General features: G+C 42.4%; 4 protein-coding genes across 20 annotated transcripts in view; 1 reads left to right on the top strand and 3 right to left on the bottom strand.

Annotated features, from left to right (window-relative positions):
* Positions 1–27,413: 27,413 nt before the first annotated feature.
* Positions 27,414–29,137, bottom strand: rxfp3.2b (relaxin family peptide receptor 3.2b). Its single transcript, XM_070961268.1, has one exon. It carries the CDS (start codon positions 28,982–28,984, stop codon positions 27,782–27,784), a length of 1,203 nt encoding a protein of 400 aa, XP_070817369.1. The 5' UTR covers positions 28,985–29,137; the 3' UTR covers positions 27,414–27,781.
* A 7,880-nt stretch (positions 29,138–37,017) lies between these two features.
* Positions 37,018–43,426, bottom strand: creb3l3a (cAMP responsive element binding protein 3-like 3a). The gene is made up of 10 exons (XM_070961612.1): positions 43,315–43,426; positions 42,814–42,930; positions 42,387–42,633; positions 41,855–41,988; positions 40,596–40,706; positions 40,392–40,498; positions 39,702–39,770; positions 39,386–39,470; positions 38,667–38,760; positions 37,018–37,446 (listed from the first exon to the last, which is right to left on the bottom strand). The coding sequence occupies exons 1-10, from the start codon at positions 43,333–43,335 to the stop codon at positions 37,130–37,132; spliced, it is 1,302 nt and encodes a 433-aa protein (XP_070817713.1). The 5' UTR covers positions 43,336–43,426; the 3' UTR covers positions 37,018–37,129.
* A 17,735-nt stretch (positions 43,427–61,161) lies between these two features.
* Positions 61,162–246,788, top strand: celf5a (cugbp, Elav-like family member 5a). Of its 17 annotated transcripts, none has more exons than XM_070960270.1 (12): positions 61,162–61,670; positions 77,554–77,636; positions 164,544–164,592; positions 211,833–211,961; positions 216,248–216,327; positions 223,419–223,565; positions 230,837–230,981; positions 239,963–240,175; positions 240,492–240,587; positions 242,343–242,486; positions 245,359–245,522; positions 245,975–246,788. In XM_070960270.1, exons 1-11 carry the CDS (start codon positions 61,313–61,315, stop codon positions 245,484–245,486), a joined length of 1,572 nt encoding a protein of 523 aa, XP_070816371.1. In that variant the 5' UTR covers positions 61,162–61,312; the 3' UTR covers positions 245,487–245,522; positions 245,975–246,788. The 17 variants fall into 17 exon arrangements, with proteins under 17 accessions (XP_070816371.1, XP_070816366.1, XP_070816365.1 ...); XM_070960265.1 differs by having other exon boundaries at positions 61,178–61,670; positions 230,837–231,002; positions 240,492–240,581; XM_070960264.1 differs by having other exon boundaries at positions 61,178–61,670; positions 230,837–231,002; positions 239,960–240,175; positions 240,492–240,581.
* Positions 246,789–254,623: 7,835 nt separating this feature from the next.
* Positions 254,624–254,980, bottom strand: part of rgmd (RGM domain family, member D) — a 7,292-nt gene continuing 6,935 nt past the window's right edge. The window contains exon 3 of the mRNA XM_070960895.1: positions 254,624–254,980. This exon is cut by the window's right edge and continues 1,320 nt beyond it. The gene's annotated coding sequence lies outside the window, so the exon portion shown is untranslated.

Here is a 254,980-nt window from a genome sequence, read left to right as displayed (position 1 = left end):
TGTCATAAACTCAGGGTGAGGGGTTGGTGCAATCAATTAAAAAGCAATTAGGTCAAAAACAAAAAAAAAAAAAAAACCCACAAACATAAAAATGAGCAGTGTTAATTTTCTGAGCAAGAATTAAACTGTGAAAAATGTTCTAATTTAACGCCGTCGCACCTGATCTGCCTGTCCAGCCTTTTGCTGCAGGCACTCAGCTGCTGTCATATCTGAAAACACTCAGCCAGCATGACTGACTGGGAGAAATGGCAGGCTGCTCAGTCTGAGTAATTGACTATGGATTGAAATGACACCAAACTTTCAGTCGTGCTGTGATTTCTCTTTTCACAGCTCTCTCTGGGAATGTATGATGTGAAAATTCAAAGTTGTGGCGATTAATTTAAGAAGAGTCCACGTTCTGTCGGTCCTTTGTGTGATGGAAAGACACAGAAGTTTGACATTGTCTATACGCATACTTGCTTCAGTCTGATCCTGAAAAATGCATGCAGGCCTGAAAGTCTTCATCAAGTCAACATCTGTGCTTCATCCAGAGTCTCCCTCTCACTCTTTTGCTCTCTTGCCTTGATCCTTGCTCTGGTTTGCTCCTCATATGAGAGCCCAAACCTCACACACAACCATCAGTGTCATTAGTTTGCAGTCAAAAAACTAACTCCTGAGAGCAGTTGTAATACTTTTGAACTTCTGTCTTAGGAAGCAAAAGAAGACAAAATCACTGTCATACGCCAGTGCTCACATCACAACAGTGTTTAAAGGGTGTGTTCAAGAGCCCCAAAATACAGTCAAAACACACTCGTACTTGCTCAGTCATAAATGCTGCACAGAAACAGAACATAAGCACCCTGTCCCCCGGAGCCTCTCCAAGGTATCATTGTTATGGCAAACAGCAAGAATGCGCTATAAATAATAAAAGAAGCAAATAAACACTTTTGTCTCGTCAAATAACAGAGTATAAGCCGAGGTTATATAAGATTCTGTATGTCTCCTCCTGACAGAAGTGACTCTTTCACAAAACAGTACACATGTATAAATAATTCAAATGTTGATCATTGGTACAAAAGAATCAGCATTATTGCCCAAGTATGCTGACACTTGTACGAACACATAGCACCAAGAACGAATGCAGAGGAGGATGCAAACTTAAAGACACTAAACACAGCAAAGCAAACATAAACATTGGCCGTTTGTACCAAGAAGTTATGTTTCTTAGCATGCATGTCTATAGAGGATATGGGGCATCACATCATTGATACTGCCACCTGTTACCATTGAACCTGTTTACCTTTACTTTCCCAGTCTTTTGTTGCTCCTGTCCTGTGTTTGAAATGTGTTGCTGCATCGAATTCAGAATAAGTATATATAAGCAGTTTTTACATGCAATATGTATGCTAACATTGTATGCCAACAATCATCTACATGATTAAGCGTACAGGGAAACAATAATAACAATTTAGTGTGGAGGTCCTTTTTTATCAAAGAAGCCATTTTAACTCAAACAATGATGTTTCCCTAATCCTAACCAAGAGGTTTCTGTACTTGTTTTATGATGTTGTCATATCATAAAACAATGTGATGTCAGTGTGATGTCACATTGTGATGTCAGTGTGATGCCACAGTGTGATGTCAGTGTGGTGTCACAGTGTGATGTCACAGTGCGATGTCAGTGTGATGTCACAGTGCGATGTCAGTGTGATGCCACAGTGCAATGTCAGTGTGATGTCACAGTGTGATGTCAGTGTGGTGTCACAGTGCGATGTCAGTATGATGTCAGTGTGGTGTCACAGTTTGATGTCAGTATGATGTCACAGTGCGATGTCAGTATGTCAGTGTGGTGTCACAGTGTGATGTCAGTGTGATGCTATAGTGCTATGTCAGTATGATGTCAGTGTGGTGTCACAGTGTGATGTCACAGTGCGATGCAGTGGGATGTCAGTGTGGTGTCAGTGTGATGCCGTAGTGCGATGTCACTGTGATGTCAGTATGATGTCACAGTGTGGTGTCACAGTGTGATGTCAGTGTGACATCACACAAATATAAAAAGCCCTCTTTCATACTTTTTACTTTTTACATACTCCTTTGCATATATATAAAATAGATGAAAATGGTCCAAACACCATGAAAAACATTCTGAAATCCTGAACTGTGCATTTCAGAAAACAGAATAGAGGCAAAAGTCTGGAAAAACAGATGTTTTGCATGCTCTTACTCATCCAGACGTGGACATTGCTAAAATCAAATACCATACTGCGTAGGAACCCTGCATAAACAGAGGATTTTAGATTTAACGCTTCACTTGGCTGGTGAAAACATGAGTTGTGACATCACTTAAATGCACCACTTGTCACTTGTTTTATAGGTGATTGCTTTGGCATGAAAAAAGGATATGGAGCAGTACCAGATGCTGATTATACCTAAATAGCAAAAAAGGTCACTTATCAAGTCTTTTGCTGATCTGGCAAAGACACACCAGCGCATTACCACAGCACCGGGGAAAAAATGTCTCCATGACTGTTGGTAGGAGATGGGATGCAAACTGTTGCCTCTGCTGTTATGCTTTTCATACATGAATCCTTCCACACCATCCTCACCCTGTTGTTGACAGGAAAATGCCCACATGGGCTGTTTTATTTGAACAACAGTCCTGTTGTGCTTCTGGAAAGGACTGCGTTTAATTACAGAGTCTTGGCATTTTGGAAAGATAATGTGTGCGTGTGTGTGTGTGTGTGTGTGTGTGTGTGTGTGTGTGTGTGTGTGTGTGTGTACGTGGCACTGTAATAGCAGGAAACAGTTCAATCATTGTTAGCCCCTTGACAGCCCAGTCACTCGTGTGTCTCTGGCGCCAACTCATTCTGTATTAACTGAAATTATAGCTGAGGGTCGATGTGATGTTCCACCAGCCTTCAGTTTTACCAGCTTTCAGTACAAAACTTACTGAGGTGTGAAAAAATCAAAAGAATTGTAAAATTCAATGAGAAAAAACTGTTTTGTAATTGTGATCACTGACTCAGTTCAATGCAACCCTTTCTTCTTTTGGTTATTGCTCACTAACTGGCACCTGTATAGCTCCAAGTGTACATACAGTAAGCCCAGTTCAGACAGTGTTGGTCTCAAAGCTGCCTGTCTGTGGTGTGAATTTCCTCTAAAATAGTGGAAGGTATGCCAATCATTCTTTTCATATAGCACCTAAACAAGGCACAAAATCACTTTTTGTGAGGCATAAAAATATGAGTATTGGCTACATGATGTATTATAAAGGCTATTGATAAGGATGACCTTTAGATGGTTTCAAAAATACATTTGGTTAGTGCACAAGTGTTATATCCTCGCCCAGTATAGCTTGTTTTTGTTGTGTTAGCCCCTTTATTTCAAACAGAAGACCCTTACAATTGACCATTTTACCTTAGAAAAAAGGCTGCAGGGCATCAAGTGCAGACAGCTCCAACTTCAGACTAAAGGGCTGTTAGAAAGAGACAGTCAGTCACCAGAAAAAAAAAAAAAAGGCATTGTATGTTTCTGCAAACCAAGATGTGTTATATTTGTATGTTTAATATGCATCATATCAATGTTTCTGCAACAGCTATCAAAGTGTTCAGATTACAGGTACATGAGCTGAGCAGAGTAGTGTTCAAGCTGTGTTTCTTGCAACAAAACTGGGTATTCTAGGCCAAAAACATGATCTTTTCCTAATCCTAACCAAGCGGTTTTTGTGCCAAAACCTAACCAGATCTTAACCACAGCATTATCACAACAAAAACCTGACATCTAAAGAAAAGTGAAGTTTGAATGTAAGGACACACAACATTTCAACATATCCTTTGTTTGCAGAAATGTGCAATGCTAACATCTATTTTGGCGACTGTGTTCAAAGCAAATCAGTCACCAATAACTGATGATAAATATCTCTCTTCTTTATAATAAACCTGCATTTGAGGAGCTCTAATGGTGCTTCACTGGGACGAACTGACACAACATTACTGTTTAGGGTCAAAGCCACTGAGAGGAAAACAAGGTACTGATTTTATTAAGATTTTTTGTTTGTTTTAAAGGTTTGTTGTAGTTGGATGCGGAGTGTGTGCAGCTCTTAGTGGTTTTTGATCATTTTTTCATTTTAAAGAACTTTTTTAATTATTTTCCACAGCACTAAGTAGCCAGAGGGGCAGTTAGCATCTCCCTTCCTACATCCATGTGATAAACCTTTGCATTTAATTGCTGTTTTTTCATCAGCATGGGTGTTGGAGGGTTCTTATTCTCTACCCCTGTTACTGTACAGCCTTGCTCCCAGCGAGTCCATCTCTCCAGGTAATAACTTGCTTTTCCGTTTGTCTGAACACGAGCCAAGTGTGTGAATCCTCTTTTACAAATGTATTGAAATTCAGTCTGTTTCCTTGGTGAAATTCCCGCTATGGCTTTCTTGAACATGTGTTTAGGTTCTGTCCAGGCTTCAGTCACACCAGGAAGCTTTCATCTGACAGCAGCAATCTGTCATGCTACCGCACTGCTGCTCTCGAATCTCAAATGGAAAGGGGAGCTACAGTAACTACGATATCTCTCTATTTTCTGTCTCTCTCACACTCACTGACTAAAGCCAATCTCTGAGGCTGCTGCATCTAAATGATTTCTGACTGAACAGGTTAAGACACCCGGTGTGTTTATTTGGCTGAAGGGTCTTCTCAGCCTTTGAGGAGTCCTCATGGGATTCGCAATGCAGATGAGGTCACAATGGGTCTCTAAGATTACATTTGCAAGCAAGAAACCAAATTAAGTTCTCAATGTCAAGAGGGAACTTTCCACCTCAGCTTCTAAGCCTGTGTGGATAAGATGAAATAGTTTTGTCAACGCCATTTCTACATTAAGAAAATGTGCCATTCTTTCCGGCGTGACAAAATAAAAGCTATTTGATCCCTGAATGAGAAACGTTGCATCAAAAAAGACAATTATATTATCTGACATCCTCGAGGTCATGGCCCACAGACAAAGCCGGCTTATCAGGAAACATCTATAGACTGAACATTTAACCACAAACAGTATTCCGATCCAGTAGCAATACTACAGTGTAAAAATACTCTCTTAGAAGTAAAAGTCCATCAAGATATTCTTCAAAAAAATAAAAACAAAACTTTACTGCATGTAGCACCTTTCATAGAGGGGGTGTAACTCAAAGGGCTTCACAATAAAGTCAAGACACAAGAAAATAAATAAAAACCAAGCAAACAAATGAACAAGGCAGGAAATTGCAAGAACAGTGATGCTAAGAACAATAAGATACGCAAAAAATAAAACAAGCAAGAGCATAAGAAATATTAGATATATGAAAGATAAACGAAAAACAAAGAAAGTCAGTGTGGAATCTGACCGAGCGTGCATCTCTTAGGCTTGTGCATGATATTCCATAATTTTGCTGCATAATTAAAAAAAGGCTGAGCTGTCGATTTTCTTATTTGTGTGATAGTTTGTATTTAGAAAACTGCAGCAGAGGATCTAAGTTTAAGGTTGGTGAAGGTGGGGCTAATCTTAACTGCTTTATATACTGCTGGGTAGCTTAGTGATCAAGCAACATAATATATTTGGAAATTATATTTTGCGTTAATATCTGGATCAACTCTGGCTGTAAAATAAATGTTTTAGATTAAATAGTAATATAACATAGAAGAAAATCAAAGAAATTCTAACCAAATACATTGTATGTTGTATTTTTACACTGGTGACACTTTTCTCAGTGGCCTTCTCTCAAGGGCATCCGCAGCACTTGTTTGAAATGCACCCTTGCAGCTCTGCAGGGTGGTGTTTATTTCCATGATTGGGCCCCACCTCCTCCCTGCAGTCTTCCACTGGAGCTGCACATGAAGTTCGGAGTGGATTTTTACATCTTGCATTAAGGTCAATACCAATCATTTTCATTCTGCCCAGGACAACTGAAGTGCTATCTGCTGCTCCACCTGAGCTGGAATTCAGATTGTTTCATCCCTGCTCATCACCTTGAAAGAATACCTTTCATGCTTGTTTGTGCCTTCTCAATCTCTCCACTGTGCTCAGAAACAAAATGACTGGTTGTGTGAAAATTTACGCTCAGAATTAAATTATTATGTGCTCTGTAGCAGAGGCATGGCGATAAAATCAATCTTGTTTTAGATTGTATTTTTCCTCAGAATTAGATCGATTTTTAACGTAGTTGCACAGTCATAGACAGTTCGATATTTTGTTGGTGTTACGTTTGGCACTGGCAGGACTTTCAGGCAGTTAGAAGAACAAAAACTGAGCTTTAATAACCAAAGGTGGAAAAAAACAGGAAAACAAACACTTTCAAAATCCACACAAAAACTTTATTTTATTTAAATGACCAGTTTAGATGATTGTGCAGCCTTGGTGGAGTCGAGGTATGAGCAGCCTGTATGTTCTACTTTCAGAGTCAGTGCATCATACTTTTGAGCAAGCTCTGCGTAGATCTGGGCTGAATCAAAACAGCCATTTTCATTCATCACCCTAATGCACAGAAACCAAACTGTGAGATGATGTCTTGAAGTTATATGTGTTTTTTATAAGCATGCAGATGTTATTACGACAGATGTTTCAATGACAAATCAGCTGAATTCCTACGCTTGGCGGCTGAGCCTGTTAAAATCAAACACAAGAGACAGAGAGGATAGGGACAAGAGACAAGAGGCCCAGAAGGAGAGATGAAGAGAGGAAGGGATGAAAGAGAAAGAGGAGGCAGGGGGGAGAGGCGGGAAAATATAACAATTTGTACATAGCTGTTATGCCCTGCAGGTTCTACCAGTTGCAAGAAGTGCGGCGAGGGACAGGTAACAGGCCGCTGAGTGTGAAGGTAATGACAGCCGTTGGCGACGGTTGACAGCTTGTTCTTTGTCTCATCTCACTTTTTTTGTTTGTGGGCATTACCTGGCTGAATGCAAATGAGCTTAAAAAGGCAATGACGTTTTGAAAACAAGCCCAAAAATTCAAAATGACAGATGACCCAGTTCTGGCAGGACAGCCAGCAAAAAGGCTTTAGTGAATTTGTTCTCATTTTCTAACGTCTTTTTGTTTGAACAAACATTATACAGGTCCCGGTGGTGTGCCTCTGATAGCAGCCAGCTGAAAGGATTGCACTAAATTGCAGTGGCACTCATATCAAGAGTGCGATGTTCAGTTTAATGAGGCGGGTTGTCGTTAGATCTCGTGATCGGGAGGTCTGGTGAAGGAAGAGAATTCACGTGTCTTGAATTGATTGTATGTTTGTGTCATCACGATGCCAATAACAAGCAAAATCCAGATTGGAGCCAGCTTCATGGACAGAAGGCGGCTTATTGGAGGGCAAAGAACTGAAACCTGTGGACATGTTGACTATAAGCCTGCTTTTGTCAAAGGGGCTTCAAATCCATGCCAAGCTGTATCAACTGACTGCAAATCTGCCAGGCCCATCACATTTCACTGACATCATTTTTAAAATGTCTTCATGGTTGTATTTACTCTTTACACTGATATGAGATCCGCTGGTGTCATCACTGCTGCTTCCCATATTCTACCTGTTTTAGTTCTGATCTTTCCCTCTGCACCCTGGAGGGTCTTAAATTCCTAGATAATTGGCATTGGGGGATTATTTGCTGTGCTGCCTGCATGTTATTTATCACATTGGTGGGTAGTCCATGCTGTTGTGCTTTATTGCCTCTGCAGGGAACGTACCCGAGAGTGCAACTGCGCTGCCAAGTAAAATAGCCTTTCAATTTACAATAACTGGTGAAATAAAACGATTCCTGGCTGGGAGATTCTAAACAAAAAGCAAGCACAAGCTAATCTCAAGCTCTCGTCTCACTCTGTTATCAGACGGGCCCTCTCTAACTGCACCAATTCAATAAACGTTACCGTACACAAGGTTCCCTGAGGTCTCTCACGCAACAACCAAATGCAACCACTGTGTTGGCTTGCTGAGGACACAAAAACAAGCATGTTAATCATCTAGAATACAGTAACTGGATGTTTTATATCTTTATGTGCTACAGCCTTTTAAAATGTATGAGATGGAGCTATATGACACAGAAGTAAAGGCTTTGTAACAAACAAACCAGCCACAGACACACGTTATTTGGTTTTTCTGTAATTGTGTCCATTTATCATTATATGTTGGAAAAACATAACAGAGGAACTCTTTTCATTTTCCATATGGAAATTAAAATGCAACCAAGACTGGTTTTGCATGGACTGTACTCTGTGATAGCAAAGCTTCCTTTATTAAAGAAAAGCTGCATTTCTGCTTCAGCAGATTAAAGAAAAATCCTCGGCTGTATTGCGGTGTGCAAAGTAATCTATAATGTTCCTCTGGATGAAAGTTTCACTGCTACTTTAAAGGGAAAAGATGATTTATGTTATATTACCTGGCAACCAGTTTTAACTCTGTACAGAGCAGAATTTTGGGCTTAATACTAAGTGAGTTTATCAAAGTCTAACAGTAAATGTTTGTATCTGTGGACTGGAGCCAGAGAACTAATGGTTTCTGGTCTAATTTTTATTTAGACTTAAGTATAATACATTCAATACATGGACAGTGAGGCTATCAAAATAACTGATGATGATGAGAGAAGTGGCGTTTTTTGTGCATTCATGATTTTGACGTGTTATTGCCAGCTAGTCATTGTCACAGGTTTGTTTAAGCTGTTTGTGTCTGTATGTGCTTGGTCCTCAGTTGTCTTTACACATTTTGACTTCTTTGCTGTTCATCCATCCATTTTCTATACCGCCTATCCCTTTCGGGGTTGTGGGGGGGCTAGAGCCTATCCCAGCTGTCAACGTGCGAGAGGCGGGGTACACCCTGTACCGGTCACCAGTCGATCGCAGGGCAACACACAAACAAACAACCATTCACACTCACACCTAGGGGCAATTTAGAGTCACCAATTCACCTAATGAGCATGTTTTTGGTCTGTGGGAGAGAACCCACGCATGCACGGGAAGAACATGCAAACTTCGCACAGAAAGGCCCCGCCCGGGGATCGAACCGGCAACCTTTTTGCTGTGAGGCACTACAGCACTCCTGCTGCGCCACCGTGCTGCCCTTTGCTGTTCACAATTCTGTTATATTTGGTAACAGTCAGCGATATAATGTCTTTGGGAAATTGGAAAAAGGGAGAGAAAACGCTGCAGCATTGGTGGCGATCGATGCACTCTGATTAATCTTAATGTTAGCATTTTACAAATCCTTAGTAAATTGTATACCTCGCAGTATATTGTATACAAACCTGTGCATTGAAGTTTCTCTGAGTTCCCAGGAGCAACACTGTTATCATGTCTGAACATCAAGTTTAAGTGGAACTGCTCTCGTCTACTATGGGCTGTAAAATAGGAATTTCTTATCATTTATCATGCATGATAAGAAATATTGATTAATAAGAAATACAGAGGAAAAGCAGATAAAATCATCATGGAGCAGATAAGAATTTTATCACTTTGTGCCTCTTGTGAAAAAAAATTAATTTACAACAACATGGGACACTGGGCCAAGAGGCATTTTCTGTCCTTTCTTTTTAGCCACTATATTGAAAAATAAGGATGATGGAACAAAATGACTGATTGAATGATTAATATCAATCTAGCAATATAAATGTAGAGTACATCATCCATTTGCCAACGACGGCATAATTAATTTAACTAAATTTAATGAAAACTGTTGAAACCTGCCCAGGGACTATGGATGGAAATTAGCTCATTAGCACATGTTGATTTTTGTGCACTGTCCCTGATAAATAAATAAATAATATTTGCATTGTTCACTCTCAAGCATCCATAGACACATACAGGCTACAGCCACTTTTATTTTCACACCCTTGCCAGCTGATTGTTATTTTCTGTTTCTCAGAATGAGTCAGTGTTGTTATCGACTAGGGCAAGGGGCCCTAACTCCAACTGCTTTTCTGTATTGGTCACAATGCATCTCAGAATTGTCACTGCAGGGTACATGTTTGGACATTTCTCCCCTGACGAGCTTTATGGCAACCAATCCCCCCATGATTTAGAGCAGACCTCCTCAGTTAGTCGTCACACTTTCACATTATAGCATTACATGGCGGTCATCTGGGTTACTTGATTTGTGAAGTAGCTTGATTGAACGAGGTTGAGAGTTTTCAAGCAGTAAACCTAAAGAGCAAAGATTGACATTTAATTCTACAAACATAATTACTTCTGTGTGATTATTTCAGGACGGACATGATAGAGAGAGCGTTAATGAATGCTTGATTTCGCTTTTATTTGCACAGAAATGTTGGGAAAATCAAATTCGCTTTGCTTTGTGGAATTTATGCATCATATCTACAGTACAATAAGGAGGCTCGGCAAAGGATGATTTTAACCATGACAGTAGGCATGTGTGGTTACAATAGAGCACTTCAAATATTAGAATAAAGTAAGACTATATTACTAAATGTAAGTATGCCAATAAAAAGGCTTGTTCATGCGGTCACTCCTCACTGAACTCCTCTGACGTTCAGAGCAATAGTTATTTCTTTGTATATCAGGCAGAGGTCAAACTCGCCATTTTTTCTCATCGCTGTGTCAGGCAGAATGTGCCAGCAAGTCTTTAGATTGCAAAAGTGATTGCTTTTCCAGCCCTCTTGGGGTAAGTGGTACATTCATATAAGAAAAATGCGCTCTAAATGCACTGCTGCTTCAAACACAGTGGGGCTCGTTTGGATGTTTCGTGGTAGACTTATTTATTACTTTGAATAAATGATGGAGTTTAAACTATGGGGCAGCACGTTGGACTATTTCCGGTGAAGCTATACTCATTTTCACACAGTTTGAAAGTACTCACATCAAAAAATCTGGTTTTGGATGTCAGTCCCCAACGACTAAGCTGGTGTTCAACAATCACCGAAGCAGAAATCCACTATGCAAGTCACAGAGATAACAACGTCTCTATTGACAGTCGCCTCAATAGAACGTGGCAGGCTGAGGGGAAAGTGGGTACAAAAACAAAGTGACAACATTTTACTGCAAAATCACAAGAGCTATTTTGAGATGAAAGGCAATGAAAGATGTGATACACACTGCACAAGCTCATGATTTTTGACCGTGTAGGAGGATGTAAACATGTTTTTATGCAACACAAATATTGATGCTTTCCTGCACGACTCACAAACACATCTTCTAACCCCATTAACCATCACCATTATGTAAGAAATTGTATATAGCTGTGAACTGTAGTCTGCTGCTGAAAGCTTAGCAACAGAGAGCCATTCAGTCCAATTCCATTTGTCTTGGCTTCTATACTGAGAGGTGAGTCAGACAGTCTCTGAGAGATTTTCTCCTGTGTGGATGATTTCACTCCAGTAATTTTACTGGCTACTTTTGGATGGATGGTTTGTGTTACTGGCGCTGGTTGGTTCTGGTTATCAAACCATGTCATGTGCAGAAAACTCAACCCATCAGAAGCAAAGAAAAAGAAATGACCTGGCTGATCCTTTTGGCAAAATTCTGCCATGTAGTTATATGTGTCCTGAACATGAAAGCAGCTACATAATCACCTATATTTAAAAAAAGCCAGAAATAATCTAATAGATGAAGGTTATATCCCTGAGCTACAGGAGTACAAAAAAAAACAAAAAACATTGACTGCTTGTCAAAGATCTAAAATCTTCCTATAATAAAAATATCATGTGAAAATAGGTCAGCAGTTTCTATGCCAGGATATGAGGTTAAATCACATTAAAAGCTAAAGAAATGCCAGCATCCAAGTGTTGCAGTGAATTTTAAGCCTTTAAGGGGAGACGTAGCTCGGGGATGGCAGCATCCCCATCTCCCCTCTTAGCTCAGTAAACAAACTGCAGGAGGTCAAGGAGGTTATCCACAGTCCCTTATACCTGATTTTTCAATGTACAAAAACTGCAGGGAAAGCAACACATGTCAAGATCAGTGTTGAATCGACACATCTCAGACACTGTCCCTCATTAAAAATCTACGCTGTTCTTTGTTTGGAGAACGTATTTACAGTAGTTGTCTTGTCTTTGAAATGAGTGTTTGCTCCTTGAAGGAATCGTTGGACATGCAGGGGAATACTCGTCTTTGCTTTCTTGCTGAAAGTTAGATGAGAAGATCAATACAGCTCTCATGTCTCTAGAGTAAATACTGTATGTAGCCCTGATCCAGCAGGCAGTTAGCTTAGCTGGAATGGAAACAGTCTTCAAGCTGTGCTAAGCACAGCTGGCCTGACACAGTCCGCAGGTAACAAAATCTACTGACTAGCTAAAGCTCACCACTGAAGGTGGGTTATGTGCCTATTTCTTGGTCAGGACTAGTTGTCAGGCAATATACTCCAGTTATTGTGATATTAAGCTAAGCTAAGCTAACTGGCAAGCTCCAGCAACATATCTACCACACTGATATGATGGTGGTGTCACTCTTTTCGTCTAAGGCTTGGCAGGTATTCCTTTACAATGCATTTGATCACATCACTGTCACATGAGAGAGTTCTCATCTACTTCAAGACAGCCACCATAATAACCTATAAAGCCTGGAGTGTCTTGTCTAAAGACGTCCTGTGGCACTCACACCCATTCTGCTGATGAGCTTTGAGAAACTGGTCTTCCCGCACAAAAAGACAACGTCCCAGCCAGCCTGGAGCCTCACCAGTTTGTATTCAAACCCGCCAGATGGGCAGAGGATCCCCTCTGCCTTCTCCACTTCACGCACCTTGAAAATAACAACACCTACAGCAGAATGTTGTTTGTTGATTTTGGTTCAGTGTTCAACACAATTTCCCCCATGAGGCCGGTTGGCAAATTTAGCGCTATGAACTTAAGCATCACACTCTGCAACTGGATATTGGACTTGCTCACAAACAGACCAGAGACAGTACAGTTTGGCAGTCACACCTCCTCCTCTCAAGTGTTCAACACCGGAGCCCCTCAGGGCTGTGTGCTCAGCCTCCTCCTGTTCCCCCCATGACTGCAATCCCAGACATGGAGAGAACTCTGCTGATGCTGGCAAAAAAAAACCCAAAATAAAACAAGGAGCTGACAGTTAATTTCAGAAACAGAAGAGGCAAAGACGCACACCCCTATCTACGTCAGTGGAGCTGAGGTGGAGCAGACAAACAGGCTCCTGGGAATCAGCATCACAGAAAACCTGTCGTGGACATCAGACATCTCGATCGTATTTCTTAATGAAACTCAAGAAGGCAAAATTCCTGGGGCAAGTTCTTGTTAACTTTACAGGGGATCAATAGAAAGCATCCTGGCTAGAAACATTACAAATTGGTTTGGGATGTGCACCAGGCCCAGGACAGGAGGGCTCTGCAGCAGGTGATTAAAACTGCCCAGAACATCACTGGTACCCATCTAATGACCAGTGATAACAGTGAGGTAACAAGTTGAGGCAATGACAAACATTAATTAAAGTAAGACACTGATGCCTCGGCTACACGTACATTTCCTATCAGTAGTTGACTACTTGCAGGTAAAGGTCCGATCCTGCTCTGGCAAAGGCATGATCCACCTCTGCTGGATTTCAGGGAAGAAAACTGTGTTTGTGTGTGAGCAAAAGGTCAAAATACACAGAAGAACCATGTGGACAAGGCATGAATGTCACTGCACACGCATCCTTTGACATATCTGAACACCATTCAAAAATGTGGTATCTAGAATCCAAAGAATGTCTGTGTCAGCTAACATCTGAATGAAGGCTTGTGGAGAGATACGTGCACACGTGTAATGAAAAATGCAGAGTGATGGACTGAATTGACTAGAGGTTGCAAAGAGGCAAACTTTTGCCACACATCAGTGGATGTTCTGGAAAAACTTCATGTCTCTCGGATCAGCCATGAAATTTAAATTCACCCTTATATTCACGTCGGTCATGAGCAGTTTTGACGGACATGACCACAGGACAAGTGGAAATTTCACTCCAATCCAGAGTTAATGCTTTTTTTCTATGTGTTTATTTGTGTTTGGGAGATAGATGCAGCTTTGAATTGTAAATGAAAATTGAAGGTTTGAGGTGACTGACAGTTAAAAACAGTGAAAGAAAGAGAACCAGAAGAACTGTGTTTTGCAGCTTCAATCAGCAGATTGGGAGCTCTTGTATGAGTCTGTCGCTATTTAATCATCGACTCCACTGTGCTGCCCTCAGCAGGGTCTGAACTCTGGATCTAAAAGGGGCAAGATCTTAAATCACCAGATTGTTCAGATGTAAATTTTCACTCAAACCTGCACAACCGATTATAAGATATGTTTTGTATTAGTGGTGTCCCCTAGTGGCAGAATATCCTAAAACTGAACCTCGGACCAACTACATGTGTCTGTTGCGGTTGCAAACATTTTCTTCTTGGTCAACATATTTTCAGGCAAGGTTGTGTTGTATTTATGTGGGAGTGAGTACGGGTTCATGGGATACTCACTCCCAAACATTATTATAGCCAGAGGGTTCAATTTTCACCCAGCCAGGCAGGCCACACCATCTGTGACAGGCTAAATAGCTACCCAGAAGACACAGAACACTAGATATCAATGAATAGCTGCTAGAAGGCTACATGCAAAAAAAATTTTCAATTTTCTTATGCCGGCACTCTGGGAAATGACACCGCTAGACGCCCAGATTGACATGCTCCCTCTTTTCTGTGCAGATAGGAGAACTTATTAACAGTAAGATAAATTACAGAGTAGATGGTGTTGTGGGCCATCATATCTCTATCCCCTTCACTCCTTTCTTTAATGACTCAATTATTCACAACAGCCACTTTGCATTTAGAGAAAATGATCATTCGTGAAGTGTGAGAAACAAAGGCTTGTGAGAAAATTGTCACAAGGAGGTTTACTCACTGGAAATGAGCCCTGGACACCATGACAACCATTGATTAAGTGTCCCGCTAACAGGGTATCGGTCAAACATGGCAGCACTCCGACGCTGTCAGTTTAAGCAGACTTTAATCAACGCCCTCTGTCTGAGTCACAGCTAGAATTAGTCGCAGAAGCGGCAGCTTATACAAACATGCTCTATAACAGCAGGATCATCCATGACAAGCTGTGAAAGTGGTATGAAATGATATACACTTCCTGTCTCTGAAGCAGCTGTGGTCGCTTCTCCCTCCACCGTTCATTCTGGGCTTTTTTAACACTAATGCATTCCTGATGGACTATTCCTTATCCATGTCAGGGAACACTAAATACAGCATAGATTTAATGCAAAAATCTGCTATCTTAATGTGTTTTCTCCTAAGTTAAGGTGCAGACTCATACTAAACAACAGAACACAAACCCTATTTCACTCATCTAACCAAAAACCAATTCAAAAATCCCATAGACTTCAAGACGAAGGAACCTAAATGCAACAATGCTAACTCATTTCCCAGTTTTAGGGCTCATTCCTGCAGCATACTATTACTTATGTCTCTTATAAAAGGAGCCTTAGAGAGTGTGAAGCTTAGATGAGGCTGCTTATTATTCTGGTGTGCTCCTTTGATTCTTTGCTACAAATTAATATTTGTCATACAGAGAATTGTACAGTGGAAGAAAACTGTTCAGTGGATTTCATTAGACTGAGAAGACCTTGTTGTCACTTCGTACACACACGCAGAGCCACCAGCTGAACACACACACCACTTCAGATCAATGGACAGTCATTTTCAGTAAGTGACAGCTGCGGAGGAGTAACATCAGAATTCACTGAAATGACAGAACTTTTCCAGCTTTGAAGGGTTCTTTCTCACGGAGTTGTAATCCTTAGTTTATTCGTTATTAATTGTCTTGTGTTACAGAGGAGGAGAGAAGGTGAGACAGCAGCTTGCAGCTGAAATGCCACCGGCACTCTTTTAACAATAATGTAGTCTACAAACTATGCTGCAAAGACAAACAAAAGCCGTTCAACTAAGCTGAATATGATGAAAAGGAAGACAAATAAAGGAAGAAAAGGTAAACAATTCCAGAAATCTCTTTTTCATTTTGCTGAAGGGAAAATTCAGATCCTCTCTCACATAATATCATTCACCTGTCTTTCAGCTTCATATGTTACCGAGCAGCACCATGCATTTAAAATTTTGAAAGCGGACCAGCACAGTAGATGGGATAACTGAATCTCGCCATTATTAACCTTAGAAACATGAAAGAAAATTGCTCTCTGTTTGTTCAAAGCTTTATTGTGTCTCAATCTTAATGATTTTCCTGATCAGTCATGCGGCCCTGCTCTCTCACGGCCTCCCTCTTTCTCCTGTTGTGTGTCTTTCTTTCATGCAACTTAATATGCTGCTTTAATCTTATGAAATCTCATTTGCATGGAAAATTCATTTCCCATGTTTTCATAAAGCCCAGGTCAGACAGAGGGAGCAGGGTTTTTTTCCTATCATGCTGGTAAGTTATGTCGTTCTGTGTTATTGTTTTACAGAGCACAAACTCTCATCATAAGGAGAAAATTGTTCCTGAAGAACGGCGTTGACGTTATGAATGTTTACGCTCTTAAACGTAGCGTGCAGTTTAATTCACAGCATGTTGCCAACTAGAGGTTTAGCACGGATGAGTGGCGCCGCTGGATTGCCAGAGCTGATTTCCAGAGGTGAACAGAATGCAAAACAGTTGCTCGCCAAACTTTCATAGGCCTCTATTGTATTAACCAGCATGCAAAAACAGCTTACATAACATTCTCTCAACTGTTTTGATAAACGAGTCATTTTTAAGCTAAAATACCGAAAAATAACTGGTTCTCCAGTTTGCTTAACATTGCTGGCTTTCTTAGTCTTCTGTGATATGAAACTACATCTTAGCATTTTGTACTATATAAAACAACCCATTTGAATATGTTAATCTGGACATTTTGTACTTTTTGTGGCATTTCACCAAGTAATTAATTGAGAAAGGGGCTGCACGGTGGCGCAGCAGGTAGTGCGCGTGCCTCACAGCAAGAAGGTCACCGGTTCGATTCGCGCGTCAGGTCTTTCTGTGTGAAGTTTGCATGTTCTTCCCGTGCATGCGTGGGTTCTCTCTGGGCACTCCCACAGACCAAAAACATGCTCATTAGAGTGTGAATGGTTGTATGTCTGTATATGTTGCCCTGCGACCGGTCCAGGGTGTACCCCGCCTCCCGCCCATTGACAGCCGAGATAGGCTCCGGCCCCCCGCGACCCCGAAAGGGATAAGCGGCACAGAAAATGGATGGATTAATTGAGAAAATAATCAGCAGATTAATCAATAGCAGTGAAACACGCTGCAACTGACAGCAGTTCCTTAAAAGAACATGACTCCTGTCTTAATCTCAGCCCACATCAAAATCATTTTCCCTTTCGAGGCAACCGTGTTTCATCTCTCCAGCAGGTGAGCTCAGGGTCTCCCCAGCTAACGGGGAGCAGCGCATTGCACAGCATGGCGGGCTGATCTGGTTTCTCTCAGTGACTGAAGAGAAAACAGAACGCTTTCCAGACGGCATCTCAGCATTCTGTGAAGTCGCTCTTCAGAGATGACAAACAATCCCAACAACAAGGGCAGACTGAGCTGGCTCGTGTGTGCCCACTGCAAACCCCTAAGATGCCAGTATGAGCATGGGAGCATGACCATGGTTGTTAATTAGTCAGCTATACGTATCACTGTGAAATATTTGCCCTCCGCAGCATAAACTAGATAGATAGATAGATAGATAGATAGATAGATAGATAGATAGATAGATAGATAGATAGATAGATAGATAGATAGATAGATAGATAGATAGATAGATAGATAGATAGATAGATAGATAGATAGATAGATAGATAGATCTGCACTGCTGAGTCACATGAGGATAGGTGGAATTTAATGCAGAGCAAGAAAATGCCTGACCTACATTACGGTGCTCTCAGTCTCCGAGGACTAACTTGTGAATCATTTTTCTATTTGAGAAGCCCCGTGGAAAATCTCACGGAGGGTTCCATCCCCTTTTGAAAGGCTGAAAAACATGTACCAGGGCGAAGGTCGGGAAACTCAATATTGTCTGTGTCAGTATAAACTGAATTACTGCAGCAGCTCTCTTGTCTTTCAGTTTTAAAGATCAGGGCTGCGTCTCGCTGGCAAAGTGGAGGGTAAGTGGGAAAAAGTGCTTTGAAAATGTTCTTTTTGTAATTAATATTTATATTTCTGAGGTTTGTGGTTCTATTTTCCCTCTGGCGGTATTTCTAAATTTCATTACACCAAGGTCATTTAAAGGGCATGTTCATGGACTGGTTATTATCACATTCATATAAAAACCAAACCAGGTGTTGTCCTGAATCGAAATGAACAACATATCTAACATATCTAACACCACAATAAAAACCACAATAAAAACACTTTATCTACTCTCTGAGATAACATAATCACCATCTGTGCTATCTCCGGGGTGATAGGAGCAGTGATAAAGCTCAATATTCTGTCAACACTCTGTTCATCACGCTGTCAGGAGGAGCATGGGGAGAACATATTGTATATTCATTTACCTGCAATCTGAATGCACAAACCTCTGATTGAGTCAGTAAGTAGGTCAACATCTTTGAGACAATAAAAAACAGTCCTCAGAAGGACTGAGAATAACCTTCAAATATTCTGTGTTTCAGCTTTCCGTTAGCAGGTTATACAAGCAAACTCTACAACACCCTGCGAAGTGTTGTGTGTGTGTGTGTGTGTCTGTATGGATGTATTCATTCAGTATTGAATTCAGAGCTTCATTATTAACACTTTCAGAATGTACTGTACATCTCATGCAGTAGCTGTTCCATCACTGAATCAGGCTTTTGAAGGACATAGTTTGACAATAATATTTATTTATTTATTTTCTTAGCTGCACCTGATACAATTCTACAGGCAGCTGTACAAACTCTGTTCTGTTGGAAGCGGTCTGTGGGATGTTGAGGTGTGGTTCAGCAAACATGTGCTGCACTTTCACAGAACCAAGTACACTGAAACTTTTCACAGATTTTGGACTTTTGTTGAATGAGATTTAATTCTGTGTTGCTTGTCTTCGCCGATTCTTGGTAAAGGTTCTTCAAATAGATCAGAGCCCTGAGGAATACTTCAGAAGCAGGGTACTTTTTACAAAACATTTTTTTTCAGCTTTGCAGGATCAGCACAGAAAAAGCAGTCAGATCACTGCACATGTCTGAGAGGCAGCAGTGACCCACGGTGCATGATAGTGATGATAATGATGATGCTGCGAGATGATGATAATGATGATGATGATGATGGCGGTGGCGGTTATAATCATCATTAGCATCAGCCGCAAAACAGCAATGCCTTCCTTTGTCCTCATTTGGAGGACGTGTGATGATGTAATGATCATGCCACTATTAGGGTAAAACATAATCCTTTATTCTTAAAGGCCGTCTGCATGTACACTAGCAGGTCTCTGAAACAGCTCTGCTTAGGCACAACAGCACTGTGAACTAAATACTAGCATCAGCATGCTAACATGCTCACAATGAGAATGCTAAGTCTAGCATATATAATGTTTCTCTTGTTCAGAGCACTAGCACGCTAACATTTGCTAATCATTGCTGAAAATTTGACCTGTTGGTGGCGCTAGAGGGAAAATCAAGGGATTACCAAAGCTATTAAAATGCATCCTGAGGCTGACATGAATGTTTCAGTAGCAAATTTCACAGTGATCCATCCAATAGTTGTTGAGATATTTCAGTCTGAGCCAAGGTAATGGACTGGCCATCCAATACTGGTATCCTTAGAGCCAGGCTAAAGCTAGCATGGCTAAAAATATTGACATTTATCTTTCCTCAGCGTCATACCTTTCACCATCTGTTAATTATTTTGCACTGATGCAAACAAGATGGCAAACTGGCAAGGTGTCAAAAATTAGCATTCGCCTTTTATACCTGACAACCAGGACTCCATGCATATGAGGTTGATCTGTGCTGAATTCACCTGCCTTCTCAACTTAGCCTGGTGTGTGTGATAATAATGGCCCCAGATATGGATGACAGGACCTGTCCCATTCTGGATTGGTGTATCTAAAGCTTTCTTTGTCTTGACCCAGGCTTCATTACATGGCAAGGGAGAACAGATAAGGCTTGAAACACTGGCTGGTATTTGGGCTAATCTATGTTCCTCAAGACTGGGCGAGATCATCATCAGCAGGGAAAGGTCAGCAGAGACCGCAGTGTTCATCCCTGCAGCTGTTGCTGGTAACGCTTGGACATGAACGCAGGTCGTTGGACTTTTGCAAATAAACAGGTCAGCATCAATTAAAATGTTTCAACCCATCTTATCTCTATGACAATCTTAGTGGTCAGTCCACTACTTGTGTTCAGACTGAAATATCTCAACACCTATCAGATGGATTGTCATGAAATTTTGTGCAGACGTTCATAGTCCACAGAGGATGAATCCTAATGACTTTGGTGATCCCCCCACTTTTCTTCTAGCACCACCATGAGGTTCACATTTGTGGCTTGAAGTGAAATGTCTCAACAGCTCTTTGATGGATTACCATGAAATTTTGTGCAGCAATTCATGGCTCCCCCAGGATGAACTGTATTCATTTTGGTGATCCTTTAACTTTTCATTCAGCACTATATCAGATCAGCATTTAATTCCAGTACTTCGGTGTGTGACCAGTTTTACTTTGTCTTTAGTGGTCACTGGCAAATGTTAGCATGCTCTCACTAAACTAAGAAGACAATTATGGTAAAGATTACACATGCTTGGCGCCAGTGTGTCAGCATTGTCATGGTGAGCACGTTAGCATCTAGCTCAAAGTACTTCTGCATCTTACTGCAGCTTCACAGAGCCCCTAGCATGGCTGCAGACTGTTAGTCTTGTGTTAAGGTACATCACATCCATACACTCCAGCAACAGACGTTCTCCTTTCCACTTTCAACTGTAGACACATAAAGGGGATTGAGTGGGATTTGCATCTTTTTGCTGACACAAGACTTCCTGGAGTGTGCGTCTAACCTCCGTCTTACCTGGGAAATTTTCTGATCTATTTTCAGGGTGTTCACTGAACAACACCATCAGGCAACCGCCATTTCTAATCTGCAGGGATTTCAGGCTCACGGAGGAGCTGCTTGACAATGACTTGCTTCTTCTGGGCTACAATAAAAGAAATTATTCAGAAATTCATTTCTGTTCTTGAATCCTATCTTTCCGTGGTGCATGCAGTATGTGGACATCATGCAGGGTGCAAAGCTGCCAAGACACTTGAGTGACTCAAACAAGCAAGGAGCCGGACAAGTGAATTAATGAATGTATCATATAATCTACATATTTGTGCTACTGTGCTGATACAGCAGTGCATTTGTGCTCTCTGTCTCCTCTCGACTCTGCTAAAGTCATCCTCAGAGCAAGCTTTAGTCTCTAGTCTCTCTGTGTGGGCAGCAGTAAAACGAATAACCAAAGTTTGCCAAATGAAAATGGCATAAGTGTCCTGTCTCACTTCGATCACAGCCAGGCGGTGCGCACACACTGAGTGAAGACTCCCCCCGGGTAGAAAACCTGGCAGAACATTAATCATGAAAATGTAACAGGTGGAAAGGGAGCATCATGGAATGGAGTCATTAGCAAAGCAGGAGGCTAGGATGGGAACGAGAGAGGGGGAGAGAGTCGGCCTCTGACTCTGTGTTAGTGCTCAGCGCTCTTGAGGCTGTTAATAGTGGAGAGATAAGCACATTCTGTTGCTTTGGGAAGGTAAATGAAATTAAATTACAGACTTTTGAAGATATAAGTGTAACTCTGCAATTGCATATGACCAGGAAAAAAAGTGGCGCCACATAGTTGACTGAAAATCTTAAATGTGTGAAATAAAAAAAGTCTTGGAAAAGAAATGAGCTTCCGCAGAGAGTAAGATGCTGCTTTGAATGATTAATGAGTTATGACCCGAGAGAACTGGTGAGTCTGAGAAAAAGAGTGAAGTGTGTTATTATTTATCAGAAATAAGATTCAAATTTAAGAGAGCTGTCAGAGATAAATGGCCGTACACAGGGGATTAAAAAGCAAGAGGGCTATAACTTCTAATTAATAGATGTGGGAAGTTTATTGTAATAACTGAGAGACCCAAGGAAGATTTCAAGTAACAAAGAGAGAAAACTGTGTGTAATAAAGGTGTGTTTCTGCTCATGCTGACACTAATTTATAGTGGGTGTTATCTCATTTGTATTTTTCAACCAGCAGCCTCTTTGTGCTTTCCGTTATAATTGTTAACTAATTAGCATCCTGCATCTCCTTTGCCTTTCATGAGCTGCCCAGTTTGCTACCATGCATGTATAGATAATCGATTTAGCCGGGCCCTGGACGGGCTCTCTTTCACCTCAGGAGCCTTTGATGGAAACTATGTGGCATTAGCACTCTATGTGTCTCACCTGCTTCTGAATAATCCTGTGTGTGTGGTTGAAAAAGTCAAGTGCACCTCTGCCAAGTCTGAGCCAGTGTACCGCTAATGAGGGATAATTAAATATGCTAGAGATGCAAGTGTCGTTAGGCTACCATCAGGCCTAAGAGAAAGGTCAGCGCCAAGGGTGTCGTGCAACCTTCTACTACCACTTCCTGTCCCAGGGGGAACTTGGATGAGTATTGATCAAACAGCCTGACATGAACGGTAGTTAAGTGCATGTTGATAAGTCTATTAGCGTACTGTGAAAAGTCTATTGACTCCTGTTATTGCACTTCTGTGTGTGAGTGCTTCTAATGAAATGCTTCCTGCTTCGGCTCTCTGTATGACCCTTTCAGAGAGAGTATGAACTCAGATGTGAGTGCGTTCTGACAGAGACAGGTCTTTGACTTACAGCCAAAGCATAGCGTGATAGAAAGGATAAACCTGACGGTACTAAAAAAAAAAAAAGAAAAGAAAACAGATCAAAGTCTTTCTGCTGCCTTGGTTTCTCTGTGAGTCACCCAGTCCTCCATGTTTGCCCTGCAGGCATCTTTCCCCGTTTATTGTCAGAATCAAGTCTTTGGTCCATTTCCTCTCAGGTGCCTGCTTTAACATAACATTTACCTACTTTCAGTAGAAAGTTACCGTTTGCTTCCCTGACCTGGTGTATGTATATCAGCCTGAATCTATCCCCTTGTTCAGTCCATCCTTATGCAGCACATGCCGTCAAGGCTTACGAAGGAGAGATAAATCCAGGGAAGTTTTATTCTGAGGTCGAAGCGAGCAGCTGGGGGCAGAGGGTGCTGTGTGAAAATTATTTTTGTGTATCTGGTCAACCACACATGAAATACAGGGATGGCAAAATATAGGTCAGGTGTAATTTGAAGGAAAGCAACACTGTATTCTCTTTTCTGTCCTGGGCTGCGGCCTCGGGATAGGAGACCTATTAAGGATAACACATATGTGCTAAAGAGCTTTGCATGCTGAGTTTTCATGCGGCCAGTTGGCTGTTGGCCAGAGGGCCTGCCAGTTGTTATTGGGAGGTGGCTAACTTTGAACCGTTTTCTGTCGGTTGCTCTGCAGGGTTTACACGATGCATGTGTCGAAGCTACAAATCGTGCTGGTGTGGGTAATTACAAAAGTGACCCTGTGCGAGAGTGAAAACAATAGACGACGTGTACAGCATGAAGACCAGATCCTGGTTTGATACCAGTGTTTTGCAATGATGTGAGGCATTTAGATTTTGACTGTAGAGGCTCATGTGCACCTTCAGTTTCTTGTAGACAGATGTGCTCATGCCAGACCAGAGTGGATGTGCTCTTTATACACTGAGCTCTTTGCTTAAGCGGTACACAACAGTGCTAAAGGACAAGCTCTGTGCAAAAGTTATCTTTTAATGATCAAAATTCTCAGTAAGCACTGTTATTTTAGAATCCATGTTCTGCATAGGGCGGCACGGTGGCGCAGCAGGTAGTGCACGTGCCTCACGGCAAGAAGGTTGCCGGTTCGATCCCTGGGTCGGGCCTTTCTGTGTGAAGATTGCATGCTCTTGGGTTCTCTCTGGGCACTCCGGCTTCCTCCCACAGACCAAAAACATGCTCATTAGGTTGATTGGTGACTTGCCCCTAGGTGTGAGTGTGAGCGTGAATGGTTGTTTGTATGTATATGTTGTCCTGCGATCGACTGGCGAATGAATGATATAATGAATGCTCCTGAGGTTCCGAGTTAGAAATGTCTCATTCAAGTCTACAGCTATTCTGACTGACTGACTGACTAAAGGTTATTCTGTTATTTGCAGAAAATAATTGTCCCAGATTAACCCACAGGGGGACCTGGGGCAAAAAGGAGATCACACACTCTTGTGGCATTATGTAACATGTTTCCTCACACAGCAGACTACCCATGGCAGATTTATTACATTTTTTCTGGAGCCCCAGAAACCATCCAGTACTTCTTAGCTGGAATACTGTTTGAGTAAAGATTTGCTTTATGCCAGTTAGTTTACGCTGATTTGATTTCACGCACATTCATTAGTGAATATGCACCATCTATTAATTGAAATAATAAAAGTTTTGACACAGGGCACAATGCAACATGTAGATTAGATCACAGTAGGACCCTTAATGCTCTTATCATTTCATGCATTACTTTAGTGGGGCATATTACCACACAAATTAGCAATTAATTAAATTACCACAATTTAATGAACTAACTCTAGAGCTCTTGTGGGATCCTGGTTGTCTGTGGTCCAGGTGCAGTTGATTGCTTTTCCTAGTTAAGTAAGCAAGCCATAGCTTTTATAACAATCATATATAATATTTTATGACCATGCACAGAAGTCAGCCAATCACTAACTGAGGAGCTCTAACATCTGGACTGATATTAGGCATTAGCTTCATGTTGCTCAAAAGCATTTAAAAAAATATTTCTGACCAAATAAATCACTCCATCGTGTTTTATTATGTATTAATGTTAAGATTTCGAGCACGCTTCATTATATTTTCACTACATGTCAAAATCGAATTCTCATTTCACCCCGGCTCATCAGAGAGGATTAAGAGAAGCAATCCGCTCTATCAGACAACAGTTCTGTACAACACTTTTGTCAACAGCCTTGTTCATGGATTATTTGTGCTGCGAAGTGCTGATTTCAGTGCTGACTTTCTTCGTGATTGATGAGGTGAGAATGAAATCCTATTAATAACAGAACGGAGGAGTGAGTCTCTGTCTAACATGTGATGCCCTTTTGTCTGTATAGAAGGTTGTTTTGAAGCAACATTAGTGTTAAGATTTGCCTTTTGTCTTCTCCTGGTGTTTTTCTCTTTCCCTTTTTCCCTAGTGCTATTTGTCTGTTTGTGTGTCTTCCCTGTCTGTCTGAGACTCGGGGTGTCTTCCTTGTGCGCTGCTGGCCCTGTCTAATTACCTGCACACCCGAGGTGTATTAGAGCCATGACGCTGGCAGTACTCATGCTACGTTTACACTTAGGGAAAACGCATATGTTTTCATGCGGTTTGGCCTCTTGTTTACACGCAAACAGAGTTTTTTTCATGGAAAACGATCATTTTTAAAAACTCCGGCCAAAGTGGAGATTTCTGAAAACACCGGTTATGTGTTGGCGTGTAAACAGGGTTAAACGGCGTTTTAGGTTCTGAAACGTCACAACATGCAACTGAAAATACTTAACGTCATGTGAGCGACCTTGTTTACACTCGCGCCCATAGGTTTGGCATAGTTAGGATGCGCTCGATGGCGTATTTATGCGGGTTCATGTAAACAACAACTTTTTTTGAAAACGTTTTTGTGTGCACGATGTTATTTTTGAAAACGGAGGGTCGTAAATATCCGTTTTCCAAAATACCCTGCTAGGTGTAAACGTAGCCTCATGACGAGGCGTTCTGGACTTGTGGCTGCCAGTTTGTCCTGATACCAGCCAGTATAGTGTCTTTGTTATTTCCACTCAGTTTGAGAGCATTTTTAGTTTTTCTTGTAAATAAATTGAATTATTTGTTTCTGCCAATTGTCTCTGTATTGGTCTGCTACTTTGAGTCCTATAATATTTACCACTTAAGGCTAAGCCTGAACAATTAGTGCCACTTTATTTTTCGAAGTCTTGGCTGCTCAGCTGCACAATTCATCACCCCATGCCTGTGCTCTGAATTCAAACTTGGCATAATTATATCAAATGGTTCAAGTTGAGGGCTTTTGAATTGATCGTCACTTGATTTTATTCACAGTGCATCAATTAATATAATTTTCCATTGCAACATCAAAACAAACAAATGTCCTCTATAAAAGATTATGATGATGCTCACAGTCATTACAGAACACAGAGAGACAACATATTCACAGTAGATCACATTATCAAGCCAGTTAGGGGCTGCTTCTCCATATGTAACTGTGTAATTTAACAGGTAGGGACTCTGGTGTTGGCATCAATGGACCATCGATTGAGAAATACTTTATTTTGTATGAATGGCCGGGTCTGAATAGGCTGCAAAGACAGACGCGTGCAAATTTAATGTAAAGTTTTAACTATTCATTATGTTATTGAATGTGAGAAAGCTGCAGCCAGATTTTGTGTGTGTGTGTGTGTGTGTGTGTGTGTGTGTGTGTGTGTGTGTGTGTGTGTGTGTGTGTATGTGTGTGTGTGTTTTGTATGTGGGAGCAAGAGGGAGAAAAAATAAATAGCGTACATTTTTCTATGTGTGTGCATACAATATATGTGGTGGCTGAATATAAATCCCCCGTGAATCACCTCGACTCTTGATCCTCAGGCTTCCTCAAGGACTCTTACACTGACGCCTTTGTGTCATACTGTCTGACATTGAGAAAGGATAGGAAATTGAATTTAACAAGTCAATGTGCCTTAACTATAATGCTGTCCTTCACATATATATCAATTGCACAGATGATCTACTTGCACTTACTTGCACTTGCTATTTTCCTCGTCTTTTACATATATCATTACTCACTATTAGCCGATCTTTTTAGTTATTAGTTTAGCTTTCATTTTTTCCTGTTTGCTTTTACTGTATGAAACAACAAACACACTTACGCCACACTAGACAACCTCCTCATTACTCATGCACTATTCTTCTTTCTTTCCTGGGTTTTTTAAACATCTTGGCCATGATTTACTCTAGTTGTTGTTGTTGAGTAATTCCATCATCAGTTCACAGTCAGATAGCTTTATCAGTCAAGTACTATGAGTGCAAAGAATGTTTAAGCCCACTCATGATGGAGACGCTGTAGCAAATGTTAATTGAGGTTTACAATTAGATTTAACTGAGATCATCTCAGATGAGTGTCTGAGTGCTGCAGCTATTTGAATTTCATTTATGACTGGCATCTATACATAATCATGACATGTTAGGAGAGAGAGAGAGAGAGAGAGAGAGAGAGAGAGAGAGAGAGAGAGAGCAATTGTACAAGGACATGCACAAGACTGGGCTTAAGTTGCCCGAGCAACCGTCCATTTGCCCTCCTTAGCTGAGCTGCCCCACTGGAGGAGAGAAAATAATTGTTATTTTTTTGCTGCATAAATACGAGTAGCCCGTAATTGCTAAAGTTAGACAAATGAAATTGCCATAACATCCAAGCGTTTATTAGTTTTTTGTGCAGGCACGCCCCAGTGGGACACAAATGGGGCAGCCATGCTTGAAGCACATGTGCTTATTATGCTATCACATGAACCAATCTTAGCTAGCTAGCTGACTGACAAATAAGCAGCAGAGTTAAAGTTACTTCTTTCGGGTAAGAGCAACAGCCCGTCACAATGTGTGCACACGTCCCTGCAATTGTACAACAGTTTGTTGGCACGGCGAATCTTGGAGCATGCAAAAGCCAAAAAGATCTTTCATATTCTGTCTCGACAGCGCTGTCTTAACAGCTCCAGATCAATTGTACTGTCAGCAATTTTCATACTTTGTGAGTTAGTCATTTACTCAACTGAACTTCAACTCCTCTGTCACAGTAAACCAGTCACCCAACTCAGACATCCATTTGGACCAGCACCAGAGCAGGCGGCGCCTCAGCCACTTTGGCCTTGCGACGCAGCAGATGAGTCAGGCTCCTGAAGGATGGCGTGGCGTGGAGGAGGAGCTCCTTGAGACCTGCCCGAAACTCCTGGCGAATCAGGCAGTAGAGCACAGGATTGAGGCAGCTGTTGGTGTGTGCCAAACACACGGTCAGGGGAAAGGCGTAGGCCTGCGCATTGTAGAAGGCCTTGCTGAAGGGCACCAGGTCAAACTTTATGAGCACTCCCCACAGTGTCAGCGCCTGATTGGGAAGCCAGCACAGAAAGAAGGAGAGAACCACAATGACGATGGATTTGGTCACTTTGGAGCGACGACTTTGCCGGCCCTGCTCTACCTGTGGGCCCGCTGCACCTGTGATGCGTCGGCTGAGGATTAAGCGCAGGAGCAGCAGGTAGCAGACAGTGATTATGATTAGAGGGATGAGGAAGCCCAACAGGACTTTCTGCAGCTGGTACAGGCCCAAAAGAAGCTGCGGATCCCAGCTGCCTGAGTCTGGAAAGCGCACCAGGCAAAGCTCCTCATCTGACACCTGGGCACTGGTGGAATAGATAGCATGAGGCAAAGTGGCCAGCAGAGAGACAACCCAGATGCCCAGGCTCGTCCACTTGGCCCTCATGGCCGCCGCCCGCCTGCTGTGCATCTTCAGCGCAGAGGAGATTGAGTAATAACGTGCCATGCTCATCGCTGTGAGGAAGAATACACTGGCGTACATGTTCATGGTGGTGACAGAGCTGATTATCTTGCACATCACGCGGCCAAACGGCCAGCGGAAGTCCAGGGCTGTGTCCACTGCCCAGAAAGGTAAAGTCAAAACAAACTGGAGGTCTGTGATAGCTAGTCCCATCACAAAACAGTTGATGGATGACTGCTTCTGCCTGTAGCGTGAGTGCAGGAGATACAGAGCCAGTGTGTTTCCTACCAGCCCGAGTGCACAGACTACAGAGTACACACATGCTATCATCACACGCACCAGCAGACTGGAGCTGTCTCCTTGAAATTCCATGATGGATTCCTTGGTGAGGAGCTGCAGCCAGCAGTGCAGCGACAGGTTGCCGGTGGGACCTCCGCTACAGTTTCCAGCGTTGTCCTCCTGTAGCAGTTGTTGTTCACATGGCTCTGGAGCCAGTGTTTGAACTCCAGTCTCATTCAGCTGCATGGCTGGGCTCTCTTGCTCACATATCACTCTGCACAGCAAAGTTGGACAGCCATGTAGTGCAAAAGAGAGAGAAAAAAGTTTGAGATGATGGCATGTTGAGGATTCCTGTTGGATCTGTTTCACGCTATCTCCCACGGCGCTACAGCTGCAATCCTCTGCCACGATTATCCTCTTCTCCTCTCTGCAGGACTACTCGCAGCCTTGCGCGCCACGGCCGTTTATAGGTTCCACGTGAACGCGCAGGGCTCAGTCGCGCTCTTCTCCTCAGCAGCAACCAGATTATTGGACCAGAGTGAATCCAAGCTCTGATCGCCTCCGCCGCATCAAAGTCTCCCCGCACGTCCGTCAGAGGTGAAGCTTAATGTATTTTGACACGACACCTTCTAGATAATCATGTTTGTGTTGTGCCGCTTCTAAAGGGGACGCGGAGGAAACAGCGCGCGTAAAATATGCAGACGAGCGCCTGTGCCGTACATTTACGCACAGTCCGGTTTTTGATCTTGTCCTTCCACACATCTGATGGGGATGCGCAGGAGGAGGATCAGGGACATAAGCTATCTTATATTGTATATGTGCTTTTAACAAATCCCCTGTTTGCTGGTGCAACTTTTTACAGGAGAAAGAAAAGGGGTCAGGAGCGTTAATTTTAGATACACCACCAAAACAAATAAGGGAACACACAGAATATAACGATGTTGTTGCCAATAATAATGATGACGATAATACTAATAATAATACGAAGAAGAAGAAGAAGAAGAATGTAAATCATTTTTAAACATGACATATGATCCTAAACATTTGTCCAAATGTTTTCTGTGTTTAGTTTTTATCCTTTGTACTTTTAGCCTTACAATATTTTAGCTTTCATCCCACACGAAATCCAGTAGATGTTATTTGCATTCAGAGGGGTAAGGTTTGCAGAAATTCCCCCAAAATCAGTAGATGTACATATATTCAAAATAAAATCGTTACATTACAATATTTACAAATGGGGAAACATTTTTCTGAATTCTTAGTAGAAAATCCCTGCAATATCATGTGATTGAAAAGCGTTCTGTGGCTCAGAATCGATGTACTTTGCCTCATGCTTGCTTCCTGCACCCCCCCCCCCCCCCCCCCCCCCCCCCCCCCCCCATATAAACTGTTGTAATATGATTCCTCACCGCAGGATGTGCTGCTAAATCTCAGTTGTGAATCATTGCGCTGTCCCACGTGTTTTAGCTGCCGAACTAAAAATTGAGTTGTCTTTGGACCATAAACCACTCCGTCAACAAGTTTTCGCAATCACTTCCCTTGTCTGTCAGTAATCCCTCCGTGTAAATTTTTGAGCAAATTAAAAAGACATGACCGGATGAAAAAATTAATCTGCACTGTTTTAATCCCTTGCAACCCAGTTCTTGTCATTTTAACACCTCTTAAACCCCCAAATATGCAAGCACTGACAGCATGCCTGCTTTAATGTTCTGGCTGTTCAACCCTCTGATGTAGAATAAGTCTACACAGGCTGCTTACTGAGCAGGTGATATTTCACAGGTTGCACCCCAAACCAGTTTTCAATTACTCCGAGTTATTATGTGTGACATTTGCCTCAAGTAAAAGAACTGTAATTGTAATTGTAAGTGCCTCACACAGATGCTGTGATGGCAGAGTGGATGCAGCCAACAGTAATGGCGAAGGCTGATGGAATGTCGCCAATTTAGCACATCTGGTTCATTTTCGGCCCCTGCTTGTGTGTGATTAAGTTTATGTATTGTAATGCTATTTCTTATAAAGATAAGGGTCAAGAAGAGGAAGTGTGACTTAATGTAATTGGAGGAGAGGATTGTGATTAGAGTACCTGGGACTGTGTATGTCTCTTACCTCCAAGATCACAGATACAATTAAAGTGAAGTGCACCTATATTGCAGGAGAAAGCCATAGATTCCCTACTTCTGTAATGTTTGTTAGCAAGAAAGCTTGTTGACATATCTTCAGAGAAGCATCAGAGGTGGCGTCACAGAATTTGTTTGCTCCCAGTGGGCCTTTACCATAATGCTCTCTATAGGCTCAAAGAAGATAAAGCCTCATGCCTGCACTCAATCAAAATAATTGGAAAAAATGTGGGCTCCAGCTTTGGCAAAGACTTGGGTCTAGCAAGTCCCCATGGGAGGTACTGTCTGGTTTACTGATTCAACCAACTCTCAAAATTCATCCATGAAGGAAGCAAGGAGCTCCAGCTTCAGGGAGTGACCACAAGCAACCAGCTGTCATTGTCATCTTTGATGCACACGGGGTCATTGATGCAGCCAACGAACCAGCAAAGGCATTCTCTAGTCTGGGCAGTGTGGTGGAGCCTGTAAACCAGCTCAGGTGTGTTTTATTCAGGTGAAGCAGATGTAATATTAAGGATCTGTTGCTGTGGGAAAGAGAAGACAAAGACTGCAGGCCTTAGTTGTGCCACTCTTTCATTTGCTGGGAGGAAGTGAATGCGAGGTTAGGGAAGGACTATGTCGCCTGTTCCAAGGTTATTTGGGCTGTCATATCTGATGATGCAAACTTGAATTCAGTGAGTGACCGCACCGTTAAAAAGGGAGCATCTGTCTGACACCACTTTTTCATTTTATTACTGATGACACTCCAGTGACCCCCGTCTAACTGACACACGAGACAAGGATGCGTCATGCTGTTCATTCATCTTGCAGGACAGAATCATTCAAAAACGGGAGAATGATTGGATGAATGAATTCGTTTTGATGTCCATTAGCCTGGAGTGCTGCCTGTCTCGAATGAGTTGAAACAGCTCACTATCTTGTCCCAGTGGCACTGGAGATAATGCTAACTGAATACTGACATATTTTTAATGGCATGTATCTCACCTTCAGGACGATTAGTATTCCAGGGTGGAAAGGGAAAAACCGCAGATTGTTGTGTGTTAGGCTTATATTTGGTGTAAGCCTAACTCTGGGTATACAGGTCAGCTATCAGATATTCATACAACCAGACACAACATCAACCCAGAGTGTTTTAAGGAGCATTTAAATGCATGTTTTTCTGTCTGAGTCGCAAGTAAACTTTTTAAAGAAACACACAAGAATCAATTCACATCAAACCTGAGTACCAGACCTTTTGTCTGTAAGCCTCGTCTTTGAGTTCCCTGTTATGTTTCCACTGCTATCGCATCTCTCTGTAGCGATTGCCCTGATAGTTGTACTTTTAGCCTTTGCAAACACGGAGGTAAATAGTGTGTGACATAATTATTAATGGGGCCTTTTAAGGTCCAGTTTTAGTGCCAAGTCAAGCCAGCAGCTCTGTGGTGACACACTGCCCGGTTAACAAAACCTCCATCTGTTTGCACTGTGCGTGTTTGCGTGTAGGATGTGTGTTGACTTGCCATCCAAATACGCCTTTATCATGCTGCATCTGAGCTGGACTGAAGTGTAGTCTGTTTTGTTTATAATTATTCATTTCCCTCCTGGAAAGCTAAAATCCCCTATCTAGATAATCTTGAAATGGGCAATAATTATCTAAAAAACACATGGAAAATGGGGTCTGGGACGTTACGATAAGTTAATATGTACCTTACTTAATTGAAGAACTGGAATATAACAACTATGGCAAAAGTAAAACAAAAGAAATTTAATTAGAAAGTTCTGCATGGATTTGCATTTCATTAAACCCTCTAAAACCCCATGAAGTACACAACAGCTGGCAATAAGTTGAGGATAGACTTTAAAACTTTTGACATGTTGATAGAAATCAGCCTTCCAGGAACAAAACTTTACACAGGAGTCAGTCGAAATATAAACAGTATACACTGTAAAACCCCTCCTCCCAGGGGAAGAGCTAGAAATATTAATTTGTTGAACCACCTCTTTAAGTCTGAGAGTGTACCAATTCTACATTACATCTAAACTGCTTAATTAGGTGCCTGGATCCAACACTGATTCCTGTTCACAGCGAGGTGTTTGCTCTGCCAGCACTTTACAGTACTCGACCTTCCTGCAGGTCTGACACAGTGATTAGAGTCAGGAGTAATTGTAGTGACTTCCAGACAACTTCAGACCGTCTGTGCCTTCAGAATTTATTTAGCTTTCTCCATCAAAGCATTTTTTAAAGGCTACAGTCCATGACTTGGTGAAAATGTGCCGTCAAGGTAATTTAATCTTTTTCAACAGAATATGAGCAACAAAGCAAATGCATCGGTTATGAAATTCTCCAGAACTGCCGCAATCTCTGTTGAAACAGTTGTAACTTTATTGATTTGATAACTTGCATTTGGTAAATCCTTGGATGCATTAATTTGTCAGATTGTGGAGTTAAAACTGAAACGGTGTCAACCCAAAGCCAGTCTGTTTACGCAGCTTACAAGTGGTAATTTTAACAGACGGACAGAGAAATAGGTACTTAATGTTGTGAAGTTTGCAGCATCACTTCTGGCTTTTCTTCTTTGATCAGGCTCATATTTCTGTATGATCAGACTCATGCAGACATGTTTATGCCCTTTTCAAGCTATTTACCTTCTACCAAGTGCAAGGTTCACACTTAATATAAGGCTGCATACATTTGCTTGCACATAAATCACCACAAATCAAGTGCACAGATTAATAAATGAAATATCAAGAAACCCATCAACCATCCCAACACAACTAGTGGTTGCAGATCAGTCTGCTGTAGTTGTGCACACACTGTGAGATGCAGAGTAATTAAACTGCACACAACAGCTTCGCAGTGAGCAGAGATCACAGTTTGTTTGGTGTCAAAGTGGATCTTTGCAGGCAAAATCCTGGATTGTGTATGAAGAGAATAAAAGATTGTAAAGTCAAATGTTTTGGTTCATAAATGCAGCATAACATACAGAACTGTTTTTTTAATTGTCATTATTATTGATTGCTTTTCTTGAGCCAAAGGCAGATCTCCATAGATGCAATCTAATGTAAATTTCCACTGTATGTCTTGTGCTTGGAAACTGCACCTATGGACCCATTAATCCCACCACCAATTCATCAATTAAACTTCCTAGTTTACACAATTAATTAATGCCGAATCATTACATGCAAAGACATGAAGTCACGACCACAAATTAATCGCAAACAGCAAATGACTAATTTCCTTATTTGTTTGCTAATGTCTGATGTTTGCATGTTGCATTAAGGCACGCAAGAATTAATTCTGATTCACAAATTAAAGATACTGAGTAAAACACCCTTGTTATACTCAATTGTAAGCAGATTATGTTAACTCTATGTATAAATTATATGTATTAGAAGCACACTTTCTATCATGCAGCTATGTAGTTTCTGACTAACCAGGATGTGATCGCAAAGACCTTCATTAAAAGACAGTTAACCTATGACAGAGCAGTGTCACACCTTGTGTTGAGGCAGAGAGGTACTGTACTGTACATTGTAGAGTAAAGAGTGGCATTAAGAGACTGCAGAAAAGAGGGTGGCAGTTAATACCAGCTCTTCAGTAACATGACTACAAAGGTTAATCTAATTAATTAAGAAAATTAATTTGGCAGAAAGCGCATACCAACTGCATTTTATAGCAGTTTATTTTCCTGCAGGTATAATGACATTTCAAGCACTCCACATGCTGCTTGATGTTAGAGATTTTTAGGTTTCTTATTAAATTGACATGTTTTTCTAATTACCTAAATAACAACAACAGAAAAAGTCTAAAGAAATACAACATAAGACCTTTATTGCTGCCATACCTCTCCGACATGTGAGATATTGATTCAGCTCCGTGTGGTTCGGTGTTTCAATTCCCTCTTTATTCCTCTGAAATTGGAAAAACAATTGCGTTAATAAGGAAGTGTGGAGGTGCCCAGGAATCCACCAAACAAGTACTAGACCAAATTTATCTGGCTCAACGTCACACCTTGAAAGAAAAAGCTCATTCTGTAGATTAAAAAAGAAGATGAGGGCTCTTTTTGATAGACGACCTCAGAGGGAGGCGATCTATGCGTAGAGGCCTCCCGGCTCCGCAGGGATTTCGTCAATCAAAGCGATGGGTGGTGCTGAGTAAAGATGCTGCTGGTCCAGAGACTTTCACCCTGATTAGAGAAAAAAAACCCAAGACGGACTCCAATAAAAGAGGCCGGGGGCAGATGTAGGTCAGAGATAGACAACAAGTCAACCAGCTTACACACCACCCACAGCAGAGAGCATATTGTGTGTTTATGGGTGTGTGAAATACAGCAACTGATGATGTCACTGAGATTTAAGTCAATATTACATTAATGGTACTGTTTAATCTAAATTAGCAGTTTAAGCCGAATGCACGATCTTATCCTCACCAGACAGCTTTTTAGTATGCAAATCAAAAACCTGAAACAAGCCCACAGCAAAGCCAGCTATGAATGAACCGACGAATGTTTTGCAGTGATTCGAGGAATGAAACCCTCTGGCCACAAAGAGTAATCCTTTATTAATCACACACAAAAGGGAAACAAATACGAGAATTTAATGCCCGATAAAATGTAATGTGGGAAGCTGATTTTATCTTCTGTTAAACCACAAAAGTTAAACTGTTACTTGAGATTTCTTCAAGCAGAGGTTTGCGGGAAACAGACGACTGAACGTTCATACTGTCGCTTTCATTTGTACTGATGACTTTTATTGTCTCAGGATGAATTGTAATAACATTATCATCATCAGGAACTTTGAATATGTACAACACTTTAGTTTTTGGCCAAATATCAGCTGTACTTTATGTTTAGTGCTAAGTAGCCAATATTAGCATGCTAAACATCTACTGAGGCTTTTCTTGACTTGGCTTCATGTCCACTTGAACGCACCGCAGCACGTCCGGCCAGGCGTCAGCTGACTGCTGATTTTGTTATCCACTGATGGCGCCTGACAACCCACGATGGGCTTGGCGTGTCAGCTTCATAAACTTAGAGATGAGCTGATAAGGTATTATGGCGGTTGTAATATTCCCCTTGTTAAAATGCACTGAATATCAGATGTGATGGAGACTTTCCATCATTCAAGTAATTTCAAATGCAAAATGTGGCAAAAATTTAAGTTATGCTGTTGGAGCCTGATTCCACAAAGCTGTATAAAACAAAATATTACAAGTAGTCATTTGGCAGATGTTTTTATCCAAAGCGACGTACATATGAATTCACACAGCATCCCAATTTTTTGGAATCAGCGTTGTATTATTATTGTGATATTTTCATGAAGTTTTACAGTTTTAGGATAATTCGTTTAAATGGGAACACTAGTGGTGGTTTATTCTTTTTTCAGTTTCTACGGCAGATCGCTTCATCACAGAGTTGAATCTCGCTCCCTTGATGATAAGTTTAGCTGAATGAAATTGTGGCCAAGTGGCAGCGAGGATAAGCACACTTTCATCTCATCACTGTGAGGTCTGCACTGACAAGCCGGACACGGTGAGTGCTGCGCCTTCAACTAGTAAATATATCAACATGTCGATTGTTTGGTCAGAAGTCTGAGTCATGAGATAAGAGGTCATCGGCTGCACCTTTGGCCCAGTTTTCCATCTCTGTAAACTATGTCTCCACTGACATCAAGCCCACTGTCCTCAAACTTGGAGAGACGGCGTGGTCAGACATTGGATAGTATACTTTCAGGCATCATCAAGGGAAATATTGAGTTTGTTTTTAATTATTACAGCTGTAAATCATAAAATAGAGAAATTTACTCCACAGTTTTTTGAGCCAACTAAGACATCTTTTATTTGAGACGGCTTTACTCCTGAATGAATCTAAACAAATTCAATCATTTCTTCAAAGGAAGCATGCTTTCAGAATCCTTTAACATTTCACAAATTATCCATTTGGATCAAAATTGTACACATCATCTCAGCTCTATTTACCCGCTTTTTGACAGTCTCAAACACAATAATTTACACCGGCATTTTATCAAAGCCAGGAGGCAAAGGAAACAGTTTATCTTGACAGGCAATTTCAGTGGAAGATTCAAATCCATATTCTGATATATAAAACAGTATCACAAATAAGATAAAGGCACACAGATATTCTAGCTATACTAACAACATATTAAAGGCAAAACAGGAATGATTAAAAGCTAATTTTCCTGTCTGTGTAAACAGCAGCCCCAGATAATTCCCTGCTCTACCATCAGGAGGAGGACGGTTTAGGGAAGTCATGTGGGGATAATTTATTCATTTCTTTTACATGCCATCGGCATGTGGTCGCAGCCTGGCAGATCGGTGGGGATCCAAGGTCACAGTAGCTACGTGACCAGTAATTGGGTCTACATGGAAATGATCCAGCCTCTCTTCCTGACTGCTGTTTAGAGACACAGGCTCCAAATTGGACCGGTCTTGGTTCACCCCCAGCTTTCCCATCAGCGCGGTAACATCATCCACTTCTTGGTCTCCTGGGAAATGCCGATGCAGAGATTCCAATTCATCCTCAGCAGAGAAGGGAGGGTCAGTGACATGGAGCACACGGGAAGCCTGGAGGTTCTGCAGGGACCGTGACTGGACTGTGAGAACAACATGCAGAGAGAAGTTCAGCAAGTTCACGCCTGTGTGGGCATGCACATTATTTAAGATTTGAGATTTAAGATCCATATTTTATTAATCACCATGCAACATGCCATGCATCGGTGAACACAACAGCACACACAACATGCACATGTCACGCTTTTTGGTGAAATTATTCCTCCGCGTTTGACCCATCCTGGTAATGAGGAGGAGGAGCGGTGGGCTGCCAGCCGACAGCGGCGCCCGGGTCATTCGGTCAGGTGGTGATCTTCTTGCATGTTTTTAGTGGGGGGGGGGGGTTTGTGGAGGATACCCCAGGTGAACACGGGGAGAGCATGCAAACTCCACACAGAAAGGCCTCGAGACAAAGGGCAGTATGCACCGGAGGCATGGTGGAGGACACGCCCTCCAGAGCCCACAGCGCCCCAGGCGGGAATCGAACCCGGGAGGTGACAGTGTTACCACTGTCTTACCGTGCCACCACACCTTATTGTGTGTTTTGCAACACTTTCATTCCCCCTATTTAGCATTAATAAGCAGTGCATAAGCATTTAATGACTAATAATGATCCTCTTGGGGGCACCTGTAAGTGGAGGCTGGTGTATAAACAGATGACTGACAGTGTAGTAAAACACAGTTTAAGTAACATGAGAATAATTTTATATATTATGAGTTATAATTGGTGACAAATGCCATACATTGAAAAAATAAAAAAAAACCTTGCACAGTGTGCTGTAAGTACATACAATTCAAGCCTACAGGCATTACAGACTCTAAATCTCTAAAAACTCAGGGAAAGTGCAGCATCGATTGCGTTTTCGAGACTGCCAAACATCTTATGGTAACAAATTACTCCTTGGTGCTGTGCAAATTCTGATCTTGCTTCTTAATTAAAATATTGACCTTTTGGAGGTTTGTGCCAATAAATCAAAAAAAAAAAAAGATAATTAATAGTCATTCATCAGAGGCTGCTGACAGGGCAATAGCTTAATAACTGTAATGATAATACATGGCCTCGGTTCTCAGCTGTAGTCGTTAAAGTTTTAAGTCGACAGCAAATCCTGAGACAGGCGGAGCACGCTGTGAAGCTCTGCAGGTGAGAACCTTTCAAGCAGTGGGTGAGACTGCAGCTCTAACAAGCTCCTCAGCTGTGACAGAGAGGTGCTGGATTAGTTGGCAGGCGGGCGCACAAAGCTATTTAGTGCTGAAGGTTACTCACTTCTGACCGGACTGAAGTCTCCTTGGCTGACCTTGGTGTCAGAGAACGGCTTGAGGTTGGGGAACAGGATTAGGGAGAAGGACAGCAGCAGCACCTAAGGAACCAAGAAAAAGAGAGTTTAGATAGAGGCTGACTGGAACTGCTGGAAAATACATCGTTCATACTTCAAGTTCAAGTCAAATAAAGTTGTTACTAAATCTGCATGCTCTGCAGCGTTGAACTTTTGAATAGCTAGTGGGCTGGATGTTCCCCCTGTGAATACACTTTCAGGTTGCAACGTCTTGCTTCTTGTAAAGTGCTCTGTAACCGGGAACTGTGACTTAGTCATATTCATAGATGTTGTTTAAAGATGAGGCATGCATGTTGCCTCAGGTTTTGCACTTTATTCCACTGGAGTGATCAAAGGCAATGGATGGTTGCTGTTCAATGCATTTCTCTTCATGGGGATTGTGTTTTGTTTTTTTTTTGTGCTGTCTTTTCCATTGTGTTCATATCTCATTTGGCCTTTCTCGACGTCTAATCCAGCTGCAGTTATTGCTATTCGGCTTGCTGGGAAGGTGAATGTTTTTAGCGATGAGTCATATGGGGTGTCTGGGCAGTTTGTTTATCTTCCTGGCACACACACACACACACACACCACACACACACTCACACACACACACACACACACACACACACACACACACACACACACACACACACACACAGGACATCCGTACCAGTACACAAGTCCCAGTTTGGGCTGGCTTGTTTGATGTATTCATGACCAGAGCCTGCAGCCGGCGCAACTGTTCCATTAGCGACCTGTGGAGAGGATGGGGGGAAAGGGGAAGGCAAAGGTAAAAGAGAGCAAAATAAGAATGGAAATGACAGAAAAAAGTTGGACTAACAAGAGTTTCAGGGAACAAGACAACAAGGCAAGAATTTAAAGGCACTTTCTGAGTGGAGGAAATGTCATAACAAGCTTCGCCAGGAGATTATAGAGGAAGAAATGATTGGAAATGGAAAGAGAAGTCCTGTTTCAAAATCTCTCACATGTTGCATTTCTCCAGCTGGGACACCTTCCTCTGCAGCTCGTGGTTGTGCGCACTGCAGGCGGCCATCCTGGAGGAGGCAGCCAATGAGAAAATACAATTATCTCACTTATTTTGATGCTGCAAAAACCACATCGTGGGTCAAACTTTTTCATTAATGCTCGATTAACAAAGACATTTTTTAGGGCCAAATGAACAAGAATTTCAATACTACCATCCTCATTTAAGAAGTTATTTAAAGGTGCATCCACTTTGCATTACTGCCTCAAAGCACAGTACCAAATATCTTCGATTCATTTTCAACCTGTTCAGCAGCTGAATCTCAAAATTCACATGTCTGTCGGCTTTCCTGAAACGTCCCTGCTCACAAAAGTGGTGATGAAATGGATTACATATCCAAAGCGAGTTTCAGGTCTCTGCAAGCCGATGTTTTGGGAAATATATTCTGCATTTTTGTGTCTGTCAGTTAAGATTAGAGAGACGTTGGTAAATATGGGGAGCGAGGGGAACGCCATATGAGAAAGGCCAGAATCAAACCACAAGTGGCACAACTGAAATGAACTGACCAAAGGCTGCCTGGAGGGTACAGCAGGACAATAATCAAGCAAATCACAGTTTGCTTTGGAAAATGGTCCGAATATGTTTAGATACAAAAACACATAAAGCAATGATCATTTCTCTAGATTCTCACCTGCTCTCCAGCCCATCAATATACTCCTTCTTCTTCTTCCTGCTCTCCTGGGCAGACTGCTTATTGCGAATCTTTCTTCGTATTTTCTTCAGAATCCTTTCTTCGTACTGATTGACAGAAGAAGAAACATGTTCACCTTGAGCTTTGAACTCTGGGAGCTGCTGGTTGCTTGCATTGTTTAGGTACTGATCGCCGCCCATTTACCTTTGTGAGGGGTAGTTGGTTGGGCAGAGTCACCCCCTCCTTTGCTAAGAGCTTCTTCTCATCCTCATTGAGAATCAGCTCTTGCATGGACTGCTGGTATGGGTGTGGGGGCTGGTGGTGAGATATGAATGCTTATATTTAAAACATAGTCACTGCTGTTTGATTGAATTTTCTCCCTGCCCCGACACCTCGTCCCCCTCCTCCTCCTCTTCCTCCCCCTCTTTCTCCTTCTCTCTCCCTAGAGCCTAGCAAGAAGTAGTTAAATGAGTGCAGACTATCAGGCCACCTTCATCATTCTCATTTCATGGCTACCTCAAAGCAATTATGGTGTGAGAACCTAAGTTGCATTCTGCTGCTCTGTCCTTCATCTTATTAAGCTGGGATCAACACCCGGATCGAGCTGAAATCCACACCATACCCTTAAGTTTCAGAAACACAAACACATTATTCTGCTGGTGATCGTTTGTATTCACTTGTTGACCTCCACTTTATGGATTTCTTTTCCTTGGAAATTAAATAATTATGACAAACACCCTTTAATACGGTGCAGTAGTTAGGACTGTCGCCCTCGGGGGTCAAACCCTGCAGCTGATTTTCTGTCAGTGCTCTTTCCTTTTCTAAAATTGCCTGTGAATGATTGTATGTCTCCACATATGTGTCAGGCCTGTGATTGAATGGTGACTTGTCCTCCGCCTGTCGCTCTTGTGTCAGCTGGAATTGGCTCCAGAACCCTGTGACCCTTCAAAAGATAAGCTGGTATAGCAAATGGAAGGATGGATGTGTGGTGCAACACGAAACATCTCCACAAAATGCATTTTTACAGTCTTACATGACTGCAAATTCTTTCCAAAAATATAAAGGAACACAAATGATGGTGAAAAATATTACCATGAGTAAAATGCTAATGTTTCTGCTGTATTCCTCCTCTCTGTGTCAGCATGCAAACCTGAGCGCTGCTGGGAAGGTTTGCCGCACGCTCCGCAAACCTTCCTACGAGCAAAAGTTTGAAAATAAGAATTTCTTTTGGCATTCCAAAGGCCTCACTCCTCGGTGAATCCATTATTTCAGCGATTGTAGTCACCTACTTGTTTTCCCTGTGCACACTCTGACTCACACAAAGGTAAACAACAGGCCCTGTGCATGAGTCAAGCAGCCAAGATGCACAAACACACACTTTCCTTACTTTACTCTCCCCCCATCACTACTGCACCATCCCCACTGACTCTGTCAAACCCCCACCACAACCAGGGCACACTCACGGGTTCCAGTGTGCCAGACAGCAGCAGATCCTTGACAGTTAGTGGGAAGCCGGTGGACACCTGTGGTCTGTGTACATCAGGGGCATATTGTGTAATCCTTGTCCTGCCCACTGGCAACTGGGGCTCCCAGCCATCTGCACCCACACAGAATCAAGAATATTAAATGCTTTATAAATAATAAAGGATCAATAAGACATGCTACTGTCATTGTTTGGATTATGTGACAAACAACAGTTGAAAAAAATAGAAATGACATTTGGAGCCAGAACATCACACAAACGTGTGTACTTAGATTTTTCATGAACAATAACGTCAATGTCTCTGATAATCTGAATATTCTCACACACAGTCACAAATGATGAATGTTATCCTACTTCATCTTTATCATGTGCAGGATGTCATGACTAAAATGTCGTATTCACAATGTTTTTCAGTCATTGCTCACAAATCTAACATTGTAATCAGAATGAAATGATTATCTGAGACCTTGATCTTCCAATATGTCCCATTCTGAGTGCTTTTCTGTACTCACTGAGGTTAATGGAGACGTTCGCTTCCAGGGCTGCCTTAGTTTGTGGCCCTGTACCGAAATACTGAGCGTCCCCAGGTGGGCTCTCGGGGCGCTGAGGGCTGTCCATCTGATCTGACGGAGGATCCTCGCTGATCCCACTGTCACTGGGAGAAGGGGACCAGAGAGGCGAGCCTGACACCGAGTCACTTCCGGTCAGGAGGGCATTGAGGAAGTCGTCCTCCGCTTGTTCGGCCGGCTGCAGTAGCGGCTGGGTGGAAACGAGGAAAGTGCTGTGATTATTCTGTCGGTGTGAGATGACAACAGGGTGAGAGACAGGGCAGACAAAGACCTGCAAAGTATGTCAAGGAGTGACTATAAAGTAGTTATAAAGCAAACAAAGCTACTTGTAGCATCTGAGTGACATTAGCCATCCCACAGACTCACGCACATTCGGCTCCTGGATTGGCCAGGAGTGATGGTTGCCATGGCGTCCTGTTTCCTCATGGCGGAGAATGCCTTCGTTCTGATCAAACAGCCAGTCAAGCAGCTCAATGCCATCACAACCCTGAAATGAGATCATCACATTTAATATCACAGGCAGTATATGTTTCATGCTTTTAGAGGCAAAGACAACGAATATATAATGTGTCATATGGAGCCACAGCTGGGGACTGCTTTTTACCATTCACCACGATCTTCCCTGAACACACATGAACAATATGTTCCCCGCTCTGTGTCTGTCAGTCTCTGAGATAATTTTTCAGCAATAATTATGTACTTTCAGTCACTTTCTAAAACAAGGCTTTGTCTATAGGATTAGACACATATAAGATTTTAACGTAGGCTTTTAATTTGCTTTCAGGACTGAACTTTGCTCTGTGGGCTTGCCCCAATAACCTATTAATAGCATATAACAATCCAACAAGAAGTATAATATTTGGTGATTTACCTGATTTTGGTAGTGCTCCATAGTTTCAGAGTTTGGGTGGCACAAGAAAGACGCCCCCAAGTCGACAGAGATCCAGCCAAAATATCCTTTATTTCGCAGAGCAGTAGCTTTGTCTCTGTTCCTAAAGCGTCTCCACTGTATCTCTCAGCTCTTCTTCTCAGGTCCAAAGTTTAAACTCCAACACAACACACCCAGCCAACTAGCTCGCTTCGTCCCCATTGGCTATGAGGAGATACAATCTGATTGGCAGCAGGAGTACACAGCTAAGGAACATAAGAAGTTAGAGACAGACGACCTGAAGTCACCACTAAGATCTACGATGTAAAACATCAGATAGGTCAAAGTCTATTGTTTCTTTTCCTCTTATTTTTTTGATAGCATATTGACGTAATGGTAGCTCTGACCTTTGGCATACATTCATAACACAATGGACATACAATGGTTCCAGACAACAAAATTCAACAACTTTTCCATAAAAAATATTGTAGAACAAGCGCATTTCAGTCAGTCTGTAACAACACTGTTTATTGAACTTACACACGTATATAATCCATAAAAAACAACATACTATAACAACATACATAACACATACTTAAAGACAGTCACACTGGATCAGGAAGAAGATAAATAAGATTCTTAGTGGTCAATCAGTTCAGCTGAGGAGGGCAACAACCTGAATGGCAAGACTTAGGCTCTAACATCCCATGTAACCCACTTTGTGATGGCTTTAATATCACACATATTAACACATTGCATGTTATTGTGATGTTGCAGACCTTGAGGAAACTGGAATAAGTGGCAATAATGAAAAGCAGTCTGAAGCCTCTTAAAGCACCAATCAGTCTTTCAGGAGGCTTAAAAACACGAATGTACCGCAAAGGCAAAGTAGGATGAAAACATAATCAAGCAGACACAATTTGAACCTTCTCTTTATAATATGTGATTTGTCTGAAAGTCTAATTATTTTTGTCAGCATTTTTTTTAAAACCCTGAGTGTATCTCAACAAGTAAAATAAATGAACTAATCACAGAGGAACTGTGAAAGAGCAAAACTATTAAGAATTTTCATTTTCATTCATTTTGAGGTTTTTGTTTTTCATCTGGCATCGAAGGAAATCAAAAAACACATTTCCTAAAAGGTAAAACTATTCCTTTAAACTCCCTCCACCTGCATGACCACAATGGATTTCTTGTGAGAAATTAGGAAGTTAAGTTTTAGTGTAAAAATCTAAATCTTCATGATCTTGCCCGTAATACACAAAATATGTCAGATGTTCGGCCAAAATCTCTGTGAGATCACTAACACCTACAGAGGTAGAATGAGGTTGTTTTATTAGGGTTACTTGTGTCACGCCGGGTATTGCAGTTGGAGTTGGCTGTAAGTTTATTTGACTTGGCGCTGAGGATCTTCTGTTGGGAAGGCTTCCTGCTGCAGCAGTCAGACAAGAGCAGGGAACGCACGATAAATAGCCGGAGGGAGAACAGCAAACAACAGTCAGGTATTTAACTGAATGATCCAACATCAGCAGGGGGGATAAAACAGAGCAGAGCCAGACGAGGCGGAAGCTGCGGTGGCTGAGGAGGCCTTTATGACGCAGCAACAGCACAGCAGCAATAGTGATTATGAGCATGGAGGCTTTTAAAGGTGCACTATGTAACAACTGACCCCCCCAGCCTTGAATTCATACTCTGAACAAAGACTGCTGTTATGATTCCAGAGAATCAATGCAATTACAGGACCAGAGGTGCGGACAATCAGCAGGAGACAAGGAGCCGTTAAACAACAACGGTTTATTACAGACCAAAATACAAGAACACAACATCAGCCCAATAAAACAAAAGATCACTACACCGTGGCGAGCGGGTAGGAAGAAAAACCCTCAACTAAGAAATAAACAAAAACACTTAGGAAATTCAGACTAAGACTGTCACTACCAAAACCCTAGAGGTAACACTAAACACAAAATCAGCCCAAAAAACAAAAACTCACTACACTGTGGTGAGCGGGTAGGAAGACAAAACCAGCACAAAAACTCAGACTAACAAGGCTAGACAATACAGAGGACCTAAGAGACTAGGCTATGAAGAACAAGAAGACTTTGGCACAAGGACTAGAGCAAGAATGGCTGGAAAGTCTCAGCAAGGCTTTGACAATCTGGCAGCGTGCCCATGCTGCCACGCTGCTTAAGAGTGTCAGGAAATCAGTCTCAGGTGCGTCGGAGATTAGCAGCACCGCCAGGCCACACCTCCGCTGCAGGCGAGGAGAAAGAGAGAGAGCCATTAAGAAAAAACAATTACAAAACAACCAGAAAACACAAAATAAAAACACAGACCATAACAACTGCAGCATATCACTGGAGTAACCGCTAACTGCTGCTACATGTTGCTGTGTTTGCTTGTTAGCTTAATTAGCCATGCAGATAGCGGCTTTATTAGCTCACTCTTCCCAGGTGGGGAGCTTGGCCCACCAGAGCTAGCACAGAGACCCAGCAGGGAACAATGATATAGGGCAACCGAGGAATGGGCAACCAAACCTATGAACACATCAGACCAGGACCGAACATAAAACCGATGGAGACCAGTTTGATAACAGGGAATGTAGTACTGAGGTGATTTACAGCTGCTTCAACCAGAACTGGGAGAGGAATGAAACAGAGGTCCAGCATCTGTCAGTTCCCGCCTCCAGAGGCCTGAGCAGCTGTTACGGGTCAGCCCTGGGATGCCAGGAGCCAAACCCGGCGAGAACACCACCTTAGTGTTGTTTGACTGAGGGCAGACCGTACGATACAGTAACACACTCTTGAGGTACAAATTAGTGTTATGAAACAGGAAGGGCCTAGCCTAGCTGGTTAGCATGCTCACTTCAGTCGGTATCTCTGCAACCCAGCACATGGACGTCTTTGATATGATGTGAAGTCTTTTATTTCTTCACATTCTGTTGACAATTCTAGTTAATGTTTTAAACTAAAATTCTTACGCTCTTTAAACAGAGCGTCAGTGCACTGAGACTTCATGGGTAAGATAAGCTAGCGGTCAGCTGACACAGCGTCTTGCCAGGACTTGTCTGCTGGGTTTTCATGAAAAAAGCATTATGCAATCATTATTGCTTCATTATCTGATGGAAGAAGGTTCCAAAGGGCAAAAGCTCTGTAATTACTCTACAAACTGTTTTTGAAAACTTCAGCTCGGAAGAAAAAAGCTCTATGAGCAGAAATGGTTGATGCGAACGCAGAGTGAGTACAGTAAATTGTTAAGCCTCGTGGTCTTCATGCCGGTTATCAGCGGTGTCGTCAGACGGAGACAGATGTTTGATGTGCCACCAGTACGTCTGGTTCTTCCCACTTATCTGTAACAGTTTGTGTGTGTTTCCCACTGACTCCCACTGTCCTCACTCCAGGAAACTCACTCAGGCTGTGATAGATCTGTCATTACTCAAAGGGCGTTTCTACCTTTTTTACTTTGCTAACTAACTGAAAGTTTGGTTCTGAAACTTGTAATTTTAAAATGCAGCAGTAATTGTTGAACAACCACAGATATGATGCATCTGAGTTATGGACTGCTGTACTAAACATTGAAATAAGTGTTGTTCTTTATTATGCTAGCTGCGTGGCTAAAGGAGTGACTCCAGACTGACATTTCTCAACAACTATTGGATGAATTGCTATGCAGACCTTACAGACAGTAATGCCTCCCTCAGACTTAATTATTATAGCTTGACTTTTTCATTTAGAAACACCAGCAGGTCAGAATTTTTATTTGCTGTTTCTGACCATATATCTGCTAAACTAATGAAATTCCCCTCAGCCTCAGTTGTGCTTTGTTTTATTGCTAATCGCCAAATGTTGCATGCTAACACAATAACCTGAAATCGTTGAACATGGTAAACATCACCTGCAATCATCGCCACTGTGACACGCTGACATTAGCATAACACAGATATAACAAACACAAGACAAACAATACGCAGAATCTCTGAGTACAAGTAGCCTAAAATGTGTTTGAGCTAAAGTACTTATTCCTGGTTGAATCTGAGCTTGTTGGAACTTCATGCTCCAACCCAGCAGCTTTTGAGCACTGTACACGGCAAGGAAAACCAAACAAAACACAAACAAACAAAAAAACAATCCAATTCTTCCACCAGCATGAATCCAAAACAGAGATTTTACTCAGAGAAGAAGATCACATTTTGTGGTGCATGTAAGTCTCTCCTCTGTGAAGTTGCTGTTAGGCTGCGGTGTACAAACTCCATGTGCATGCTGTGCTACTGTGCATGAGCCATCACTTGTGCCTCAGTTCAAACTAAAAGGTCAGCAGCCTGACAGCATTGTGAAATATTAATTTGAAGGTGCCTGGAAGGATGCAGTTAGGTATTTGACTTACGGCTTCAACACCTACTTTTTTATTAATTTACTGTATGTCAGGTCATTTCAATTCCAGTTCCTGAGGGGCGATTTTTTTTTAAAGCCATGGGTGGTTGCCATTCTTGTGGAGTGATGAGAGCTCTGCATGGGAAACAAGATAGACACATGCATAATGAATTAACTGGATAGACTCTGTGGCTGTTGTTGTTGATGAGCAGATATGACATTTGACAGAGCTCTATTAATTCCCCATTTGAACGCAACCCTGCACTGTGCTGCACCAGAAATCAGAAATGAGGGTCAGATGACAACATATTCCTAATTGAAAGTTGGGGGAAAAGATATGAAAATGAGCCTCTGAAAACAACATTGCACTGAGATTTACAGATGCTGGAGACCAAATGCCAATCATTACAGTAAATGCCAGTCTGCCAAGAGCTGTAACACTGCAAGACCTCTCAGGTGGTGTGCATAATTTGGAATAAAAATCCCAGAAAACATGAATTTCCCCTGAAAGAACCTAATGAGAATCCTCATACTATTATAATACGGAATAATCTGACACTGACAGTATGGCACAAAAGCTTGGCTGACAGATGTGACATTTGGCAGATGTGTTTGTTCAAAACATGTTGTGCATACATGAATATTGTAATTGATCCGGTGACATCTTCTCAAGTAAAACCTGACACTTTTATTGTGTTGTTGTTATTGTGGTATTGTGGTTTCAGTCCTATAGGTTTTCGCTGGATCATGTTTAGCAATGTGTTCACTGCATCAGTGCATCAATCCTGCTACAACATTTTGCTTTTGCATATTACCAGATATGGAATGTAACTCAGTGCATTAACTCCAGTGGTAAGAATAAATCTGACGTACTTGTACTTGACTTCTTTTCAAACCACTTTCTAATTTTACTTTACTACATTTCAGACGAAAATGTACTACGTTTATCTGACAGCTTGAGTTGCTATTTCATAAATTAGGACTTCGTCATACAAAACATACAAAGAGCTGATAAAATGTCTTTTTATTATTATAAATTAAACTAACCAACAGTATATAGGCCCATAAGTACAGCTCAAACAATTAGTTGATTATTTGATTGACAGAAAATTAATTGCCAACTGCTTTGCCAATTGTTTAATCCAGAGCTGCAGCTTCACAAATGTGATTATTTGCTGTTTTTTCTTGTTCTTCCATGTGAATTCATTTTTAATCGTTTTGAGGTTTAGGCTAATGGCTGGACAAAACATGCTTTGTGACGGTTTCAAGGTGAATTTTTACAAAGCAAGTAACCAACTGATTAATTGGGAAAAGAATCAGCAGATTGAACATGATGAAAACACTCATTAGTTGCAGTCTTTCACAAAACAGTTCACAATGTGTTCCACCTCAACCAGCTTCAACAATGAAATCCTGCTTTTATATTAATGCATGAGCAATAATATTCTCATGATATAATATAGAACTGTATGACAGTCACAGGGGATATTTTTCTTTATTGAATACTTTTACTTTTGATACTTCAAGTACATTTTCCTGACTGTGCTTATTAACTCAAGTAACAATTTCAATGTAGAACCATCCATCCATCCATTTTCTATACCCGACTATCCCTTCCGGGGTTGCGGTGGGGGCTGGAGCCTATCCCAGCTGTCAACGGGCGGGAGGCGGGGAACACCCTGAACCGCTCGCCAGTCGATTGCAGGGCAACATACAAAGAGAGACGCTCACACTCACACCTAAGGACAATTTAGAGTCACCAATTAACCTAATGAGCATGTTTTTGGTCTGTGGGGGGAAAGCCGGAGTGCCAGGAGTGAACCCACGCATGCACGGGAAGAACATGAAAACTTCACACAGAAAGGCCCTGCCTGACCTGAGGATCGAACCGGCAACCTTCTTACTGTGAAGCATGCGCACTACCTGCTGCGACACCGTGCCACCCTCAATGTAGAACTTTATCGTAATTGTACCAGTTTATTAGCATTTTTTAGCAAGGACCTGAATACTCTCTCTGCATATTACAACACCTTACAAAACATTTGTTCATCTGGAGGCTTTTTTTTTTTTTTTTTTAATAAAAGAGAGAGAAGGAAAAATCTGTTGAATAATCCACCTCAGAGGCAGCTAATACTGCATCTACCAAGCATACAAAGTATATCTCAAGGTCTGGCTCTGAGAGACTAATAGCATATCAGACCAAAAATGTAACAATAGGCTAATTTGCATCAACTCTCTGGAGTTGCAGAAGGTCAACGTCAAGGCTGTATGAGCATCTCTGAGCTGTGATTGGTGTGATGTCATGTTGTTCGACGAGGAAGTCTAAAAAGCTTCTGTTGTGGGAGGCTTTATGCGCTGGGATGGAGAAGAGAAAAGGAGAAGAAAAGGGGATATATTTTGATAGAGCAAATAAAAGCAGCTGCATGTTTTAGTGAAACAATAGAGTTTTAAAGACCTAAGTTCAGCCCTACTTGCCAGTAGCACTGAATCCATTAGTCAATTATTTGATCAAGAGATAAGAGTGTTTTAAGCTTTTTTTGTGTTTGATATCGTCATATCAGCTGATTTCCTATAAGCTTCTTACCGGTGGTTGCACATAATGAGCAGTTACAGGATCACTCTAATTATAATATTTGACAATTTATAGACTAAAGAATCCTCAAATTATTAAGCCAAAGCATTGAGAGAGCAAATATAATGACCAATATTCCACAAAGATGTGCTCATTTTTGCTGGGATTCATGAATATATTCAGCCTTAGCCACAAAAGCGCTGTCACAATATCATAAGAAATGCAGGTACTGAATGCTAACAGGTCTTTGTTTACATGATGAGCTGTTCAAACTTTACAAGCAGCAGCAGATACCCACTGGACTATGAACAGAATATGAGGAAGAAACTGAAAGAAGGCCTTTGTGAGAAACAACATGAGCAACAAAGGTTAGTGAAACAGAATCTAAATCATGGAGTGGGTTGGGCTTTCAGCTCTCTAATGCATTTTATCTGAAAGGAGAATCTTCCACAAAAGACAGCCCACATCCTTTTGTCTGCCACTGAATTAACTTCACAGTAACACATGATTCACGTTAGTTATGCTAAGCATGCTTATTTCTGGCAGAAACTCCATGCAACTTGCAACCCGGTCTCAGAGAAATTACATTTATCTATTACAATTATGCTGCGCTGACAAACATAATCACTGGTTGCTCAGAGTCGACGTTTGTTTGAGTGAATGAAACATTTTATGTAACCTGCTGGAGTCACAAGGAGGTGGGGTGGATGGCAGGGGTGCAAAGTCCAGCACTGCGACACCAGAATCAAGGGTTTGCATCCAGACTGCGGTCAGGCTCACTTTGGTTAAGGTCAGGGAAGATCAAGACTGCGGCCAACTTTTTCTGCATTAAAACAGACCATGATCTTTCCCTAACATTAACCAAGTGCCGTCAGTGCCTAAACACAACCATAAAAAAACTTAAATAACGCATTATGAGACATTGCGAGAGGATAGTGTATTGCCAGATTCCCTATTTTGGCATAAAATAAGTGACATATGTTGTCAGTAAACATAAGTTCAGGTTCATTAATTCACATTATTCACACAGTAATTTAGCATACTTTTTAAAAGTGCAACTTACAATTTTTTTCACTTACAATTAAGCATACTTTTAATACTTACTTTGAAACACCATTTTAAGTATTGCAGGATTTATTATATTCATTTTTAATTAATTTAAGCTGAAAAGTATATGTCATGCTTTTCCATACTTAAATTATATTTCTAATACACTTAAAGTATACTACTTTCTGCCTTGGGATTAGTTCTATATAAATGTGATTCATAGCAGAGTGGACTCCTCTTTGATATGTGTTATGTAAACAAATTTGAGGTAACAGTATCAGCATACACAACCAAAATACAGTAGATCAACAAAGTTGGCCACGGTAAAGAACGTTAAAGTTGGGCCACATAAACTGCTGCTATCACGATTTCAGTTCACCATTTAGATCCATCAACCTCTGGCAAAAGAAATCACATTTACTTGAGCATAAACAGTGCAGTAATCAGATGGGAACATGTCATCTAAGAAGTAATGAGACATCCATTCTACACCTTCAAACTGCTTTATTTAGAGCATTTTGTTTTTGAAGTGGGTTATTTATTAAATTCCACCTCCTGCATAGCAAATAAGACGGTGTGAAACTCTTATTATTCAGTCAGGCCTCAACCAAATAGCTTTAATAGAGGAATTGACTTGGGTTTCATCATTATTTCAGAGTATCAAGAGGAGACGGTTACAAAGACAAAAGAAGACGCTTTAACTTTTAACAAAGATTTTGTACCTTAGGGCATGTTCTGCTTGTGTCTGCATTTCCTAAGGGTGCTCTGGTTTCCACAAAGATTCAAGTCAGGTGAATCTGACACAGAATTACCTGTGTGTGTGTGTGTGTGTGTGTGTGTGTGTGTGTGTGTGTGTGTGTGTGTGTGTGTGTGTGTGTGTGTGTGTGTGTGTGTGTGTGTGTGAATGTGGCTGTCTGTTTGTGTGGTCACTGTGCACCAGTGTAGGCTAATGCTAAAGCTAAAACCTGTTCATTAAATGACAGACAGGTGCAGTAGTCATTCAACCCCTGTGCGGTGAGTGCATAAAGATTAGCCATGCCTGCAGAGATTTGTGGTTACAACAGCCACTAACTATCACTTGAGGTTTTCTTTTTACAACTGCAACTCAGATTAGTTTGTGGAAGAGACGCTGAGCATCAGGTGTTAGTTATCTTAGTTAGTTATCTCTGTCATTTTCGCTTGTGGTTTGCAATTTAAGCTGCAAATGTTTGCCAGAAGGAACTACACTTAATGCCTCAAAACTCAAAGAACTTCTCCAAGCCTTGGTATCAAACTCTTCAGTGCTAACCTGCCTGTGAGTCTCCTCCAGCTCATTTATTGTGGTTCACTGGTCTGTTTGGTTAACTCAGTCACGCCTGGGCAATCGAATTGTGCATTGTCAAATGAGAAATGAAAAAGCTTGAGCTAAAGTGAACAAGGGACTGGTGAAGAAAAACAACCAAACAGTTAATGGTGAAATAATTCCAAACCCTTTTCGGGCATGCGGGGCACTGCATCGAGCTTTTTTCCATTTTAAGGACACCCCAGAGGCCACTGCATCCTGCCTTCTCTACCAGAAAGGCACACTAGAGGGCTGTGCATCATATTTTCTTGCACATTGCACCACCATAGAGGGCACTTTATCACATTTTATCTACCATAGGCGTATTCAAGGGGGCACTTTTGCAGCATTTATTCTACAATTGTCCCCCCTGCTCTCCCACTGAATCCACCAGCGTGAGTGAATATTGGACTTTTATTTATCAGGGATGAGAAGCATGACTCTAATGGGATGCTTATGATGCTGCTGTGTACCCTGAATGTTTAGGCAGTGGTTTGCGAGCAAATCAGCTATGAGAACACAAGGAGCTGGTATAAATGAGCTGGGCTTGCTGTGGTTTGAGTCTGCCTGGCCTGCAGTTGTCAAAATCACTAATGCAGCTTTAACTAGCCTTTTGGCATGACTACCATATGTCAGCAGGCATAAGTCACAGACATTATGACCCAGAGCAGGTGTAACAGATAACATAAATCATTTTTTTGTTTATGCGTGTCAGTAAGCAGCGTCAGTGAGCCAGCATGCACAATAACGAGGCCCTGACAATGTCACAATGGCTCTTACTAAATGGTTTCCAGCCATTATTGATGTTGCATGTGTGTTTGGCATGTCAAAAGCCTGTGCTTTTTTTTGTGTCTTTCCTTACTCAAAGACATGCCTCTTGTCAAAGGCCTTTTCATGGAGCTGAATCGGCTTTTGGCCACATCATATAATGGTCCCTCGTCTCATGTGCATTCATGCTCTGCTGCCGTCAAAGACGCTGATTTTCAGTGACGTTTTATGCTTTAACATAATGAGGCTGGCTGTATGGTGGCGCAGCAGGTAGTGCGCGTGCCTCACAGCAAGAAGGTCGCCGGTTTGATTCCCGGGTCAGGCCTTTCTGTGTGAAGTTTGCATGTTCTTCCTGTGCATGCGTGTGTTCTCTCCGGGTATTCCGGCTTCCTCCTATCCATCCATCCATCCACCCATCCATCCATTTTCTATGCTGCTTATCCCTTTCGGGGTCGCGGGGGGGCCGGAGCCTATCTCGGCTGTTAATAGGCGGGAGGCGGGGTACACCCTGGACCGGTCGCCAGCCGATCGCAGGGCACATACACACAACCATTCACACTCACACTCACACCTAGGGGCAATTTAGAGTCACCAATCAACCTAATGAGCATGTTTTTGGTCTGTGGGAGGAAGCCGGAGTACCTGGAGAGAACCCACGCATACACGGGAAGAACATGCAAACTTCACACAGAAAGGCCCGACCCGGCTTCCTCCCACAGACCGAAAACATGCTCATTAGGTTGAATGGTGACTCTAAATTGCCCCTAGGTGTGAGTGTGAGCGTGAATGGTTGTATGTCTGTATATGTTGCCCTGCAATCGGCTGGCGACCGGTCCAGGGTGTACCCCGCCTCCCGCCCGTTGACAGCCGAGATAGGCTCCGGCCCCCCCGTGACCCCGAAAGGGATAAGCGGCACAGAAAATGGATGGATGGATAATGAGGCTGCTTTACAGTACATTCAGCTTCGCCAGGTTGTTAGAACAACTCTAGCCCAAACAGTGTCTACAGGATTCTTCAGTTACAATCACGCTGTAGTCCATTGTTAAACAGCCACTGTCACATAGAAACTTAGAATATGTGCAAGGGTTTTTTGTATCACGTCTAGAGGTCTTTTGCATTAGTTATTTGTCCTCCTTCATCCCATTTGCAGGCAAGGGGAATGCACATCTGTTTGTCTGCACCTCCTTTAAGAAAAGCAGAATCATTTACCATTTTTTGTGACTTCAGATTTAACAGCACCTATGCTTCAAAACTTTGATTGAAGATCAGGCTTTCGAAAGCTTCAAACACTGCCTCATCTTGCAGGAAGGAGTCTCTGCCCCATGCAGAGAGGAGTTCTTGCTTTGAGCTGGCCCACAAACATGCTGCAGGGGACTCCCACCTGAACAGGAATGTCCTGGGAATCAACCATGGCCGAGCTTTAGGGGCACTGCACAAAAGGACATCTGGGTTTCTTTGCTCTTGTCTCACAATGAGTGACCTATAATGTTGTTTTTTGCATGTCCTTATTTTTATTGTTTTGATGCAACATGTGGACTGTAGCACCTTTTTAATGTTAAGATCTGACAGTAGTGGAGGACATTGTACGTCATAACTGAAGATGATGTTGCTGTGCCCGTGACACACCATCTTACATTATCAAGTATGCTGTATAGTCTAGTTCTGAGTCATTGGAGGAACAGTGATCTCCGAAGAGGGTGGCACGGTGGAGCAGCAGCTAGTGCGCGTGCCTCGCAGTAAGAAGGTCGCCGGATCGATCCCCGGGTTGGGCAGGGCCTTTCTCTGTGAAGTTTGCATGTTCTTCCCGTCTTCTCCAGCTTCCCTGAGCTATAACAAAAGTTAAAAATATGCTTCTTTGTGATAATGGCTCAAGCTAAATAAACCTGCATTGTGTCCTGATATAAACAAAGATTAGCTTAGTGGACCACCTCATGTTGTGGCAAAAAAAGTGAAATTACAGCAATCATCTGCGATTGCTGTCAGTGAATATCAGTTCCAATTCACACATTGATTTTTAGCTAGCTAAAAGAAAGCACCAGGGCAATTTTCTTAGTTTGAATGGAGACAGTTGAAAAAAACATCAAAATGAAGATAAACTTTGCTCATGTTAACTTTTTCAGGGGTCCATTTAATGATTGAATGACTGAGGACATCAAGGGACCTCAGAGTGTTCATGTGAAACTTTTATCTGAACAGTGCACCTCAAAGCAGAGCCACTTAAATATGTGTTTATTCAGGCAGGAATTAAAGTAGCCACAAAAACACTTTCCTGGATGACCCACAAATCGCACAGAAATAATGAAAGCTGAAAAACATGCTGTCAGATATTGACATATGTGTGGGAGGAGTGTTTGGGGCACCTTTCATCAATGTCTCCTTGAGGCCAAAGCACAGCAGCTGTTCAGTGGCCGTGAAACAGCCTCATGTCAATATGGCCAAGCTCAACTGAGCCAAACACACAACTCTTCACAATGCTTGTACAACATTACTCGGATGAAACAGGCGTTCTTACACATGTACTTGGGTATTGTAAAGTTTCCCCACGACAGACGATTTTAGTAACATGCAATAAAAGTTGTGCAAGGCCTCATCTGCACACGCTGTGCCAAAGCTGACAGATAACCAGCTCACAAGCCAGCCAAAATCCAGAGCTATCTGCTAAGCCCGGCTTGTTTGGCTGGTAGTTTCTGTAAGAGAATGATTTCTGTCAGTATAGATTATTAACAGCAAATGTGATATTTAAGACGCAGCTTTAGGGGAACTGGCAATCATTTATTACAGGATAATCATTATTTAGACATGGGTGCCCTGATGTGACTGGTAGCATTAGAGAGGAAATCACAATGGAGCACAGCTTCCATCTGCTGGGCAAAAAATGAAAGTACAAGCTGGAGTCACTGATATTGTATGCTGATGTGCGGAAGTGGTGGAAGCCCAGATAATCACAAGCTGTTCAAAAGATTATAAAGAAAACCTAATCTTTTAAACAGATGTAACGCCTGTGCTCTCTAAAGACACACAATTAGACTATGAGCAGAATTTGAATCTTATGACTACAGTAAGACTACAACAGTTCAACAATATGTATTTGTTTTTTAATGGGGGAGATTTTAGAAACTGGGCAGAGAGAAATGAAAATCTTGCTGTAGAAACTTTTGCTTGACAATTTTAAACATGTACTGCAAGGATTTACTTCCAACTCTGTGATATTTCCAGCAATGAACCTGATCGGAAAGACAAATATTCTCTCTACAAATGGACAAGATTGAGCCCGACCTGTCGTCTTTTGATATGATCGTGTTTTTCTGCAGATAATTGTATCAATACTAAAACAGCAGCAGTCCAGACAATCTTGAAATTGAGGTAGTTATAGAGGCAACTCGGATCACAGCAGTGGCTTAGATTAGCGAGAAAGACAAGATTGCTCTGCAGGCCAGACCATTTCTCAAACCCAGCGGGCGATGGGATTCTGTTAGAGGCCATTTTTGGATGATAAAATTAATCTTCAATATGTCAAAATTGGCTCATTATTTCCAGTCGTTCCTGCTCTTCTCTTATCCTGAAACTCATGTAATGTGCAGCAAGAGACCCAGTGTGGAAGAAAATTATCTGCTTCAGAGCCTTCAGTGGACCAAGAACAAGCTGCTCAGTGGGAGGAGACTACATCCTGGAGTTGGATCTGTGTAAATCTTGAGACAACAAAACATGATGTAGAAGTGTTCCTTAGCCCATGTAGTTATATCCTTCATACAATCACGTGTTCACAATGTGGTGAACTTCACTCCATCCTCACTTGTGAACAACTGAGCCTTTCCAGGATGCCCCTTTCTTACCCAATCATGATACTATCACCTGTTACCAATCAGCCTGATTACCTGTGGAATGATCCAAACAGGTGCTTTTGGAGCGTTGCACATCTTTCCCAGTCTTTAGCTGCTCCTGTCCAAACTTATTTGAAATGTGCTGCTGGCATCAAGTTAAGAACAAGCATTTATTTACAAAAATCGATGAAACTGATGTTTGTCTTTGCACTGTTTTTAATTGACTATACATCAAAAAGAATTAGCAAGTTATCACGTTCCGTCTTATTTATGTTTTAACCAGCATCCCAACTTGTTTGGAATCAGGGTTGTACATCCATGTTCATACTGGAATTAAAAATGTGTGTTTTGTCTGTCTGCTGATTATTTACTTTACTTTATTTATTTACTCTCCACAAAGAAAAAAATTTACAGGACGTGCATTGATTTCTGGGTGCAGCTCTTTGTCAACTCAAAGTGGGAATTTTCATGGATTCAAACTCACGAAGCTGAATCTTCGTTCATTTTTCTTGACCGTAACAGTCGTTGGAGAACTCCTCGGTGGAAAAGCTCTGATCGATATCAGAGAGCTCCACACTACTTTTAGATCGGGGACCTCGGGCCTGTAGAGAAAGGTGCGGCACACTAACTCCACAGTTCAGCCTGCTCTTATCACATCTCATCAGCCTGTTAACTCAGTGGTCCATAAAACTGTCTGCAGTGTGATATGCCATCATCACATCACACCCTAATTTTCTTGAACAACACCTTACAGTTGAACGAGCGTGCTTTGCAATGCATAACCAGAGTGCAATGGTGAATTAGGCACCAGGGGACACCTCCAGCTCTTACCGCTTATTAAACTGCAACTACACTTTCAGAACTTCAGCATGTCAGCCCGAGCAGAGAAGAAGCTTTCCCCTAACAGCGCATTTTACTTTGTCAAGTTCATCATTCACTCATTGACTTCAACCCCTAACTAGACGGCATATGGCAAGTTAAATCGTGTGTGCTCATATCCGCTGTGTGCTATTCGTGCTTACGTGCATTGCTGCGTTTGCACAACATGCAAGTGAGTTACCGGATGTGGATAATAATGTTCAATCTGGGTAATTGGGAAGTGTGCGTGTGTGTGTGTCTGCCTGTCTTGACTGCATGTCTACAAGTGCACACAGGATGCAAGCTGGCTCCCTTAGCTGCCTTTGTCTCCCTCTGGGCCTTCCAGACTTTCCAAGCTGAACAGACCTCCCTCTCAGGGTCCAGTCTGGTTAACAAGCAGCAGAATAAACGCCAGCCAGTTAAATTGTATGTAACTTTTTAGTTCGCACTAATAGTGTGACCTTTATTGATTTCTTGTCTCTGCCTTCAGCTTGGCGAAACACTAATGGCGTTGGTCAATAAAAAAACCATGAAGTGGAAGTTCTCAATACCCCTCCCCCTGTGTTGACCACATCCCTAAAAATAGCCCCTCAACCTCCCTCTGAGTCCTGTGAGCCGGTGCCATGACAGCTCGGTATTCTTATTCAATATGAGCTGCACTGCGTCCCTGTTTGTTTCCTCACTGCAGATATAAGATGGCTAACACGCTGAGCCATCCGCCAAACACATCTACTCTGAGTCCTGTCCCGTTCAGGTGGCCAGCCACATCCAGTGAGTACCCCGCCTCTATTAATCAATACATTTATAACACGATGAACGAAGCATAAAATAGCATTGCGACTAATCGAAAGCAAACAGCAGTTTCAGCAGCTGTATCTTGCACAGCACTCTGGGACCTATTGCTTCAAAGAATTACATTCACATTTCAAAAGAACAAGTTTACAATAAAAAATGCCCCGTGTCTGTGTAGCTACCACCCACTGTTTTATTGACTGGTAATGTCAATGTGTACCCCTGCCTGCTGATGTCTTTCCCTCAACACTTGCACTTATTGAGCTTTGCAAGAGAAATATTATGAGGAGAGTTCAATAGAGCTGAAATTATCCCCACTTCCCTCCCAGTGAAAACAAACATGTTGTCTGGATAGCCTGTGTCTTTCTCCAAACTTCTCAACCCTGATCATTGTTGACCAGTGTGTATCCACTGCATGCCACGACCCTTTGGGTGTGAGCCTCTTCTTGCTTTTCAGGTATACTGCTGAATTCACAGCGATGGAGGCAGCTGAAGGCGATTCTCCCACACAGCGATGCAGCCATTCGTGAGTCAAAGTTCTGGGAGGGGACCCCTGTGGTGCCGCTCCTCCACAGTAAGAGAAACAGCAGCAGCAGCCAGCAGCAGTATTGATTCACCTTGCAGCCTTGAGCCTGCTGTCACAGACAGTATATATCACTTTATTTAATCCACTGTTAAATAGGCTGTAATTAGAAATCTGTCCGACGGATGTGTTGGTTTGTGGCTAAGTTGCAAGTCAAACTACTCTGCCTGTTGTGCATTAGTTTTGTTAGTGTTGTCCTCCTTTCAGTAACAGTTAGATGAGATTTTTTTATTTTTTTTATTTTTTTTTTTGGTGATGGATTTGGATCTGAGTGCTATTGACAGTGTCTGCAAAGAGGAGGCAAATGATGCAAATAAACCCCCTCTTGGGGGATTAGCCAGCTTGCTATTTGAAAAGTACTTACAGTAAGTCTTCTAATTGTGGTTAATGTTTGCAGGTCCCTAGACTCAATCTAATGACAGATTGCAGATAGCAATATCATTTACTTATAAATAGTGCACTCATCACTTGCAGCAGTGTTTACTGTACAACATGCAGAGTGATCTAAGAGGCACATACAAGCTTCTGCTGTCTTTGTGCTTTTAATAGAGGTGCATATTTCACCACTGGGCATGCATTTTATAACTAAAACTTCAAGAGTTTTTAAAGATGATGCAGGAATCAGTAATCGGCAATCATATTGTTGTGCTAAAACTACAGAAATCATGCTCACCTGTCAGAGAAAATCTTGGGAAATGAGTAAATATAAACTGTTGAATTTGCAGGAGCAAAAAGCCTGTATGATTTTTTTTTTTTTTTTTTTTTTTGTATTATTAGACACTTTTATTGGACAGCTTTTATCATGAAGACTTCATGGGAACTGATGGACTAATGTTAGTATTTGCAGACCTGCTAAAGGTTTTGTTTTTAGCAGCAGAAGAAGTAACTCTGGACATTTACTTGGGTACTCGTCGAAGTATACTGGCTTTACTTTTTATTTGGGAGGGGCACTTACTTTATGAGACTTTGTACTTTTCTCCAGCACAGTTCAGAGGAAAATATTGCACTGAATTACTTCATTTATCTACAAAGTTTCTGCAGTTTTCAATTAAATTTTATCCAACCGCTGCAGTAACTTCGTAGATTTTACTTTACTATATGTCAGCATTTTACTTAACTTCAGTTAGACTCAGCACAATCCACACAACTGAAACACTGCTGTCATTGTATCACATAAATAATTTTCAAAGAGTGAGTATGACTAATACGTTCACATTACTGCCAATTCTTGTTTACTTTAATTCAAGTGAGATCTTAAATGAAGGGCTTTCACTTGGAATAAGCTTTTTAATGGACATTTTGGCGGCACAGTAGGAAACACACAGGTGTAAATAATGAAATTAATGATGGCTGTCATGGCTTACTGGGACACTTAAATAGAAAGGAGCAATCGTTAATGTTATTAGTAACACCTGTGCTTTTCCTGCTGCGACCAGGCAAAACGTCTGCTGTGAAAAGGCCTCTGTAGTATTTTCCATTGTGCTGCTGCTTCCACTGAAGTAAATTTGATTTGCAGCACTTCTTCTTCCACTGTTAACAAGGACAGTATTTTACAAACATGTTCATGTTCTAAAAAGCTGATCAGGCCCACATTTCAAACACTACCTGCCAGCCCATTGGCCGAGCCGCCGCTCTTACGTTGCAGTACCTAATAACGGACACTGAGTGTCGCTCTAGAGCGTCTAATATCGCTCCTGCGCGCTTATTCCGCCACCATCACCCCCCTCCACCCCTCTCCTCCGCCTTGTACTGTGTGTGCGTGTGTGTTGTGTGTCGGATAGAAAGTCAGCCTGGTTTCCAGCTGAGTGCTTGCTCTCTCACAGTGTGTGTGTGTGTTGTCATTATTATCCACTCTGCTCCCAGCTCAGAATGGCCAGATTCACTCAGACTGAAACAAGAAGGCAGCACCATCCACAGCAGCCCCAGCCCGCTCACTCCAGCCTGGTTTTCACCGGACCGGGGGCACCACCGACCCAACAACCACTACTACTTATCCCACATCAGCACCAGTACCCTCAGATCACATTTCCGAAACCCATGAACGGGTCAGAACCCATTTCAATTCATCCGGAGAGCGGCAACATGAAAGACCAAGATGCCATTAAGCTGTTTATCGGGCAGATACCGCGGAACTTGGAGGAAAAAGACCTGAAACCCCTGTTTGAACAGTTTGGGAAAATCCACGAACTGACAGTTCTCAAGGACCGATACACCGGCATGCACAAAGGTAACGTGTCGCCCCTCGAATGGCTGCGAGGCCCTTATATATCCCAATAATTTCTTACTATAACCTGCACCTTTTGAACTCATTTGTGTTGAAACAGTGACGCGGAAAGCACAGATATTTGTCACTTTTTTGTACATTTTATCAGCCGTAATCCAGACGTGATTTCAGTCTACTATTCGAAACAAATCGTAAAATCAGCATGTGCATCATTGCTTTCATATTTTCATCCAACAGTCGTGAGGTTTGTCATTTTGTCCCAGTTATGATTGATTTTTAAAGCGTTCTTATTATGTTTGCATTGCCTGATTTTTCAGAGCGTTTGTGTTTCCATCTTGATTATTCCACATTTTTCCACACACAGTCAACCAAAATGGGAGATTTGTGAATATTCGGAGCGCTTGCAGTGTCACGAATGATGGGTTGGCCATGTTCATTTTATTGCTGTTAAACAGTGTTTTCTTGCCGCGCTAAGTGGGGCAGAGGCGCTCGGGAAGGATGCATTTTTAAAGAGCCTTCCTCTGCCAGTCCCCGTCTTTTTGCGGAGGGGCGGCATCATTTATTCATCCATAGGCTTTCTTTAACATCTCCCCATTTGCGAACGGGGCTGGGCGCAAACCCGACACGGCGAAATCAGTTCAAACCCACAATGTCTCCAAAGGGCGCAAAGAGCCGTCGCAAGATGACGGACGTCGCCACGGAGAGTGGGCAGCGATGCTGCGCTGCTTCTGCCGAAATGGAAGGATGGGGGAGAGGCGGAGGGTGCAGATCCACTCAGCTCACGATACACAGTGACAACTTCCACCCTCCACGGTGAAGTTGGTTAGCGAGGATGTATAGTGTGCACCAGTGCCTGTGTGGGAAAACCATATCACGATACGTGGTCCCCCTCACGCAGTGTCTACGTCATCATCATCACCATCATCACCATCACTATCACAAACTTTAATTTCATTGATTAGCCTGCATTTCATTTATGTTTGGCCTCAGTTTGCATACAAACCATAGATTGAGACCTACAGAGCTGTACAGTGGTTGAAATAGTCACAGTGACATTCACATGCAAACATGGGGAGACTTCCATGATGATAATGGCTGTGACCACTATCATAATTATTAGTTTCACTGTAATGATAATTTGAACATATGGGTCAATAGGCTGTTGATACTGTTTGCAACACAATAATCATGATTCAAAGAGAGAAAATCCAACGCTGTCTCAGTGGAAGTTGTGACATGCTTTATTCTTTTGCACAATATTTATGCTGTAATATGTTGCTTTCATCTGTGTTTCTAAAACCTCTCTGTTTTAGATGTTACAGACCAACTCACAACCATTATTTCATGACAGTATTGTTTAAAAAAAAAAAAAAAAGAGAGAGAAAGAAAAGCCCTCCCTCCATCCCTCATCTTGCACTCCTGCAGAGCAGATGTTGATATGAGGAGGATGTTAGTGCAGGAGATAAGCCTTTTATTGCAGTGACATTTAGAAAAGACAAATGACAGTCTGTGACAATAATGTAAATGCCATTTGCAAACATTGCAAACAATGTCATGCTTTCTTATGACATACAGAGTAACCATCACAAGAAATTACATTTGTTACCATCACAAAGGTTGTCCACAGCTGTCACACAGCCTTTTATTATGAAAAATAGAAGATTTTCACCCTCTGTATTCAATCATATGGATTGACATCCTGCGATTGATTGCACAGTTTTGATGACATGAGGATTGCAACAAGCTAGAAACTTTAAATAAGATTATGATAGATCAAATGGAACATACATACAGATCAAACAGACGAAACTATGTGTATATAAATATATAGATTTTCATTTGCTGTGTGCATGTTCATGTTGAAATTAGCTGGGGATCTAAGATATCTGCTCCAGTCTGCAAAACCTCTGATCACATTTAGATGAAATGGGTTTATGAAGGTTTAATGCTCTCATTGGATTTTGCTATCATAGCTTCTATTAGCTACATATTTCATGAAGCCAAACGCTCCTGATTCTACAGTTGATACTGTCAGTGTGTGGAAGGGGAGACGTTTTTTTCGGTGTAGCACTCATTTGGCATTCAGTGGTATATGTTTGCATGTGCATGTCTGTGCATACATATACTCAAATGCCATTGCCCTGTGTTGCATAATGATTGCAGTATTTAGCTCCTGAGTGATTGTCTCTTGATCATGGTGTAAGGGAAAAGACAATTAAGGCTCTCACACCTATTTCCAAGCACAGAAAATAGAGCTTTGATAGATCTGTATTGAATTCAAATGAAATGAGTTCAGTTTATTGTTAGTCGTAGTTTAGCATAAATATAGTGCATTTTTTACTCAGCTACATTTGAAAAGTTTCTCGTCTGTTTTCTTTATACTATAATACTAACTATAATCCATTATTATGTCATTCATGCTCTGTTGGTAAACGTAAGAAAATAAATGAGATACTGATTCTGTTTCTGTGCTATTCAGTGAAAGTATCTCTCTCTGGTGTATAAAAGTGTATAAAGTTGAAAAAGAAATCTTGCAAACTTTTATATATATTATATGTCAATCAGGAGTTCCGTTACCATTTATTCAGTTTCAGAAATAAGTCAAAAATGGGAAACATTAGCTTGTTTAAAACTAGGTAGACGAAGTCATCTCTCTGATCTGAGTAAAATGATAAAAATGCAAATCTGAGAATAGTTCTCAAAGTTTATCTTCACCTTTATTCATTGCAAATTACAAATAACTACTGAATTTTAGATAAGCACTGTTCACTCAAATGAAATGGCTTAAAATGTAATGAATCCAGTCCGCACAATTAACAATACATAATCAAACACTAATATGTCAATGATCTCTGATGAGGTTATTTTATAGTTAATCGTGTTATGAAGCAGAAAAGGATTATGAGTATGGATCCTGATGGAAACACTGGAACAGCAGGCTCAAAGAGCCACATTCAGACTGACAAATACATTGATGGACAGAGGGATAAACGCACACAATACACACACACACACACACACACACACACACACACACACACACACACACACACACACACACACTCATCATTCTAAGTGCTGTGCTTTTGTAGTCGCTGCACTTATTCTGTCATTTTGATTTTCATTTCATCCACATTGTGCTTTGTGTGTTTACGATTTCCTCTTTTCTTATGCAACTATTTTTCCCCTTGGTAATCCATGAGGGAAAACATGGAATTAGTTTGTAAAGCGTGATAATAATGCATGGCCATAATAACTTGACTCAAGAGGATTAGCAAATGTGCATTGTCTGAAACAGCAGTCTCTTGGGTGATCAGCTGGTTGCCTCCCTAAACAGTGGCTGCCTTTGCCAATTAAAAATTCAGTCTAGTCTGCCTCTTCAAATGATTAATTCTGCCCACGCTGTCGATGGCCTGCCAATTATTGTCGCCCAATTGGTATTAATAGGTAGAGGATTTCCTGATGTTGAATTTATCATAGACTGTGAAAACTTCTCCCTTTGGCTCTAATTGACTCCCACTTATAGAGTATGCAGAACACACACTTGCATGTTTACATAGATGCATATATGCAGAACGAAGGCTTTAACTGGCAGTCTTGTTTTCTTCACGTGTTCAGGTGGCAGGTTTTCTGTTCCTTTTTTATATGTGTTTTTGCTTAGGAAAGTGGGTGCATACAGGAAAGGCTCTCAATGCTGAATCTGTTTCAGTGTAGATTTTTGTTGAATTGCTTTATTTGTCTGCACAGATTTTATCTTCCGAGTTTGGTTGAGGTTGGCTAATCTTCCCTTGTGCTGTTAAGTAATGTGCACTCAAACGAGAGAGAAAGAGAGGGAAGAAAATATTTCTTTTCTGCAGGTGTGATTCAGCACAGCAGACAGACAAAACAATCCCTGCGCTGCTTCAGTCTGCCGGCCAGCTCTGCCCGGGTATCAATATTAAACTATTGTCGGGTATCATCGTGTTAATGCATTTATAAATGGACCAGAGATATTGCCCTAGACCCCAGCCAAGCAGAAGCACATTAAATCACGGAATAATCTAATGAAATATTTATCTAAGTTTTTATTTTTTTTCTCCCTCTGAGCTGGTCTGATGGATAGCATTCCTCTGTGAGTTGCCCTCCTAACAGGAGTAGTTGGAATACAGCGTATGCATCAAATTAAAATTATATGGTATTAACATGAGACTGCAGTTTTCTTATATATAATTATACCTTAAAGGCAGTAGCATTGATTAAACTTTGGCTTGTTGAAGCCTCTCTCTAATCTTTGAGTGTGAGTACATGTCTCCATATTGTGTGCGCCTTATGGAAAGTGTCAAAGATCACGGCACTGCTGTAGGACAGCATCTCCCCTGGGGAAACAGATGGGATAAATTCACTTACAGACTATAAACAGAGCTGTGGAAGTGACATGGATGGTTCGAACACAACACGCTGTGATGATATTACTGATTTAGCAGACATCAGTGTAGCATAGGCCTTCTGCCAGTGCGAACATTGTACGGTTGCTAATGAAATTAAGCAACTTCATAAAGGTTTAAAGAAGGATTTGATTCTGTTTCATCTGAACGTGTGAACGTGGAGACACAGGAAAAACAATTCTCAGTCTGCTTGCAGTTTTCTGCAGTGATTCGATTGAACAAATCTAGAAATCCTCTGTCAGGGCTAGTGAGCGAAGGCCACCGAGCCAAGCTAATGCAGTAACAACACTTGCTTCGCAATCTTTAAACGTCTGTAAATATTGTAATAAGCAACAGGGCTTTCCTCATAAAAGATGCAGCAGCTCAACTGGTACTGACAGGCGCTATGGGCCTTGACTTCAGGATGAGGAGCGTTGCCTCCCTCTCTCTTCTCCTCCTTTCTGTTGCTTTTCCAAGGAGATTGCCAATCTCAGATGCCGACAAGGCCGTGCTCTGCTGGAGGTTAGTGTCCGCACACCAAGCTCACCTGGCTTTTATTCTGTCTCCGCTTCCCTCCCCTTAATCCCTGCCTGAGAGACCCTTTCAGATGGATTGATTTCCTGCTCCAATGCAACATTCATTATGGCTTGCAGTATATTATGCTTTCACCATGTTGGAAGTGCCATTATTCCATGAACTTTCTGGAATATGTTTGCTCTTAATGGGTGCCTGGAGCAGAGATAGGTATGGGAAATGTACTGTGAGGTCTAAGGGAAAACATGAACCAATTTCATCTCCAAGACACTCATTTATGAAGCTGTGCACTACATGTGTATTTGCTTAGATGGGCTTAATGGAGCTCTGCGGTGGTTTGTTTTAGATTGTGGACAGTGTCGTGTTTGGAGGCATGATTGTAATAGCATGGGTGCTACAGCACTTTAAAAGGTTTTTCATCACTTGGCTACCTGGAAGTATTTGCTATTCTGTGTTGGTGGTTGCTTATGCCTCTTAGAGTCTGTTGACATGATTGTCTTAAATGTCTTAAATTAAAGAAGGAAAGAAGTAAGCTCTGTATTATGAATTAACTCTAGAAATATTAATGCTCTAATTGTATTGAAATTGTTAAGAAACTTCACTCTGCCTTTTATGGATGTTCTAACAGTCTTTTCATACATTATAGAGAGGATTTTGAGTTGAATTATTTTTGGTGCATTTTGGGTCACATTTCTCTTCTAAAGGTAGAGTTGGCAGGAGCGTGCCGCCTTCTTGCTCATCCGCAAAGGTCACAGCTATTTCCTTAGTCTAAATAGAGGGATAGAAGCCTATCTATTTTGTATGGGTAGCTTAGCAGAGAGTGCCATTGCCTACAGAGCAGAATGTACTCTTATGAGGGGGGTTATAAAGGCACAGAGGGAAAAAAAAAGGAGAGAGCGAGGAGGTGGGGGTGGGTGGGGGTTCTGTTAGAATGGCATGAGCTCTTTAATGTTGTGTTTGAGCCTGGCTGGGCACAGATTCATTTTAGAAGGAAAATGAAATAACAAGGGAGAGGGGAGAGAGGAGATTTTAATGCAATGTTTTGTGATAATCCCTCTCCATTTTGGAATGGTTCATGAGAACTCATGCGATAAAGCCTTGTACAAGCCTGGAAAATAATAAGTTATTTGTCTTGCCTTATAGTACTGTGCCCTTGGAGGGCTCGCTAACCCCCATGTTTTGGCCAAAAAACAATCACAGATTAGTCAAGCTGTCACATCTCTCTGATTGCCAAATGGTTGAGCCCTTGATGCTGGTGTGAATGAACAATGCATAAATGTCGTACATGTATCTGCCTGAGAGTGCACAACACAAAGCCGCGTGGATACGATTTAGCACTGTCACTGGATCGAATTGGACGGGGAGGATGGCACATGTGTGCAGCGGGGCCCGCAAGGCAATTGACAGACAGACACGTGGGCACAGAACAATGGATGTATGGACAGATGGATAAGTGGAGGGGAAAAGATGAAGTGTTTGTCAGAGATGCAGAAACAAATAGTTGCTTTTATCCCAAGGCTGTGGGGGAGTAGAGTGATGGCTCAGCTTGGGACGTGGAGGATCCCCCTGACAATTTGAGAGCTGTTTGGACACTGGAGGGTGGGATTGATGGAGGGTGGAGGAGGAGGAGGAGCAGAGGCAAAGTTTGGCAGATATATAAAATATTCACCTGAAAGCTGTTAACATGAGAAAATCCCTCTGGTGACACTAGTAATACTTATTCCAATATTACTACTGCTGCTGCTAGTGCAAATACTGTGACTTCTGCTACTGGTCTCAGAGGCAATTTACTATTTTATGGCTGTTATTATTCCTAAATTGCCAATGTAAGCAACAATAAAAATGCTCATATTAGCTGTAACAACAGACTAAAGATGCTAAAAAAGGAAGTGTTCAGACAACATGAGTAATGCTCCACATTACCTCCCTAAATGACAATGACACGGTAAGCAACACTGTCAGCATCGGGACCTTTTTCCTGCAGATATTAAACAATCGCCAACTTGTGATGAAGACATTTTTTAGATTGGAAAATGTCTATGAGTGCTCAGGTCCGTGAGGGATGTGTGAAGATACATGCTGCTCAGCATGGTTATAAATAGAAATTCTGTGGTATTTCCGAAAATAGGTTAAGCTGCCATCGCTGCACTGCTGGCATGACATCACTGATTGCCTGCCAGCCTCCCCCAAAAGACTGTTCCCATACTGTGCTCAGAAAGGAGAGAGATAAAGGGGGGGACAGGGGGAGCATCTGTGGGCGACTGTAGGGCTATGTCCCCCTCATTTCCAGCATCACCTCCCCATCCCCCACCTCTCACACCCCATCCCTTCCATCACGCAGCCATCCCTCCCCTCACTCCTTCCATCTATCTTCCCCACTGAGGCAGCGACGCTGTAGCTAACGGTCTCTGTGCTTTATTGCCAGAGACACAAACTGGTCAAGGGCTTTGTACCGGAGATGTATCGCATCCACATTTTTTAGTGTGATACAAGCAAATAGTGCGCCAAATAGTGCAGAAGACATGAATGAACGATGGAATTTGTGTGTCTTTTCTGATGATCAAATGTTAATGTGGTTGAGTGAGCAGAGTGTGTGGACTTTATATGAGTTCCAACATGGCACCCATTCTGTCGTTCACTATTCAACGGTAGATCTGGCTTAATTAAAAAAGACTACTCAAATTAATTAATGGCTGATGGGTTCTCATATCTATTTCATCTACTCTTTGGGTTCACTTCAGAGCTCTTTCTCTTCCATTCTTCTGATCTATCTATCTATCTATCTATCTATCTATCTATCTATCTATCTATCTATCTATCTATCTATCTATCTATCTATCTATCTATCTATCTATCTATCTATCTATCTATCTATCTATCTAGTCTCTTTTTCTTGTTTGTTCATTATCTGAACAATCTGTCTGGAATCCACTGGGCTGAATGTGGTTACTAGGAAATATACGTCAATGCAATTAACACCCTGGTGCCTGCTTGTTAGTCAGACCATTAGTGTTAATTATTACTCTTCTCCAGCTCAGTGGTGACATGAGATAAATAAAGAAAAAAAGAAAGCTGGGACAAGGACACAAAGTCGTATATATTTATTTATTTTAATTTTTTTTAAGCACGCAGAGCTTAATTGAAAATATGTGTTTGGAATACAGCATGCTCCGCTCCATTTGGTACATACATTGAATGGAAAGAACAACTATAAGAAGCACTCATTACAAGTTTGTTTATGAAGACATTTCTAAATTAATGTAACAGCTCAAGGTGGGCTTGAGCAGTTTTTTTAGCAGTAAAATGAAGAAGAATGTGTGCGTGTGGTACTGCTGGGTAGTGTTTTTTTTCCTCCTCAAATGTCTTTCTTCCTCATTCCTCTTTCAATCACTCCATCAGAGCAACCTCTGGGCCTTTGAAGCGCTGTCTTTAAAGGTATCTAAAATCAAAGCGACTGAAAACCTGATCCGTCTCGTAGTCTGCAGTCACTTTGCAGCTGCCAGTCATCTGTGATTGTGGCTTCGCTGTGATCAATTAATCTGTCTGGAATGTTTAAATGCCTTTCACCTTTTGAAAGAGGACAAGCATTGTTACGGGTAATGCATCAAATATGCCTATCAGGTACATTAAAAGAAGGCCTGGCGTCAGTGTAAACACTGTACAGCAGAAAGCAATGGGCGTGAGCCAAGTCAAAGTGATTTTATTATTTTTTTTTTCCTGGTCTTGTTTGTTGTTCCAAGAAGTTGTTATAGTACATGAAAAGGAGGAGAAGCAGTTTTCTGACTTTGACTGGGGGGGCTCGGAGAAACTTTTATTGATTTCTGTGTAAATCCCCTGGCCGGAGCAGACGTGGCTGAGGGAGGCACGACGGGCTGGAGAGACGGGACTTGGCAGGTAAACTCATGTTGCCCTCCCAGAAGTAGCTCAGCAGGAGGCACTAAGTGTGAACCTACACATTATTTACAGCTCTGTGAAACTCCATTAACAGTGTCAATTAGCTTGCTCATCAGCATTGCAGGCCATTGGATGTACTTATAGATCGGGCCCTGGCTTTGATTGGAGAAGAGGAATGAAGTACACCGATAGTCTACAAAGTCAAGACTTACTGTACTTTAAATGCTACAGTACGGTGGGAGATGCCAAAGTGCTGTATCCTAAGTGTTATCAGAGCAACCTATTGAAAGAGTTACAGCCAAGTTGGGGATGGGTGGCCAGTTGCAATCTATCATGTCACTTCTTGAAACTGCACCTACTGCCAAACAGAATCATCTAAGGAACTTTATCAGGAACTAGTTGGAGCTGTATTACTGTTTCCAGCCTTTGATGCTGCTCCGCCTACAGTATATGGCCAAAATGTCCGCTTTGGAGAAGAAAAATTCTACAGTTGGATTATATATGAAGAAGCACTTGTGCCCTGAGAGAACTATTTAACCTCAGAGTCACACGATATATTGCGTGAGGGTGGGGGTGTCAAAAGCTATCTCTCCTCATTCTCATGATGGCTTCTTTGCCCCTGTATTGATCCTGAAACATATGCAGGGCCCTTCAGAAAGAATTTATTGCATTTGTCACACTCATTAGGCAATGCATGCCACAACATGAGGCGTGCATGTAAACGTTGTGTAAATACACACGTTCACCGGCACACAGGCAGCCCCTCAAGATATGCTGCCTATGGATCTGTTGGACTGTTGCTTGGGGACTAGTGTAGTCTATATGAGCAAGTAGCAACAAATCAATGACTGAGGTCTCCTACTCAGGGGTCAGAGAGGATACTAGGGAGGGTCTGGGGACTATTTCTTGCCCTCATGATGGACACCGATGCTCCTCTGCACTCTGCAATGTTCATCCCCCCCCAGCCATTGCTCAAGGTGAAGGGATGATGGGAGGAGTAGTGAAAGGAGAAATGGTGGAGGATTTGGAGCTGGATGTAGCAGAGATGAAGGGATGGAGTGATTGATGAAGGAGTGATGGAAGAGTGTAGTCAGCTTCAGGATCATGAGATGGTGACTGAGCCCAGTCGCTCGCTGCCTTTAAGGTGGCTGTCTGACTTAATTAAGGTTTACAGGTTACGCTAGGCTACTGCTTATATTACAGTGCTCATTACAAGCCCATTAGGCATGGGCAGAGAAAATATTGTTGTCAGAACAATGAGTGAGAGCTTTTTGGAAAGTCCCTGCCAACTCCATGCTCCAGCTCTTCTTTATTATACCTCTCTGTCTGTCCTCCCCCAATCTGCCCTCCTTTTCCCTGAACATTGGCATGATTGTTTGAGTGTGTGAACAGATCGAGGATCTTTTTTTCAAAGGTGAGGGAGTGATTATAAGAGTTAAAAGCTTCTCCGAGACCAGACTGATTACCCCCCTCACGGTCAGTCTGTGCCGCTGAGCCTACTGCTTCCCCGGCTGGCAATGATTCAGGTCATAATCACATTGTATCAGTGCTGATGATGTGTGTTTCAGACCCCTCTTTCGACCCCTCTGAAAGGCTATCAGTTCCCCCGGAGCCCCACATGGCTGTAAATGAAGTAAGCAACTAATCTACCCACAATGATAGCATTTTCAAGAGTGCAAATGATGTGTGAGGGTGCAGGCGAGACTGGTGCCAGGACTGGCTTGGTTTCTGCTACCTTCACACTTTCTGGCCAAGGAAATGCCACAGTGAGAGCAAGTTCACACTTTTTCATAACACTGGGGCAGTTTGACTCCTCTGGGGCAAAGAGATGGATAAAAGGGAGCAAAGTGGGTATAAAAGACAGAGTGAAAAGAGAGGTTGTGGTTTAAACCCAGCCTGGCATTCATGTCTGACTATTCTGCAGTCCACAATTTATGGCCAATGCCAGTGTAAAAGTAGGGTGTTTACTGGGCTCCTGCAGTTGATTGCACAGACTGTAGCTGTCAGTCACAGTAGTTGCAGGCACTATATTTTAAATGAATGTCTTTATCGTCCTGCTAGCTTATGTAGGTTAAATGTTGTTGACTTCTGAGGAATTTACTTTTGTGTGAAATGCCATCAAATAAGTTTTCTTTACTCATAGAAAAATCTGCACAAATACAGGAAGTAACCAACAAAAAATGAGGTTGATCCAGACACATCAAATGTCCTTGTTTCACTATTTCTCCAGCTTTTCAGGGCCACATTGATGTGGTCAGTAGATGGAAAGTGGAGTCATTACATAATTCATGAGAACTCATGCAACAAATATACTTAATAACATATTAAGTAAAAACAATGTATTAGCCATTGTTTTCATGAATGTGGTGCTTAATGGCAACATCACAGCAAACAAAAGTTTAGTGACAGCTATATATATTTACAGCAAAACTCTGGGGAAATCATAAGAGCTTTGTATAAACTCTAACAGTCTGCTAAATAATTTTCTAATTTGCAAAATACTACTTAGCCTTACTTAAGTATTCTTAATATTGCCTTCTAGTTGGTAAGAAATAAACAAAAATGGCATAAATCCAGTGTTATTTAGTTAGTAATTATCCAACAATATGCAGTATAACCGTAGCAGTAGCTATCTTTAGCATTCATGTCAATAAAGCTTATTTGAATTTGAATTAGACAGTCACGTGACAAGAGTCGGTAAAAATAGCGAGTTTGCGCCAGTTTGGCGCTAGACGTCGTTGTGGAGAGACAACTTGTCGCTACTAAAATATCGTAAAAATGTAGTTAAAACAATGAGTCTCCATTGCTGTTTTGTCAAATATGTAAAGATATACGCTACGCTATTGCTAGCTAACAGCGTTAGCTGTGTGCGACGGAGGACGTGTTCACGAAATTACGTTGTGTCAAAGCTTGCTGAAACTGGTGAGTCATGACAGTGAACCAGTAAGTTAATTGTAGGTCATTAGCGGGCAATGCTAAAAGTGACTTAAGCTAAATTATCGTATGACTAATACTGTAGTATTTAGCTAGTTACCAGTGCAGTTAGCTAACTGTTGCGGAGTTGATACAGTTGTGGTCTTTTGCTGCTAGCGTGTGACATTTGTTCGTGTTTAGCCGTTAGCTGTAACGTTAGGTAACTAGCTGGTCAACAAATGGACGTTTTGTCAGACATGTCTTCACACTAGTGTGGTGATTCTGATTCACAAAGAAAAGAATAGCAGTTGGAAACCGTTTTATTTCTTGCCTTCTTTAGTGGACAACATCTATGTATATGATAACATCATCTGTAATGTAGTTAATGATGTCAAAGGTTATTGATTGATATATGTATATTTTCCAGAATTGATTTTATGCTTATATTCTTCACAGTCCTGTAAGATAATTTATGACTGAGAGGAGAATAGGGTTTGGCTTGGGGTAAATTATGGAAGACAGCTTTGTGAGTTTGATTGATGTTGATGGTGAGCCAAAGTTACCCGGTCAAGGGAGAATTTCTTTTGTTTCCCCTTCCTTAGTGGTAGGACAGTACACCCCAACAGCTGTGTGGTTAGTTGCCACTTACCTGCTGCCATCCTTTTGTTTTATACAAATCCACAAACTGGATTATTTTGCAAAATTGAGCGAGGGAGCCCATCATTCCATATAACAGGGACAACATGCTTAAAGGTGTCACTTACCTGGGTGATGTGTCCAAAAAGTACAATGCCCTTTAGTTATTACCAATACAAATAGAAGTCTTATGCTATTCTGTGAAAGTAAGACATGTCCAATGTGTTTAATTCAGTGTTCCTACCCTGACTGAAGCACTGTATTTTATCAGCTTTTGGGTCTCTGTGTGTGTGTATGTGTGTGTTTGTCAGAAAGATGGTGAGCACAGTGGAACATATAATATGTGTTATAGACACACTATGTTCATAACTGTCTATCTGTATTTGTGGCTGCGCACCTGTATCTTTAAACCATATCATGTATTATATCCATGGTATATATATATATGGTCATTAGACAGCTCAGTAGACAAAAGCTGTGTCCCAATTTGATACTACATTGTAGTTTTAAGCAGGTTTTTTTTGTGATTGTGTTTGTTTATGGACATTATTGTCCCACAGTACATTGAATAAAGGAACTTGAAGAGAAATGTAAGAATTGTCAGTGGTGATGACTATTGGGAAAAGCCTGGTATCATTTCCTATTGGGACAAAACAGTATTTGTTGTATACTAAATACAAAAATGATAACTTTTATAAAGTACCCATACTAAGAGTACACATTCTTTATATGTAATATGGAATAGGGACACAGTTTGTTAACTGAATAAGTGTGTCTGAAACAAGTGCTTAGACGTGGTGAGAGTATCAGGATCAGATGTGTATTTGTGTTTGAGTATACATAGATGTTATCAACAGGAAGTGTAAGCTTGACAAAACAATTAGCAGAATATCCTGCAGTGCTGCACCAGATACACATGTTTTGGTGATGGAGAGCCTCGACCACAGCGGATGTAAATGGCTGCTGTCTCCACAGCTATACAGTATCTTCCAACATTCATTCCCTCTTCTTCACTCTCTATCTCGCCCACTCACTCTCGCTCTCTTCCATGTAAGACTCTTTAATTACATGCCAATTCAACACAGTGGAGATGGAGCGACTCAGCCCTATTTCCCAGTACACACACTGCACACACTTAAAAATATATCATTAAGAAATAGGAGACGAGAGGAGTAGAGTTGGCATTGACAAAGGAAAATAAGTCGGGAATGGAAGGAAGAGGGAGAGAAAGGAGGGATAGGGAGCAAAGAGGAGAGGAGGAATTTCTTCTCTTTGGAGCTGAAATCAATGTGTGAGATAAGACTGTTTTAGGTTTCTATCAGATGATGCAGAGGATCATCTCCTCACAATGGGAAGGCTTCCCCCATTGCTGTGTCAGCAGGCTCTGATTACAGTGGCTTTTTGTTGTGTTTCAAACAATTTCATCATGCTCCCCCCCTCACACTTTTGCACTTGGTATGCAATGCAGCACTGGCAATTTGTACGTGTTTGGATTCCAGTTATGGAGTTGTTAAAGCTTTTTCGCCTGTGGCTTGCAAATTCTTATTAAGCCATACATTAAAGAGCACAGAATCACATTTAAATGGACTTCATGTTTCTCTTTTGTTTGCCAGTGTTGTGGTTGTTATTAATTTATTCTCAATGCCCTATGTATTACACATTAACAAATAAATCGTGTTTGTGATTGTAATGCAAAATGCTTGTTTCTTATTCAGAGATAGGGCCAGCATTTGTCAAGTAAACCAACAACAAGCCCAGAGAGAACGACAGAAAGAGAGAAAAACAACTACCAAAATGAAGACATTCCTTCTATTACCCTGAACCATTTATGAAACAAACAAACAAACAACCAAACAAGCAACCAAACCAAAAACAGCAATGACATTGCTGCAGTCTTGGTATTTTTTTTTACAAGCTGACACTGAAGAGAGAAAGGGAATTAGACAGCAGTGTGAGTGATTCCGTGATATGCTTGGTGGCCATTGGAAATCATTAGGTTAGGGGTGCTGGGACAAGGAGGCTATGGATAGGGCTGCACCATGACACCAGCGCTATAGTCAGCCACCTCAAAGGTCACGGCCCTGGACAGACTCCATCACTATCTGTCTTTCTCATACTGAAAAGCATGGCAGGATGCAGACTGATTGTCCTAAACAAAAGGACAAGCTTCACAAAATAGAACAGAGAAGAGTTATCAAATGCTCACTTTACATAAACGTGGGGGTGTGCAAGTATGTACACACGTGCAAAACAGGTTACAGCTCAATCAATGAATCAATGACTGACATGGCATTTTGACCCCTGTTTTTTATGCAGTCCTGCAAAGGTTATGTGGAGACATAGCCAAAGTGCAAGGGAGACTGAAATGGCAAAAAAGAAACGCAGGCAAATGACAAAAATGGTGAATGTCTAAATGGTTAAAAGCGATCTCATATGCAACAAGAAAAACAGATTGGAATATTGTCCGTGTAAAGACACTTAATATACCACCACCCACTGAATACATTTGGCTGTTGAAATGAGATCCAAAATGCAGTGGCTGCTAATAAACCATCTTCAGAGTGGCAGAAATATGATGCATGGTAACCCATATGAACCTCATTAATAGAACACAAGCAAATCTATTTATTCAGACAGTCAGGGGGAAAATGATTGCCTCAATACTCCATCTGGTTTCTCTCCATCTCCCGTCCTCCTGCTTTCTCTCTTCTCTCCTCTTTTCTTTTCTTCTTTATGTATTCAGTGATTTTGACAGATGTTGTGTATGTGCATGCTTAACATTGGTGCTTGGTGGGTGTTTGTGAGGAGGTGTGTGTGTGCACGCATGGCAGCGCACTTGAAGTCTTGCATTTAGGCATTCACCCTGGAGAGTTTTAACACCACATCCTGTCCTCCCTTCTTCTCTGTCAGTATCTCCCTCCTTCCTTCATCCCTACCCTGATCTCATCCCTTCTTCTCCCCTTTTCTACCCCCCAATACTCTCCTGCAGTCCCGTTTCTTTTGTCTCCGTTGCTGTCACAACCATTCAGGGTGGGGGACGCTGGCCAGGCTGCTAGGAGCTTTTGACAGGACATGGCACTAGAGATAGGGAGGCTGGACGGGCCTGGCAATTCATCCAAAGGATTCTCTGCTCGTCTCCTACTTTTTTGTTGTGTTCTGTTTTTTCTCCTCTCCCCTTGCCACCATAGAAAACTGTTCACATGTAGCCTGGTGTGTTGCATGGTTGCCTGTTTTCATTAGCTTGTCAGTTTATTCCAAGAATTTTTCACTAACCCATGAGACCCTCTGCACACAGTTCTGCCGTTTTCATTTTGTTAATTGCTCAATATCTGGACATAAGAACTCATTAAACTGAAACAGACCATTATCTTTATTTCCTAATTGTCCAATTGTTTTCTTGTTGGGCGTCTTGTAAATTTTTTTAAATGTTTTGTACTTTTTAAAATTTTGATGTTAAGGTATGTTTAATTCTAATGAAGTTTATATGTTATATGCCTCTATTACAGGTTGTGCATTCCTCACCTACTGCGCCCGAGAGTCAGCCATCAAAGCCCAGAACGCCCTCCATGAACAGAAAACACTGCCAGGGGTAAGTGTCTGTCTCTGTCTGTCTTTCTCTCTCCCCTCCTCTTCCCAGTCTGTCTCTTCTCTCTCTATGGTGGTCAGCCGTGCCATCTGCACCCGGCTGCACACCAGCCAGCATTCTCCATGTCTAGTCCCAGAGATAAAAAACACTTTGGAAAGCAATTCAATCAATAGCTCTGCCTTTTGAAGGCTTGGTTTCAACTTTTCCATGTGTATGTTCTCCGGGGGATATTGCCAGCATTGATCAGATCCACTCCGGCTCGCACTTTTGAAGCAATAGCATAGAATGACAGTTTTTGGGGGGTGCAAAGCTCTGCATTTCTACAAAGGTGCTATCATCAGAAAAAATGCAAAAAACATAGATTAATGTTATTGAAATAATTATTTTGATGAAAAGAAAATCCTTATATTACATGTTAATTTATGCTCATCATGTTGTTTGAGATTATATTTCTGTCATTGTTTTTGTGTTTATGCATTTGTGTGAGATGTTCTCACACAAATGTGATTTCCTGTATCTATGAGATCCTTATGCCTGTGAAAAGAATATCAGGAAGAGACAGAAGGATGGTGGGGTGGGTAGAAATGGCTCCCCACAGAGGCAGCATGGCTTAACATGTTCAGATCAAGCCTGCACCAGAGAGAAACATCAGTAAAGATCCGCTCACCACCCTCCTCCCCTCACCCCCAGCACCCCCTCTGGTAGAAGACAAAGAGCCTGAGAAACCCAGCCAAAAGGCACATGTTCAGTTAAACATGCAAATACAACTACCACAAACTTTGGACATTTTTCCAGTGGCTTTTTTGAAAAACAAGTTGTTTCATTTGTCCTGCAAATTAGCCAAGCACAAGGCTGGAGGCCGTTATTCTCCCCCTTTTTCCTCTGCACTTGAATAATAAGATGGAAGACAGAGAAGGGAAAAAAGTGCTTTCACATAATGCCAGAGGTTGTGTTCATGAGAGGTTATAACTGTGTTCGTCAATGTGTTAAAAAGATGGATTCTCAGATCTTTTTTTTTAAACTGTTTTTATCAGTGGTCTGGGTTTCCAGTAAGATTCTCTCTCACGCTTAACAGTCATTCATAATGTCTCCCCTTTGCTGGCCTCAGGGTAGGGTTGACATACCATTAGGATTAAATAGTTCTTGTTGCTGAATGTATAAATGAGGGGCATGAGGGCACAGACATATACAGACATACGTCTGATGCTCTTGCCTGTTCCCTCCCTCCTTTTCATTGTGTGTTCTGAGAGAAGAGCAGACCTCCAAACCATCTGTGCTCTGAACGGCTTAACAATCATCCGAATGGAGTGCTGTAAACAACATTACTATAAACAGCATCACTTAATGTTAACAGAAAAAAATAACAGTTAATTACCGTACAGCCATGACACATGGAGTATGCAGAGAATTAGCAAACACAGCCTTGCATGTTGCATTTGTTACACACGAGTTCTGAAATCTTTTCCTCTTGAGCGTGCACATGCACACACACATTCAGTAACTTTGAAAGTTGCACCATATCACTCATGAGAAATAAAACCCTTTTCTTGTACCTTTCAGTCCTGCTTTAGCCCTCCTGCAGACTTCCCCTTTACCCCACCCAGTTCTGTCCACCCCACTTCCTCTTGTCTCCCCTCTCTCCCATTGCTCCTCTTCTGCTGCTCTTCCTGAGACAGAGCGTGTCATAGAAATCTAACAGGCAGACATTGATGGGTGTCAGGCCTCACAGACGAGGCTGCACTGCTGTTCCCTGCAACTTCACTCACACACAAACGGCCAGTGGTCCAAGGAAACACAATGTATGCTATAACCGCTACCACACATTGCACAAACAGGTACAACACTAGCTACACACAATTACAGTAGCATCCCAGTGTCCCTAAACAGCCTATAAACCCTGTTCACATGCGGGTGAAGCGCTTAGAGACTTAGTCACAAAAATGCTTGGTTTAAAGAGAGAGAATATAACAAAGGAAAATGCCATACAGGACGTTTTCTAATAACTACCATGCTGCATTGCATTGTGTGTGTATCTGTATATGTGTGTAAAAGTGTGTGCTTGTGCATTTGACTGCCTCCCATTGCTTCTCCTGTCCTTCCCTCTTGAGCCTCCCTGCTCCTAAATCTTTTGCGATATGACCCCTGTTGCTTCACTGCTTGATGCTAAGTAGATATGCCAGTTGTTTGTTTGCAAAATCCTGCTTGATATGCAGTTTGCCAGGGGCTATGGTGTAATTAATGTAAACTAGGAATTCTCCAGAGATGAGTTATGAGTTATTAACGTCTGTGGTTTGTCATTAACCCCTGCATTGCTGCTCTCTTGTAGGGGGCTTTGACCGGTGTGGTTGCTCATCCATATCTGTTAATTTAAATGTTTGAATCTGTATTCATTTCAAACCACCGAAATCCTGCTGGACTTTACTTGTTGCAAATGAGTAAAACCATGTATGAAAATTGTATCACCTAACAAGCTATTCTGAATCTCATGCCGGGCCCTTTGCTGAACACCGAGCACAAACAAGCCCACCTGCATATAAACATGCCAGCATACACATGGACACCAGCATGCACACACTTGAATTTCATGAGATTGAGTGTTAAAAATTTTGGGAAAGTCGTCAGCCCCAGGGCCTGGGTTCACACCCTGTGTCTGCCGTAATGTCCTTGGGTAAAGCACTGAATTTCTTGCCTTTCTTGTCGAAAAGGGCAAGAGAAAATAATTTAAATACAAGTTATAACCCTTAAGATTTTAGAGTTCAGTTTGAAATTACACTTGTATCGACCGCAAGGGCAGCAAACACGCCTAGAGTGGCTGCTCTTGTCAGAGATATAAAAGAAGACCAGCAACTCGTGTCTGTTTACTGCGCCCCCAAATAAACTGAGAACATAAGCTGAGAGGATTCATGTTTTAATCTTTATTCTGAAGAACAGTCAGCAGTGTCATCCCATGTGGTACTACTGAAATCATGATTGAATGTTGTTGCTTTAGTCTTCCACAGTATATTCATGGATGGTCTTCTTTGAACCACTCTGCGTGCGTATGTACTTAAAATCCTCTGCACGAAAGGTGGACCGCTCAAATGAAAACTATTATATCCTCCTGAGACCAGCCTATTCATTTGTGTCCTCTATAGTGGGCATTTGGTTTTGGTCTATATCTTTTGACTCATTTGAGCTACCCAACTAAGTCCTGGTGTGCTCAGTAGAAGACATCCTGGCCTTTCCAATGATATCTCATGTTTTTGGGTGGGATGAGGGGAACTTTGTTTTCATGCTGAGACAATGTGAGACTGCAGCAAAACGCAAATGCCAGGAAAAGAGAAAAGATAAGTCAAATATTGTGAAGTTATTGTTTTTTTTTTAACTATGGTAATCATATATTTTCTTGTGTATGAACATGTCAGACATCATAAAATTGGAGTCAGAGTTTACTTAAACTTTTGGTTAGGAAAAATAATAGCAATGTTACGAATGTTTAATAATGTCAATTTGTTCAGTAGTTCAACAAAAGATACAGGCCAAATGTTCAGTTTCATTTAAAAAATGAATTGACATTTTTGTTTGCTTGTCAGCCTATTATGATTTTGTTGTGTTATGGTAAATGGTTCTGTTAGTCCACTACAGTGAACATGCTGTAAAATCTAAACTAAAAATATTTTTTACAAAATTCTAAATTGTGAGTTATTGTTTTAGCTCCAAAGAGGCAGGAAATCACAAAAAAAAATTAAATTGAAAGATAGGCAGTTACAGAATGCCAATGCATTTGATGCATATTGTTGAAAAAATGTTTGCTCTAAATTGCATCAAAAATGTGGTTTGTTAAAGGTAAGGAGTATAACTTTAAGGATTGTAATTTGTGAAGTTATAGTTCTCAAGATACTTTAAGTATCAAATGATTGCTCTACATACTGTGTGTATGCATACACTCTTGCTAGCATGGAGGTGCCAGCCACACACACAAACACACAACCCAGTGTCCTCTTATTATCAGAAAGAAGTGCTTGTGTTCTTGGATGTTATTATCCATGTCCCCTTGTTACACATTAGCTGCTGAAGGGAACAGTATGGCCTAATGGAGGTGTACTGGACTGGAATATAGATTCCTGTGGTGAAGTGTGATGGGAACCTTGGGGACACGAGTGCCTGACATAAGTTTGGCCACTGAATAAGAGAAGCTCTGACAGTTTACCAGGTGTGTGTTGCTTGGCTCTATTAGCTGTGTGTGTTTGCCCATGTGTGGTAAGCTGGCTTTGCATTACAGCCAGCCCTATGTAGATACGGAGGGCTGGCTGCAATACATACATAGATAGCAGTGTATAAAGGTGGGAAGAAAAACATGTGCACATGGCAGCTTGCCGTGATCACACACCGCCCACGACAGTGAGGCTTGAATATATTATTTGTGTGCTGTTTTGTGCTTGTTTTCTGCTGATGGAGATGTACTACTTTTTATATTACATAACCATATGAGTGCTTTTGTCTATGTGAATGTGCTTGCGTATGTTAACTTTAAAACCCAAGAATCAGTCGTCTCCTCTCACCAAATAAAACCAAAGCATCGCCTCATGGCCTGGACCCTGATGACCCTTTATGATATAATTTGTTCTTAAAAAACATGAAACAGAAACAGACTGCCAGTTAAGGCCCAGTGGCAGTTTCTACAGCAGTTGGAGTGTCACAGCTCTCTATGCAAGTCTGCAGGAGATTTACTCCACCCAGCTTCAGCATCATGACAAAATCCTGCATCCTTCACACTGTCCCCCTCCCTCACCCCCCCCCTCCAAGTCTGTCCTCTCACTGCCGCTCCTCAAATCCAGCGGATCCAAGACATAATCTCAGTCACTGCAGCAGGTCCATTTGCTGTAGCACAGAAAAACATGCCACCCTCCCCTCGTTGTCATGCTAGCATTGTGTACAACAGTGATTGTCTTGGAGAGGCAACAGTGGAAATGTGTTTGCTGCATGCATTTACTCCTAGTATTAGTACAGCTCGACCTGGGGGGAGTGTAAGAGGCTGGCAGTGATTCAGGAGGCAGGTTTATGGAAATAGCACCCGCATTAAAAACCCAATGAGAGCAGGGAGAAGATTATGCTCCGGCACACACATGTGGGCTCTTGCAATGTCAACACTCTAAGTAGATCCCCTCCCTCTCAATTGCCTCTGTCTCCCTCTGTCTCCATTTCTGTCTCTCCTGCTCCTGCTCGCTCTTGCATCGTGCCCTTTGCTGCACACATACCTGCACTGTTAGTCTGCTGTGTGAGTGCGCGTGGGTCCTTGTGTATTTGTACACATGTGCGTACATGAATTCACGCGTATTTGTATGTGTTATTGTTTGTGTGTGCCAGTGCTCAGCTTAGCCATAATAGGATGTATGGGAAGCAAGGAGCAGAGCACGGCTGTTTTGAGGAGAGTGGCCGACCTTGTGCTGTGGAAATGAGGCTGCTGCCGTGTGATGGAGCCGTTCCTCGAAATGCTGCAAACCGCCTAGCCTTCCGTGTGGCTTTGCACATGCACATGCACACACACACACACACAGACACAGACACAAATGGAAAAAGGACGACCATACTTTTGCGTGCCTGCTATCCACCTGTTTATCAACTACAGCAAAGCTGTGCCCGCCTAGCTGCCGCAAAGGCTGAATAATTCAATGCTACACTCTGTGAAGGTTGCCGGAGTATGAGTGTAGTGTATTGTATGACTGTGCGTGTACTGTATGTGCCTGTGTTGAGTGGGCAGGGGTGGGGGCGGGAGTGGAGCGGAGTGGTCAGTGTGAAGCCAATCGGTGCTGGCAGGATTGGAGGCCTTGTAGTCAGGGAGAGGGGACTCGTTAGAATTTAGCCTTTGGGTAACTGTGTGTGTGTGTGTGTGTGTGTGTGTGTGTGTGTGTGTGTGTGTGTGTGTGTGTGTGTGTGTGTGTGTGTGTGTGTGTGTGTGTCCGTGTGTTCTCAGGAGGAAGATCATAGTGGAGGGAAAGTTGAAACAGGCATGGTCAAGGTCTTCTTCAAAATATCTTTCTCTGCTTTATGAATTATACAGAGATGTGTGTTGCGAATTTAACGTCCGAGTTTAAGATAAAATACCGTTGCATCTTTACTGCCCAGCCTAGACGATGTTTTTCCTTGTTTTATGTCTGTAATTTGTGAATTTGCTGAATTATTATTTGGGTTTTACTCTTGTAAGACCTCTGTGCTTCTGTAATTAACAGACACATCTGTAAGATGTCTGTCAAAACATTTGAACACCATTTTGAGAATTTTCAACAGAAACCAGCTGATCTCAGCACTACAATAAGCTGGATGGCTGCAGCAGATCTCAGAGGCTGCAGCAGATCTCAGAGGCTACAGGGTCTGCCTCTGATCTCAGCCTTTATAACCTTTGTTGATAAATTGAGATCGGTTGAGAGAATAATAATTAGACACTGGTACTCTAATGGTTTCATGCCTGTGACCTGGCCCGTCTGAACTTCTGATCACACTGATGAATAGAAGGAACCGGTGGTGTTATAAAAAGTCAGGGGTTAGTGCATGTGTGAGTAGACCTCTGTTTTGTTACTGTGACGCATACTTATTATAGGTTGCACTGTGGTACACTGGCACATGGCAATATTACGACAGTGCAAGTTGCAATATGTAAGCACAACAAAACTTTTTGTGTGTGTATTTGTGTGTAAATGCTGTAATTGCATATTGGTGTGATGTACGCACAGTAAAGAGCTGCTGTACCAGAGTGCTCCTAAGGGAACTGAATCCCCACACCCGTGGAACATGCACTTAATGCTCACAGTCACACACACACACACGCACACACACACACACACACACGCACACACACACGCACACACACACGCACACACACACACACACACACACACACACACACACACACACACACACACACACACACACACACACACACACACACACACACACACACACACACACACATATAGATCTACACACCCCTGAAGCAGAGGGGCTGGAAATAGACTAAAACACACAGGGTAACTGTTGGAGCCATCACAATGTTGCTTATTTTCCACCCTCTGTCTCTCTCTCACACACACACACACACACACACACACACACACACACACACACACACACACACACACACATACACACACACACACACACACACACACACACACACACACACACACACACACACACACACACACACACACACACACACCTCTTCTTTGTTCGGCTCGTTTTTCTGTGTGGTAGATTAGCCACATATTTAGAGAAGCCTTCTTCTCCCCAGGGAATTGGCTTCCAAGGGTATTTGGAAAAAAGAACAGGATCTGCACTCTGCACCTGCCTTTTGAGAATAAACAACACCCACGGAAACACTCAAAATGTGTTTCATCATAAAATTTCATTTCATTTGTTACAGTATATATACTAATATGCGAGTGTCCCACTATGAAGAGTACTGCTGTAAAACTGTAACTGTCAAATTTCTGTTGCATTTAAAGAATTATTTGTGTGAAAATGATGCAAAGCAGTAATTGAGGTATATTGGAAGAGAAATGGAACAAAAAGAAATACATTTTTTATTTTAATGTATTTCACATTAGTTTATTACAGCTAAACATTACAGTATAAAATAACCATTGTCATCATATGTGAAGCAAATCACCTATCCAAATTGCAAGAACTAGCTTTGAGTCACAGACGACTGTACTTTGACCCCATCTGTGACATGAGGGTCGATGACATTACGATGCTGCTCCCCCTCCCACTGCTCAGGTTACATCTCGCTGACCTGCTCTTGGGGGGGAGACGTCGCTTGAAATACCAAAATAATCCACTGCACACCCTCCACATTAAACCACTTCACAGTGACAAGTGTGCTATTTTTTTTTAGAACAGTACAGGTTAGCAAAAAAGCTGAATTATTAATGTTTTTGATATTTTTAGTCTGTTTAACCTATTTCTGGTTGTGGCTGGAGACTGCTCGCCCGCCTGTCTGTGAGATTCAATCATGTGACAAGGCTGTGATCTGGGTTATAGAGCTGGGTTTTTTGTGTAATGGGTAAAACTGTGTGTGTGTTGGGGGCGGGGAGGATGTAGGTTTGTTTTTGACTTTTAATGCTGCTGCCTGTATACCAGACTATTGTGTGCTGGTCTGGCTCATTTCAATGCTGTGCAGTTCAGATTGGCACTGTGAAGCATCACCTGTACCAGTGGGGCTGAACCAGATGAGTCTGGTTTAATTCCAGGCCGGCGGGCAGCCGGATGGCTGTGCAGACCCATGCAAGAGGCGAGGCCCAGATACTGACTGACAATCCATCTGTGGGTCCCTGTACAGGCTTGTACAGGTGTGTCACTGCCCAAAGACACAAAGAGAGAGTGGGAGTGAGTGGAGGGATGCACACGTGGATGATAAACTATGGCCCTGAATAGAGGTGTGTGTATGTATTTGTTTGAGAGTGTGTCCTTGTGTGCATTTTGAAACAGAGAGGAGAAAAGAAAAACTGAATATCCAAATAGACGAAACAACATTTGACCACATTTAAGTACATTTCCTCAAGTACTGTACTTAAGTACAATTTTGAATTACTTCTTTTTGAGTATTTGCCTTTTATGTTAGTTTGTTCTTCTACTTTACTGCCTCTTAGAGGGAAATATTGTACTTTTTACTCCACTACATTTATTTGGTAATTTCAGTTACTGGTCACTTTACAGATTCAGACCATTATATTATATTATATTATATTATATTATATTATATTATATTATATTATATTATATTATATTATATTATATTATATTATATTGCAAAATATTATCAAGAAATACAATCTGATATATTATTATAGATTAAACTACTATCATATTCTGAAACAGGCCATTCTGAATAATGAATGCATCCTCTTTTGGTACTTAAGTATATTTTAATGGTAATACTTTTGTAGTTTCAGTTGAGTAAAATTTTGAATGTAGGACTTTTACTTGTCCTAAGCAGAGTATTTCTACACTATGGTATTCGTATTTTTACTGAAGTAAAAGATCTGAGTACTTGTTCCACCGCTGGGCACGGGCAAATGTAGCTGAGAACATGTCACTTTACTCAGTAATGAAGGACACACTTAAAACACATCACCCAATGTGGCTAATCGGAGTTGACATCTCACTGGCTGGACCTTGTGCCCGTGGGAGAGAGAGAGAGGGGGATGAGTAAAGCGTGTGTGAGAGATTAGAGGGGGATGAAGTGACAGAATAGTTGAAATATTGAGAAAAGAGGAGGGGAGGGAGGGGGAGGCACAGGGTCATGTTGACAGCTTGAAGTCATACCTTTACAGTTAAAACAGCCATTCCCTCTTCCGTGCATGTGTGTATGCATGCCTGTGCACTTTCCATAGACACACAGCATGTGCATCTGTGCTCGATTAAAATGGCACACTTGTGTGGTGGAACCAGGGGAAACTCATTTGTAAGGCAGATCGAGCCGCGCTTTGGTGTAGTGTCCATAGAGAGGGTAAGGGGGCTGCACAGCACGACAGCAAGCATTTGTCAGCAAAAATCAGGACTAATGAAATACAGTACACATGGCTGGAGGGCAAGGAGAGGAGTGTGACTGACAGGAGGCATGAGTGGAAACAGCCCGTGGCAGCCCTCCTTCATGGCTACCAATGCATGAGCCAGCCTAACCGATTTGTTTTAAGCCCCGGCCCTCTTCTCATCCCAGATAAGGGTAGCAGCGTGAGGCATGGGGACAGTGTGTGTGAGGTTCCCTGGGGGTAATGACACGGAATACAAGTGTATGGGGAGTGCTAGTGATGGGCCTGCTCATGTGGAAGTGGGTATTTGCATTGCAGAGGAGGGCTGTCAGTAGAGCTCGCTCAGGGAGCCAGTGTCAGGGTGATCGCTCGCGGTGAAGGCTTCTGTCGTCTGCCCTGCAGAATACCAGGACACTGGATAGAGCTGAGCTAGCACCAGCAAGATCAGGCACGTCGACACATTCAACATTTCTTCCCTGTAGGATTCTGCATGTATTTTTGTAGTAGTTCTTGTTTTTCATTTTTTGATCAAACTTGGATTTTACCTGACACTTCATTTAAGTGCTTACAGTATGTTTTGTCCGTCATGGCAGCCTTAAAGCATTTCATATAAAAAAAATAACAATAAGCTGGATGGTTGCAGAATAGCTGAGAGTATGAATTATCTAGTTATGTGCCAACAGCTATAGTCTGTGGCCTCTAAACTATTTCAGTCCCAGCTGCAATAAGAGGCAGCTTTTAATAATTCAGAGTAAAACAGTATACTGGATGTCTTCCAGGCAGCAAGCTCACATTTAGGTGAAACACTAAATTCCCCTCTACCCCACACTCACACCATGGCCCCAAAACCGTAGCAGGGCTGTATCCGATCCGATACCCGTGAAGGGCTTGTAGGGACACACACGTCACTTGGTTGTGGTGATGTTTGCAGAGTTTGTTGGCACTGTGCCGAGCTTTGCATTAATGTGTGTATCTGTGCTTTTGTGAGTGACTATGCGTGTGACAAAGTGGGTGTGCAGTGCACAGAGGCTGCATGACCCTTGTGGGGTTGACAAGAGTCACATACGTGTGGCACGTTTTTGAGGATGCCATTTAGAGTCACGCTGAGCTGTGGCACACAGACATAAGTGTTGCACGTTTTGGAGGATGCAATTTAAAGTCACGCTGCTCTGCAGGGTTAGCCAGTGTGCATCCTTTAATATGCTTTCTGCAGTTTCTTAGACAGGAGGTGGCTCTGTGAAGTCATCTTGGAGGTAAAAAAGTGAAAATGAAAAAGAGGGAGAAAAAGACGAAGATATGTAGATTAGAGAGCGAGAGAGGAGAAGGTGTACAGATGGGCCAAAAGAAGACAGGGAGACTGTGAAACAGAATGGGAAGTAAGAGGAAAGATATTTGAATCACTGAGTTGTGAAGACTAAGAAATGAGATAGAGGGAGTGAGATAGAGTATAATGGAGAGAGGGAAATTGAGAGTGGGAGGTACTGATGGAGGGCCTCACTACCTGACCTGGACTGGTAGTTTTAACCTGTGGTATATGAAACAGGAGGAAAAGCTGCACAGCTGTGGTCCGTCTTTTGTTGAATCCCATGATGAAGTCCAAAGGTGCCGCAGAGGCAATCATTAGGTTGACAGCATGGAGCTCACTCGCTGAATATCCATTGCCTTTCAGATTTTCACATTAGAATATATGGACTGGTAGAGAGAGAGAGAGAGAGAGAGAGAGAGAGAGAGAGAGAGAGAGAGAGAGAGAGAGAGAGAGAGAGAGAGAGAGAGAGAGAGAGAGAGAGAGAGAGAGAGAGAGAGAGAGAGAGAGAGAGAGAGAGAGAGAGAGAGAAAAGTAGGCAGGAGAATCAAAATGAACAGAAGACTCAAGAACCAAAGCAATTATGAAGCTTCGATCCCTGCACATCCCCTGGATAATCCGTGTTTTTCATGTGGAATCTGAGTCCATTGTTTGCTCTGTTTTGTCAATATATTAATATACAGTATGATATTGACGGGGCCCCATAAAACCTCTCCCAGCAATTCTCTTGAGGAACACTGACCCAAAGCAGTGCAACTCATTCCTGTGCCTCTGCTATTTTTTCTTTTTGTATTAAATTTATTTACTCACCAAATAGCTGCGGTAACTTGCATAGCTGTCTTGTAATACTATATATCATAGTGTATCAGGTATATACTTTATGCCATTATATTGCTGGTATGTTTAATTATACCGCTTCTAGCATGCATTAACAGCATAAACTATATAAGATATGTGTTATGTAATGCATGCTACCTTTTTGCAGATATGTGTATGTGTCTGTGCACATTTTCCAATGATGCCCATTGGCAGTGAATCCATTTTATCTTTTCCGGATTATGGCCAGTTTGCAGGTATAATGATCAGTGGCCTTCTGCAAAAATGTAACAGCATCCAAGTTTTTGCACATACAGCACAGCGCTGACAAGAAGAATCTTCTAAATACCCTCACAGTCCTGTTCATCTAGCTTTAGATTTGATGGAATTAGTGTTTCCTAATACAGTTTATGTAAATTTAAGATTTAAATAAAATGTTTGCCAGCTGCCTGTCATATCAGCACTGCAACAAAAGCTTCGCCTATACTATATTTCCCCTGAATTATTTTAAGTGGTTTTGAGTGACAATTTTCTTTTCAAATCCATATACAGAGGGAGCTGTATAAATATGCCATATTTTATTGACGGGAGTGTGTAGCTCATCCATTGGCAAAAGCCGTTTATGAGATGACTGCATTAGTTAAGCAGTTTTTTTTTTGTTACAGTTCTGTCAGTGTATCTCAATCAGCTGCACTGGCTACTGACCAGAAGAGCCTGTGAGAAAATGTTGATTGATTTGGATTTAGACAAAAAAAAAAAAAAAGTACAATTTTAAACTTGTTTCCGTTTTTTCTGCCTTCGCAGTGCAGCACAGATGGGTCGTACCTTAGTCCACAGCAGATTGATATCCACCCACTGATAATTATGAATCATGAGAAACGGGAACGCTTTTTATGCCATTTCTTTTCTGTGCATGAAGAAAATACAGAACTGGTAAAAAGGAAATTATGTTTGAAAAATTAAAAATGCTATTTCATTTTCTGATTTAGGTTGTTTTAATAGGAGCGTGCAGGGCTTGCTCAGATTACCTAAGAATGCAATACAGCTGCTGTTGCTTTATGGCATTCAGTATATAAAGTTTCTTTCTAAATCTGGCTGTATATTTTAATGATTATACATAGAAGATAGCGCACGAATATGAGTGCATGGAATATGCTCACTGACAGATAAACATAAGGATGCACATGTGTCTGTGAGTGCTTCTGTGAGGTAGGATAAAGCTGTTTCTCATCATCATCATCACAGAGCATCAGTAATGGGGCTCAGGCAAATGATTACTATGGTGGCGCGGGACGCCATACTGCTTAAATGAGCGTACATGCACAGAAACACACATGCATAATACAACTGAAGCAATGATGTGCACAGGCACAATCCATTAGGTGCTGGGGCAGAGGACGAGACAGCACATTTATTTACAGAGTTTATTTTACCTGTTTTTCTTGATTCATTATTTATGAATCTATCAATCTGTATGACACGCGGCATATAGTTTGTCCGACTGCTTTCCTGCCCATTTTCCCATCTGCCAGCTTCTGTGTTTTTGTCTGCCTATCTGGTCTGATGAGCCCTCTTCTTTGTCCATCAGAATGTGTCTACTATATGCAAAGTCTCTCCCCGTTTTTCCTCACTTTCTCTTTTTTCTGCCTCTCATCGTACATCTTTGTCATCAGACTAGTTTCTTTTATTCTTTGATCTTTTATTCAGTCTCTAAAACATTTTAAATTATGATGATGACTTGCAAATTTATCTCAGATTAATTTGATGGGTTCTGCTTGTACCCACTCGCCTCATGGGTGTGCTTTTACTGCAGTGTTATTAATATATTCCTGAAAGACTACACTCCAGTACCCCTCTTTCAAGATTAGGAAAGGGCAGAGCATGTTGTCCAACCCACTTCTTCATCATCTCTTCCATCTCTCCTGTTCAAACTACTTCTTTCTCCCCAATTTCTACTTCCTAGTCTTCCTTCATCTTACCAGTTGACAGTCTTAAAAATATTTTGGAGCTGAAGCTTTTGACCACTAATGGCTCTGTAATGCAAAAGTTTGACAGCCAGTCTCTGTGCTGTTTGTATCAGAAACATGATACATACATATCTCTGTGGCTGTGGAGGGTGATAAGTGTTGGTAATGTCTTGTTAGTGTGCCAAAAAAAAGAGAAAATGAAGAAAACAGTGACTGTTTCAGAATTTTTCACAATGTAGAAAATGCATTCAGTGTGTTTGTTAGGCCTTACAACTACACAGTATACCGGTGAAAAATGCTGTACATAAACAAAACTGTTATTAAAGCTCTATAGGGAACTGTTAACTTACTTTACAGAGGATGAATAGGAAGTCATCAGTAGGGCAGTGAATGTCTGTCATGTCCTCTGACACATCTAAAAGCACTTAGGCTGTGTCTGCTGAATGACCGGGATCTGATAATGTCAGATTTATTATAGTGTCCGTTCATAGTGAGAGCCCTGTGGGTATAGGCTGGCCAGCTGTAGTTGCACTGCCTATTTCAGGTTGTGGAAAAGATGTGAAAACAAAATCCTTTTCTTTTTCTTTCTCTCTTTCTCTCACACTTTCTCTCTTGCAGTTTTTTACTCTGCCATCACCGTTATCTTTTGCAGCCCAGCCCCCCTTATTGAAGATGCGTGATAGTGGTCTGGCTATAGCTTACAGAAATGGGACATACAGTAATAAAAGCAGAAGAGATGGCAAGTTATCTAAGGATCAGTATGGAGCGCAGCTAAAAGAAAATAAGAAATTGCAAATATCAAGAAACGTAGGCCCACCTCAGCCCTACCCTATCAAAACACAGGAACACTGAGCTGTAAATCCAGGCTTATTTTTTATTTATTTATTTTTGCTGCTAACCAAATAGGCAGAAAGAGCTGTTCCCCCTTGCAGTAAATGAGAACAATGACATATTGCCAGGGTTCCGTGTGAATGGAGCTATGACGCCAAAGTGTGTGTTTGATAGCTTGATGTGGGTCGGTCGGTCAGATGCAGTGATATCTTGCCACGTCAGATATGGCTCTATGGTGTAGTGTGTGCTGAGAGATGAGCAAGAGGGGCTTTGAAATTAGTGAATAAGATAGCTGTGACACAGCTAGAGCCAAAAAGCACCTGCAAAAGCAAAGGGAGTTCTGCTGAACAACACACCTAGAAACATGTTTTTAAATTTTTTTTTCAGAGTGGCAGCACACAGAGCTTGTAAGACAAATCCTTTCTAATAGGAAGCCTCTAGGGCTGCAGAGGAGCGTGGTCGATACAGAGAGACACAGAGGGCTTTGAAGATGGCCTATCTCTCTGCCTCCATCCAAATGAAAAGGCAAGCAAGGGGCCCACTGGGACAGAGCTGGGCTAAGTTTCTATAAACATTATCTACATAACACCTAAGATGTCCCTGTGTTTGATGTGACAGCGTCCAGATTAACTCACATTAGGGAGAACAACAAAGCTCTGGGTGCTGCATCCTCTCTTATTGCCTGTAAGACAGGAAGAGATGGACTCAAAAACAAGGACATTCAAAAACACCAATTCAAACATCTAAATAGAAATACATTTATAGTTTTCATGCTTTGCACATGTTTTCAAAGGATTTTGTAGTCAGAGATGTGAAGTCCCAGAATATGTTTTTTTTTTGTTTTGTTTTTTACTTTTTATAAATCATTACTTCTTGCATAAAACAGGATCTTATATTGTGGATGCAGTCTTGGTAACAAAGGCCCTCACTGAATACACAATAATCATCACCAAAGGCATAAACTGTTCCTGAGATTTGAAACAGCACAAACATTTGAGTATCCCCCCTCTGGTGATTTCAAATTGTGCATTTTTCTGCAGTAGGCAGACATTATTCTCCAGTCACCATTTGCAGCTATCACACTGTTGTGAAACAAATTATGTGCTACCTCTGTGTTTGACATTCTAAGTGTCAGTGTTTGGTTTGACTAATGGATTTCCTCTGACAGAGAGGTGGATGGGATTTCTTAGTGTCACCATGTGAATTGCAAACACAATGAAGAAAATGGATGTCCTCATGCTTTTTAAGTGAGTGTTATTATGTCGCTAGCATCCTCAGTGATGGCTGGATGGAGATTAATAGGAGGTTTCGTGCGTGTCTGCACGTTGTGGTGATGTCCTGGTCCGACATGTCGGGGATGAAGATCATTCAGATGATCTTCAAAAAATGCTCTGACTGAGAATCAGCAATGGCATACAGATTACGTCTTGTTCTTGAATTGAAGTGATTACGTTCTTTGTTATATTGATAACAGACTTTATTTGAATGAAACATATGTTTTGCATGTGTTTTGGTTTGGGTTTTTTCTAGCATTACTTGGTGTGAGATGTACAGCGGTAAATCACAGAAGGGCAGAGGCTAAATAGCATCATTTATTGACATTCAGTGGAATTGTATCATAGCGATAAGATCATCTTTGGTTGTTCAAATTAATATGTTTATGTTTCAACCATATCACCCAGCTGTGGTTGTGACTAGCACCATGTGTCATTTGAGGGGTTCAGTATTAATTTGACATTGACTTAGCTGAAGTTACACTCGGTAAAGGTTGGACCTGACTGACACTCCAGAATTAAAGTAATAAATTCCTTCTAATGTGTACTTGTACTTTGCATCAGTGTGTGGCTGTGAACACAAATACTGTAGAAATTGAATAACTATTGTGACTGATTAGTTTGCTGAGCATTTTCTTGATCGATCAATTAATAGTTATGTCTGTAAAATGTGAGAAAATCATGAAAGTACCCATTATGATAAGGCAGAATTATGTGTCCTGTGTGTCTGAGCCTGGAGAGTTGAACCTTAAGGCGCTTTGGCCCTCTGATTGCAAGCCGTTAGGTCAGAGTGAATTGTTGATCACAGTGGTTGGGTTATTTAGGATTGCTATGGGTTACAGGATGAAGGCAGTTTTGCTCTCCTGTTGAGAAACTGTGGAAATGGCTTCTCCCCTTGAGCCAAAATGGGCTCTAATGCATTGCATCTTTCCTTTGATGTTGACTATAAATATGAATGGACTGGGGGCTGTGTTTATTATTGTATAGAAATCTTTTTTTGGACATGTTTGGGAATGTTTATGGAGAGAAACACTGATAGCAAGGGACTGCTGTGTACCAAGAGATTTAAGTACATTGCCTTCAATGTACCCAATATCTCTTTGTGCTCTATTTTAACATAACTATTAGAAAATTAATGAAATCATTCATGGCACATTCCTCATTGTTCCCCTTAAAATATTATGAGATAAATGTATCCCACTAAACTAGTCTACATGTTATAGCCAGGTGAATATTGTTCAGAGTAAGGAAAAATAATAAGAGATATGGCTGTCTTAATATTGCAGAGCTGTGTGGAAGTAAAGCATTGCATCTTGAGCTTTCACCAGCCCACACTCTCCCACGTCAAGCCCATATATTTAGCAGGGGGAAAAGCTTTTTTTCTTCTCCATGCGCTATGGTGCGAGAGGTGCACGGGGGTTCTGAAATGTTTGTCTTTGTTCTCCTGGCAGAGTTTTCTGTGTGTGGGCGTTCACAGTTTCTAGGAGCACCTCGGGAATGCATTTCAACAGATGGAGGTTTTAACTGGAGTGTTGGCTTCCAAAATCAGGGCTATATGCTTTTGTAGCCTGCTATTTTAATTTGTTTGTTTGCTTGTTTGTTTGTTTGCTTAGGTGTTGTTTTCCGGCAAGATAATCACATGTTGTTCAGGCGAAAGTGTAGTTGCAATTATGTTGTCATGTATCCATAGGTTTAAGCTGCTAATCAAACATCTGTGACATGTGACACAAATATTTTAGTCTGTGCTGCTTTTTTTTATGTCACAACCAATTAGGGATAGTATTTTTAATTGCTTAAACTATGACATAAACAGTGAATCCTGGTTACCACAATGTGATGCCACATTGAAAGATTACTGTAAGAAAAAAGTAGTGTTCGCTGTTGGCTGTGGCGCTGTCCATGGTGCTGAATAGGCTTGTGGCACAGGCACCACTTCCTCTAGATTTAAACTTATTGTGAATGTGTCCAGTTCTCTACTGCATGAACTTAATTATTTTATCTTCATGTGGCCTTTAGTGGTAGTAGTAGTGGTAGAGAGAGAGAATGCATAGTAGCAGTGGAGTGGACAATTTAACACGCGCGACCTGAATGAAATTTGCCGTAGACTGTTTGCTGTAAAATATGCACATTAAAGAAAATATTTTTTGCAAGACAAAACAATTCTTACCACCTTAGGGCAAAACAGCAGCGTGTTATGACACCCATCTAGTAGACTGCTTTCCGTCTTTTGTCTAAAACACATTTCTTATTCGATTTGACAGCCTCAGAAAAGAGTAATTGCTTTTCTGACCTGTAATTTTAGCTCAGCTCTTGTATAAACCAAAATGCATACCTTTGATTTATGTCTTTTGTCATGCTGCCGAACTCCTTTGAATTACCTGAACCCATGTAGGCCTGGCTGTAACGGTATTTTTCAGCTCTCCCTGACAAGTTGACAAGTTAAACATTTTTGGTGTACGCTGTTTTTTTTTTGTTTTTTTTGCTAGGCAAAGGCCTGTGTGAATTCTTGCCTTCTGTTTATTATCCATCTTCTGTCTTTTCTCTCACTAACTCTTTCTCACCCTTTCTCTCTCACTCTGTGTCTTCCTCTCCCCCTACTTCTTTTCTACATATTTCTATCTCTGTCTCTCAAAGCCATTTTTCTCCTTGCTCAGCGGTGGTGGCACTCCTTTCGGGACCATGGGTGCTAGAGCGCCGCAGGCTTCCCTGGAGCCAGACCGTAGCCTACAAACACTCTGTCTAAGACCAGACAGCACTCCTTTATGTTAGTCCTGCTTAAATAAAGAACAGTGATCCAATATCTGGATTCTGTTTCAATGGGCAACAGACAAAGCATCTGTTCTCCAATATAGGCTAAGGTAGCAGTCTTCAGGATACCAGCTTGTATAAATGTATTCTTTAACCAGTGGATGTAAAGTCAAATTCCTCTAACCGACATGCCCCTTCTAATGCAGTGTCTAATTTAATCTCCAATGTTCAGCACAAAGTGTGTCCTGTATAAGATGCGTAGCCCCGACAGTTTAGAAACCAAACAAATAGGTCACTGTTATAGTAATGTGCTATAAATAGTTGTGTGTGTGTGTGTGTGTGTGTGTGTGTGTGTGTGTGTGTGTGTGTGTGTGTGTGTGTGTGTGTGTGTGTGTGTGTGTGTGTGCATGCATGCAGGCTAGTGTGTTGCTCTGTGTGTGTGTGTGTGTGTGTGTGTGCGTGCATGCATGCATGCATGCATGTGTGCGCGTGTCAGGGATGTTCTGTCTAATTTTAGGCTCTCGGGAGAAGAGAGCAGTAGGGAGATCAGGAGAGTGAAGGAGGAGTGAGCCCCAGCTCCACAAGCTAATGCTTTAGTGTTTTTAATAACTTGCTTGGGAGGTATCTCCCACTGTAATATATCTCCTCAGCAGCAGATAGCCCTTCCATACATTACCAGGATGCGAGAGCATTATAAACAGCTGAATACAGCGTTGGCTTTCCAATAAACCGTTATTATTAAAACGTCTATGTCTAATAAATAAGAAAGGATTTAATCTGCCCCGCCTTCCTGTTTAGACCTTATTCCAAGTTGGAATGAAGGCATAGAGTCAGCAGGCGTAAAGTAATTCCTGACAAGAATGAATACAAATAGAAAGGGTAATTTATTAATGCACTTTTCCTAACCTATTCTCCATCAGACTTGTGTGCTCTCTGTGCATATTTTTAAGAGTGGCTCATTAAAATCTAGATCTGCATAAAGAGAGCAGATAGAAAAAAATAGATCAAAATGCATTCACTGGATTATGGATATGAAATAACCGTTTTGGTGTCCAATTAAGCTTATGTTTTATAATTAGCCAAAAGAGTTCCATGCCCTCTTTTCAAACCAGCCTTTTTCTCTTCTCTTTCGCCCCCTGAACCCTTTCTTTACTCAGTCCACCACATTGCATGAGAAATTAAATCACTGTGCGCCCACTCATTCACATGGAAAGCCCCTTATTCTAGTACATTTTGTTTTAATGCAGAGAGACAGCTCTGTCCTTTATAGTCATGCCCTGTTCCTGACAAATAGACCCCGAGCTGTGCATAGCCAGTTGCTACGTGCACAAGCTTTGTGGTCAAAAGAATGTCACTACCTTTAGTTAGTTCAGATTCTTTACATTTTTTTGTACTCTGGCACCACTAAAAATTGACTCTGAATGGATATGGATTCTGACTGAGAGGGGAATGCATAATGCTGACACTGGTGATATACAGTACTGTATGATGATGCAATGCACAGTAACACAAAATCTTAGGGTTCAATTGATTTTATTGCTTATCTTATTAATATTCTGCATTGTCAGCAACACATACTGCTTTACTTGAGCGTTTTGATACTTGCTAAGCATTACTCTAAGCTTTATCAGCTTATATAGTGTCAGTGCTCATTCATGGATCCGTGCAGCACAGTCACATTTCAGCAGTGGATCCTGCTCATGTAAAGTATTGCTGCGCTCTTGCTGTAGAAAGCCATCCCTCTCATGACCCAGCAGAGACAAACAGCACACGCAGTGGTCATTTTTTACTCTCCTTTGATATACCTGCTCAGTTTCCTTGAGAAGAAAGAGCAGATTGTTTGTTTTGCTGAGGCCTCTTTCATTTTGCACTGGAGAAAGAAACCATTAATATTGTCTTGCCATACATCTTATACACTGATAATGCAGGCATTGCTTGAAGATGAAAAGAAATAGTGCAGCACTGTCACCTTGGCAGATAACACATGAAGCTCTCACTGGGTGCCTGCTTTGAATAGCCTTGATGCTACAGGGGTAGCAGAGGCAAGGAAAAAGAGGGAAAATGATGATGGATAAATTGTGGTAAGAGGGAGGGTGGTGTAGTAAAAGAAGACTTATGTCTGATTACAGGACAGTGTATGAAGGAAAAATAAATTATGGAAAAGAAAAAGTATAGCAAAAAGAAAACAAAACTGCATGAGACAGAAAGCTGGGAAGTCTTTTTCTTACGTCCCATAAAAATGATACAGAGACTGTGTGCTTCTCTCCTACAGTGAGTTAGTAAAGAAGTCAGTGTGGAAAGATTGTTTTTTGCTGCAGTCAAGACATCTTAAATCTGGAATGCTGGTTAAAAGCAGCACACTGTCTATAAACACGGATATTAAAAGTAAATGCACATTTGTCCTTTTAGACCAAAACTAGAGTCACAATGAAATAAGAATTTCACAAGATGCATGAATGCCTTCTGTGAATGACCTGAATTTGAAATTTAAAAATTGTGATCCAAATATTTGCAGCTCTCCAGTATTGGATTACATCAGTTTGCATGAGCAACAGACTTCAAAAGGAGGTTCAGCTCATAAGGACAGAGCACCCCAATCCTTCCCATTCATATACAGATCTCTCTATTCCTCCTATTTAAACAAATATCATATTGGATTATAATATTCTTTGTTTATATATCTCTGCATCTATCTCAGTGGCAGAATTTTAGGCTGTGTTTTGCATCAGCGCTTCCTCTCTTTTCTCATTCATACTTTATTAATTTGTAATGTTCCAATGCAAAATTGATATCAGTAAATAATACATTGACAGAAAACAGTTCAGAAATGAATTCAGATTGCTCATTTCGTTTATAAACTTTGTAGTGTTTACCATGTGCCTCGGAAACTTAAAAATGCAAAAGACAAAACTAAAATGTTACCATGTATTATTCTTTAATATTATAATACAGTTTTGCCTGACCTTAATTTGCCCATCATCATCATCATCATCATCATCATCATCATCATCATCATCATCATCATCATCATCATCATCATCATCATATATTTTTACTTTGTTTCTGTGAATAAAAATCCTAATGAAGTCGAGTGAAGTTCTGTCTCATTTAGACAGTCTGTGATATTGAAGCATAAAAGCTTTTTATTATTCAAATTTTAATGATCTGATGCACAAAACATAAAAAAGAGTTGAAAAATCATGCTGCATTAAAGACTGTGTTGCCATATAAAAATTCTGTTTGATATGTTCCATACTGTGCGTATGCTAATAAAAGAGGCTTCCATTTCGAAATACATTGTACCTCCCCCAGTACCGTCTGGCTTAATACAGGCAAAAGGAATACAGTGACAGAAATGCCAATTGTGTGGATGGCCGTGTGAACTATTGCATTATGAAACTCACACTTGTCTGTGCGTGGGTATTGTATGCTAGACCTAGAGTATATCTCTGAGGTATGTCGACATATTCAGCTATAAAAAGCAAGACCAATGTGTAAACATTTCACAGCTTTAAAATCTGTCTCAAGTTATCGTCATCCTCCATTTTTGTTGTTGCTGTTCTCTCTCTCTGGTTTCATACTCCAGCTGTCTCTCTCTGGGCATGTGACCTAGCAGAAGACTTGTGGGAACTGTAGTGATGCTGTCAAGCTGAAAGCCTCCCCAGAGCCTCAGAGGAAACAACAGAAGCAAACATTAGAACAACCCCAAAATGTCGACACAAACCCATGTATTTGTCAGGCTGACCTGGATTTGCTCAAAACAGCACTCAGTCTTAGCATAGAAAACTGTCACCACACAACATACTGCTTTTTGTGAGATAGAAAAGCAGATGGGTTTGACACTGTTAAGTGTAGTTCCCTTCTTCAGATGCAACTGTGCCTGCACACATATCTGCTGGAAGACCCTTGTCAAGGCTAGACATTAAGAGCAAGAGTAACTTGCTACAACAAACAAGACTTTGCTGTTTAAAGTCAAGAGGAGGCGCTACTTGAATTTAAAGTGGGAATAGGAGTCAGTCTCAATCATACAGCACCATAGCGCATCCACGCACACAAAAGCATGCTCTCATGCACGCACACTGCTGTGTGGCAACATGCTCATATGCACTCAATCAACCTTCCATTCCTGTTAGGAACCTAAAGTGAGAATGGAAAACACAAAAAGCGCAGCAGGGGAAAAATTTCCCAAACCCCTCACCCCCCCCAGATCTCTGCCATTTCACTTTCCGCCCCCTTTCACCCTACACCCAAATCACTCCCAACCCTCATTCCCACTTTTGCCTTAGTGGCAAACCAAGGTTTATTTCCCTGGTGGAAATATTGGACTGTCAGTCAGATCAATTGCCAGTGTCCAGGGCACTTCATGGTTCCTCTAATTATAATCCTGTGCAGCTGGCGCGGGCCCACGTAGCTGTGGGGCAGCCATTGTAATAGAGGCATCACTGGGCTATAGATGGATAGAGCGAAGCGTCGGCCAAAGCCTTGCAGTCATCGCTCGCGTCGGTGGAGAGGCTTTACTCCAGCAGTCAGAGCAGGGGCCAGGGTGTCTTATCTGGCTCCGCCACGCGGCTCGCTGTATGCTGGGGGAGTGCATTACCAATTCTCTGCCCTCTCTCTCTCCTCTTTCTCCCCCTGTGCCGCTCCTCGCTCCTCACATCCTTATGAGAAGTCTAGGCACTTTGCCATGTTCGTGTGTAGAGACAGAGGTGCTGTCTTCCCAGCAGTACTGCACCCCGGATGGCACCAAATTATGGCTTCAGTTGCTTTGTAGGGTATTTAAAGTGTGTGTGTGAGTGAAACTTCGGATTTCAGGATTCAGTCTACTTTGTCAGTAGCTCAAACGCAATTTTATTTATCCTCATGAATATTCTGGAGTTACATCAGTGAGAAGTGGTGGCACTGAATAACCTTCAGTTGTGTGTGTGACAAATATTGCCACATATTTTCTCCCTCCAAACATTGCAGTGCTCTGTCACATCCTCACCAAAGGAAGTGTGAATACTATGTAGAAATGGCACTCCACCGCCCCCCTCTCCTCACTAGCATTGTGCGATTCCCATCTCAACATGCTGAAAGAGGTGTGAGAGAGGAAAGCATGTGAGAGAGGGAGGGGTGAAAAGACAGAAAGGAAGGGAAGGGGAAAGGAGAGAGTGTGACAAGGAAGAGAGCAAGAGTGTAGATGAACAAGAGAGAATGAAAATGAGTGCAGACAGCAAATGGGTGGGGGCGGATGGCGAGGGATCGAGGCTAAGAGATGTGGTAAAGAGAAAGAGACAATTGTAATACAAAAGGACATTAAAATGAGAAAGTGTGCAAAGGGAACACAGGTGGGGAAGAATGTGGAGCGTATAGCAACTGAGACAGGGAGGTATGAGACAAAGGACAACAAAGGGAAGAAATGAGGGATACCAGGAGCAAACCAGCATCTGAAATACAAAAGCTGACTGAGTTATATAAGCAGACGCTGCTGCTAGGGAACTGTAGGCTTCTACTGGAGAGGAGGAAGGCTCTCTGTCACCGGAAGGGGAAAGGGGACAGAGAGAGGTGAGAAAGACAAGACATAAAAACAGACAGAAGTACTGAGAGAGAGGCATAAAGAAATACAGAAAAAGAGAGACATTAGAGGGGTAGCGTCAAGGGTGGGAGGTGATTTGAAGAAACAGACTGGAAGGACCTGCATGGCTGGCAAAGTAGCCAAGGCTGGATAGGATGTAGAGATGAGTGAAAGGGGGGGTGTGCGTTTGAGGAAAGCAGAAAAGACAAAGAAAGACGAGTGCTAGTCTGAAAAAAGTAAAGAGAGCATTAGGATGTACAGTGCAATACAGAGTCCCAGAAAGCGAGTGGGTCGATGAGGGATTAAATAGCTTAGAAGGAAAACTGGGAATGTCTGTCTACACTGGTATGACTTTGTGTGTATGTGCACGTGTGTGTTTTTGTTAACGTTGTGTGAAAGCATGTTCCAAACCACTCAGGACACGCTAAGCACAACCCCACTGTTTTGTTAATAATTTAGATGTCTTGTATTACTCTGAAGCGTTAAACGTCCGCGTCTGTTCTCGTTGATGTGTGCACATCATACGCGTGCATCTGTTTTTGTTTGTGTGCGTGACACTGTATCTACTGTATATGCAAGTGTGTGTGTGTGTGTGTGTGTGTGTGTGTGTGTGTGTGCGTGCGTGCGTGCGTGCGTGTGCGTGCGTGTGTGTGTGTCCATGCGCTGGTGTGTTTTGGCCTCAAACATGAATTTGCACTGCTGCTGGTAAGGGGAGGAGGGAGGCGAGGGTATTTAAGCAGCATGGTCTGGCAAACCAAATAGACCATGAAAGGGAAAAATAACAAAATCTGACCCCCCCTCCCTCTCCCCTCCATTCCCCACTCCCCAATTCCCAGCGGATCACAGACTGCAGCTCTAGCCCACTCTTCACTCCATTGTGTTTCAAACCACTGGCTCCCTTTGCTTCCCTTTATCTTTTATTTCGTTTCATATATTTTTGGGAGGATTCTCGACTTGGCAATGTTTTCCTTCACTGCACTGCCTTTCTCTCTCTCCTCTTCTGCGTCCCTCCCTCCCCTTCCTCCCTCCCTTCTTTCCTCTCTCCTTCTCTGTCCTCCCACCCCCTCCATCTTGACTCTTGGTCTGTCAGAGGTGTGACAGGTGTGTCACGGCTCCCTCCGTCACTCTCTCAACTTGTTCACCTTTGTCTTGGAGATTACTCTGCTCACAGGTCTCTCCTTGCCAGCAAGGATTGACAAGATAGCCTGGCAACAAAAGCTCCGGCGGATGCGCTATGACCATGCACCCCTGTCGGCTTCCAGTCAGCTGCCCCTATCTCAACCTACCGCTGATTTGAGATTGGGCTGTGAGTGTATGTGTATGTGTGTGTGTGCAGGTGGGCAAGTTCATATTTATGTGTACATTGGTACATCCGCATGTACTTTTAAACCTCTCTGTATTGATTTATTAATTGGCTATTTATGTTAGAAAGTGGAAGAGCGGCAGGCAAGGGGTGAAAGTGACAAAAGCAAAGAGGACCAAAAAAAGCAGAAATAGAGCCATTGCAGAGTGAAGAAAATAAGGTGATGAAGCAAACTAGAAGAGAAAATAGAGAGAGCGAGAGAGAGAAGAGTGAGAAAAGAGAGGAGACGAAGTGCGAAAGAGAGGGAGGGATTGTGTGTCAGGAAAGATGCCTATAGAACTCTCAACCATTGTTTCTCCCAGTGTGAGCGGTGTATAATCACTCAGCCTTACCACAGTAATGACACCATCTGGGCCCGGGGAAGACGGCAGCTTCTCTCCAGCTGAAAAATGGATCGCATAGATCCAAGGCGATTAGAGCATCAGCTGTACACGACCTACCCCCAGAATGAAATCTAGCAGCTAATAACTACAGTAGGTATTGGCGGGGAGTCTCTTTCCTCCACCAGTAAGAAAACTTGTGGTGGTAATGTGTATAAGCCAGTGTCCTGAAGGCGTTAGATGTGCAAATTTTTTGGATTTTTTGCAATATGCGATTGGTTTTAGGTATGTAAACTGTGTAGTGTGGTGAAAGAGTGAGAGTCACATTCTGTGTTTTGTGTTTACATGTGGTAGCTGTCAGTGTCTGAGGAGCCATTACTGCATGCACAAATTTTCCTTTAAACCAGCAGACGAGGCCTCTTTAGTCTGAATGGACATTGTTCACCCTAATCTCTCCACCTTTTCGTTTACCGACAGCAATCCCACTTTAAACGTAGACACAGACACATTGTTACCAGAAAATGGCTTCTAGTCGGACAATCAAACACACTCAAATAAAGGTCTGTCATGTTACTTCAGGCTCCAAGGCTCACGCCTTCATTGTATCATGCCATTGCAGCATCCATTATAGTATTTGAAATGACACATCTCATTTATATTTTGTTTTTACATTATTTTTTGTGAAGACGGTGCCGGAAAAAGAGGAAAAAACATGACAATGATGGTTCTCAACGACCTGTTGCCATGGCAACACTTCTCTATTGATCTAGCCAGCCCTCATCTCCTTTTACATTCGCCTTCACTCTCACTTCGCTCTCACTTTCCCCCCCTCTATCAGTCTCTCTTCAGTTACTCTCTCCATCCTGGGCCGCACTTGCTTTCCATCTGTCTGTCGTGTTCTGTCATGGAGATTGATACCTTGTGGGGCTATGCTAACCTTCACCTGGTTCTAACATACATTCTGCTCTTCTGTTCCAATCTGTCAGATTAGATCCACCGCTACCTGCCTCATCCATAAACACATTTATTCAGAATTTAAATCCTAACCCCAGGCGATGATTCAGTAAATACTTTGAAGTGCAACTGCATAACGTGATTGCATTATTAAATGTTCTTATGCCCAAATATAGACAAACTGCAGGCTAGGAACAAAAATGTAGTTCATGCTCATTTCAGCTCATTTTAATTCATTCTGTAATCTATGCTGCATTTGCCCCCTGACACTGTGTTGATAACATGCCATGCACATTTTTTTCCCTTTTATTTGTAGAACAGCTCTTGCATCAACTTTCACACTATTTCGCTTGGAGAACTATGAAATTAATGAGTTGTTTAAGGTTTGCATCTACTGTTCACAACCTGTTTTGCACTGCAAAAGTCTTCCAAGTAAGTGCTGTGGCATTTATTTAAGTCACACTTCAAGGTAAGATAGGAATAACTTTACAGCATATAACATTTGCAATTAAAGATAACGTTGTTATTCTCAAATACGATTTCTCTTCTGTGCTATCTGTAGTCTGACATGATATACCTGCATATAATTATTTCATGTTAAATTAATTTGGAAAGTAATAATGTGATGCAGACAGAAATAAATTTATTTTGTAATTAAACCATGTACACACACCAACTTTTCATTTGCAATCAGCCGCGCTAAGATCACGGTGACAGGGGATTCAGCCAAGACTGCTGAACATGCTCACTTATATTACTGCACATCTGAGAGCACACAGTCTTTTCAAGGCCAGGGTAATTGTGCTTTGTATTTCTTTTGCACAAATTAACCTTAAAATTCAAACCCATCTCAGTGCCTCGAGGGCTTCTCCCTAACTTGAGAATTTATCAGTGTGTGTTTATTTAATTTCCTTATTCAAAAGGCTTTTAATTTAAGCAAACAATGATGAGCAGAATTGCTTCTTCTGTATGGTGAGTGTAGTAGCAAAGTGATGTCCATGTACCCACGCATGCACGTTTCGTGTACTACTTCGTGAGTCGTCATGAACATGCACAGTCATGCAATCCATGCAGCATTTACGTTGACACCCTATGCTGTTTCCTCATCTCCTTCTTACAGACAGGACCATGACTAATGCTAGGAAAATGGCAGGGAATATTTTGAGCATGGAGGAGGCAATTTTTATGGTCCAAGGAAGAATAAATTTTAAAATGGAAACGGCACAGGCAGCTTGCAGTCCTCCTACACAATAGCACAGTTGTTAAGCATGTGTGTATGTGTGTGCACATGTGTTGCGTGGGTGCGTGGCTATGTGCTGCTCTAGGCCCCAAGTAGGTGGCTGATACCTCATATTATGCCTGCTAATGGACAACGGGCATCATTGTGGTTTAATGTAGCTGATCTTCTACCTCAAATACAGAGTACTGTGTTATAATGTACGACTTAAAGGGAAATTTTGGTTTCATACTGCCTAGGTAGCAATAGTAACATTGTACAAACCAAGCAATTTGCTGAGAGAGCACATAATGTGACATAATGTGATGTCAGACTGAGCAAGAAAGAAACATACTGGCTTTAAACAGTAGATAGCCAAACTTAGTCAGAGGAGAAAGGAAAGGTGAACAGTAAAAACTGTCTGTTACAGATCAACTTTCCAGTTCAACTGTGACTGTACTTGAGTACTGTACTTGCTGTAATTATACTCACATGCAGTGTGCACATTCACAAATATACCTTAAATTCTTATATAAGCCTTTCTTAAGTTACTAAGTCACTCGGTTTGTGAGTCATTCTTGACATGTTGTTGTTAAGAAGCTCTTGTTCAGAGAATATTCCTGACATGATCCCGTCTATGGTCCCCTGCCTGCATCCCCTCTCCCATAACTGGTTGTCTGCCTCTCTCTTCCTGCCTGTCTTTCTTTCTTACCTGCATGACTCCATACTCCGCTAACAGCCTGTCTACCTGTTTTCTCTCTCCCCTGCCTGCCTGCACTCCTGCCTTACTCTGTGGCTGCCTTCACAGTATGACAGCCCACTAATGAAAGCAAGATAAGCATGCCAAGCAAACTGTTCATTTCAAATTAGAAAAAAAAATCCCTCACACATAAAAAAATACAAGTGCCCCCCCCTCCTTATCATTGCTGTATTCCACCCTCCTCTGCCTGTCCCTAGCTAGCCGGAGCAAATTTGATTGGGTCTGGATAGGGAGAGAATGGCAGCAGATAAGGCACCCGAAACTGTCGCCAAACGAGGCCTGATGCAGCCTAGGATAAGGGCCGAAACGCAATTATGCTGGCAGAATTCTTATATTAAACCCCAAACACCATTCTAACAGTGCTGCCACCTCCGTCGCCATTCCTCCACCCCTCATCCCTCTATCCTTCCATCCCTTCCTTTCTGTGAATGATGAGTGTCTAATCTCTGTGGGTACAGATCTCTCTCTCAGGTCTTAACATGGCTGTAATCACACCCCTCACCCCCTCTCTCCCCGACTCTCCCCCTGTCTTACCCAACCCTCCCCCACTCAGATGGACTGTGGCTGATAACAGCATCGCTGAAGAAACATTTTTTTTCCCCTCCGTGGAATAGGGCAGCACTCCTGTCAGCTTGGAGATAGTTACAGCTGTTTTCCTCTTTCTTCCTTAATGCGTTTCACACTTACTCTGCACATCTTTGAGGCTGTAATGGGGGAATACATGTCACAGTTAACAGTGGCACGCATGATTTTGAGTCTCCCATTTCCTAGCCCACCAACAGTAAAGAGTGTTGTGCCATATTCCATTTTCTTCTGTAGATCATACATACATATATATATATATATATATTTCCCTCCAGTCTTACTCATTAGGAAAGGCTCAAGGAATACTATGGAAATACTGGACAGTTGTTCCCTCTGCCACTTAGTCACGACCCTTTCAGGAGGGAGTTACTAAGGCTAGAACATTTTCTGCTAATGACAGAGAGACATTCCCCTTTCCCACTGCTCTCTGTCAAGGAAAATGGACTCTAATTATAATAATGGTGACTAGCCCTGACAGTCAATAGAAAAGCCTGCCATTATCCTAAACATGGCAGTATCAATGTCAGTGGACAACTTAGTTTTATTTTGTTTGTCTTGCATAATGTTGGGCAGTTTTTCAAAGATTCTTGGAGAGAAAACTCTATGAAGTAAAATCCCAATCCCAAACTGCGAATTAATAATACAGTAAAATGGAAACAGGCTAATGCTGTTACCAAAAATCACACAAAGCAGGACTGGCATTCATATTGGTACTGATGACATTGTTATGCAGGAAGAAGATGTCTTTTAATTGCAGGGATTGCATCACAGGGAATTGGGGTGATCATCGGGTGTTGAGGGGAGTGCATTGATGATATATAGGGGTTGTAGTTTGGAAGAGGCGGTGGGGGCGGGTGGGACGGCCAACATGCAGTATTCTGCTGTTTCCTGTCCTCCCGCTGTGAGGGCCACGGCTGCCACAGCACTATTAGGGGGTCCGGGTCACCGCCTGCCGAGCGCTCCATTGTCAGCTGCCTGCTTAACAGACAGAGAGAGGAAAGAGAGGTCCAACCTCTATTGTGGCACCGTTGCAAAACAGCAGAGGAGACAAAAAAAAACATTTGATGACTGTATAATTACACAGTGAATGCAGTCCCTCCCCCACCAGCATTTTTCTTTTTTTTTTTTCTATTCATTCCCTTTCTTCCCCCCTGTCTCTTTCTTTTTTTCCGGTAGAGTGTCTGCTAATTAAGCGCTTCCATTAGGCAGCCTGTAATTGGTTTGAAAAGTAATGACAAGCAAGTTTATTTACAAGGTAATTAGAATAAAGGCAGGCTTTGTGCTGATAATAATCATTTACAACTGCAGTAAAGGAGAGGAAAAAAAAATCCAGAATCACTATTATTTGACGGACAGGCATTTCAGCACACTATATTTAGTTATTAATGTTTTATCTGTCAACACAGTGCACTCTACACATGGGCAGCCCTTTTTTTTCATCTTGCTGCTGTTTTGTTCAATGTGCAAATACAGGCCTTTCTTTGATGAATGGATAAGATTGAGCTAAATCAAAGAAGACATGCTGGGCAGCTTTCCTCATCTCTTCCCTCCCTGCCTTCATGCCGTCATTACGCTAAATGCACAGAACTGGTCTGTCAGCTGAAAGCTGTGGACTCTGCTTGGTTGGTGTGATGGCTTGAAGGGAAAGATTTTGTGTTATTCCAATAATATACAGTTTTCCTCACAGCTGATTGGTAGGTGGATGCAACAGAGATGGCAAGCTTAGAGAGGGAGGGTTGACAGAGAGAGAGAGAGAGACAGAGAGAGAGAGAGAGAGAGAGGGAGCGAGAAGGGAGGGGGGTAATGCCCCTGCACTTGGACATCTCTGCCCTTCACTTTCCAGGCAACAGATGGAAACAGTGTATTAAGGCACCCAGGGGCAACCCTGGGCACCCTGGCATAGCTGAGGCATGGCCAGGTTCAGGGGGAGCAGGTGGGCATCTGTTTCGTGCCCTTAATCGCTTGCCGCACCCGCCATCCCTGTGGTGAGCTTGGCTTTTTGTGTGTGTGTATGTGCGTGTGTGGGGGGATGTATTTTTATCTGCGTACAGTATGGCTGTCTCGGTGTGTCACCTCTCTGCTGCCTTCAGTCAGGGGTAAGGGGGGTTCACTCTCTGGTTGCAGGCTGGTTTCAAATGCACAGGCTTAGGAGCTGCACTACAGGAGCTTAGTTATTGGTTACCACCTTTTGTTCACACCAGTATAACTAAGTGAAAAACACCCTAATTGGAGGAAGATGTAAGACTTGTAGCTTTCATCAGGTGTGGTCAACAAATTCAGGCATTCAGCAAGACTTCTTATACTCACCGTAACCGACATTTGTCAATGAACGGAAGCAGACACAGATTTATGTTAACATGTGCAATCTTTCTCGTGGGGATGGGTAAGTCCATGTTCTTTAGGATGTTCCACTTCATTATTATACACAGAACAATGTAGTTGATGATGGTTCAGGGCTAAAGGCCTCTGTGGGAATGGTTCAGACTGTGGATTAAATTACATTTAATGTAAACTGTAACTTTGCTGTTACAATAGATAAGACATGACATTGCATCAGGACAACAAAAATCTAAGTGAAACAGCCTTGGACGTGACGGTGGACTTAATGTGGTCTTATATCTCGTTGCTATTCCTTGAGAGGTAAATGACTGCAGACAGCTGCTGTTGTGTTAAAGCAGCAGTGAAGATTTTGTTTTTCATGTTGTCGGCTTGGACAACTTTCTACTTTGTACATAGTGCCTAGGTTTTAAATATTGAGTCGGGCTCTATAGCAAACATAAACAGCCTTCAGTGAATACGATTGGCAGTCATGTTTCAAAGCCAGGCTAATTCCATTAAGCTATTGATCCCTCTCTGCCTCAGCTTTGGCCGTGTACTGGCTATGAATACCTGTTTACTTTGCCCTGGCCCTGGGCTCTAGCTCAGTTTCATGCTGCCTGTCCATCTGCCCGTCTGTCCGCCATTCTTACAGCGGGAGAATAACTTTTGCAGACATCTCTCAACATGGTGCTAGTGCATAGTGGATAAACGAAGAGGAGCGGCTTGCCCACTGCACAACAAAGTAGAGATGCTGACTGAGCTGGTTACTGCAGAAGAAGTAGCTGCAATTCTGATACAACTAGAATATATGGTCTTTTTTCAGAATGGGAATGGTGGTTGTTTATTGGCTATAGGCTAGACTGCTAAATCAAGTATTCATGCTTATCACCTTAGTATGTACTAATACTGTCTTAACTTCATGTTTTGTTGAGTAAGTCCCTTGTTGTCCATCTATCTTTGTCTTTCACTGTAGTTTGTGACTCATTCCTCGTCATCGTTTTGTACACTATATTCATCTTCTGCCTTCTGGCTATATCTCAGTCCAAAATGATCTGTATGAAAAAAGTATATTACTAGCTCTCCCTGCCTGAGCAGCACACTTTATTGCTGTCAAACCAAGCTTGAGATTTGGTGGGAATCGGGAGCAAAAGGGGGATGAGGGAGGGAGACGAGAGGTGAGGGGATAGAGAGAGAGAGAGACAGAGACAGAGAGAGAGAGATGATGATGGCTCAGGCTCCACTGTAGAGTTAGCTGTTGTTCCACTTGAGTTTTACTTTACTGAGCAAATCATTTGGTTGACTGGTGTGGTGTGCTCCCCCCATCCTCCTTCTCATCTCCTGTCCCATTCTGCCCTCTGCTGCTCCTCCAGATTGGGGAGAAGGGTGTGTGTGGGTGGGGGCAGGAATGTGAGTGGCTGTTTACCCAATGTCCTGCTGGTCATGAGCAGGAGTATAAGCAGTGATAATTCACCACAACTCCCAGATCACTGAGCTGTGTTGGTACAGGCAAATTTGTGGCCCCTCTCCCACTCCAGGAGCATCATCCAAATGAAGTGTGTCTGTGAGTGTTGCTGTGTGTGTGCGTGCGTGTGGAAATTGTCCTACTTTACAGTCAATGAGAGGCTTATTAAATTTTAAAGTTAGTCCCAGTAAGTTTTCATCTGCTTTTTGCACACAGACCACACATGTATGTGTGAGCCCACACATGCACACACAAAAATATAAATGATGCACTATGACTCAACAGTAGAGTTTATTGTCCTTGCCACGAGGTATGCTCCATGAGCTACTTCACAGCACTGCCTGACGTATTATGGACTGAGGAATGAAGTGCTACTTAGGAAAGCAAGACCGCATCCCGATCTTATTTCTCCTCCTCACACATAAGCGTTCTTAACTACACACACACACACACACACACACACACACACACACACACACACACACACACACACACACACACACACACACACACACACACACACACACACACACACACACAGACAAGAGACACACACGTACAAACACAGGAACTCACACGCACAGTAGCTGAGCTCTGAGGAGTAACGAAGCAAACAATGAGTTTCCCCAGTGCATTGTGGCTCGGCTGCCCTGCTTTAAATGTGAGCCGAGTCATCAGCACTTAAACGCTTGATTGATGGCACAGAAGTGAGGATGATTGTGGGATATGCCAGCTCCAAATGACAAGCAATTACTCATTTTGTGTAATGAAAACCTTAACACCAATCATTGAAGCTTTACACCGTGCTAACGCTTTATGTAATATTATAGGTTCCCTTCATCCACCCCTACTCCCACCCCCGCTGCCATCCCTCGGGTGTCGCAGCAGACGTTTACTAAATAACATAATTTGTAATGGCTGAAGTGATGGCACAACAGGCCTGCTAAGTGAGTGAGCAGAGGCAAGTGTTTAATGGCTGAGGGTTGTTTTTTATTAAAGCAGATCTATGGCGGCGAGCTGAGAGTCCTGGCAGGTCTACTTACAGCAGGCCCGTAGACATCCGTGCTATTAGGTCTTCTGATTACCATTCTAAATGTTTGCGCCGCTTTAGCCTAGCACGATCATCCGTCCAGCAAGGTGTTGCTATGGCAACCAAGGCTTAATTATGGTTTTTATATGTGTGTGTCTGTTTGTATTCCTGCCTGCGTGTGTGCGTGGCCCTCAGCTTTAGCCAGTATTCTACCCGTGTGTGTCTGTGTGTGAATGCGCACATGCACACGAGCGGGCGTGTTCGTCAACAGCTCTGTGGCGTGAGATAGTGAAAGTGCTGTCCTCCTTTCTCTCCTCTCCCTTTGCTCTGCCAAGACTACAATTACCCCTGCACTCCTCTCCTCCACAAAATCACTGTAATTATCTGTAGCCTGCATGGGCATACTGGCTGGCAACAGGTGCCATGTGAATGCTAATCACCTCCCCCTGGCCACATGCTATTCTTCTGCCTGGCCCCTGACAAACCAACTGTCACTGGCAGAAGGAAAGACACTCCAAAGCTGCACACTCCTTTAGAGCCACATGCGTGTGGTCAATAATTAGGCTGCCCAGAGATGTTAAGTTGTGGCATGTCAAGTGTAGTTAAAATGTACAGCTTTTGTTGAGCATGGCCATGTACAGTGGGATGTGTGTGTGTGCTCTGTGGGCATATGTGTGAATTATGGCATGGCAACCTTTCCTCCTTATGGTAATGTGTGTACATGAGCTAAGTCTTTATGCACAGAAACACAAGTGCTGACACACACACACACACACACACACACACACACACACACACACACACACACACACACACACACACACACACACACACACACACACACACGCACACAGATTTTGACATCAATCCATGGCATTAAATGAAGTGTGAAAAACAGGTCAGAGAGGACTTCCTGTCTTTATAAACAGCCTAAACGCTATCCAGATGTTCCATGCCTCTCCCGTCCCTACGAAATCTGCTCACGTCAGCGCTAAATGGCAAAATATAGCCTCTTTAAAGTGATATACACTAACTGAGGCAAGGACATCAGTACGTACTACCTCGGCTGCTGCACTTTGACTATGGTCTGGAGTAAAAATGTCAGCTCCTCTACTTGTATTTATAGTGCATTTCACTGTCTTTGCTTGAGTGCCATCCCAATGAAAATGAGCAATATCTCTTTATTTCTACTTTTCCTGGCCGTCTGTGCTGGATTTCGGCTGTTCTTTTTATAGACCTCACCTGACATGACGGATACACAGGAGGATACACACTAGTCCACTCACTGTCATGTAAATATGCACTGAAGAAGGTGAGCACAATGTGGGAAGAAGACAGGGAAGAATCTGGAAAGCACCAGTAGTACTATCTTACTCAAAACAGCAAGTACAGTATGTATGCAGATTATAACATGTTGTAATTCAAGACTTCATAGAAAAGACAGTAGAAATACTCAGTCTGTGTGGTGGTATCTGAAGTGGCGGATCAGGTGTCCCTCGTCTCCATGTGGTTGAGTGTATCCTGGTTGTTTGAGCCAAAGTGTCCCATTTGTCTCTGCGTGGTACATAAACTGCTGCAAATGCATGTTAATGCCAATTTTTTCTTCGTTGGAAGAAACAGCAAGGTTGGTTGCCTGAACAAAGGCACTTGCTCTCAGGTAACCGAGCAACGTGGGGAGTAATCGCTGAGCAGTGGGAGTGACACGCTAACACGCCAATTACATAACAGTATCACGTTTGGTTGCGCCATCTCGTTGTCTCATGTTTGATGCTTTGCGAGGAGTGAGATGAGAAATAGAAAGTGAGTCCTGCAGCAGGCGAAGAAATTGTCGATGAAACAGGGAAAGTCAGCTCGCCAGTATGGAGTTTTTTGGATTTTACAAGTCGAACCGTAGTCAGGCTAATGTGAGACTGTCGTCCCCACCAAGACCGGTAATACCACAAACTTGTTTAACCACCTTAGCCGCGCTCACTCTTTGGAGCGCAGCCGTATTTGCCAACGTCTGCCAACCGCAGCACCACCGTACAAGCAGCAGACCACCATGCAGTACTCTGGTACTCCCGGTACTCTGCTTCAGTGCCTGAATCATCTAAAACGCACAAAGACATAACACACTTGCAATAAAAATATAATTGAATAGTTCATGTATGTTTAAAGTAAGAAGAGTGACTAAAGTTTCATATGTCTAGGCTGGTTTTATAGTTCAATCAATCTTATTGTACTGTTTATCATGTTTGTTTACAGATGTCAAGTCTACCTCAGTTTCTGCTATGTTTACAAAACACTGCACATATTTGAAAACATTTTATTCACCAGAAGGTGAATCAGCTTGTGAACTTCCTGCACTAAACCTGCAGAAAAAAAAAAGTTCTCAGGTTTCTCTCTGTTTACATTTTTACACTTTTATTTACATCTATTATTTGGTTGTGTTGACATTTCCTTTTCTTTCTGCCATGATAGCTGAGGGGATCATAATCAGAGGAAGGTTAAATTTGAAATAAAAATGTTTAAATTGAATGTATTTTTCTCCTGGTCGTTATTTTAAATAGGTAATAAAAGATATCAATAATTATCGATATCGACAGATGTAAAACACTTATATCGTGATACAGTTTTCAGCCATATCGCCCAGCCCTAAACACAACTGTTGGGGACAGATCAAATCAATACATGAATAAATGATGTTGGCTCTTACTTATTAGGAACCCCGGAAAACACACACACGCACACACCATAGTCCACCATAGTGATCCCAGGTCTCCTCTTAAATGGTTGTTTGGCACACTGGCTTGACCTTTCCCTCTCTACAAAGAAGCAGAAATATCCGGGACGACTGATTGTTGCCTCTCTTTTCGTTCCGCCCGCTCCTCCTTGTTAACTCACCCATTATTCTGGACACAATCCTTTTGACATGGGGGCCATGTTCAATGTTTAATGCTGTTTGTTTTATATTCCTGCCTCATTTCCTTATATAAAAATTTATGATGGCATTCTCTACCTTCCATAAAATATTCATAAATGTCATTACTAATAACTTTCATAGATCATCTAAATTGATCCTTCTGTCTGCTTTTATCTACACTGCCCAGCATGGACCCATTAGTTTAGAGAGAGGGAGAGACACGCTTGTCTTGTATTTGGTTATGTATGGACAAAAGAAAAGTACCTGTGTGGTGTGTGTGTGTGTGTGTGTGTGTGTGTGTGTGTGTGTGTGTGTGTGTGTGTGTGTGTGTGTGTGTGTGTGTGTGTGTGTGTGTTCGTTCATCATGAATGCTACTACAGATGTATCGGTTGATCAGGGAGGTTTCATTACCCAGCCATCAATCTCCTCAATCTCTGATGTGCAGCATTTCAGCTCTGCCTTGTGCGTCAGGCACTGATCACCTGTATTTCCCTCACACCACTGACAAGTCTGTTCATTTCCTCCAAACAAGGCGAGGGACTGTCTCGGTCCTGGTCGGGCTCCCATCCCTGTGGCCTCTTTAGAAACTTGAATCCACTCCCTTTGAATGTGACTCAGCAGGCTAAATTCCTTGTTAGAATATTTCGATTTTACAATTAAAGCACCTTTTGTCATCAGAAAGAGTGTCTAATTATGTGGATGATGAATAAAACTTCAACAGTGCAATGAAAAATCTGAAAAATCTAATGAATACCATTGAATTTGAACATTGCACTTTATTTAAGCAAACAGATCTGCAGGACAGCCTCCATGTGCAGCTTGAACACACTGGGTAAGTGGGTCTGACGGAGGCCCTCATGCTCTGGCCATGGTCCAGCTTGTTTACAATGGTTGTCCAGTAACAGACGTACCTTTTTCAACAGAATATCTGATTCTGTGCATACAGCCATCAAGTATTCAACCACCTTGCGTCTTTCATGCCAAGGTGATGAGCTCTTGCTGGCAAGCACAAAAACGGCATGTTTTTTTTCTTTTCATTCAGCTTTTATGTTAAAAAAAAGAAAAGAAAAATGCTTAAAATGATCTAGAAACCCTGGATTTTCAAAATTGCAACCATGTTTTGGCAATTTTTAAAGTTGATTCCATTTTTCTTAAATCAAATTCTGCGATTCCGTCTGTGTTTTTTGACGGAAATCACAGGCGCACTAAATATATACCTTGTGTGGGAATAGCTCCCTGTCCAGGCCTGACTCCTCACCCACTGGTCTGTCCCGCTCTTTAATATATAGTAGATTTCAAATGTCCATTAATCATTCACAGGCTAATTTCACTTACTTGACATATGTAATATTCTACATGCAAAACATATGTATGACTAATTTGGCCAAAAGATAACAGGAGTCATGAGAAGCCATACATTTTTCCTTGACCTATCACTCTCTCTTTCCTTTTCCTTTCCTTGTTTCTTCACTCCCCTTTTCATGCTCCCTTCGTTATCTTACTGGATTGCACTGCACTGTATGGACTGCTAATCAATTATTAGATTGCATTTGGTTTTATTCATCATACTCCAGTTATGAAGTCTGTCTTTCCTGTAATTTTTTATATACATTTTATGGTATTAGATTTACATGTATACATGTCAAGCACTTAGTGACTGTAGTTTTTAAATGCGCTTTTGAAAATAAAGTTTCTTACTTACTTTCTATTAAAAAAAGCCATTGTATTGGCATAGAAAAGATATAAAAGATAAAATCGTTCACCGAGAACATTCATGCTAGGGAGGACTTGAATGAGCCTCATTGAAATGACAACAATTTGTTGTATTGTTCTCCTTGTTTGTTCCCCTGGATTTGCTGGTTGTCTGTTTTAATGATAGGTCTGAGCCTCAGAGTGTCCTTCTGTCTCCTGTCTGCCATCCTGACACAGAGATGAAAGATGAAACGGAGATTGTGACTGATGCAATTACGGTGCTGCTGATTGAAGGAGAGGCCAAATTATCACCACCCTGATTGGGCTTTGTCTGGACTGAGAGCATGCCATGCTCTGATTAAAGTGTTGCACAAATGTGTGTGTGTTCCCGTGAGTGTGAGTGTGTTGGACAGAAGATAGGCTTTGGATGGTAGAAAGGAGAAGTACATTTTGTCATCTTTGACCTTCGCACATGAGAGTCCTTCTTAACAAGACCAGAATCAGTGCACACTATACTGAATCATATTTTATGTCTCTTTTATGTATATCTTTGTCATGCTTATCCCACTTATTTTTAAGAAATGTTCAGCATAATGGTGCCTCTCTTTATTAGTCCCACCTTACTCAGGCTTACCTATCTGGCCCTTAATTAATTAATTTTTTTAATCTCTGTTCATATTAGCCGCACATTGAATTTTGGTTGCAACATCCACCTTGTGCCACTGGAGGCCTCCTTTCTATCTCTCTCCATCTATTTTCTTGTTTTGCAATATAACCTTGTGCTCTTTCCATAGATTTCTCTCAGTGTGTCTGCGTGTGTTTTTTCTCATGAATCCTTCTGTCTTCGCCCAGCCCCCTTTCCCGCTCCCTCTTTTTGGCCTCTCTCTCATCTCCTGCTCCACTCTTGCATCAGTCTTTTTTCAAACAGCTTGTGTTCAGCTGAGCCCCAACTTCAAACATACATTTTAAAAGAACCGAAACTATCTCATGTTTGAAAAAAAAGCCCCTGAGTCTTATTTGCCCAGCACTGCCACACTCTCTCCCTCCCTTTCTCCTTCTCTCCATCCAGCCCTCCATCCGTCCCTACCCATCCAAAATGTTGTTTGTTTATCATCATTGGAGCATTCTTGCTCCAGGTTGTTGCATCAGAATTAGCACACTGACTTGCGCTGACGTATATGTGTGCATGTGTGTGCGCATGCGTGCGCAGTGGTGCTGTTGGTTCATTTCTGATTTCACAGGGAGTCAGTTCATCCCTGTGGCTGATCCCAGGAGCCAGCTGTTGGCTGTAGACTATTGCAGCCTCACAGCATGGCAACATAGCGGTAACACATATAACATATAACTCACCCCCACTTTCTTTCTGCTTAGGACCAACTTGAAAGGCTCGACTCTCTCTCGGCAGGTGTCTGATCCTTCTCTCTATCCCTCCCTCCATCCATACTTTCCTCTGTCTTTCCCTCCCTCTCTGTGCTCTCTCCTGTTGTCGACTGTAATACAAGGCCTTTAAATAATTACACACAGAAGTCCTCTAGAGCGCTGAAATGGGAAGCTAGGGCTCAGTGAAATTTAACCCCTTCACTGTGCGTCACTTTATGGCTTCTTAAAGCAGGCTACTGATAGGCGAAGCTGTGATCGTCTTGTATGTGTGTCTCTGTGCCGGTTTTCCTGGCTGTTTAAAACCAAGCCTGATGTAATCTGTGGGAAAACAGCTTTCTAGTGACAGAGTATCTGGCTGGAGATCCCTAGGCTTTATCTGTAAAGGGAATCTGTCAACTGAGAGAGCTCTGAGTGACAGGATCTGAAAAAAAGAGGATGATCCTTACTTAAGAGTTTAGGCAGATCAGAGGTTAGGTTTCTCTATGACTGTTGGTGATGATGATGCCGAAAAATTGTGCCTTATGCCTTTATTGGTGAAGGGGAACTTTTTCCCCACAGGTCTTCAAAGACTTTCCTACACAAAGGTTACAGAAGTGACTTGTTGGAAATATGTATGTGTGACTATTAAAATGGATCCAGTCGTTTCAGACAAAGACGTATAATGAGAACAGTTATGGTGCTTTCTCCTGCTGTGTGCACTAATACACTGCTGTTGACACAGTGTGAGGTGAGCAGGTGGAAAAACAGAACAGAGGAAGTGACAGAATTAATTTAAAGCTATACATAATAAGTACTCTGCATATTTCTTTTAAAAATAACTGCATGCTTTCTACCATGAGTCTCTTACCAACAAATACCTACACCTTGACGTATAAGATAGTGTCCTAAGATGGTGTCAGGGGAGCATGAAACATTAATACATTCACACTCGGCACAGGATATATGACAGAAGACATGACGTGTACATTTACGTGAGAGGTGGGAGATAATGTCCCTAAAATAATATGTCAGGTTATTTCTGTGATAATTATATTTTTGCAATAGGACAAAATATGGGTTACACCTTGCCAAAGTTCAGCGCTATGCTGAACCAATAGCTGTTGAACTCTCCTCATAGGATTTTTTGCTCTTCTCATGCTCAACTGTGTACTTCTAGTGAAATAAGCTTGTTGTATTGCCCCATTTTGTGGTTAGTCTACTTGCACTTCTTATTTATTACCGTGGTTTGTCGTACATCTCATCTTTTGTAACCAGACCACTTCCCCATGAATGAGATGGCAATGTTATGTCCACTTTCAGCCATGTATGTTGTTGCTCTGTGTAACAGTATGTTTTTTTTAAATCACATTAGAAACTGTACCAGTATTCAGTCCAACCCCCTACTCTTTGCAAGCATAACACACACACACACACACACACACACACACACACACACACACAGACTCACGCAACTTACTTAAGTCACTTTTAGGGAAACTACATAGACTTACAGTAATTTCTTGGAGACTTACCCTAACCCTAGCAACTGACCCTCAAATCAGCTGTTTTCCAACTGTGGACATGGCTTTTGTTCCAAATTGCTCCATCTGTCCTCAGTTAATTCACCTGAAATGTGTCCATGTAGACCGATTTCATTGGTGGATGTTAGCCTATCATAACTATATCGACTACAGAGCATAATGTAGAAAAATGCTTTGCGCAATTTATAACTATTCTAGCTCACTGTTCCCTGTGAAATTTACTGTTTCAGTGCACTGATGTCACATAACGTAATGATGTCAACAACAAAGTCTCCATTGCATACTGTATGTTTATCACAGGTGTTTGATAACCTTTTTAGGGATCATTGCCAGAAAAAATGCAATGGCCTCAATTAATTCATTAATTACTTCTGTGTCCTGTGTTGTCCATTGGAGTCTTACAGGGCCTCATACCTCATTGACTTGCTTTGTTTTGTCATCTTGTGACATTGTCTTTTCTATGATCAATAGTATTTATATATTTCTGTATTTTTTTCAGTGTTTAAAATCTACATAATCTGTCACCCTGTGTTGTATTGCATTAACTGTAGATTGTCATTTGTGGTAATGCTGTGAGTGAAGTAAACATTTCTTCCTCTTTGTGTTGGCGTCTTTGAAATTGAGATCTTTATTACATTTATCATACAACATTTGCAGTGAATATTTTTTAGGAGCATGTTGTATATTCTGCCAATTTGTTGTTTGTTTTTTTTCCTTCTTTAAACCGAACATCCTCAAATCCACCAAGTCATAATTGAAATATTCAGTAATCCAGTTTTTTGGCTGCAAATACGTAAAAAAAAATTCTTGATTTGTCAATGTGAATTTATTCTGAAGTTCTGTAACTGAAGTGCTCTACGTCCTTTTATGTTGCCAACAAGTAGCAAAGTAGACAAAACCAAAAACAAACACTATGTTCTTCAGATTGAAGCTTTGTGTGGAGGCATTTCAAAAACTAGAATAAAAGTAACACCCACCCACTGAACACTCCAAACTAAGATCATGTGGAACAGCTATATATGGCACAGGGCTACTGTACCATCAATAGTCGAGCTGTACTTTTCACCATCTCACCTGCCAAGTGTAGGTTGCTTTGGAATTGGGTGCTGGGATTTGGCTTTGCCCAGGCTCCCACTGATGTATATACGTATGAAGGTTGGTGGATGGAGCCTAGCTCACAGCTTGAGTCCCGTTAATGCAGATGGCTGCTTCTGCTGGCGTATGGGTAGGGTTTATGTGCAATGCCAATGAATATTTATGTGTTTAAAGCACATTTGTGGTGGGAGGCTCCTGTGGATATGAGAACAAGACTTTGACTCAGAGCTTTAGTGAGTGTCAGGGGGGTGTAAGGGGCATTGGAGTGTGGCTTAGGGAGATGAGGATTCCTATTCAGCTGGCTTTATAGCTTAAAATGTCTTGGTCTTTATCACTGGAACCGGAACATGACTATACAATACATATTGTGTTAAAGTGAGTGGGCAGTCCACCATTCTTTTCTATTTTTAATGTTTATAATATTGGGAAGGAAGTATAGGAAGAGGATGAAAGTAAACATGGCATAAGTAGAACTGCACAGCAGAACAGCACTAATACACACACACACACACACACACACACACACACACACACACACACACACACACACACACACACACACACAAACAAACATGTAAATAGTCAAGTAGCTGTATACACATTCTCCAAAGGAGGGTCTATTGGGATTTTGACATAGAAGAGGTGAAACACTAAATTATTCTTTAGGATCTTCTAGATAAAAGTGTCAGATTGCACTCGTGGCAGTTTTTTATCACTTAATGTGATAGTGTACAATTGATTCTCAGGGTGGAGTTTGCAGACTTTGATTACAGTTGTATAACAGTGGAGTGTATGTCCCTATTGAGCATGTACTGTATACAGTACAAGGCCACCACTAATCAAATTTTCTTCCTTTCTCTCCCCCATACCATTGCCTCTGGTGCACCTCCAACATCAGGTAAGAAATTGTTCTATCATTCCACCAATCAATAGCAATATGGCCCGTAGCTAGCTACACACTGACACTGTCTGCACTCAGCGATTTAGATGTGTGCAAATGGCAGAAGTGATATTTTACCCCCGACACCAACAATATTATCAGAGCCCAGGTGGGAGCAGCACAGTAAATCCACCTCTCGTCCTTTGTTTGGATCTTTTATCAAGACTGATACTTCCCATGTAATGAAAGCTATTTGGCAAGAGCTGTCACTGTGTGGTGTCCTGGGAGGCAGCTAAAGATGCTCTGGTTCATGGTGAAAACAGCTCAGTGCTGGTCTCTGGCTGCTGTACTGCTGCTGCTGTTGCTGTTGTGTGGCGCGTCTCCTCAACCCGGCTGAGACAGCTCCCCAGTGTTTATGACAAATGGTGGGCGCTGAGTGGGCTAACAGGGAGGTAATGCCTGTTGGTTCATTATAAGGCCAGGTCACTGTGGGCTCAAGACCAGACATACACTGCTTTATGCTCCTTGCTCTGGGGGTGACGGACAGATACACCGGTCTCTTATTTATGCAAAAACAACATATATACACACACGCTGATGCATGCTTTTACCCATACATGTGGACTTGCAAATTGGAAATGGTACATCATACTTCTACTTGTTTGAACTGATGAGACACATTCACCTGGATGACATTAATTTTTCATACCACTCCTCTATATCATCTGTTGATGTTTGATTGCCTTTCTAATGATCAAGCCATGAAAGCTCTGACCTCTGACCCCTTGACATTGATGAAGTGTCTCTCTGGTGATTAGCTGGCATTAGAGAGCTGATCCCACCTTAAATGCCATCACTTTTTAATAAAACAAATCTTCATTGACAGTGAACATCCTAACATCTCTTATAACTCATCCTTGCAATCAATAAGCAGGCTCAGCATGATCCCTCTGTACCATTCTGTCCTTCATTTGCAGCCCCCCACCCCAAACTTTTTCTTTTTATCTCTTAGTCTCTCTTTTTATCTCTTAGTCTCTCTCTCTCTCTCTCTCTCTCTCTCTCTCTCTCTCTCTCTCTCTCTCTCTCTCTCTCTCTCTCTCTCTCTCTCCATCTCCATCCTAACTAAGGGCTCTCAGAGGGCCACAGCCCAAACTGCTGGCCCTGTCTGTCTATTAATAAATGGCATTAACCACCTGGCCCTTCAGGGACTATTCATTTTAAAGATGAACTACCTTAAAGTACAACACAATGCCGTCTCATTTTTACTGCTCCTCATTACTGCTCAGGGCGGCTCTAGACTCATCACCGACCCTCCTCCTCCACCCCCTTATCCCACCATCCCTCTATCTTTTCATCCTGCCTTAAGGACTCCCTTCCCTCGCTGTCTTTACGAGCAAAACGCGACCAGAGCATTCGTTGCTAAATCAATATCAGAACAAGAAAAATGATTATGATCACAATGGTAAGAAAGTTGCCTTTTCTCCAGATGGATTTCCAATTTTGCTTAAGTCCCATCAACTCAGTGGTTTGGCCTTTGAATAGACAGAGTCCCAATTCCCAGCTCTGTAAATGCACTTACAGCAATTGTGATGATAAATCTAGGCCCTCACGTTAAAGTGTTTTATACTTATGTAATTACCATAATAATCAAGTTTATTGTGGAGTGGCGTGCTATGCAGTACCATGGGCGTTTCATTCGTAGCAATTACTGTTATAAACGTGCTACAGTGACTGTGTATCCGCACAATAAGCTGCCTAGGCCAATTTACTGTGATCCATGACAATGTGGTACACCACTGGCCTGCTAAATCGTTTACAGCAGAACATATAGAGCCTGTTCTTGGCTTTAATTACTCTCACTCTAAATAAGCTTCAGTATCATGCTTACCAATTCCACAGTGGACAGCTAACATCAGGATCGAAGAGATCGCTACAGTTGAGAAGGGGGTAAAAAAAAAAAGAAATCATATCAGCATTTGATTGGCCTCTGTTTCTCATTTACTCTACAGTATTTTTAAAGGGATTTTCTCCCTGTTTTTGTAGAAGATGAATCAGAATGCTTGGAATCGTTGCACACGTCTTCCCTTGTGTCTGAATGTCAAAATATTTGTTACGGGTTTGTTTTATAACCCTGGCAAACGGGTGAAGGGAAGGTTTGAAGTTGTAGAGGAACAGCCTCATTATACTCACCAAGCTGCACAGTTATTCTGTATGAAGTGGAGATAAAAGCAGGAGAAAAGCTGAGAGCAAGAAGAAATAAAGAACGTGGTAAAAAAAAGAATATGAAAAAAAAATAGATGAAGCTTGAAGGAAGAGAAATGTGGAAAGAAAAGGGGGCTGGATCAAAAGGATAAGGGGGAGGAAGGAAGGAAGGAAGGAAGGAAGGAAGGAAGGAAGGAAGGAAGGAAGGAAGGAAGGAAGGAAGGAAGGAAGGAAAGCACCATGTGTTCCTAAAAATGAAGCAAAATACAAAGTGAAAGAGATCAAATTATAGCAAGAGATAGTGACTCCACCGGTATGACTGGTTTATCAGCTGAGCTTAATGGTTTAAAGTCTCTGTCTCTTACTCTTTCTCTCTGAAGTCCTAAAGACAATTTCAAATTACTCCATGCTGATATGGCTAATGTTAATTAAAAGCTGAATGCTTTATCCCTTATTGGGTGATGTTTGAAGCGTCAGGCCCTTTTCTTTCTTTCCATCTTTATTCTTTTATGTCTCATTTAATATGGCCCCAACATATGTACATATACATACAGTATATGTATATACACACAGAGCAAAGGAAGGAGCTTGGAGATTTTCTTCTTATTTTTGTGTGGGTTTGTGTGTTTTGGGGATGGGATTTCAGTGCAGACAGAGTTTGTGTTGTGAATCTCAGCCTTTGGCCTGTGAGCAATGGGTTCAATTCTAGCCGTGACAGCGGTGTCCACACCAGCTTCTGTGTAGCAGATATTTTAATCCATCATGTGTACGTGCCCCACTAACATCTGACTCTTGACTCCTTTGCTTTTTTAGAGAAAAAGTGCATCTGGTAAACATTTAATGCTGCAAAATAATGCACCTGTAGACCTTAACACGATGTAAAGGAAGTTGTCCATTATTGCGTGCTTTCATGTCTGACGAGCTAAAAAACACACTTTACTCCTGAGCACAGGTTTTTCTAGTCAGTGTAATTTGAATCATAAAGAATATTTAATGTATAGATGTCTTTATGCCAGTGCAGCTGATCTCCTCAGCTCACATGGCACTGCCTGAAAATGGGAACGCATTCATTAGGATTTCCCTTGCATACAAATAATTGAATTATTTTCTATCACATGTTCTCACCTTCATCTGGAACTATGTCTGTGTATGTTTGTTTATTATTGGTAAAGGACTGCTGCTATTCGCAAACCTCTGAGTTACAGTCGTGGCCCAGTGTGCAGCACAATGAAAGCAGCTGCCAAGCGTCCCTTTGAAGACTAGTTCAGAGGCAGCAGCATACACGTGCTTCTAGCTCACTAACGTAAATTCCTCCACCTGACACTACACAAACATTGTGCCCACACCCACACACTCATGCTTTTCACATGGGAAGTCATGCAAATCAAACGTAAAGAAGCACACAGACACTAATTCACATGCTCCGATGCATATGGATACACATGCACACGCGCACACAGAAACAAACACATACAGGCTTTTCCCAGGTAGGTGGTTTCAATCTAGACACAGTCCCGACATTCTTCAAAGATTAGGCTCCACTGGCTCTGTTTCATTCTTGTCTTGTTTGTCTGTTCTAGGAGACAGATGTACTGTATAGTTTTGTAGAACTACTGAGTCGAAGAAACTCACTCTGTTTTTGTACTGGGACGCGTCAATCACAATCCCTCAATAAGCCATCTGGCATCTTCTTGGCAGTGGCTAGTGTTTATGGATGGCATAATTATATTAAGATTGTATGACTGATTATTTGGCAAGAAAATAAGCAAACTTATGTTCCACCTACTGTGGATTCCTAATTGCCTAAAACCTTTCTAACACGAAACCTTGAGTCAAATAGGAAAATCAAGGTAGTGAACTGAAAAGCTCTAAGGCAGCGCAGAAATTGCTGTTTCAGTGTTATAATAGCCTGTTTTCACATATGCGAGCATGTGCTTGTGACCACATGAGAACTGTATTTTAAGATTTCCGTCATAGATAAGAAGGGATGATGTGACACCTCCAAAAGCTATTCTGACACACCAGGGTGACTGTACCTACTATAGCTGCCTGGCTTGACATTCTATCATGTTTGTATCCTCCCACATTGAATATGCAATCAAATCGCTCCCCAAGCAGATGAAATGGCATCCAGTTGACTCTCATATCCTCCACATGCATGATGTGAAGGCTTGGCATAGTGAGTGTGTATGTGTGATGAGGGGGTTGTACCAACCCCTGGGATCTGGTCTGTGATGAAACATTCAAGCGGAGTTGCCAGAGGAGTGTATTCAACACCAGGCTGTAAAATGAAGCTCTGGAAAAGCAATCTCCACTCACAGAGACCTATTGCTTTCATTACCACCGATGCTCTGTGCATCAAAAGATGTATTTTACTAAGATAAACGTTACGTCACGATTCTTTGATGGTGGGAGGGTCTAAACGGTCATTTGCATATCTTATACATGCATGCTACGTGCACAAAGCGCTGGATAAAAACATTACTGGGATCTTTCTGAACCTATCATACATTATAAAGCATGTAACTTGTACAGTATGCTCATCCCACACATATTAAATGAAGATAAATAGATTGCATTAATTGTACAGTATCTGTGCTAAAGCCACTGATTAATGCTACTGTTTGCTGATTCAGACCTGCAATGATTTATGAGCACTTTTACAGCTGATAATTTTCAGCATGCACATTGTTCATTCTAAAGCGCTGCGCGTGAAAATATGAATGTGTGTGCGTAGTCCACGTGCACATATTTGTGCTACGCACACACAGACAGTGAACAGAAAGCGAAGGTCCGTGTGTGTGTGAGTTTGCAGAGGTGAGTGAGGGAGCAGTCAGCGTTTGTTTAGCTAATCAGGCAAACGAGTGTCATAAAGCAAGCCAGAGGCAGGAGGGGAGCAGAGTGCAACACAGAGGAAACCCACTGAGGAAAGAGTGTGGCCCTCTGGGAATAGACCAACCCACGGTACTCAAATAACATTTCAGCAATTAAACATTGACTGATGCCATGACTGATCAAGGTTACTGGGCCAAGGTGAGGCCCAATGAACAGTGACACATTGCTTTATGGTTCCTGTCCCATAGGTCTCCCTCATGCATGGACCCTTCAGTGCACTAATGCACTCTGTACTTTGAAGCTGTAGTCATCAGAAAAATATCAACGTTTCCTGACAAGTGACCTCTTGTGGTCATGGAGACAGCAGCTGTCGTCTCTAGAAAAATTACAGCATTTAACATATGGTTATGTTCAGTCGCCAAAAGCAAAAGTAGTGTGATGTTGTTTTACAGTACTGGGGGTGTGCATAGATGTATAAAGCAAAATACGAACCCCCTGTATGCACCCCTGTACATATGTCACTCAGTTCATTACTGGCTGAAGGGGTTGTGAGTTGAAAATGCAGAAAACTTTGATCTGTAGGAATTACCATAAAAAAGTTACACCAGAGTTTTGGGAGTGCACCTTTTCCGTCTTCCTGAGGCCTAAAAGCACCTGATTTTGTTACTGTAGACTATCACTTTGCATTCTGTCCCTTACTGTATAAATGTTGGTTTATGATAACCATTAAGATGATGTCTCCCCAAATTGACTGTCTGTCTTTATCCTCATCAGAACATTTGTTTAAGTGTAACTGTTCTTTTATCAAGGACACAGATCAGAAAAGGCTCATATGAACCCAAATTTATTTCTGTTGGTCATTTTGGAAAGCACTGACAAATGGCTTACTTTGTCATTTAGGTATGAGGAGTTACTAAGTGTGAGAAGCTATTTTGTTTTTTGTCTGGTTCTGGAAGTGAAAGATCTATTCATTTTCCCCCCAGAATATGTTAGGTGACTCACAGTTGGAGCACTTTCACAGCTTGGATGGGCGTTAACTCTCCTGGCTGAATCGTTAGTACAAAGGAAGAACAACTGTGTGAGAGAATATTTGTTTTTTGATAAAAAGTCGGATGCGCGTGCCTGTGTACATCACTGGACCTCCTCATTTCGGTCAATAACATCCAGTCACACAACTTAACATTCTGCTATGTGCACTGCCAATGACAGGCATAAGCTAAAGAGAACACAGTCTTTATCTTGAAGAAAATATTTTCTGTTTCTCTGTCAATCTCGGACGAATCCAGCAATTACCGCAAAACACTGGATTGGCAACTGCAACAGCAAATTGTTTTGAATTTGCTGCTGCTCTGATTCACACCTCTGAGTGGCTTCTTGTTCTCTGTAGCATGTGCACTAGTGTATTAAGGTCCATCCACCATGCCAAACTGATGGAAAAAAAGGAGTGATTTCTCAAAAACTAATTTGAAATATTAAATTATTATTATTATTATTATTATTGTTAGAAAATAACTGCTGGAGACTGCTGTGTTTTTACCTGGAGTAACATTGAGGAGGTCATTGAAATTCTGGAACCAGTGGCTACTCCCACTTCACAGCCCTGTTAGTATAGGTAAAGGGCAGTGTATGCATGGCCAGAACAGGGAGAATGGTGACATGCTGTCTGTAGGTGTTGGTATCTTTGTGAATGTGTGTGGTGGTAGTGAACATAAGCATGTGTGTCTGCCTGTTTTAGAGCATGTGTGTCTTTGTGTTCAGCCAGGCACACATACCAGATCCCGAAGGAGAGATGCAGGTTAATCAGACATGTTGCTCTGAATTAGAGTTTCACAACCTGTCACCAACACCACCCTCACTGATTTCCTCAGCCTGCCGTCCTCCATTCTGTGCCTTTCGGAGACCAAGTTGCTCAGCAGTAATGGAGATAACGGCCGTGTAATAGACTTTTTTGTCGTATCCACTGGTGTCAAAGCAGCGTGGGTTCCCTGTGACATTGCTATTGATCCCAGATTGGGCCTGCTCACTGGAGAGGTTAGAGAGGTAGCTCCAGAAATGGAAGGCTAGCCCAGGGGCTAATGGGCCAAAGGCAAGGCTTGAAGGCTGGGGCCAGGCTAGGATAGGATAGAGCTCTTCAATAACAGCCCCTTGGGGCTACACTGTCCTTTAGGTAAATGACTCATTTCATTATAATGATTTACTGGAAACCCCTTCTCTGTCCGCCTGTCATTGCCTGACTTTTTAGCAGTCTATTGCCCTCTCCTCTGCTCTCTCAAGCTGTTTTATTTTCTCTCGTCCCCCCTCCCACCATTCTTCCTTGCTTCTCTCCATCTTTCTCTCCACTAGCCTATCAGAGAGAAGAGGGTCATAACTCAGGTCAGGTCTATAAAAGCGTCAGGGTGGCAGCATGCATGGACCTTGCATTATAGGGTCAGCCTGGACTTCATTACCACAATTAGACTGAGGTACTGGTGGCCTGGCTTAATGGGTGACTGCTCAACCCATTTGCTACCATGTATTTCTTTTTACCATCGAATGATTGGAAACCACAAAATGCTGCAAGCTTCCATTAGACAGCCTGTTCTAAAACACTGTTAGTGTTGCCATGTTCACTGCCAAAAGCTAGCACCAAAGAATGATTGCAGGAGAGCATGCAAGAGCCGAATTGATATGTAACTGAATGTTTCTGCCGGAAAAGAGAAACAAGCTGCAAATTGCAGTCAGCGGCTTTTTTGGGAGAATTCGGGTTGCCAAAAGTTTCAGAGACAATAGCCTCGGCTAAATAAATATATAAATAAACAAAGCTAAGCCTAATCTAATATGTGAAAGACTGTCAGAGGAATGGGGGGCTCAGGGGGGAATATTGTGCATGTGAAAGGCAATTGGAGGATTAGAGTGAAAGGCCAGACAGGGAGAGAGAGAGCGCAACATAATAAAGGCAGAGCAGCTGTTCAAAAGAGAACAAGAATGGAGGAGAGAAGAGAAGGAGAGAGTGGGAGAGGGAGCCTGGGAAAGTCAGAGAGAGAGGGATTGCGAGAAGAGAAGAGACTGTATTTTTAGGAATTAAAGATTTATTGAGTGGCGAAAGAGCAGACGCAGAGAGAGAGAGAGAGAGAGAGAGAGAGAGAGAGAGAGAGAGAGAGAGAGAGAGAGAGAGAGAGAGAGAGAGAGAGAAAGTGGATTGGAGGGAAGAATGGACACGAGTGATCATTTCAAAAGACCTGAGTGGAGGCATCTTTGTCCTTGTCATTTTAATCTGGGGTCGGACAGCATGCCTCAATCAAGACGGCGGAGAGAGAATGAGCAGGCAAACAGCAGACACACCCTCATGGAGGCAGACATTTCAGTGGGGTTTCTCATACCTGTTCTTAGGTCTGTGAATGGAGTCAGAGATTGACCTCCCTGCTGCTAGGATCCCTCATTAATTCATAGAGCATTGGACCCGGGTGCTTTCAGTGCACCAGGTGTGGCCTTGAACGATTCCTGTTAAAAAAAAAAAAAAGGACCTCATTTCCATTCTGGGGACTTTAAGCACTTAGGCTTGTTATGCCCAGGAGGGCAGTATGGTGTGGTATGGAGTAGAGCAAGCAAATCAGTGTGTGAACCAAGGCACTGTGACTCATACTGCCTAAAACTGAACAGGAGCATGGGTACTGTGCTCTCCCTCCCTCTGAGTTGCTTTGGTCTTTGTTACTTACCAGCTAGGTCACTGATTTGGTGGTTTCATCTGGCCAGTCTGGCACAAAGAGCAGCCCCCTACTAACCCCCCCCCCCACATCGCCCTAAAATGCTTGCATTAATATGCACCAGCAGTATTTCCCCTATCCTCTTTAGCACCTAATCAGACTTTATTCAGATTTGCACAGCTGTAGTTCATGTATTATGCAGCATTAATTGCTACTTCAATAGTCATTAATAAAGAGTTGGCTGGCCTCTGAATAAGCGATGATGCAGGAGGATGATGAGGTGTGTGAGAGACGGAGGGCAGGGAACATGGCCTGTCATCTCCTACAATCTATGTCCTTCAAATGGTTATTTATTTCTTTATGTCATATTATGATGTCAACGAGGACGATGGCGTCAAATGTAATTACAGCAGGGGCTGCTTTGGTGAGCTGACTTTCAGTTCAAAAAGTTTGCAAGGTTTGCAGGGGGCCCTGAGTGCCCTCTGTTGAAAATTCTATTGAAATATTTGTTTGCACGGCTCAGTGGCATTTAATCTCCTGTTGTTTATCAGTTTCCGCTTGATTTATTTCTTCACCTTCGCGTATTTATTGAATTTAATTACACCTCAAATCCCAATGCAAACCTGCTGCTGTTAAGGGCTGAGAGAGGCGGGGATGGAAGGAGGAAAGGGGAGGAGGACGGGGAGCAGTGTCGGGCATAAACCGTGACTCAGACAAATAGCCTAGTCTTTCCAAAGACATACAGTATGTGCCCTCTTTTATTTAAGCAAGCTCACATATAGACAAACACACACGCGCACACATAGACGCACACAAATTAGCTGTGTAGGTCAGTAAATCAGTCTGAGAGTGGTCCAGTAAGACACACATCCTCTAAAAAACTGGCAAATGATCTGCAGTCTGTCTGCGGCCTCACCAACCACATAAAATATCGGCCAGTTAATTAGGCAGTAATTGTGCAATGTGCTCTCCTTTTTATGTGCCATGCATCGGGCCATAAAGAGGCCAGAGTGAGAATGGCCGGCAGAGAGGGACACGGGAGTGTGTGCTGTAGCATCAGCCCATTTCAAGTCTACAATATGGCCAGAGGTCACATGCATTTCTTTTTTTGTGAGTGGATGAGGCCCAACCCCCTCCTGTACTTCTCTGAAATAGGTGATGAAAGAGGCAGTCACCTTAACTGTGTGCCTCCACTCTCACTGTTGTATAACGTATAATATAATAAGATTGACAATTGCCAACACCAAATATTTTAAGTTACAATATCAAATTTACATTAAGCGGTATGTATTTTCAAATAAAGGCAGATTCACGGTTCGTCCATTAATTTTAACTGAATATCAGTGGAGGACCTTCAGACTCGATTCTGATGAGTTAGACTTTTAAATTCTAGAAGGAAATGAAAAGACCCTCAGAGATACCAGTATAGAGACAGAGTGAAAGATTGAGGTTTCGTGTTGAGCTGCAGGTCGTGTTCACCTCTAAACCTTCCCTCTGCTTGACTTTGTGCTTGTAGAAGCACAAAACTTCCAGAGAAGATTCTTTGTACATATTTGCTGAATACAGCAGAGAGCAAGCCTGAGACGATACAGCAGAGACCAAGGAGCAGGCTGCTGGATTAATTGTATGCTCTCCACCAGTGATTGAATGAGTGTGGACAAGGTCATCAGGTTCACAAATTATGCTTCCCATCTCAGGAATGTAGAGGGACTGTTTTGATGATGTGTGTGGCTAAACTGAAGTTGCTATGGATAGTGCATGTGCAATATGTGCTCCTCTGACATCTCACTCTGTGTATTAATGTGCAAGTCTCCGTTCACTTATGTATCCTGAGGTTAGTTTATACGTTGTGTGTGCGTGCGTGCGTGCGTGCGTGCGTGCGTGCGTGCGTGCGTGCGTGCGTGCGTGCGTGCGCGAGCACACTCAGAGCCACAGGGATATGTGTATGTGTGTGAGTCAGTGCTGTGTGCTGCTGTGCTACAGGGCCAGCAGCACACAGCAGCGAGACAGAGATGTGACAGTGATGGCTCCTTAGCCCCGGGCCACAGCTGGGAGGCCTGAGACACACCCACACCACTGACCTTCACTGTCACCATTGCAGCAAACACACACACACACACTCGTACACATACACACACAAACACACACCACAGAGTCATGTGCTTACATGGGTTGCATGTTCTCACAGCCATAGCAGTATGTTTCTAATGCATGTGATGGACACACAGGGTTGTGCGCATGTGCGCACACACACACACACACACACACACACACACACACACACACACACACACACGCGGTCATATTGCTGTCACATTTTTGGACTTCACAATAACTTTAATTAATTTCCTGGAGAATTGCCCTAACTGTAACCCCTACTTACCTAAACCTAACCCTTACTCTACCTTCAGGCAGATGAGTCCCCACAATGTGACTGTGTAAACAGATTTATGTCCCCACACCATGAGTAATACATGTCCATACACACACACACACACACACACACACACACACACACACACACACACACACACACACACACACACACATTCTGCCTGTTCTCCACCTACACACTCTTTTTTTCTCCTCTGTTCTCCCCTCCTCTCAGTGAGTCAGAGCTTATCAGGCAGAGCGCAATGATTCACCACCAGTGTGAGTAAGCTGCTTTCTGCATCCAGCTCTGTCTCTCAGCTCCATATAGTTCATTATCATCCATACTGACCCTCCTCGCCCTAGCTGTTTCATCTCACCCCCGCAGTCATGGTCTTGCTTCTCGTGTGACTTGTTCCCCCTCAGTAGTAAGACTCTTATTTCTCTTTCATTGTTCTTCTTCCATTTCATACTTTGCAAATGACACCTGCAGTCATAACTGTTATCCACATAATGATGAAGAGCAAGACTTCATACTCGAGGATGCTGTACTCCGGCCTACACAAGGTTATAATGACTCTCCTTGGCCTCCAGGTTTCTCTATAAATATTTATGTCTGGGGTGGTGAGCCTACAGGTCGGCACGTTCTGTTCTTGGTTCCTCTGTCAAATAAGTTGTCAGACTGAAGCATGATGTGCATAAGTATGCATCGGGCAGATGGGGAAAATTGTAAATTTAACTTGGACAGCTACAGCCATGCACTTCTGAACCCACAAACTTTGAATTTTCAAGTCTCACAGTCTCCTCTCTCTCTCAAACCTTTTATCATTATTATTGTTCTTGGCACTCATCACGATTCCATCATATATCTGCATATACAGTATATGCCTCATTTGCACGGTGTGAATTCACGCAGCTGGAACACAGACCAGTGGAAATGTAAATCACACCGTGAAACCTTAATATGATCTCAGCGCATGTAAAATTTATCGTGTCCAGATTTACATTCAAAATCAGCCAGTATACTTAATACTGTATTAAACCACATTTCACTCAATAGTTCAGCCTGGAACATTCCATAATCCACTTCCAAATCCTGTGCCCTCATATGCCTTTACACTGTACTGCATAGGAATTCTACTACATAATGGCAAAAATGTTGTCCCTTGTTGCTTTACTGTCAAGCTGTGGTTGGCGTACGGTGGTAGTGTCACAGTATACTACCAGAAATATGCTAACAAGTGTTTTTTTATGGTTGGTTAGTCTATTACGCACTGCAGGGAAGTATCTTTGATGGTACACAGAAGAACAGAGGAAGATCGGCGATAATAGGACACAGGAGAGGAGAACAGGTTTTAATGGGGCAGAAAAAAGAAGATACCGTATGTTTGTGTGTCTTAACCACAACAGTGCCACCAGTGACTCCCACACGTTCCTTGATCCGCCTTAACGAAACTAAAGAAGCAAACATGGAGATGTGTTTTCTCTTTTTTATATCTACATACATGCTTATGGATGCTTTCTGTGCATACATATGGGACCTTGTGACAAAATCTATGATGACATTTTTGTCCACTGCTAGTCCTTACATCTCATTTTTTTGAAGTAAGTAAAATATTGAAAAAAGTGCGCTTTTTGCAATGTGAATCCACTTGCGTACGGGATATTCTTGAATCAAATGGTAATATTGATTGCTCTAACCTTCCCTTTTACATGTTACTGCTAATTATCTCAAGAGGATCCTTGAAACAGGTGAACTGCAGTGAAAATAAAAATTAATTACCTCCGTTTAGAGGAGGATTTTTTCCTTTTCTGTGATAAATAAGGCGTAAAGGATTACTGGCAGACTTGAGATCACTAAATTGGCATTTTTATCTGTGTTTATAAAGCTGTGTGTGTTTGTGTGTTTGTATGTGCGTATATGTGCTTAAAACTTCTGTGCTGTAAAAAAAGACACATTCGGTTCAGTAAAGGGGACATACGACCATTGCACTGCTGAGCAAGGCAACTGTCAGCCACGTTTAAACTGTGCGTTATGTACTGCATTAGCGTATTCATGTGGTTGTGTTTCTGTGTGTGTGGGTCTCTACGAATGTTGGCATGTACCACATGCACACACAGTACATGCAACTGTCAGCACACTACAGCACTGTATATCAGGTCCATGCAGCACCATTAGATCTTTCTATGACATCTGATTTACACGGGCTGTCAGGGAGCCCTGTGGGGCTCTCTTCCCTTCCTGGAATAACCTACACCTCCTCTGCAAAAAAACATTGAAACAAAGACCTCAGGGTGTGTGTGTGTGTGTGTGTGTGTGTGTGTGTGCGTGCGTGCGTGCGTGCGTGCGTGCGTGCATGCGTGCGTGCGTGTGTGTGTGTTTGCATGGCGGAGGCAGAGCCTGGGGCAGAGGCTTCCTGCAACACTCATGATTTACACACACACCAAGCCAATGCTGAGGGAAGGAATTAGATAATTAGCCACTGAAAATATCTTTGTGTGTGCAAAAAGGGGGCCTTCTAGTGTTTATTTATGTGACTATGTGTGTATATGTCCAGTCGGGGGCGTGGTGTTCAAGTGCACAAGATTTAAGATTGAGTGCATGTGTACCATTTGTCCATCCTCGCTGGCCGTGGTTGCAGTGAGCTGAAAAGGTGAGCCCTCTGCCTTACTCCAGTTTTTACTCTGGTGGATTAGGGGCATGCTGTGTTTGGCGTAAAGCTTCAGCCATTCACAGAGCACTGAGCAGTGAGGGTGGGGGTGAGCTTTTTGTTTGTGTATCCTTGCTGTAAGGATAATGATGTGATGAATGGAGAGAGGGAGAGAGTGGGAGAAAGAGAGAGAGAGAGATTTCAAGGCTAATGCCTGGGGGGATGTCAGACAAACCTGTGTATGTGTAATAACCACGGAGGTTAAAATGCTACACCGGCACTAGAGATGGCTGCCAAATATTTTGACATCCACTCTACCTCCTCCGCACAGCTGCTGAGGTTGAGGAAGAGAGGAATGATTTACAGCAGAGAGAGAGAAATTGATTAATGTGAGTGAGGGGAGGGAGAGACTAGAATGTGAAAGAGTGTGGGCAACAGAGGTGTTGATGTACAGTCAGTAAGAGAGATAGGGAGAGAAAGAAAGAGAAAGCTGCCTGTTTGCTTGCCTGCAATGCCTGCCTGTCTGTCTCCCTTGATTTCTTTCTCCCAGCGCTCTGCGCCTGAGGATGCGTCCATATTGCTATTTGTTTCAAGGTTGTTCTAAATGTGACTGATGTGTACAGCCATCGTGCTGTTTGCTTTGCTTTCCTTCACTACAGCTGCATACAAAAAGACTGTCATACCTTATTAAATGTGGCAGAAAAACACGCAGCACAAATGATGCAGATGGACTGTTCGAACAGGTTATCTCCTGCCTAACCTCATGCAGGGGTGAGTGTTTAATGGCGTATTCAGATTTCTTCATCTTTGGGCTGCGAGGTCACTTGATGCACAGTGTTTATGACCAATTGAAATAGGAGGGAAATTACTTTGCGGCAGATACGGCGTTTGTTTGTTTGTGTTTGTGTGTGTGTGTGTGCGTGCGTGCGTGCGTGCGTGCGTGCGTGCGTGCGTGCGTGCGCGCGCGTGTGTGTGTGTGTGTGTGTGTGTGTGTGTGTGTGTGTGTGTGTGTGTGTGTGTGTGTGTGTGTGTGTGTGTGTGTGTGTGTGTGTGTGTGTGTGTGTGTGAGATGCCTCCAACCCCCCCAGGAGCAGTATATATAGATTGTGTCTCTCATCTTTTTATTCTGGTGTGTATGGATAAATAACTCTTGTTCCCTTTAGATTAGCCATGACCTTTCCACCCCCTCTATATGCACCTAGCAGGCCCTTACAACCCTTATCCTGTGATTGCATTGTGAATCCTTCACAGTAACAAATGTCAACTTCATTGATTGGCCACCTTCGCACCAAAATAACAGACATCTAAAATGAGGGGTGCCGCCACGTTGTGGCAACGGGGTCCCCGGGCTGTGCTGAAAGCGTCTGTCGTGAGAGATTGCAGAGAAAATAGAAAACCTTACTCATTAACTTCAAGTCCACAGCCCCAAGATTTCATGGATTAATCAATGCTAACCTACTTTATCAAAGACACTTATCTTCCACATACAGAAATCTATGCATGTCCCTGGCCAAGAGGTCGATAGCAGGAAATATTTCACATTGCCCACCTTTTTTCCATTACTAATTCTCCTTCTGTCTCTGTCTCTCTCCCCTCTCTCTCTGTCTTCCTCAGTCACTGCATCTGTGTCTCTTCTTTTGCCTAAATGTCCTTGGGATTGGAGTGTACGTGGAGAAGGGAGACCCATATCGGATAACTTATTGGTTCATTTTGCCCATCTCTTTCCAATAATGTGTAACATTACCAGTGTTATTAGATAGGAGATTAATGGTGCTTGGCCCTGCTCCTCCTCTTCAGGATGGGACATAGAGGAGAAAAGATAAAGGAGAGAGAGAGAAAAGAGGGAGGGAGGGAGGGAGGTGAACACGGAGGGAGAGAGGGGGAGAGAATAAGGATGAGTGAATCCTCTTTGAATCTGGAGGCCTTAATGTCTGACGTAGCCCTGTAGTTAGAGGGTCATTTCACGGAGCTGACTGACAGACAGTAGGGCCCTCAATTTCTCTATCTGGTTCTCCTTTCCCCCTCCATCCCCCATCTCTCCTTCGCCTCCATTCTCCTCCGTCCCTCTCTATCTCTCCATCTTCCTGAGTACTACTGTTCAGCACCCTTTGATCCTCCTCCTTTACATCAATCAATGCAGGCAGCAGAGAGAGGAGAAAGAGAGAGAAGGATGACTTGTCTTCCAATGCTTCAGGTGCTGTCTCTGCCATGTCAGGCAGAGGTCTGATGCTCTGTTTATTTATGCACTTACCTGTGTATTTATTAGGCAGCGCCACTCCCCTTCTGTGCTCCCGTTTTCCCCTCCACTCCCTCCAAGGCCCAAATAGGCAGTGAGCAGGGGGCTGTCAAGTTATTTGATTTTTTTCAGTCATAATGCCGTAAACACTGCTGATGTTAACAACCAAAATGAATAGGGATGCCTCTCCATCTCTACTGCCTTTTAAATCTGAGTGGATTTTCTATCTCTTTCTATATTTCAGCTCGTTTTATTTTTTTCTCAATTTCGTCTCTCTTCCCCTCCACCCTCTGTCTCTCATTTCCCCTGTTCCCCTCTCTGCTCCCTCGCTCTGTTGTATGGAGTAATAACTTGCTCATTATTGGATGTAAGAAATATCTACTAAGAGATTATGCCAGATATAAAAAGCTCACAGGTGATGGGAGTCAGAACCTCTTTGCATCCCTAATGAGGCCTGGGGATTGCAAAGCACGCTCCGCAGAGACCGAGCATCCTCCACTAGCCCTGCGCTGAGGCCTAACTCAGCTTAGCGAGAGACAACTTGGCCCAGCTCAGCCCGGCTCAGCTCAACTCAGCTTGGCTAAATTCAGCTCTGCTCGGCCTTGGTCTGTGTAATTAATGCATTTACTGCAAGCTCATCTGCTGTTGGTCTGTCAGTCATTAGGGCTTGGGAGTTTTGTTGCGTTGCTGTTTGCCTGCTGCACCTCTGGCCTCCCTTCATCTGCTCACCTCCGCTGCTTAGTTCTGGGGAATGAGCTACTTACTTCTCTGGAGCTCTGTCAACTGAACGCAGTGCATTTCTCCTCTCATTTTCAGTCAGCCATCGTGCCTGCCAAGAACTGAGAAAACACTGCCAGTTATATCCAAATACATCTCTCTGTTTTCCCTTGGGTTCAAGATGTGGGTTATTATTGTTTCTGGTTTAATAGGCGATGGTTTTGCTTTATTTGGTAGTCTCAAGTCAATATTCTCGTTGTATGGCCAAATTTATATTGCATCAAGCACAGTTATTTTACTGTATATGTGTGTGCATATTATTAGAGTACACGTCCACCGAAAACAGCTGCTTGGGTGTCCTTTTGTTTATGGCACAGTAAAAATTGTTCTTATTATGACTTTTTTGGTGTCCTGGATAGAGGTCTTGGTGAGTTATGATCAATCAGAGACTCTTATAAAAGAAACTAAATAAAGGAAACAAAGCCTGAAAATAATGATGTATGAGAAAGGCTATGCAGACGATGAGTAAAGGTCTCTGACTAAGGAAGGCAGTATGGATATACATGTGGTCCAGTAAATGGACAGAAGTGACCGAGAAGCCAAGTGACAGTGAGGAGGAGGGATGGGGGGAGGGGTAGCAGAGTGGGAGCAGGAGAGGAGACAAGGAACATCTTTGCCCACCACAGGAACAGCGAAGGGCAAATGTTTGAATCATTTAAAACTCCAGAGACATGGATCTGTTACACTGGCCAATGGCAACAGGGTCTGTCTGTTGGAGCGCATGGCACGCCTTGGGCCACCACTCCTCCCTTCTATCCCTCCATCTCTCCACCTCTCTCTCAGCCTCCTTACACTTAATTGCCATAGAACGGGGAGAGGACAGGTAGCAGTAAAGAAGTGTTCGGGTTCATAAGAGCAAGAAAAAGTTTAAGTAGCAAATGAAAAGTAGAAGAATTTAGGCAGGGGTGACAATATGGAGTGAAGTAGCAAGTTGGAGGTTCAGATTATAATGTGAATGGCTGGCCTACAGTGTAATATGTTACAAAGGCACACATATATATACACACACACACACACACACACACACACAAATACACACACACTCATTTACTCAACTACACAAAGTGAGAATTCTCCTTTTTTAGGCGTCTGGCAGCCTTTATTTGGTGTTTGTTACCCTCTTTGACCTGTGGGGACTATTAAATGTCACTCTCCTTTAAGTGAGGAAGAAAGACAACTTCATCTAACTTCGGAACACCGTTAAAGGTCAGACATCGATGCGGTGACATCTACCACTCTCAACATGCACGCGCGCACACACGCACACACACTGCAGAAAAAGCACATGTGCAGGTACAAAGTAACATTTTGCTCTACCTGACTCTCTTGCTCTTTTTGCTCTCTCTTTCTCCTTTACAGTATATTGCTATTTGATTGGCTAAGGTTTCCAATGGCTGGATGTGCTTTTTCTTAAAGGTGTCATTTGGGATATCAGTTATCGATTATGATGTTTTTATTAAAAGAGCTTGTTTTTTGAGAGAGATGTAGTTCTGGAACTGGAGGCGTTCGCAGGACACACTGTCACATCCACTCTTTCTTCCAAGATGATGAGAATTAATGCACTGTCTAATATAATATAGTGTGTGCACCTTTGTGTTTGCATAGCTGTGTGTGTGTGTGTGTGTGTGTGTGTGTGTGTGTGTGTGTGTGTGTGTGTGTGTGTGTGTGTGTGTGTGTGTGTGTGTGTGTGTGTGTGTGCGCTTGTAGACATGTTTTTTTAATGTGTGGGTTCTGTGTGTGTACAGAATGTGTTTCCTGTGTTTGTGCATGTGTGCATGTAGTAGAGCACCTACTTTTCAGTCACTGCACAACAGTTTATTAGAATTTGTTTGCCTGGCCCTGAAGTCTTCATTAGGCAGCTGCAAAGCACACAGAGACAGGGCTGCAAGGTTGCCATCCGGCAGGCCAAACGAAGACGTGGCCCTCAATTTAGCAGCTCTTTGGGGAGCACCGTACACGTATCCACACGTCAGTACATGCATGTTTTTTGTGTAATTCTTGTGCTTGCACTCTCAATCAGCTCTGTTTCCATTTATAGATATATGTATAGAATAGCTGTGAAATGGCAATCAAGCACAAAGCTAAATCAAAATGCTAAGTGGCACTAAAATCTTTTATCAACTGCATTAAACGATGAATAATGAGTTTTCCAGTTGAGCCGCCTGTCACTGGATGCTGCATCAGTGGCAAAATGATGCTTCAATTTGGGGAAAATGAACCTGATTTCATATTCATCCGTGCTTATCATTAGAACTATTCATGCTAAGGATATCATTGCCGAGTGTATTTGATCACTTCACTACAAACAGTCCTCCCAGACGGCTTTGTTGTATCTTTCTTTGCCCATTAAGCTGTTCATTAAAGAACGGCCTTGTCTGGGCTTACAGGGTGCGTGTGGGTGTATGTGTGTGCGTGTGTGCGAGCAGGTGCATTAATGTGGGTACAGTACGTGTGCAGGGGTTGCTTGCAAGTGCATGTTTGTGTGCGCACAAGTTGAAATGTGTATGTACATTGGTATGCGTGTGTGTCAGGCTTTGTGTAGATGCATGAGGGAGCGTGTGCATGTACTGTATGTTTGCATACTCGTCCCATTATCCACGCTTTGTGGCACTGTGAGTGGGGATGCAGATTTGTTTCTGTCAAGGTTAATAAATGAAGAAATCAAGGTGAGTGTGTCTCAATCCAGACACAAAGACACTGGGGGGGTTGGGGGGGGATCAGACACCCAGCTGGTACCTCTGAAATTTTAATTAGGCCCTCTCTTTATTTCCCCTCCACAGCCAGACACTGTGGTTGAGTATTCAGACAATCAGTGGAACTATTTTCTCCCTTAATATTACCTGAGTCAGTGATGGCATACTGGGAATCTGGTGGGTTTGAGTTTAAAGGCACACGTGCTTTATTGTGTTAATAGTTCCACTGTGTTGTGTCATTATGGAGTATGTGGATTTTGCAGAGTACACAACCATGTACTGTATTCAGCTTACTAAAACACACACTTTCATACACAAGTGCATGTGTTTACTGTATCTGTGTGTAAAGCCGTGAACAAAAAGCAAAATCATCGTGCTGCACTTCCACCTCAGCGTGACCTATCAAAAGTGAAAACACACTACATGCTCCACTCGTTACTTGATGGCATTTCACACACCTCAGTTGTCTTCTGGCTTCAAGAGAATTTTCACACTTGATTTTTGTCCTTGACCTGGATAAGATATCTTTAAAAAAAAATCAAAAACAAAAACAAACACAAAAAAAACCCAGACTATTTTCCTGTTTAATCCCAGTTGGTGAGTGTCAGATACACGTCACGCTTGTGTTTTTAACCATTTCATCTTAACTCAACTTTCTGTTTTCAAATGTTGAAGTATGAAATGTTTTAATGCCACTTTGTGCGATAAGAGCGGCACTTAGAATGAGAATGGTCAGTTTTCATTTGGAGCATTTCTTGGGAATTGAACTTTGAAGTAATTAAGCCGTTTCGTTACACTGGACTTCTTGGATGCCCTTCAAACTCAGTCAGTTGGTCCGCAATCCAATGTAAGAGCAACTGCTGTGCCACATGCAGACTCAGTTATTAGCATGTTGGCCATGCACATGCATGTTTTCAGCTTTAGTCATAACTGCACCATAGACATGTGTGTGTGTTTTTTTTTTCATATGAAATAGCCACAAAACTGCAGATTTTAGATGCTTTTTTAGGTGTTAGTGTGTGTGTGTCTCTGTGTGTGTGTGTGTGTGTCCAAACAAATCAAATTTATTAGCCACTGTTCCAGTGTGATGTGATTTTATCGCCTTGGCAGTTGGGAAGGAATTGGAGAGCAGAGTGAATATAACAGAGAGGAAACTATGAGAATGGTAATGTAGTGCTGTGTGTGTGCGTTTGTGTGTGTATGTCTGACCATAACACTCTTGGAGGTATTTTCACTAGCGGCAGAATGGTACTTTATGTGTTGGCTTACTACTGTGAGAAAAATGGTACATCCTCCGAATAGTAACCCTAAACACTCTTTTAGGGCTTATCGATGACTTCACACACACATGCGCACACACAGGTGGTAGAACTTAGATCTGGCACAGACAGATAAAGTTTTTGAAAGTTGTCTTTGAAACATCATCTATGGGATTATCATCACACTTTGAACAGATCTTGATTGAGACTGTGGGGCATGTTCAGATCTCTCACTTTAAAGGAAAGGGAGCAGAAGAAACAAGCTTATTAAAAGATATTTCATTTTCACAACAGAGATGCAAGACTCTCCTCTGTATCTTTGCCATACTCCATATGTATAGCAGATGGAACTATTTCAACACATGAATTATTTATTCAACTTTAATCCAAAACAGTTCAGTCCAGAGAACTAAATTAGATCTTCCCACATACTTCAGTTTTCAAGCCGAGACATAAATAAAAGACACGCTCTAGATGAAAGATAACTTAAGGATTTTGATAATGAAATCGATGCATCATCAAAGGCATCTCTTTCATGAATTAGTTATGACAAATAAACATGACTCTCAGGCAATGCAAAATATAAAAGCAGTGCAGAAATACACATAAAAGCTCACTTTAACGTGTCCAGGACTGTCAATTAGAGAGCTAATAAGTATTTTTGGACTTATGTGTTTATTTATTTATTTATTTGTTTGGGGAGGGGGAGGGGGTCACTGTGTGGTTGGTGAAATGCTGTCAATGGAAATTTTGCTCCTGTCTTTACATGAAGAAAAATTGCCCACTACCAGCTAGGGCTGGGCCGATAGCGATATGTCTCGCGATAGACACATCATCAATATCAATATAAAATGCGTTCGATAAAGCATTTGATAATTTTTTTTTCTTCGTCGGAAGAAACCTGAAGTTGCGAAGCGAGGTTGGTTGCATGAACAAAGGCACTCGCTCTCAGGTAACTGAGCAACGTAGGGCGTAATCGCTAATCAGTGAGAGAGACACGCTAACACGCCAATCACGTAACATTATCAAGTTCGGTTGCGCCGTGTCGTTGTCACGTGTTTGATGCTCCGCGAGGAGTGAGATGAGAAATAGAAAGTGAGCGCTGCAGCGAACGAAGAAATCGTCGATAAAACAGGGAAAGTCAGCTCGCCAGTACGGAGTTTTTTGGATTTTATAAGTCGGACCGTAGTCAGACCAATGTGGTCTGTAACTTATACAAGACTGTCGTCCCCACCAAGACCGATAACACTGCAAACTTATTTAACCACCTTAGCCGCGCTCACTCTTTGGAGCGCAGCTGTATTCGCCAACATCCGCCAACCGCAGCACCACCGCATAAGCAGCTGACCACCATGCAGAGGTATCTGGTTCAGTGCCTGATGACAAATCATCTAAAAGGCACGAAAACGTAACGGAGGCAGCGGCATATCATATAGCTAAAGACATGCTTCACTGAGCACTGAGGAGAAGCCAGGTTATAAACATCTCTTACACATACTTTTTTTTTTTCTTAAACACACTTGCAATAAAAATATAATTGAATAGTTCATGTATGTTTAGAGTAAGAAGAGTGACTAAAGTTGTTCATATGTCTAGGCTGGTTTTATAGTTCAGTCAGTGTTACTGTTCTGTCTATCATGTTTGTTTGTTTGTTTGTTTGTATGTTACAGATGTCAAGTCTACCTCAGTTTCTGCTATGTTTCCAAAACACTGCACATATTTGAAAACATTTTTTTCACCAGAGGGTGAATCAGCTTGTAAACTTCCTGCACTAAACCTGCAGAAAAATAAGTTCTCAGGTTTCTCTCTGTTTACATTTTTACACTTTTTTTTTACATTTATTATTTGAGTGTTTTCCATGGTTGTGTTGACATTTCCTTTCTGCCTTGATAGCTGAGGAGTTTATAATCAGAGGAAGGTTAAATTTAAAATAAAAATATTTAAATTGAATGCATTTTTCTCCTGAACCTTATTTTAGATAGGTCATAAAAAATATCAATAATTATCGATATCGACCAATATAAAACACTTATATCGCAATAGAGTTTTCAGCCATATCGCCCAGCCCTACTACCAGCCCTATGTGTTGTTACCAGGTGAAAGAAATAAAAGTTACGCCCCATTCAAAACATACTGCATTACATCACAGTCTGCAGACAAGATAAAATAGATAGATAAATCACTTCGTCTCTATTTGGAAATAGATTTCTCTCTGTATTATTTCTGAGTATCAGTGCAAAGCAGTGAGCCTGGAAGAATCCTTTGTGCTTTTATTCTAAGGGACTGACACCAAAACCAGGCAGATACCCACTGACGTGTTTGAAAGCTCAAAACTTTTCTCCCATTAAACAACATTGTAGCTGCACTGAAGGAAATCTCAGCAAGATGTTACGCTGTCAGTATTTGGCCAATTATCCTTAAGAATAAGAAAAATCCACTGACAAACAGCGAAATGGAGGTGAATGGCCTCTTGAATTTCAGAAGACACTTGTGACGTCTTGAGAGGAACATGATCAAAAACTCTGCCTGATCAAACGGACTTCCACTAGATTCCCTACTTTGACCTCCTCCTTCAACTTAACCCTAACCTTATTGCAAAGCTTGTTTATGTGGTTAACCTTATTATGTGAGGAACAAGTGCGAATTGCTTGTCCTCTTTGTGGTATTATCACATAATCCAATTTGTGGCAGAGGAGATTGCATTGAAATTGCCTCAGGAGTAGATAATATACTGCCAGTAGCTGTTTAGAACATTGTTAATTTTTTAGGGAGCATTATTCCTTTAAGTGAAGCCTTAAGATTTACCTGCCAAGTATTTTCAGCCGCTCCCTGTATATTAATCTCATTAGGAGAGCTCCATAGGAAGTGGGCAAGGCACACTCCATTATTTATGGAAGTGTAATTATCTATGGTGTCACAAGCAGGCAGGAATTTACAGGACCCCGGTTCTGCATCAGCACAATGGCTAGCTAGGTAATGAAGCGAACACACCTCCAGGCCTTACAATAGAGTATCTGATCTGCTCCACTGTTTTCACTGTTGCTTTTTGTTACAACGGTCTAGACTATTGCAGTATATCTCACCAAAAGCACAGCAGTCCAAAATAGCAGGATCGCCAGTAATAGATAGTAGTAATGTATATAATGCCAGTTGATTAATCAGTTAGCCGATATATGACATAAAGCAAAAGCATTCACCAGTTCCAGTTTCTCTCGTGAGGATGTGCTGCATTTGTCTGTTTAATATATTCTGAATAGAATATGTTTGGGTTTTGGATGATGTCTCCTTGGGCCTCTGCTATATCTGATGTAGGTGACATGTTGAAGAAGATTATTGACAATTGATATTGACGGACAAGACAATTTGCAAATGGAAGTTTTGTCCATATTGTCAGAGTATTACCACCCCACAGAACGCAGCAGATGTTTGAAAAGATGGTTTTTCATGACAGATTCACATTTTATGACTGGTTAAGCATTCAGTCTGACATTCCACATAGTAAAAAAACAAAACAAAAAAAACACGTCTGACCAGTTCAGCTCAGCCTGTTATCACATTTTTGAGTATATGCTGACAAGAATTCAACTTTTTTTCTTCATGTTACAAAATGGTTGTCAATCGCATTGTACCGGTGGATACACAAACATTGCCTTGTAACATGCGCTCTCACTGCATCTTGCAATGGATTGGCTGTGAAAACAATGTATTGACATTGAGAAAGACAAACAGTTGTTCGGTACTCTTAGTATATGTGTACATTATTGTGATCGTGTGGTATACTGAGAGGCGGGGGAAAGAACGAGACAAACAAAGATCGAGAGAGAGAAGAAAAGACTACACAGAACTAAAGCGAGGCAGAAGCAGAGACAGTAGTCAGCCAGGCTGGCTGGCTTTCTCTTTTAGGCCCAGCATTTCAGTGTGAGTACAGACTTAGCAGCAGCTTCCACAGCAGCTGCTGCAGCAACGATGGGGTCATTTACATATAAATGAAAGTTGCCGATCACACGCTGCTGACCCCATTTATTTCAGCGGACAGACAGACAGGCAGGCAAGGCAAGCGCCAGCGAGTTGCCGAATTACTCCAAATTACTGCATTTCCATCTCCACATCAGGCCTGTCAGGCCTGCAACCATCGTCCCAGCAGTTTTTTCACTTCCCCCTCCTCCTCCACGCATCCACCACCAGGTCTGGAGTGACTCTAATTGGCAGTGGTGAATTTAAAGGACCTGTCAGTGGCTGAGGCTGTCACCACCCAGGACAGCACAGCAAAGAAACAACATATCCAGCTTATCACAGCGCAGCATTGCACAGCATAGCAGAGAAATAACACAGTCAGGTTAGAATAGCACACAAACAGCATCGTAAACTTTGCACATCACAGTGTGGGAAAAACACAGCTCAGCATAGCAGAGTATAAGCAACAACCCAGCTCATCATCAGGCACAAATGTATAGTTGGATGCAACATCCTGTGCCACACTCATGCTTATCCTTTACCTCCTTCTTTCAATTTTCCAGTTACATTTTTCTTTTGCTTTCCTTAATTTTCCATTCTCTTACTTAAATCTTGGTTTCCAGTCTTCCTTTCATCCTCCCACGTTTTCCTTCTCACCCTTGATCGTGTTATCATGTTCTCTTAGTCTCATGCCATTGGTTTGCGTGAGCATCTGGATTTGAATCCGGAGCCATATGCCCTACTACCATCTTCATCTCAAGCTCTTCCCATGCACATGCAGCCACTCACATGTTCTCACACACACACGCACGCACACACACACACACACACACACACACACACACACACACACACACACACACTCACACTCACACTCACACTCACACTCACACACTCACACTCACACTCACACTCACACTCACACACCACTATAGCCTTAAGCACCACAGTACTTTAGGTCTCAAGGTTTTACAAGACAGATTAATGCTACAGGCCTGCATGATCTTAATGTGACAGCTGTGTCCTTTTCCAGACTGGAACACACGCAAACACACATATACTGAGTATGTCCACACAAAATTCAGTTCCTCCTGTTCTAAAAAAGAGAGCGATGAACCCTCGTAAGGCAGCAGAGGTAGTGCTTGTGGTGGCTTTATTTAGCTGGTAGAGCAGCCTCTCTTCCTACTTATTTGTCTCTTTCCTGTCTCATTCTTGGTTAGCCAAGCACGCACCCTTATTAGTTCATTAAAAGGACTCTGCCGCTGCTGCCTGACTTTGGTATAAGCAAGGGAAAGAGGGAAATAAAGGAGGAAAAGAAAAGGGGAGAGAGTCAAAACACCACTCTCTAATTACTCAAGATTGATGCATCCAGTGAACATCCTGGTAATCAGTGTTGTTTTTATTTGTTTAATGGTAGGACAGGGATCACAGGCAGGCTGACCCTCTGTGATCATTAACAGAATTAATGCAGGCAGACGCACACGCAACTCCTCTCTGGTTGCCTGGTCTGGAAGCAAGTGTCAGAGTGTTTATTTGTGAATTCATGTGTTTGTGTTTGTGTCTGTGTGTGCGTCTGTGTGAGTGCATGTTGGTTTACATTTGAATTTTGATTACATAATTGAGAGCTAAAATTAACCAACCGTCCATATACATCTGGATTCACTTACAGGGGGTGACATTATTCTTTATGTGATCACTCACATGCACTTGCTGTATCTGCTGTCATCAACATATACCATATTGAGTTTGGCCAAGAAGATTGTAATGAGGTCACTTGAGGTGATCATGATTGATAGCAGTGCTACCTGTCTTTGGGCTTGCTAGTGATGCAAAAGTATGAACTATTTGCATTGAGCCAATTGACAGTCGCAAAGCTAAATATGCACACGCCGGCATGTCGTCATGATACACAAGCAAAATCACAAAATTATTGCAAGTATATTTCTAATTTGTGATGTTTGGATGTGATTCTGTTGGACAGGAGAAAGCCTGTTAAAGCCTGACCCATACATTGGCAGACATCTATTATCAGATGATATAAGGTTATGACAGAGATATCAGTGTAGCGTATGTGTTGCTGGATATGCAAAAACAAATTGCAGAGCAGTAAACAGCAGGAATAAATGCTTTATTGGCAGTATTTTTATGTTAATTTGACTTCGATGTTTCATGTTCAGTGTTTTTTTTTTCACTTTTACATGTTTTACTGTAGAGTTCTTTGAGAATAATTCAGATAACTTTGGTTCAGAATGACTTAATCCAGATATATCTTTATGTGTCAAAACAAAATTGACATTTAAATGCTTTAAAAATCTGGTACCAACATCGCAGCCGCATTACATAACAACAATTCTGACAGGGATCCTTTAAAGATCTTCTTTAAAGAATTTGAGTGGAACACTGACAAATAAACTTGTTAGTCATCTCTGGTGGAGAAACAATGTTTTTAACCTACTTCAAACCCATCTTTAGCATGTCTGCTGTGATTTTTTTGTTACATGTACTGTTTTTACACCAAATTTATCATATACATACAGGTTTTTCAAACACAGGAAACCCACTAAAAATATGCTCGTTTCTTATTGCCAGTAGGCCAGCTTGCCCTCCTGTTTCTTTTTTTTTTGTTCCTGTCTGGTGTGTCATGTTTGACATCATTGAACATGCTGGAAAACAGAGAACGATAGAAAGCAGCATGGAGGCAGGTGACAGTGTTACAGCAGCTACTTTTTTGCATCTTTTACATCAGTCAGTCAAACTCATCGCTGTCACATCACGATATGATGTTCAAGCATTTCAGGGTTTCCTATCTATTTACGTGCCAGCATACAAACCACCAATGCGCGTCATAGCACTGCGCCAGAAAAGGAGGGAAAATTAGTGTGTCCACCCAAGTGTCGTGATGTTTCCATTGCTGCTGATGGGAGCTGCATCTGATAAATACCTGTGATTACTGCAGAGTCATTTGACCCAGGAATGAATGCCGATAATACCCTTCCCACTAAAGACAAATGTCAGGTCTTAGTGGGTGTTAACAGGTTTTTTTAATCCATTGTCAAAAGGATTTTACTCGCCGATACATACCCCAATATTGATAAATCTGCATTATGCTAATGTGGGTTTACTTTTACTTTACTCAATTTAAAGTGTTTTTATTATTGCCAAGTATTGGCTTTGGCCCCAAAGATCTATCATCGCGGAGGCTGTAGTGTGTACCACTCTGTTTTTTCTCTGTTTAGCCATATCTCTGTGCATCTGCTGAGATTCTTTACTCTCCATCTGTCATTGTCCTGAATTGGAGTGACAGTGCTCACATTCATTTTGTTGTACACAGATACTATAAGGGGCATATGGTGAAGTCATGGAAAAATGGAGGGCAGAGTGTAATGGAGGCAGCCACTTGAAAAGATGGTACTCTAATTTCATGGTAATTAATTAATGTACAGTAGCTGTTGGCTGGGGATCTCCAAGCTGCCCCCGGAGGGTGACATGCTATGTAACTGGCAAATGTCATGACTCCCACTGACAGGAGGAAGAGGGTAGGCTTAGAAGGGTCAATGGGTAATTAAAGTTGATAGAGAAAATGGACTGAGTTTTAACTGTAGATCCAGTTTGTTCATTTCCATAGGACATGCCACAGAGATGGCTACTGTATATGTCAGAAATGCCTGTTCCATGAAGGGCCAAGACCCAAAATGGATGTCCACATGACAGCAGATGTGATGTTGAGCCTCAGTCCCGGTGCGAAGTTTCTGAAACTTGTGTCTCAAGCTGCTAAACTTTAGTGTGGGTGTTGAAGAGAAAATCCAGTAAGAGAAGAGCAGCAGAAAAAGCTCTTAAGTCCTATACTATATATGCAGGCTATGTGTGACACACAGTAGAACACCGAGAGAGTAGAAGTGGGAGTAAAATATGCAAAGGTCTAAATCCTCTCTTCATCTTCATCAGGAGCTCTTAAGACTCTCTGAGACATGTTTCCACTGGTGACCAAGATTTCTGCTGCACACTTCGCTCACTCATACATCTGTGTGTGTGTGTGTGTGTGTGTGTGTGTGTGTGTGTGTGTGTGTGTGTGTGTGTGTGTGTGTGTGTGTGTGTGTGTGTGTGTGTGTGTGTGTGTGTGTGTGTGTGTGTGTGTGTGTGTGTGTGTGTACAGGTGTTTATAGTGGCTTAACAGCCTCTGCAGCCTGTCTTCAAGTGGAACATATGAAATGATTTGCACTATGAATCATGGGTTTCACTGCTCTACACTGTGGCAGGATGTCTGGGATGTTAATGAAGACCTAAAATTGCCACTGTATCTTTGAACTGCAAGGGAGAAGAAGTGAGTTTTAAAAAATGCAAAAGGAGGGCGGCAAGAACCTGAATTTAGTTGAAGGGGCATGCAGAGAATGCAAGCTAAAGAAAGCTGCATAGACTGCTGCATGTAATGAAATTGTATCTTGGAAGTCAAATATGGCTAATATCCTGCTAATAAACTTTCCATACTTTGGAACAATGTTCTAACATCTGACTTTCTTCTCTCTGTCTTTCTTTTAGTTTTCTTTTCCATGTATCCCGCACACACTTGCACACTGACGTACACTGACATGGCAGAGGAATGTGAAACGTAGAGACCTTGAAGGCATTTTAAACCATGGTTGTCCTACTGTCCTACCTCAGGCTAACCTCCAGCAGCCCCGGCGATGTAGTGTCAGCAATGACATTGGGATTCTATTAGCAGGTTGTGCGAGGCGCTGGCCCCCTGCCCTGTGGTGAGACCTACCATTGATCTGTCATGGGAGATGGCTGCTCCCTGCTCCTCGCTCCCATAGGGCTCAATTTGAACCTTTCCAAAAACCAGGGCCGAACCCTCTGTTTGAAATCTACCTGGGGAGCAGAGAGAGAGGAGAGTGGAGAGCTCAAGGTCAGGCGTGACACGGGTGTGTAGATAAAGACGACTGAGTATGGTCGACACCGACCATAATGGCCAGTGAAAAGTGAGGTTATTTGTTATCGATTCCCAATGAGGGAAATCACCGGGTCTATATAGTGCTGTTTATGGCTGGGCGAGGGCTGCGTGTGTGTGTGTGTGTACGAACGAGACGGTCGATGTGAGGACGAGAGAATCCTCTGAAGGACAGAGAAAAGAAATGAAAGTCTTTCTCTCGCTCCCCAGCTCTCTCTCCGTCTATTTTGAATGAGTGCATAGTGATCTGTTTTCCCAGCCAGACTCATTTGTATTTTTACTGAATTACCCCGGATGCGCAACCTGAACCCACTTAAGCATGTCACTTAGCGTTTGTTGAAGTTAGCCGAGACAGGGCCCTCATCAGGTTTCAATGAGGGAGGCTGTGGCTAAGTGGCCACTTGTCATGTTTATTTATTTCATTTTTTCCTCCCTATTCCCACATGATGCCTATGTTGGCTGTCCAAGTTATTTAGAAAGAAATGCAAGACCAGAGGGACAGACGAGGGCTTATGATGATATACAAGTACTCTATATCTATTGTCTGCTCTGTTCCCAAACTTTTGTGTGTTTAACTTTAACTGTTTAACTGTTATTTGTAGGTTGGCAGAATAGAGCACCCACTCTTAAAGCGTAGAGAGGGGTTAAATACGCAAAAATCATCTTTTCTCGTTGCGGAGGTATTTGAATAATCTTGAATAAAATGTGTTTACATATAGTCATGCAGTCTTTTAATCCTTTTTGACTTACACAGTATGAAGCAGCGCTAAGGAACACAGGGGTATATGTGAATTAACGGTATGGAAGTACAAACAGAACAGAATATTGAAATTGCCCCCACGGGCGATTCTCGGCTGTGCTGTGGCAGCGAGACACTTCCTGGTGCTGCTCCATTTTATATGTATGAAAATCTCTCACAGATCCATGATATACATTATAGATGAGGGCTCCCGTTCTGCACTCCAGTCACTGGAGCAGAATTTTCCATGATACGCACCCCACCTCCACCCCCAGCCCACACTACTGCCCACTCCTCTCCTCTCTTTCTCTCATCCCTCTCTCCATTCGTTTCTCCTTCCATATGCCCTCCCATTGGAGTGTTGTTTCATCCCTCACCAGCTCCCTTTCATCCCTCTCCAGCCCTTTGGTCTCTTATCATTTCATCCTTCCATAAGTCAAACCTTACATCTTTACTTCCACCCATCCGCCCTTCCTTCCTTCATTTATTCCACCCCTCCTCCATACCACAGTGCGAGCGAGCGAGGAACATGTGACCAGTGAGGTGGGAGCCTGCTGGGCCTCCCCCTGCAGTGCCACCATACGTTGATTTGCCTCCTCCAGCTCCATATTGATTTTGTTTTAAACAAGGGAAAAATACAAGAAGAATGAGGTGCCAGAGGTGACATGAAATAAAAAAGAGGTAAAGGGGAAAGGGAGTGAATGGAGAGGAAAGAGAAAAGAGGAAAAGTCCTTCTATGTATCAAATCTATGAGTTGGGTCCCGGGTGGGTTCTGGGTATTATTAGGAGGTTACTGTACAAAGGGTGAACTCAAAAAGAAAGGGAGACACACAGCAGAGATGAAGAGAGAGAGAGAGAGAGAGAGAGAGAGAGAGAGAGAGAGAGAGAGAGAGAGAGAGAGAGAGTATGAAATCCTTTATTTAAAAATCTTTTTTTTTATTCCCACCCTTTGCTTGCTAAATGGGCTCTGGGGTTAGCTATGTGGCAAATGCATCTCATTCTACGTCATGGTACAGTTCCTGCCTTAAAATGATTCTCTGCTTAGTTCAATTTAAGTTGTGTGCAGAATAATCGATCCCTCCATTAATTCTACTTAGCTGAGCTTCACAGTACAAGCCTGGGCTTGACTGGTCCACGAAGGCCAGCGCTGCTGAATGGCTGACCTTTACACGGCTCGGACTGCCATTGATTTTCAGCAGGACTTATTTCATGAACTGGGGTTTGGGACAGGGCACCCAGATGAAGATGAACTATGAGGCAAAATCAGTTTCTTTGGCCCTTTTCATTTTCTCTGCACTCGCATCTCTTATTTCTCTCTTTTTCCTCTGTCCTCCTCGGAATCAGTACTCTACACCTTATTGGCTGATCTCTGTGGGTGGCATAGTCTGAGAGCAAATAAAGCGTCCCCTGTGTGAACTCCTCCCCCCGTCGAGCTAAGAGCCCCCATGTCCTGTCAGTGAAGTGTGGGTGTGTGTGTGTGTGTGTCTGCTTTGTGTTCGCGCTTAAGTGTCCGTGTGTGCGTGTTTCTGTCTGTGCTTGAGTGTATGGTATATGTAGTTTACATTGTGTACGTGCTTTAGGGTGGCTGTCTCTGTGACATGGCCCCTTGGTATTTTCAGTTAGGAAATAATGCAAAGCAGAGAGTGTGAACAAGCCATTAGAGCTCCCAGGACTGCCCTCAGAGCCAAAGAATTGAGGAAAACAATCCTAACCTCCATGAAACGACAGGCACAACACCTACCTCACGACTGCCGGGGTGAGGAGGAGGGAAGAGAAAGAGAGAATGCATCTCAAATCCCAAATGTAATTTCAGTAGGATTTTAAGGTCCTATATTGCACAGTGTTAAACCTTTAAGTCCTAATTGTTAGACGAATGTGCTCAGATGAACATCATTAAAATGAATAAATTAATAAATAATAAAAGCTAAGACAAGGAGGGTGGAAGTGTAGGAGGCTTCTGAGTGTGATTTAGCTGGAGTTCATACAGAGTGCACAGTGTCTCCCTTTCTTCTTCCCTGTCTTTCTCTTCTTTGCCTGCATTAGCTGTATATCAGTGACTGTTGACTGTAAAAAACATATTTAAATTTAATACCCGCTCATGAATAGATGCATGCATACAAATGTCCCTGGATGGTGGGAGGCATGAGGGGCAAGTGAGGTGATGGGCTGTCAAGGATGCTGCTGTAAAAATAGAGGAGGATAAGGTGTGAGGATGGTGGAGGGGATGAGAGGGATGGACAGCTGTGTAGCTTTCTCATTTCACCTCGGGCATCACAACTGGATGATATGGCCTATTCTGCAATAGCGGTCTTCAGGGGTCCACTTGGTTCAAAGAAACCCAACCCAAGAACAAAGTCAAATTGGGTCCAAATTATTCTGTGCTGTGTTTCTATATGTAATATCCATGTGGATCCAGATGGACTCCATCAGCTATGATCACATGCTACGTCATAATCTCATGGCAGTCAAGCAGGAGAAGATGTTTTAGGAAGTCAGTGCTGGTGTCGGTGTTCCTTCTCCGTTTGGATTGGATGTAATTATCCTCTGATCACTTCAGGTCAGGTCTGACTGTGTTCAGGCCCCTTCTTTTAACAATATTTTAGCTGGTTTTGCTGAACTAAGACGCCCCTGCCCTCCTGTTCCTAACCATAGATCCCTCTGCAGTCTAAGTGCATCCTGGAGCATCTATTCCTCCATTTCTTCAAACGTTCCCACCTTTCTGAAAGTCTGAAACTTTTTATTCCCTCTGCGCTCAAAATTTGACCAAATTTAGACCCACGTACAAAATGTTGCCCCAAACCACATCCTCTCACCCCCTCCAAACCCCACCAATGAAATAAGCCACCCAAGGCCATGGGGAGGTAGTGTGGATTGGGAGTTGGCAGGGACACTTCCAATGTGTTTTCCGCTCCAGTGCTTCTTGTTCTCACTTCGTCAGAGTGTGTTTGCTGCAGATCGGGAGAAATGGCGAGAGGTCAGCCCGGTGTGCTGCTTGTCTGGCCCTCAGGTTCTGTGCAGTTCAAGGTTGAACCTCACATTGAGGGAGGCTTTTGTGTTTATTTAGCAAACAACTTGACTGTGTTGCAGCGTCAGACTTGGGAGGAGGAGGAGACGAGGGACGCGACTAGAAGACAGGCCTATCCCTTTTGTTTGATAGTGAATGTGCTTATGGACAAGCAGGGATTTTCTCTAAGTGTCAGGATGAAACATAAGCAGGCTTTACAGCCAAGAGCTGGAGTAGTGGGAGAGTGATGGAACCAGCAGAAGTTGCAGGTGACTGAGTACTGTGTGCATGTCTGTGTTTGTGTGTCTGTGTATGTGTGTATTTGTTAAGTGTGTGTATGTGTCTGTGTTTGTGTGTGTGCATGTGAGACGTGGGTTATTGATATGCTGGGAATCAAGCTCGGAGCAGATGGACAGAGCAGGCTGGGCCTGTGTCGATCCTGTGAGCTCTGGCTCCTTCTTGCAATCCCCCCTTTGATGGACACAGACACACATACAGAAAAACACACACACACACACACACACACACACACACACACACACACACACACACACACACACACACACACACACACACACACGTGTACCAGGCTACAGTGCAGGGTCCAGATTTCACCAACTCGATAATGGTCCTATAGGATAACAAATTGTCCATCATCCTATCATTAATAACCAGTATGTCATACTGATCTGTAGCTATGGCAGATGTGGCTGGTTAATGAGACCGAATGGAGAAGTCCTCCAGTGGCGTATTGGAGTAGACAGCAGGATTTGGGGAAGAGGGTGTATAGACTGAAAGCATATGTACAGTGAAATGGAGAAGAGTTGTGGTTGATTGAGGAAAGCATTGTTTCAGTATCTACATTTCTGACATAGGTTTTTTTTTGTCTTCCTGTCTCCATTTTTGTGTGTCTCTCTCTTTCTGGCACCCTTCAGACTTCTCTCCAATTCAGAGCCAACATGCTTGGCTGTGTCCCTATCTCCCTCCCTCCTTCCATCTATCTCTATCCTTCCTCTGGCTCTTCTCCTCATGGTCCTCTCCCCTCACAGGAGGGGTGGCATAGGGAGTGGAGGGGTAGAAAAGTGCAAGTGCTGGTGAATTGCTAATAGGCAATCATAGTGCTCAGGACAAGGATGCCTACTAGAGGTCTAGGGACCATTAAAGAAACGTCAACTCGGCATAGGTATGGCAAGAATTATGAGTCAGTGGGCAGGCAACACTTCTTGGCTCCCATTGGTCAGGGCGGCAGGCCGTAATCTGTCACAATCCTGGAGTTGCTGTGACAGCAGCAGGAGCATTCTGGGCTCAACACAGAGGGTAAAGGAAACATGCAGCTAAGGGGTGTGTGTTTGTGTGTGTGTCTCCATCTATAAGCCTGTATGAGTGTGGTTGAGTGCATATAGGGCTATGCAAAAAGTGGAAAATATACAGAAGCTGACATTATGTATCATTATGCATGACTTAAATTAGTTGTCAGTGGTAGCGCACCCCCCTACGATGAATTATATCTAATCCTAAATACAACCAACTAATCACAGCACTTGCGTCATTTCTGTGGGTTTAATCCAAACTGGGGAAGCGAAGTCCGCATTGTTCCACCTTGCGGTGTTAAGCGATGTTATTAACCATGCGTACCCATTTGAACCCAACTGAAACTGCTGCTCTCTCTAGCTTGCTGGTGCAGCCCTGCTACAGAGGGGAAAAACTGTTTGTGTATGCGTACTTTGGTTTTGCAGAAGAAAACAAAACAAAATGTAAGCAGTGTTAGAAAATAACTGCAGCTTTGAGAGGAAACAGGAGCAGTTTGTGTCATCATCTGAAGCACAACCATGTCATAGAATATGATGTTATGTATGGCTGAGAATGAAGTGATGAAGGCAAACCAGACACTTTTTGTCGAGTGCGCAAATGTTTGGTAATGTCACTCCACACCCACAGATGGAACAACAGAATCCATACATATCTTTTTATATCTATTTATATCTATTTCTTATTTTGATTGTCTCAAAATGTATTACTTTCATTCTGTATTTTAGCAAACAAAACCTTACAGAGTTCTAAACTACAGAATTTAACTCAATTGTAATTCTTAACTTTCTGGTTGTTGTTCACTTTATTGTATTTCAAAATATATTGTTTCATTTATTCTTACTGAGGTTAGTACTAGAATTAAATTCTGCTCTGGATTTCAGGTCATATCCAGCCCTAAGCGCACATGCGATGGTGTGTTTGCATGCTGTACATGCTGTTGTACATCATTATCGTAGTTGTAACTCACTGACGGTCAGGCAGAACATAATCTTCAAAGCAAATATCAAGGCAGTAGCCAGATAGAGAACATGGCGTCAGTGCATAAGGGCACCTTTAAGCATTAAAGCCTCGCGCAACTCTAGATCTGTAATTCTGTTCACGGAACATATCCTGTGCCATTTCACTACTTCCTGCTCACTCCGGACCCTCACAGTGGCGCATGCTGGGATTGGCATGATGTTGCCCTTCTGAAGCCACTGGGTTGGGTCTGTCGTCATGATCTTATCTTTCTAAGGACAGTTCCTCAAAATGAACTGAGGAGCGTAAACCACTTCAAACAGCGAGCAGAAAAAGAGAGAGCGAGAGTGTCTGTGTGTGTGGGAGAGATGTGAGCCCACCAAAAGCTTAAGCCTCCAGTGTGCTGTGCAGATAAGATTCATTAGATAGGTCGGTAAATGCAAGAGAGAGGCAAAGCGAGGCAGACACAGAGAGAGAGAGAGATTGAGCTTGCTGCTGCTCCAGCATTTGTTGACACAGATTTACAATGAGTCTCCCACTGCTTCACGCATTACAGTAACACGCCATGTCAATAGCTCTCTGGGCTTGAAAAGCAGCCGTGCCAAAGATGTCTGGGAGTGATGCCCTTCCCCTGATAACCAAAGTGTGGCTCATAAGTCAGGAAGTGGAGTAGAAGGAGGGGCAGGAGAGGGAGTGAAAGGGATTTTTTTTGGTCTTTTTGTTTCTCTTTTCCCTTATTAATAAATCCCCACCCACTCTCTCAATCTCTACATCTTCTCAAGCATCTTTTCATTAGTTTTCCATTTTCTGTCACTTCTCTATGATCCTTTCCCTCTCCCCTTCTCCATCTCTCTTAGTCTCTTACCCTCTCTCCCTCTGTTTCTCTTTATCTCTTGGACGCCCCGCTACAGGCTCAGTAGGACAGGATTTAGGCATTAGCTCAATCCCCCTATCTACTCCCCCTCATGATTGCACACTGTTTCTGTCACCCACATACCCTAGTCCACTGCACAAGTCTTGTAGGACTCAGAGTCTCTTATACAAGTGCTGGTGGAGAGCTTATACTCCACAAGACAGGAAGACATAATCAAGTAGACGGACAAGCGTGGCGTGAGATCGAAAGACAGTGTCTGTGTAAAGGTTTGGGGCAGTGGTAAGCCAAGGCAGAGGTGGAGGGCTAGATTTTGATATGATATTTTGAGTTAATCATACTTTATATAGACGTAATAAAGAGTTCGATGAGAATCAACATCAGCTCATGCCGTGCAGCTCTGTCTGCTGAGTCATGGGGCGCCTCAAATGAGGTGGTTTTGATGTGTGACATTCACCTTCATGAAATCTTGATGAGAGCCGAGTTCTGCTGTCTGTGTAATGAGGGCTGTAGCAGTCAGACAGCTGGCCAACCACTTCAGCTAGTAAAGCTATGATAATAGCGAGGGTTGGAAAGCCTTTTGGAAAGCATTCGGTAGATGAACTTCAGGCTGTTTCTGGGAGGCAGTTAGTGTTTTGGGGGAAGAGATAAACAGGAACTTGGATGGCATCAGACAACAGAAGGTCTAATGGTCTTAATCAGAGATGTAGTAGTGGTGCTAGTAATAATGGTACTACAGATTGCACATGTTTGTGAGTTAGCTGTGGCCTCATTGCTAATTCGTGTATTACAAGACGCATTTAATGTAACAGATGGATATCAACAGTTTTGTTCCAAAAGGAGCTACTCAGCCTTTGAGAAAAACAACACCCGTACAAAATAAGCACAAAGCAAAAAACAAATTACGCTTTCTAAACAAGAGCCTGCGTTTTTCTTATCTTTGAATCGCTCGACTTACTTTTAGAGAACGTAAGTTCGTGTTTTTTTCTGTGCAAAATGGATGCAGCATTATGGAGTAGACCTTCGCACGTACAGATGTGATACGGACTAGCTGAGGTCTGCAGGTGTCTGTCAGTCCATGTCAGCGCCTCAAGCTCTAAATCCTGTTGGTTCTGATAGGAATCCCAAAGCTTATAGTGGCTGCCATCTCCCCAGCACTGACTGATGCTTCTTATCAGGACCACCACACTGCTGCCGCCAGCACATTTTCACATATGGGTAAATTAGAACTCACTTGCGCAAACATTTTCTCACTTGCATTCAAGCACATATATGAACGTGCTCACATAGATTCAGTATATTCAGGGCTGCGAGAGAATTAGTACATCAAAGGTACTGCAGTACATCAGTCAGGCATGCACATGCAGATACCCTCTCACACGTACATGAACACATCATGTGTATGTCAGCATGCACTGCGTATTGAACCAGATCTTGAATTGCAGAAAACCCACATTTGAATGTACAAAACTCCTTGAGATGTGTAGACATACTCTTTTGTGCTAAATATGTGCTAAATTTTTTGCACCTTGAGGATAAACCTACAGTTTGTGGTAATGCTGAAATGATTTGTTTGTCAGATAATTGATAGGTCTATCAACAAAGAATGGATTTCCTGTCTCTCAAATATGAGGATTTGCTGCTTTTCTCAGTTTCAAATTATTGTCAAATTAAATATCTTTGGGTTTTGCATTATCAATTTAAAAACATCACCTCTGGCAGTGTGCAGAATGCCACCATAATCACCTCTCTCCTATACAGGTGTAGACAATAAGTCCACCTTTGTCTAGTTTAAATACTCCACAGATAATTTTCCATGTAAGGAGTGAACTCTTCTCTACCCAGGGGAACCACTGTAAATTATGTTGTTAAGAAGTAAACCCTTGGTACCCTTTTATTACAAGGACTCTTAACATTGTCATAGTGTTTTATTAGCAGAGTAAAAAGGTTCTTTTGTTGAAAAAATGCAACAAGATGAGGTCTCCCTCTGCAAAACTATACGCTATAACGGCATCACATTTTCATGTAAAAGTGGTGAGTAAAAATGTAAAAATGTCATTTCACTTCCAGTTAATTTACAACATTAAGAAATAGTTTATTGCCAAGCTCGAGTCAGCCTTTAAAATTTGATCTTCGTTTGGAATTTGTGAATTTTTTTATTGTTAATGAACAATATTATGATTGCAATGAAGCATATGATAACTGTAAATCATTACACCAGACTCTCTCTCTGCTCTCCGTGTCTCCCTCCTACTGTATACAGTAGAGATTTATTTGTCAAAGCTGGGGGCCCCCAGACAGCCACCACTCAGCAGTCCCTCAGATCAATAATTGGAAATATTAATTATATCAGCAGAGATGGCCCAGTTAGAGGGGACTGTTTATGCTCCTGTTACTGAGCAGTGCAGCAACATGAGCTTTGATGGCTCACTAATACGTATTAATGATCCCAGGACAAACATTACTCTGTATTAAACCTGAGTGAAAGCCGGAAGACATCGCACATATATTGTATGGCTATTAGAGTTATTTTATTGCAAGCTCTGTAAGTAAGTGCTTTTGCATAACTGTTGTAAAAAGACTTTTACTACTGAGAGATGAGCTCTTGCGAAACCAGGGCCAGATTTACTGCACTTCTATTTCTACACACTGCATTCACCTGTAATGGAGCCTCCTGTTTTTGGATAATATGAAAGTTAAAGACTAGCAAAGTTTCGGGCTTGGAAAGGCACCAGGTCTTTGAAACCCTTTCCAAAGCAGCATTATTGTCTTGCTACTGGCCCTCTCTGGGGTTTCAGCAGTGTGGAGTCTGGGACTCTGTACTGCTCAATCCTGCTAAAGTCTACTAGTCATGAACTCATTACTGTCGTAGATAGTGCCAACAGTAGACTCTAAATCCTCTACACTACTAACAGGCCAAGTCCTGACTACAGTTCCTTCACTTGCTCTGTGTAATTTGAAATCAGACAGTGGAATGTCTTTTGTGGCCTGAGCCCAGGGCCTTTGGTCCCTTTTGTGGCTAATAATAGTTTCAGTGGAAAGGCGTTTGCTCTCCAACCAGGCCAAACTTTACCAGGATACTGAGGTCAGAGAAAGCATCAAACTGTTGTTCACTAGCTGCTCTAAAACTGGTCAGATTTATGCTCATCAGTTTGTTGCTAGTTTTGGTGAAAAAGTAGCAAACCATTGATTTTGAAGACTGGCTCACATAAGACAGACAAACCAACAGGCAGTGTGGGTATACCAGGCCTATTGCACACCACATTATATACTGTACGCCTGGGGGTTTCTATCTCACCCTCCATATGAAACAGCAGCATACTAGTGCTAAGAGCTTTAATTCAACTGACTGGAGGCTCATCTGGGCAAATGAGAAGGCTTAATAAAAGCATATGGAACTGTAGATTTGTCGAAGCCCTAGAGCAGCACAGTTTGTGGAGCGAGAGAGAGGAAGACCAGGGCTTGCACAACGAAAACAAACACTGTGTTTTCTACCAGAGGAGGAAAATGAAGAAGGTTGTGAAGCCATTGACCTGTTTGGAGTCATCAGAGAAGCTTGTTTAATCACTCTATTTGTAAAAAGGTCACTCAAGTCCTCATAACAGTGCATACCAAGTCCGGTTTTGCTGTTTCTTCAACACAGTATGTACAGAATTTTACAACTTGTCACCAACATGTGAATGCACCGTAGGCTAGCACGTGCTATATGACCACATGATCACACATGGTTCACTGTGTTCCTTTTCCTATTAAACCCACACAGCTCACGTGTCTGCAAGTTTGTTTTCATACGGAAAAATCAGCAAAATACTAGAATTATACAATATGGGCTGAAACATGCAGCTACAGCTGTTTTTTTCCTTGTGCCTCACCAAATTCAAATAATACTGATCAAATTCAGAAAAAAACAAATATTTGTAGGAGATAAATTGCTTGTGCTCCACTGAATATCATATTGAATTGAGAACATCCCTTGCATTTATATTTTTAAAAATGCAGTCTTCATTATGGAGGAATGTCATGCCTGGTTTAGTAAATCTTGTTTGATAAAGCAACGCACATGAGTCGCATTCACGTCTTCAGGTAGATAAACATGGCAAGCAAACAGAATCATCAGGACAGGACTCAGGACTCTCTCCATATCTATTCAAGTTTAAAGCACATTTTCATCTTTTGCCCATTTGGTCAATTTATAATTGATGTCCTCCACCCCCCCCAAAAAATGCAAACAGTACATTTGTAGCAGGGGCATCTTTAGGGAGGCAGGTGGTTCATTTGCAAATATACAGTGTTTATACAGTGAGGTGGTGCTGTTTGAAAGTGAAAGGCAGGAGGGTGGAGTCAGAGCAGGAAAAACGCCACTCAGTGGCGACGCAATCTTATCTAAGAGTTTCAGGCAGCTTTCCCTCTCTCACTTTCTCTTTCTGTCTATACGCACTCTATCTCTTGTACCCTTCTCTCCACCTCTTGTTGTCTTTCCCCAATCTCTCCCCTTCTCCTCCACCTCCTCCTCCTCCTCCTCCTCCTCCCACACCTAACCACTCCCTTCACCCCACGAATAGAGGGTTGAAAAACATTCCAGTTGAAACACATGTTGTTATTTGTACAGGAAGCAGCAGTGATTTTTCACTCTGTTCGTTGTGGCTGTATTGAGAAGCTAGTAGCTCCAGCCCACAAACGACTGTGAGTGAAAATGTTCCCCACATTATCTGGAGTTAATGAATGGTCTCCTTGGCAACAGCAGCACTTAATACATTTTACTTAAAGTTAGCGGCCTGTGCATGTGTGAGCATGCATATAGTACAAGTGTGCTTTGCAATGTACACTTAATTTCTGCTGGAATTACACAATTTTTTTTTGTATGTGTTCAACGGGAATGGAACAAACTGAGAGCCAATCAGTGGTGACTGTTCAGGACCATAATGCATTGCTCTCGGGCAAATAAATAGACCATTAAGCTGGCATGTTGGAGGCTGAACAGTAACTAGCTTTGGAGAGAGCTGCCTCCCACACATAGGCACCCTGCAGAGACGGCTGAGATCATAGCCTGGTAGAAGAGCCACAGCCGCGGATTTGGCCTCCTCCATCGTGCATTTGAAAATCAACTGGCAGGATGGAAGCATCTTTTGTCCGTCTGACATGTCAAAGGCAAATTCAAAGATTTCCTGTGTTGTTGTGAAGGAGCAGAGGGTTGTGAAGTTATCTGTGAATTTGTCTTGCGGATGTTTTTTTACCCCCCATTTGGAGGTGTTTCTGTCTCAGAGGTTGCTTTGAAACACGTGTGCGATAGTGTCGCGGTTGATTCTGTAATCTATCCGTACACGCTGTGGAGCAGTGCGCCCTGTGGCTTGGCATTAGCATACTGTAGGGTTACTTTGCTCGTGTTGTACAAGGAAAAGAAAGCACTTGTGGATGGGGAGGGAGAAGGATGGGGAGCGAGCCAAGAAACAAGGAGCTAAAAGCTCAACCTTCACAAGCATAACATCCTCCCTGTTTTCCTACAAAGACTCAGCCGGTGCTAGTTATTATTTACGATGGGTAAATTTATGGAATAATTTCAGTGAGGGAAGGTTACTCAGTTCCTCAAGGTGAAAATGGATACATTTAGCACTTAATGAATCGGGCCTGGGCCTCTCCCCCATATATCAGCATGTTATTAAGACATTTTAAAATCCCATTATGGTGTTTCTCCTTGAACATGTCATGCTTTTATTGGACTGCCCTGTCTTTAAATGTGACCTTTTCAGCCCCGCTGTGGAATCGAACAGTAGAAGAGATACATGACGGGGAGATGGAACAAAATATACATATGTACTGTTGGCATAAAGATGTCAGTGCTGAATGGTTTTCAGTGATCTGACTGGGATGCCCATTAATGGGAAATGGTTTCTATCAATGAAAAGATGCTATAGCAGCTACAAATGGTTTACTGTCGTAAGAGGTTGCTTTTATGTTCCAGTAATCTTGTTATAAGTTTGTGCCATTTTGGCCCCAATTTTATGAAAATGTGTGGGCTTTGTTTTGTTTGCTTACATGTATTTGTTTTGGACTGAATCATGGGAGGAGGGGCACTGGCATTATATTCTGCAACAGTAAATGTATATATATATATATATTATATGTGTGTTGGGGTCGGTGTATAAACAATATGTGTGCTAATATGTGACTCGCAGGCAGATTCAGTTTAAAAGAACGACGGTGCTTCAGCCGAAACCAACACATTATAAATCCCAGATACATCTTTGAAACTTTTCCTCCTAAGAAATCGCGCACGGAGTCTGGTGAAATTGTTCAACTCGAACAACAATAATGAAAAAAGAAGGAGTTAAAATTGGGGAAGGAGGAGAGCGTGACACAAAGACTGTGATGACAGAGGCATCTAATCCAGGCAATGCCATTCTTATCAGGGTCCAGTGGATTAGAGTGAGCCTCCTAACCAGAGAATCCTTCCCAGCCAGACACTCTCCACAGCCCAAGGGCCTGGATCAATAGGCCTGCATTGATTTCTCTCCTCCTGTGGCTGGATTCACTTTTATTAGGACTGCCTCGGCCTCTATCACTCAGAAACACATATGCGGCCTTGCAGCTTCTCCATGCACCTGTCATGAAATACCACAAATGCGAACGGACATACAGATACACACACGCACGCACACACACACACACACACACACACACCCTGTTTATGTGTGAAAGAGAGCTGAGTTGTTTTGTTTACACCGAATAACCGGCTGCAGAAACACTGTAGTGTCAAGTGGACTTAGTTGCATGATGGTGTTTTGCTTTCCTCTCCGGCCAGTGCACTTTGATCAGTATCGCAGAACAGCTATTAGTATGGGAGGGAGGGCCTTGACACCTTTGGTTTGTGGCCTCTTGCTTTACCAACGACAGCTCGAGTCGCCAGCGCTAACCTCTCTGTTGCTCTTTCTTCTCTCTCCTCCAGATGACTCGCCCCATCCAGGTGAAACCGGCTGACAGCGAGAGCCGTGGAGGTAGTTGTCTTCTTTTCTTCATCATTTATTCATGTCCCTTTTCATCTGCCTTATCTAGGCTAATTCTTTTCATTCTTTCCCTCTGATCTCATCTGTTCCACTGCTCTCAATGCAATATTTCTTAAGCCAACACTCTTTTTTTATCTTATCCCAATTCCTTTTGTTCTCATGTTGCTGCACTTACATACATAATGTTCTCAGTTCGATCGTTGCAAAAAAAGTTTTCCCAAATAGCTTAAAGCAAACGGTGTCTGAATGTATATTAAACACATTACATGACATAAGACAGAGGATTGATGTCATTTTGGTCTGACAGCCTGTCTCAGCAGTTTGTAACTGCTTAGTCGAAATGTCTGTAATCTCATCTCACACAGATTATAGTTTTTGTGTTTGTTTCTGGTTTAAATCTACCAAGTTTGTGGATCAATCTCACATGGTCTCATCCTGCGTGTGCCCTTTACTGTAATTGATTAAAGAGTCTGTGCTATTGAAAGTTTGTAGGGCTCTGATAGGCTTCCCTGCTGCAATTATTGTTCACTATGCCAAGTACATTATCATTGCACAGTAAATTATATAGTGATTAAGCTCAATACTCAAAGCCATAGCCACGCAAAGTGGGCCACATGTTAAAGCCCACACTGCTTGGTCTGTGTGCATTAGAAATGCAAGAGTAAACGGTATAGAGGGAGCGGAAAATGGAGCAGGAGTACATACAGCTTGCCAAACAATCAATAAATTTGCAGGGTTCTTGCCAAGATCCTCATTACTTGGCCTTAATTCTGTCGTCTTTGATCTCTCCTGTTTTTGGAGGCTTTTCATTTACTCACTGCCTATCTGCATATATGTTAATGGGATGAGGAGACATCCTTCAAGTCAGTGGCAGAGATAATGAACCTTGCTGTTGTTTTTTGGTGAGCATCTCATGTGTCACCCCGTAACAAAGCCAAGTGCCTTTTTGTTGTTTAAAGGAGGAACACTGTTTTTTTCCCCTCTCATCCCGGTGGAAGGAGAGGGAGATGTGGAAAATGCAAGCGCCTTGCCAGCTGCATACAGCTGCCATGCTGCACTTCTGAGGCTTTACCCAAAAACCTCTGCCTGTTTTGGGTGAATTAGGATGGTTGGCCACTTTGGCTGCCTGTCAGATGCACACAATCTTCAAAGGACAGCATAACCTCTTGAGGTGGATGGAGGAAAGGACAATAAAGATCATTGTCAGTCCTCCAAGTTTTCTGTCTTTCCTTCTCTTTCTTTGTTTCTTCTTTTCTTCCTTCTCTCTTTCATTCTTTTCATTCCCTCCATCCGTTCATTCAGAGCTTTAGAGGAGTGGGGAGACAAGCAAAAGGGTCTTGTGCTGTCAAGATTGATGTCCCCTATAGCTCCATTGATTTTATCATTGTGGTGCTGTGTGTCCACATTAACAATGACACTCAGCTGTCTCTTTACTTGGTTTGAGTGGCCGGTTTTAGAGCTCCCAGGGCACTTTGGTCAGTATGGGGTCCTCTTACTGGCCAGCCATGGGGACCCCACTGAGGAACAAATGAGCGCTGGAACAGTCCTGAGAGTTGCACATCATCTTAAATGAACAGGTCAGAGTGGCGCCGCAGGGGCAATCAAACACTAGCGTGACTTTAACGGGGTAGGAGGTAGAAGCAAGAGGGGGGAGACAGCCAGGGAATGTGTGGAGGGGAATGGATCTCACTTTCATTTTTTAAATCTTGTATTCTCATCCTGCATCTAATTTTGCTGGCTTGAACTCTTTCTGTGATTATCATTGGCAAAGATAATTTTGGCTTCCTCCATATCTGGTTCTCTCTTTAGCTGCTCTTGCTTCTGTTAGCTGATGCTCTGTGCTGCTGAAGCTCCTCCATGGCCTACTTTTGCAAGCCTGAGCTTCTTATTTGCTGTAAAATACTGAAGAGGGTTTCATTGTGCTCCGTGTAATTTCAGGGTCATGTAATTATTGCTCCCCTTATTACATGTCGGCAAAACCGCTAAGATCTAATTTTTTGTTATTTTGATCTTTAGTTGACTGCCAGAATCCAGATCAAAAACTTTAGGACTACGACTCAGCACTGTGTACAGGAGCTGGAAGGGCGAATGCAAAAAATATTAATTAGCTGCTCAGTGCAGTGGAGGGAGGGACACCAGGGACAGACCCGCCCTGGCCTGCTCTCTCAGGGGCCACGCTGCTAGTCCGATAGGGGCCATATATTCCTCAGTGCACACTGTCACAGTACAACACACAGTCATACTAATTAGTCCCTTAATCTCATTATGAGGAGGACTGTTCAGATCACCTGTGCTAGTTGGCCGTCCATTAGGGAAAGACCTGTTACTGTGGTTTTATGCCTGCTGGACCTGCGCTCCTTGAGGAGCAACTCTTTGCTGTTATTAAGACCAGACAGACCAGATCAGTGTACTTTCCCTGGTTACTGTTACAGTAAAAAATGGTACTGCCTGCCCAAAGTCATCAAACAGGAAGACAATTGTACATATTCTTCTCAATAATTCCACTCAAAATTTGATGACTCCTGCACATTTGATCAAAACTGAGCGGTTTCCTGTTGGAGATGTTCATAACTTTCATCTGATCTGTAAAAATTACAGTACACCCAGCCACTTTACTGGCTTTAGTAAGGCCATACGAGTAAACCACCTCGCCTATAGAAATTAAAGGGAAGTATACGGTAGAGTAAATCCATCCAAACACTCTGTCAGCCCCTGCTGCCGCCTAACAAAGACACACTGTGAAATGAATATTAATGGCCAATCACCTACCTAATCTAGCAGAACAGCAGCCGTTACACATTGAGCCACCAGCACCGTGAATGTCTCCGTCACTGATGACGCAAACCGTTGTGGGATGTTTCTGTTGGGAAGACGTTTAAAGAGGCGCAGCGAGGAGGCAGCAGGGACCTGTCTCTCTCATTTTCTCCTCACAGGTCTGTGATATGAAATAGATTGATTTTCCATCACACATGGCACTGATGACTGGCACTGACTGCTGCTGATATTTCATTTTTGAAGGGCTGTTCAGTGCCTCCTTAGAGGGCTTGGCGTCCTTACACAGGATAAATCAGCTTTAACCACTTTGATTTCGTCCTAAACCCTTTACCAACGGCACCCCCCTCAGCATTCCGCCATTACTATCTGCCCGTCCTTGTTTCTTTTTTGTAGGCATTTGATTTTCTTTTATATCATCCTTTTTTTTTTTTTTAAGATCGTCTTAAAAGAGTCACGCTGCTCTCGGGCAAACTTGTTTTTCTGTTATGCATTTTCTGTTCCTGCGCTGCTCTTCACATTGCCCAGCTTAACCCATTGTCAAAGTTGAGAGCTCAGAGATTGTCCAGAAAGCAGAGAGAGGAGCAGGCTAGCTGTCAGCTGCGGCTCTGTTGGTGTTGCAGCAGGCCTGCCTGGCACAGCTAGAGCTACGGCCCACTGAGGAGGCCTGGGTTAGAAACAGGCTCTGGCATTATCAAGGCAGGCCTGCCGCCCACGCACACACCCACACAGAGAGGACACACAGGCACACATACATACCCATACGGCTCTGACACACTCATACGCACTCTCTCTCTTGCTCTCTCTCTTTCACACACATACACAGACACAGACACACAGTTGGAAGTTGGATGTATGTTGGATGATAATAGGAACACATGTGCACACACACGGCCATGTCCAATACAGGTTACATATTTACACACACACACACACACACACACACACACACACACACACACACACACACACACACACACACACACACACACACACACACACACACACACACACACACACACACACACAGTGTACACATATGCTGAATGGAATGGGTCAATTTTCTTTTCATGAGCTGTGTTTCATGTTGCGCGCCAAGAAGCGGCGTTGCATTGTGTTTGTGTGTTTACTCCAACTGAAGGACAATGAAAAGGTTTGCTCCAGTTCACTGAAATGTGACGGAACAAAGAGAGAGAGAGAAAGAGAGAGAGAGAGGGAGACAGACAGAACCAGAGCGAGAGGCAATAAGTTAAATGGAGAGTGAGGACAACAAAAAAGCAAAAAACAAAGAAAGAAAGAAAGATTGGGAATCTAGATTGAGAGCGCAGGTTTATATGCTCTGTTGCTGTTCTGCGCTCAGTTTTTGATGATGAATTTATCTGGCGTGAAAGACAACAGAGTGGTCCATGTATTAAACATCAGTGGCGTTCTCCTTTCCTTACTAGAGAGATGAGCTCCCCATGTCAGAGCAGCTCTGTAATGAACCAAGCAGGAAGGCCTCTAAGCTCCACTGATCCCCTTTAGAAAAGAGGAGGAATGAGGGAGAGAGGGGTAGTTAGAGGGAGAAGAATGAGGGGTGAAAAGACGAATGGTGAGAGTAGAGAGGTGAAAGAGGGGAATTTGTACTGAGACTGAATGTTGGAGAGAGAGCGCAAAATAAACAGAGCAAAGTGTGGATAAACCAGCTGAGAGGGAGGGGCGGCAGGGGTAAAGCAAAAAGCTGAACAGTATATCTTCTCCCTTTGGAGAGAAGAAAACATAGATTACTGGTCACAATGTGCTTGGCTGGGCATAAATGGAGAGATCTTGAAATAGTAGGGAGCATGTTCAGAGGTTGTGGGGATCAGGGTGAGCTAATCCAATGGTAAGGCCAGCTGTGGGTCACACATTCAGAGCTCACACTCCTTGTCCAAATCCCCTCTGGTGCTCTTACACAAACAATACTGATGTACAGGCCTCAGCTAGCCAAGAGTTCAGTCTGCTAAGTCCACCAAGCTGGCCTGGGATGTTCAGGTCACCCTGCCTGTAAGCTCTTAAATTTACCCTCACATCAGCACAGGCCGGTTTGTTTTGAAGGGGAGGGGTGGGGTGAATTTAGGTTTACAGGCGAGGGGGGAGAAAGCGGGAGAGCAACAGACAAACAGAGAGAGAGAGGGGAGAAAGAGATGATGAAATCATTTCTAGAGGGATGTGCTTTGCTCCTGAGGGTCAGATTGTGCTGAGGCTGACAGAGTTATGCAGAGTCAGTGGAAGAAGTAGATCACAACAATTCGTTAATACACTGGGTAGGTGGAGATCAATTAGCCTTATCTAACAAACTACTAATGATAATACCATTGCAAAACTTGCTGACGCGGCAAAGAACAACAGGAGGAAGCAGAGTGATGATGTAATGGATTTAGCGAGTCGAAAGATGCAGTATTTCTGCAAACACAGTGTCTCGTAGTCTTTTTCCAACAAAATACACTATTACTGCAACTTCTGTGGTACACTCAGTCAGCACATACGCAGATGGAAGCAGCAGCTACTTCCAGTGTGTGGACAAAATAACAGAAACATCTTACAATATTGCAAGTACAAGATCACAAATAGAAAATGACAAGAGCTAACGACAAAATGTTGACATTGTAAGCTTCACAAAGCCAGCATTCATTGCAGGGCTGTCGTATTTGAGCGTGTGATCTTCTTTAAAAATGCGCACATACATAAATTCAGTTAAACACACATTCATCCCCACTCCCCTTTTTTAAAACACACATCCCTTCCACTCTATCCCTTGTTCATTCGCGATGGTCTCGTAGCGTAGGCGGATCAGCAAAGGTTACTGTTGAACACAGAAAGGAAAGGTCAGAAATCATGTTTAGTTTTCCTGGGGCCGGGAGGTAATTCCAGCCAGCAGATTGTGTTCAGACGAGCAAGCAGGCAGGGCAGGCCAGTGGTGGAGATGCTCATGCAGAAGGAAGCTAGGCGGGGATGGGGACAAGGTTATCCAGTCAGCCACTGCCTCTCAGCCCCTCCGCTGTCACCCTTAATAACACCCTCTCCCTTATCACCGCAACAATCACCTTGAGAAACAAACTTGTCTTCTTTCAGAAAGGGATGGAGATGGGGGAGAGACGGCCCCCGTATGCATCTGGTCTGCCGTTCTCATTACAGCACTTCAACGTCTTTGGGGACAGACAGACTGCAGATCAATTTAGTGCTCAATTCTCTACACTTTATAATTCATTCTCCATCTCTATCGTTCTTGCTCTCTTTATCCCCCGTCTGGTTCTCCTGCCTCTTTCTCTGAACCTTTTGAAGGCATCAAAATATGTAGATGATGTACAGTAGTTGTCCACATTGCTGTGATAATAAGATCTGCACCACACAGATGTAGTGCTTTGATGTTTAAGTTGTCATTTTTTATATATATCTCAATATGAGTAAACAAAGAGTAAATCATTATGGCATTGATGGAAGATACCGTGACACATTTGACCACCATCTCTCTTTGGATATCAGTTAAGAAATGTTCTGTGGATACAACAGTATGTCCTCAAATGTGCTTTCTACAATTATGCTACATTCTGCACACATTCTGTATATATACTATATACACAGTATATACCGCCAGTAAACATGGTGATATGATGCTGATAAAAAAGGAATTACATGCTAGATTTTTTAACTGTAGCAGTCATATTATACTGTTCATTTTACAGGTAGCTGCCTGTTATGGGTTTGTGAATGCATGCAGTAATCTCACAGTGCTATTACACACTTCATAGAACCTTCTATTCACAGTGTGTGCCAGATTAGCACAGAGGCTTGCTATGCTAACTTACTTAGGATACATACCGTGCAGTGGCATGGAGATGGATAAGCAAACTGATCTTTTTAAGGCGTGCCTTATTTAGACTTTATTTACTCAACTTTTTCATTTTATTGGCCATGTCAAACAACCTGTGTGCTGTACTTAACGTGTCTTTTCTTAATTCTTAACTTTATCAATTCACTCTGAGCTTTGCAAGTGTGGGATTCTTGCAGATTTTGAATTCTGAGTTAAATGCTCTAGTTGCATTTAATCAAATTTGTGCAGTGCATTGTAATTGCTAAAAATATGTACAAACCTTTTAGAAGTTGACTCTCTGACACCAATTCCTCCGCTGTAGTATGTAGTCACAGTGTGAGCAGGTAATGGCATCGACAAGCCCATACCTAAGGCTGAGAAACGTGTGTGTGCGCGGGTGTGTGTGTGTGTGTCTGTGCGTTTGTGTGTGCGTGCGTGTGTCCTCTATGGACTTGATACTCAGTGATTGCAGTGAAGCTGGAGGAGGCCAAGCGAGGGCTCTGATTGGAGGACAGTCTGTGCAACCTCTGCCAAATCACTGCAATCACCCGTTTGCTCCTTCTCTCTGCTTTAATGACACCACTTCATAATGAACCAGGCTCATCAAGCAGCAGCCCACCATACACACACCCACACACCCACACACACACACACAGACACACACACACACACACACACACACACACACACACACACACACACACACACACACACACACACACACACGTACCCACAGTGAGGTCAGGCACGGCAGATCGGGCGGGGCACGGCAGGCCTCTGAACAGGGAGAGGAGGTCCACCAGCAGATGGGTGGAGATTAAGGCAGACTGGAGACACACACACACAGGCAAATACACGCGTGCGCGCGCACACACACACACACACACACACACACACACACACACACACACACACCCATATAAATATAACACTCATACATCAGAGATACAACCTCCACTCCCCACTTTGGGGTTGAGTTAGACTGAGTTAGACAAGTGTCATGATGTGCAATATTGAGTTTCTGAAGTCTATATTTACGGCATAGAAATTAATAACAAAGGAATGATAATGTCTACAGACACTAGGACATTATTAGGGTATTTTTCAGGCCGTATGATCTTTTCCAGGCCAGCAGTAGATTTTAGATTTTGTTTTGCTCTCTTCACTGCCTGGCATCTGCCCAGCGCTGAATTCTCTGGCCTAATTTTGTGAGACCTTTGCTCCCTACACTCCATGTGGAAAGAAAATGTCCTGTTTGTTCACGGAGAGAGGCCAAAAACTATTTGGAGCTTTTGTGTATACAAAAATGGACAAGAGAGAAACAAAAATGATTACTGCTCACACAAACATTGGCCCATTTGAACAAACAGAAAGTAAAGGCACACTGAGGATTCCAGCTGTTAGTTGTTGAGAGTTAATAGCTGATTGTGACTCTTAATTAAACACTTTACCGTGTTTACAGGTTTAATATGAAGGAAAATCTATATATTTTTTCTGTGTTGACTGTTGTATGAAAATGGTCTTTTATCTCTCATGACTGGGGACATGAAAAGAGCATGAGCGACAGAAAAATGAGAGACAGAGCAAACACAGAGGAAGAGTGACAGAGCAAATAAGTGATGACAAAGAAAGAGACAGGAAAGAAGAAAACAAGCTTTTTCCACCTCAGGTTATGGATAGAAATAAAATGCCTCTCCAATAAGTATGAAAGAAAACTCAAAATATATGCAATGCAGTCACTCTTTAGTTTTGTATACACAACACAACACACTGTAATTTCACTCTGAAAATGTCTGTGGAGCACTTTAGTGTGAGAAAATTGAATATAACAATATGCCACCACCAGATAAATGAAAATGCCACCTCATTTTATTTATTTATTTATTTATTTATTTATTTATTTATAAAATCCAAATTTTACACATCAGGTGCATGCATGAGGACCGTAATAGATTCTGGAGTGCATTTAAGCTTTGCAGGTATAAATCAGAAAGTTACAGAAACAAGAAAGAAAGTTCTAGAGAAAACAATCAACTGTGAATTTGATCTGTATTCAGATTCAGTACCTGTAACTCAGCTAAATCTCCATGTCTGTCCTTCTAATCTAACCTCTCCTTTCCTCTATCTCTCGATCTCAGCATATTAACTCCATTGGCCTCTCATATCACCCTCTGTCTCTCTCACTGTCAGTCCAGGCTGTTCACTTAAATCACTGCATCATGCTACCATTGGACTGGAAAGGACACCTGCGTCAACTGAGTGATTCAAGCAGAGATACGGAAGCAGTGGATTAAACGGAGATTAGTACTCCTGCAGACCAAAAATACAGTTCTACAGAATATTTAATCTGTACGGTATTCGGTTATGTGCAATTCAGATTCCAAAAATGTCGGGACACTGTGTAAAACATAAATTAAACAATGTGATAACTTGCAAATCCTTTTTGACATACACTCAATTGAAATCAGTGCACCGAACTCATCAACTTCATTGATTTTTGTAAATATCTGCGTATTCTGAATTTGTTGGCAGCGACACCTTTCAAACAAGTAAACATGTTCACTGATAACATTTAATGGTATCATGACTGGATATGAATGGGGCATCCTCGAAAGCCTCAGTCGTTCACAAGCGAGGATGGAGCGAGGTTCACCACTTTGTGAACACATGATTGTATGAATGATATTACTACATGGGCTCAGGAACACTTCGTAAAACTGTTGTCTAAACAGCTCATTTGCAAATGATTGCATTCTGTTTTTATTTACATTTTACACAGTGTCCCAACTTTTTTTTAGAATTGGGGTTGTATTTTTATGTCTGTATCGTCTACAACTTAAGCTGCAGCAGCCATTAAAGCAATGACAACAGACAAGGGCAGAGGACATAAGGATGACGAGGAATAGCATGGGATGACGTGCCTGTGATGCACCATTAGGGAATGCCAACGTTGGTTCAGTGGGCACCGTAAAGAGGCTTTTAAATAAGGCCCAGCCACGTCTCACCTGCCTTTTCCATCTCATCTGCTGAGACGACAAATAGTGCTGCGAGCACGCACGCACTGTGACACACAGTCCCATGATTGCCCACCCGCCCACTCTCCATCCACCGTCTTTCCACCCATCTGCCAGTCAAACGAGTGCAGAGGTAATGGAGAGAGAAGCAGTCATTCTGGGGCTGTAAAACTGCGGCAGCCGAAAAGATGATTGGGGCAACCTTTGCTTTGGTTCATGAAGGAAGAAGGAGTGTTTTAATATTATTCATAAGTATTCGTGTGTGTGTGTGTGTGTGTGTGTGTGTGTGTGTGTGTGTGTGTGTGTGTGTGTGTGTGTGTGTGTGTGTGTGTGTGTGTGTGTGTGTGTGTGTGTGTTCCTGACTGAGTCATTATTGCTGCAGTACTGCCTGAAGTACGAGTGTTGACGTGGTCATGCTCTGACTGCCCTGGCCTTGCCATGGTTCCTAGTAACTCGTAATTTGAGTTTGTATTTTGTCCTTTAAAACTTACCTTATATTCCTCCTCTAGATTCCTTAGATCTCCCCCCGATATTATTACCAGGATTATCTATTCACCAAACGTGTGCTTTGTTTCTTTCTGTCTTTTTATTCTTTCTTCCTTACTCTGTTGACTTTTCCCCTGACCCCTGTCTCATCGATGAGTCTATCAGGCAAGCTGGCATTGTCTAGGATGATTGGCGAATGGGCCTGTGTTCAAAGAAGTTAATAAGCCTATCCCCAGACATTTCAGTTCTTAGGGCTCGTGGCCAGGTCCAAACACGGGCCATATCTTGATTACCTCTTTGCAATAAACATGAAGAGGGCCCCTGCTAAAGAATACAAAGACAGCCGAGGTTGCACAGGGGAATAACTAGAAAGAAGAATGAGGCTTCAAATGACTGCATTACCTTTGGCTGCAGGAACTCCGACCTGACACTTGAACCAATTTTATAGAACGTGAACTTCAAAGAGCACTTTGATAGTGGAAGCAGTCATTGGGTGAGATCTGAGGGGCCGAGCTGTCTTTTCATTCTATATTAGCTACTGACGTGGACTTAGACTAATGACACAGGTGGAGCAGTGACTTGATAAGGAAGAGATCTCCGTCTGGAACAGATGTTATTTGCTATAGAATGACAACAGCTGATAGAGATCCACAGACATGGGTTTTTGTTTTTTCATTATTGTATTGCAAATCTTCTTCCTCAGCATTCCCCCACAGCAATAAACTTGTCACAAAACCCAAAACATGGCACATCATCCCTTGAAATATAAATAAGCCCATTCGTTACCTATTGATTTTCCTACCATTAGGGAAGCGAATGGCTCGGATGTTGTTGATGTGGAAGATATTGTGGGTCAATATTGTGTTGCTCTTAAAAGCCACCGGAGATTTTCGAGAAATTCGGTAGGGACAAAGAAAAGAGGTCAGTCTACAACTCTTAATTTTAAGAAAATGTCTGCACTAGTTCAGGGACATCTGCCTGGCATTAATGTTATCAGGGAGTCGGGGAGCAGTGCCGGCACAATGTGCTTTAGGGAAAGGTACAGCCCTCAACAGCTGCCTGCCTAGACTGCTGGCACACATCAACCTAATGCGCTGGCTTGGAAGCAGGGACTGATTCCTGAATGTTAAAGTGAAACCTTGAAGCACTGCTGCGACCATCGTACTCCGACTGTTGGAGGGAGGGCTGGTTTTGCATGGCGATTTGGCATCTTAATCTGATCGGGTCTCTTAATCTATGGCAGCTCAGTTTAACAAGACCAATCTGACAGCAGGGCCAGCAGCCAACGACAGGAGGAACATGTTAAATCTGGGCCTATCAGGCGTAAGACAGGAGGACAGTGTGTTTTGGCTGCATTGTGGGTGTAATGATAGCTGTTACATCAATGGTATCAAGAGATGCTCCCTATCCCAGGTCAAGGAGGGACCGGAGGTTGAGATGCAGAGGGAACAATGAAGTCCCCGTCTCGCTGGCTGTCAGCCTCCTGCGATAGTTGTCGTCCCTATTTCCTTCCATCCCCCCACCCACCCACCCACCCTCCTTCCCACCATCCCGTTATTTTAGGAGTCTATTCTTGGCCTCCCAGCATGTACAATCTGAATTATTTATCTGGAGAAATGGGATCCTTGCACGACAGTGAAACAGGATTTTATTTGTACCATTTGATTCCATTAAAATAAACAAAGCACAGCCCCTGCCATGTTAATTTTACCACACCCCCACCAAGGACTGGGCAATAATGCAATAGTGTTTATCTATTTATCTAGTTTCAACTAAATCATATCTTGCTTCTAATTTTATTATTATCATTATCATCCTTCAAATGTCTATTGTCTAAATTAAGTATGAACAAAATGATTGATTAATTCAAGCATATCGCCCAGCCATACCTGCCCCTCACCCTCCTCTTCCCATTTCTTTGGTCGCTTCTTCCCTCCTTGTAGTCACCTCACATAGAGTGTTATGTATTTGTGAGCGAGACAGTGTTTCTGCTTTTGCGTGAATCCACTGGTAACCCACTTCAAAGTTTAAAGTCCTTTGTCTTTATTGCACATGATGAGGGCAAATTGCCTATTTCTGCTCTTATCACATGAGCCCACAAACAAAACATAAAAAGCTGGAAACAGTCTACAGACAGCTCCATCTCAGTATGAAATGAAAGTGACCTACAACTGCAGAGGAATAATGTACAGCAACAGCACGGAGGAAACAAAGGGCTCTGTCAAAACGCTGTGCTATCTCATCAGTGTGTCTGAAATCCTTTCTGCGTGTGTGTGTGCATGTCAAGCTGCCTTGCCTTCTATCTGGATAACATTAATGAAAGGTGAAAGAGGGAATAATCAAAGATCACAATATTTTACCCTTGATACAGTTGCGTGTACGTACGCTGCTGGCAGGAGAGATCTCCTCGTCGCTCTGCTCAACTCTGATCTGACATTAAGATTCAATGCTACATTTCTCTCTCCAGCTCACTCGTCTCGCTTTCTCTCTCATTCCCTCGGTGCCCCCGCACTCCCCCACCTACCTCTGTCCACTCAGCCTGCTTGCCTGACTGCAGCTAAAGGGTAAATGTAGCTCAGGGGAAGTGCGCTACCTCCACCACAAGGTCCTGGGGCCCATCATGTGACCTGGACCTCCCAACATCTTGCTCTCGCTCTTCTCTCTCCTCCTCCTCCTCCTCCTCCTCTTTGCCTTTTTTCCATAGCACATCTCTTTATCTTTGTTCACATCAATGACCTCGTCCAGAGAGACTGATGGAACAGACCTCAAAGAGCAAAGGCCATCTCTGCCAAATGCGGCACAGTTCAAAAGTTCACTGGTTTTCCAGAATAACACTGTTGACAAAGTGCCAATATAGACCTGTTTTATACACAAAAAACAGACCTGATGTTATGTTTGAATTGAATATGCAAGTGAACATCACAGTGTAGTATGTTTCACCACATGACATTTATAGTAAGACAGAAGAGTTAATAAGTTTAAATGATTAAGAAATTTAGAATGCTTATTTTCTTAGATAACAACATACACAGTCAAACACCGTAACATTTGTCATTATTTCGGTTGTTCTTGGATATCTTTAGACTGTAACGTAAAATAATTTAGTTTTGTAGCCTCAAATCACACTTTTCAGACAAGGTTTCATAATCACTCTTTATCCTCAAAGCATCATTTTGGTCATCAAACACACAACGCTAGCTGTCATCTGTGCACAGTACAGTACATATTGTATAAGATTAAGAAGATACGACAGAGGGTTTATTTTCAGAGCTATTATATGATGAAATATTTACAAGGGACACTAGCATTGCCACCTAAAACATTTACTTGCAAGTCTGATTTATAAGTGATACTGCATTCATATTGCTGTAATTACTCATTTTGGATGATCTGCATGTTTTATATACAGCACATTGCCTGGCTGGTTAGAGTATAAATAGTGTAACGGATGGCTCAGCTGAACAGGTTAGTTTGCTGTGTGTGGACAGCAGAAGGTGTTGCTTTGAATATTTCTCCGTAAGGGCTTTGGTGTACACTATGTGTGTCATTCTGTGTGTGTGTGTGTGTGTGTGTGTGTGTGTGTGTGTGTGTGTGTGTGTGTGTGTGTGTGTCTGCTAGTATGCGTGTCCATGTGTGTCAAGCTGTGTGAGGCTGAATGGCACCTTTCAGAGTAGGGGTGAGACCATGTGGTCTGCACTGACTGCTTTGGAGGGAGGCAGGAGGGCCCAGCTGGTTCAGGGAGAGGAGCTCTCTGACTAGCCAAGGCAGCCTCACAGCCTGCCAACCAACCTGACACACACACACAGATACACACACACACACACAATCACATAGTGCATGGTTGGAGGAAGATTGTACGTAGAAAAAATGCTGAGAATCGCAGACTACTTTCCATGCAATTAAAAAGATTTATTTTACCGCCAGTGTGGTTTGGCTATGACTTCTGCAAGGTGCAGTTTGTCAGTGTGTCTCAGCTGAGCTTGTGCATGGATAAAAACATAACATGCAAAGAAGTGTGAAGAACACATTCAGGCCTCCTGTTTACATGGGGACAGTGCTGTGTGCACCCACAGGGCTGACAGAGATTCAATCATTTCAGCTGACCTGCAGCCAGGATTTGGTGAAAATAACCACCTACCTCCAACAAAATTGTCCAATATCCTTGAATGCATCGTGCAGGAAAAAAAATCTTTATTTGTTGGCAGCCAGGTGCTGGCCCTGCAAATTATACATGACCACAAGTCCTATTGATTCTCTCTTGTTTTTCTCTGTCTCATAACACATTGTTAGAGGAAAGTTGGTTCAGCGAACTCTCACAAATTGTTTTGTAAACACAGAGGAAAAAAGAACAGTCCAGAAGCTGTCACGTGTAACAAAATGAATTTTCTCAGCCTGTAATTCCAAATTTCTTTCTGATTCAATTTGTTGGGATCCTGCAGTTTAAAAATGCCATAGAAAAGCTGAGGTATTGCTTTAATATTAAATGAAAGGACTTAATTAGATGTAAGCTTTTTTGTTGATTTTGTGGCACAGCAAAACTATTTCCATTATGCTCCATTTACCCACAGCTGCTACAATACATTTTCAATAACGGTAATGCTGATTGCTACTTCAACAGTTTTGACAGAGAACAATGGTTGCTGAAGCAATACATATTTTAAATTTATTTCTCCTGGGTTGTAGCAGCTCTATTTATTCTGACCTCCATCCCGCCATACGGTCCACTGGTTCTCTAGTGAAATCTGAAGTGTATCTCTAAATGGTGTGCAAGTGCTGCAAGACTTGCACAAATTAGCTGTGTTAAAGTATATGTATGCCGTCGATGGAGGGAAGGCTCACTGGAGGCACTGTGCTGCTTATCTGAACAGTAGGAACGTGGACAGAATGATTAGGTAGTCTAACCATAGGCATCCACTCCCTCTAGCCTGGCCATTTTCACTACTTTTCTATATAAGAGTTTCTCTCTCTCTGCAAATAGTCTAAAGGGTAAGCCTAACCAGAGGCTATGTGTGAGTGGATGGAAGACAGAGAGAAACAAGAGCTCTAAAAGGAATTTGTCATTTTAAACAAATTGGTTTGGAGAGAATCAAACTGAGCTCTTCTCCCCATTTAGCCCTAACTGTCAGGATGGACTGAAAAAAATGCCTGACCTGAAGTGGGAGTGTTACTGCTTACCTGTAAAACCTGTAAACCTGTGAGAGGACCTAACAGCGTGCGGTCCCCAGTTTCTCCATTAGAGAGCCAGCTTGGCATTCGGAGGGAGTAATTGGCTGGATAGGGTTTCAGCGGGCTTAGCCACCCTGCTGGCACAACAAGCCTGTGTGTCCCCATCCCTGAGTTGCTGCTCTGCTAGGCAGGATCGCAGCCAGCTCAACTGCTGCCACGTCCCCTTCAAAGCCTGCAGAGAAGCTGGGGATGGCAGCAGCTGTTCTCCCAGGGGAGCCGCAGGAATTCAGGGCCTCTGGTCATTAGTGGGAACCAGTGTGCTGGGACGAGCCGGGGTCTTAGACAGCTGGGAGACCTCTGTCACCCCCTCATCCCTTCATTCCTTCGTCCATCCATCCGCCCGTTTCTGCCAAGAAGGATTCTGTATTCACAACCTGAAGAGAGACGGTTTAGTCTGTGCTTTTGTAGAATTATGGATTTTTCATTGGACGGGTTTTTGGTTATGTATTTAGGACGCTGTAGAAGAAAAGAAGTTTACCTTCTGCTAAATCAATGATGAAAAAGTAAACAAAGTGGACCGTGCATGAGGATAATCTAACTTGCTGCATTATGTGATTTAAGAGATTAAAAACAAATTGTCCAAAAATAGGTTGTAGCATATTTGCTTAGCTAGCAAGCAAATTTTGATATACAAACAGCCCGTTGTCTGTACAAGCGACAAGTCAGGAAGACAGACCTTCAGAAATATGTGACAACAATTGGCAAATAGCAGTTGTTTACAACAGCAATGAAGCGCCAAAGCAAATGGTGACATTTTTACACATAACAGTGCCACCAGTTGTTATATTTCAGTCCAGCTGCTGAAGGTTGTCCTTGGAAAGCAGGGTGAGAAAGAATTTGCCAAATTCCGCTACCAAATCAATTCACACAGATTATGATGTGCCGCTCCATTTTTTATTTCTTTTCTACAATTGTGTACAATTCATTTTCACAGCAAGTATGACCTTGGTGCAGCCAAAGTCAAAGTCATACAAATGTTGCATATCCAGCATATTTTAGTATATTTGCAGCTAGAAAAGTTTGCTGAATTGATTCTTTGTGAGAGAACAAAAGTGTATATTCGTTCTTGCAGTAAAAATTGAGACAGGCTTGTGAAAAAGTGTATGTTTTATTCCAAATAAGATGCAGTACTCACAGCACATAGGCTCTGACATTTGCGTTATCCCTGTAGTTTCTCAGGTAATCTTCAGTTGTGCATATTGCGTGTGTGCGTGTGCACATGCACAATTCTGAGCATGTTGTGATACCATGTGACTTTAGAGTCATTGACATTTGGTGTGTGTTGAGACATAAGTCCCTGCTGAGTAGAGTGGAGAGATTGTATCCGTGTCTGTATGATACAGTATGCAAACATCTGGAGGAGCCAGGCACCAACTAAGTCTGGACCTCTGTCAGCACTCATCATGATACATTGTCTCTGGTTTTTATTATGGCTCTATGTCTGTCTGGGAAATACATAATACATATTTCGTCATCATTGTTTATGGATTAGGTGGAGGGGAGGCTGGATGGGGAATACTCAGCTGTTGCAAGGTTATACAAGGGGTGAAATAAGCCTCCAGGGCACTGAATTTAGAAAAAGTAAATCACACACAAATGGCAGCTACAGTACAATAAGCAGTGCCTTACCTTTTTAAGAATTTTAACTTGTATAGTACATAAAATAAGTGAGAAAAGTAAAGTGAGACAGGAAAGAGTTTCCAAAAAATGACAATTGCTGTGCCTGAAAGCACTTATAGTGATCTATCTTTTGAGCCCTGTAGTCCCCAAGGAACGTTTTTGCTCTCCTACAAACGACAGTGTCAGAGTCACTTCATGTCAGATACAATGCTGACAGGTCAACGATGATCACTGAAGTTGCATAATGTGCAGTATGAAATTGTTTAGTCTGTTGTTTGTTTTTGTTTGTTTCCAACAAGTGCTACCAGAGTTAAGGGTTGATACTGTCAAAAGAAATTCAGGAACAGCGATTATGTTTAGTGCATGTACTTTAACAGACATAAGGGTAATTTTTTCCGTTGCATTCACAACAGTAAGCCTTATGTGATGAAAGGCTCCTGCGCACATGCCCACAAGACATTTACTTTTTCCTCTCCCTGCGTTTTCATCTGTTGCCTTTGCATGCATTGTTAAATGGGACTGATGGAAGCACCCTGGCCATTACTCACTGCATTGCCTGGCTAATTTTTGTGCTCTTACAAGTACAAAGATGTCAAGCAGGAGCAGCAGGCTTACCTTGGCTTCCCCTGAGACCATTAATCCTTTGGATGGTGTCGTCCCTGCCTGCACTGGCTCACCTGGTTCACAGTGCTGCCAGCAAACTGCTGTTCCCAGCCTTTTCCCCATTCTATCTATTTATTTTGGTTCCGAGTCAGCTCCCATCACCAACAAAATCTGATTGCACTGGAAGAGCTGAATAACTCTTTAGGCATATAGACTCCCTTCTTAGGGGGAGAATTGCAGAATCTGTGGAAATGTGTTGTTGTGTATGTGTGTACATGTGCGTGTTTTAGAGAGAGAGGAAAGTTGTGGAGGTGGAAGGATAAAAGCTGGTAAACTCGTGAAGGGAAAAGAGAATGAAACTCTTGCAGAGATTTGTCACCATGACCTTCACACAGCAGTACTGTTTTTTGAATGACATGCAAATCTGTAAGAAAAAATCCTTTACAGCGGCACTGAAGTTCTTTGGCCTAACTTCATCACCACATACTGTTTTGAGATAATACATATTTATTTTTTACTCAAATAGATATCCCACCTTGTAACAGATTCCAGTTATATTATATGTTTGATCTTGCACTCATCACTCTGATTTGGTTATAGTAATATGAGGAAATGTCTCCCACGGCCAGTCTTAGGTCAAGGATTGGCGATGGCTCCTGCACTTCATATTACCTTTAGGTGTAAACCCACATAGAGTAGCATGCAAAAGTTTGGTCAAAATTTCTGTGAACAGTAAAGTGAGTAGAAATTGGACTGATCTCCAAAGTTAAAGATGAAACATCCTCTTCAACATTTTAAGCAGTATTAGTGAATTATTTTTGTTTTTAGAGGAAAAAAGGAGCACCATGCAAAAGCTTTATCAAAGTTTCAGCCCTTAATCAGCTTGTCGTGGCTATGGCTTGGTCACAGTCATCCTTAGGAAAGGCTGTGATGCACATTTCAAAGCTTTATAAATACTGTGACTCCTCAAACCTTGTCCGACCATCAGCAGCCACGGGCTCTTCTAAGTAGCTACCTCACACTCTGAAAATTAAAATAATTGATTCCCACAAAGCAGGAGAAGGCTAAGAAGATAGCAAAGTGTGTTCAGTGTACCTGTTTTTTCAATTTGTAATATAATAAGGAAATGGCAGTTAACGGGAACAGTGGAGGTCAAGTTGAAGCCTGAAAGACGAAGGAAACTTTCTGAGAGAACTGCTCATTGGATTGCTGGAAAGGCAAATCAAAGGAGTGGAGTGGAGGTGCACTCTTCTGCTGTGCAGCAGTGAGTCAACAGGTCCTGTGGCCTAATGAAGTTTATTTTCACTTTTTCACAGAAATGAGCAAAGGTGTGTATGGAGAAGAAAGGCTGTCGAATTTCATGAAATGAAAATCTCTCCAGCTGTTAAGCACAGGGGTGAATCAATCATGATTTTGGCTTGTGGTGCAGCTAGTGTCACAGGGAACATTTCACTGGAGATGGGACGAATGAATTCAATTAAATACCAGCAAGTTCTGGAAGCAAACATCACATGATCTGTAAAAAGAAATGATGAAAAGAGGATGCTTCTGTAACAGGATAATGATCGGAAACACCTCAAATTTACAATGAACTACCCAGAGAGGCACAAGCTGAAAGTTTTGTCATGGCCTTCACAGTCCAGTCACCTAAACATCATTGAAAATCTGTGGATAGATCTCAAAAGAGCAGTGCATGCAAAATGAGCCAAGAATGTCACAGAACTAGAAACCTTTTGCAAGGAAAAAATGGGTGAAAATCCCACAAACGAGAATTGAAAGACTCTTAGCTCACTCCAAAAAGTGTTTAAAAGTTAAAAGTAATGATACATGAGTACATTGGGAGGCAATGAGAGCACCAGTTGAAATTTTCACATTTGGTGATTAATAATATACAAGCAGTTGAAGTTTTTACATGTGTGTTTGGGGCACATGTTTCAAGGTTACCTGTTGTCTATTATTTCTACATTCAATAGATGGAAAGACTGAGAGAACAAAATGAATCAATTCTAGGCAAATTGGAGAGAAAACAATGAATCGGCTCGCTGAATACACAAGTATCCACTAAGAATGTTGTTGTTTTTGAAATTGGCTGAATTTCAGTAATAGTACCCCAAAAAACATTGTACCAGTACATGTGGTATTTTCTTTTTTCTGTAAGTGGTGAGCTTCCTGTGGATAATATACCTCATTAGCACCTGCGTTTTTGTATCTTCAGATAGAAAGTTATTATATTTATTGGCTCCATTTATCAAGGCTGTCCAGTGCCTGTATATGCACCGACTCATTAAAGAGCAATAGCAGAAAACGTGCAGTCAGTAGCGGTATTTAGCACCTTGTACTGGAGCCCTTTGTTTCTTATGCTTTGTCAGACTGTCAAAAGCTTCAAAAGAAGTTGGGCAATGTGTTTTTTTAAGCGTTACCAATGCCACTTTGTGCATACGCTAATTCTACTACAATTCATAAATCAAAGTAAGTTCGTGCCCCGACCTGCAGATTGATAGGTTGACTGTTAAAGGCCATGACCATCAGTGGAAGGTGCATCAGAATATACAGTCCATTCAGCTGCTGTGTCAAAGAATAATACAGTCAATCTCTGCCGGCTGTGGTTGGACATTTGGACATCAAACGACTTTGCATTTTTCTGAAAATTCTTATATTTTTTGTCTTTAACGGAACTTAAAGTATATGTCCAAGCAGCAACATTAAGCCATTACACCCCCCAGGTAATCAGTTGATTTTCCTCAGCACCTGCTGCACAACCACTCACATTATAGTTTTTGGCCTTTCCAGTATGAAATATCTTTCTGAGCAGAAAAGCGACTTCAAACTGCCACTGCACTAATGTAATAGCCATAATGGTAAACTATGATGAGAATGTCTCAGACTAAAGCGTCATAACGGCATGCAAACAGGTATAATAACCCAAGATGGTGTAATTTTTAACCTTTAACAGAATGAGATGATGCTGAGCATTACAATGTTAACCATAAGCTTCAAGAGGTACTCTAAATATTCCTTTCAGAGCCATTGCTCAGATGATTTCATGTCATGCAGAAGCTATGGAAAAACACAGTTCAAGTACAAACTTGACATTCATCCTAAGATTTGCTCAGCTGCATGTTGTACTGTAGCATTTCCATTTTGCTATTTTGCCTGTTTCTTTGCATTACCTCCCCTGTTTCTAACTCCCAGTTTCTTTTTCTTAACAATTTCTCCTACTATTTCGGAATGGAAGAACACATCTTCATCCAGCAGTGAATTGAGGGGAGTTGAGGGGGGGTAGGTGGTGGTGTTGTGTGTAGGATGGGAGCGAGGGAGGTGGACTTTAGATTACCTTTGCAATTTCAAGAGAGAATGCAGCTTATAATGATCCGGGATGTTCCCGGGAAAGGTCAGCTGAAATTGCAACAAGCGTAATTAGTAGCTTATCAATAATGCATCCAAGGGTTCAGTGGGTGTGCAGTCTCAGTCTGCATGTGTGCATGTGTGTGTATGTAAGGGACCATGCACGCATGGGTGGGCAGGTGTGTGAGTATGTGTACCTACACACCTGTGTGTACCCGGGGATGACCAACGAGATCTCTTCTCCTGACATTCATTAACATAAAAACACCCATATGCCACTCAGGGGAGCTGCTATAACCATTAGCATGCAGATCCCCACTAACAAACCATACACTGCCCTACAATAGTGTGGACACTACTGATGGCAGTACAGACTGATGGAAAACTTCAAGAGACACATCGATCACTAAGTCAATTACTATTGATCACAGTGTCAAAATTAGGGGCCATACGGGGGGGAAGAATATGAGATAAGGGTATATTTTGCATGAAACATGCAGAAAATATTGGAGTATTATGCAGAATTGGTATCAGCTCTCACGCAATCACCGGCTAATTATCTGGTAGTGGAATACATTCCCTCAAGCACCGTCTAGGTCCAGGCACAGTCTGTATCATTGGCTACAGTTGAATGTCAAGTCCTCTCTTATAGGAACTACATTATACTTTTTCTTAACCATAAAATTCCAAGAGACGTATACTGCTACTACTTACAGCTGAAGAGAAGTACTCATATGACAATTTACTATGCGAATCATGTGGAATTATCATAAACGTACCTATTCTTTTTATCGTTCTGTTGTTTTTATTTTTAAGATTTAACTGTTTGCATTGGACGTTGTCATCTAGCAAATCCCCATGGTGCAAGATGACACAAGCCTAGGTTATAGTAAAGCTCGCTCCACAGCCATCTTCACTGATCTTGTTTCATGGGATTGCATCAGAGGTGTGATCAAAAACGATGCTCTTGTTTAACTTCTGTCTTGATCAACACTATTTCCGTTTTCTTCCGTCATGTTGCACATGCATACTAGGGCTGATAAAGTGGCCACTAACTTTCAGTGAGCACATCTTTGCATGATTTTCAGTCGGAGCATATAACTGAAATATTAAGTTAGAAAAAGGAAACTTGAATGTCGTGAATAAATCATTAGGAATGTTCTTAGTCAGACCCCAGCTCACTGATAAGGAGATCAAGATTGAGGTAGATATTACCTCGCCCACAAAACCCCTTTCCTTACCTCCTTCTGCTCCTGCAGCAGGTGAAGTATGTGAGCTCTTAAGATCAACGTTGTGTTTGAAGGAAGAGCAAAACCTGCGGTGCATGTTAGCACTCGGAACGGAGGGGGGAAATTGCGGGGGTCGAGTGGACCTCAGGGAATGTGTTTGTGCGTGAGTGTGTTTGCAGAATTGTTGGTGTGTGTGATGTAATGGTCCCAGGTTCTTTGGCCCCTGCCTGTTGATAAGTTGCTGCAGAACACATGAACAGGGGAAACGGGAAGCAGGCGAGATGAATGTGATTGGATTGCCGGCCGAGTGCAGCCTCTCCCATCTGTCTCAGAGTCTGCCATCCCATCTCACAGGCGGCAGGAGGTAATTGGGTTCATTGTTCTCACCACAGGATCCCCCGGATTGAAAGCTTCATTATCTGGATAACCATGAATGTAAATGAACCACACGTATGCAGTACGGTAATGGGAAAAAATAGATCATTGCTTGCCACAGCCACAACACACAGCACATCCCCAAACACATACAATGCTCATGCATTTTTTTGTGCAATCAAATGCAAAAAATGCCGACACATGTGCAAGAGTATTTATAGCATTTATTCATTTCCTCACTCTCTCCCTTTCTGTGATACATGTGCGCGCACACACACACATACACACACACACACACAGTGTTTTTTTCTTTATTACATGGGTGGCAATAGATCTGCAGTTTTAGGTTGACTTCCCAAAAGCCTTGTTGTGTTCCTCTTTGTGTCTGTCCCCGAATAAAGAGTACAAGAGTATGAGAAAGCAGTTGTGACTGCTGACATATATGGCGTCTGTGGGCCTGTAGCCATGATGTAAACTTTCACTGCTGCAGCTAACAGAATTGTATGTGACAATGCTGTGATGAGCTGTTAACCACACTTTCTCTGTAAGCATATTTGCATGAATGGATGGCAGGCACCGATATACACATTGGGAACTTCTACCATGAATGGCAAGAGAGGGCCTGAAGAACAACAGTAAGCCTTATGTGCTTTGAATTATTCATGCAAACCAATGTATAACAGAAACCCAGGCACATCTTTCTCTCTAATTAGGCAGAGTTTGTGGGTGAATGTTAGGCAAAGCCTTTGGACAGTTATGTCACAGTTGATGACAGCGTGCTGCTAGCTCCAGCGTTCACTGGCCTCGAGTCCTTACTGGCAGCAGCCAGACAAGGGTTAAAGCATCTGCCTTCTGAAAATAAACAGGAGTTCACAGTGGAGCCCTACCACTCTCAGATCCTCTGGCAAATCCATCAATTAGCTGCAGATGTGATCTGCATTCAAGATTACTGCAGTTTACACATGCCGGGAAAACGGCCTAATCTGGTCTCTGATGGGTGCTCCGGTTTTCAATTTGCTTTCCAGGAGGGACTTGGGATCTGGTTAGTGTTGCAAGATATGTTAAAATTTCCAACTGCCCATCGTCAGCCCGACAACCGGCAATTGCAGATATATTCGCACAAGTGTGTGTGCCCCCTAGCTTCAGCTGAGAGATGTGTGCGAGCATCAAGTTCTCTGTGTTTATTCACTCAAAAAGTGCAAAGGAAGGACATATTCTTACACCTGCTTTCCTTATTAAGCAGGAAAATATGACCATACACTCTCTAATATCCAGTTTCTCTCTTTCACTGAAGTAAGACTAGCTCAATTGCCTTGTTAACACGACAGAAACAAAACAAAACTGCCTTGGCTACTTTTTCCACCGTTACAATGATCACCAACTCTGGTTTAGTTGGACTCCATCCATAATTCACCTAGTTAGATATGAAAATATCCTGGCTCCACACTCCCCACTGCCTCTTTGTGTTACTGCGTTAGCTCGCCGAACAGAGTCTGTCGCTGAGCAGTGGCTCTCACTCGCTCAGAGGTAGACCATTAAATTGTCAGAATGAAATGACAGAAATCGCCCAAAAGACCAACCACTGATGGAGTCAGCAAATCGCTGATAGCCGATATATTTGTCCAATTGCCCAACCCCAGCTCTGGTAAAACCCAGGGATGGAATCTGACAGAGAAACTGCACAAGTATCTTTAGATGAATGATCACTTAATCCCTTTGGCTTCATGTATCACATTTTTATTTTAGAGAGAAGTGTGAGCATGACCACGAACATTGCATATATACACACTGTTGAAAAAACTGAATAACTTAAGCATCCTGCAAGACCTGATGTGTTTTGGGTTATAGTGCAGATTGAAGGCTGGGAGGAAAGGAGGGACGCAGGAGAGGAGTAAAGGAGCAAAGTGCCATCCTTACTGACTGTGCCATGCTGTGCTTTTGCGTCTGTTGTAGGGCCCTGTCAGATTGTGTTTACTTTCCTGAAGGACGTTTCACCTCTGGAAGCCTGGGAATGAATGGAGAACTCATTTCTCCAACAGAGACTAGTCAATCACTCCGCATTTATTCTCCTCCCTTGCAGTGACCTCTCCCGGGCCAGGCGAACAATGGCACCCTCGTAAACTGCAGATGAGTTTGACTCAAAGCAAGGCCTTATATACTGGGCACGTCAATACTGCTACAAAAGCTCAGTGAAATCAAAGAAAAACATTACATTAGACAGAGGCCAGGGGGAGTGGGGATGGGGGGGCATTTTTCTCACGTGTATACAATATAATCAGGTTAAATCGTGTTCCACAGTGTGCTGCATAGCAGTATAATTTCTATATTTTGAAAGTATTCAGTGCTTGTGTCACGTGGCTTTCCCTGAGGTATGCATCTGGACGTGCTTTAGCACTTGACACAGAGCGGATGAGGGTTGCTTGATCTGAAAGAAGTTTGAAGCTTAGCATGGCTGCATAGTTAATGTCATGACTAGGGTCTGGCAGATGGCAGAAACAGTTAGGGATCTCATTAGATCAACCAAGCGTCAATGCTTGTTGCAAAACCTTTCATTAAAGTTCCATTGCTGTAATACTACTATCTCACAATATTGGTCAAAGTCAAGAGAGGGTAGAGCAAAGTGTTGAAATTTTGCATCTGTGTAAAGCCGAGAGATTAAAAACGCCGCCTGTGTCCAATCAGGAGAGATGTGTGTGGTGTTCAGAAATGCGTGCGTATGTCAGCTGGAGTCTTTACATCTATGTGTTTTAATTTATCTGTGCGTGCTAGTGTTTGTGGGTGTGATGAGTGATGCATCCTTGCATAGCATAGCAAACAGGATTGTAATGGTCACAGAGCACATTTTGTACCATTTGCCTTGTAATTAACTGGAATCTGTTCAGCACAAATGCACTGCGAGCGTGGGAAACTAAAAAAAAAAAAAAAAAATCTTCTTGTGCAAATTATTGACAGTTGGTGAGGGGATGCTGATTTTTTTTTTTTACATCAGGGAAAGGATTCAAAATGCCTTCATGTTAACACTTATTTTATTTGTATTATCTTTAATGACACAGAGGCTAAATGGACCATAGAAGGAACTGATTAGCAGCACCCTACAGCTTGGCAGCCTCAAGTCAATATGGATGTTTCATGGGTTTTTAAAGGACATTTAAAATGAATTTTCATATACGGTTTAAGGCATTGGGCTAATCACAGCAAGCAGTCTTCCTATGAATGATGCTGTGCACGCTGAGGCATCAGAATAGCTGGCTGGCAGCAGTCATTACTAAGAAGAAGGGCATCGCCATAGAAAGGATGATCTGAGACAAAGCAATTGACGCAGCAGACTGCAACAACTCAAATTTCCAGTTCGGAGTGAAGGTACCATTATCTTTAATGTTGATTGATGCTTTTTGAAAGAGATAGGGAAGAAAGAGTGTCTGACATCCAATTCGTGACCTATTTTTTCTTGATGATGATGCTCAAGTGTGGTCAGTTGCCACGGCAAATCTCACAAAATCGACTAGGATTCTTGTAACATTAATGTCACATCAGATGTCTCATTACAGTTAAATTTTTTTATTAATATGTGCAGCATATTTATACATTGCAGTGAAATTATGGGGGATTCGGTGATTACTCATTGAGTGAGTATTAGGAACAGTTATGATCAGGTTATCAATTCATGCTAAGCTATAAAAAAATGCTAAACAAGTCCTGTAAACATTAAAATGATGGGAACAAAATTCCGTGAATACACTTGATTACCGTTTCTTGGTTTGTGACAGCAGTAGCAGGTGGTAAAACTCTTGTTGTGGATTTTCCCTTATATGTCAAGTATGTTACTGTTTACAGAGACTGTGAATGCTCAGAAACTTCTAGCACATCACAGGATAGCACCATCAAACGAGAAGCCAAGAAGTTTGATCTTTCAAAGGCGAGAAGCAGAACATACTCGGGATGCCTTTGCCCTGGCAGACTTAGATTGAGTTTAGTTGTTGTGAGCATTACTGATCAACACCTTAGGAAAGCAATCGGCAGAACTATTATGCACAGTGATTTTTCCCTATTACCTCTGGTGATAGGAGAGCACGGAGGCCCATGCCCACAGCTCTCTGGTAGATGGTGCTTTGCTGGGATCTGTGGAACAGAAAACCAAGCTATTTACAGGGAACACAGCAGCCTCAGAAGTAGCTCCTAGCCTCGGGGTGCAAAATACTTGAAAATAAGCTCCTGGTCTCTTTGATGTGTGTGTGCACCAAATCTGAAGGCATTTCAAGTAGTGCTGCCTTTGAGCCAAGGACGAGTCTAAATTGTCTCTTGGAGCTGAAGATGGGTGAGGTGGGGAAGAGGGTTAAGTAAAAATCAAGAAATATAATATTTTTTCTGATGGTTGCATTACCATAATGTACACTTCACACGCTTGCTGACAGAAGTAATCCCAGTGGTGTTTTTTAAGATGGCTATCAAGGATATGTGGAGCACCAGAGGTTTACTGTTCATCCACTGATGAGTGAAGACAACAGCCTTGGGAGGCTCTTCTGATAAGATGAGTTTTTACATAGAGGGGAGACATAACATCTCTGTGCAGCACTCTGCCCTCTTTAACAGCTCTAATATGATGGAAGAAAAACTGTTCTGAAGCAAATTAAGTGAGTGGTTTATAACATCTGCCTCTTCACAGCTATTTCATTTTGTATTGCTGCTGTATTAAAGGCCCCGTTCTGCATGACAATCTGCTGCTGTTGCTCCTGAACACTTATTTGTCACAGGAGATAAGGAATCTAGCAGCCGAAACTGTGATTGCATGTCTCCGAGATTGGAAATTACCGGCCAAAGCAACATAACATATTCAGCTACATAGTGGAGATATAAAAATACACACAAGAGATAAAATTGTCATACATGGAGGAATAACATATTGAATATCAATGCACAGCTTAAGTTATGTATCTAAAAGTGTGATGAAAGGAGAGAGTAAGAAGGGATGGTGGGATGGAGGACTTATTCACATGAGAACAGATCAGACGTCAAGCAGCACTGGATAGCCACTCTGCATGGTTCCGGGGTAAGCTATGGCTGGTAAAGAAGGGAAAACGTGACAGCGTGCTGTAAAAAAAGCTTTCCACAATTTCATCCCAGCCCGTAGACATGGCAGGACTCATACAGCGCACTGCAGAGAATCCCAGGAGGTCTGAATGGCGCACAACATCTGAAAAGACCTCAATTTTGAAATAGGATGGTTACTAAACTGCTGTAACCATGGCTTTTCAGGTTTCCTTGTGCCTCAAAGAAGGGAGATGAAAAATAACATTTCACAATCTCTGGACCTTGAAAGCTTTCTTTTTCTTCAAGAGGAAAGGGAAAAGAAAATTTTCAGACTTTCACGCTTCAACAGTTATTTGGCCTTTTTTCTGTTCTGCGGCCAGTGAGTCACCTTCCTCCATTTTCTCTCTGACACTCTTTGGACGTAAAGCTCCCTCTCTCTGTTGTGAAGACAAGTGTTGGTTGAAAGGCATGTGTGAAGATAAGTTTAGAAGAACCGTATTTCATATTTTCACAAGAATGGAAGAGCCCTCCGGCACAAAAACAAAGATGGTTTGGACCTCGGTAGATTTACACGGTCAGGTCAGAGTTCACACATAATGGTGCTGGGGCCATTTTCTCTCATCTTAAAATGGGATCCTGCAATGATATTTTTTCCTTTTTGCCTCAGGGTTTGTGGACACTCACACTAATCATTTTTCACAGAGTGGCCTGTGGCGTTCATTGCGGCTTAAATTCAGTCAGCTTAAATTTGTGTCAGGTACAGTGCACTCCATAGAAGCATCTTCATCCATTAACCATAATCTGCTTCTCCACTTTGGATCCATGAGCTCGGTTGATGTCACATTCTCAAATGTTTGGCAAAATATCACTGCTTCATTGTGCTGCTGCACAGTTGGCCACCAAACTGTACTGTGTTCATTGGTGCTCCCGTTTGGGTGGCTTGTAGGAGTATATGTATTCAAGTAAGCTCTGTGTGTACTACTTTGATGTTCATCCTCTTGATGTATTGATCATACACTTGTCTCTTATTTCAAAGCTGAGTTGTGATTCCAACATGTTAAGCAGGTCCTCCAGCAGTTTAGTATTGTGCATCCATTCAGTTGAGAGTGACAGGTTGAAAATTGGGTGTGAAACTGCAACGTCTAGTTCCTAATAGATGTCAAATGCTGAAAATGCTGGATCCTACATTTCCCATAATGCGCTCACAGGCGAACAGTCACTTCACAAAATGTGTTTACAGCATGAAAGACATAGAGATTTGATGATTGATCTGCTGGCCAACTGACCGCTCACATGAGGAAATGCGAGAAAATACTGTAAAACGATAATAAAGCATATTGTTAAAGAAACATGTTAAACGTCATTTTCTGTCACATTGATTCACGTGACGGAGCACTGACACTCTTTGGACGTGGACCATGCCACCTTGCTCGGTGTTAGGTGTGTGTGTTTCTTTACACATTGTCAAACCTGTCATTTTATTCTTTCATTCTTCTGAAGTTATGAAGTAGCGTTGCTCAAAGTCTGCTCTCTCACTGAAGAGACCAGATGTGATGCTCTAATGGTCTCAGGGAGCAGGGCCTCCATCACCAGCTACCATGGAGACAGTACTCTCTTCCTCTCGTTTCACTATTATCCCTACATCTTTGAAGTCTATAGACGTATGTTGTGGCTATAATTCTGGGCCGGATTTCTTGTCTAAGCTTCCTGTGCTCAATGGAAGCATTAATCCCAGGTAACACCTCTGATCAAGGATTTAATTTAGACCTGAAAAGGGTGTACACACCACAGTCCTACAGGCCAGATTGTTGCGTTGACAACAGAGGTGATGGATGGGTTTTGCCTTAGGCAGAAGGAAAGGCAGAGATCTCTCACTTTGCTCCTGTTTCCGGGTGCTGCAAACACAAAATGTGACAGATAATAGAGGAAAATCAGTCTGTTTTCTTTAATGACATTTGTGCTCATTTCCTGTGTTACAGCAGTCTTTGTTTGTTTTTGCTTCATATATATATATGTATATAGTGCAGAAATTTGCCTTGTCTTAATTTTCTTAAAAAAAAAAAAAAAGCTATTGATATGTGACATGCTGATGTCATTTCTAGAAAAAAAACTTGGAGTGAATATGTCTAAGGTGGTGCCTGCTTCTGCAGACAGTAGAAGTGCCAGTATTTTACCCCTGAGTGATTTATTTTTCACTGAGTGATCCTTCAAAACAAAGATGGTCTTTGGTTTTGTTGAAAAAAAGGAGGCTATTGCCATCCCTCAATTCGGAATGTTTTACTCGCGACTGCATTGATTTCTCTTGTTACTGCAGGTCAGTGAGAGGAAATTGAAATTGGAAATTGTGGAAACACTCTATTATTTCATTTTCTGACATTTGTATTTTTTTCTCACCTCCCTCTGTTTTTTCAGAAGTTGGCACTGAAACTAATGGGAAGAGCAGTTTCTGTCAGGACAGTTAACGGACTGCTCTGACTTTGGCTTCTCTAATAACGCTGTCCTCCAATGCAAAAGGTTACATTCACTCCTGTGGTTTTAGTCCACATTGGTTTGCATTTATGAAAGCCCTTTCTCCTTTTCTTTGCCACCTGCCCTCCCTCTGTGCACATGGGGTTAGCGCTGCTTTTACACAGAGAACATTGAATCATGTTTTGTTGGATTGCTTCCTGGGATGTTTTACCTTTGGGGAAGGGGTGAGGTATAAGAGTAATAGTAAGGTGAGCGGAGTTAGTTTGGGGGCAGCTGGGTGGAAAGAGGCAGACCTTGTCAGTATGACAGTATATTCAGTGTTCTGTTTATATCACACAAGCTTTCTAACTGTGCTCCATAGGTCCTGCTCGTTTTTGTGAACATGTTATGTGGCAGCAGTAACCTTTACCTCACTTAACTGTCTTTAGCCACAGTGAAAGCAATGTAGTTTAACTTATGATCTATTTCTCTGTAATGGCCACAGAGTGTGTGCATAGAAGTGAGTTGGAAAACTCACTTAATATTTCTCTCTCTTCAAATTCAAAGAAAAACTTGTATTGAAATGCAAAGTCTAAGTCACAAATCTCAAGATACTCATCTGACGTCCAGTATGAGGTGTCGAGGTGCTCTGTTTACTACCAACTATCAGAGCCTCTGTCAAATGTCGCCTTTGTTCAGCAATGCAGGGCAGATTTTATTTTCAGTTGCGCCTGGTAACATTAGAAATCCACAGCAGATGTAGTGCTGCAAAGGTAAAATCATCCCACCACATTTTCACTGAAAACACTTTCATGTGTCACAGTGGGAAAAGCACAGGTGTAAATAATACGGCAATGGCTGGATTCCATTTAGCTATTTTGGCTTAAGGGTCCTCGTATAGTTCAACTTACTTTTTTGCTGGCTTACTGTCACTTGAATACAACGAAGCTACTGTTACTGTTATCAGTGACACCTGTGCTTTTCCTGCTATGCCAAGTCCAAAATGTGTGGTGTGAAAAAAGCCTGTTAATTTGAAACATTTGTGGATGGAATGGCTGCTTTTTGCATGTCGAGAATATGAACTATCTTGTCCACTAGTGTTCACATTAAAATGAATACTGTTAAGTTCAAAGATACTTGAAAAATGCCTGTTGGACAGTCTTAGCCAGTTGTGCTGAAAAAGAAATGTACATCTGAAGCTGAGGGTTTTACTGCAAGGGGTCTTTCAGGGGGGGAAGGGACAAAGCATGAGTGAATGAGGAGCAGGAATGCTGCCGCCACAATAGGATTAAATAAGTAGCTTTTTCATTCTAAACACCTAATCAGGGACTGGTTTCCACCTGGGATGAAAGGTGGATCTAATTAACTTTAAGATAAACTACGGTACGAGCTGGTAGGATTAAAAACCAGCAATACTTGGGGTCCCCAGGAACAGGACTAACAACCACTGTTGAATGCAATATCAGTGTTGACAAAACATAAACTGCAGCATGTTTTCATGGGTGATAAAAGCAAGTGGAGAAAATGCTGTTTTTGACCAAAGAGTACTTGTGTACAAAGCTTTTACAGCGTGAACAAGAACATGTTTTAAATCATTTATGTTTTAAGATATTCAAAAATATTTTTTAAACAGAGATTTGCTTCCCCCAAACATTTTGAACTTATTCATATTATATGTTTGTCCTTCCCAGATGAATTGTATTTTCCAAAAAATGTTCTTGTTCAAAACTTGCAGGTTTGAAAAGCCAGTTTTTTTGTGCAATAAGAGCGTGTTTACAGTGTATCCTTGAATAAAATTGGCACATTGCCTCTCACACTTCCCCATGGGTTGCTGGATTAACCGGAAAAGCACTTAAAGAATTAATTATGGGGAGCAGAGAAATGCTTGTTCAGTGCTGAATAAACTACAAAAAAAAGAAGAAAAAAATGAGAGTTTTGAGCTGAGATACTTACCTCATAATAAAGTTAAAAAATAATCGCTGGAGAATATATAGCACTACTCTCAGGTGGATTATTGTCAGTGACATGTTGTTAATAAATAAATCAAGCAAAGTCACTTTTAGTCCTACATTTTATTAAAAATCTAGAAAATCTGCACTTTCCTGCTGCTAAAAAAATGGTTGCCTCCAAACAAACGATATACTGTACAAATCTATTCACTGTTTGTCTCTGACAGGATTTTGTCCAGGGTGTCTCTGCTCAGCCATATATAGCATGGCAAGCTGAATCCAGTATCATAGCAACAGTAACTATGGAAATAGAAACCTGTGGAGAGGTCAATGTGATGGCCTCCACTTGGCCTCTTTGTACAAAGGCGCGCACATTGATTTTTCTAATTCACAACATCTATAAACACCTCCGCCACACAACACCCACCTCTGCACACAAACAGGAAAATATTTAACGTCTTTGCTTCTGATTGACTTTTGAGTCCATATCTAACTATTTGACAAAAACTTGTTTGTCAAGTAGCTCAACACAGATTTCAATATGGAAAACGTTAGGTTGTGTCTATCCTGCGTCTCGCTCCTTCTGTATTTTTCTTTCTTTACTTGGTGCAGATCCCTCTCTGTTACTGCCTGTCACTCTCTTATCCCTTTCTCTTCCTCTGTGTGCGATGTCGGCTTCAGTCCTTGTGGGACGGACTCTCCAGGGACCCTTAATTGACAAGTGTGTACAATAACTAATCAGCGGCAAAGCAACTGCCCTTTAAAATGATGAATTAACTAAACTAATTTCAGATAATCCTTCACCGTACTGGGCCACGCTGACAGCACCAATTGATACTTAAAATGCAGACACCCCTTCTCTCTGACTTCTGCCAGTCATTTCACTACACACCCAATCCCCCCCTCCCTTGTAAAGGTGGTGTGGTTGACAAACTGCTGATGGAGCTCTGAGAAGATTAAAACAATTTTCTAGCTCAACGTGACTGTGTGCAGTCTTACAAACATACCCCGTCAAACCTGCATACACACATACAGTACACACTGACTGTTACTAGCATGCATATATGCACAAGGCATTTTGAATTAATTTGAAAGGGCAGGGTTAAGTCTTGTGGGCTTTTACTCGTAAAAGTTCATGCCTTATAAGAGGTTTACCAATTTAAATTCTCCTTCTGTGTTGATGCCTAACCTTTCACCCCCAAAGCTCCATAATGTGTTCTGTCAACACGGTCCTCTCCCGCAGATTAACACTGTCAGACAGTTGTAGAGTGAAAAGGACAACATGCTGTTTTCATCGCAATGGAAGAAACTCTTGACAGATTGACCTGACATCAGCCATCAGCGTGTACTGTAAAAAACAGAAATGAGCCCAAATTCTCTGTCGTGCAAAAAGAGGATGTATGTAATTAAAGTGTAAGTGTTGTCACGTGTTCGTACACATTCGCATCTGAGTGAAACATGGAAAATGATTCTAGTGGACGAGAAGGTTCTTAAAATTAATTGAGCTGTTCTGCAGGTGCCTTAATTGCCAGTGTTTCTCTATCATTACATCACCTCTACTGTGTGATTAAGGAGTCTTGTGAAGGTTGTCGGGGAGAATGGAGCAGAATACTAGTTCTTTGATTATAACCAGCACTGGACTGGGAATTAACAGCCGACAGGTTTCTCCATCAACTAACCTGAAAATATGTTTCGCCTTTCTGAGCATTTGTTACATGTTGCTTCGGTTTGCTTTGAAATGATGTATGTGTGTTGCTTCACTCTGTAGCCTGTGGCGCCATTAGGTGTGCTATTGGAGAAAGACATCTGAGCGCATTCTAAATGATCACGTTTATTATTTTCAGAACATTTTCTTTCCAAAATAAAATCTTCATGCGCATGTATGAAAAAAAGTCACTGTGAAATGGTGTTTTGTGGTACTCTGCTACTCTCACTTGCTATGTGGGCATAGCTGTCAAGGAAGAGTTAGCCAAGCAAGCTAACATAGTTGTGCCGGCAGGAAGTGAGCTGCAGTACTTAAATTACAGTGGTGTTTGGGGTTTTCCGCTTTCCATTAACTTCACATGGCGGGGGACGCTTTTTTAAATGTCACCAGTGAATTGTGAGTCTCCATAGTTTTGCATGTAATCGTGCATGCTGGGGACGCTGTAAAGCATGAGTTAGCAAAAAAAAGGTCTTACGCAAACATTGACAATCTTAATAAAAATCCTAATCCAACATCAGTTGCTAGGCTAATGAGGTCACAGTTGATATTTATTATATTATATATTTATTTACAGTTGCCACACATTCATTGTAGTGTTTCTGCGTGCATGAGTGTGTGAATGTACGGTTTGTATGAATGTCATGTTTTATTCTGTAAGTTTTAGAGGTGTGTGTGGTCAGTCAGGGAAGCAGCACTGTCTGTGGAGGCAACTGGATTAAGAGGAGGAGAGGATCTGCTAAAGTTTCTTAGTAGACAATTGTGCACAGGGAGCCTCTGTCCCCCTCTCCCCTTCATGCATTTTTCATCACAAGCTCATTTTTTTTATACTATTTAGCTTTTCTCTTCCCTCTAAACTTCCATGTGGTGCATGCTGACATGGCATTTCTCAGCCTTGCACACAAAGCCCTCTGGTGCTCAGTGTACTAAAGTTGGAGCATGTCCGTGTCTGTGTGCCATGTGCTCATGTGTGCCTACATGTGAATATAGGGGGCGTTTTTCTCCCTCGGTCTCCTGTCTTCCCTCTCCTCACGCACTCACATCACACTGTGTGTGATCCCACAACCCCATAGGCAGGAGAGAAATAGAGAGAGAGCTCTTACGGAAAGTCCATTTAGTCAGTTGGCAGCACCCAAACTACAAAATAGTTGAGGCTCCCTGCATATAAAGGATCATCTTAAATTATTCTGAGCTGAAATTCAAATTTCATTTTGTTTTGGCCCTAAGCAACGGGAAAAACTGCCTGGGTGAGATCAGTAAAGGTCAGGGGGAATTAAAATGCTTACTGTAAGCTTTGTCAGTGAGAGAGAGAGAGCCAGAGAGAGGAAGAAAGTGCGAGAGAGAGAGCTAGGAGGAGATAGAAAGCCAGAGGAAAAGGCCATCTGCCTGATAGTTTAGTCTTAAGTTGGCGAGAGAAATAAGTCAGTCTTTTTGCAGTTTAATGCTATTAGGTACAAGCTTGACAGGTCCAAATGTCTCCACTCCCTCATATTTATCATATTCCAGGATATAGATTGCATTTACACATTGCAGATGCAAAATCGAGCCTTACGGTTCAAGAGTTTCATCAACAGACTGTGTGTGCTTTACAATGCATTCCTATGCATGTCAGTACACTAGATGATTTGCTCTGACAATAAGCAAATCCAATAAATCTGATGCATGAAGTAACACAGCAATGCGAAAATGTAACTGACATCCGATGACGAATTCCACCCTACCCTCTTGATGATTTGTTCAATATATAGATATTTATTTCATTAGATATCAAGCAAAATATCCTTGAAATGAAAATAAATGAGCTGTCACGAAGGTTGGGGTGGAGGAGAGAGAGACAAAGGGAGGCAGAGCAGGCCAGTCAGTGTGTAAGATAGAGAGCATTAGGAGGGTCACAACACACACACACACGTCTGTGTCTGTTCTCATACGTCTCTTTCTTTTCCTACAAACACACGTATGCAGAGAGTATGCGCTCTTTGGATCAAACTGCAGTTATGACACTCCCTGCTCCTTGTAGGTGGCAAAAATCTCAAAATTCAGAAATTCTTTCCTACATGTTGGATTGAAACTACTGGTGCTACGGCTCTTCAAATGGATGATATTAGCTGAGACTGGTTTCAGGTGCTTGCTTGATCTTCATCTTTTGATACCGTAATTGTATCAGCAAGTTGCTTTGTTAAGGATGGAGCTCTGGTTTACAAAAGACAGCTACATGAATTCATGTCACATTTGGTCTGGCTGGTGAGTTTCATGGGAGGAAACTATTGTGGAGAGTAAAGGAGGTATTGTTGATGTTCTGCATTTCCCTCTCAGCTCAGCAAGAAATGAAACTACAAGTGTGACATGCACGGTGTCAAAGTGAAATCTGGATTACACAAAGGTGTTGATTTAGTAGAAACTGTTGTCAGTCTCTGTATTTTGTCCAGCTTGAAATCCGTTTTTCAGAATCATTATGAACACTTCCACCGAGCAAAGGGGCCCCAAAGGGTCCTATGAAAAATATCAATTAGATATGCAATATAAAGTGACATTTTCAGTTATTCCCCCCAAAAAGTCATAAATAGGCCACCGGGTGCGTTTCTTAACAGTGTCAATGAACCCACCGAGCTCAGACAACAGTGTACAATTCTGCTTTACTGTGCACCTGCAAGGGACGATTCAAGGAAACCAATTTGGTAGTTGATGGTAGAGCTTCATAACAGTTTCCACAACAACAAAATTGAAATGCATTCATCAAACCTGGGCAGGGAAAATAAAAAAGGAAGAGGAAAGCAAGAAGCAAATTGTTAAATTCTCAAAGGTAGCATATTATTTTTCACTACAGTGGATCACTCTTGCAAACGTGCTGCAAAAAAATAAAACACCCTGCTGCTAGCACGTGTGATGCTGCTTCATCCAGTAAAGTTAGTGCTAATGATGATGGCAACACACCTTTCCCATGTGATAATGGGAATGCTGACATACCTGTAACATTCTCTTCACACATAAATAATAAAACGCAATGGTGTGAAAAACAGCTTTTTTTCAACAGCAAGCAGGTCAAGTCAGGCTTCCATGTCAGGAGCCTGACAGTAAGCAATGTATTGTTCAATCTTATATCGTGTAATACCATCTTCAGTAGTCAGTGTCAGTGGAAGATTACTTCAGTATGTCATGCACATTTCTTTTCTCCCTGATGTAATATAGAAGATATGTTGTGGAAACCTTTGCAGCAGTTCATTAGTTCAGCAGTGCATGTCTCTGTGAAAATATGTGATATAAGTAGATTTGATCATTCAGACAAGAAGGGATAAAACGGTGAGAACAGAGGGTAAGGAAGCCCCCTACACATGTCTGCCTCAGGCCCCCAAAACGCTCTGGCTGTCCCGGATTACGAAATGCTTTCAGTAGAATCACATCCTCTAAAAAAGTGTTGATTGACCTTGTAGCCTAATTAAAGTGCACCATCACCAATAGAGAGCAGATAAGACAGCTTGGCTGTCAGTGTGACTGACAGGGTTAGGCTCTCCCCCTGCAGTCACATCAGCACTACAGAGGCCATGCATACAAAAAGCACACGACAGCACAGAGAGCGGAAAAGCTCTAAGTTTAGCATCTTGCTTCCTATCAAGAATCGGCTCCAACTAATAATATGGAAGTGGTAAAATATAAAAGTACACCAGTGACATGCTTTAGGGCTTATGTATTTATTTATGTATTTGCAACTTTACCTCAGACAGCAATTCCCCATCTCATAACTGTTAACACTGCAGTTTTTTCAGAGTAAAGAGATGCTCCGCGCTGAACTGAAGTATATGCAAAACGAAGCTGCTGGCTGGTGTCACATGTATAGAGCAAATCTGAATCCACTCTCACCAAGGTCTCTGTAGGTCTAGGCAGGTGAGCGCTCATGCGCACCCTATATTCCCCTACTGCTCTCACACTTCGGACCGGGAGAAAGCTGACATGCGGGGTGGCCTGTAAGCCTCTTTTGTCCATGTGCAGCAGAGTCATCTGCCAGCTCAGTTGCTCTGGCAGACAAAGCTTCAGAGAGATAGCCCATATTCTGGTACATCCTCACTCTCTCTTGAGCTGGAGTTGGGCATGGCCCCTCGCTCTCTAAGCCTCCTTTCATTTCTCTCTCTCTCTCTCTCTCTCTCTCTCTCTCTCTCTCTCTCTCTCTCTCTCTCTCTCTCTCTCTCGTGCTCTCAGCCTTTTCACTTTTTCTCATCATCGTTTTCTTCTGCATTTCTCTTTACTTTTGTTGCCTTTTTTTGTTTGCATCCACCACCATATATTTAATACCATAACCTTTAGCTGTCTTTGCTGCTTTGTCTTTTCTCAGCGTGGGTTTATATTTTATAATATTGCGCTCGTACAGAGGTGAGGAGGTGAGAGGATACTGATATTGTACTCTATATTTAACGCAATAAGATCACGAGGTCAGGACATCACATGGAGTCCAGTTTGGCTCAGTGTGTAATGAAGTTTGTTGTCTTTTGCCGTAGTCAATTTTGTCCTTCCATACAAGGAAAAAAGGCAATTACTCGAGAGCAACCATGACGGTTAATGAGTTACCATGAAGGTAACTCATTAGCCAGTCAAGATAATCACAAGGTAATATGAGAGAAAGAAGAGAGATGCAGTAAGGCAGACGGAGAGGGACAAAAATGGGGAATTGGACAAAGAGAAAAAAAAACTATGTCAGAGAGATGATACAAGACAGCGCTAAGAGCAAGTCAGCTGTAAGGAAAAGGAAGGAAAGAGAGAAACTGTTCCTGTAGAGGGGAGGTGGGGGTTGGTTGAGGGGGCTGGCCGAGGGGGTGTGTCCAACATTACCCTCATGAATCAGTGTCACTGGAGCGATGAGAAAATAATTAAGAAACAGGCTAGCGCTGTGTTAAATACTGCCAAAGGTAAAAGGCCCATTCTACTGTACAGAAACACAATCTGGACGGGAAAGAAGAATGGCAATAAAAATGGGATACAGGAAAATGGTGGAGAGAAAATCCATATCATAACGGATGCCAAAATGCCCTTCAGATGGCATTATGAAGGGAGACAATATAAATAGCACTGCCATATTGTAAATGTTTATATACAGTAGCTACGTATACACGTTGCACAGCAGTTTCCTGATTTATGGCCGCGGCCGTAATACACTGAATTCGACACAAGGCTGTGAGTAATATTTCACATTTGTTATCATATTGAGTGTAAATTTGCTGAGACGTATATGGTGGAGATAAAATATTTCAAGCAATTTCTCCTTCTATTCTTCTCCTTTCACCTGTTCTTTTCTCTTCCGAGGTGGGGGGTGGAAGCCGTCAGCTGGGCTGTGAGCTGACTGAAACTGTACAGAAAGAGAGAGAAGGCGTGCACAGAACGCACACACTTATACACCTCAGAGGTTTTACGTGGAGCATTTAGGTCAGTCAGAAGACTGCAATTGTATGTTAGAGACTTCCAGCAGGGCCAAAATGCTGCTGAAATCCCCCAGCCGGCAGCATAGAACAGAGCAGCCATTAGATCGCACTGATGCATAAAATCTGTGGAGCTCTTTGGAGAATATTGGAGTGGTGCACAGGAGGTCCTGTGTGTTTTATACGTGCGTTTTGTATTTTTATATGTATGTATGAACATGAGTGTGCGCGTAGGTGTGCACGTACACATGTGTGGGTGAGTCTTTTAGGTGTCATGTGTAATATCCATCATCCATTCTGCCAGCGGCACAGAGAGAATTCATGATCACTGGTCTCCAAATCCCCTCTGAGATGGAATCGACTCGGTTGGTGTGCGTGAAGGAAATGTGTACGGTTGGAATGCAGAAGCTCGCTTCCCGTGAGGCTGCTGTTCAGTAACACATTATAGTTTGATCTTGAGCTCTTTGGCCTGACTAATACGCTATAGGGCTTGTGATGCAACAGTTACCAACCGCAACCTCCCACTCACTACGGGGATGTTTGTTTGTAGAAACTGTTTTTGATGCCTCCTGATACTGTATATTTGTATGTATACTGCACAGCATTTTATGTACAGTATGTGTTTCTGTGTGTGTGCCTGTTGATAGAGCTATTTGTGTTTGCAAGCCTGTGTGTGAGTGTGGGTATAGAATTTTTATGGTTACTTTGTGTGTCGTTGCCCACATGTTTACAGTGTGTATGCATATATGAGCAACCTTCCGTCAGGGTGCTTATGTGCACTTCCATGTATGTGGAAGTAGTGTGGCTTAATCCATCCCGGAGGATTGCTTAGTGAGGGATGCGCTGTTTCTACAGCATGGCTATCAAGGCCCTGCACACAGTGCTCAGTGGCATTTTTACTGATAGCTTTTATGGTCGCAGCCGAGCTGCCAATGAGCAGCCTTGACTCCAAAATGATGAAACTATGACATGAAATCAAGCTAGTGTCACCGTAGGTCCTGCTAGAGTTACAGAAGCAGGCCCTGTAGCTACTGTAAAAGGGAACATGTCTAAAGTGAATTATAGACTGAATATATGCAGAACATGGCTGTGGACTTTAACAGCAACCTGGGCAAGCAGCAGTGAAATATAGTGTATTTAACATTAATATAAGATGAAATGTAAATTCAGTCCCTGCAAGTCTCTTGCTTTTATTATTTAGTCATATATGTTTCAATAGAAGTCCATATTACATTGCTTTGGTGTTGAAATTGCACAAAAGGGAGCGCTGTGTTTGATGGCTTTTTGGTGTCTACAGTATTGTTTTCTTTGCAATGCTGTTTCCAAGCAACATCTCAGAAATTGTGAGGGAAACAGCACTAATAAGCTTCCTCATTAGAGCTATGGTCCACGGTAGGCCTTAGGTTTGTGCTGTCAACTCTGTGGGTTAGCATGCAAACTTCAAAAGACAGCTGCAAATACAGTGAACACACACAGGAGTGCTAATTTACTTCAGAAATTGGTAAACAAACTATTCCATCAACCCACATTTCTTCCTCGGTTGAAGGTGTGCTGGTGGAGCCTACTAACTGGGTTCTGTCTGAAGTGGCTCCAGCATTACGACAGAATATATGGATGCCCTCTCGCTGTTGATAACGTTGCACATAAAAGGCTCATTATTCAGGAGTTAATTTGGCAGGGTTTTCTCACCCTAAGGCCTTGCCAAACCTCAGACTCCCTCCCTTGTTTGTCCCTGCCATTCTGATCTTTTCACTGTACAGGGGATGGGAAGGACACCCTTCGCACACCTATGTATACACAACAGGTCACATATGTACTCCAATCTGCATGTGCACACACACACACCCATATCCACCATCTCATTAATGCAAATACAACACTAGTTAGATCCTTATATGTAATAAATTGGATTAAATTCCATTGGCTAAGCACCGTGATCTCTTAGGGTTAATTAATTTCATTCCATTCTGTCTGTGTTTTTTATGCTTGAACACATGCTGACACTGTTATTGTGTGGCATCCTGCTCATTGGAGAAGTATAATAGGCTCGTGAAGGAGGGAGAGGAAGCCACAATGTTTGGTATTCCGGCTACAAAGTGATTTTGATTCTTTCTTTCTTTCTTTTGACAAGGAAGTACGCTACGGCAGCTAGCTCTAATACGCTGGATCCTTCCTCTCCTCACAGCCTCTCTCCAGCTCTTATCTTCCCCTCCAAATGAGAAAACCTGGATGGCTTCTCAGGGCCCCTGTTTCTGCCTGGATGCTATCTCATTTGGTTTTAATATATTTATCCATTCATTATTGTTCTCTTTTATCGCCCAGCTAATATTGTTCATAATTTGTCCTTATCTTCAAGCTTGACAGTCAAATTTACACTCAGGCTCAGCAGACAGACAGAGAAATGACCCTTTTTCAACCCCTCCTTCCCCAACTCCTCTCCTCCCTTCATTCTGCTCCTCCTCTCCAAACTCCAATGAAACATGACTGACAGCCCGCTGTATAAGTAGTTGTCATAGCAACCTCCCCATCCCTCTGACAAGTGCTTTTCTCCATAGCGCACTCTCCCACTGTCACAATATCTCTCTCCCTCCATCCCCCTTGCTGTTGCAACGATTGAGAAAGAGACAGACAGAGAAGGGAAATTTGAAAACCAGAGAGCACCTATAACGCAGTTGGTATGCTCTCCCTCCCCCCATCCCCGACCCTCCCCCTCTCTGTGTCCTCCCACCCTTCCATTTCCTCACCCTCCCCACCCCTGACAATGATTTACCAACTCCTATGGTGCACCTCTTTCATCCATCCTAGCTTATCAAGGACTGCAGGACTGTATGCACATCAACTTACAGTATGTGCACATCGTTCTCACTCGCTTGCGCATTCACTCTTTCCTCTCTCTTTCGCTCTCTCTCTCTCATTCTTTGTCTACGTCTCTGCTTTCCCAAGCTCTCTTTTTCTTTCTTTCTCTTGTTGCTCCAAAAACTCCTACTCTGCCCCATTGCTATTCAATAAGTCTGATTTCACTGTCAAAATCCTCAGCAGTCTGCAGTGTAATCATGGAGGATATAGTAATAAGTCTGCTGTATACTGCACTGTGCTGCAGAAAGTATATACAGTATGCTGCATGAACAGGAGATCCTTCAAACTTGCTGTGGAAATATACATTATATAACAAAAGAAGGTATTTTTGCAGAGATTTGGAGCACATTTAAAGGAAAAGAATCATAGTTGTATTCTTTATCATGCACATGCTATAATGTCAGACTACAGCATGAAGAATGGAGATATGAAATATTACTGATATAATTTGCTTTTGCGCAGTGAGTCAAAGACTTCACACAAGGCCAATGCACTCATACTGAGAAGCTTATATTGATTAGAAAGGGTCCAAATGGACCCAGTAATCTTCAGTATGTATAACCAAGCAGCACACTACCATTTCATTATTCTGGAGTTTAATTTCCGATGCATTTATTCCAAACAAGCATCTGTTTAGTAACTCAGAGTAAATTAAACATGATGGGGGGTGAATTTCAGGATGGCAGTGGGGTGTGTCACAGTGAAGATGCATACAGTACTCTGCCATAGTGAGCTGTAAATGCATCTTAATGCCAGCATGCTGCACAGTTTTCACAGTCAACTTGCTGGCGGTTATTAGACCCCTGAATTGTTTAGGTGATGGCATTTCACTGTAAACACTATAGAACAGAGAGTTGCTACAATTTTGGATGGTATTCCTGTTGACTAGTCTCTGTTTGTGTGCAAGAAAAAACTCATAATTCTTGTCTTATTTTGTATTCATCTATACACCAGATGCCATTTACCACAGGTGAGTAGCTATAACAGAAAAATGACTCAGCAGTTTTTGAAGGCTGCATAAGAGAAAATAGGCATTCAAAACAGCACATTGCACTTATCGTGTTTTAGCCTCTCAGTTTTTCAACGTTTCTGGGTTGTGTGTGTGTGTGACTGACAGTTCAATGCACTGAGCTCAAAACATGATTGAGTAAGCATCCGTTGAGTAAGCCATCTTACCCTCAGGCCGCAGAAAACACCCTCAGGCCGCAGATACAGGTCACTCCCATTCAGGATGAAGTGGGCCATGTCAAGCTTTGTGCCAAGTTCCCTCACACTCATTAATGCCTCAGCTAGCTTGGGTGCTTCACCCTGTTTATGATTTATTCATGAACATTTTTAAGCACACTTAACCTAACTGGTAGATGTTACTAACGCACTTGTATGTTGTCTACTCTTTTGTCGTCTGTCAGGTCAAGTGTTGTGTATGCACTGACGCCTTCACACAAGTGAAGTTCCTACAGGATAAGTAAAGCTATTGTGAGTGATTATGTCCTGCAGTGAAAATCAGGCAGTGGGGAAAGCTTAAATGGAGTCAAGGCTAAACACTGTTGTTTGGTGTTACCTGCATATAATGAAGGATTACATGTGTAGCTGTAATCTCTGAGTGAGGAGCTCTCTTTACCCAGTTAGTCAGTTTCATACACACATACTACAAGTACTGCACCGTATAGATATGAGTGCATAAAGAAACACTGATATGAGATTGAGGTGCAGATCATGGAGGAATGCTCTTGAGCTATTGTGAAGACAGAATCCAGCTGAGCTTTGAGAAGTCCAGGCTTCTGTAGAAACTATCTGACGTTGCCATCTTTGGAACAAAGGGTCCAAAACTCTAGTAAAGATACATTAGGATAAAGATCAGGATTTCAGAATCTGTGTAAACAGACAGGCTGATGAGGGAACCACAATGAGACAGCACATTTTTTAAACATTTTAACAAATATTGTATATACCCAGCTTTTTATTTCAGGGGAATATTAAACAGATGAAGCAGGATTACTGGTGATATGTTACAGCTTGTAAAGCAGTAGTGACCACTAGCGATAATAGTTAGCAGTAGCGAAACCAGCTAGCAGTCTGTTGACCCTCTCTGCACAGGGTGCATTCAGGCACAGTACTGAGAGTAGGCCACCCACTATTAATACACTGTAGGTAGGAACGTAAAATGGAAAAAAATAGACATGAAGCAAAAATATGCTTTGGGTCAGGTTTAAGTGCATATAGACCAAGTAAAATGCGAGACATTACGCAACCTGTGTAGACCGCTAGATTGAAATAGGAGTGTTTATGTTCTGTCATGACGTGTGAGACATGCAGCTGAGAAGCCTCCTATGCACAGGCTTGTTAGCAGCAGGATAACATAAATCAGATGAAATGGCCATAACTGAGATGGTGAGCAGTGCAGCAGCAGTGGCTGGTAGATGGAAGTTAGCAACAATAGCAGTTAGCAGTAATCACACTGGGCAAAGCTGAGGTGGTGAAGCGTCATATATGTGTGTTTTGAGTCAGTGAGACATCTTTTTGGGTTGTTCTCAGAAAAACATGTTAGACAGCACTAGTCTAAAGAATGGCTGCTCTGAAGAAAAAGTCAATTCATTGTGTGTACGGGATAGTTAACGGTGGAACATGCAGCTCGTTTTGTGTGTACTTCATGTGTGCATGGTGAGAGAGGACATCCTAGTTTGTGTAATTTTCTCCCTCCCTCCTTTCTCCCTCTGTTACTCCATTTTTCCTTCCCCTTCAGATTTGTGTAAATGGCTGTAGGTGTTTTGCACTCTCTGTGTGCCTGTTTGCACACAGCCTGTGCTGCGGTGTTGTAGATAAATGAGATAATGTGTCAACTGGCGACGAACACAACACCTGAATTCCCAAGGTAGCATTTTAGTTCAGATCAGCCACAGAGCAGAATCCTAGACGGTGGAACAGATCTCCTCCATGATCTGTTTTCATGCGTTGTTAACTTGTTTTCAGAGCACACTCACGTTGCAGAACATGCGCTCCATCTCTCTCTCAGCCACAGATGAAGAAGTCCCACTAAATGCCACTGCTGTAAATAAAATATTGTATTAAGTCACATCTTTCTTACATTGCAGTCAACTGCTGCATGTTTGTTCAGATTGTACCTCTTTGAGATGTCATACAAAAAGCCTGAACATGACTACAGTGTGCAAGGGTTTTTGTGTAACTCACTGTGAACCAATGTTACACAGGGATGTGATATATAGTGGCCAATGATCCTGTTATACTTGGAGTCTTATAAATATTATTCCATTCAGCTGAAGGTGGCGTGCCAGTTAGCAGTCTTTCATGCATCTGAAGGATGGATGCGGTGTCGTATTTTAAGACATGCCACATGCAGGCTGTCGGTAGTATGATCGTGAGAGTGCAGCTCATATGAAATTGATAAAGGTCATGTATTAATTCAAAACTTGTCAGAGCCTCATCATCTACTTGACGAAGGGAGTCACATCTGAAGAGCAGGAAGAACGCAAAGGGCGACTGCTGTTGCATGGGTGGTCCTGTGTGCTGTGCGCAGCTCACCAGCCGTATACAGGAGCGTATATGAGATGTGGTCTGGCGGCATTCAGGGAAATTTGTGCCTTCCAGCCCCTCCCCCCCTCCCTCGACTCATCTCCTACATCTAACCTCAGAATTTATATTCTCCCTCCAGCAAAGGGAAGGACCATCTTGGCCTTTCATTTTCCAGTTCAGGGCTTTCCTTTTTTTGCAGATAAATGCTCTCCAATCCACCCTGACAGATGTCACATTGCATCACTTCCATTTTGATACATAGCCTCTGATCCTGCCACTTGCAATAAGGAGCCAGCACCAGGGACGCCCCTCCCTAGACAACACTCTGACACGGGTGATTATTTTAAAGGTGCATCATTGGTGGTGCTGAGTGCTGAAACCCTAGCTGGGCGCGGCGTCCACATGCACTCGCTGCCGTGCCCGCTGCAGGAATGTGGGTATCGGCTTGTGTCTGGGTCAGGGAACGACAACAACACGACACACTCAGTAGTCGTCACAGGTCACCCTGACACTGTGCAATACCTCTGGCAGCGATTTATGCTGCTCTCAACCTCTTCACAGCAGTGGCCGCCAGTCCTGTCTCTCACTCAGTCTCTCCACTGTGACTGCACAGGTCAGAGTTGGAGAAACAATCTGTATAAAGGGAAGGTTTTAGTGCTTCTGCTGCCAGCAGAGACATGCTACACTGTAGCATTAATCATACAAGGCCAGAGTACATCAGTAAACACAGTGTGTCAGGTCAAGGTAAAGATCAGATCCCACAGCATTTAACAGGACTCAATGGCATACAGGCTATCTATTGAAAAGTCAGCGTTATTCATGGCATGTCTCCCAGCCTTCGTTGCTCGCAGGAGAGACACGCCATTGTTCACTGAAGAGCATGCTGAAATATTTCTCTGGCTACACAAAAAACACTGGATCAGCAGCAATTAGTAGAGTAAGAGAGAGATAAAGAGAGGAAGGGAGGGAGGCAGGCAGTTGAAAAAGAACAAGGGGGAAAAATGTAGAATCAGCGAGAGAGAGAGAAAAAGAAAAGCAGAAAAGAGAGAAGGGAGAGAGCGATGAATAGAGAGGAAAGAGAGAGAGACCAAGGGAGAGAGTGGGTGAAAGAGAAAGAGAGAGAGCGCAAGTTTCCAGCCAGTACAGTGTGCTGTGTAGGAGGTTGGAGCTGCCTGGAGCCCCTGGTGCTTTTAAAGGACCAAAGACTTGCTCATTGTCTTGGGTCTCTGTGCCTGTGTGTGTGTGTGTGTGTGTGTGTGTGTGTGTGTGTGTGTGTGTGTGTGTGTGTGTGTGTGTGTGTGTGTGTGTGTGTGTGTGTGTGTGTGTGTGTGTGTGTGTGTGTGTGTGTGTGTGTGTGTGTGTGTCTGTGTCTGTGTGTGTGTGTGTGTGTCTGTCTGTGTGTGTGTGTCTGTCTGTCTGTCTGTGTGAGAGACCTCTTCATTAGTCTTCCCATTGCTCTTCCCTCCAGCCCCTGACCATTCACTTACCCCCAGCAGCTACAGTATATATGTCCATATGGGACTAAACCCAGTTATACTAGAGATTAAAATGATCAGTCTTGGAAAAGAGATAACACAATGTGACTCAGGCTCGACCAGTGCTAAATAAACCAGACAGTCAGTCTGTCTGCTGCTGTACTGTACCGAGGCTCTGTGAGCATATGTCTGAGTTTGTTTCTGTGCAAAAACAGACTTCTTAAATTATACCATGTTCCACCAACAACGATGAGGTTTCACCACTGTATGCTCTCAAATTGGTTTCATAATTGAGGTCAAAGTTATTATTTAACCTTTTGTCTCGTTGTTTGTTCCAGAAGACAGGAAGTTGTTTGTTGGGATGCTGAACAAACAACAGACCGAGGAGGATGTTTACCGCCTCTTCGAACCCTACGGAGTCATCGAGGAGTGCACGGTCCTAAGAGGTCCTGACGGAAACAGCAAAGGTAGGAGCCATGATACAGTTGTCAGCACTATTTAGGTCACTGGCAGGGAACTGACAGTGTGTGTGAGTGTCTACGTCAGCTGGGGTATGTAAAATATATGTGACACATGCACCAGATATGGGTCAAATAGCATGTTCACGTAATTACAACCATTTTCACGCTGCGCTGTTGGATGTGCTAGTCAGCTGCAGGCAGTGACAAAAAGTTAAGCCTAATTTATCAAATACTGTTTGATTGATATCTGACGTTCTTAATTAGGAATAATGAGAGAAGTTAAGTGGATAATTAGTTGTTTTGACGTTCTCCTTTTGTTCATTTTGTCGAGAAATTATTGCAATTTTTTTTTTTGTGGCAGCAGACCCTCAGAAATTGAAGTATTTTAATATTTTATAGAGGATGAAAGTGGGGATTTTTTCTTAGTTAAGAGACAGATGTGGATGTTTTGGATAGATATGGGAGTAATCTGTGATAAAATTCAAAGGCCAGATACAAAACCAGGACCACTCACATGGAAGCCACCAGCAAAAGAAGACTCTCCATGTCATCAGTAATTGTAATCCCATCAAATACAGCAAAGATTTAACAAAATGCTGAGTGTGCCAGCACAAACTCATCCTCAGCATATATCTCATTTTGAAACACCAACTCTGCATGACAAAGCCATGATTTTCACTCTGTCAGTGAGTGTTAATCTGAAGCATTTTTCCTATGGATGAACCACAGGCCCTTACTGTAACTTGGGTACTGTAGTGTTGATATCTTGCAGGCTTTCTCAGACAGCCAAAAACTTTTGGAGACATCAGTTCCCTCTGACATGCAGCAAAGAGCAAAGGGACTAGTGTTTTTTCATGTCTCTAAAGCCTATTCCCCAGCCAGCGCTTATGGAAATTGTTGTGGAATTATATCTAACAGGGTTTGAAGCTAGAGCGCTCTTACTCTGCAGTGGTTTGAAGGAGAAGGGAAAGATGGATGTCAAAACAATTCAAGTGTCCCCACTGTGAGGAAGGGGGCAGCCAAGGGAAGTTGCCAGTGGTGGAATGTACATTTACTCAAGAACTGTACTTAAGTCCAATTTTGAGGTACTTGTACTTTACTTAAATATTTCCATTTTATGCTACCTCATGCTTCTAAATTTGAGAGGCACATAATGTACTTTTTATTCCGCTAGATTTATATGACAGCTGTAGTTACTGTTGATTTTGTACAAGATAAAATCAACAGATAAATCCTGATGTATTATCATACATCAAGATCCCCAAAAATGTATGAAACAGTTAGATTAGCACCACCATTACTACATGAATGTGTCAGTAATTATAATCCAATAATTTATACTGTATTATTCTGAAGGGCATCATTCTGCATAATGAATACTTTGACTTTTGATGCTTAAAGTATATTTTGATGCTAATACTTCTAGTAAAAGAGTATTTCAACTCTGCTGTATTTCTACTTACACGTAAAATTTCTGAATACTTCTTCCACCACTGGAAATTGCATTCCTCTTTGTTGCTCTGGAATATTTGTGCTCTATCTAAGTCAGACTGCCGAACATTATATTACATCATATTTTTGTCTGCCAATGGGAGTGTGCATTAGTTTGTGAGATATTATATATATTTACATTTAAATTTTCTCTTAAAAGCCCAAACAAATAAAACATTCCCATCCCTTTGCTGGCAAAAATAGATCTGTTTTGGCCATCACAAAATGTTATGGTCCATAGCTTTTGCACAGAATTGCGCAGCTTCAATTTCATATTAACTCTCCTGTTTGGTTTATTTCTAAAAGGAAGAGTCAATGAGGCTTGCAAAGTATATTAAGAGTTAAATGCATAATTGCATATACTTTTTGTTCTATGGTAGCAAAGTCCTTGCACAGGTCATGCCAAGCTCTAGCTCTTTTCTATCCATATCTCAATAGGGGGTAGTGGTTTGACAGCTGAATGGGCATCTTGATTGGCTGGTGTCCACAGGGGTAAGCCCATTAAGAGGGGAAGAATGGCAGGGCAGCTGGGTCAAGCAGGATAGATGATAAGAAGAATAAAGTATGAAAGATTAAATAAGAATAGAAAAGAAACTTAAAAGGAAATGAAATTAGGTGAAATAGGGTATAATTATAAGAGGGCAGTAAAAGTACTGCTGCCTCACTGCAACAGACCCAGGTTCAGCCCTCACATGTTTCTGTGCAGAGACTTTAGCTGTTGTTTTTCTGCATTTGACTTTGCTCTGTCATCTTCAAGTTTGATAAACTCACTGCAGAGACATGCAAGAGCAGTACTGGGCAATGTATAATGTGCACACATCCATGATTGAGAGTGTGTTAATTTGTTAGCTTTGTAATAGACTGATCAGGTGTACCAGTGGTCTCTGTCTTCAACCAGTGCATCCAGAAAAACTCCTGGATAAAGACAGTAAATGTAAGTTGTAGTAAGTAAGTTAAGTACAATTGAAGTAATTTTTAGGACAACCCACTTTGGCCTTTGACAAATGCAAATTTATTGGCATGTCATGGCCAAAATGTAGGGCACCAAGGCCAAAACCAATGTTGCCATAATTACATATTATGAAGTCAAAACAGTATGCAATCAATAATTAGGCGTCTGTACTGTATGAAAAACAGTACTGAGTTTATTAAAACCGTAACCTGAATGTTTGACTTTTCCATAAAATGTCTGACTGAGTTTCTAAAATGTGACAACTCATAAATTGTTATTGTTCTATTTAAATGATTAAACAAAGTCTGTAAATGGGCTAAGGTTGATCAAGATTAAGATGAACAAGTTTCAACACCCATTAAACTATTAGCGTTTGAGTGTGAGATCATAAGAGCGGTCACAAAAATGAAAAAACACTTTTTTAAACATTAAACCCACTGATGAGAAACTTCTCAAGGCGAGACTGCTCGTCTCATCTCACTAGATACACTGCGGACACACAGCTGATGGAGGTCACATTATACAGAGAAATATCAGATTTCTCTCGGTGAATAATTGTTAATGTTACTTATGAAAGAGAAGCTAAAATGAGGGTAACGAGACTGCTGAGTTTTCAGGCTAATAAGCCTGTCAAGCACATCATGTTTAGGAAAGTAGTTTAAAAACACACACACACACACACAGGGCAGCCGTTTACTGCATACTGCCATTAGAAACTGAGTACAATTAGCTGATAATTAGCCTGATCAGCCACCATCAGTAATCAATACAAACACGCGTTATTAGACTGTAAACCATTAATCTCACCAACACTGTGGTCCATGAGTGTCGGATAACCTTATCATACTTTCGCAGTTACCTGTCCTCTCTGTGGTGGATTTGGATTTTAACGCATACGGACGCATACGGATCAATGTCACTGTAAATTAAATATTCCCGACTGCTGTATGCAGATAAGTGGAAAGTCAGATGTCACAGTGACTTATAAACTCTGTGTGGTCGTAGATAGCTAACACTATGCAGCAGTATGGTTGTAAACTTTCAAACACACTGTTTAGCTGCATGTGCTTATTACGTAACATTCGTTGTTAGCTAGCGAGTGGGAGAAATGTTGCGCTACTGTTGATGTCCAGCATGATGATGGAGACACGGGGGAACTTTAGTTTATTTGCTGCATCGCATGTAGTTTGAAATGAGGAAGTGGAATTTGAGCCTTTTTTTTTTCCCCCCCAAGATTTTTGGAGGACTTCAAGTTCCTAAATGGGGGCCATATGCCCGTTTAATAATTTAATAACTAATGCACAACAGCTCACTTTGTGAATCCACAAAAGCTATCTTCCACTTGTTTTCACATAATCTGCCCATCACTGTATTCCTCAAGGACATTAGAGCTGAGTGTTGGCTCTGTGGTTTTCTGGCCTTTGGATAGACATCTTCATGTTCACAAATACTGAACAGAACATCCTGTTGTGGGAACCATAAACCATACTGAGTTCTCAAATGGAGTGGTTTTCTATTTGAAAACATTATGACTTTAGCCAGTTTAGCTAGTATTTAATATGCACAGACAGGCATGTGGTGCTAAATAGCATGCTTTTCTGCTTCATCAGTGCAATCTTTAGCCTGCAGCTTCTGCCTGCTTGTCTGCCTGCCTAATGCCTGGAGTGGGGCAGCCTGCTGTGCAATGAGAGCCTCTCACTGCACAGTGATTTCTGCGGTGTCAAACACAATTCAGCATCCTTTATTAATATACCATAAGCTTTTAAACTCACTCAATTGATTACTGTATATGTGTCTATATATCTACGCATTGCATGTGCGTGTGGTGTAAATCTGCTCTCTCTTCCAGGTTGCGCCTTTGTCAAGTTCTCCACACATACTGAGGCTCAGTCTGCAATCAGTGCCCTCCACGGCAGCCAGACCATGCCAGTGAGTACAGCTCTCTCCTTCACATATAAACCACAGAAACATATGCACACGCACCGAGCAGCATCCATCGCTTGGTCTCACTACGGTATGTGCAGTCCACCGCTCTTGATTAAGAACTGTAAACTCGCAGTTTTGAACTTTGCCCTCAACTTTCAGGTTTTAATCAGTTTACAGAAAACTGCAGCCATCCTCATATACATCCCAGCTTCAAAACCAGATCCAACCAGAAATAACCTTCTGTCTCTTTAATTAACATGGTACATTTTTTTGAAATAATCCAAATCTAATTTCCAGATAAAACTGTTTAGAACGATAATTGAATTTTGGGTGACTCATCAATCAGTAGTTCTGCTTGCATAATCAGTGAATATAACTCTTGTGTGAGATTACATTTGCTTGTTATGTAAGCACACTGTGTCCTCTGAATTCTCTCTGTATTGGATTTACTATGAGCGCAGAAGCTGTTCTGCTCATTTGTATGTGTCTCATGTTTAGGCATGGTCCCTGTATACCTGATGGTGTCAAAATAAAAGCGACTTACTCTGCACTCCAAACCTGAATAGAGTTATTCTCCGTGACATCCGGCAGGCGGACAGAGAGTCACGTCCCATATTATACAGCGTCTTCAAGTATACTCTGCTTTTATCCTCATTTTTGTTTTGGGAACTCTCGCCTCAGAGAAGCAGGGACCCTGAACTCTCTGCCACCCTATCTCACAGATGTTACGTTTCACTGTATGATTTCATTATTAATGGTTGCCAATGTGTGGCTCAAGAGAGGAAGGCAGAGAGTAGCAATGGAAGCCAGCTGTGCCATTTTGGCGCAACCTCTGAGTCAATCTAAGTGCAAATGACTGCAGGTCATGAGAAAAGACTCTGGATGTCCATTCTCCATAGATACCCTCCTTCTCTGTTGCTCCATCCCCCTATCTTTGCTAGCTCTCTGCCCTCACTCGTCTCTCTTTGGCAGCCTCTTGGGATATTAGGCAATAGACTTGTTTACTCCACCTTTCACCACATTGGCTACTGAATTATTCATCTAACTATAAGCAGGGGGCAGAGGGAAAGGGAGGAAGAGTTGGAGAGCGAGTGAGAGACAGTGAGAGAGGGAGGGAGAATGAGTGAATGGACAGGATTTATACCTCCTGCTCTGGTAAATTGATTATAGAAATCTGATCAGCATCTCATATCCTGTGGTTGCTGGAGGAGAGGGCACAGTGTGCCTGCCTCGCTGAGATTAGCGGACCACCGGTGGACCATTATGCCTCAGCAGGACGGTGCTATTCAGAGCAAAGTGTCCATCAATGTGGTAAAGATCCAGGAAAAACCTTGGACCATACATCCTGTGTCCATTTGAGTTCATGCTGATTGCAGTTGAGTCACAGCTGCAAAGAGAAGTCATGTACAAGGACATTCATGGATTGAAGGAACAAATCTTTCATTTACAACACTTTGGGATGCATACAGAAATAAAAAAGTAAAAGAAGAGAGACCAGTGACAGCTACAATACCGGATATAAACTGAACTGTTATCAACGATCGTTTCATTCCTTCTTCTCTCAGTGGTAATATAAATATTTAACTGTCCTAATCAACTGAGACAAACTGAGCCAGCATATGTATATATGTATGTGCATGTTTGCTGCCCAACCAAGGACGTAGCTGTAGCAGACTCAGCAAGATGACCGTGAATGAAGCCCAGCCAATAGCATCGCTAGCTGAGGTGTTGCAGTGCACCGAATATTAACACTGTGACTAACTACAGCAGTTTGATAGATCTACTGCCAACCCCCCAAAGCATGAAGACTGGCTTCTTAGAGTTTATCAGTGTGCACACACACGCACACATGAATACATGTGTGTGCATACATAAACATCTACAAACAGAACCACTTTGTGGCTAGCACATTTACATGAGCAAACACATGCACGCACACACATACTCTTTCTATATTGCTCCTCTCTGTGTTTCACTGTCACATGCTCGTACAGCCACAGGCTAGGGTCAAAGGCTCCCTGACTGATCTTATTTTCCAGCTCGGAGGACTTGAGCTGAATACATTTGTGTTATTCATGTAGAGCGGGAGTGGGCATTTTATATGTATTGTGTGTGTGAGTTGGGGAGGAAAGAGAAAATCAGCATGGAGAGTGTTGCGTCTATGTGGAGAGTACATGAATGATGATCATTGCATGCAAAAAATACACTTTGTGTTTGCATCCATCTGTGGGAGCATATACAGTATACATCCATGTGTTCATCTGCGCACATCTGTGAGGGACACCAAATGAAAAATGATCTGCCAATAGCTAACTACGACATAATGTGACCATATGAGCGATGATGGTGAGATACTGTACGTGTATGAATTATAGGAGTGCATCAGCAGGTCACATGCAAGACCTTGGCTGGATCTCCATCACACCCTAACTCGTCATATTTCAGGCATGCAGACCTCCGCCTCCCATACACACAACCTCCATCCCTCAGCCTCTCTCAGCTATCACACACACACACACACACAGACACTGCCACAGTTCAGGATATGAGTGGCTCAATTAAACATTTAAACGCTAGAGCTGTAGAGCAAATTGCTGGGATTCAGCAGGGCCATGTAGGAAGTAAGTCCCGGGACAGAATTACAGCGAGACGAGGGGGGTTGCGGGTCAGGTCCGTAGAGCCGTGCTGATTTTTTCGCTCCGTATCCGCGTCAGCTCAGCCTGGGTTTGAGGCTGTTTCAGCTGACACAGGGACTGAGATAGAAACACAGGAGCAGCATGATGGAAGGATAAGAGCAGAACAAAGGAAAGCAAACGAGGTAAAGTTTTCATAGAAGAGAGAGCTGGATGATTGAGAGTGAAGAGAGGCGAAAAGATGGTTATAAAAAAGCAGCCAAATGTGATTCCCCAGTTGTTGGATCTTCTCTATTACTTCAGACAGAGAACGCACACATGCAAGTGCCATGAGTGTCAGGAATTGATACTCAACATGACACACTGTTTTAATGTACAGATCGATATGTCACTGCCTTAACAATAATAAAGTTATTGCTGAAAAGGCGAAAATAAAAGCAGCAGACACGACAGCGTGTAGTAAATGCTTATGTCAGAAAACAGTAATGATTTTATTGTGTATTCAATGAGATGCAGAGTTTTAATGTGAGTATTTCACAAGGATAATTACCATGTTGCTACTCATTAAACAATGTTCTGCCTTTGTATTTTTAACTTAGTGTTTATTGTTTAAGACCTGTTATTTTCCCCCACAAGTATTTCTACCCAGGCAATTTACTGTCTAATAACCTAATAGATTACAGTCATCCATTATTTCACCAGCCAAGGTCAAAAAAGATGTGTATTTATATGAATGCCTTATTAGGACAATAGTATCATACAAAGGACGTAACTGGTCAGCTGTGGACTGCAGCACCTATCTGTATATGCAACATCGATATAGCACGTAGTTTCAAATCATCAGTGTCTTCGGGGAAAATTGTTTTACATAAAGGTATGTGAAATTCACCACATCCTCAAAACCATGTCAAATTTGGTCCAGATGAGCAGTACACTCTGTGTACGCATGTTCCTGAGGGAACCCCTCTGGTCACATTAATTTTTAATATTTAGTTAAAAAAAAAACTTCTTGAATATAAAATAGTTTTTTAAATCTGTGCTGAGGAAAGTAGAGGGAAAGGTGATGCCATACAGCTCAAACACTGGAAAAGTTGGCACAGTGTAAAACATAATTATAAAACAGATCGTGATGATTTACAAATCCCTGTTGACATACACTGAAAACAGTACAAAGACAATATATTTACTGTTGTGCCTCATTTCAGACAAATTGGGACAGGAGTAACTAAAGACTGGGAAAGTTGTGGAATGCTCCAAAAACACCTGTTTAGATCATTCCACAGGTAAACAGGTTGATTGGTAACAGGTGATAGTATCATGATTGGGTATGAAAGGGGCATCCTAGAAAGGCTCAGTCTTTCACAAGCGAGGATGGAGCGAGGTTCACCACTTTGTGAACACATGATTGTATAAAGGATATGTTTGTTTGCAAATGATTGCAATCTGTTTCTATTTTTGTTTGTTGTGGCATTACATTCTATGTATACTGAGATTCTTGTTTATCTTTCATTTTAAACCTTTTTAACATTGTGATTTAGAGGCAGTTTTTATTTTGTTTGCAGTGATGAAAAGATCCCTGTTGTACAGACGTTTAACTCACATGTATCAGAAAGACGGGTTAAATGAACGTGAATGGGCTGAATATGAGCATGACTACCCCATGCAGATTGGGACACCATGAAGGACTTCACCACGTGACAATAGAGCTCTATGCCAGTACAGGACATAAGATCAGTCTTCCTTCTTGCTTTACCCTGCACTATTGCAAGCCGGCATATGTTTGAAGTTAAAGAAGTGTTGAATATATAGCTGGGTGTGAAGCTTGGACAGACACCAAGCCTCCTTGGCAATGAGAAGGAACTATAAAGAGGCAGACTTTCCTTTTGGTTCCGAATCTCTGCGGTGTCTTTTTTTTTTTTTTTTATCCCCCCTGTTCAACTCCCCTTCCTTCAGTGGCTCTGTAGGCAGCTGGGAGCCGCCTGGTGGGGGGATTCTGCTCACACTTGGCAGCTTAAAAATTTAATGAGACTTTTACTTCACACTTCATCCTCCTCTCTTTATAGCAATGGAGCTTCTGCTCACTGATATCTTGACAGGGCTAACTGGGCAAACCTGCGAGATAAACAAATGTGGCAATGGACGCTTAGCCGACAAGCCGTGTGATTCAGGTGTCCTAAAGAGATCCAGCAGGAGGGTGAAGTCGGCCTATAGACCTCCTCGAAAAAAGCTTTGCAGACAGTGGCATGTACATGCAATACAACCAGACAGGTCAATTCACAATAAACCAAGTTTCTATTATTCAAGTAGACACACTCCAGTCTAGTACTAGTTGGAAAAGAGGTTGACTGCAGTGTTCCAACTTAATATCGTCCGATTATAAAACCCAGCCTTCCCCAAAAATTAGAGAAGCAGAGCAGGAACACGCAGTTCTCATTACCAAAGAGGGTAGGCCTTTAATAGCTTTTTTTTTAACTGTGAGAGGGAGCTAAAATATTCAATATGCACTCGCACATCTCCTCTGTATTCCGGTCCTGCACTGCCCTATCCTGGACTCTCCCAAAGTTAAGCCTCATAATAAAGTTAATGATGCAGATAGTAAAAAGCTGGACAGACACAACACACAACCCTAAACCTGCAACAGTGCCAAAGTGAACCGGAGTGACTGAGCATAGTCTTAATATATGAGGTGTTGCTTAAGAGATTGTTTCCATCCTGGTTGTTGTAGAATCCCACACAGCTCTCAATGACCGGGAAAAGTATTGTTTCAGTGTGGCAGTAATACACTAAGAAGCACGACAATTAGTCACTCAGCTGGCCAGAGTCAGCCAGCTTGACAGTCTGACAGCCAGTTAGCCGACCATCTAGCCAACTCGCCTGGCAGTCAGTCAATCACTCAACTAACTAGACTATCAGCCATTTAGTCAGACAGTCAACTAACCTAGCCACTCGCCTACAATCCTTCAAACCTGTGATTCAACCAGAGAACAAGCCAGGAGTAGAGGGCTTCGGGGAATATTGAGACAAACAGGGAAAGGGAGAGGATAAAATCTATATGCTACAGTCAAAAGAGCTTGGTCTTGTTATCTGTAGATGTCTTTATTTACAGAACTCCTAGGACCTTAGTCAGGGAATAATGCTACCAAAGGAGAATAAAAACATTAATGAATTATCTACTAACACAGCTAGTGTTACAGCTGCCATTTAGCATATAACTGCTTGCCCATAGTCCAACAAAGCTCCTTCCCGGTTCCACCCAGATCCAACCAAACCAAGAAATATCCCCACAGCCCTTCAACAGCCCCAACCTCACAACCTTCAATCCAGGCACTTCACCAGTCACCACTGTTATTGACAATCTTGCATCAATTTCAGGGGGCCTCTTATCGTGACTGACACACAACCTTTCTACACTGTCAGATCAGAGTAATATTTCGGCCTTTTATGTGGATCGATTGGCCAGTTTGGGGGCGCAGAGGGGAGGAGAGGCGGAGCACACAAAAGGTCAACTGTAGCGCTAAATCATTTGAAGATTCTTAATGAAGGGTGTGTGGCAGACACACCTGCAGTTTCATTATTGGGCTGCAGAAAGAGGTAATAGTGTTGATATGGGGATTGATAGCCAGAGCCAAAGAACGGAAGAGGGAGGCTCAAACAGGAGGACAGGATGAGAAAGATTGCCTTAAAAAGCAACATTTTCTTTGAAGAACACTTTCGCCAAGGTCAATAGGAATCACTGCCAATTGTAGCTCTTATTTCAAATGATTGCACATTGCACATCTTTAAACCTTAACTGTAGGCAGGAGCACCAAGGTTACATATATGTACCGTTCCAGAGGGGATAAGCTGGGGAGAAATATAAAGTATTTATGTCATGCACAGCGAGGCTGCCTTGTCCCGAGTGACTTTGTACATATGTTAAACACTGATTGAAGGAACTGATGTTTTCTGTCTGCATGTCTTCCTACATTTTTATTCCTCTCGCATCTCTTTTAGGTTCATGTTTACGTCTGCCAGCCACAGAATTCTCTGCAATAATACAAATGTGCAATGATGTTGCATCTAGAAAGACAAAAAAAAAAAACTCAAATACCTCTGACATGCAATTAGAGGAGCTCACCAGATATTGATGTTAACAGCGGTTGTTGTTGCTAATGAACATGGCATACTAAGAAATCAGAAATAATAACCAATAACATTCTTTGTGCCCTGTTATTTATTTATTTATAAGCCTTTTATTAGTTGCTGTCTCAAAGTGTGTAGTAAATCATTGCAATCAACAGTCACATCAGCAAATTCCTGACGTAGGTCAAAGCCTTTTGGGGCAATAGAGGATGAAATGCTGCAAGACCGAGATCCTGCTGTTGACTGACTGAGTGTTTTCGTGAAAGGTGCTTGCAGTAAAACAGGGTTAAGTATCCGTGCTCTTTTCACTCTGATTTTCTCTTCTCTCTACCCCCTCAGGGTGCTTCCTCCAGCCTGGTGGTCAAGTTTGCCGACACAGACAAGGAGCGCACCATCAGACGTATGCAGCAGATGGTTGGGCAGTTTGGCATCTTTAACCCAGCCATCGCCCTTCCCTTCAGCACCTACAGCTCTTACGCACATGCGGTGAGTTGGAAAAGACACATGGAGCACACACAGAACAAGTCATATTGAAACACTTTAAGGGTTGTTGGGTTACTGCTACCTCACTTTTTTTCCATGAAGTCCCTGCAGCTGCTATAATCACCCTCAAATGAGAATTTATAATATTAATAATGGACACGTATGTGAAAGGTGTTTCAGCATCTATCACCTCATTGTTTAGTTTTTATGGGCCGCAACTTCACTGTCTTACTCATGACGCATAACCATAACAAACTCAAAAAACCTATTATGGCTGCCCACTAATTGTCGACCAAGCCGTTGGTTGAGGAGAAGAGTCTTAGTCGACAGAGATTTAGTTAGTTGCTTGGTCACAGGGAAAAATACCTGCATCTGACTCTTCCTCTGAGAACCGGTGGTGTGTTGGTGTTTATATTGCGAGCACAGGAGCTTTGAACCGCCGGGAGGAGGAGGAGGTTTTCAGGCTCGGAGCTGGGTGGGGGAACCAGTGGGGAATGCAAGTATTCAGTACTGGAGGAGGGAGCAGTAGAACCGGGCTCAGCAGCCTCCCAGTGAACACGGCCAAACCGGGACTGAAGACAGCCTCCGAGACCAATGGAGTCCAGTTTGATGACCGGGAATACTGTACCGAGGTGATTTACAGGAGCTCTAACCAGGATGATGACGAAGACACAGCTGATTCAGGCGTGAAGCGGGAGAGGATTTTATAGAAAGTTAATTTGTAAGCACTGTATACATCATCCATTGTGTCTCCCAGGACTTTGTGGAATGCATCATCAGTGGCCAGGAATGCTCTAAATGAATGCTAATTAGCTAATGTTAGCGAAGAAGTTCACCATATCAACCTAAAGGTAATAATATGTGATTGTTGAGTTTACAGCTTGTTTCTGCTGCCCCTAGGTGGTCAAAAAAAATCTGTTATTCTGGATGTACATGCAATATCTCATATGTTTTATTCCACCAGCCAAATTTGATGTAGGCAGTATGTTTCTAGCTATCATGTGTTTATGCAGAATTTAACTACACAGCTTATACAATCAGGGTCACTTCAAAGATCACATAGTGGATTCTGACAAGTATTTGGATTTTGTTGTGACTGGAGCAAGTGATGCTGTCCCAATGTTTGCTAATTAGTACCAAACACATCATTTTTGTTTGACTTGTAATCCCCTTCGGGCAGTTCAGTGTATCGCCGAATTGGGACCACTGATGTGTTAGAATTCACATCACACATGGGACACACAGTTTAAGCCTGTTTTTTCCCCTTCAGCTTGGCTGTAATTTTGTCCAAATAAACATCAGATACTCTCACACATCTGCCACTGAAATCTGTATTTTATGACTTTTCGAGTAATTTTAGCGCACAGAGACAGTTTTCGTTGTTTCTGTGTACCTGCTCGGTAGACACTGTCGTAAGTGAAAATTAGCTCCCCGAAACTATCATCACTTCCATCAGCACCACTTCTTCCTCCTCTCCTCCTCGTAAGCAGTGCTGCTATGCCATTACATTCAGGCTTTCACTACACACAGCACGTAGGCACACACACATTTAGTTAGCTTGTACCCTCCAACCCCTTCATCAGCTTCCCTCTGCCCTCCTACCCCCCCTCACCATACCCCCCCTCAGGGCATGGCACCATACACACACAGCAGACCCCCGGCTCTTTGATGAGTTCAGACAGCCTATGCAGCCCCTCTACCCTCCATCCCACTACTTCTCTACCCTTCCCCTCTCCCTCCCACTGTCCCTCCCTCTGGGCCCATGAGATGCTTCAGGGGCCACAGTTGACTCAGAATATTCCATGGGCAACTTATCTGCACACAAACTTTCTTCTTCCCCGCTGAGGCAGAGCACACACACATGCACACACACGCACACTCGCGCACAACCTACTTGAAGCAAGCTAAAATGAATTTAAGAAGAGCTTTCCATCCAGCGCTGGGATAAAAATCTGGGCCCCTGTCACAACACACTGCATAAATACACATCCGCAGAGTATTTATTTACAGAGAAGGAGGAACATAAATTCATTTTTTCCTGGACTTATTTGGATGTCAAAGTTATATATTTTTCCTGGTTCTAAATGCCTGGATTAATTGTTGATGTTAGCCAGGTCTTGGGGGCTTATCCATTTCCCTCATTTTCACATCACAGCCATGGGACCCAGTGTGAAATGTGCAAATTGACCATCCCAGAGTAATTGCGAGGCCATCTCTTGTGCTCTCTCCAGTAAAACTCCCACCTTCATTACCATTCATGAAATGCAGCCCTTTCCCAGGAAATGTGGAGAAATGCAAATGTTTAAGGGGTGGTGGAGGCAGTGGCGGTCTGCGGGGAGACCATTGTGCCCCGTTCAGGTTGGCCATGACTCTTATTTACTGTGGCAGAGACCCGTGTCGACTCATACAGACGCACACAAGAGCGTACGCACTCACGCACTGCGCAGCAAATGCTCTAACTCTCTCCCTCCCTCCCTCTCCTCTCTCTGATACACACATATAATATGACAAAGAGCAGGATGATGCTAGGAAATTGAGTTCCGAGTGAAAGTAACAAGGGCACGGGGGATACTTCAGCATTAGAGAGAATCAATTACCATTAAATCTAAAGGAGAAATTGCACGTATGTGGTTCCTCGACACAAAGATTATACAGCATGAATGATGTTAGTGAAGGTGAAATTCTCCTTGTATTAGTATTATGAATCACAGAGACTGTGGGTGCCATGTACCTGCATATAATGAATTTAGCAAAATAAAGTAAGTCGGTGGAGAAACTCTGAGGTAAGGCAACCTTGGAGATAAACTCACCCCAACTTTTGATAAAGTAATGAGTGCACAAGAGGCAGTAATGCATTTTCAGCGAGGCTCTTGTTTTCATATCTTCCTAAAGACTTATTTAATGAATCCAAATACTGGGTCGGACTGCTAGGTGCGTAATAATGTAGAATAAAGGGAAATATTAGTTATCTTCAGTGTGGGTGTCCAGCTTGTGCAGCAGTTGTGATTACATTACAGTCATTGGTGCTAGCTGCATGCACATAGTGTGCAGCCTTGATTCGCCTGTAGCCACCGGGAATGTGCTGAAGTGATACGATGAATGTTTCTTTGCGGCAAGATAAACTACACATATTCCCCCAAGACGAAAAACCTGCAGTGACAGAAAAAAGACTTTATCTCCAAAGACACACTACATGTTCGCCCACTCTCCATATACACTGGCCAAGAGAAGAGGAGGTGGCACTGTATAGAATACAGACGTGGGGAGAGATGGTATATATAGCTATAACCAGGGAGTACAGTAAATGGTAAATTCAAAGAGCTACCTCTCCACTACAGCAGTGGATAGGATTATAGAGTTGAGCTGACAGCCAGTAAATTGGATTTTAGTCAAACCAGAAGAAGGAGGGGGCTCTGAACACAAATTGGAGGGGTACAACACTGACAACATATGCCAAAAATGAGAAATGTGCCATTTTCACGATAGACACAGACACTGGTGTGCTCTGACAGGAGACATCCTATTTGCAAAAAGGTGATTTCATAAAACACAAGCCGAAGGAGAGCGAGAGAGTGAGATCCCATGTTTCATTCCAGTGTTAGTAGTGTGTGATAATAGTTCTCCCATGAATCGCTGAATGGAAGCAATAAAACCAGCTTTTATTACCTTTTGTATCTCCCATTCACGACACAAACATCATATTTGTACACGATTAGATATGATTCAAGCCACTTTTCTTCCTCTGTCATCTAAAGCCGTGTCTCTCTGTGAAGACAGCCATTTTAGCTTTCCTTGGTCTCTTCAGGTGGAGGACTGCATGCTGGGTCAGGGGACAAGAGACAAGTTTTAGATTTAAAGGCACCTCCAGCACCGTGCCCCCATTGCCTCCCTAAAAGATGCAGTAGACTGAGTATGATAGATAAATGAGAGGAGAGAAAATGGTTTAACTTGGTGCTAATAGTGACAATGTGTGGGTGGATGTGAGGGAGGATGGTGACTGTAAACTCACATTAGGAAACATCTCCCCCTGTTGGAGGGACTCACATTCAAATCGAGCCTTTTGCAACACAGCACACATGAGAAATGATGGTAACACATTACTGCATGATTTGGCCGTGCCGTAAACTGCCTGCACACATATACACACAAGCGTGTGTGTGACCTGGTTAGCTGTATTATGCTTGTGAGGACTAGCTCTGCACATACACACATGTACGCACATAACAAAGTGCATCAGATGAAAAAACCTATTAAAATCTTTCTGTGGAAATACAGCCTGCTAGCATGGGGGTAACAAATGAGGCCCTTGAGCTTCAGTCTTCTGTCTTCAGTCTCTTAGTTCACCTCATTGACCTACTGTCTCCCTCTCTCCCTCATTTTTTCAACCTTCTTCACCCTCTCTCTCCCTCTCTTTGTCTCTCTCTCTCCTCCCTCTCCCTCCGTCCCCAGCTGGTTGGGCTATAAGGGGTCACATGTGACAGTGCTGAGAGTCAGTGAGTCACAGAGCAGCGCTACAGAGATAATTGCCATGTGATAAAGAGGTGATTGCCTGCTGGCACCAGGGGAGAGTAATGCCATCAGGTTGCAATAAAAAAGCAGATGTCTGACACTAAATGAATGCTGCTGGAGCCCGGGCAACTTTCTTTGCTCCCTTTCATCTCACGCGCTTCTCTTTTGTCCCCCTTGTTTCTGTCTGTCTTTTCTCCCCTCCTCCTTTCTTTTCAAGAGGAAGCAGAAAAGGTTGTGTCTGTGATGATGAAGACTCAGTTCTGCTCATTCTCTACCAGAGCCATTTGCTATCTATTGGGTCGGGCATAAATAAAGAAATGGGAATGGCTTTTGAATATAACGCCTTTGAAATTTTGAAGAAGAAGGAAAAAGCATATGCATACAAAAAGTAAAATGGAACGACTTTGAATATCTCTGTCAACATAACTACTCTGCTTTCTGCTCTTTTTTTTTTTTTATCAGAGCCCGTTTGTACTAACCATTGCATTCCAACATAATTACATGCTTGGGGTTCCAATTTGCTGCATTTTAATTTGGAACGAAGCATCAATGAATGCCGGAGTTGTTATCCATGACAATCTGACGGATGGCATTAAGGACTACATTATCTAAGACATGCACTGGGAGAGAGACTAGTATTCTAGAGTCGCTAGTATTCACTCCCACTCCATTACTTCTTCTTCCAGGCCTGTAGCTTGTATAAGGCCCACAACGAATGGGTTGCAAGCTTATTAGAATCAGCCCCAAGTCCCCAGTCCTCTCTGAAAGCAGTGAGCAGAGCCCAGTCAGTGGTGTGACAGTGTTTATTTTGTAATACCAGCCCAGTCAGACCCTTCATCCTGAAGTCCAACCCTATTCACATCCTAATAGGGGGGGCAGTCACAGCATTGCCAAAGCAAGGGAGCCCCAGATCCTCGAGACCTTTTTGTTTGTTTCTGTGTCATTGCTTTTGTTTAGTTTCTTGTTCCTTTGCTGTCTTTTGCCGCTATGGCCCCTTAAAGGCTCAATTCATCTTATTTGGAAAGGAATGGATGATCCCCATTTGTCACATTGAAATTATGCAAATGACAAAAGGAGCTAATAGATAGCAGTGGCGAGGCATGTGGCTAATGGATGAGATGCCAGCGCTGGGCATTCTACAGCGGGACAGCCGCTTTCTGGTTACCTGACAGGGGCACTGAGGGAAAATAATTGGCTTTTCCGTTGCAGGGTCCCCATGCAAATGCAACCGGAGTGGCATTCTATACCTCCACTGTCTCACAACATCGTCATTAGCATTAGTGCCAGTGGCAGACGAGTTTGATTTCTGCTTATGCGAGTCATTCTCAGGCCACGGCCATCAGCAGCTCCCCCGACACATAGCAGCTATGCAGTATTAAACAGATGCCGAGACAGGGCCAAGACGTTGGTCCAGCAGTGTATTCCTATACCATCCAGGTCACATGGCTACATAGCCAGCAAAAGATTGTTGATTCCCTAGATTGAGCCACTGGTTCACAGGATGCAAAAGCCTTGTAAAATGACGGATTTTCTTCTGAATTAAGCATTCAGCATGTTGCTTTCCCAGTGAGAATTTAAGCTGAGTGCGTAAACTCAAATGGTCTCCATCGCTCTTCACGCATGTGGTGTGTACCTGTGTGTGTGTGAGTGCAGTGCAGGGCAACGGTGCATATGAGCATGTCCTGTGCATATGAATAAACACTCTGTGGGCTGCATTTGAGGGAAAATAGTTTCAGCTCTCACTTCTCAGTTGATGCTAAGTAGAAATGTGGAGTGAATGGAAGACTGCTGATTTTATCTCTTTGTGGGGTTATCCAATGGGGAAAAATAACTGTCACTGCAATTTTCTGACTAACATACTGTACTGCTAAAGTGGTCTGGAATCTGAGTTGCTACCTACACCTGCTTTAAAAATATCATTGTAAGGACTCAGAGTGCAGTTCTACCTACCAAAGAACGCATTGTTGTTTGGCAGAAGTATGTTTCTGAAACAACTTTTCAGTGGCAAAGAGTGTGGTCATTTAGTGAAGTACCAACCCTGAATGCATTCTCTTTGCAACATACCTTCTACTCTGACAAAAACAGCCCAGAGACAGGCCTAGCGGTTTACAACTGAATTATAAAACAAAGCAAATTCTGGACTGTGGGTGAATGTCAGGCTACAAGGAGCAATCATTACAAATACATCACAAAAATTAGAAATGAGTCCGGGGAAAAACAGAAGAGAGCATGAGACATCTGTAGGATTGCTATATAGCCAAATGGAGTGTTGTGAAGTTTGACAATTGTAAGGAAAAAGCATTGCAACACTTCTGCAAACTTTGCCTGTTCCCTGAAGACAGAGATAATGTGCACATGTCAATGCCTTGATTTGTATGAGCCCAACAGACAGCTATTAAATCGTTTCTGCAGCTGGTGACAGGCTTCCTGCTGGGAGGATAGACAGATTCACTAAACATAGGTTGACAGGCTTCTTTTTTCTTCCTTTTCTTTTATTCCGCTCTACTTTCTCTGTACTTCCCATGCACTATCCATCCATCAACCTCTACATACATCCCTCCCTCCGTTCTACCCTTGCTATGTTTCTCGCTCTCTTGCTCCCCTTCCTTCGTCTTTGTCTGACTCCTTCTCAACTTACTATATTTTTCATTACCATCTGTCCTCCCCTCACCTCTCTCGCACCCCGTTCTCCCTCCTGCTCTCTTGCACACACCCCATCCAACCCCCCTTTCCTCCACCCATCTCTCCGTGTCCCTCTTCTTTAGCTCATGCAGCAGCAGGCAGCCATCATGGCAGCAAGCCACGGAGGTTACCTCACGCCTAGCGTGGCTTTTCCCGCCACACAGATCCACCAGATGGGGGCGCTCAACATCAACAGCCTCCCACCCACCCCCATGACCCCGGTGTCGGGTGAGTTTCATCAAACCCTGGGTGAGCACTTAGTTTCATTCCCTTTCCTCTCTGTGTGTGTGTGTGTGTGTGTGTGTGTGTGTGTGTGTGTGTGTGTGTGTGTGGAGGGTGATGCAACAAGCAAAGTCTCTTGTATGCTTGTGCTAATGTCTTACTGTTAGTGAGTGGAGGTTTCATGTGGGTGGGTGTGTGTATTTGTACATGCCAGTGAGCTTGTTGTAGGTCAACTTGTGTTTTTACTTATGTATATATGAATATTTGCATGTGCGTGTGTGTGTTTACACAGCGTGAGACTAAAAAAAAAAGAGCTGCAGCAAGGCCAAGAGAAAGGATGCCTGCTTATTGGTAATCCAAAATTATGCCACTGGAGAGAAAGAGAGAGACTAATATGGAAAAAATACATTCAATAGGATTTGCATGTTTATGTTGCTTGTGAATGCAGAAGATATTTGGGGATGGGAGCAGCAGAATAAGGAATGTCAATAAGTAAGTTTACAGAATAGGGGCTAATTTCCCTGTAGTATTTTGACCTTGTGCTTTGAAGCGCTTGTGCATGATCTGCATGCAGTTGGTTTTGTTTTCCATAACAAACACCTCCTATGCAGATACATTAGAGAGGAAAAGGAAGGACTTTGAAATACCTACCCACTGCATCACATTTGCTTATTCAGCAGTGCTTCATTTTCCTTGAGACAGAGGAAACCTCAAGATTCTCTGCTCAACAAAAGCATGAGCCGAAATAAATAATACAGTAACCAAGTCTTTGTTGTGCCTCGCTCACCTACTTTGTCAACACTGCAGTATTGAGTTTTTAAGGTGATGACTTTGGTAACTTTAAACCAATCAGTGTGTGTGTGTGTGTGTGTGTGTGTGTGTGTGTGTGTGTGTGTGTGTGTGTGTGTGTGTGTGTGTGTGTGTGTGTGTGTGTGTGTGTGTGTGTGTGTGTGTGTGTGTGTGTGTGTGTGTGTGTGTGTGTGTGCGCGAGCGAGCGAGAGAGAGAGAGAGAGAACCGCCATCAGTGCAACAAGGCCTATTTTAGATTTTCTTTATAGCCATCATAGGAATTCAGTTTCATTCTACAAACTTGCTGCGCTATATCAAATTCTCTGTGCGCTGTTGTTCCTGTGGGGAAGAAAAATATTCTCTTAAGTTGGTATTCTGTTCACTTCTTCATCCGCAGACACAAAGAACGGACAGCTTTATTGTACAAATCCTGTTTGGTGCTGGTTTACTTACAGTAATTCACAACAGTCTGTTGAATTAAAATAAACAGGACAGACAGCACATCAAGTGTGGAAATCAATGCTCCGGCGCTCTTATTAATCACACACGTCTCCGCCTCAAGCCAAATAAACACATGTACATACAGTGAGATGATGGAACATGCCAGTTGGACACACATGCTGTATGTGTAGAGTACATCTGCAATAATTTTCAACATAGGGCAATATATCAAGAGAGGAGGCCCATTTGTCAAATATTCACGTTGATGTTTTCAGTGCAAAGTGTGCACTTTTGGGCAGGCATAATCAATCAAAGACAGTGATTAAAAGTGGAGCTCAGTCTTGCTGAGAAGCCTCTTATTTTGACACCTAAAGCACTGACAGTATGGCAATTCAGATCTTTGCGTTCTGCATGCATACCTGTATTCTACCGCACAATAGCGCTGATGAAAGATTGTGCAACTGTATAGCAAGATGCTCAGCTTGTGTGTTTGTGTTTGGGTCTGATTGTATTGTTTGTGCTGCCTTTGTATCTCCTTTGAACTGTAGCCTCTCAGAAGTCAAGATTAGTGCCTTACTCTACATGAAATATCACAGAATTTTGTTAGATATTCTGTAAAAGCCAAAGCACTTACGTAAAGGCAATTTCGTATCAATTGGCGACACCAGGAGCTAACAGTTTTGGCTTTTGTCAAAGAAAAAAATATGTTTGTGCTTCTGATTCAGAGACAGAGGAGAGCGAAAGCAAGAGGAGTGAGTGCCACAATGTCTGTGAATCAGATTTGTGTGAAGCGTTGCCATTTATCTGCTTTCGGACATGCTTCTGTGTAAGCTACAGTCGACTGATCACCTTTTATTATTGAATGTTATATATTATTAATACTCGAGAGAAAGCGTGGCTTTTGTGAATTTTCAAGGACTGTCATAAACATGAAATGTTTTATTTCCCCATTCTTCATTCATTAATTTGAGTGTGGCTGCCAGCAGCTGCAGGAGTGGTAGTCTAGCTTGCTGCTTTGGTATACACAGCTATTTTCTCTCTCCCTTTTCACACTTGTGGCTATGACTTATTTAGAGTTCATTGAAGGAATACATAACATTACTGGCAAGGCTGTCTGTATAAGTAGGGCAAGAGACTCTGACACTACTGAGAGACTGTAGGATGTCTGCCACGAGTCAGTGGAATAATTCATTGTAATATCAGAATCTGTTTTTAGGGTCTGGGAGCAGAGTGCTTCTGTGCTTCGACGGAGGTGTAATTTATGCATTAAGTTGTCTCATCAACCAAATTAGAAGTCTAAACAAATCCATAAATTCTGGCATTTGCCAGCTGTGTCAAATGTACAAAAGCGTAAAAGGTAGAAAGGTTAATGTCCCCATTCCTTCCAAAATGAGAGCAGTTGCCTGTTGATGGCTAGACTACCTCCAAATTACACACACTGCATTAACATAAAGCTCCAATAGTAGCTTACTCGATGAAAAACCCTGCCTGATCTTGAGGTGTGTGACATTAATCTTTTATTCAAATGATCAGTATAACCTTTGCAACATAAGAAATCTTGTTTGTGACAGCAAGTCGAAGTACAAGAGGCTCAGAGGTTAAGGGTGTTACTCAGAAAACAATGAGACATCCATTTGATCAACAGATGCAAAGCATTTAAGCTTGATGGTGCATAAGCCGTTTGCCAGATGGTTCAGCTGATTAGAGCATGTATCCTTACAATGATGCATGATGATGCTTTTTGAAAATAATGTTCACCAGGTGCCGCTCCCTGAGCACTGCAGAAGAAATAAAAGTTAAACAAAACAAGGGAGAGAGAGGCAGAGCTGGAGTAACAGGAAGAGAGAGACGGGTAGATAAAGAGGGTGAGGGAGAAGGGGAAGGGGGAAATGGAGAGAGATTTGGATTCTGCACAACACATAGTGTCAAGGAGGCTTTGTTAGGATGTGAGAAGTGTGTAATCAAAGTCCCTCTAATGTTCTGTTGCATGGTGCTGCTCTACACTGAAGATGTACACGCACAAGTACATATTACACAAACTATACTGCAGATGCTCCACAGCCAGAGACCACCCACTCACAAGCAGGCTGGATGTGCCACAACACCCCCGCTGGATTCGAGCATGGTTACACCATTAGTGCAGAGCACTTCCATGGTGACAAACACCATGAAACTAATGAGCTGTTTGACAGAGTGATCTTTCTCAATATGTGCACCTGTCCTCGAAGATGCACACATACATGATATACAGATATGTAATATTTAATGGCTTCTACTAAAAACAGATGCTAAGGGCAGGTAATGATAGAAGTTAACTTACCAAAAACAAAGTAACAAAAAAACCACAGCACAGCATCAGTACTGAATTCACAGATTTACTGCTATGAGTGTCGCGTCGCATCCAAACTATTTGTAACAAAACCTTGTTCAGTAGTCTGTTCAGAGGTCGATGAAACAGCTGGAGACAGAAATACTTGTGTGTCTTATTTGATGGTGTGACCTCTCCATCTCAAACTGTAAAAATGCATTCGCTGTAGTTGCTTTCTTTAAGACTTTACTCTTCCCGAGATTACTTTTACAATCATTTTATTTTCAGGGGCAAACAGTTGCACAAAGGGACATTATCCCTCTGATACAAATTTTTCCCCTTTCAGCTTAAATCAGGCTTATTGCATCAGGATCATAACAAACGCCCAGAGCGGAGTGAACAGCTCTGTGGCAGCAAAAGGTATCCATGTTCCTGGTGCATGCGAGAACAGCCGCTGCTACTGGCAGGACCAAATCTGTTTCGTGTAAGCAGAACTGAGCACGAGCAGCAGAGCTTCACACGCTGCCCAGCTCGTATGCTCAGGGATCTGATGTCCGGCCCATGGTCAATGGGTTGTATGTACATTAGCCTCAAGAGCAGTACAAACAGCACCAGAGGCCTCGTTGTTTGTGCTCATTATATTGCCCCATGATGTATTTAATACTGATGGGTCCAGTTTCACAAGATAAATCACAAAACTTTATTTCTTAATTAATTATTGTGCTGGTGTTGAGTGGTACAAGGCCTTTGTTGGGGGGTCCAGTGTATGGTGTGCATCTCATACAAGACCTTAACAGCAGGGAAAACACTGTAGATTGCAGCTTGACTTTTTATATTCACTTTAGTTGCAACCCTCCTCACATCTCCCATTTTCCGGCCTGCCCTGATGGAGATGATGATTAGTTGTTTGGAGCTTGACAGTTTGCTATTCACTGTTACTCCCAGAAGGCTGAGCACTTCAGTAGACGCTGGCTGGTAATCACTAAAGTTTAGTTCTAGCTTTGATTGAATGTTTCTCAAGAACATTATAGACTTTGTGGTTAATAAGTTTTTATCTTTTCACTTCAGCCTTCAGTCAGACGCATTACGTGACTGTACAGTCACGTAATGCGTGACGTCATCAGCACACATGACGTCACGCATCAGCACACAAGCGGATTCTCACAAACATTAACAAGTGTAGATTATAAACAAGACAACACTAGATTTAACTGATTACTTGACGCAGCAATTCTACTTAACTCATGCAGAAATCCCTCAGTACAGGACTGCACATCATTGGTCTGTGTAATGATGGCAACAAGTGTTCAATTAAAAGTTAAAATCCCTGAAAACCTGACTTCAGATCTTTAGTGTATCCCTATAACATTAAATATTCATGACTAAATAAGGAAACCCAAAGTAAAGTGCAATTTATAGTGTTATTTATTAACTTAAAGATTAAATGTAAAATGCCTTTTAAACCCTTTTAGAGCAGATCACCTATTTAACAATTTGTTCCAAGAAAATATTGAAAAATATATACATATTTTGTATTCTTATGTCAAAATCCAATCATGTTTTCTTCCTATACACAAAATTAAATGTGTGCTTGCTATGCAACAACAACACTGAACCCAGCTCATGTTCCCTGTTAGTGGTTAAACAATCCAACGTTTGGCAAATTCAGCTTCATAATGATAGGAAGAGCCTATTGATCCTTATTGAAGGATCAATAAGTGACATCGCTGTGCTTGGCCACCACAAGCCAGTTATCTCTGTGAATGAACCAATCAATTTCAGCTAATAATATCATGACATCCACCCATCAATCAATCTCCAGCTTTTAATGATGCAAAGCTAAGATTCATTATTCAATTTCTGTTAGCTTGTTAGCATCAGCAGGGTGTGTCTTTGGGTGTTTGCCACCTCAAACTTTGTTCCATTTCGCCCAAATATTGTGGTTACAGGCCTGTTGGCTAGAATTTATTCCCTTTTAGGAAAGTGATATCTGTGACAGCTCCAGGTTATGCACTAGGCATTTTACAGTGCATGCTTCAGCAGCTACATGGAGCATGCGATGGGCTCTCGCTCTCTGATGGATACTGCTATCCCCTCGATGTACCGCAGGAACTAACCTTCCACCGGCTGCAGTTTGAGGAGTATGTCTGCCTGCTCCAGCATCGAGGGTGATGAAGGTGTTGAATAGAGGCTCACATCCAACTCTGAATCACTTTAACTCCCCATGTTTGTTGTGACACACCCACTTCACAGCGTTCAAATCATGTTTCACACAAAAATACGTCATTTCATATGGATTTAAGAGTTTAACAGTAAAAAGCTAATCTACTCAGTCAGGACTGTGTAGGTGTGGTTGATCCGATTTGGATGACAGTGGCCTGGCAACCCACCAACTGTCGTCAGGTTCTGATGGCAGCAGATTGTGTGTTCACGTAGGAGTCCGTCACACGTAGTAAGAAGCTGATTGGGAAAATATGTTTCAGGGTCTTCGAGGGGAAGGACCCTATCCTACACTATTTGTAAGAATCACACATTATGTAAGAAGAGGCCGCGCCTCAATCACATTTAAAAATATATATTCATATGCAGTTAAATATGTATGAGACAATGAAACATTCATTTGGAAGTGCATGTACATTTTATTTGCATCGCATATTAATTTGCTGTCTAAGGGCAGTATTCAAAGGCGCACAGTTTTTCTTGGTATACCAACTGGCTTGTGAAAAAGGTGCCCTTCCCATATTCAGATTTATTATTCACACTTTAAGGACCAGACAGACATTCCCTCTTTGAGTCTAAATTCATCACATTTTAAATCAGTTAGATGAAAGCATCTGTTTTGAGTGCTTATTGCTCGCTCCAGCGAAAGGCAGTCCTTGTGCTGGTAATGACTGCACTCTCCAGTATGGGTATAGCGTTCCTCGTTGATTTGAATGTATAATTAGCATAATAAATACTTCTGTCGAATGTGAAGACTTCTTTCGTGGAGCAATCATCGCAAGGAGCAAATCAACAGTTTTCCCCTCTTAGAAGCAGCCTGCAAGAATATGAATGTGAATTCTGCCTCCATAACATAAATATACTCTATATGACATACACATATACATACTGTTTAGCAGTGCAGACTGCTTTCTCGCAGTAATAAGAGTGGAGAAGTGATAGTTAAGAGCTAGCTGTATAGAATATGTAATCTGCTCTCCCGTAGCTCTGCATTCACCCATGCCAGAGTGGGGAACAACATGTCATTATTACAGGCCAATACACGCAGCACACACTGACAGCCACATGTATATCGCCATTCTTGTGTGTGCATTGTAAACAGGCTATGAATACAATTTCCCACAATGAAAGAACTGTATGTCCACTGAGGTATAAAATGAAAATGTCTTGTTATTTTCTCGTTCAGGATAGTAGGAAATATTTCCCAGTTTCAGCCGAGGAGAACGTTCTCAGGGTCTGGATATTGGACCATTGTGACAGTGAGGATGGGGTGACGACTAGGCTGCATGAATGGCTTTCTCATGCTGTCATTGTTTTATTGGTGTAGCTTATTGTCTTTTCCTTATATCATAACCTCATGTTTTGATTCAGTACACTTGTAACCCAGCCACTGTCGTATTTTTTTTTTAGCGTCCAGTTTAGCTTAGTTATTGTGTATAAATGTTTCAGAGCTTCGCCTCACTACAATATCACTGCTACTTTATTGCACTTATGATTCTTATGCTTATTCCATGCTGTGACATTTCCAGCATGATAACCTGACTGGACTTGGTGGCCCCAATCTGTTACCCCTGTCATGTGTTCTCCTTTACAACAGACTTTATGTCCAACTGCTGACCCTAGAGCTTATGTAATTGCGTTTAAGGGGTCCACACTACCACCTACTACTACAGCTGCGACTCCTACTATCACTACAACTGCTACACACACATAGAGGCGCGCTCCCACAGCACTGCTAAGCCTTGGAAAATGAATTTGCCTGATGATGGAGAGGGTGCATTATCTGGCGGTACAGTAGAGTGCGTGTGGCCCGAGCAGACTAGCTGTCTCTAGCCCTCAGAATAGGAGCGGCAGTCTCCTGGGTCCTGGTAGGAGAATGGGCTGAAGCTGCAGTCTAATTCATCACAGCTCCGCAGGAAACAAGCAATCGTGGGGAGGCTTCAAAAAAAAAAAAAAGAAAAAAAGAAAAGAAACCAGTGTAAAAGACACAACAGCTCTCACCGGACCTGGGCAATTCCCCTGGTCACTGCAGTTGCCTGCCTGACTGTCAGCCTCCTCATGACTTAAATGCTGAGGCAGGGAGAGGAGGGTGAGATGGAAAGGAGAGGAGACGAAAAATTGTACATAAAAGAGAAGAAAAGGAATTCCTTATGGATATGTAGATGATATTACTCAGTGGTGGGAGGTTTCAGGGTGTGATGTACAGCATATTTACAGTGGCATTAGCATAAATCTCAGCGCATGCTATGTGTGCACTGGATGTGATTGTTTACCCTATCTGGACCACCTCTCACAGGAGGTTCTTTACTCAGGCACCAGATTGTGGGGATATGGCACGCTGGAGGGTTTCCGTGACAACCTGGGCTTTCTGTCCAATCAGGGCGAGGGTTTCCAGATTGAGAGGTGGTCCTCAGGGGAGCTGTACTTCAACGAGCTTGGATGCTTTGCCACGGAGCAGCCCTTTTAGAGAGACCATCACACAGTGAGAATCTGCTCAAAATGGGTACTTTGATGTTCCCGGCATAATTGGAAACACTTTTCAAAGGAGGGTCCTTTTAAAATGCATTGAATGAGAGAGGACAGGGACCATCCAATTTCAATTCCACTCATGAACCATCCTGCAACTGCCTTTCAGGCGTGTACCATATATGTTACGACCCACCCATTTGTCAAACTGCCAACTGTTGTTATTTTGTCTTTTTTATGATGTATAAAAGTAAGAGGCATCTCTGTTTTTGGTACCTGCTCGTTCAAGCAAATCTCCCTCTGTAATCTCCTTCTATTCAGTCCAGATCTTTTTCCTTTTTTTCCTTTCTCTCTCTCAGAAGTTGCATAGTGGTTTCATCATCTTGAGCTGTAGGAGCCAGCAGGGTATCGCACAAACACTACGGACAGGCTCATTTTTCACAGGTTGACTTCCCAGCTATCCTGCAGGATGTGTCACGACAACCAGCGGATATGTGACAGACTCACGTCTCGCCCGTGTCCTTGCATTAGAGAGGAGATGCAGTGTAGCCCGCGGTCACGAGCTTTGTGTGTTTTTGCGAGTGTGTATGTGTGTGTGTGTACATCTGCTTGAGCTGGGGTTTATGCGTGAGTGTTTACTCTTTGTGCACAGCGGGAAAGCATGTCTACGTGTACACTTACCTACGTCGTTCTGTAATATCATGCAGAGCTCTGTAGATAGAGGCCTTGTGGTCCAGTAACAGTAAACCTTTTTTCCCAGCAGGCCTCAGTTCTCCACCAGCCAACATCACCACCTCCGCCGTGCCCAGCATCGTCACGCCCATCGTCAACGGATTCACCGGCATCCCTCATCAGCCCAACGGACACCCTGCTGTGGAGACTGTGTACACCAACGGCCTGCCGCCCTACTCCACCCAGAGCCCCACCGCTGCTGACACCCTCCAGCAAGCCTTCACCGGAGTACAGCAATACACAGGTGTGAGACGAAAGTGCTTTGTTTACTATGCTGTATTCCTGAGCTTTTACAGTCTGCCGTAAACACTGAATGTGCTGCAGCTATGGGACAATTACTGCAAAGTAATTACTGTACAAGTGTGAGGCTGTATGTATTCAGAGAGTGTAGGACAGAGCCTCAGAACATAGCATCAGAGAGCCTTTGATTACACATGTTAGGCTTCTGTGATCGACCTTAAGCATCCTTGACACCGTCCTCCATGGGATCCCTGTTTTTACACTCCTCTCTCTCTTTCTATCGCACTCCTCTCTCACTCCTCCTCTCTACCTCTCTACAGCGATCTACCCAGCCACCACGCTGACTCCCATTGGCCAGACACTGCCCCAACCACCCCAGGTCATCCAGCAGCAGCAGCAGCAGAGAGAAGGTGAGGGTGAGAGAACATTATTACTTTTACACTTCACACATCTCATCCCGTGTAATAGACACATAAAGGAGACAAGCACGAGGGACCGTTATTACTTTAGCACTGTACACATCTCATTCTGTGTAATAGATGAAGAGAGTGGAACGGCTGAGAGAATGCATTTCACATCTCATCGTAGGTAATAGATATAAAGCATGAGGATGATAGAACAGTGTTAATAAGACTATGTTATACTGTACATCTTAAAAATTGGTTGCATATATATAGTCTATGAATGCCCGTGCTTTTTTTCCCGAGCAATAATTAAAGCTTGTATCATAAAACCCTTAGCTGTGAGAATAGTGGCACTGCTACACGGATGGAAATATTATAATTAATGGAAATGTAGGAAGTAGGATTACAGGATAAATACAGGAAGATTAAGTAACTCACAGCGTGATGGTTTCCACTCACACCTGCTGCAGTAATTCAGTCAGGTTGCACTGAAGTTGTGTAATTTGCAGGTAATTAGTAACAGCAGTTCTTTTGGTATTGCCTATGTCTTAAATGATCAGTTTTATAAATAAGTGTGTCAGACAGTAAGTGTGAAAGTATGATTGAAGCGACATATGAAGCAGTCAAACCCTCAGCTTTCAGCGTCACATATACATGATGGGTTCGGTACAATATTTTTCAAATAGAACAGGGAGCAGAGGGCTGCTGCCGGAGGAGCACGACTTCCACCAGCAATATCTAAACATAGAGGAGCAAATGATCCACCCCGCCGACCTGCCAGACCCTGAAGCCACTGCTGGGCCAGGGGAGAGCAGGAGAATTGGACAAATTGACGTATATTTCTTGTTTTTTAAGGCGAGGTGGGGTTTTCTGCAGCACATTGATCAGACTGCAGATAGTTGCTAGTTGAATAATGTGATCTGTCATCTAGAGTCGGTCTTTCATATTCACGTTTCATCTGAAAAGCTGGTTAAATGTAAATGGAAATTTTAAATACACTCTCAATATCTGCGTGGTATCAGCGAATCAAAGGCAAAACTTTTCAATTAGTTTCTGTGTGTTTAAGAAGAGTTATGTTTTATCACTGATAATGTCACAGACCGTCCTGAAAATCTATTTCCACTTATCTTGATTTAGTTGACATGAAAGACTGCATAGATCAAAATGACAAATTCACAGCTGTCAAACTCTCCCTCTGTCTGTCTGTCTGTCTGTCTGTCTGTCTGTCTGTCTGTCTCTCTCTCTCTCTCTCTCTCTCTCTCTCTCTCTCTCTCTCTTTCTCTCTCTTTCTCTCTCTCTCTTTCTCCCTCCCTGTCTCTCTCTCTTGTCTCTCTGTTTCCCTCTCCCTCTCTCTCTCCCTCTGTCTCACTCTGTCTGTCTCTCTGTCTCTCTCTGTCTGCCTCGCCCTCCCTCCCTACCTGTCTGTCTCTCTCCCTCTGTCTGTCTGTCTCTCCCTCTCTGTCTCCCTCTGTCTCTTTCTGTCTCTCTCTCTCTCTCTCTCTCTCTCTCTCCCTCCCTCCCTCTCCCTCTCCTCTCTCTATCTCTCTCTCTCTCTGTCTCTCCCTCCCTGTCTCTCTCTCTCTCTCTCTCTCTCTCTCTCTCTCTCTCTCTCTCTCTCTCTCTCTCTCTCTCTCTGTCTCTCCCTCCCTGTCTCTCTCTCGTCTCTCTCTCTCTGTCTCCCTGTCTCTATCTCTTGTCTCTCTCTCTCTGTCTCCCTGTCTCTATCTCTTGTCTCTCTCTCTCTGTCTCCCTGTCTCTCTCTCTCAGGTCCGGAGGGTTGTAACCTGTTCATCTACCACCTGCCGCAGGAGTTTGGAGACAATGAACTCATGCAGATGTTTCTGCCCTTCGGCACCGTCATCTCCTCTAAAGTCTTCATGGACCGGGCGACCAACCAGAGCAAGTGCTTCGGTGAGTTACTCGCTGCCGCTCACACACGGCCATCAGGCCCACGACACAAAGCACATTGTGTAAAAATATTACATTTTCTGTACATTTTTACTGACTTCTTAGATAACGCTTTAGAAATGACTGTGTTCGTAATCCTTGGCAGTCTGAATGCACAGGGCTCCACAATGACTCTAATATGTAAAGAAAACTGACCTCACTGCCTGTTTAAATGGGTGCATTCAAGGGAAATGTATAATGGATGTTTTCAGGAGTCTTGCAGAAAGCAAAATTTGTTCTCGCCGTCTGATCTCTTGTAGTTTTTTCCGAACACCCAGACATTTGTGGGTGTCGCGTAAAAACTCACAGCTAAGGCGAGAAGCCTCAGTGTAAGTTTCATTTTCACAATAATGGAAGTTTTTATTTTCATCCTGCACACCGAACAGTAGATACTTGTTAACAAACATTTGTCTAGGTGCTGTAGATTTTGATGATGTTCGACAGCAGCCGGGCAGAGAGGGTTGAATCATGTTACCTCTGACCGACTGACCTGAATTTGCATCTTGATGACTGTTGTGTTCTGGCATGAGTGCATTAGAAAAAAAGGTGCTGAATACACCGTAGCCAAACTCGCCATGATGCAGTCGATCAGAGCCCGTGTCCTTGTTTCTGTTTGGCAGCTGTGTGACCTGAAAACCTCGAGGTGCTGTATCAGCATCCACATCACCGTTCCGTAACCCCAATATCTGTCAATACCCTCACTGCTGGGGCTGATTCACACGCCTCCCATCCCATTTAGCTCCGTCAGCCTACACACACCAACAAGCCCCAGGGCTTATACAAACTTTGAGGAGGCAGGCGGGGATGGCGGCAGGCGGGCGGGGGGTTGGAGGAAGGCAAAGGACAATTATGGATCAGCATTTGTTTTCACTTCAGGGAACTGCAGAACCCTGGGCAAAATTGATCGCCAGTCCTGTTTCCCTTGGGGGACTTAATAACATATAAATTCATGAAAGAAGAGCTATTTGCAGTATTGACGTATACACTATGCATTTACAACATAATGTTAGGCCTGGGGAAGGAGGGAGCACACTGGTGTAATTAATCTAGAAAGGAGAAAGAGGGGATAAACTTAGATTGATGGTGTGCAAAAAAAACACGGAACAGAGAAAGCAGACTTGCAATGTGTGACAGGACTGAGGGGAGAGCTCGCAGCTCCAAGCCTGCATCTCGTCTCCATCTCATCTCCGCTCCCAGCCCGAATGTGTTAACCTGATGGTGGGTTAGGAGGTCACCTCCTTTCCCTGCCTCCGTACTTTCCTCAGACTCGCATTCAGCCCTCCTCCACGCTGCCCGGCCTTCGCCCTAATGGGCCATCCCAGAGCCGAGCAGGCCAGGCAGACATCTCTCCCAGGTGGCTGTGGACGTGGAGAGGCTCCTGCTGTTTTTCACGGGTCATCGACTGTTCCTAATGACACCACAGACACAGGGGAGCGCATCAAGCAGAGACACACTCCACTGCAGTTTCTGGTCACTGGATCCTCAAGGCTTTATTTTTACACATGATGAAAACAGGATGTTCAGCATAGATTTGAGGAGGGGTGTTATCTTGGGGAAATGCACTGAGGGGTTTCTGTGTCTGCGGCAGACTTGTCTCCTCATGATGAACTATGTTTGCTCTTGTTTTGCTCGAACTACTTTGCACGGTGACTTGTGCTCATTCATTTTCGTATTTTGGGACTTTCTAGGGATGCCAGAAAGCAATGTTGAAGGGGGTACCATAAAGTTAAAAACAGGAAATATTTACAGGGATGACCCGATCGTGAGACTGATTATCAAAGGCCTGGAAGATCAGATTGATCTTCACGATACCAGCAGTGGTGGAAAGTAACTGCATTAACTCAAGTACTCTACTTAAGTACAGTTTTGAGGTACTTATTTTTGTAAATAAAAAGATGGGTCACACTTTATATTAAAGTACACATTCACTCCTAAGTAGTTACTTATTAGCATGAATATTAGGAACATACCAGCTCTTTATTAGTCATTATAAAGCACTTAATAGCTTATTTTGGGGGTTATTGTTCATAAGATATTAGTTCATGTGCATAAACTTACTATCAATAAGCAGTAATAAGGAGGTTATTGAGTGAAGACTCTTCATGATCTAGTCATTGTTGAATATGGTTATGCAGAATAAGACATTAATAAGTGTTTTATTGTGACGAGTAAAGAGCCATTATGTCACTAATACTCATGCTAATTAGCAACTAGTTAATGGTGAATACGTGTGCTTTAATATAAAGTGTGACCCATCTGCATCCGTCTTCACCTTCAAAACTCTGGATATGTCTTACCCTCTTACATGCCTCCGTGAAGGATCACAAACAGTTTGATATTACATCTCTTCCAGACAAAAACTGTCAACCACGAGACAACATCACGAAAGTGATGCCTTATGACAGTTACACCCCCACACTTGTTGCATCTGGAGTGTTGCCACGGTTGATGAGAAGTTGTGCAACAAGAAGCAGCTGGTTCTAACACACTGGTGTACGCTGCAGACATATTACACTCTCAGTCTAAAGTTTTGTTTAAAAACAACTTTATAGCAGGCTGTCACAGCCACTGAGCATTTGGTCGGCAGCCCAAAGGTGCTACCTGTCTCAACAGCGCCATCTAGGCTCCTTCAGGAGGGAAACAGGCTGCGACCATCAAGCAGTGAGATGTTTGTGTGTATCTCTCACCTTTTCTTTTCCAGCAGCTTTTTCCTCACTGAGTCATTATTGAGTTGAGTCACTTGAAGTAGATATCATCTCCAAATATTGACTTCTTCCTCTTCACTCACGATTATCTTGATTCTCAGAGGGGCTAATGAACTCGTACCTTTTCGCAGGCTTCGTGAGCTTCGACAACCCTGCTAGTGCACAGGCAGCTATTCAAGCCATGAACGGCTTTCAGATTGGCATGAAGAGGTTGAAAGTCCAGCTAAAGAGACCGAAGGATGCCAGCCGCCCTTACTGACACAGCCTACCTTCAGTATTCATTGCAGCAGCACAGGTGAGCCTGCCGAAGCGCCGTCACTGGTTCAAGATTTCGATCCTGAACATTATTTCTGCTGAAGCCGAAGATTTAACTGAGGGCGTCAGCTGGTTTCGTTGATTTAAGAGCTTATGATTTTCTCATTTTTAAGTGTTAAATTTAATTTCTGATCCTTGAACGTTAAGCTAAATACGTTAATGTCTCTGGGGTTTTCATATTTGCACACGCATAGAAGCTATAGGGGTTGATTTCATATGCGGCACAGCAGGAGTATTAATTATAGGAAAATATGTCATCATCGTGATTGACAAAGATTGATTGGTGTGCCAGTGTGGGTTAGCTCTCTCCAGACCATTACACTGATATAATAGAGCCATATTGAACTATCCCAAGTTTAAAGAAATGGGTCTTTGGAATGACAGTTTAATGAGCAGTGAGATCTGAAATTGCCTCTTTCTTCTATTTTTCAGGTTTTAGAGGACACGTGAAGATATCTCGGAGGAGTTAAACTTTTTTTCTTTGAAAGCAAAATATGTTTTAAAAAAATCAACACATAAGGAATTTTTGAAGACATATCAGCATTTACTTATGAAGATATAGGTTACGGCAGAAAAAGAAGATGCGAAGGAGGAGGAGGAGGAGGAGGCGCTTCACCGGGGGACTTAACAGTAACAGATGGCACAGTGCAAGAAAGACGAGAGGAAAAAAACACTGAAAAAAGATGTGATGAGACTGAACAACAGAACTTTTTTCTTGTTGAGACTTGAATTGTTAATTAAGCAACAAACTAACAAACAAAAAAGCAGCAACAACAAATAGATTTCTATATACATATTATATACACATATATATAAGGAAAGAGGCGCTTGTGGCTTTTACTGTACTGGACAAATGAGGGTTAAAACTTGAAGATCAAGAAACACAGTGGAAAAAAAGAAGCTATTCTATCGTCCACTGACAGACTTTCTTTCTCTTTCCCTCTTTCTCTTATTCTCTCACCGTCTCTCTCAGCAAGCGCAGAACTATGACTCTTGGAGGTCACTGAGGTTTCCATTAGAACAGTAGAACTGCAAATCTTTCACCCCTAAGGGACCAAAGGACCAAACATTTTTATTGTTCTGAACAGTAATATATAGTATTAATGATACTAATACTACAAACTACTACTAATAATATTACAAGTTAAACTTAAGAAGAAATACTAGCTTCAGGTTGAAAAAAAAGAGGAAAGGGGTTTTGGTTTCTTTTCCTTTTACATTTATAGCTCCTGGGTTTGAGGATATTAAAACAAAACAGAAAAAATGTATAAAAAAAAAATAAAGCTATACTAATTTAGTGGCGTAGAATATGTGGGTTAGGCATTGATTCGGGCATGTTCAGATACGTTCTTTTGTCGCTCATTGCTTCATCGCAGCATTTCATCTCGGAGGTGTGATCGGCCGGCGTCGTTGCGTCGGTAGAAGGAGAAAACAGTCTCGCGGTGCCAAAAGTGACACGTTAACAGCCTGTCCGACCAAACGCTGCTGATCTGCGGCGTGTTTAGCCGTGTAATGCTGTCTCCTGTTCTTGTCAGCACGTCAGAAATTCCGTAATTGAGGCAAGAGTAATTCCGTGTCATCATTAAAGCCTTGATATTACAGATAATCTGACCATAAAGCACTGTGGTAAAAGTGCCACCCGGCTGAGCTGGATACGCAGCAGTAAAACAGCGCGGCATCTGTAACTGCTTAATAAAATATACAAATGAGCCTGACAGCAGTTGTAAAAATGTCCATCGGCGTGTCACAGTGGTCCCTGCCGGGTCGTGCCCTCTCCCGTTGCCAAGCTCCTCCAGCTGCTCTCAGCAGGCGAGAGCAAGACTCCCCTCCTCTCTCTCTCTCTCTCCCCCCACCCCCCCCCCTCACCTCCAAGTGCCAGCATATCTCGCTCTTAATAGGGACCATCAGTTCACGGGGGCCGAGAGCTAACCCACAGCATAATTAGGATAATGATAATATTGATCAGATGGGGAGCAGCGCCGCGGGGCAAGAGATGCACAATCAATTACACATTGGCATTTTGAATGAATTGACTGAGTGACAGTCTATTTTTCTCTCGGTGGTTGGATGGGAGTCTTTTCACCCCCTCACTTACTGTCCACAGTCTCAGAGGGGGGGACTCCAGATCCGACTGAGGCAGCATCTCCTGCGGGACACCTGGAAGGCACTTCAAACTACGTCACGGAGAAACAAAAAAGTTCAGAGGGCCGCGACAGCATCTGTATATATCGTTTCAAGTAGATTGTACGAGTTCTTCAGTGAAGAGCAGCTGTATATTTTTTCTCCAAAGGGTATAATAGCACAGTAAGAGCTTGTACACGGTGAGGAACAGCCTGGCATTACCAGCCTTAGGAGGTCAAATTAAGAGCAAAATGATCCATCAGTTAGACAGCAGCAGGCCTGTAAGTGTAGCTGCTGCAGCTGCTGCTGCCTCAACAAGACGACAGCTTACCATTAGCGCCGGTCACACATGGCTCCTGTACAGTGTGGTCCCAGCACATCGCGCAGTATCAGATGTGATTAATTAACTAAAGTAGCATCATCTGCGGTGACGCTTTTACAGAGGAGACGAGCACGCAGAGCCTCCGAGGTGAAATCTGTCTTTCATGACTTGTTTGCTTTTTAAAATCCATTTCACTCCCAGATTTATTCGACTTCAGCACCCCGTCTCTTTAATTGTTCAGTTTGCTCTGAAGCAGCCTGCCTCTCAGGACCCTGTGAGACCTCGGCGCTCTGATCACCGCTGTCTCTGTGGCCCCATCCACGCATGTAGAGGCATCACCAGAATGGCTTCCCAGGTCCTGATGACTGTATCTGTTAGTTTTTCTCTTGCTCAGCCTCTTTATTTATACGATTCCAGCCTCACAGGACCAGTATTACTAGAAAGGTGGTGTTTCATGTCCAGGACACCGTTAACAGATATTACCCTCATTCACCGTACGCTGTTCGGTTGCAGGGAATACTCAGAGAGTCTTTAAAAATGCCTTTTCTCATCATGAATTGCCAAATTATGCAAACATATCCACTGCATTTCCTCATCCTCAACACTTTAAGTGTGTGCCAGACTCCTTGAAGATAGTTTCTTACAGATGTGTTAATTTTCAGGAAATACTGATCAGTAGGAAAATAAATATTTGTGTATGTATGTAGTATAACGTAGGAGGAGAGTCAGTTCAGGCTGGAATGATATAGAACTGGGCTTCCCAGCGAAAAGGTTAGATTTCATATATATTTGCGAGAAGACAGCTTCTTTTTCCCCGGTGAGTTACTGTTAGTTTCCGCTCTCCTGTCGGGGCCCAGCAGCTTCAGGAAGCTGTGATATATGCTCTCCTTTCCCGGGGCCATACAGGGCCTTATAAACCCACTCAAAAATCTTTTCTTATGGGATTTCTACTGGGGAGAGTTTTTTAAATTATTAAAATCAAATTAAATTTGGCCTTCACAACAGCTTGGGTAATGCAAATTAACGATGCCAGCTGTGGCTGAAATGTAATGAGTTTGAAAAGATGTTGAGTTAATTTCATTCTGCCAAGAAGAAGGAAAAAAAAAGGAAATTTGATCGAGTGCAATTAAAACAGTGAAGGTTTGTGGATGGAGGCAGTTTTAGCGTGAATATACATATCTGCTGTGAAATTTAGTAAAGTGAAAGGAGCGTAATGAGATAACCGAAATCCAAGAAACCGAGTTTATTATAACTGACTGAAAATCCACTAAAATAAAAAAAAAAAACAGGAAGTAGCAGCACGGATTCCAATAGTGTTCTAATTAAGCTGCATGTGGTCGAACTGCTGTTTATTTTCTGCGTTGTTTTCACTTCTGCATCCATTTTTTACATTATTTTTTAATATTTGTCATCCCACCATTGTGCCCTTTCAATCTCTGAGCATGCTCAATGGGGGCTGGGAGGGTTAAAGATTATTATTATGGTACTACTCGTATTAACAATATGATTCTTTAACTATGGTTTGAATGCTAAGGATAGTAGCTTATTATAAATATGAAATATGTATATTATGGAAAATCAGCACAGGACCTTTCTTTGGATACATATAGGTTTGGGGTTTGAAATGAGGGAGGGGCCGGGGGAGGGAAGGGGGGGGGTTATCGCTTTATAAAGATGTTAACTTTCTGGTTTCTCAGCACAAATCATACAAAAAAACATATAAACAGCAGTGTGGAGTCTGTGAAGAAGACTTTGCTGACATACAGGGCGCAAAAAGAGGAATCTCAGTACTATTCTTTCAACCTGGAGGAGAAGATGCAGTTTACAGCTTGTGTTGGTTTTCTTTCTTTTCTTTTCTTTTCTTTTTAAAGGAGAGTGCCACCTGTTTCTGTGGCAGCGTCAGTACAGCATGGATTAACTGACAGGGAACGCAGTATCTTTTTATAAGAAAAAACTTAAAAAAAAAACCTGTGTGTTCTGTATTAGCCTGAGAAACCAAACATTTTTTCCCTGTTGAAATTTCTTAATACTTGCTGCTTAGATTACTTCATATTAATGATTGATGATTTAATAATTTTATAATTATCGGGTCAAGTATGTAACTTGATGTTTATTTATTTACCTATTTATTTTATTTATTTATTTATTTCTGATTTCATTTAGCCACTTTTCTTTGATGGTTATGGTAAGATAAAGATATGTATCAAAAAGAAACGCTTATTGGGGCTTTTCTCTCTTTCTCTCCTTTTTTTCCAATTTTACAATAAAAATTCAAACTGGATGTTTTGTTTCTCACAGTTGATGTTGAATGAGCAAGCAGAGGGGGAGTTGTTGCACGAGGAGTTACTCCCCTCAGCATCCTCCCCTCAGGACCTTGAAAGTTTTGGGAGTGCAGATGTTGCGACCTTGTGCGCTTCGCCACCTCGGAGTCTGCCGCTGCTGCTGCCGCTGCCGCGTCCGTGTGAAGTGATGAAGCCGTGGTGAGAGTGTCACGGCCCCCGTGAAGGATAAACAGGTTACTGCTACACAGCCACAACTTGAACTTTTTTTCTGCATATTAGTTTGCACACGAGGCCCTCTGTGCTGCTCTCACACGCGGCAGGACTCATCATAAAACTTCAGGAGAAGAGATGCGCCCATTTCATCCGCTGCGCTGCAGGGAGACGCGCCACAGCTGGAAAATGCGTCAGGACATATGATTTAAAATAAAAACTATGGCACATAAGCATCAGACAGTTGGGAGGTGTCGCGGATCATGAGAAGAGCTGCAAGAGAAAGACAGGGGAACAAACAATATTAACATTTTGACAAGCGGCAGGCAGTAAATTGAAATAAGGGAGGCGTCGAGCGTCAGTCAAGTTTACGCACAGTAACTGCAGCCTTGCTTTGATGCCACGAGCCAAAATCTGATGCAACATCTGTTGACAGTTGACTTGCCTCTCCACCTTGTAATCATCATCTTCGTACATCAGAAGGCACTGTAGCATCACAGCAGTACAGCAGCTGAGGCGCCGCAGTTTGAGGAGCGGCGACAGATATGGAAAAAAAAAAGAATGGGAGGGACAAAAAAAGTAGAAGCAGTGGCTCATGAAATAAATTGTCCCAATTACAATAAAGTGTGGCTCTTGGTCAGTGCGCACGGCAGGCAGTTCATCTTTATTACAATCAGTTAATGAAAATCAATCCCCCTCCTGATAAACTCTTATCTCCACGGCCTTTGCGCGCCCCTCGTGCGGGGAGATAATAAATTAGGGTAATATTGCCTTTGATGAGGGAGTGAATTGCAAATTATTGTAACTTTCCAAGATTTATGATGCAGATGCTTAATTTCCGAGCTGGGTTTTTCGGGGCGTCAGGGTGCCGGGGGGCCATTTGTTAAAAGTTTGGCGACACGGGCTCGTTAATAAAAATACACAGTGAGACAGCCAGGTGTTCTCAGCTGTTCTCTACTGTTACAGTAGCGGAGGAGACGCTGCTGAAGCGGCTCCCGCTCTGCAGGCTTTTCAGGCCCCGTTTTACCTGTAACAGAGAATACATATGAAGAGGCAGAAACCCAGGGGATGCCACGTGTTTACTAAAGTAGGACTGCCAATCATACAGTTACCCCCTCCTCCTCCTCCTCCTCCTCCTCCTCCCCAAGAATCTCTATCACACGAGCCAGGAGCGTATGATTTGATATGTAGGTCAATACCCATTCTGCAGTGAGCCAGTGGGTGAGATATGTCTAGTTGCTCGCTGTCACTCTGATTATTGAGGAGACACAGAAAGATTGAGTTGGTCAGGTATGACAGAGCCTGCGGTATGAGATAGCTGTGTAATCGCTTCGACTATAGAGCAGCCTTAAAACCACACACATACACACACACACACACACACACACACACACACACACACACACACACACACACACACACACACACACACACACACACACACACACAAGTCAGTGAGAAATGAGTAACTTCTCGCTCTTTGTTCCGCAGCAGTGACCCATGTAACAGAGAGTTAATGTATGTGTATGTTGAACGTCTTCTACCTGGTGCAACAATCAGACTCTGAGTGCATCATTAAGCAAAATGCTGCAGCGAGAGAAGGTTGTGTGCGTGTGCGTGTGTGTATGTGTCCTAAGAGTCTGCAGGGTTGATGCAAGGTGGTCGTTTGAGGAGCCACGTGTGCAACCGAAGGCAAACACAATCTCACAAAAGCAGCTGAATGATGGCTGACCGGCATCACGTGCATCATTTCGCATCAATAAATCAGGTCTAAACACCTAAAATGCGACTTTTTTTGTCCCCTAAAGATTCTGTTTGCGCCACAGTCATCCTTAAAATCCATCCTCTGCACGATCTGGTCTTACTATCATGCAACACGAGGCCTCCAGCATCCTCTCTAACTTGAGTTATGGCACCTTAAATATCAATATCAAAGTAATTTTAATGCTCTGGACGCTTAATCACCTCGTGATACTCTCTCCTCATCAAGGCCACCTCATTTAAGTCTAAAGAACATCTTGCATTAAGACAGCCATCAATCTATCCATTATCAATCAAGGAGAGGACTCACACACCACTATCTATTTATCTTGCCAAGTGCTCTATTAATATCAAATTAATTTCGCCATTGAAAGTATCAATCACTCAAGCGGTTTTTTTCTCAACTCATTAGCTTGGTAATTGTCCTTGTTTACATGGGAAAGTCAAGACAGGATGGTTGAAAGAGGGGTGGACGAGCAGGCAGCGCAGGCTCCAGCAGTTTCCTGCAGACCTGCGCTGCATCCTCCCCGCTAATGAGCACGGACGGAGCTCCGCTTCAGGCTGTCAGGTGTTGACTTAGGGAGATTTGAGGTACTCTTCATTTCCAGTTTTTTTTTAAAGAGAAGAAAGTTTTCAATGTCAATCTACATTAAAAAGGAGCTCCTAAATTTTAGATGGAAGTTGTCAAGAATCCCACCGTCTTTGAACGGACCGAGGAGGCGCTCTCACATGGGCTGATTACATAAGGCTGCTGCTGCCTGACAGCGCTGTCAGATGGCTGCGTCTCAACGCATGACATCAATCAAGGGGAGGCCCGAAGCGTTTTATCTTTATTTCAAATTAGAAAGCAAATGGAAGGACGCACAAACACAGCTCACATGTCATCAGCTCAGCTTACAGCCCGACGTTTAGAGTGCTCACATAAAGGATGAAGAGACGAGAGCGCAGCGCTGGAGGAAGTACAGCCAGTGCAACAATGCAGAAGTACTCCATTATAAGTAAAAGCCCTGAAGTACAACAAGCATTATCAGCCAGATGTACTTAAAGTATCAACAGTAGAAGTACTTACTCTGCAGTATATGTCCCCTGTGGGTGTTATATGTATTATATATGTCATGATTAGATTATTATTTCTCATGCATCAATGACTAGTTTACAATTAGTTTAGTATTATGGTTCCCAATCTTCATGATTATGATTAATGGAGCAGGAAATTCTAATATTTGCATTTTTGAGCGGGGATATTATTTAATTTTAGCCCTTTGGGTCTTAGTATGAACGGGTCCCCACTCAACAGTCTGTCAAAGGGGGTCACTGATGTTCTGTATGTTCTCACATCGTCATGAGCTTTTTAATGTGAAAACATAATCTGAAAAGTAGCTAGTGATTTTATTTAACAGGTTACTATGTTTGCCTATGAAGTATGAGTACGTGTACTTAGTTATTCCCACTACTGACAGCCTCCCCATGACTGTGACAGTTTCTCCCACCGGTTCACCATCACCCCCCTCTCTCTTGCCATCGCTCTTCATCTCTCTGCTGCTCTCCTCATATTAAGAATGAGCCGTTGAAGTCACTCTTCACGTTTGGAGGGTGACGACGGTGACACGTTTCATTGGCCAGCTCCTTCCCAACAGCTCGCTGCGGCTTCTTTATTTGGGGAAATGGGACACGGAGAGATTAAGTATGATCGCACGTGTGACAAAACATGCTGTCAAATATCAGGACGATGACACGTTTAACTTAAGATGAATTAAATCTCCACATTTAAGGACTAATTCTCCAGGTCTTCACAGGGAACCTGCAGCTTTCTTCAGGGCATTTTTGACGGCGGTAAAACCTGATTGCATCCTTCTTTCTAATCATAGCACTCATTGTTCACATATACTGCCAATATCAGCAGTGTGTGTGTGTGTGTGTGTGTGTGTGTGTGTGTGTGTGTGTGTGTGTGTGTGTGTGTGTGTATGTGTGTGTTGACTCTAACCTGGTGTTAGCCACAGACTAAATCCTATTTGGAGCCATGCAGCGCTCTGGCAGACAAAAGCCAAGCCAGCAGCCAGCTCAGCACTCAGAGGTAACATTTACACAGGGGACTGAGAACATACTGTGGATCCCTGCAGCTACACAGCCAGCTTGTCAAAACTGTCTTTATACTGGGAGCTGTCAGGCCTTGTGGACTGAGGACCCCTCCAGGACAGAAGTGGTATTACACAGCAAACAGGTAGGAAATGTGTTTCCATATTAAGCTACAGAGAGACTCGTAGGGCTGCTTTGAGGGGCAAGGGGAGCTCTTAACACAATTATCTACCATGATATGATGTGATGGAAAAAAATCCATATCCTGTGTCCAAGACAGCAGAACAAACAAAACCCAGACCTTGTTCTGGAGTGTCCAACACTTTAATACAGAAAATGACATATACAACACGACAAATATTAGTTTACTTTTCTTACAATGTCTCAAAATAAGCTACTAAACACAACAAATGTAAAACACATTACAGTTAAAACATCTATACACAGGCAAATGTACACAATATAAAACACATATATACACTCTTTTAATATATTATTATATAAAGATTTGTGTTTTTTTGTCTTTTTTACCTTTAAAACTGGAAGCCAAACAGCTTGAAGAGGGAGTGTTTCACAGAAGATGAGAACTGCTGAATGCATCATATATTGTGGATAGGTAGTTTTTACATACAGTTGTTGGATCCTGTGTATTTAGCAAGCCAATTT

The sequence above is a fragment of the Chaetodon trifascialis genome, chromosome 4, assembly GCF_039877785.1.
Source record: "Chaetodon trifascialis isolate fChaTrf1 chromosome 4, fChaTrf1.hap1, whole genome shotgun sequence".
NCBI lineage: Eukaryota > Metazoa > Chordata > Actinopteri > Chaetodontiformes > Chaetodontidae > Chaetodon > Chaetodon trifascialis.
The sequence above is the reverse complement of the archived record's forward strand: the minus strand, read 5'-3'. Positions and strand labels throughout refer to the sequence as shown.

Excerpts from the sequence above, each read along its gene's own strand:
- celf5a (XM_070960260.1), top strand. The coding sequence starts at position 61,313 with ATGGCCAGATTCACTCAGACTGAAACAAGAAGGCAGCACCATCCACAG. Across the intron at positions 223,566-230,836 it reads ACAGCTCTTACGCACATGCG|CTCATGCAGCAGCAGGCAGC; the intron begins GTGAGTTGGAAA and ends CCTCTTCTTTAG. Across the intron at positions 240,176-240,491 it reads CGGAGTACAGCAATACACAG|CGATCTACCCAGCCACCACG; the intron begins GTGTGAGACGAA and ends ACCTCTCTACAG.
- rxfp3.2b (XM_070961268.1), bottom strand. The coding sequence starts at position 28,984 with ATGCAGCTGAATGAGACTGGAGTTCAAACACTGGCTCCAGAGCCATGT.
- creb3l3a (XM_070961612.1), bottom strand. The coding sequence starts at position 43,335 with ATGGAGCACTACCAAAATCAG. Across the intron at positions 42,634-42,813 it reads GGCCAATCCAGGAGCCGAAT|CCGCTACTGCAGCCGGCCGA; the intron begins GTGCGTGAGTCT and ends GTTTCCACCCAG. Across the intron at positions 37,447-38,666 it reads AGACTTCAGTCCGGTCAGAA|TCCAGTCACGGTCCCTGCAG; the intron begins GTGAGTAACCTT and ends TTGTTCTCACAG.